Genomic DNA, 288,358 nt, shown 5'->3' on the forward strand with positions numbered 1-288,358 from the left:
TATTATAATTAATAATAATAATATTATTATTAATATTTCATATTACATAATTATTTTATGTGTATGTAATATCAATGTATGAAGGTAGTTATTAGTCTAGGGCCAGCTGTAATATTTGATAGCGATTCCACAGGATCTAGAAATTTGAGAAAATTGTTCCCAACGGGTTGTATATAACAACTTTTTAAAGTTCGAAAATTTTTATATCCACTTTAATTTATGAATAACTATAAAAATAAACTGAAGGTTAAAGCCATCAAAGATTTGCTTGTATCTCTTTTTGGTGAAACAAAAATTAACACAAAGTTCTTATAGCAAACATAGGGCATGTCAAAATGGATGTCAAATACTACGTCCGATCTCTCTGTCTTATTTTTACTGATTTAACATTCTATAGGCGAAAGATTTTTAAAAAAACGTCTAAGTAGGGAACTTAAAAATAACGAAATTCAAAAAAGACCTTAAATTACCCTCTTAGGGTATGAATTTCGAAAAATCCTTTCTTAAATGATATACAGTAGTATAAAATCAATTATCTCTCGAAATACCAAACTTCTATCTTTCAAGATTTAGACTGCTCGTCAATATATCACTCGGGACATTCCGGACTTTCCCCCCCCCCCCCTGAAAGGTTTCTGGTTTTAAATAATATTCAAAAAGGAATGTTTAAAAAAAATCATCGAAATCGGAGTCCCATTGACATTCTAAGAATGGCTTTTTTATGTATTCCTTTATGAGACTATCTTGAGTTGACTATCAAATCCTTGGCATGACTCTAGGCCTGATTTTGACATAGATAGGTTGTAAATCCATACGAAAAGTGTAATAAAATATCTACTTCTGTAATAGATAATAATATTACATGATTTTAATTATAAATGAACTTTCTTTCTTGTGAATGTTTTCATATAAAATCTGTTTTGATCAAGGAACATTTTTAATTAATTATATTTTACCTGTGTACGAATCTTATCTTTCTTTATCTAATCAAAAATTGTACAAATTAATTCATACAAAAATGAAATTGATAAAAAACTTTTGTCGCATCTTGATAGAAAACATAATTTTTAATCTATATTTATTTTTACAAAAAGAACAAAAAATTTTCGTGACTCGTGAAAAAAATCAGATCGATAACGTGTGAAAAAGAATATAATTTCAATAAACTATAAAAAATTTCGATATTTAGAGTTTCAATAACCAATAAAAAGCATTACAATTTATTATTAATAGTCATAGAATTAAATAATAGAATTATTAGAACTAGAATAGAATACATTCATGTGCAATTCTATAGTTTGTAATTACTGTATAATATAATATCATTATACAACGATATAATCATTATTTAATCATAAATTGTATTTTATATGTTAGGTAAACTTGTATGTTATATTGTAATGTAAGCAGATAACGAAATTGGGAAAATATTCATTCTACAAGACATTGAGAATTTTGCTGTCTGAATTAATGAGTGATTATGTTTCATTCTGAATCCAGTAGAGAATTTGATGGTGATGGCTCCTAGGCTCTAGAAATTCTAAGCTGCCTCCTTTTCGATATCTGGAGTAATTTTCAAATTATTGAAAATTTAAATTTTGTTTATTTATTTAGCTTTCGGAATTTCGAAAACTAAGACAGGTATCGAAAAATTTTATTCTTGTTTTTCATCTACATTCATGAAGCTATAACAAAGTTGAAAATCAAGCACAAGGCTAAACTTTCGTTGGTGCTCATGCAATCTAATTATTAATTAGTAAATTATTATTAAATCTAGACAATAGAAAATTTTACGTATTTCTCAATGAACTCATTCATCATATTTTAATATTTATGTATATTTATTAAAATAAAATGCTTATTTAACACTTTAGAGCCATAACAACCTGTGCTGTCTACTACGTCTCTACTATTATATACATAAACATTGTGTCAGATCGCCTGCTAGGCATTCACTAGCGCTGCATGGATAGTGCCATATACATAGTCTAGAACCAAGTGTAGTATTTAACAATTTTTTCGAAAAGTTTGGAAATTTGATAGGGCTTGGACGGTTTTATGTTTGCTTTAAGGTAATACGAGGGCCAAGGCAAGACCCATGGTTGAAATTATTTGTACTTCATTTTCAACTTTGATGATGAATTCGATTATAACTGAACAAGAATAAAATTTTTCGATATCTGCATTTGTTTTCGAAATATTGAAAGCTATAAATAATTTAAAAAAATTCCTATTTTTGATAATTCAATAATTTGTTAATTACTCCAGATATCGAAGTATTTTGTTATCTATAAAAAAAATAAAAGATGATGATAAGAAATGCGAAAAAAATTTCATGAAAAATGCCATCATTTTGTTAGATAACAAAACGTTAGCTTTGAATAACGGATAAAATATCTCGTAGACATTTTGTGGCTGGATCTCAACGTCTATTCTCCGATTCAGTCCTCAAATGACTAGGTCAATTACCACACTTGATCCTTGCCCTAACACAGTACCTACAGTATGTGGACAACAATATATAAATCATAAATTATAGAATGTAACACCTAATATCATGATGTCATACCCATTTATAACAATAAATCAACAGATTATTATGATTATGATTATTATAACATAGCAGGACAGAACAGGATAGGACAGGACACCAACATACTATGTGTGGAATCTATTAAAACTGTATAGGAACGCGATCCCACCTATATATACCGAATAAGTATTCATATATGCCCATCTAGAATAGTAGGATCATATATAATTTGTGATATATATACTATGTGATACAAAAAATTGCGCTGTAGAAGCTATACAGCATTGGAATTTACTAGAAAGTCTGTAAAACAAAGGCCTGGATTGTAATTTTAAGGTAGCTCTCAAAAAATCACGTTTTCTTAGGGTCGTCGATTAATTTTATCAAAAACTTTAATGTTATATATCGAAAAATTTGACTCTTAATTATCGTCAAGTTCTAACAGAATCTACTCTCAAAATTCAAGAAACAGGTCTCAAATATTTGTATACACAATTCTAAATCCATAATATCAGTATTCTTTGTTCATCTTGAAACGTATTGGAGTCACTGCGCAACAAAATGACTTCAAGAATAGCCCCAAAAGAATAATTTTGTTGATATCTCAATTCTGATTTTTTGCGATTTCACTGCTTCCTTAAAAGTATTTCCATAGTTTCGGGAATTTTGAGTGACAATCTTTTTATCAGTAAAAGTCGGAAATTTTGGCTTTTAGAAAATACTTGATTTGGTGATTTTTCTTTGTATCTTCCAGGAAAAGGGATACGTTAATAACAGAAACATCCTGTAAATGGATAATATAATATTGAAAACACCATGATGCTTAAAGTATGTATCAACCATTTATAGTGAATGTAGAGATGTGTCGTAATGCTACAAATATATCTACGTACGTAGCTGTAAATTCGTAGTAACTAGATATGTATGGAATACGGATACTGTTGGTGTTAACCAAGGTTCCTATACCTACAACCTATTCTACAACCTACAGCTACAGCTAACAGTTAGTTCTCTTGTATGTGGTAGCTAATATAAAATAGAAACACGTTGTTTAACTCGATTAATTACAGGAATATTTATTTTAATTAATATTAGCAACAAATTCTAATGAACGATTCTCATTTAGTGGCTTTGATGAAAATTTTCCGTTTTTAGGAAGTACAAGGAGTTACTTACTCCTCTTTTTGAGTCATTTTACTCCTCTTTTTGAGTCAAGTTTAGGTATTCCTTTAAAGCAAGATCAAGGTTTTTATTGGCCATAAAGCCAAAGAATACTATAGGATGTCTAAAAAGACGAAAAGTAAAACTAAAGTTTTACGATATCTGGCGTAATTTTCAAAATATTGAAAATTGAAAATTCTCTTTAGTTATTTAGCTTTCGATGTTTCGAAAATTAAGGCATGTACTTAGAAAAACTTTCATTATCAAAGTTGAAAATAAAATATCAATGATTTCAATCCTAAAATCTTGTCTGCCCGTGCATCACTTACATGGATAGAGAGACACTTGGTATTTTTTCTTTTCTATGTCATTGCTAATATGTTTTCTTTCTATAAAAAAGATCCAGTTTCAAATGAAAATTATCAAAAACTATCAAAACATGTCGTTTTTTGATATTTCTCCTTAAAAGCAATACATTTTATATCACTTTTCATTGACTTTTTTGCTAAACAAATTTGCAAGGATACCTAAACCAATATTTTAAAAATAATAGGTACTTACTATTGAAGTTATATGTAGTAAAATGAATTACCCTGTACTAATATGTTGAAGGTATATCGTCTAATTGATTACAGAGAATTTCTACCTCAATTTCCACAACACATACATACAAATGTAACGTACATTGCCTATATTACATACATATTGTAAATTTAAGCATGTAAGCAGGCAGCAATCGTTTGATAAAATTTACATGTATCATTGTTTGAACTGTTACAATTACCTCTTACCTTCCACCTGCCTCTCTACCATCGTTTTCTCTTATTGTTAATTAATTTGTAAATTTTATAAACTAAATTATTGCTGTTTCCATTGGTATTGTATGGCATATGATAGTATTTATTTATGTTCCTGTAGGATATTATTGTATTGATGTCAATATAATAAAAGGGATCAGACACTAATAATTTAATCAATCAAATACAAAATACTTTATTCTAGATCAAAATTAAACATTTTAAATTAATTTATCAATCAAAATATTTTTTAATTTCACGACTTCTCTCTTTTTATTGTCAATATAATAAAGTATTTAAGAATCATTGCTTTGAAACACACAGTAAATTTTTTTTACCATTCTTAATCTTATCTACGGAAGCTTGATTGTTCTTGAAAAAAAGCGAGCATAAAAAGCGATCATTAGATTCTTTTCAAAAGATAATTTATTAAAAACTAGTCGCGGTAACATTGTCAACGAAATGCATTTTCATTGAGCTTTTGAATTGCTGTGCAGAAAGCTTTGAATTCTAAAATCCATTTTAGATACATTAATGGACAGTGTTCTTAGATACGTTTCAAGGGCAAGTTTAGGATTCCGTAGCCGAAACGTTTCTCGAAGATATTATTTTTAAACTTTGTAAATTTTAAATTTATATAAAATTATGAAGAGTTTACGATTTACAAAATTACGCGACTAAAGATAACTGAACGGCTGGCGAAAGTGCTGACTAGTAAATAAAGTTTTATTCCCTTCGATTTTGCCACAATTGTCTGTATACAAAACCAATATCACATTTTCTTTGAAAAGGAAATTCCCTAAAAATCTAGTAAAAATGAATAAGAGCATAAATAAATACCAACTCTTCGAAAATAAAAAAAAAAAGGTACAAAATTATTTGAAGAATTTTATAACTTGAGTGTTATAAATATAATTTTCTAATTTAGTTTCATGAAAAAAAAAAAGTAAAAAGTAATACTACACAAAGAATAATGAAAAAATCATAAAAGTAGGTAGTAAGTCCATTTTTATAGTTGTGTGAAAGAAAAAGAAAAATTTAAATAATTTTTATTTTTGGAAATAAAGCTAAGTACACAATAGGAGTGGTAAAAAAAAAAAGTGATACTCTTCGAAATAACAACATCACTTTAGCACCCACATAAAGTGGTTACGAAAAAATGGGTCTATCATATAAGGAACAATAATATACAAGGTAATTCACGCGATACAGAAAGAACTAACACAAGTTTTCTACTCAAAATAATCTGTATTTCTACTAAATTATATTTCTCATACTTTAAAATAATTTTACTTTAATAATAAATTTACTTCAAAATATTTCTACTTTCAAAGATTTTTACTTTTAAATATAATATCAATCCAAAAATTGAATTTATTTTAAATATATTAGTAAAAGCTAAGAAAATTGGCTTTTCGAGCTAACTACCTTTAAAAAATAATAATAACATACGAAGGCAAAGAAAAAATTACGCGTTGAGTGTATCGTAGTAAAAAGAAACGTTATTTAAGGTATGAAAAAAGATATTCTTTTATTGCTGTACAAATGAAGGAGAAACGCCGTTTCTCTGAGTAGATGGTCCATTCGTTACCATTAAATTCATTTCCTATTCAAGAACATTGCTTGAAATTATACTGAGTGTTCCAGGATTCTATATGTCTGAGAATTCCGTGCTTTTGATGCTACGTAAAAATGGAATAATTTTCATGGCGCATTGAAAATTGAAAACTTAGTCTTTGAAATCCCCTGTAATGACAATGCTTTCCAGCCGATCTTTTGTGCTAGTGTTCGAAGATTTTACTAGATATCCTTTTGTTTTTTTTTTTTCAAAAATCCATCACAAGACTTACTAGTTAAAGCCACTTACAAATTTTCAACTCCTACAGTTTTGCCCTAATTGGTACCCTCACGGGAAAACAATGATATTCATGAAAAAATGTTCCAATCAAAAACTAGTACAGTGCAACCTCGATATAACAAATCTGAAGGGAACCAGTAAATATTCGTTATATCAAGTAATTCATTAAACCGAGGTTTGTAATATTGAGGTTAAGTTGGTCTAAAATTCGTTATAAAGAGGAAAAAAGTGTCGGAACCTCTCGCGACATGAATTACATACTATGGAGCATACTAACTGTCATATATTGGTGGGACTTTATACGTTATATAAAGGTTTTGAATTGACGAATTTCGTTATTTAGAGGTATTTAAATTTTTTATTATAGTTGAAAATTCGTTATAAAGAGACTGTTCGCAAAAAATATTCGAAATATAGAGGTATATTTTATATTGACTCTTATGGACAATTCAAGGGGATTGCGAAAAATTTGTTAAATCGAGGAATTCGTTATATTGAGGTTCGTTATATTAAGGTTGCACTGTAGTATGTTTCTGGTCACGATATCATGAAACACTCTGTACAACATATATATTAATGTAAACACATTTTTATTTTGCTTATCACTAAAGTGAAAAATTACTAAAAAAGTATTTTACATCGGGCTACACAAAACACACCGTGCGAGCGACAAGCAGGCACACAGAATACAAAAAAAAAAAAACAAAATAAAACAGACGATGATGACGACATTGTGTTAACGTGTTACAATCTATAAGATTAATGCCCTTCCTTCTAACAAGAGAACTCAGAACATTCTAAATACATACAAAGAAAGAAAAAAAATTTCGTAGCAGAAAAATATTGCGTAAACAAAATATGTTATTTACAAAAAAAATTTAGTGGAAAAAAGGACCAAAGTTAAGAATAATAACAGAAAGATGAAGCTTTAAGGATAAAATAAAATGTGATATGTGAGTGGTGTAAGTCCAACTTGTTTTATTGGACTGATTCCAAATTTGAGTTTATGAATGATTTTCATATTTATATGTTGGAGATTTGTTATCGGGTTGTATTCTTTAAAACTGTATATTGATTGAATATGGTAGCTATTTCAGGATCATTGAATAATATTTGAGGCTGTGCATCTCAACTTTTGGAACTATGTTTCTTATCGCACGTTATCGTTCTGATTTTTGTGCTGGTTTGGAGGTAAAATCAATAAAATTCTTCTGAAATTATAATACCTTTAATTATCAGAGGAATACCTTCTGAATAAAAAAGTAGAGCACATCATTTATAACATAAGTAAGTACGAACGAATCATAGTTCTTACCGAGTGGCTCATGACACTTCTGGTTCTTTCTATACTCTTTAATTCGAATGTACTGTGTGGTTGAATGATTCGATTGTTTCATTTGAGATTGAAAATTCGCTAAACTGACTCTTTTCGCACGTTCAGAGTTTTAAAAGTGTATAAACAGTTCTAAAAAATACAACCCGTGTATTTGTTAGACACATACATTTAACACTTTAATGCAGTACAGCATCCCTTCAAAAGTAGTGCTTTTTTGGCATCTTATGATTTTAGTAAAATACTTTAATGTGTTTGTTGGTTTAATGCAGATATTATTAAAAATGGTTTTTGATTTCATTTTTTTTTTGTCTAGAAATCATTATTTTAAAACTTGGTTGCAGAAAAGCATAGCATATTTCTTGGAATGTTTTACTGATAGAAGTAAACTCGATTTTCCGATTTTCGAGTAATTTGTGAAATCTGTCTTCGAGATCGTTGAAAAAATCGAAGCTGTATCGTTAAAAATTTAACCAAAATGAATAGAAAAAATCTTTCAAAAATATATTCATATCGTTTATTTATAGAAAATTGTCTAATAATTGAATATATTACTAAAAAAAGTTAAAAATCAATGAAAAGTTAAACAAACAATTTAATAATTGAAAATTGATAATAGAAAAACGATAATAGAAATATTTTCTATATTAGAAAAATGTTTTTTTCAGTAATTTTATATATTAAAAGCATAGAAAAAATCCAATATGAACAATCCATGACTTCCTTGTACTTTTATTATAATTCTTATAAGATTAATAAAAGCTACATTGGCCAAGAAAATTCGATTTGTCAAATAGATAATCCCACAATTTATCGACGACGCTAATAAAACTTTTACTTGAAATCTTTTCATTTTTTGACAAGAAAATGCTATCACCGTTTTATCTTTCAATGATTAAACGCCATTGCCAATTATCGTGAGATTTAAAGAATCTCTCATTATAGATTAAAAATTCTTTGAAATAAAGGTATTTTTAAGACGGAGTTTTTACTTCGATTTACGTAGTACAAGGGAGTAAAAAAGAATAGGTAGGATCGACTTTTAGTTGAGTAGGAATTAGGTTTATATGATCTGTTCGTGTCAAACAGCTATAACAGTTTTAGAATCAGTTCAATTTTTATTTTTTTAAACGATTCCATTACTAAATAAAAAGATTTTTATGTAATTTAATGTAAATTTGATTATTGATTTTAAATAAGTTTATTTCGAGGAGTTCTCGTTATTAAATTTTACTTACAAAATTACATTTATTACATTTTTATTTTACGGAGTAATTGCATAAAAATTATAGGGAAAAAGCATATCCTTGGTAGAAGCATATCCCGAAATCTTATTCTTGAAAACCAAAAAAATATTTCGTGTAAACTTTACCTTACAAAATTTGATTTAAACGGGGGTTGAAACTTGATTTTTACCTGGAACAAAAGATAAAAAATACATTTAAATCATTGTCATAAAATCTACTATTTTTGGGTTGCTTTCGCCAGATATCTCTACAATTCGCCCATGTACGAAATTAAGGAGGAATTACTTTTAATAAACATCTATACCATTTGAACAGGTATGTCTCATCTGGTTATAAGATGGATGAAGTTTGACCTTATACCTCTCTCTTGTACTAAAATATTGACCAAAACAAATTTTCTATTCAAAATAGCGAAAAACCATTTTTCCAATATCAAAAATTATCATTTAAGAGTAACTTTTTTTCCCAGTCACATATTATATTCACACATAATAACAATCCTTCTATATTTTCGCATACAATAACACCCACATTCTAGGTAACACATTCTAAGTAAAGACCCTCTCACATGCATAATGTAAGAGGTTGTTGTAGTAAGCATTGAGTGAATTTTCCAATAATAGCAATTTTTTTAACAAAGGTATAAAGTTCATGTATATACTCAGTATATACAGAGAACGTACCTTTTTTTTTTGTAGAAATAAACAAAATAATCGTAATATATGTAAAAAAAAATGTATTTGTATATACCTGGTGAAATATATCGATAAATTTGAATTGTTGAGAGAATTCTTAGTTCAGTCGCTACTAGAAGATTCTAATCAATATGTGAGACCTATTTAAGGATGAACTATGAAATTTAACTTAATCTTTATCAATTCTGAAAATTTTAAGGGGGTTTGTCCGATTATTTAAATAAATAAATGAATTCGAAAGTGGGCATATTTAACATATGGAGAATTTTTCCAAAGATTTTTCCAAAACTAATCGGTGGAAATGAAAAAAAAAACTATTTAAAGTTACAGCCTTAATAAATTATTGAATATACAAAAAAAAAAACGTCAAACATATTCAGGATATTTAAACATAAACTCAGTTAGTTGTTATTTTCTCACTTATTAAATAAAATATTATTTTAAATAAAAATGACCTTCAAAGTTTTATTTCATTAAAAATGATATTTTTGTTACAAATACATAAATTTTACATCAAAATAATTGAACTGGTAAAAACAAATCTTAAGTTATGCAATTCATGATTGAACAAATAATATAAAAATTGATACCTTACATTTATCCATTCAAACGTTTATAAATATAATAAATTTTTTACTAATAAAATATTCAAATAAGCCATTTTAAATATCGATATGTAGTTAAAAGAACTAATTGTATATATACTATATAATTATAATATAATAACTATTTACTTATTATAATTCATAAATGATTCATTTTTAATGTTTACATTTTTATAAACATAACTTAATTTTCAAATGGAAATCATTAATTGTAAAATAAATTATTTTGATACACTCACATGACTTCTATATACATATTGAGCATTACCATTCCAGAACTCCGATTTAAATTTGCAACTTAAAACAATCTTTAAGTTAGGACAAACTTTTAAAACAACCGTAAAATTTGGAATTTGGATTTAAAATTTTGTAATCATATTAAATTTTGATAAAATTTTTTCCAAAAACATTACAGTAAGGTTTCAAAAAGATGGGATTTCTATCTTCGAAAGTTTTCGTTTTATAAATGTTCATACTAGAATTCTTTGAGCAGCGGCATCACTATAAATCGAACGTAGAGAATAAACAATTTATAATATATGAAAGAAAATCGAATTGGATATGAGAGGAGAAAAGTTAACTTGAAGGACGACGATTTTCTTTTTTTTGATTTTCTTCGTCTCTTTGTTGAGTGTAATGATGAAGAAAACTCAAATACTTTGTAGCAAAAGGATCACTCACACACAACAGAAACATACACTCCCATTTCCACTCCACATACGTAGAGTTTTCTATGTATATAAAGTACACAATGAATTTTCTCTATTTTTCTAATGACTATCGTTCTCAACTTTGACTTTTCTCAATATAAAAATGTGATCGAGGATCATCTTTATTCGTTTTCAATTTTCCTTCTTTTTTTTGTGAATGTGTTGTTGTATGTACACTGTTGCTTGTGCTAGAATGCCATTCTAGTACGAGAAGCCTTCGAAGAAATTCATCCCCAATAATTTTCTCGTTTCGCTGTTTATTTCGTCAATTTCCAGTTGTTTTTGTTTCGACAAAAGTAAATTAATTAATTTTGGAAAATTTGACGACCAAAACAGAACAGTTCTCGGTGTACCGCCCAAAAATCTTTCCACAATAGATATGGGTTTTATATAAAAATAATTGACAATCATAAAGTGAAACTATAACGCCAAAATCTCTTACGAAAAGGAAAATTCTTTGATCGATATCATACAAGAATTCTGATTTCCTAGGCATGTATGCAAGTTTTAATGAGTTTTCTATTTTCAAAGTAATTTAGAAAACATTTTGAATCGCTGGAAACTAGGGACTTGGGAAAATTTCAATCAAAAAATATATACTACACCTTCTTCTATTTTTCACCAATCCCTCCATATTTCATTTTATCCCTACGTAGGACTAGAGCCAGGCGTAGAATTCGGTTAAAAATTTTTATATTCTCTTTTGCGGTAGACTAGAAAAATTTTATTTGAACGACTATTGATTTCTACAAAAATCATTTGCTTCGACAATTAATAAAAGAAAGGTTTTAAAGTTCTTCGACACTTTTCTTCTTTCGACTATCAGAAAAAATAATGTTGACTTTTAGGGGAAAACAACCTGCTGAATTGACTATCAAATGCTACATTTTATCCCAGACTAAGAACGTTTGAACAACGATGCCTGTATATGATGCCTGTGTTTTTTGGTTGAGGTAAGATTTCTTTAACCCCAAATATAGGCCCTTTGATGTGTGTTTACATTTTATTGTAAAGCGGGGGGTGGGGGTGGAGGTTTGTGCCTCTGTTTGTTATTGTATACGAGCGAGAACAATGAAAACGAATGCTTTTATGATATATCCAACAAAATGGGTACAAAAAAAAATAATTCTCATCTAAATGATTTTAATTATAAAATTCTTGGAAAAGTAGGTTAAACCACAACACATCTAGATGAGCTACGAACTACGAGCTTCGAAGTAAACCAACAATCATATAATTGTTATAAAACAACTCATTATATTGTTATACTTTTTATTTTATACTAGCTGTACCCAACCATGCGTTGCTTTGTCATAAATAAGTAAAAGAGAAATAGGAAAGCATCCAAAAAATCGGTTCAGTTTGGAGAAGGGTAGATGGCAACAGGTAGGGTCCGGGCAATAAAAATTTGTCGGGGGATATCTAAAATTTGGAAATTTCAGTTGAGCATGCTTCCGTCATAACCTGTTCAATTACATTATTTTCTAGTTAAAATAATTTTTTCTTATATTTGCATCAATAATTAATATTTACCTGTATTCAATATTTATTAACATGTATAATATCTATAGAGTGGTATTTATTGATTTATTGAATAATTTTTAAAGCACGTTCAAAACACCTGCAGCAGTGAAGCGTGTATTCATATTAACAGAAAATAAAAAGTAATAAAGTATGTACGGATAATATTTCTGCGAAATAAAAACTAATATAAAATGTATCTATTTGAAATCTACAAACAGTATTTACAAATATATAGACCTGGATAACACACAGGAAGTCACTAAATTATCGCACAAAAATTAACGAAATCCTAACCGTTAACAAAATATGTTAGATCCAAAGACATCAAAAAACTTTTCGTATCAGAATTTTGAAAAGAATTCAATACCATGTATAAACAGTTTTGATTACACAATCGTTTGTTTTTTACATCATGTTTGTAAAGAAAGGTAGCCACTCTTAGATAGGCACACACATGTCACACACACGACTGGTATTCTCTCATAATATATACCACATATAAATTGAGCCTAAATTGCGTCCTCGCGGGTAAACGTTGATGTTTACGAAACAATTTTCCATCAACACGGCTATAGAAGTTTTCATTTCAAACCTGTATATTTGAGTTTATTGATGCTGTCAAAAAATATTATTTGGCTCTAAAATACCAACAGCTACGTGCTAGTCGTGAACACAACTCTTGAAACTATTCGTCAGTAAGTATTCTCGAAGGTAACCAACTCCTAGTCTAGTGCTCTATATTTAATATAGAAAATAATTCCTAGAAATTTCTAACGTATTTCTATTGTTTTTAAATTTTCTAATATTTTTATTCGATTCGGTTTTTCTTGTTTATTGAAAAAAATACATACTTTGCATTCGAAAAGATTGTTGTTTCCATAGATCTATAAAATATTTATTATAGTCTAGACTGGTTTTAAACAAACAGAAAATTTATACTCATCAACCGAACAATTGACGCGATTGTTGACGGCTTAATTCAGATATCCTTATATTTAGGACCTCGAATATTTCTTTGTCTTGCAGTACGATAAAATATGGCGAATGTCTTGTAAGTCTACATGATTTTTTTCATTTGTATAATAAACATAATAGAATCCATTTCTCTCATCCATCGTGTTCTCTCGAAGGGCGAAAACGATATCGATATTTAGAGTGGTGTTTTTCATTTTCTCCTTGGTATATTTTTTTCTTCTTTTTTTTTTTTTGATATTATATTACAAAATTAAATTTGACTTTTAAATTATTATTTATAAGACATGAAATATTATGTTATGTTTACAAAGATGACATTCTATTTTGTGTTTGTAGCTTAGTTTAGAAGCTTCTTCCTTCCTCAGTCCTTCAGCCACAGCCATACACAAAGTGTAAACCAATATTATTTTCGATGTCTTGGTAGAATAAAACTAGAGACAAGCGTAGTATTTGATATAGTCATTTAAGTACGATTGGAAATTTGATAGATCAAGTTATAAATAGAAATACAAAAATTCAAAATAGAAATGTTGTTGTAATCGGAGATTTTCTCTTTTAGAAGGTCTAAAAAATGTTATTTCAATTGTGGGACATTCGGTAGGGACTGTGCTCATTTCGTTATAGATATAGTTTTATTCAATCACAAGTACAATGAAGAAATGTATAAAATTAAAAATTTAAAAAAAATCAATTTATGTGGATGGGGTTTCACTATTTACGTGGAATTTTCACTTTAATACGGGGCACCCTAATCACTAGACCATGTTCTTTTTGAAAATCCTCATAATAAACTATCCCTCGTTTAACCCCCATCCGCCCAGCACGCGATAAGGAACTTATGCCCAAAAATAATAGGATTATAGTTTTTTTGTTATTCAATTTTTCTTCTAATTTGTTTGCCAGATCTTGAATGGCACTAGACTTTGTAAAATTTCTTCTTCTAGAATATCTAGAATAGAAAGCGTTAGATGGATGTGTTTGTTATGATGTGATGTAGTACTAGCAGCTAGCTCTAGCACTGTAATGTGTTATTATTCGATGTGGATGGTTTTTTAAATTTATTCTGTGATATTATTCTATTAACATGTTTTTTGTATGATCAAATTTATTTTTATATCAATATCATACAAATTGTTTTTTTTTACTATATGTAAATTTTACAGGTTGTATTTCTTACAACTGTATATTTACTTAGTGCACCATAAAAGTGAACACTATCGGCCAATGTCAGTTTCGTCGTTTTTGACGTATATAGTTTAAAATCTCAAACAAACAACTAATAATTCGATAAATTTCCGATTATTTGTTAAGAAATAAATCAAATAAATTCAAATTTTTCCTAAAAAAATGGATAAACCAAGACAAATGAGTTTATATTTCACATTATTCTCTTTTTTAACTACACCTGAATTCATATTTTAACTAGTTTATAAAATTGCAACGAAATAATTTGTTACTCACATAAGATATTTTTGTTTTAGGAACTACGATAACTGGCTTTCGATAACTGGACGTTTAATAAGTTGGAGATTAAGAAACCATAATCATATATAACAATCCTGTTCAAATGTGTCTAATATAATAAAGCCTTCTCTTTTATTGGTTCTTTCATATACCAACTAACTTAAGGTAAGAAAATAAAAAATATATATATACAATTATGTTATAACTTGACGCAAACTAAGTATAAAAGTTTTCGATATCTGGCGTAATATTAACCACATATTCTTTGAGTAAAATCTATTAAAAATTCTGAGCTTCTAAATCAAACATTACTATTTTGCTCATACATTATTTGTAAACTCGCCTATGATTACTACTTTTATTGCTTAACGAAATTAATGGTTTTCTTAATATACAGTTGTAAAAAATACAACCTGTATAGATGATATTCCATACTTTTGAAGTATGTATGAATATTTAGTTTGTGTGTGATATGATTGGTTTTTTTTTTTTCAACTATACATTAAATTTTATGTTATCGATATCATTTTGGGTGGAAAATTTTGAAATTTTTCTCATTTTTTTCACTCGACTCGTTGTTATGTATATTTATTTTCAATTAATTTTTTTTTTTTTTTACATATGTATGATTTATTGATAGTATTATTGAACCGTGTTATTGTGTGTGCTATCACAATTTTTTTGGGAAAGATATTTTACGTCCATTAGTCTTTGAGAGATATATCTTATAAATATATCTTCAATACAACAATAACTTGTCAAAGATATTCGTTTTTGTTAGTTTAATGTATTGGAAATTTCGTAGACCGTGAGGGGTATAGTGGCTCGTTTTATGCCCCATTCTTCCAATGTTGCCGTGAAGAGAAATGAAATTTGTTTAGGGACCTTCACAAAAAATCTTTTAAAGATTTCGATTTAATCTTCCTTTTTTTGTACTTCTTGCATCTTTTTCCACTAGTTATTAATCGTATAAAGAAGTCATATGGGCTTCATATTAAATTTTTTCTTTACTTAACAGAAAACTCATGAAAGAAAAATACGATTAAATAAAGGAAAAACTAGTTAAAAGTATAAATAAATAAAAGAAATATTTTTAATTTTATTTCTCTCTAATAATTATCTTATTTTTTTGTATAAAATGTTTCTCTATCACAATTTTCTTTCGCTTTTTCTCTCAGTCTCTCTTTGTTTTCACTCTGTAAGAATTAAATCAGATTATTTAATTTACAGTCTAGCGCTTTTAACTTAGTGATGTATAAAATAATCGAATTCAAAACACAAATGGTGTATTATAAATATAAGTATATATATTTATATATATATGACGATGGAAAATTATCATAAATTGTTTTTCTTAGATAAGTTTATATCAGAAACTTTATCTTCATAATATGTTGAATATTTTATAAACAAAGTGTTCTCAATAGTTTGAGCGATGAAATTGATGGTATAGTGTAGTCATAAATTAAGGTATCAATGTCATTTTGTAAAAAAACTCAAAAATCAAATTTATTTTGCAAATAAAGAATTACAAGAATTCGATTTTGATGACGTCGTCAACCCAACCCAACCCAACAGTTAAAAAATATATAATTTGGGTATATAAATTCGATTTTTTTGGTAACACAAACAAATTTGATCGAATCTTATTGGAATTTTTTTTGAAACCCACTAATTTTGGGTCATTCTTTTCAGCTGTGATGTCAGTTTTTCGCTAGTTATCACTTATGTGCTTAATTCCGGGACCAGGCCTCCACATTCTTGAAATCTAATAGCGCTAGATTATTTTTGATCATAAATTTGAAAAATATGGCCTAAATTTAGTAGGATTACATACTTTGTTTATCAAAATTGGATAAAATTTCGAGGTAATAGAGCAAAATTCAATATTTTGAATTTTGATGACGTCATCAAGTTCAAAAATTCGATTTTTTTAATAACACAGGCCATTTTGATCCGATCTTATTAGAATTTTTTTTGAAACCCACTAATTTTGGGTCATTCTTTTCAGCTGTGATGTCAGTTTTTTGCTAGTTATCAATTATGAGCTTAATTCCGGGACCAGACCTCCACATTCTTGAAATCTAATAGAGCTAGGTTATTTTTGATCATAAATTTGAAAAATATGGCCTAAATTTAGTAGGATTACATACTTTGTTTATCAAAATTGGATAAAATTTCGATGTAATAGAGCAAAATTCAATATTTTGAATTTTGATGACGTCATCAAGTTCAAAAATTCGATTTTTTTAATAACACAGGCAATTTTGATCCGATCTTATTAGAATTTTTTTTGAAACCCACTAATTTTGGGTCATTCTTTTCAGCTGTGATGTCAGTTTTTTGCTAGTTATCAATTATGAGCTTAATTCCGGGACCAGACCTCCACATTCTTGAAATCTAATAGAGCTAGGTTATTTTTGATCATAAATTTGAAAAATATGGCCTAAATTTAGTAGGATTACATACTTTGTTTATCAAAATTGGATAAAATTTCGATGTAATAGAGCAAAATTAAATATTTTGAATTTTGGTGACGTCATCAAGTTCAAAAATTCGATTTTTTTAATAACACAGGCAATTTTGATCCGATCTTATTGGAGTTTTTTTTGAAACCCACTAATTTTGGGTCATTCTTTTCAGCTGTGATGTCAGTTTTTCGCTAGTTATGACTTATGTGCTTAATTCCGGGACCAGGCCTCCACATTCTTGAAACCTAATAGAGCTAGGTTAATTTTGATCATAAATTTGAAAAATATGGCCCAAATTTAGTAGAATTACATACTTGGTTTATCAAAATTGGATAAAATTTGGATGTGATAGAGCAAAATTAAATTTTTTCGATTTTTTTTGGTAACAAAAAAATCAAATTTGTTTTGCAAATGGCTAATTCTTTAAACAACGCCAAAAATATCTCTTAAAATATCGTGCTAGTATTTAAAATTCAGCTATACCATAGCTGCATTGAATTGGACTATCATCACATCCCCAAAATTAAAAAAATCATTGTGAGGGTAATTACTTGAGTCAGTCTCAAACAATAATCCTTCAATCCCCGATAAAATCTAAAATCGAGGTTAACGTTCTTTTGGAAATTTCATCCAAAATTGAACTATCAGATAGGCCTGTAAACGTACTGACAGGCACTTCAACTTAACTGATATTTTTTAATAAGTGTATGAAAGGATACATTTAATTTTACCTTGAATGTTTCTGGAACGCTTTGTATTGATAATGTATAATTTATAATAATATATTCTGTATGTGTATTTGTTTGTCTAATTACTTTAGGGGTGTATCTAACACCTGTACCAAACGATTAAAAAAAATTTAAATACCTGCTAATTAATTTTAACTTCCCAAATGGATTGATTCTAAAATATTTGTATATACAAATTAATTTTGTGATGGATTTTAAAACACATTTATTTTTGTAAATTTCAAATTAATGAGCTCTCGAACGAATCTTTCCAACACGAAAAATGACTTTTGATTTTCTCAAAAATTTTGATTAGAATATAAGGCTCTTTAGACCATTTTAAATAGGTAATTTATTATCTTAGGAACGCATTTCTTAGGGCGATGATGGCACACTTTCGATACGTCTCGACGTGGCGGTAGAATATCCCGTATCAGATCATTCTGTACCTAGATTGAACAGCTCAATTAAAGAACCAATGGGTATTTTTTAGGATCTTAAACTTTAAACAACCGTTGAGAGACTAAAAACGATTCAAGGCACAAAATATTCGATTCTATATTTCATAAAATATTTTGACTTCTAGAAAGGGATATCGATTCCTATTCCTAAAAACAACAAAATTAAATATAAGAATAAATCCAACGTGATTTATGGGAAATATTTTCAATGCATATCAAAAATTTCAATTTAAATAAGAATAAGCTAAATAATAAGTAACGAAAAACTAGATCAACCTTTTATAAACACCTAAAATTCAATATATCCTACCATTTATACAGGATATCTTTTGTAAAACCTTTTATTGGTTTAATGTAGGTAATCTGTAAATTCGGCTATCGTATTTTCTTACGATTAAATGCAATAATGACAAAGTTTTAAATCGTTTTTCCTGCGAAAGCTTTTGATTTTTGAAAAAATGTTTTAAATAACAAATGATAGTTTTTTTTATAAGGATTAACTTTCTGATTTGAAGTGATGTGTCTATGTCTTTTCATACCATGTATATATGAAATATACATAATATATTAAGTTTAGTCCCAAGTTTGGAACGCTTAAAAATAATGATGCTACGAAAAAAATACCTAATTAGTCCATTTCCGGCTGTCCGTCCGTCCGTCGGTGGACATGATAACTCAAAAACAAAACAAGATATCGAGCTGAAATTTTTACAGCGTACTCACGTAAAAAGTGAGGTCAAGTTCGTAAATGAGCATCATAGGTCAATTGGGTCTTGGGTCCGTAGGATCCATCTTGTAAACCGTTAGAGATAGAACAAAAGTTTAAATGTAAAAAATGTTCCTTATCAAAAATTAAACAACTTTTGTTTGAAACATTTTTTCGTCAACATCACTGTTTACCCATGAGGGCGCCAATTAGGCGGAAATTTTATAATATGTACTATACTTGAATATCAGTTCTGTATGTGTCACATGTTTGTATGTGTAATGTGATAAAGAAATCAACACTGACTATGCATGGTATATCAACAATTAACTCAGCCAATTGTTTGTTTTCACTTGTTAAGATCTAAATTTACTATTAAAGCAACTCGGAAAACTTAGTCGAAGATGATACTATTTTGTTCTGACCACAGTATTCATCCTATATTTCCCGTTTTCCCTGCTACATTATTCAGATATTTCTTTCTGTGTACCCACAATGTTTCAAAAACATAAATTTAATTTAAATAAAAACAAGGAACCTGAATAATATTATTTTATTTTTTGTTTTCCATTCTCTCTCGTTACCATAAATAAACAACGCAAAACGCAACCAGAGAACCAACAACGAAAAAAAATCTAAGAAAGTTTTTTTTGCATAAAAAAGAACAAGCAGAGAGAGAGTAGCTAGCGGTAGAAAGAGAGATGAAGTAACAACAGAAGAATCTACGAATAAATATAAACTTAGAATCGAATAAAAGAATAGTTTTGGTATTCGATGTATTTTTAATTTCATGTCAGAAAGTTAGTTTTATTACCTCGAAAAACGAAAATTTTTTCAGTTATGATCCGATCAATTTGAAATTTCCACAAATTGTGTTTTTTGCTTTAAACTCATTCTGTACTAAACAGCAGAGAAAAATTTTTCTTGAATAACTGAAACCAAATTTTTCCATGGAGTACTATCCCAGATCTGTCTGTACAATATCTGTCTAAGTAGTAATATCCCTTATTCTATAATTTATAGATATCCTTGCTTTATAGATATCCTATTTTACCTTGCTTTGTAACCTGTTTAATCCTTTAAAGGTCTTACCTTTAAAGGTCATATACATTTGCAGCTTGTTTATATACAATATTAAGTTTACTATTCGCTACTAAACTTAACAGAAGTAGTATTTTACTATCAGTTTATAAGGAACTGTATAGTCTGGTCGATGTGTGTAGAGATGAGGACAGCAGGAGGTCAAGCCCCCAATTTCCGGTCGTTTTGTGGTTCGTGTAATAGGAAATCTATAGATAAGCGAAATTGACTTCAAACTATATAGATATATAGGCTATACATCCTATATAGGTGATTATTAACAAAATTTCCACTTTAATATTTCGAAATGCTAATGGGAAATCGTCATGGTTCGAAGAGAGTAACAAGAAGCACTCGTTTTTTCCGTAAAATACATTTTAAATGAAGAAATGAATGACATTTGTGTGTTATTTCTTCTCTAAGTGATTTTCCCTAAATCTTCAGGCATCAATATTTCAAAAACTATGATATATATTCAACCAATTTCCTCTTAATTTTCGTCTTTTAACTAACAGATTCCACCATCAAAAGTTTTAATAAATGTCTCAAATATTTTCATACACTCATTATTTTGAGAACCTGTCGTGAAATCGTAAATTTAATATATTATTTTGGTGCTGAAAAATTAAGATTTGTTGTCCCTGATATTTCAAAATGAACGGATAAATGATTTTCCGCTTTTTGTTGATTTTCTATTTCGTTCTCGAAATATTCTAAACTGGAAATTCTTAAAAAATCATCTTGTATATATATATATCATACAAAAGCAATATACTTTTTTTTCTACATCTTCGATTCTTTCTAAGTATTAAGTTCTATGTCTTTTTAAATGGAAGATAAGTGTATGTGCTTAAGGTGCCCGGATGTTTATGCTTTTATGTACACCCACGCATCCAAAAAACAAAAAAATACAGGACGGAAAACTTGTTGAAAATTATCCGTATTTTCTTTGTAGAAAATTATCTTATGTTTTGATTGAAATATTGAACCACGGCACCGAGGCACAAATGTACCAGTACACAACTTCTTTGCTTGCTCGTATGTTAGACAAAATAAAATTATGGGTGGTAAACATGATAATTTTAATTGAACAATGAGGGTGGTACCCAAAGAAGGTGGTACTTCGTGTAAAGAAGGTGGTACCCAAAGAGATGTGTTTTCAAAACCATTTCGAGCTTAGATGATATGCTGGCTTACAATAACACCTGGTTGCAAATGAAAGTTTTGAGTGACTGAGGGGGGTTAGAAATCATTGAACAGAGGACTTCCAAGATAATTTAAATATTATAAACCTAAATAGAAACTGGAACAGCTTTAAATTTTTCTTTTTCATTTTTAAAGGAATGCCAATATTTTTTATTGACTTTTTAATTCATATTTATGAATTATTATTACCTGCTGGCGATTACCCGGGGTCTCAATCGCATGACTATAAAAAAAAATTTCAAAAGGCGGAATCATATGCGCCCAATGAAATCCAAAGCTTATGTTTTCTGCCTTTTTGAGGGTTGATAAAAGTAGATTTCGTAAAAAAGGCATTTGAAGTTTTAACTCGGGTTCACCAAATTCAAAGCAATTGACTTTTCGATTTTCGTATCTTTTTTAACTATTATCACGTGGGAAAAAGTGCCACTAGGTTTGTAAATACAGAAACGCTTTAAAAATGGAATAAAATTGTAAGAAAAAAACTTACTCCATTTTCAAGCCCGATCATTTTTCACTTATTTTCTTTTCTCGTATACGGCAGATAATTTCGATTCTCATACTTTCATTTTCAAAACAGGGATTACATAAATTTCACTACATTATGGGCTCACGGTCGTCTATTTAAGGATGTTAATTTCGTTGAATTTTAAGTTTAAAAAGTGCCGAAAAGCAAGGTTTAAGGTTTCACATTGAAAATATACATCGAAATTTCTCAATATCGATAACTATACTTTTACCAGTTGTTTAAGATTTACATAAAAGTCCTTAATTCGAACGTTTGATGGAATTTTTTATTTGCTTAAGAAAATAAATACAAAAACTAAATGACAATCTTATAAATTTAAATAATCCTGTTTATAGTTTAATAATGGATTATCCTTCAATAAGGAAAACTATTTACTTAACCATATAAAGACGAAGAAACTAAAATATCCCCAGATATCTGTATTCCAGCTTCTCGTTCCATTCGCTTTATATTATCTTCTGTTCATTTGTTTAAATTCAAAAGATATTTTCAGTAATTTAACAGGATTTGTCACCCTCAGTTAAAATCTTAAATAAATATTATGATTTCATTATAAAGAACTCCTTAATAAAATCAAGTAATGTGAAAATGTAGTTAGTTGACCAAGCAGATCGACATTAGAGACTGTAGGGAGAAAGTAGTCTAGATAAACTAGAAAATGTTCACCTTTCTACTATTTCGGAGTTTACAATGTTTATTGTTTTGGAAAAAGTTACCAAAGGACTTTTTATTGATGACTGGGAAGAATTGCTGATTGATTTTTGAGCTTTTCAAAACCCTAAAATAAGTAATCAGTCTTTGAACATCTTCTTAACAAAAATCTTGAAAAACCATTACAGATAATTTCATTCAAAAATTATATTTTTAACCCTGGAACCCAAAAAATGGGTGTTATAAGTTTGACAGCTATGCCTGTGTGTCTGTATGTCTGTCTGTGGCATCGTAGCGCTTAAACGGATAATCCGATTTTAATTTTTTTTGTTTTCGTTTAAAAGGTTATTTATTGGAGAGTGATCTTAGCTATGCTTCAAGTGCAACTTAAGGATTCTGTACCCAACTATTGCAAAACAACTTTTGACGCCCTTTTAAATCCAACCACCGTCGAAAATTGAATTAAATCGAAAAAACTAAACTATATTATATCGAAAGATTATATTGTGATTCTTTACTATAATGAAGGGTAACCTTGACAACTTTCTCAATACGTACTGTTTGATTGAATTAAATCAAATATTGTTTTATAAGATTGTGGACTTTATCGATAAAGACTTACTTACTCACGAGGGGGTACATAAGTTGGTATACATACATATTATGTACCTAATAGACAACAGATTAATACCATTACAAAACTTACTTACTTGGTCAATATTATTTGTGTCTGGTCGAACTTATATATAAGTTTATAAGTAAATACTATACATGGACTTCAAACTATTTTATGGGTTGTGTTGTTTTTAAACCTTGTACCAGGTGTTCTAAAAGATGGGAAAATGATTTTAAACCCCGTATAGTACATGTCTAAAAATAAGTTAATTTAGAAAAATGACATTACGATGAAAGCTATCGATCTTAAGATGAAATTCATTTGTAAACTAGTGAATAATAACAAATGACTGATTTAATTATTCAAATATCCTGTACAGCCATATATAATATCGATCGTATAAAGGCTGCTGTAGAAACATTATTGGAAAAGCAATAATGTTAATCATATGATGATTAGTATTTATGTAAATTATCTTTTAAACAAAGATAAAATACTCACTAACGATTCTTTATATTTCTATAACTTCTATATACAAACTTCATTGTGGGGCATCACATGCCATGGAAAAATGTATTCACTTAGCATACTTCTATGCCCATTTGATTTTACGAGATTTAGAAGGTATTTGTCTTCATCACTACAAAAATATCATTTTTCAAGACCGAAATTTCAAAAACCTTTACTTAAAGAGAAATTTGGACAGAATAATTTTTGTTTTGCATTGACCGAGATCATGAAAAAATTTCTTAGCATGGCTCTTCGTGTTACAGAAGTTTATCGGCTAGCAAAGGCTGTGATCTTGTTTTGATTATAAAAGCATGCGAGGATTTTCGGGACTCTACTGTATATGCAGGTTATATGGAGTCGATGCCATCAGTTTTTTTTTGTATTGAGTTTTCCCATATAAATAAAATGAAAAACACAAAATAAGGAAACAAATAAACTTTACATTTGCATTGTTTTTAAAAACAAGGACACAATTTTCTTTTTAATTTCTTTCTATCTATTTTAATTTATACAACAAATACTTTTTTAAAGCTTTCACATGGGGCTTTATGGGTAGAGAGAGCTTTATTATGCATTAATTTATTCAAACTTAACAGATTTGTTTCTATTTTAAGGGTCTTCCATTAAAAGTGTCCGAATACCTTACGTTTCGATAACTTTCGTGTGTTGACTGATACTTGTAAATTATTTGTTAAGAATCGATAAAATTTTAAGTTTTAAAAAAGAAAATTTGTTAAGAACCGATAAAATTTTAATTTTAACGACGATATTCCCTATAAATATATCATGAGCCACAATCTTTGGATGCTTATCTAACTTCTTCGTTTTTGAATCAATTTTTATTTCACTTCGTTTTTCATGGAGGCCAATTTTACATTTTGATGCGTAATATTGCAATTTCGACATCAGGAAACTACCTTATTCGAACTGAACGATTCTTTATACGATTTACGAATCAACCTTTCATAACGATGTTCCTCGAAACCCCATCACAAAGCTTCAATTGAAATTCTCTTTCAAATAAAAAAAAACTCTTCAAGATATTTCCTTACAAAGTTTATTTAGTTTAAATTTAAGTTTCTATCATTCTTAATTAAAAACCTTCTATTTCGTGTTTCCTTTTTGTCAATTCCGTTTTACATTAAAAACAAATTGCAATTTTTAAACAATTACACAAAAAATTTTCTACTTTATTATTTTTAAAAATACACAGAGCAGTAATGTTTCGGGGTAGAAAAAAAAAACAAAGTCGAAGGTTTTTCTAGAATTGTTAATGGAAGTTTCTGGTACCCTTTTTTTAAGTCATTACGTATATTAAATGAACTGTACATAATTTTTTTTCTACTTTAAATTATATATTCATTTTTTTGTGATGGTAATAAAAAATATGTTTTAAAAAAATATTTCATAAAGATCATTTTAAGTATTCAAAACTTGCCAAAACAAAAAATTTGAAGATAAGAGATTTATTTGTTTCTATACTGAAAAACGGGAACAAATTTTCTTAGAAATTGCTTTTAAATTTCTGAAAATAAAAAAATTGCATTTTTTTAGAGTAAATAGTTCCATTATATGTACGGTATTTAAATATTTAACTCAATTAGTTGTTTTTCATATATAAAATAAAATTTTAGAAGTGAAATAATTTATTTTCAATTATAAAATAAAATATTATTTTAAATAAATTGACCTTCAAGTTTTTATTTCATTAAAAATGATATTTTTGTGTGTTTGTAAGTAATTTTTATATCAAAATATGTGAACTGGTAAAAACAAATCTTAAGTTATGCAATTCATATTTGATCAAATAATATAAAAATTTATACCTTACATTTGTCGATTCAAACGTTTATAAATATAAAAAAAATTTTTACTAATAAAATATTCAAATTTATCATTTTATATATCGATATGTAGTTAAAAGGACTAATTGTATAGATACTATATAATTATAATATAATAACTATTTACTTATTATAATTCATAAATGATTCATTTTTAATGTTTACACTTTAATAAACATAACTAAATTTTCACATGGAAATCATTAAATGTAAAATATATTATCTTGATACACTCACATGACTTCTATATACATATTTAGCATTACCATTCCAGAACTTCTTTAAATTTGCAACTTAAAACAATCTTTAAGTTAGGACAAACTTTTAAAACAAAAGTAAAATTTAGAATATGGATTTAAAATTTTGTAATCATATTAAATTCTGACGAAATTTTTTCCAAAAACATTACGGTAAGGTTTAATATATGGGATTTATATCTTCGAAAGTTTTCGTTTTATAGATATTGACATGTATTCCCGATTTTAGATTCTAAAAACGAAGATTTTAATTTTTCTCGATAAAAATCTCTAAAAAGATGAGCATTCTAAATAAAATGCTTCCCTCTAATACTATTTTGCTTTTCTAATACGCTAATCTCGAAAATATGACATTATTTGATTTAGTTTCATGACTAGCGGATATATTGTTTGAAACAACCGTAATGTTGACATGTTTTTTCGATCTGAGATTCTAAAAAGATTTTAATTTTACCTGACAAAAGAATCTCAAAAAGACGAAGAATTCTTAATAGAATGTTTTTGCACTTTTTATTTTCTACTTTTTTAATACGCTAGTCCTGGAACATTCTGTAAACATTATTATATTATGTCCACGTAAAATATGGCATTATTTGATTTAGTTTCATGACTGGTTGGATGTATTGTTTGTTATCATACAACAACAACAACAATATTAACCTGTGTCATGTTTGATTCAAGTAAGACATTCAATTGTCTTGGGAAATCTACACAACTCTTAATAAATTTTTCTTTTTCTTTATACATATCTTATCCAACACTCAAACAAACCCGCATGACACCTTACAGGCTTAGAGCCATGTGTGATATTTGACAGTCATTTCAGAATTTTTGGAAATTTGATTTTTGTTTTTAAAATCGTGTCTTACAACTTTTTAAAAAACTAATCATAGCTCGGATACGCCACTTGCTAGGAAATTTGTAAATGTCACGCCAGGAATTAAATTGAATCAAGCTCTAAAATGCCAAACAAATTCTACGCTTGATCCTAGACTTGCTATTTTAATATCTCACTCTTGGTTCCAATTTTCCATACATTTTCGGGATGATATGTTGTATTCAGGGGATCATTTTTTTGTTTTTATGATGCCTCAAGAATGTCCGCCCACAGTTCAAATCCTGAATATTTATGGAAATGTGAGTTTAAAGGTAGTTTTCTTTAAAAAATGTAGCTATTGGCTATGTAGGGATGATTAAATTTCACAAAAATATCTTCAGAGAACTAAAAAAGTTTTATTTAAGGGGCGAAAAGCTTAAATTGGATGGAAATGATTAAGAAAATTATATAATCTAATTTTCCGTCAATATCCGCTTATTATGACTTCAATATCACGATACACTTCGCTAAATTTTCTATAAACGGTCGCATTTATTTAGTAAGACTATAAAATTTCTGTTTATTAAAAAATCCAAGTCTCACACAGGGACCATATGACGTATTGGTTCGAAGAATAATTTTATATAACCTAAACACATCTGATGATTTATTATTTTCTCAAAAAAATTTCATTATTAGCTTGTTCGAAAATTTTCCATAGGAAATGAATTTTTGAAATATTGAATAAATATTGTGTTGTGTATGTTAGTAAACGACCTATATTTTTCGAAGAAGATAAAAATAATTCTCGATAGAGCTCTCTAAGCTAAGCCAGCTCATACCTTGTAGCTATATCAGCTTGTGGTATTCATTTTCAGCGCTACTGGGAAATCGTAAATACACAAAATGAATCACAAATCATATGAGAGATGCTAGTTTATACATACAAAATAATACACGAAATTCATTTTTGTGGTAAAAATATATAATGTACAGAGAATTTATGAAATATCAAAAGTGGAACTACGAAATTATTAATAATGGGAGGCTATGAATTAGTAAATTATTGTAAAATGTAGGAAATCGTAAAAAAATCGTCATATTTTATTACGTTACTTTAAGTAGATGATTAATTTAGTGAACGAAGACTCGGTGTACGTTCATTTGATTCTATTCATTTTTGGACGATATTATAAACATCATTTTTGTATTTTTAGGGTCAAGATTTACTTTCATACCAAGTTCAATCAAACTTCGAAACAAAAACTTGTGCCTGATGTATTCTAAAATGGAAAGAAAATTAGACAAAACCAAGTAATTTCTATATGCTGCATGCCGATTAAAATCTGAAACAAGGTAAGTTTCTTTTTCTTTTCTTTTTTTTATCTAAAAAGTATTTCTAATTTATTTGAGCTATTGTCTAAAATTCTGAGGGAAAATATGCAATATCAATTATATATAGACAAAAATTTGACTTTTAAATGATTCTAAACTTCAAAATTGAACTTTTAAACAGGCAAGGTGTAAATTCTGGTACATCGAGAACTTTAATCTAGCAACTAATTTAAGGTATAGCCTGTAATTTTGATCAGAAATACGCTAAATTTAGTTTATTTGGTCAAAAATTTTATTTTTGAATGATTTTAAACTTTAATATTTCTAAATAATCAGAGAATTTAGATCATGTAAATACTGGATTATCGATAATATTTTTAAAGTAGAATTCCACCTTCAAAAATAAATGAATACTCTATAAAAAGTACAAAAAGCTACACATATATTGGGTAAAGATATACCTACTACATAATATAAGGTTCAGTTAGGTTTTTATTTTATAGGTTTATGTGCTATTTTAATATAAAAAGATACATGGCTGGATAGATCTGAACCAGTGCAGTGACTTAGTGTGTGATACACAAGCTACAAGCTAAAAGCTACCACCTGTAGTCTTATCGTTATACTTGTAGTATGTATGGCAATAAATCAACTTTAAAAATATGATTTTAATAAATAAAATATCATATAATATATTTTTGATATTATTATTAGATATTTTATTAAATTAAAAGCAATAAAGTGTGTTGTTGTTCGTTTGATATATTTTAATTAAATTATATAATGTTTTAGAAATATATATATAATATACAGAGTGGGGTTTAAAGTACGTATACAATTAGTTGTAACAGTTACTTCGTAAAGACATTAACTGTAAGACGTTCGTTTTCTTTAAATTATGTAAAGAAGATATAAATACTGAATGTATATATATAACCACTTATGCATCACTCTGTAATTATATATGATTATATAAGTTAATTTTAAAATAATAACATGAACATATATAATTGAACATATTATATGAATAATAAACACCTTACGTTGGTTTTATGTACCTACAGGTTGATTTATTAGAAACTATCGATTCCCGCAGCCTCATTCGTATGGCTATCTATGAAGCCATGAAATTTTTTTAATTACTAAACTTAATTACATTTCACTGCTTTAAATAATCAAAAATTAAATTGACTCAAGATTTCCCAAGAAAAAGTAATAGCTAGTCTTGTGAAATTTCAAAGATACTATGTGGAAAAAAATCTTGAAAGGGTGATCTTTTCAACATATAACCCGTTATTTAGGGATCTTATAGTCACAGATAGATTTTAGAACTATTTAACTCTTTACTGTCATAAATTTAGCTACTACATGCGTTCTTCGCAATTTACACTTTCTAGAAACTTTGCTGGTGTTGTTTTCTTTGATCGTGATGGTTTTTTCAAGAAACTCAATTCTACGACATGCAAACTTGTGAGGCCTGTTATACGGTGAAACTATTCCACATATTCAGAAATTTAAAACGATTTATTTTTGGTGTATCCTTGCTAAAATTTTTGTGTGCTCTTTCGAAATTTAATACGATAAAAAGTAGTCAAGATTACTACTCGCCAAACGCACAATTTTCTATGTGCACCCAAATTTCACCACCCTAAAGTTCCGTTTTGATCTGTCGTCTTCAGAACATTCAAAATAAACTGTAAGTTACATGGTTAGTAAGTTTTCTTATAAAACTTGGTTTTACGACACCGATATAATCGTTTTTCTCGTAAAATGTAAAGGAGTTCTTCGTGATTAGTTTCGACTCAACATCAAAACTGTGTTTATCTCGGAAAACACAAATCTGTGAACAAAATATGCACATCCGTTCTAAATAAAAACCATACGTTTGATAAACCAGAATACAACATTTTCATTTTCCCCCAGAAATAAACAGATACTTATTAAAAGGTGATAACTTTTTTTAAAAATCATCCTGTGTATGATTAATATACAAAACAATAAAATATAAGCGTAAAATGAGAGAGCTTCATGCTGGTTTGAGTTGTTAGTTTTTAGTAGCTGGGATGTGCTTTTTAAGCTTGTGTGCTATATAGCCAAGCAGCAAGCAGTCAGAGTATATGTAGAATTATGTAACAGCACATAAATGAAACATTTTATTACCTTTTAAAAACCACACTAAATATAATAAAATAAACGTATATGTGATATTATGTTAAAATTATGTACAAAATAATAACTTTATAATTATGTGCTTTTTTTAATGCTTTTTTTGGAAAATATGTTATTCGAAAATATTAAAATATTTTATGTTGTTTAAAACTTTAATTACAGGTATCCAAATGCGCATAAATAATATAAAATTTTGGTAATAAAAGACCAGCTATATACTCTATAGCATTGTGGTTCTATAAAATGGCTTAATTTTATTGTTTTTAGCAACTAAACTGACAAAAAAGAAAATTTTTCGAATCGAAAACATACCTTTTTTACTAATTAAAAATTATGTATTTCAAAGTGATTCAGCTGTCACGTGACTAGTCAATTGACGTAAATTTCGGAAAACGCTTTAGAAGTTGCTAAATTTTGTTCTCAAAAAAGGTTTAAATAATTGCACCAACGTGGCTCACGATTTTTTTGATATTTCTTTCTATTACGGTGCTGTATTATTATCAACCGGCACTGGAACAGAAAGATATGTCGAGAAAAGCTTTCAAAATCTTCAAGAAAATCTATTCGGTAAATCACTGTTTAGATAGAAATTCTAATGTAGTTAATCCAGGCAAACAAAATTTCAAAAAAATTGGAATGCCAATATTTCTTGAATAAAGAAATCGAAAATATTTCGATGTTATACATTTTTCGAATATTTTGGCTATAAATTACATTTTTTCTTAGAAAGCTCATTTAAGGATGACCTTCCCTTACTACATATTTGATCGACTTCAAACTGTATTGGGAAATCATTAATGATTTTCCCATGATTTTCCCAACAGTAATTGTATTTAGATTAGCTTCGTAGAGACGGAAAATAATTACAAATATTTTTCTATAATATATACAATACAATCTCTTATTAAATGAAAATTGATTATTTCCCATCCTGCAGTGAACGAGCTTGAGTGAATGGAAAGCAAAGTGAAAAAATTGTATTTTTCTTATAAAAAAAATTCACAAACTTAACAATTAATTTTATGCATTAAACATTTTTTTTTCTCTCCTTCGAACTCGAAGAAGAAAAGCACAAATCTATTTTCACACACACACACACAAATATAAGACACAAAATGATTTTGATTAATATGCATAAGTTTATCTTTGTCTAACATTATTTATATAGGATGTTCCAACATTCCCGAAAGAATACGTAAAGTTTAAAAGTGTATTTGTCTCAAAAAAATTTTAATTGAAAACTTCTCTTATTGGTTGTAGCAATAGACTAGATCTTTGGGTTATTTGAAGGAAATATTTGTATTGTTTCGGGATTTTATCCCTATTCTAGTTGATATTTCAGAAATTAGTCATCCAATCGTTAAACCCGATTTTTGAATTTTTTGGATCAAAATGACTCTAGAAAGTAATTCATATATAAATCGGAGACAATAATAAATTTTCTGATCTTTCGGTATTTTCTAAAAGGGTACGTACCCCTTCGAAAAAAAACACTTGAATTCGTTTCAGAATAATTTCGACCCAAAAACTACAAAAATTAGGTTCATTTAACGTTTGGATAAGTGGTTTTTTGAAATACCGTCTAAAATCTTTCGTACAAAAGTTTTTATTTTGATATCGATAGATTTTGTGGCCAATCCTTATCGTAAACTGCTTATTCGTAGTAAAAATATATTATTTCAAATAATTAAGCTCACTTTAATTAGAATAATTTTTACATTATGAACCAACTGTCAACTCAAATAGGCGCAAAGAATTTCGTCCTTAATTTCTAAGGTCAACCTGTATATATCTATTTCACTTGCACATCTATTTAATTCAATTCTTTTTTCAATCATTTGTTATTTCAGTTATCTAAAATCCTGAATTCTGTGTGTGTTGTTCCTGTATTTTTTTTTATAAAGAACGTTTTAAAATTAAAAATAATATTATTGCAAGTAATCCTTGAAACGAGAAAAAGCATCCACGGACGTCGGTGTGTTGCTTGTGCGCTTTTTTTAATCTTATTTGTAGCGAGCGTAGAGTAGCGTGGTGTACGAACGGTGTTTATGGTAATGTAAATCGAATTTAAGAATAAATGGAAGATAATGTGTTGATTACAATAGCGTATTCTAATATGTTTGAAAAAGTACTTTAAAATCTTTATTTTCCGAATAATAGGCCACAAAAAAATCATATATCGGTTTCTTGCCATATAATTAAATTAAATTTTAAACCTTTTTTATTCTGTCAAGAACGCTGTCATCCATTTTGGTGATGTAATATTGGTAAAATCAAAAGTCATTACTTAAAACATTTCGAAGCAGGAATTCTCCCATAGCGTAACTTGTACCATAATGCTTTTCTATATTGATTCTCGGTTTCTTTTTCTAAAATGCGTTATTGTTTCAAAAATTCATCACAATCATTGGTTTTTTTTACTACACAATGGGTAATGTAATGACTTTTTAAGTAAAGCCCTAATCTGTAAGTTGCAACTCTGCTCTTACATCCTGAAGACAATTTAAGAGAGAGTAAATTCTTGAAATGTTCATGCGTCATCCTTCATGATTTTTCCATGAAAATATTCGTTTTAAAATTTCCACAACGAGAATTTGAAGCTTGTATGGAATCATTCGCAGATTCTTATTTGTAAGCACGATAATAAAAACTTCAATTAAACTATTTTTCCTATTCGCTCCATGCGTGAGTTTTGTTTCCATGGTAACGATACACTACTTTAATTATAGAATTGTGTGGATGCATATATAATTGTATGGATTGCATTTAAGACTTACATTGAAAATTTAATATTATTGTCTCACAAATTTAAATAAATAATTATGATAATTTACATTTGAAAAATAATATTTGTGCAATTTGATTTCTTATTTTCACAGTTTTTAATGCATTAAGTTTAATTAATTCGTGTTTTACAATAATTTTAATTTGACATTTCTATAACATTAACATGTAAAGAACTGCAAATTAGTAATAACAGCCCCCTTTAACGTCAAAATTTTTCACTGGAAACGCTGGCATCGATTTTATTGTCCCTACCATGACTACGCATACAACGAATAGTTTGTTATAAAATAATGAATAAAACCCAGCAAAGATTCTTTGAATCCCAAAGTTTTTAGTTCTTATGTAAAAGTTATGACGTTAAAGAATTTTATTTATAAATATATCAAACAAGTTAGAAGTATGTAATATTTGTTTTTACTGTTTAGTAAAATAGTAAATTTCTAAAGACGGTAAGAAAACTTCAAAGAATCTTACTTCTTGTAAATAAATAGATAATAGTGTATACCTAAGTAGGATGTATTTAAGTTGAATCATTTTTCCTGATAACACACACACATTAAGTTAAGTTAATTGAATTATTTTTATACTTCAATACATTTTATTTGATTTTATAAAAGCTATAGAGCTTTATGTAAATAAAATTTATACTTTCATCAAAAGATGTAATCATATATAATAGTATGTATTTACATTTATTTACAAGTGAAATTTACAGAATTTTCCGGTTACGGAACCCTAAGCTCGCACTTGATACATATATAAGAACACTCTCTCCATTAAGTTACGTTTATCCTTAAAAAATTTTGAAGATCGTCGCCAATTTTTTAGTTTTTTCGGGTACGAAACTCTAAAAATGCACTTAAGACATAACTAAGAACACTCGCCATTTAATTACCTGTTAAACGAAACAAAAACAAACAAAATCGGTTCATCTGTTTAGGCGCTACGATGCTACAAAAAGACAGACACACATATACAGCGGTCAAACTTAAACCACCCCTTCTTTTTTAGTTCAGGTGTTAAAACAGTCTCGAAAATTTCCATTCCTGAGTTTCTCATGTCTAGATGAATCGCCTTCAATAAATTATTCATAAATTCGTGAAATAATAGAAACGTAAAAATCCCTTTTTTCGAATCCCAGAGTATTTACATGTTTTCATCGAATGTGCTCGTATTACGAGAAAATTGCTCGAACAAAATTTAGAAAAATTTTTTTGTTAGAAACAATATTCTAGTTTAAATTAATCACCATCTTTTTATCAGTAAAGAGAATGATTTCAAATAGAAAATCTCAAATTCAATCATTTTGAATCAATCGTTCATTTACCAGAAATACAAGGGAATAGGAGTGGGGCCTAAGACACTTGATATTATACGCATTGTACTTGATATCTGTTTGATTTGCTTCCTTGGTCCCAAGAGTTATTTGTGTTTTGTATAAAATATCATCTTTGTGTTTTATGTATGTTTTAGGCAAAGATATATTTAATAGCATAAGGGATCATTTTGTAGTTTATACTTTACAAGGATTTTAAAAAGTATCGGAACTCCATCTAGTGTGGAAAACTGAAATAGCTTATTAAAAACAAATGAACATAGAAGACTGTTCCTTACAAACAAATCTAAGCTTTTATTGGAAACACTTCCTTATAAAAAAAGCTTCGCCAAAAAAACCGAGGCTACTCGATTTTCAAAAAAATGTACTATTTTATTTTTATTACTATTTTAACTTTTTTTTATCTCAGATTTTAAGTTTGTTTTGAAATTATTTTGAAAATAACGACCCAATTGAATTCCAGAATTATTTCTTTTCTTCAAACAATTTTTATCGTGGTCATGTTTCGATTTAGTCCTTATATTAATTTCTGAGATCAAAACCCATACTTTTTAAAAACCTTGTATATACTATATATATTATGTATATATAGATATATTTTAATATTGTTTTCTTTGGTTTTACTAATTTTACATTTTACAAATCATTTAAATAAATATACATACCTAAAGTATATACATACATACATACATACGTACGAACATGCGACCATAGATTTGCGAAACAGCTTACGAAACGAGTTGGTTGTATATACAATAGATAGATGTATTATTCTTAGTGTTTGTGTACGATTATTCTTACAAGATGTATCGGAGCAAAAATGGATGATTGTCCTATGATGATATTTACCATTTTTCTTACCAGAAGAAGAGGAATTTTCGATGTTCTATAACTTTTCGAGTTGTACTCTTTCTCTAGGGCGTTACTAATGGGTTATTTGATACCTTCTTCAATACTTCTACGAAAATTTGAAATCGATTGTCAGTAGACAAATCTAAATATCAAAGCGTCAGTTTGCGATGCTTTTAGCTTTTGCTCTACCTCATACAATTTCGAAGGATTCTAATTCAATCCCGACGTTCTCAACCTATCCTGTTCTGGTACAGGTTGTGTTTTGAAGCCCGGACTCTCATTTTTCGGAGAAAGTTATTATTATATTGGAACCTCTCGTCTACTGTTTGATCTTTCAAAAAAGCACAGTAACTTTTTAAACACTCTGTATATTTATTTTTAATATTATATTTAAATAGGAATGATTATTAATAATATTGAGTTAAAGATAATAATAATAATAATAATAATAAATAATATTTAATATTTTATTTTATTTATGTTTATTTTAAATTATTTTATTTAAATTACATACAATTTGTGTTGTGTGTGTTTCTACATAAATATACTAGCTGTGAACTACCCGCTTTGCTGGGCAACATCCCCACTTGCACCCCTCCCTCCACATTTCCTTGCGTGGGATAACAGTTTTGTAATGTACACGTCATGCTCTTTTATTTGATACCCCACTTAGGTATATTTGTAAATATTCGATAATTCCTTCCCACTTTCTCGCTACACCTTTCTACCCTCCGAAGGTTAAAAGTAGATAAAAACAATAGATCTTTGAAGCTGGTTGTATATCGTGTCAATATTTTAGCTTAATCGATGCACAACTTTTTTAGTTTTTGAAGCATATCCCTTTCAACCCCTATTTCAACCCCTTACTCTACTATAATATGGATGTATTATACATAAAAACCTTCCTCTTGAATCACTCTATCTATTAAAAAAACCGCATCAAAATCCGTTGCGTAGTTTCAAAGATTTAAGTATACAAAGGGACATAGAGACATAGGGACAGAGAAAGCGACTTTGTTTTATACTATGTAGTGATATACATAGATATAGGCAACCAACATAACACACAAACGTAAGTAAATTAGATGAAAAATAATATTTTATTTATTTATTTATTTTTAACAAAACTAGATTTGCATAAATATTTACATAATTTATTTAAATAGATTGTTGCTACTGCTGTGCCTATTGCCTATATGTTGTTCTTTTTTTATAGATATTATGTTGCTTTTTTTGTGCTTTTGCAGTAGTTTTGTCATTATATCCGAAACATTATTAATATTTTCCAAAAAAAATTCACAAAAATTAGCTTTTTTAAATTTCTTGGTAGAAAGTTGTTGTTTTCGACCGAAATATTAATACATGAAATGTTATATAAACTGGTCCGGTTGTTTGAGCCGTCCGGTGAATGTTCATTTTGTTTTTTTGCAGTGAAAGACAGTTCAATGCCACTTGATTGAAGTAAACACAGTTTTGAAGCGTTTTATATTTTAAGAGCGTTTTCTTACATTTATGTCATGGTTGACTAGTTGCCTAGTCACGTGAGTTAAGGACACAAAAAAAATTAGTGAGCTTATCATATTTCGGATATATTTTTGCTGTTATTACGAAAACTATCCATCCAAATGTTAAATGTACCTGATTTTTGAATTATTTAGGTCAAAATTACCTTATAACATGAGTTTTATCCAAATCGGAAACGGAAAATTTTTCTCGATTTTTTGCAATTTTTTTAAGGGGTACTTTCAAAAAAATCGAAAAATTCGAAATTTTTTGTTTGTTTCCGATATTGATAAAACTTAGTTTAAAAGGTAATTTCGGCCCAAAAAATTCAAAAATCGTATTCATTTAGCGAATGGACTAATAGTTTCGAAGCAAATCGATATCTCGAATCGATTTTTAACGTTATCTCGAAAACTACCAATCCAAATGTTAAATAAACCCGATTTTTGAATTATTTGGGTCTAAATTTCCTTATAACTTGAGTTTAATCTAAATCGGAATCGTAAAATTTTTTTTGATTTTATGCAATTTTTTCCAGGGGTACCCCTTCAAAAAAATCGAAAAATTCGAAAATTTTTTTTTGCTTCGGAATTTGGCAAAATTTAGTTTCTAAGGTAGTTTTGACGCAAAAAATTCAAAAATCGTATTAATTTAGCGAATGGACTTGTAGTTTCGAAGAAAATCGATATCTCGAATCGATTTTTAACGTTATCTCGAAAACTACCGATCTAAATGTTAAATAAACCCGATTTTTGAATTATTTGGGTCAAAATTACCTTATAACATGAGTTTTATCCAAATTGGAATCGGAAAATTTTTCTCGATTTTTTGCAATTTTTTCAAGGGGTACCCCTTCAAAAAAATCGAAAAATTCGAAAATTTTTTTTTGTTTCAGAATTTGATAAAACTTAGTTTATAAGGTAACTTTGACCCAAAAAACTCAAAAACCATATTCATTTAGCGATTGGACTAGTAGTTTCGAAGAAAATCGATATCTCGAATCGAATTTTTACGTTATCTCGAAAACTACCGATCCAAATGTTAAATAAACCCAATTTTTGAATTATTTGGGTCAAAATTAGCTTATAACATGAAATTTATTCAAATACAAAACGAAAAATTTTTCTCGATTTCTTACCATTTTTTTAAAGTTCGAAAAATTCGTAAAATTTTTTGTTGCTTCTTGATTTTTCATCTAAAGAACACACACGTCACGTCATAAAAAAGATGATAATAATGTTGTTCCGTAGGTTTTCCCATCTCTTTTTGTACATAATATTTGTATAATATTTTGTACGTAAGAATCCTAAACAAATATCACCAAAATATACAAACGAGTATTCCATGATTTTAATTAAAATGTTTTCTTTTCTCTTTACTTCGAACATCATCTGTACAGGTTGTATGCTTTACAAGTGCATATAGACAATTTGAAAGGCTTTGTAGCCATAATAAAAATAATACATAAATTTACTTTGTAATTCACTAGCCAATTAAAAATAGTTTGATTAATTCGAAAATTGATAAAATTATATGATGATAAAAAAAGTTTCAACCACATATTCCATTTGAAAATGCGTTAACAATTTTTCATTAAGTGTATGTACAGTTTTAAAACATACATCCTGTATAAAATTATGCAAAAAAAGATTGTGGGAGCGTGTAGGAGTGTGTGTGTGTGTGTGTGTTTAAGTTAATACACTTGTTTAACGTTTGTTCTTTAACGTTTGTCACATATAAAGGTTAAAACTTAAAACAAAGTGAATTTAACAATTAATTCTTTTGGGATTAGTTTTATATCTGTGTCAAATGTAATACGAGTGAGTCAGTCACTCCGTACAAGAGAAAATACGAGAATATACGAGAATAGTTAAGAAAATGACTTTTGAGAATTGAATTTATTTATGAAAATATGGAAAATTGTGGAAAATATATTTATTATTATTTTACGCAATAAGTTTTCAATTTTAATTTTAACGAAAAATAATTTCACATATATTGTTTAATTTAGAAAATAGTCGGCAAATAAGATTCTTAATTAGAAAAGTATTTATTATCACAGTTAATTGTTTTCATATTCTGTATATAGGGTGGACCATTTTCATATATTATACCAAATAGCCTGTTTTCTAGCTAACCAATCAAAAATACCACTCTTTGGATCAAATGTGGAAACCATGATAGTTAAATTTTGATAAATATTGCAGAAACGTTAAATTTAACCAATAATTTGAAAAGTACGGTCTAAAATTAGTGGGATTACATACTTGGTTTATTAAAATAGGATAAAATTTGATTGTGATAGAGCAAAATAAACCAAGTATGTAAACCCACTAATTGTGGGCCATACTTTCTGGTCTAAATTAACGTTACTCCAACATTTTTCAAAATTTAACCATCATGATTTCCATATTTGGCCCAAGGAGTGATATAAGTGACTTTCTAACACGAAAAATGGAAAATAAACGTGTCATTTTAGATGGAAAACCCTTTCGAATATGTTGAGAGTAACAGAGAATGAGAAAAGAAGATTTTAAGCCAATAAATTCGATTAAATTATCAACATAATTAAAATAATCACTAATCAAAATATTATCTAAATATATTAAACAAATATTTAACAAGTTTTTCATCGATGTTTACAATCAATTCGATACGTATTTTCTATGTCTGATAGGATTTAATATGATCCCTTCGCTTCGAAAATTTTACAATATCGAAGTATTAATTATTTAAATATACCATCGATAAAACCGGGTGTCTAAAATCAATCGTCATACTCTTTTAATATTCATGAAATTTTCATTCGAACGTACAAAATTTTGAACAAATAATTTTGATACTTAACTTAAAATAAATTGAATGTTTCGGCATTTATTTATGACTTCTTCAGCAACTAAAATTAAAACGAACAACAATTTTGGATCATAAGGTGACTTGTTACTTTACCGTATTTTATATATCCCCCCTCAAAAAATCGGGAAAGTCAAACATAATTTGTCGTTTCGGAAAATAATAAACGATCAGGCACAGTTTTTTTTGAAAAATCGCCTAAAATCTTATATACAAAGTCACATAGCATTCCATAAATCAAAATGAGCCACTTTCTTGGGTTAAAACAAATAGATTTTCACGCTTATCGAATCCTTCGACCTTTAGAAAGAAGGATGGACAGTCGACTTAAGACATCCTGTTCGGATACAAGTTTTAATATAAATATAATACCCATTAAATCAGAATACAACATTTTTGATAAATAGAATGAAATAAATCTTACAAAAGCTAAACAAATACCAAAATTTTCACTCAATTCACAATAAAATAATATGTGAATCTAAGGTCTAGAGTTAAACGTGGTATTTGATATTTCAAATCGACTGAAAATATGGTTGTCATGACTGAGAGTGTGATATTAAAATATGAAGATAATAAACTAGGCAATTTGTATGACGTAAGTGTAATAAAACAATCTAAAAATATCGTAAAAACGTCAAAAACCAAAGTTTTTTTATGTTTTCTTCTTGGAAAGTGGCGTAAATTATAGGTATTTTGCATAAACAGAATCTGTGATAAATTTTCTTTATAATGGAAGCTTTTTTGAAGCTCAATCACCGATTAAGTTTTGTACAGTTAACATTATTGAGTTCTTCCATAAAGTACTGTGTTTAAACTCACAAATTTAAAGTGAAATAATTCAAAATTTTGCTCCAAAACTGTGTTTATTGTGATCAAGGGACTTCGTATTGTCATCTACCGTAAAACAAATGAACATTCATCGTACTTGTTCAAACAGCCGGGACTATCTTAAAGAACGCAAAAGAAATTTTGTTCCAAATCTCGAAAGAATGATTTAAAATGGCTACCAAATACCACGTTCGACCCTAGACTCTAATCTGTATCTTCGTTTGAGCACACGTATGTGACTCGACTCTCGAACCAATAAATCCTTTATAAATATAAGATAATAAGTTTTTGGTTAAATACTTTACGTAAATATTATTTAATACTAAAAGATTTTAAACCATCATCATCATCCACCACCACTTCCACTATGAATGAATGAATGGAAAAATGTAGGAGTTTGTTAGCACCAACCACCCTTCAAAACCAAAAATACCAACAAGTTCAAATTCAAAACCTTGCATGTGCTTGTGTTATTTAAATATGTCTGCTTTATTTACTAAAATATTATTTAACTACAGATTTAACTTATGAAAACCAAACTTTCATATTTTATAATAATTTATTATTATTATTATTAATATTTTCTGTTTAGATTTTCGACCAAAATTATGTTGGTTTATGGATTATTTCATATGTGACTGACACTACATGTGACACAAAAAATGCGTTTTATTTTGCGTCATATTATGAGTACTTTTTTGTTCACGGTTTTAGTTTTCGTAGAGTTTTTTGAATGATTCTACATTTTTCCCTCAGTCGTAAGAAATGTGCTCAAAAAATTATTTCTAACTTTGAATTTTGTTATAATTATGATTATAGACGAAAAAAGAGTTAAATTTTTCGATAAAATTTTCTCTTTTCAATATTTTGAAAATTACGAAAGATATCGAAAATTTTTACTCTGACACTTTTCGTCTTATATCGTCAAGATATAACATAATTCACCAGCAAAACTGAAAAAGTATCTTTTTTTAGTTTGAAAGTTAGCATCGGGCTTCAAACATGCTTAACGGGCCTTATTTAAGTAAAAGGAATGATACAATGAAACAAGTTTCAATACTTACTACTTTTTATATGTTATTCGGTACAAAGATATTGAAACATACCTGAAACAAAGGAAAAAAAACATGAAAATCAGTCTTACTGTAATTTTGTTAATAGAAAATCTCTATAAAATATTATTTTTCTATTAAAATTTTTCATTTAATCATGTTTAATATTTTACGATAAATTTACGTCCGGTATAAACTCCTAACTTAAGGTTTCATCCCTGCACCTCCATCCATCTCAAATGGCACCCCCTACTTTTTGATAATTCATTTGAAAAGGGCATACAACTCTCTCTTCAACCATGATAAAAAAAAAAGAAATCGATCGATTTATTCTTAAGATTGACTACTCAGACTATAGATTTCATAACTTCTACCTTCTGTGGCGTTTATTTTAAGAATTAATCGATCGATTTCATTTTTTATAAGTTATGTGTGTGTGTCTGTCTGCCTACTTGCCTGTCTGTCTGTCTGTGGCATCGTACGGACATCGTATGTGACATCGTGCCTAAACGGATAAACCGATTTTGATTTCGTTTCGTTTGGTTTCGTTTGAAAAGGTAAAATGGAGAGGCAAATGCGAGTTTAAGGTCCAGTACCTGAAAAATTTGTCGGGGTTGTTTAGAATTCTGTAAATTTCACTTGTTGTCATGGTTGTATAGATAATTTTATGCCCTTTCAAAAGGTGAACAACAAAGTAGGGGGTTTCATTTCAAAGTTGGGATGGCTAGGAGCGAAGGGGTAAAAACCTAAAAGTCTCTAGGTACCATTTTTTAACTTCACCCTCGATATCTAAACAAAAGTGTTTTCACACAAAACAATAATCACATCAGGTTAAGAGTTATAAAGGTTAAATACTTTTAAAATAAACGCACTGTATAATAAATAAATGTATGTGCATATCAATCCGTAGTCTAGTAGTAATATGTAAGACATGCATCACACAATCAAATCCCAACTCTTATATATATTGTTGTATTACATATATTGTTATGTTTTGTACAGTTCTTCATGCATTGTTACGTCATATGAATGTAATATACTATTTTGTTATAAATAGTTACAATATTGTGCATGATGTTTAGTAGTTTTCAGGTTTGATAGTAATCATTACCAATGTTAGCTAGCTCTAGTATAGTTAGTTATACAATTGCTACCACTTCTAGTACATACTTGACTTGATTTTGACTTGTATTCGTAAATAGTTCGTATAGTAATACACGTAACGTAAATGTAATGTAGTACATTTGATATAAACTTGCACACAAAATTGAATTTTCTTTAGTTATATTAACCAAAATAACTTGCTATGTTTGAATGCACATGAGTATTATTATATGTGTGTGTGAGATGTTTATACAGGGGGTTCAAGAAATGTAAATCGTAAATAAATATTACACTTACAAAGAACTAAAAAATATTCACTTGTAGACATGTCCATAATAAAGATCAGCTCTTATGATTTTTTTTCATTTTCAAATTTTCAAAGCCAAGTACATTCTTAATCCTAATAAGAAATATTAATCAGCTTCTTTTTGCATTAGTAAAGGATCATTTTTGACAAAAAATTGTTCTTTAAAGAACCAAAATAATGCCATCAAATATATCTTGGTATCTCTTTCTAGCAAAACAGAATTTCACATGCAGTTCTTGTGGCAAGTATAGAATATGGCGTTAAATTCTTTCTTGATCGATTTTTATTTCCAATTTTAGCCAATCTCTTTAACGGGGAGTTTCATACTTTATTAAGAAATTCGAAAAATATTCATGAAGTATACCTATTAGCTCCTTTTTATTTCATGTCTTATATATATAACATGTATCAAGATATACTAAGTTTCGTCCCAAGTTTGTAACGCTTAAAAATATTGATGCTGCAAACAAAATTTTGGTATAGGTGTTTATAAAATTCATTTCCGTCTGTCCGTGATCATGATTACTCAAAAATCAAAAGATATATCAAGTTGAAATTTTTATACCGTGCTTAGGACTCAAATAAATGACACAGTTGAATCAGGCCCTGAACAAGAACAGAAGTTTAAATGTAAAAAATGTTTCTGATAAATAATTAAACAACTTTTCGGTTTGAAACATTTTTTCGTAAACAACCCATGAGGGAACTTCATTTACCCATGAGGGGACAAATTAAGTTAGAAACATTATATAGTATGTATTGTATAGGAGTATCAGTTATGTGTGTGTGACACCTCAGCCGTGTTTTATATATACGACTGTCGCTTTCAAAGAGTTGCTATCTTTTTTTTACTTTCATGACGTAAAAAAGAAAACGATTGCATAGTCAAAACTGTCTATACATAGTATTTAAACAATTAACTCAGTCAGTTGTTTTGAAAAATTCCATTTTTTTAGATAAGGTCTTCACAACACCCAAACAAACATTCAACCGTTTCTAAATTAATTATAAAATCTTACTCGGGACTCTAGACTGAATAATTTTATTTTTATTAGATTTTTTTCGCCACTTTATCTTCACAATTCTTGTACATTTTGTACATTTGTTATTAGTTAGTTCTATAATAATTGTAATTTCTCTGTATTCGTTGTTGATATGAATTGAGTAAAACAAATAATAATTAGGTTACAAATACATGGTACATACATCTGATGATGTTACATGTTACATACATACAAGTTACCATATACAAGTTAATTTTAAGATGAATATGATGGAATGTTATTTTTAATTGTAATGATTAATTAAATCAATGATTAAATCAGGTAAATTATGTTTATTTAGCATAAATTATTTTGATTAATTAACAAAAATCAGAAACTTTATTTACATTTATTCTTAGAGAGATATTTGAATTATTTGATTACGGTACTTCTTATCACATCTTATCCTTCTCATTTTTTCCTGGTTCGACAACACCAAAAACTTACCATTTTCATCTAGGTCAAACTAAAAATGTTTCAATCAATTCAGCTTGCCATGAATTTTGAGAATATGCAAAAATATTTTTATAATTTGAATTTATGGTCAAAATTTTATTTTCTTCATTAAAAAAATCATTCGTTAAAGTGAGTTAGCAGAAGTTAAAGATAATAAAGAAAATTTAAAGTAAGGACAAGAAAATTTTATGTTATGCCATAATAAATATCCTTATCAAACCAAATGTATGTCATGTACGAACATATTGGGTTGACTACTATATCAGAAGTATGTCTTTTTTTAAACAAATATTACAATTAATTCATACAATAAAGAGTTAAAGTAGCCATAAAATTGTACAAACATGTATTTGACTTCTAAGGTTAATACCTTAAATTTTTCAGAAAATATCTTGTAAATAAGAAAGTAGGCTCTACATGTACGAAGATGCGAAAGGTACATAGCTCCTACCCTGTGTCCCATGGCACCTCTCGATCTTTTTTTTTTGTCTCTGAAAATGAAGTTAATCTTTCTAGTTTTAAACTTGTTTAACCGTCCCTTAATTAAAATTCTGTGATGTTTCTAAGCTGAATAATGTCTGTGCCATGTTAGCAGTTAGACAGAATCCAAGCAAACGGGTGGTCTTTAAACAAACATCCGTCTAAAATTCTCCAAATAAAATCAAATAAATATAATTTTAGAAAATGATGGAATAAAATTTGTGTGTATTTATCCAAAATTTGAGTTTATTAAAAACAGATATTTACTTAAAAACGATTGTTTACCAAAACTGACAACATTACATTTCTGCATGACATGACATATGAATAGATAGAATTCTTCTTAAACAATAGATAGAATAAATGATAGGCAACCAGTATACAGTGTTTAGTTAGAAATAATATAGAAATGACCCTGAATAAATATTACTAGAGAAATATATAATCTAGAAATTATTATTTGTGATATAGAAATATAAAATATATTATATTCTTTGTGAAGCCATATGTATTCCCAGTCGTCCAGTGGGAATTTATTCTGTATAATATTTACTAAAATAAAATCATTTATATTTTTGGATGGACATTTGAAAATATAAATGTTAGAGATGTATAATAGATAAATAAATGGGTATTTTGATTGTTATCGTAGACATATTGGACGGCGCTATCAAGGTGAATTTTAACATTTCAATTTGTATTAAATTCACATAATTCATATTCAATTTTCTATGTCATTACTCTAATAAGTTTTTTTCTGTCATACCATTTTCAAGCTTATTATGCTTAGGGTTTGACGAAAAATATATTCACGATCGAAAAATGTACCGCTTAGGATAAAAAACACAAGACCAATAATTTGAATGAAAAAATCATAATAAGATTGTTGTTAAGGTTATACGAACACTATACCGATATAAATTCGTGTGCGGATTGAAGTTTAAGGATTGGTGGACTACTTTTAAGTGTTCGGTTCTTTCGAGATTCGATTCGAGAATTTCAAGTCGATCCTCTGTACAGTTTACGATATATTGATTATTAAAAACAGCCCTTTTTTCATGGTGGGGTGGAAATGAAGAAGTCGTAAAAAATGTTGCTTTTTAGTCAATAAGCGCTTTTAAAAATGTTCTTTTATTATAATTTTTGTAATAATTTTTAAAAAATTCGAGAAAATTACTTAAAACGACCCGAAAAACACAGTTTTCTCTTAATGATTTGATATATGATCTCTGAGACCCTAATTTTTCCACAGAAAGTCATATCTCGGAACAGATTTCGGTCAATATTTTACCTCAAACATAAAATAAACTACATTTTTGAGTTTTTTTGGAAACTATCTGTCAAAATATGGCTTTATTTGTTTAAATCAAATTGTAAATCCCAAAATAAATAGCTTTCTGTAGAAAATGCGAAAATTTCACCCTAACAGCTTTAAACTATCGGGCACATACAAAAAATCATAAATAAATCAATTAAATCAGTTTAAAAAAAAACCTTTTCCAAGTGATTCACAATAAAAAAAACATCGCTATCGTGTGACATAACCATAATAAAATTATAGTTTTTTGATGCGTGATACAAAAATAAAAAACTATACTAATTAAATAATTAAATATTAAATGAAAGTTAATGCTGTTTTTCATTTAAACAAACTATATAAAATAAAAACAGACATGATCTCATCTTCTCATGTCTATCTTGACGGAGAAGAGGCACTAGGTGTGTGCAGTACAGCAGTGATGATGATGATAATTCAAATTACACAGCAGGCAAAACTAATAAGTAGTTTTCGAGAATAAGAAGTAAAAACTTTTCAGTCAAATACACATACAAGTAAACAGTTGACAAGCAACTTTCTACTCTCTCTGAATCGAGAAAGAGACGAGGTGAAGAAAACGAGTATGATATTGTAGAATTTCGAGTAGGTAATACGAACTATAGTGTTGTCAGTCAAACGTAGAAAGAAGGAGTGTTGTGTTTTGGTTTGAATATATTTGTGATGATGAGCAGTTGTTTGCTAAAGCAAGCAATATTATAGCGTCTCTTTACTTAACGTACCTACTTGGAGTTGGTAAGTGGGGTAGTACCTAGTCATTCAAAGTCACTCATTCAACCAGTCAGAAAATGTCTACAAAGTACGCGAAAGTTGAAAATATTTGAAAGTAGAATAATGTTTTGTTAAAGTGGTTCGGCTGTTGGAATGTTTTTACAGTTACGTCATTCAAGTTGCCTATTTATCCATATTTTTAAAGCATTTAAGTCAAACAAATTGCCTATCTATTTAATAGAAACACATAAATCTTTTATTCAGAGATTTTTAAATTTTCTTCTATGCTATTTTGTAATCGGTTCTTTAATCGATTTGAATCGTTTTTTTGTGTCCTAATATTACCAACCATTGTCTAACATTGCTTTCCAAATTAACTTATAATCGGGATTCCTTGAAGAAATATGATGTCGTAAAAATTGAATTGAACACAGTCAAGTAGAAAAGTGTTTCGATTAAAAGTAATCATTATGCTTTGGAAAAAAGTCAGTTTCTAGTTTTTAGCTAGAATTCTACCTTCATTATTTCAAGAACTTTTAGTAAATATGATAAATATGATGTTGATGATGATAACATGAAGTATTGTGATGATGGAATGAGTTCGCACAAAGTCGATAGGAAGGGGCTTGTTCCAAGAAGATTTCTAAAAGTAGATTTTCCTCAGAATGATCAGTTGTGTGTAATATTATATTTCCATTTTGTACAGGTAGATTTCCTTCTTTGGTGCGAGATTTCGAATGTGATCATTCAGTGTTTTTCAAATTTTATCTCGAAACGTTTGAGACATCGTAACTTTCACCCATTTACAAAATTATTTCATCTGGTAAAATTTCTTGCGTGTATTTAGTTTTAAAAAATCCTTATAAAATTGGGTAATATCAAATTCTTTTCCATTCTCAAAATGTAATAGCGATTTGTTGCTTTAAATCGTTCAATTGAACGTTTTTCATCGAATATGAAAGAAAAGACTTAAATAAGAGAATATTCTAAACTTGCAAAATGAAAGACATTAAAAATGAGACACCTTGTAAATAGATTTATAAGAATTGAGAGGTACATGTAAGTAATAAATGTTTAGCTCGCTAGGATTCTTGTATGTTGTAGTTTAATTAAACCCTTCAAATGCAGCAATAACATCAACCAAGCCAAACCCAGCCAGTTTTCTGAACATAATAATGTTCATAGAAAATAGATGGGTACAAATTCTACTATTTCTATGTTATAAAAAGGATGTATATACTATTACAAAAAACAGGTTGTATTCTTTAGAACTGTTCATAAAGAGGTAGACCTAAAGATAAAGGTTCGTAAGATAATTTGCGTTCGATTGCAATTACTCAAGTTAAAAACTAGTGGGCTTCGTTGCTGAGTAAAATAAGTACTTAAATGAGTACCTCAAAGTACAAATATATTATTTATTGGGCAATCTACGGACGCATAAAGACCTTTCAAACCAAGCTCTGCGCATCGACCTTAATGAACCATCATTTTTTTTTACATTCTTACCATAGCTCTGGTTTTATTGGTTATATCAAGAAGAATAAAAAAAAAAGAAAAATATAGAATGGAATACAATCTTTCCTAAAATTTTCAATAGTTTAGGAGCTATGGCCGTATAAACAATTAATTTGTTCTCTCTGAGCAAGCTAAACAATTAGACTTGAAAATGCATACGAAACCCACTCGGCGCCTACACTAGAGTGGGTTTCATGCTATTCCTACAATATAAACGGTTAAAGCGTATATTCAGTGTCAAAAAATACTACCTGTATTCTATACTGCAATATTTATATTCAGTTGTTAGGATATTATATGGAAATTGTCTCATGGGAACATTTTCGAATGTACATGTTTTTGCCTATATTTACCAAACCCTCCTTTCTGCTATTAGTTAAAATCAATCTTGTTTCATTTTCTAAAACATGTTGTTAATATTACTTTTAAATAACTATTATTATTTAAAGTTTATAATAATTATTGTAAAAATGTTTAACACAAAAGTTGTAAGCTTATTAACATTTATTTTAAGTATGTACACATGTGTGTAAGCACGTATGTATATATATTTATGGTTTAGACTTGTTAAAGCAACTTATTTTAGTAGTTTTCGAGTTAAAGTAAAGTAAAGTAACGTGTACTTGTCTATGAGGTTTTAATTAATTCTATTCGAAAATTTAATTATTTAATGAAGAACATGAGCATTTGTTGTTGGTACACTTTAATTCAATAAAATTGATACAGGAATCAATTCATTCTAGCTGTAAAGTCACGGTATTTTTTACGAATCATTGTACTCTGAACTTAAATTTTAGAAATTATTCTTTCTTACCAAATTTCTCCTCAACGATAATTCCCCTTCAAGGGATCCGAGAAATTTGCAATTGTTGCTTAACCTGCTCTTACATCCCTTATATGGACGGTGACACTTAGTTTTTTTCTTTAACTAATTCATTGCTAATATGTTTACTTTCTATTAAAAAGTTTTTTTTAAATTTGTTTTCATTCATTCCAAATGAAAATTATCAAAAACTTCCAAAATATGTCGTTTTTTGAGATTCCTCCATAAGAGCCAATGTATTTTATATCGATTTTTAATGACTTTTTTCTTAAAAATTTGCACGGATACCTAAGCTGAAATTTTAACCACATATTCTTTGAGTAAAAGACTACCTACAAACAAATTTTGAGCCTTTAAATCAAACATTGTTGTCATGCTCATACATCCTTAAGCCGTAAAGAGAATAGATATGAATATTTTCACAAAGGACGTATAAAACGATGATTACTTTTATATTTTTGGGGATCATTTTCAATTAACAGTATCGGAGAACATCTTAATCAGTTTGGATTCAATTTTATCGAACATTAACGTACATAGTTATGTAAGTATAAGTAGTGTTACGTATGTATGTATTGTAATGTTCGTAACTGCTGTATGTATGTATGTATGTATGTAAGATGAACATATGTTATTAATGTTCGTTTTAAAAGCATTTTGTATATATTATAATGTCTTTATGCGTCTGTAGAATTGTAAATGTTATTGTGTGGCTAAGAAATCATAAAATTTTAAAGACTGTTAATACTTGTTAGTACCTCTAGTCACCGGAACAATTAAAAAATGTAGAAATGAACGTTTTATATAGCTCTTACAAAACAAAATAGAAACAGAAATTAATTTTATCATAAAATTATGAATTCGTAGAAACATTAAAAGTTAAAAACGATATAATTTCGTTATGGATCTCCATCAGGTCGAGCAAAACGTCAAAAAACCATACAATTTTATCCTTTTTCTACACTTTATCGACATATTCATTTCACTCCTTGTACATTCTGTACATAATATATGTATTTAATATTCAATGCATTGTAGTATGTAACAGATTTTAGATAATAAAGTCAAAATTGTTTGTAACGACATCGAAGAGACCAACAATTTTGGTCATAAACGAAAAATCGATTTTTTAATCTTAGTGGAGTCATTAAAATCCAAAAAAAATTAATTTTGCTCTATCACATCCAAATTTTATCCATTTCTAAATCAAATATGTAATCCTACTAAATTTGGGACATACTTTTCAAATTTATAGTCAAAAGTAACGTAGTTTTAATAGTTTTCAAGAGTATGAGATCCATAAGTGTAAGATTGCAAAAAACTAACATCATAGATGAAAAGTTTGACTCAAAATTAGTGGGTTTGAAAAAAAAAATTCCATTAATATCGGATCAAATTTACCTGTGTTACCAAAAAAATGAATACAAAACTTAATGACTTTGAATTTTCGTCGTTATAAAGGGCTCGTCGTTATAACCGATGTAGTTATAAACAATTCTAACTGTCTTTGCTTTGTATGTAATAAATAATATAAGTTGTACGGTTCATACATGTATTGTCTGTACCTACATCTGTAGTATTTCTTGAATGATTATTACTTACATTAAACTATCATCAATCATATGTAGATCCAGCATACATAAGTAATAATGTTATGACGTGCATACAGCAGACAAATCAATGCATGCATCTATCATTTCATTTGCTTTTTGTTTTATATGTCAGAAATCTGCAATAATCTATCAATTCATTCATTTTTTTTATGAGGTACATATAAACTCCATTATAATCCATCGGTAATTATTGGATCAAATCCTATATTTTAAGTTTTTTGAAACAATAAACGGGATATTTTAAAAATTCCTGGCTTCATAGTTTTATAAATTTGTAAAAATTACATAAAATGTCATTAATTTTTACATTATTTCTAAAGGGTTTTGATGTAGATGTAAAACAATTTGATTTACAAATTGATAACATTTTCTATATAAAAATCATATTTTTTAACATAAAAATATATAAAATTTTAACAGTTTTTACAACAAACAAATGATAACACATTGCATGTACATAAAAATATATGTTGTATCAACATACTACTAGTGAAACAGTAGTTGTAAAGTTAAAGTTAAAAAAAAAAAGGATATTTTTATAAAAATATAATGTTTAATATTTAAATATGCAGGACATTTACAGAAATAACATTCAACATAACATGAAAATATACTTTTATTTGTTATGATTTTTTAAAAATGAATTATTTATTTGAAGAGTTACACCTTCATAGGTGTAGCTTTTACAGAATGTCCATATACAAAGTGGGGATAAGGAATAAAGATGGTGTCCAACTTTTTTCTAGTATAATTTAACATATTTTTCGAATATTTATTAGCAAATCACTGAGATTAAGCCTTCAACACTCGTTTTATGGAATTTTTCTATCTTCATATAAGTTTATCTAATTTCGAAATAAAGAGAATTTCTCTCATCACGAGAATAAAAGAAAGACACGCAAAAAAATATTAACTTACAAAATTGTTGAGCCTGTTCATGTACTATCCAGTTTAGAATATATTGAAGTTGTACTCAATGGGAACAACTTACCTTATGTCCACAGTTTTTATTGAAATCGGAGACAAGAAATTTTTTGGAAAATCTTTTGCAATATTGTGAAAGGCTTTGCAACTCTTAGAGAAAATCATGAAAACTTTTTGTTTCAAAATTTCTGAAGACTCCGGTTTATAGAGAAATTCTGACCCCAAAAATACAATAATTCGGATCATTTGATGGTCTTTCAACTATTTTCCACGGTACCTACTTTTTATGTTAAAACTTTTTGAGATTTTTGAAAACAACCTTGTAAAAATCGAAAAAAATCACTGACGTATTTTTGTTTCGAAGTTTGACAAAAATCAATAAAGTAATTTTGACTGAAAAAATGGAAAAATAATGTAAACTTAAGCGTAATCCTTAAAACACCCTGTGACTACTAAGTTTACCATAGTACGTCTACATATGTATAAATATTATAATATATGTTCAATCTTCAAATACCTACACTAGCTAAAGTAAAGATGAAATTCACTTATATTTCTTCAAAATAAGCTTGGTGCAGTAAACAGCACCAAGTGCTTCTGGTGATGCTGTTCTGTTATCATATGATGCAAGTGATTATTTAAATTTTATTTTTATGTATGTATGTGCTATGTCATATAAAATGCACATAATATTATAGTAAAAGCATAGGATAAGTAGTTGTCATATTGTTCAGGTAACTTTCATATCTTTAGAGGAAATCTGAGAGAGAAAATGTATAAATATTTGTTTATCTGCTGACAATACTGTTAACCAGTCCAGTCAAAAGTGGTGCATAATCCAAACAAAAGCTATTTGTAAAACCAAGAGCGAACCTAAGGTGTGGGAAATGGGGTCATTACAACCTCTAAATCTTACATCTCTGTAGATAAAATTCAAATTAGCCTAAAAAAGTGATTTTTATTGAATTTGGAAACAAAAGAATTTTTCGATTTTTTTCAATTTTTTTAAAGGGTACCCTTAAAAATTTTCTGTTCCCGATTTGAATAAAAATCATTTTCTAAGCTAATTTTGGACCAAACTTTTCAAAAATCGTGTTCATTTTAACTTAGAATGCACGAAATTTAAGATTTGCCATTGACAATTCGGTGGATTTTGAACTTAGGTACCCTGCAACTGATAACAACAGAACCACAGCTCCAACCCATTATTTAAAAGCGTTTTTGTTACCGGTTTTAGTTTCATGGTTGACATTTATCCCTCTTTGCATCACCCAGATCATTTTTTACAAAATTAAGTTCCAAATTCGATGATCCGATAATGGTCAGTAAAAAAAGAGTTCCAAGAAAGAACTTTTCCATGAAATGAAAACCTTTGTATTGTAAAATTAGTGATTTAAAAATAAAATTTTTTGTAGAGATTAATGCAAATGTCAATTTAGGTTACAACACACGAACAGAAGAACAGAATTAGAGAACACATTGGCATTCATGAAACTAAAAACTGAGAACATTGAATGAAACTAAAATAAACTTTTAAAAATAAAGTTTTCTTGTTTTTCAGTTTTTATTTAAATCATTTCGATTTTGAATGTATAAAACTAAACTATGTATATCTGTAACTAGAGAGATGTGAATCGATCGAACAATTTAAGTAAATTTGCAACTGTTTTATTTCACTAAATTGAAAATATAGAGAGTTCCTCCTAGAAAATCAAGCAAAATTTCTCGTAAAGACATTAACAAATAATCAATTTTTCATATCGGATCATCTTCAAATCGTCTCAATACATTCTCATTAATATTCCGTTAAAAGGTATGCTTTGTAACAAAGATAATTTTCTTTTGATTAATTTGAAAAACGATAATAAAACGAGATAATTTTAATATTCGTTATGTAAAAGCATGACAAATATTTTCCTATAAAGAAAATTGTAACTAACGGGCCTCGTTTTTCCTTAAAATACATTTAAAGTGATGAAATGAATGGCATTTGTGTGTTATTTCATCTATGAGTGATTTTCTCTAAATCTTTTCATCAATATTTCAAAAACTATGGCATAAATTGAAAAAAATTTACCTTAAATTTTCGTCTAATTTTTCCAAGTTCTAACAGAATCCACCCTCAAAATTAATTTTATCTGATCTTAAATACTTTCATACACTAATTGAAAATCAAAAATTTTATTCAAAATAAAGAAACTGTCTTACATTTGCAACCATTTTCACGATTTCTCGAGAATGAAATCGAGAAAAAAAATCTCCCATATTCTTTGAAGGAGAGAGAACAATCTGTACACATGTAGTATCTTCTTGATACGAAGCTAGTATCTACTAACAGCTAGTAACAGCTAGTATACTAAAACGAATCATCATTTGAAAATTGAACTAAATTAAATTATCATACAAATTTCTTATTGTCGAATGAATTTTAAAGAGATATTTGCTAAAAATGATAAGAATTTTATGGTTCAAAAATGTTTACTTAAAAAAAAATATATATAGTAAGAAAAAAGCTCGATATCACCTTCGTAAACGTTTATGAAACTATCGACTGTCAACTTGAAGTCAACAGTTGTCTATCATGCGATCGATTTTTATATTCAAGTAAGATTGTGATATTTCAAAAAACTTAAAGAAAGTTTTCATTGGAATCATAAAACACTTTCAAAACACTATTTTGAACTTTATATACTTTATTGTGAGTCATTTTCAATTTAATTTGGGCCTTATTAAGTCATTTATCGGTTATAGCACTTTAATACAAAAATTTACATATCGCTTACAACAAGTTTCGATTATAAAGACGAAATTTATGGTTATTATCGATTTTGAAAATACCAGTTCTAAAATCATTCCAAATTCGTGTAGCCATAAATTATTTCATGTATATAGCTTATTTTATCGATGTAATTTAACCAGGAAATGCATTGACTATCAACATTTGACGATTTTTGAATAATAAACATAGGTCAAATAATCGTGTTGACCTTGTAGTAACGTCCCTATGGATAATAATTTATCATATTTACAATTGTTTAAATAATTTAACAAACATTTAACACTTTTCAGCAACCAAATAAACTTCTTCATTTCAAATTTGTATTTCTATGTTTATAAATGACTTGTAACTTTACAATATTAATATACAAACCAATTGTTTGTTATACAGGTGGTATTCTGATAACTGTATATATAGTACAATATTTAAGTAGTACTTGAATGGCAATATATCCTGAAAATGCTTAAATGTTCTTAAAGATATTATTCTAAAATATAATAACTGTTTGAAAATAACGCCTACTTATCACAGAAATGCAAATAGGAGAAAGGTTGAAAATTTTCTTTTGATAGAAGTGATTTCGCGCATAAATTTTCGTAATATACGTGCGATAGATCATTGTTAACGCTTCCGCGATTGCCTTACTTATGCAACGCATTTATTGTGAGAATTTCACATGCGTACGAACTCTTAACTCTCACTTTCCCTCCCACAAATGTTTATTTCACCATCAATATTTAATAAATTCCCTATAAATCAAACAGAAAGTTCAGTCTGAATAGAGTCCTCTTTGGAACTAAATTTTGACCGAAGACCTTTAAAATAAAAAACTTTATTGATAAGTATTTTAAATGTTTTCAAGAAATTCAAAGAAATTTAGCTCCAAAGAAAATCATATACAGACTCATCTTTCTGCAAATAATGTTTCAATATAAAAGAAAGAGTCCAACAGATTTTTTAGGATCTAGAAGAGAGGCTATGAACAGATAATTTCATACATGCTGTATATTATTAACATTTTGTATTTCTAATAATACCTAAGTTTACCACCTTACTTTACCATTATTGGTCACTAGATATATCTTGTTGTAGTCTGTATAGTGTGCAGCAGTATGTATAAAACTCTCACTAGTGTTATGTTGTGTCCACTTTGATACAACACAAGTGTTTGACTACTACAGACCAGACTACTAAATTTAACAGCAAACTAAACTTAATATTATATTATTTTGTGTACATTTATATTACATAAATAAGTATGAAACACACTCTACACTATTGACAGGGGGTTTATCAAATATTGATGGTGAAATAAGTATGAATTCTTATTTAGATACCGTTCAAAATCAACAATAGTTACTAAGAAATTTGAGTGCAATTATTTTTAAAGCCCAATAATTTTGGGTCAAACTTTTCAGTTTTGATTTTACTTTTTCGGTACCGTTTAACTTGGGGCCTAATGTCGGGACCACGACCTCATAATCGTGGCATCTATCATAGTTAGGAAGACTTGGAAGACCACAAATTTGAAAAATAAGACCCAAATTTAGAAGAATTTCATACTTGGTGATGGACCAAAATTAATTTTTGTAACACTTGTGTTTTGGTATCGAAACATCTGAATTCTTGCCTCAAAAATGAACAAATTTTCTTTCTAATATCTGAACAACTAAATAACAATACATTATAGCATGATGTTGTTCGCTTTATCTAATACTACAACATAATAAATATAGTCAAAATCAAAGTTTTCAATTTGAAAAGTTTGATTGTATTAAGCAGTTCTACCAGTTCTAAACCAGTTCTAGTATTTATAGTTTATAGTCATAGTCAGTTACATTGTTGTTAGTTTTACTGTAGATTAACAACAATTATAATAGTTTTGTTTTATTTTATTTGTTGCAAACAAACATTTCATTCATATATTAACACATTTTAAACATACTAAACCACAAAATACTGACAACTTATTTAACTGTCATGGATGTGTAATGGAGTGTTAACACAAAACAAAACAAAAAAAATAAACACACTGTATATAGTGTGTACACTGTAAAACTGAAAAACTGTACCACTCTATTGGTTTTGTGGTATGTGAGTGATTATAACTTTTTTAATTATTGTTTTTAACTAGTTTGTGGTTAATATTCAAATACAACATTCATGACAGTTATTTTTATATTCAGTGATGTGAATTGAATTTAAAAGGCCAATCTACACTTTTCTATAGTGTTTGAAATATCAACAAAATTTTTCCAAAAACTGTCGCTTTACGTACGTCAAATCGTCAACTGTACCGGATATTTACATTTTTCTAAACTAAAAATTTTAACCCAAAAAAGTTCTAAAATCGTCATGGTTTTTGTCAAATCATGCAAAATCTACTCAAAGTGATTAATTGAATCGATTTCAAGAAATTTTTTCGAGAAAATATTTGTCTCGAAGTTTTTAGCTCATTAATAAAGTCCAAAAGAATTTACTCCTCTTGTCATAAAAATAGCAAAATTTTCCATATACTGCTGTGGAAGTATCAGCTGTTTGATAAACTAATTTTGGACAGTAATTTTACAAATATTAAAATTATTATTCATTATTATTATCAATATCTTACTAATAAAATTATCACGTTCGAATCTGTATCCCAACGTGGTACCTACGGTAACATTTGGTTAATTAAAATTTCTTGATACGTTATAGGCCAGTATCTTAACCTCACGAATTCTATTACTGCTTACAAAAATAAAGTTTAAAAGTTTCATATAACCTCTATATACAGGGTAGGCGATGGGGAACCTCATGTTCTGAATTCAGATTCAGCCTAGTTCCTTGAGTTTCTTGAACAATTTTAATTTGATTCTAAACAGTAAGAGATGCAATTAGAAAGTTGATATTCACAAAAAAACTAACTTTTTTTCGAAAATCTTTAGCTTTCGGTGTAAATGCGACTTACAAATATGTGATTATTGCACTTTATCGAAAGATAATACAATCCGTAGAACTAAGTCCAATTTGATGTCAGAACATAATGTCTCCATCAAACTCTGTAACTTCTAGTGTATACGGATGTCAAGCTTTAAAATAAACAAAACCTAATTTTATTCATAAAATAAGCCAAAAAAAATAATATCAAATGAAAACACAATAAACAGAGGTATTTTCTACATAGACATTTCGATATAAAATTCGATTCGATTATGAATATTGTATTAAACACCAAATGTTTTTCAATACCTACGTGCTACGTGTTACTACGTACATATCAGTCGATTTTGTTGAATAAAACCAATCCTTTTTTTTTTTTTGTTATTCAATCGACCTTAAAATTAAATTCGATTCCCTTCGAATATTATTTGATATTTTAAACCGTATATTTCTAGATTGAATTTGTTAAAATTAAAATATAGATGGTAGGTAGTGGTCAAAAGGTTTTAACATCATTCTGGATGACCTGGATTAAAATTACACAAAAGGTGTAAAAATATTTATTTTATGTTTTATCAATTAATTTGTTGACACCAATAGATGATGTCATTGTATTATTTATATCATGAGAGAAAAATTTATTGTTTTTATCTAGAAAATCGAAATAAGTTCCCTCATGTGAGGGAAGAGAGATAGTCAGTCTTATACATTTAGTACTAAGAGGTCCTTTCTTGTCACTTCCTCAGTGAACATAGTAAACAAACACATACATATATACAAAACATGTATACTTGCTACAACACAATATACGTATACATACTATGTTTTTTCTAACCTAATTTGTGCCCTCACGGGTAAGCGGAAATGTTTCGAACAAAAATTGTTTATATTTTATAAGGAACATTGTTTATATTTAAAATTTTGTTCAATTTCTAACGGGTTTACAAGATGGGTCCACAGACAGACAGACAGTCAGACAGACAACCGGAAATGGACTGATTAGGTGATTCTATGAATACTTCATCAGATATAGGATACAATAATTTAAGTCAGTATTTTCAAAAACAATTCAACTAGTTGGAAGAGTATCATCAATCTTTAGTTGTTTCTGGTACGGAAACCTAAATTCGCACTAAAACAAAGCTAAGAACCCTCTCCATTAAATTTCCTTTCAAACAAAACTAAAAAAATCAAAATCGATTCATCGGTTTCGGCACTACGATGCCACAGACAGACAGACAGATACACACACACATCGGGGGTTAAAAAAAGTATGTTTTCGTTTTCATTGAGATGGGTTAATTTGTTTTAAAACTTTATTTGTACCTTTTATTTACAAATAAATAATAATTTGTAGACATATGTTTGAACTTATTATAACCACAAATTAAAATCGAAATATGTTTTTGAAAGTTGACCTTTTGAAAATACCTTTATTAAAGTTGGAATGACATCACTTTAAATTAAAACTGATTTTAAAATAACTGAACATGTGAACGTTGAATTCCTGTAAACTTTGGTTCTATAAAAATTTTTTGAGATATGAGATGATAATTATTCAAACTACAAACAAAATAATTTTCTAGAAAAATCTACGACTACTAATAGATAAGAATCATCCCTTAAATAAACTCATAAAAAAGTAATAATAAATAAATTAAATAAGTGTTAAAATTCCTTAATAAGTAAATATATTATCATAAAATTAACCCTTACAAAATATAAAACTTAATGATAGATGATAACCTAACTAATTTCATGCATGTAAAGCTTTTGTTATTAAGATAAATATTATAATAAAATGTTAGTTTTTAGTTTAAAAATAAAATAAATAGTTTTATGAATCAAAATATTTAGTTTAAACTACTTTAGTTTTTAGTTAAATAAGTTACATATTTTACCTAAATAACATATCAGTGAGACATTTTAAAACTTTATAAATTTACATATTTAAGGTGGTATGGATGAGGTTTTAAGGTGGTACAAGCTTTATGTCAAGTCTTGTTTGTCTTTTAATACAAAAAAAAAAACAAAGAAATTCAATCAAATTTTAGAAAATTCAATATTGAAGTGTTTTTTTAATGAAATAAGTCAATCTTAATAAATATGGTGGAAGTGCAGATAAATCATATAATATATGTAATATACATAGAGAGTGGATATGCTTCATAATTTAATTGCGCTCCCACCATTTACAAAACATATCCATTTACACTGCTAATATAAAAGAATAACTTTTACGAAAAGTAATGACCCAAAAGTATGACCCAAACTAAGTGGGTCTCAAAAAATTTGTACAAATTATTCAAGAAAGTTATTTTTTTAAACTTTATGATCCATAAAATTTGATTTTGCTCTACCAGACGCAAATTTTATTCAATTTTGATGAATCAGGTATGTAATTCCATTAATTTTGGGTCATACTTTTCAAAAATTTGTTCAAATTGAACGTTTCATCAATATTTTTCGTAAATGTTGGGTCTTAGTCTCCACATTTTGTAAAAAGGATAATATAAACGAATAACCCTTACAAAAAATGAAAAGTACGACCCAAAATTAGTAGGTTGAAAAAAAACAGCATTGAAATACGATGAAATTTGGCCAAAATATCGACGAAAATATTTTTTTTGAACTTTCTGACGTCATTAAAATCCAAAAAATTTGATTTTGCTCTACCATACGCCAATTTTATCCAATTTTGATCAATCAAGTATGTAATCCGACTAATTTTGGACCAAATTTTTCAAAAATTTGCTTATAGTTAACGTATCTTCACTAAATTTTGAAAATGCGGTTTAATCGTTTCGGCATTTGATATAAGGGATAGTAAAAATTAATAAATACTATGAAAAATGAAAAGAATGATACAAAATTAGTAGGTTTCAAAAAAAAAGTGCATTCAAATACGATAAAATTTGGCCAAGATATCGAAAAAAAATGATTTTTTGAACTTTATGACGTCATAAAAACCAAAAAAATATGATTTTGCTCTAGCACACGCAAATTTTATTCAATTTTGATGTACCAAGTATGTATATCCACTAATTTTGCGTCATACTTTTCAAAAATTTGTTCAAATTTAACCTATCTTTAATAAATTTCAAAAATGCGGTATCATAGTTTCCACATTTGGTATATGGACTAATATAAACAAATAACTACTACAAAAACGAAAAATATGACTCTAAATTAGGTGGTTTCAATCAAAAATGCATTCAAATACGATAAAATTTGCAAAATACTTATCCAAAAATATCCAAAACCTAGGCAAATGTTCGAAATAAGCAAGAGAGAAAGGAGAATTTATATTTAATGTTATAAATCTTTGTGAAAATCACAAAGCATTACTGCTTATACATCCTTTAAAATACATAAAATAAATACGTTTAAATATGTAAAATATTTATCAATCCATTAGCATAATAAATTTGATAACGAAACTTTTTGTACATACATACATTCACAAGATAGAGATAAATAAATAAATAAAGATATAAAATAAATTCATGCACACACGTGATCCTAATACAGAACATCATATCGTGTATAAATAAATAAATAAAATATTGTTATAAAAAGTTTTTTAGTTAATTTCAATTTAGTAAAGATATGTAATGTATTATATATAATAAATGTATGTAAAATTTATTTATAATAATATGTTATATATACATATGGATGATATATTATTATACAAAGAGTTTAGATAAGATTCAAGGGGAGATTTGTTAATATACAACTAATTTTAGCAACTAATTAACATGAACGAAGCCTCAAGTTAAATGCAAATGTTTCTTTTTGAAGTGCAAACTTCTATAGGCACGTTAGACGATTGATAATAAATGTATAATAAAAAAAAAACGAGAATTATCGTGGGCCACCCTGTTGTAATTATGTTCCTATCGTATCTCCCTATATTATAAATGTAGCGCTTACTTTTTTACGCAGATTTGTTTTGATTTTCTTGCTAGTTGAATGATTGTTCCAAAGTCTGCTGTAATCACTACATATTATAAAACAAAGTCGCTTTTTCTGTCCCTATGTCCCTATGTACGCTTAAATCTTTGAAACTACGCAACGGATTTTGATGGGTTTTTTTTAATAGATAGAGTGATTCAAGAGGAAGGTTTTTATGTATAATACATCCATATTATAGTAGAGTAAGGGGTTGAAATAGGGGTAGAAAGGGATATGCTTAAAAAAATAAAAAAGTTGTGAATCGATTAAGCTCAAATATTGACACGATATACAACCAGCTTCAAAGATCTATTGTTTTTATCTACTTTTAACATTCGGAGGGTAGAAAGGTGTAGCGAGAAAGTGGGAAGGAATTATCGAATATTTACAAATATACCTAAGTGGGGTATCAAATAAAAGAGCATGACGTGTACATTACAAAACTGTTATCCCACGCAAGTAAATGTGGAGGGAGGGGTGCAAGTGGGGATGTTGCCCAGCAAAGTGGATAGTTCACAGCTAGTATTAATATAATACTAGCGAAAATTTATGATTATCATAGTTTTTTCTGGATCAATTTGATATTGTTTATGAGTGAATAAACTATTGAAATGTACACATCAGAGTAAATATAATCACAACTACGTAATTTTCTTAACTCTCTGTATAAAATTGTATATTCAACTTTGTAAAAGATACACAAGCAGCTATATAGTATAGCTCTGATTTTATTTTTGTTAGTTAGTTAGTGTAACAAAGATAACAATACATAATTAAACATATAAAATAATGTTGATTAAAATGAGATAACAACATATATGAAATATAATAAACGTTATTACATACTCTTATATAGTTAAAGTGCCTAGCTCAGAGCTGTATGTGTGTCTATCTTTAATACAAACTACTCATGTAGCTCACAAGCTCTGAAGCTCAATGATATGACACAGCTGTGTGCTTGTGCTTGCTTGGTGATGTGCTATTGGTCTTCATATTTAAAATGATGTCCTTTGTATGCGTACATGCATGTCTTTTGTCCTTTCTCACACTAATCAAGGGGTTTTTTACACTACATACAACATACACTATGAATGGCTATCAACTAACTCTTTATATTATAATATAGGACTTATATAATATTCATTTAATGTGTATACAGAGTGTCAATCAGAGAGTCCATATGTACAGAAAATAATTATGAATTAAGGAAATATGCAAGGATTGAATAACACCAGGGATTTTAATAAAACTTGATAAATACTTTTCTGATTAACAAAGTTTGCAAAAATCACCAAAAAATTGCTAGGTCATCGGGCTTTTTATTATTATTTTATCGCTCAAAGTTGGGTGAAAAAATGATGAATCATATAGGTTATCCTTTTGAATTGAATATTTCTTTATCAAAAAATCTAGAGAGTGTGATAAAAAGTTGTGGTTGATAAAAAAAAAATTTAATTTAATTATGAGTTCATCATTTGATGAACAGAGACGGCTATAGTTGGAGTATTGATGATTGAAGAGCAATATCTATATTATCAAATTTATAAGCATCAATTAAATCGAAAAATAACTCAGGACTTGACTATAAAACGAAAGAAAGTATTTAACTAAAGAAAGTATATAGAAGGACTAAATTCAACTGGTATGTTGACTAAATTTCTTTTATGACTTCAGATGAAAAATTCTCAGTGCATAAATAGAGAAGTGGGGTTGGTTTTTGAAAATATTTAGAAGACCGCAAAATATGTAGGATAGAAATGCTTTTTTGGAAGGATTCAAACAATTGACGTGTGCTACGTCATGATTAGAGTCTTCATCCATTTCTTTGGAGTGAAACTAGTTTTTAAATCGGAGAAATTTTATTTTCACAAAAATCTCTTTAAAAAAATTGACAATCTGTATGTGAAGGCATCACAATATACTTGAATAATGGGCCTTCTATAATAATACTAAAGCAATGGATACAGGAGAGATGCATGGACACTTTACTGAATGTTTTAATAAATTTAGAGACTTTTTTTTAACACTTTATATAACAAAGTGATGATTTTCTTTGATCAGCAACCAGGACAACCTTTTTTTCTATATATATATATATATACTTTATTTCTTTACTGTTGACTTGGTTGCTGGTTCTTTACCCACTATCTAGAAAGTTACACGCCACAATGGATTTGTTAGTGAATCTATTTTATGTAGAATTAGAATTTTGTGAAGATAATTTAGTGAAAGTTTTGTTAAAACTGTTTAGTTACTTCTTAAATAAAGTACAGTTTTATTTTATTATGGGTAAAAATTGAAATCGGAGCTGAATACCTTAAGTTTTAAGCTTTAAAATCATTCCAAAATTACTGTGCATAAAAATGAAAAACTTTTTTTTGGTAAAAGCACTGACTTCTGATTCTTAATTTCTCCTAAGCCATGCAGAGAATCGGTATCAACTTTCCACAAAAGACGTATAAAAGAATGATTAATTGATCAATTAAATTTCAAATTTTTTAGGATACTTGAAATACTTTAACAACCGCCAATATGTTGCTTAAATTTACCCTGGCCATAGAACTTTAAGATTTAGGTATTTTTAATGTGCGAGTGGCCGCTGAACCTTAATTACTTTAAAACATTCTGTATAGAAATATAAATATGAACACACATAATATATAAAATATTATAAAACTAAATATGGACTAAGCAACAGCAGGTACACGATAGCACACATATAGGCAAGAACACAACAAGCTCCAAGTCTCTTCGTGGAGCTGGTAGAGCTACTAGAACGAGCTACATTACCAAACACATAAATGATAACTTAATCATATCACGCATTCATTTATCATGTATGCAACATTATTTATATTCTTCTAGCAACAAATTTTTCTTCATTTTGTTATGTTTCATAGTTTCCATACAATAGCTCACCCAACGTATACAGGCTGATTCTTTTTAAAGTTTCCACCCCTTTTCCTCGAAAGTCACCGCTCATTTTAAGGGAAAATGAAGAGATAGTATTCCTAGACCTAAATATGTCAAGCTAAAAAGTTTTTCCCACAAGCAATCATAGAGTCTAAAGAAAAATTTTTAACTTAAAGATTCTTTTTTTTTATCGAAAAATGTTTTTGTAAAATAAATTTTTCCTATTTTAATCTTTATTAGCTTTGTCAACTCTTTGACCATGAAGATTTATTCAAAAAAAATATAAATATTCAATCGAAAAATGATCCAATATATGTTTTCGATTTCTGTTATTTTCCATTCCATTTTCAAAATAAAACGGTGGATGCTTTTCGAGAAATCACTCTGTATAAAGCTCGTACATACTCTCATAGCATATTGTTATAAATTATATTTTCACAATGCTTTAAAAAAAATATTATTTTTTGCATAAATATATTTTTATTTGATTATGATAATTGATGTAATAATTTTTTGAACCATAAGCTGTTGGCAGCCATTTAATGTCAACATTCATTTTCTATAAAGCTTAATTAATGACCATAGAGTAATTAATTTAACCCTTTAACGCCCGTAGGTATTATAGCTTGCACAAATAAAAAGATAAAAACTTCCTTGGGTCATAAAAAACATTTCATTGCTATTCCATTTCTTAGTCTTAGAAAATTTGTGCTCTAAGAAAGGTCTGTCATTAAAGTTTGTTGGTTCCTGTCATTAAAGCTTGTTGATAAATTAGAGAAAAATGAATTTTCTACTATTTTGCTTTCAATATTTCTGTTTTACAATTACAAAAACATGTTTCTTGTCCAAATATTTGCATATAGGGTCGGTCATATTTCATGTAAATATCAACTTACATGTCAATACTTCCTGGTTCAGTGACCTTTTGAAAAAGTATTTACCTAGAACAAAAAAAATAAATTAGAAAATCAAATTCATCAAATTGAAAAAAAAAAAAAGTTTAGAAAAACCGCAAATTAAAAAGTTTTATGGTCCTGTTTGTTGTATGACATTTTACGGGGACATTCAAACATTCAATCCCCTCTGAAATATATACTAAACCATAAAAGCACTACCAGAGACAAAAACAAAAACATTAAAACCCAACGGGTATTAATGTCAGGCTTGCAACCAACGAAAGGGGTATAAAAACAAACCAATTCAATTAAAACCCGCCAGAGTAGTCGTACAGAGACATTTTTAACATTGAAACACACTTTCCTATTTGTCAAAAATAGAGTCCACACACACACACACACACACACACACACACACACACACACACACACACACACATACAGACTAGGTTATATGGGCGCTGACATTCTGAAATGTCTTAGTCAAAATGACTAAAAATTTGATAATTACTTAATTCTTTCTTGAAAATTTCGAAAATATAGCAAAGTATATCGAAATTTGGATACCCCTCTCAAACTAATAAACTCCCTTCAATCGCTTTTTCTTAGATGTTTTTGTGTGAAATTCGAACTAGCTGACTTATATGCTGCTCATTTACGACCTCACTATTTACGTCCAGTGCACGCTATAAAATTTTAGCTTCATATCTAGTTTCGTTTTTGAATTATCGTGCCACGGACAAACGGACAAATGGACGGACAGAAGGAAATAGACTACTTAAGTGATTTTATGAACATTGATCAAATTTTTGGTCGTTTTATCAATATTTTTAAGACATATATAATTCCAGCGCCTTAACAGCCTAGCCTAAACAAGCAATCAACAAAACGTATTAAAAATAATAAAAAAAAAACTAAAAACGTTAACCATTTTGAAATACAAAACATTTTTGAAATAATAATTTTAATTAAAATAAAGGAGAAACTTTGTGTTTTTTAATAAAATATAGACGAAAATAAATGGACATGTTTGAGTAAGTTTTTGAGAGTAGGTATAGTAGATAGAATGGAACTAGAACCGGGTGTATGTTGTTTTAAAATGTATAACGATTTAAATCTAACAAGGGAATAGATTTAAATTAGGGTCACATCACACATGTATCATAGAATACGGCTCCATAATAATAATAATAATATAGAATTTTCTATCTCTAGATAATGTTGTTTTTTTCTAAGACATCAAGTGACTTCCATTTACAGAATGTTCTTGGACTTCCATTTATTTTTATTATTATTATGTGTTGTTTGTAGCTTCGCTGAATCGATTGAAAAAATTTTAGTTTTTAACCTCCTAACCATAACAGAACGATAACTTGCGATAAGGAACATAATTCCAATAAATTATATTAAAATTATTTACTGAATAAAATGAGTACTTTTTTAAGCCAGTTCTCAAGAATCTTTTTGGGATCCTTTTTTAATCACCAACTTCCAAAAAAACACTTTAAAAATTTGCATCAAAAAGTCTGGTCTAAATATGGAAGTTTGAAAACTAGACATGGACCAAAATAATTTTCGGTCCATATGTATATTAAGTGTATAAAATGTTTACTAAAAACTGTAGTTCATCACTGTGTGGTATACGACTGTGTATGAAAATATGTGATACATATATAAAATTCTAACTCATACCCTTTATTTTTGTTGATGTGTGTATACAAGTGTGTGTATATCTTGTATCTTTGTATCTTGTCTCTTAATTCATCTCATGGACATGATGACACTCATTGCTAGTAGCAGTATCTAGATAGATATTATTATATCTCTACACACATGAAATTATGGTTATGAATGAGAATAGGGTTTAATATTATTTAATATCATAGACATTGTATGATTAGAATAGACTTCGTAGATCAGGAACTAACCTGCTAATTGACTGAGTTATTTGTTGAAATACCATGTATAGACAGTGTTGATAACGCAATCGTTTGTTTGAAAGATAGCCACTCTTAGATAGCCACACAGTCATAACTGCTCCCATATGAGTCTCATCAAATACATACTATATAATTTGTGCTTAATTTACGTTGTCACACAAAAGTTGTCAAAAAATGCTTCACACAAAAGTTAATTGTCAATTTTATAAGGAACATTTTTTACGTTTAAGTTTTTGTTCTATCTCTAAAAGGTTTACAAGGTGGGCCTTACAGATCTAAGACCCAATTGACCTTTGTTTCTCATTTACGAACTTGACATCACTTTTTAGGTCCTGAGCATGCTATAAAAATTACAGCTATCAAAGTGTAAAAGCTATCTATACTTTATTTTACAAAACTTGTAGCTCTATAAGCTAACTATATATGATATTATCCCATATTAAGGAACTATTTAAACATAAACTGTTCACTTGTAGGAAATTGTTTTAAAGGAATATATAATAATATATGATATTATATTATAAATTATATGTTACATTATACTTATCATAATACACATTATATATATTTAGGCTTTTATGCGACCAAATGACAAAAATAGTAAAAAACCTTAAAAAATATTTCTTTATTTTGGTATTTCCTTCTTAGGTACGACTCAAATTAGGAGATACAGTAGAGTCTCAATAATCGGGACTCAATACAAATGAAATTTAAAAAAAAACCTACAAATTTTTTGGGTAGGGTATCCTAAACTAGGGTAGGGCCCTTTCCAAACTGAGCCAATTTTGAATCCTAAACTCGCACTTGAAACATAGCTCAAACACTTAAGTTACCTTTCAAAGAAAACCAAAAACGAGTTACGATTACTGAATTTGTTCCGATTACGGGAATTATTACATTTCAGTTAAAATTTATTTATTTTAGTTCCGGCACAGCCTAGACTGTTTCTTTATTTCAATCAATTTATTCAAAATTATCCCTTAAATTAGGGTCTTTAAAATTTTTGAAGTTAATAATAGAATATAAAATTTACATCATACCTGTAATAACTGAATTCATCCCTAGAATTATCTAGGATGAACCTAAAAATAGAGCACAAATACCTAGTTTTAGTAAGAAATAGTTAGATAGGTTATTATTACATTCATATATTCTAGAAATTCTAGAAAAGATATCTGTTCTCTTTTGTTCGTTCTGTTTTGTTTGTTTGTTTGTGAAGATACAATTTATAGATACGGATATTATTTTCGACTTCCTTTCTATGTCTCTATCTTCTATGTTCATTATATATTCTATTCTGTTACTAAGAAAGGTAATAAGTTTATTACCTACCTCAAAAATATAATTTAACTATTTCAACGACTTTGAGAGCGTAACAAAAATTCTAATAAAATTATTCGAAATGATCTTATATTGGCAATAATTGAAATGAAATTAAATAGCTATTAAAAACTGTATATCCTCTTATGCCACACTCTGTATATATTTAAAAAATCTAATGGCCTTACATTAAATTTTAAGAAGCAGAGAAAAAGTAAGAAAAATAAATATATAATAATTCAACATTAAAAAATACACTTTTAATTTTATACACACTTTGTTCAAACTGGCATTAATTTAACATTTAACAGGTTTTTAGTGGCTCTGACTGACTGAATGACTAGTATGTACTTAATTCTTTTTTTATTTTACTAAGATAATTAAAAATTGTATGAAACAATATGATGTGAGATGTTTTAGAAAAATATTATGAAACATTTCTTTTCGAAGGGGGTTATTTTTCACTTTTACTTCAATACAATTACTTCAAGGAAAACGCAATTCTATTTTTAATAACTTCTTATTTGATTCGTGAATTTTGGGTACTCTTATGTCATTAAAAGATTAGCTCTCACGTTCTGCACATGCGACAAATATTTTGTGCGTTACTTGAAATATATCTATGAAAACTCTCCATGAAATTACCGTTTTCGTTAAAGCTCTTTCCAAATTGAACCGATTTTGAACATCATCACCAATTTTTAAGTTTTTTTCGGGTAAGAAACCCTAAACGTGCACTTGAAACCTGGAAGAAGCACTAGAAGAACACTTTCCATTAAATTACCTTCAAACGAAACCAAAAATCGGTTCCTCCGTTTAGGCGCTACGATGCCACAAATAGACAGACACTCACACATAGTGTTCAATCTTATAACACTCCATTTTTTTTAGTTCTTAAAATTCTATGAAGATAAAAAAAGAGTATAAAATATTTGGTTTTTTTGGAGCAAAACTAACTTTATGTGTAAAATCAAAGTTATTGTGGCTTTACACAAATTTTCGCCTGACTTGTTTTGAGCTTATTTGAGTATTAGAAAAGAAAAATTAAAATCACAAAATTTGTATTTACGTCCACTTTTTTCGAACTAAAACAAAAGATCAAACAAAAATTTATTGCCCAAAGTTTTGTATTTCAGGCAACACAAAATTCACACGAAACACCTGTACATAGAGGTGTAGTGTGAGAGTTTAAACATAAGATTTTTCATATTGGTCGTGTTTCGTTCGCCTGTTTTTTTTTTTTAAAGTGTTTTAATTTGACAATATCACTCCATTATCACGATTAAAAAGTTTTTTCTTAAAAATGTATTAAAAAGATAAAGACTAAATGTATACATTTACTATTCATTCACATTATATATTATTTTACACTTATTATTCTATTTTATCCTTTTTCTTTTTTACCAGTTTTATAATTCTGTTTTAGTGGCAATTAAGTAGACTTTATTTAAATTTAATCTTAGAAAAAATTTTTATTTTTAGTTTTATTAAAATTTTAAGACAAAAATTATTTTATTAAATAATGTTTAATTTAAAGTTATCATTTTTAATAAATTTTCATTTTGCGTGAGCTTAGCAAATTTCCTCAGAGAATGAAAAACATAATACATTTTCTAAAAATCGAATATCAAATTTTTTGTCAAGAAACAATTTCTACGGCACATTTTTTTGTGTCGGACAAAATCATTCTACATTTTTTATTCAATATTTTTTTTCTTATTTGAATATCGTCTTCAATTTTCTCCAAAAATGAAAATTTTTCACCAGAGCACTCAGTATTATCAAACTATTTTCGTGTGTATGAAAAATGATATGTTCAGTTATTTGACGTTCAATCATATTGTTTTGTTCGAATAAAGTAAACGAACAAAAACATAATATAGATAAAATCATAAATATTTCTAGGTTTTACGATTTCTTTCCTTTCTATATCCACACACAATTTATAAAAAGCGTAAATAAAAAAATATATATCGACAATAAAAAAATTGATCAGAATATTGTTTTCCTCAATAAAAACTAAACTCGAATAAACCTGATTAAAAATTTCTGGATTCACAAAATTTTTTACAGTTAATATTGCGTCAGAAACTGGGAATAACTAACTTTTAAATTTTCTAGTATACTGAGAAAAAATTTCCACAGTTCATACTTTCAAAATAAATCAGATTTTTGTATTAATTTTGATTTTCTTGTGCTTTTCAGAAGGAAAATAATAAGAAGAATATTTGGAGGTGTTCGAGATAACGAGAAGGATTAGCGTATTTGAACTAAAAGAGAAATCTTGGAAATCCTACAGGATGAAGATATTGTGAATTTTATAAAATCGTGTACACAGAATGGGCGAAGGAAGATTGCCAAAGAAAGTACTGTATGGCAAAGCTTACGCCCCCCAGAGTCAGAGGAAGATTTTGTCTAAGATGGTTTGACCATGGTCTGGATGAAATGAAAGTGATGATAGTAATTTGATAGGAATTTGTAACCAAGAAGGGAATTTGACGTGTGAAATAAAATACTCTTCCGAACTAGCAAAGACACCCTGGAATTCTTGAGGGGTGGCCACTTAATTACACAGAATCTGGTTGGCACATAAAAATAATGGGATACCAAAGAAAGTACTGCATACCAAAGTATACGCCACCAAAAGTGGAGGAACATCTCCCATCTGGTAGTTTGACCAGGTTGTTCTAATTGATTTGCAGCCAAGGATCATTGTCTGGAGGCACATAGTTCAGAAAACAGGAAAACAAGAAATCCAATTCAAGTAAGTAATAAAACAATCTCAAAGTTATAAAATTATTAACCACTCAAAAAAACCATGATTAGTTAACGAATAAAAAGTCTGAGAGAATAGTGTCATTTTAGTCATATTTCCCCTACTACGTACATATTAAATGAGTCTACGTGTGTACTACGATACACACAAAAAAAAGGCATAAGAAAATCATCTACACAGTTTTCCACGCTATACGAGCAACCATCTTTTATGAGAAGATATTTCATTTTATTAGCGTTGTCTTTTTATTTTAAAACGTTTTTACAAACCGTTGACAATGACTTTATACATACCTACGGTACCTATAGTGATGGAGTATGACGGAAAATGTCTTATCATAACGGTGGAAGTGGTGGAAAACACTAAATGGTTGAGGTATTCAACTTCACTTTAGAACAAATAGTATAAGGTGATTTAATTAGTACTTTATTATAATGAATGGTATCATTTAATAAGAAAGAATCGAGGGAGGGTGTATGTATTTCAAAAGGTAGGTATACCTAAGTGCATTTTATATAATTGTAAGAAAGAAGGGATGTTTTGTCTTCGAATACAGAAAAAAAAATTCTAAAAAGGGAGATTAAATAGTAAATAAAAGTAGACACGGAAACTGTAGAAATGTTTTCCAATTGAACGCTTTTTATACAAAAGACAGGAGTACACAATAGAATTGAAATACTTTTTTTGAGCTATTTAGAAAGCTTTAGAATGGTACAAGAACTGGAAATGTTTTCGAGAGTTAAACAGTAAAGCAACCAAAATTAAATCGGTCAAATTAAAATTGCTTTCTAGAAACGCGTCAGCAATCGGATCAACCGTTTATGTGATGAGACATTTACTCACGTATTCTGTACACACGTCAAATATTTCGTGCGTTAAACATTCTTTAACTTTGTAAATCATAAGCCCTACATAATTTTATATAAATTTATTTTTTAACTAATATCACACCAACTAATTAAAAATTGAAAACAAAATTTAAAAAACCCTCGGCAAATTTTTCCGGTACGGAACCCTTGAAACATTTCTTAACACACTCTTCATTAAATTACCATTTTCCCTAAAGCTTTTTTTTAAAACTGACCTGATTTTGAAGATCATCGTCAAATTTTTTAGTTTTTTCGGATACGATAACATAAACTCGTACTTGAAACATAATTACGAACACATTCCATTAAATTGCCTTTCAAACGAAACAAAAAAATCGAAATCGGTTCATCCATTTAGGTGCTACGATTCCACAGGCAGACAGACATACACACACAAAAACCAAACTTCTTGAAAACAACTTTCTCATTTGCCTTGTATTTCTTTATAATAGCATTATCATATCTCATCAGATGAACCACATTTTCCACATTAGTGGTACAAACTTTGATTTTAGTGTAAATTAAATGTAGAAAAACATTAAAATCACCTTTATAAAAGTGTAATATAACTAAGTAGGTAGTAAAGCCTAGCAGAGCAGACAAGCAGGCTTGTGTCATTATTTCAAGTACTTCAGCTTCTTTCTTTTTTTTGTAATTAGGTCACACTTACTTTGACGCGCGTTGCGATATGACGCTACGATAGAGCGTCACATAATACTATGTGATGATAGACATGTGCAATTTATAGCATGGAAGTTTTTTATTTTAATTTTTGTTTTATATTCTTATAAAACTCTCATTTTGTAGGCAATGAAAGAAGAAGGAAGCCATATTCATATACTTCTCTTCTTGAACGTATAAATTTTTAATGAAAAATTTTTCTTCAATATTTTTTATTATTAATTTTCCTCTTGGTAGAAAATGAGTAACTGGTTTAGTAGCAAAGAAAACTTTCTTAAACTGTCCAAATTCACTAGACATGCCATTTTGGGCTACAATTGTAGCTCGCTCGAAATAAAATGACTGTTTAGCGCTTAAATCATTCCTTCTTTGAGATTCAACGAATTTGTGATTTCATCTTCGTATGTTTTTTAATTTTTTAACTTTGAGACCGACTAAATTTCACACTTTTGTTTTCATAAACTTAAAAAAAGGATAAAAATTGACTTCAGTTTTACTCTATTAAGGACGTTGATGTGTCACCGACTCAAAACCATATACTGTCAAGTTTAACTAATGTAAGTAGCGCCAAGGTTTTCATACCAAACAGTCCTGTAAAAAACACCATAGTTATCCCTATACCATACCAGCATTGTAATAAACGTCATGCATTTTTTACCGCGTATTACCATACTTATTTTTTCTCTACTAATATCGTTGATGCATGAACATCTTTAAGCGAGTTAATAATATTAATTACTTTATAGAAATTTTGAACAAGAATAGTCCTACAATCTATTCAATATTTTATTTTTAACTTATTAAATGAAATTTACTTAGTTTTCGCAGCTCCTGCATGACGAATTTTTTATTATTATTAATATTTAAGAAGATTTTTTTTTTAAATATATTTTTTAATAATAAAATGATAAATTTAATTATTTTTAATTAATTGAGCGAATGATAAGTATTTGACATTTACAAAATATGTATTTTTTTTGTCGATATTATAAAATATTATTAATAATAATGAAAAAAGAAGAAGAAATTATGTTTAATGATTAATTATTACCTATTTTATTAAAACAAATTTCTGTTCGCTTCTGTTATCGAGATTTTCTGTTAAAGACGTTCCTCGGAAAAAACAAAAAAATTACGTTTTCTTCGAATCAACAAAATCTACAATCATCCGTTTAACTTGGGATTTATGCGATTCGCAGATTTCAATCTATCAAAGTTTTAGTACACAAAATTTACATTCGTTGAATAAATTTATCTTAGATACAATCTAATCACTTTTTCTTTTGAACCTAAATCAACAGACCACAGAAAAAAACAACTTTGGATGGAAAGTTTATAAAAATAGACACACACAAAAAAACACATACAATCATTCACTTCCACTTCTACATTTGGCTAACAAACAAACCATTAACAAAAATCTCAACAAATATATATTACAAAATTTCGTAGCGCAGGAGCTGCGTTAGCTAAGCGAATTCCCTCAGAGATGAAAAAAAGTAACACATTTTTCTTAAAATCGAATATTGCGTTTTTACTTTTCAAGAATTATATTTTGAAAACACAGCGTTTAGAGAAAAAATGTAAAGAGTACTTTTTTGCTTAAAACTTATTTTGAAAACTGTGAACTTTTTGAAATAAAAGTTCGTTGACTATTTAAAAAAATTTTTCCGAAATTCCACAATCAGGATAAAAGCAATAGCTTCATTTTCTTCGGCAATTCGCTGACAAACAGTCAGTAAAACGGTCATCTAACGGTCAAAATAATGATGATGATAATAATAATAATGTTACTATGCGAACTAGGACAAGAAAAACATACGTTATGTTCAGTCACACGCTATCAAAAACTTGCACACGTTCATTCTGCATAGGGATTGTTGAAATAATAACATGGCTCTCTTCCTTTAAAATTTAAACTGCTTGATTTTTGCTAAGGATAATGACGGATTTTGGGATCTCACTTTCTTAAAAGGAGGATAATTCTGGCAAAATTCTTGATAACTCACTTTCTTAACTCATTTTTTAATGAAAAAATTTTGACAAAAAATACAGATTGACAAATAATAAAAATATTTTTTCATATTCTCAAATTCATGGCAAGCTTAATTAGCGAAAATGGTCGGTTTTTTATGGCTTTCTTTTTGTTATACTTTTAGTAAATTAATCTTCGATAACATGCGTAAAGGTACAAAATCATTTTCTCACTAGCGTCTGACTATACTTAACAAAAAAAAAGAAACTCAAGCGTCCATGATATTGTATGGTCGTCCATCGTAAGTAAATGTATACATGTTTCTAGGTTTGTTAAATCAAAATGACACCAAAATGCTTTTATATTATGGATTTGAGCTTTATATTATACTTACAACACTACAAAAGCTTTATATAAATACATTTATACATAAATTTTTTATTTTTTTTCTAATTGTATCATTTTCTTTAACATGTCTATATACTTTACTTTCATTTTGCGTGTCGTGTTTTGTGTGTCTAAACACACACACACACACAGTTAGAGTGGAGTATCCATGTCCATAATCCTGACTGTAGGCTGTAGGCTCTGTCTTAATTATTACAGTCACGCATTTTTATTTTGTATTTGTAAAAAAGGAAAAAGTTTTTGTTTATATATTTCGGAGAAATGTTGTTATTAAAGTTTTTGTTTTTTTGTTTGTAGTAAGTAATCAAAAACTTGTCTTAATTTTGTTCCGAAATTAGTATTTTCATATTGGAACTATGTTCCTTATGACACGTTATCGTTCTGATTTGTTTGCTGGTTGCAAAACTAACAGAAACAGAGCATTTTTATCTAGGTCACCTTAGAACTTTTCAAACTTTTTCAAAACCTCAACTCAAAACCTATTAATCGAACCGTTAAATTTAGCCGATTTTTTTATAGTTTGGGTCAAAATTACCTTAAATTCAAAGTTTTATCAAATTCCGAAACAAAAAAAATTTTTCGTATTTTTCGATTTTTTCGAAGGGGTACCCCTTAAAAAAATTGCAAAAAATCGACAAAAATTTTCCGTTTCCGATTTGGATAAAACTCATGTTATAAGGTAATATTGACCCAAAAAATTTAAAAATTGGGTTCATTTAACATTTGGGTGGCTAGTTTTTGAGATAACCTTAAAAATCGATCCGAGATATCGATTTCCTTCGAAACTACTACTCCAAACGCCATATGAACATGATTTTTGAATTTTTTGGATCAAAATTACCTTGTATACTAAGTTTTATCGAATTCCGAAACGAAAAAAATTTTTCGTATTTTTCGATTTTTTCGAAGGGGTACCCCTTAAAAAAATTGCGAAAAAATCGAAAAAAATTTACCGTTTCTGATTTGGATAAAACTCATGTTATAAGGTAATATTGACCCAAAAAAATTAAAAATTGGGTTCATTTAACATTTGGTTGGTTAGTTTTCGAGATAACGTCAAAAATCGATCCGAAATATCAATTTTTGTCGAAACTATTAGCCTAATCACCAAATGAACACATTTTTTGAATTTTTCTTAAAAGTTACATTTATTATCTCTGATTTATATAAAAATCTTATTTTTTAGATTAATTTTAATCTGGAAAAAACAAAATCTTGACGATATCATCCGCAGTTTCTCAATTATCGACCAAAATCATATACGACGAATGAAAATCTGAACCCGTTTCTTCAGTTGATCAATCGCATAACTTGGAGATCCATTTGAGAAATTTCAAAGATATAAATATAAGGTAAGAGAAAATTCATTTTTCCATTAATAGTATTTAAAAATGGTTATGCTAGTATATCAGATACCTAAACCATATATTTTATTAAATAAAACATTAAAACATTTCAACGTAAGGCTCAACTGAACTCAAGTCAGCTAAAAGCTCACTCAAACCAAATGTTTAAAAAAAACAAAAAGAATATTACTTACTTGTAAAATAATAAATCAATAGGAATGACATTTAATAAGTAGTTAGATTAAAACTTAACATGACTTTATCATTTTGAAGCTATATATACGTAACCGTAAAGCTCATATAGCTATACTTTATATACTTATAAAACTCTCACTGGTAGTGTGTTGTAATAAAATATATCTTATCATTATTAATGATTTTAAAAATGGTTGAAAACGATTCTTAAATACAATTTAATTGTTAGGAGTTAACAAACTGTTTAGTGACTATTTAACACATTACGAGGTGGATGGCAAATCGGAAAGGAGAGGGGAGAAAGCTAGAAGGTGTATTATATTTTCTACGTTATTAACTTTTTGATAGAAAGAAATTGTATTCAACCCGAAAATGAAATCGATAATTGTATCATAGAAATTCTTAAGTTTTTAGGTGTTTACTAAGTTAAAATGCGTAACTTTTTTCCAAATCGAAACTAAAGATGGATTTCTATGTCGAATCAATTTATAAACTGAGCAAAATTGTAAGGAAATTCTTGGAAACAATAAATTTCGATGTATGCATTTCGGTGTTCGTTGCTATGTTAGCAATCGAAAAAACTACCTGGAAAATATAATTTACATTGTAAAAAGGGCATGAAAAATAGTTTTTAAAAGTATCTTAAAATGATCCTAAAATCAGCAAGTTTCGTAGACTTTTTCTAGCTAGCTGTATCGCTTGAAAAACTTTAAGGTGGTCCTAAAAGGATCATATCTCCCACGCCCCCGGTTGTATATCTACTTTATTTCATTGACAGTTTATATATCAAAATATATATTGAACGAATTACAAGTTACTTCATCAATGTTGTGGAACCTCTAATAGTGTGAGTAGTAGTCTTTATCAGACTTATCCCATCTCTTCTTCTCTTTGGTGTTCCCATTTTCCCATTTTTCGTTTTGATATGACGACATTGGTATATATTGGTAATGTTGTAGTGTTTGCCAAATCGTCAGATATTTCAATTCGTATTAAATTTGTATTAATCTTGAGACGTTATTTAATGATATAGAAAAAATTACTGACATTTATAGATTAATGTTTCCTTTTTTTACTTTGATCGAGTCGAGTGTTTAATTTTAAGTGACGATAATATAAAAAAATCAATTTTCACCTGTCTTCATGTTGTTTTTTGAGAATAGTTTTTAAACCCGTCAACCAACCCAATCCAACCAAAAATTTTTGGGTGGTTTTTAAAATGTTGAAAATTTTACTTATCGCACCAATATCGCATTGAGTCATTGCATCACTGGGTCTGCTAGTTAAATATAAAAAAATGTAATAACGATAATATGTGTCAATTAATAAAATCATTTTTATATTTTAATAAATGGATGAAAGAAGAGATTCATCCATTCAGATATAAATAAATATTTTATTTAATTGAAATGAAAGCATAAAAATAAAAATAATTAATTAGGGACACAGAAAAAAATAACACAGGAAAAAATGAAACCAAAGAATAAGCAAAAAAAATGTTATTACGGTGAATAAATGAAATTTATTAATAAAACAGGAATTTTTCCTTTTTAACTTCCATGTATAAACAAAAATGTATGAAGCAAACAAATAAACGAGAAGTCTTTACGATTGCTTATCTGAGTTGAGAAGCCTGATTTATCCAGAGATGCTACTTTACGATTATTCTGATAATTATTCGTAGTGTAACTCTTAAGATTAAGATCGGACATTCAATAGATTTTAGTAATTGGTATAAATATATCTGATCTTGCATCATAAGACACGAATAGCATAAAATTTACAAAAAATTTTGTAGAGTTAGATTTGTTTTTTAACTCCACGAACTTTAAGAGTGAGTTTCTATAAAAAACACTTAAATTCTTTAAATTGAAATACTTAAGATTCAATTTGATTCAATTGAACTGAACTCAAATAACTATAGAATAACGATCTTACTTCTTTAAAAATTACTTTTTTGCTAGCTAGAGCTGGCTGTGAAGAACAATTTCATAGTTATTATATGAAAATAAAAATTCGATTTTCATCATACAAACACTTGAAAAATAATAGTTTGAAAATCACGTCCAACGTTTACAACAGTCTATGTATGTTTGTATGTATGTACGATTAGATGTGAATCGAAAAAGAAAATTAAACTTTTGAATCAGGGTGTTTCGAAATGAACCAGCCGGTCATCAAACCATGGTTAAAACCTTAATTTTCTTTATCAGAAAACATGACTATCAAAGTAACACTTTCGTTTTGATACCGAAACACCTTAATTATTAACTAAATGAAACGTTCAAGTTAAAATTGACTTAAAAAAAAAAAATAGGCAACTTGTAAGACGTATATGTGAGTCTGTCAAATAATCGAAAACCTATTATACATTTACGTACCACAAGTTGCCTATTTATTATTAAACATAGACTGTTTCATTTTTAACAATTTGTTGATTAATTAACTCATGGTCTGAATCAAAAAATTGGTTGCTTACTTCATTTTCCTTTATTAACTAATTTTTGGAATATCTTTTAATGTATTAATACGATCTGATCCATAGAAAGAATGCAAAAGTTTCGAGAAGTATGAGTTCGAATTTTACTTCAAATAGACTTCCGATGTTAGACACTCGGTTCATAGATTCGTACAAGTGCAATAAAAAAGATTTACTTGAGATTGCTTGATATATGTTCTAGAAAATAAAATGGACTTGCAGAATAACTATACATAGCGCAAGAAAGTTATTATACACCAAAGCAAGTGTTATCTATAACATAAACAAGTCTATGAATATTGATAGACTTATTAAGTAAAGATTGAATATCAATAAAAGAAAATACGTTCGTTGATTTGTGAACTAAAAACCTTTAAAATGCTTAGTATTTGTTTAATAATGTGTCAAAATAGTTTTGGGGTGATTGATACTACCATATGTGACTGACACTACAATCGGTCCAAAATTCCTTTATGTGGGATTTATGTTTTCAAATTATAGCTGGGATATTTCTGGGGCTAAATAATATCAAACAAATTATTGGAAAATGTTATATAAGGACTCTTAGTATTTTGTAATCAAATTTATAAAAAAAAAAAGCGTGATTGGCAGTACAGAACAAAACGTGACTTTGGATTGCAAAGTTGTCGCATTTTGAGTTGTAGAGATAGGAATTTAAGATAGAAAATACTGAAAGCTAAAAAGGCTACAATTTTCACCAAACTTAAGTATTTTTACCATGAAAAACAGTAATATTTTTTTTTCCATTCATGGTACACTTTTTCATGGAATCATCCTTTGTGTAGTCTTTTGGGAAATATTGATCTTGTATTTGGAAATGGTACAATGGACGAAATAAAATCCCTTTTCTGTGTACAATCTTTGATATTTTGTTAGAAAGAGTAAACAAAAAAGCACTTTAATTTTTTAAAATTAATTCCTAAAAATTCAATGATATAAAATCGTAAATTTTTCTTTGTGAAAATCTTTCTAATTTTCCACATATATATTAATTTAAAGAATGAAAATGTGTTTCGATATCAGAGTACGTTTATTGTACACATATCTATATATAGATTATAGAAAAGCATGCAGCCGAGGAAGCCGAAGAATGCTTTGACAGGAAATAGTATAAACCAGGACAACACAAACAACGATATCGATATCTTTAAAAAAAAAAAATGCTGACGGAACTGAAACTTGTGATTCGGATTCAAGTTCTTAGTGAACAAAATACGTGAGACGAATATTCGATTTCGTGAGAAAAATAAACGAAAAAAAAGTACAAACTCTTTTTCAGTTACTTTACAGTAGTTGTAGGTTATAGGTTGTAGTGTGTAGGTAACACAAGCATGACGATCCACGGATCCACGGATCCACGATCCGATACATTTATTCACTACTAATATCAAATATATATAAGAATGTTTATTTTTATCCTGTTGCATATAAACTTCTGTACACATTAGTTCAACAAAAATGATCTTTAATCCTTAGTTCAGTCTTACGTACTTCCGACAAGTTCATATTTAGTGTTCTTAATTTTTTTTATTTGTAAAACTAAACTCTTGGATATTTTGGCCAAAATTGAGCGTATTTGAATGAAACCCATTAATTTTGGATCATATTTATCATCTTTCGATACTGCATTTTCGAAATTGATTGAAGATACATTTAAATTGATCAAATTTTTGAAAAGTATGGTCCAAAATTAGTAGGAATACATACTTGATTGATCAATATTGAATAAGATTAACGTGTGGTAGAGCAAATCAATTTTTTATTTATTTTATGACGTCATAAAGGTAAAAAAATCAATTTTTGGATATTTTGGCCAAATTTTATCGTATTTAAATGAAATTTTTTTTGAAACCCATTAATTTTGGGTCATATTTTTCATTTTTGTAATAGTTATTCATTTTTAATAGCCTTTATATGAAATGGGAAGTATACTTGCCTACTGTACATGTAAGTTGATTCAATTTTTATGTATTTCAGTATACTTACAACATATACTTTGACTGATATATAATATTGCTTTTGTACTTTATACAATAATCGAAGATAACCTATCTAGAGATACCTTCCCATCTATTTAGATGTGTGCTACGAATAGATGCTACGAAATACTACTAGCTAGTTACGTAACACTACGTATATCATTATCGATAGTAGATGTAGTATAAAGTATTGTTTTTTGGCATGAATTTATTGAAAATCTATACAGTAAATATTATTGTAGACATTTTAAATCTTTTGAACCTTTGTGAATATATTATTATATATTATAAATTTTAAATCGGATTCTGAATCGAATCGAGATTCGTCTAGCAAGCTAGCTACCAATTTTTATTACTTAGTAGCTATGTGTGTGAATGTTTTATAGTTTAGAATATTCTAGTTCGGATAGAATAGAAAGAACGCTGTTATTGTAGTGTAATTTAAAGGTTTCTTATTTCATTTTATAAAAGGAAAATAATTTAATCAAATGAATTTTAGAAACTGTACATGGAATACTCAAATTATAAATAAATGGTTGAACACTCGAGAAAATGCTTACATACCTAATTAAAATAATGAATTACTATTAAAATTAACGTTTTTTATCTATACAGGGAGATAACAAGATATCAATTTTCTTCGAAACTACAAGTCCAATCGCCAAATGAACATGATTTTTGAATTTGTTGTGTCAAAATTACTTTGTAAACCGAGAAAAATTTTCCGAGTCCGATTTGGATAAAACTCATGTTATAAGGTAATTTTGACCCAAATAATTTAAAAATCGGGTTTATTTAACATTTGGATTGGTAGTTTTCGAGATAACGTTAAAAATAGATTCGAGATATCGATTTTCTTCGAAACTATAAGTCCAATTGCCAAATGAATATGATTTTTGAATTTGTAGGGTCAAAATTACTTTATAAACTAAGTTTTATCAAATTCCGAAACGAAAAAAAATTTTCGAATTTTTCGATTTTTTTGAAGGGGTACCCCTTAAAAAAATTGCAAAATATCGAGAAAAATTTTCCGAGTCCAATTTGGATAAAACTCATGTTATAAGGTAATTTGGACCTAAATAATTCAAAAATCGTGTTTATTTAACATTTGGATCGGTAGTTTTGGAGATAACGTTAAACATAGATCCGAGATATCGACTTTCTTTGAAACTACGAGTCCAATCTCCAAATGAACATGATTTTTGAATTTGTTGGGTCAAAATTACCTTATAAACTAAGTTTTATCAAATTCCAAAACGAAAAAAAATTTTCGAATTTTTCGATTTTTTTTGAAGGGGTACCCCTTAAAAAAATTGCAAAAAATCGAGAAAAATTTTCCGAGTCCGATTTGGATAAAACTCATGTTATAAGGTAATTTTGACCCAAATAATTCAAAAATCGGGTTTATTTAACATTTGGATTGGTAGTTTTCGAGATAACGTTAAAAATCGATTCGAGATATCGATTTTCTTCGAAACTATAAGTCCAATTGCCAAATGAATATGATTTTTGAATTTTTTGGGTCAAAATTACCTTATAAACTGAGTTTTATCAAATTCCGAAACGAAAAAAAATTTTCGAATTTTTCGATTTTTTCTTGCAAATGAACAAATTGACCAAAAATTCATGAATCTAAGCAATATCGAAGAATGTTTTTTCTGAATGATAGAGAAATCCACCTTCTGAAGCTATATAGAATGTTTGATTGACTGAATGCAATGTCATTTCATTAATTTTAGACAAGAGAAAGATAGGTATTTTTCGAAGTAAACATGATTTAGAATTATCGAAGTAGGCTTGATATATTTTCTATTTGCATTAACTGTTATGGTGAGTGGAATTTCGACCCATTTTTCGAATTAAATACCATGCTAAGAGTCGGATAGTTTTTAATTACCCAACAGATATAAAATTTAAATAAAACATATAGGCGTTAAAAATTAGTATTAATGAATTTTTTATATCGTTATGTATTTTTAGAAAATCGAATTATCTAAATAAATGCATGTATATTTTTTCTATATATTAATTTCCTTTTAACATGACACACATAGAACAAACACATCATGGTGTCATTAAATTTGAATATATTTGCAATCAATTGGTAACAAATTAATGTAAATATATCTATCGAACGTTAATCAATAATAATTTGTTTTAATTATTTATATATGTGCAATCTATATTGTGTGGGAGTGAACCGATGCGTTAGTGGGTGTTTGCTTTTAATGTATTTTTTATTTTAAATATTTGTATAGTTTAATTAAAAAAAGAATTTTTAAAACTAGTGAAAATAATAACAAATAAGTTAGTCAATTGTGTAGATACTCTGTCCATACTAAAATCATTTTTAAACTCATTTTAAAAATACTGAAAATTTAGTTCATCGCCAACGATACAAGACAGGTGGTACGGAACCATAACTCGAACTTGAAACGTATTTAAGAACACGTTACACTACCCCTCAATAAAAGTGAAATAAATCTTATTAGTGTAAATGAGCTGTACATGTCAGCTAGAACGTGCATAGATTAGAAATAATAAACTGACGTTAACTGTACATATATAAATTATAATAGTTGACTCTCAAATATTTCTGCAACGTTTGTAAAATTACATACATCATCAGACCAAACCAACTGTCCATCCGTTTTATCCTGTGACGGATACACAGGATAAGGGGACACGGGATAAAAAAAATATATTTATAAAAAAGGGGCATACACTATGATATAGTCGTCATATTTACAATACACTTTACTAACAGCATACATCAACTTTACAACAACAAAAAAAAAAATAAAAAAAAAGCGCCCTTTTGTCCAATTTAAATAATTTGTGGATATTATCCTGCAGATGACATTAATTACCATATTTTTACATAATTTCAATAATATTTAGGTACAACAAATATATACATGTCCACACACTCGCCCATCAGCTTGTATTTCTTCAAACTGTATATACAAAATTACAATGACTTTCCTAGGAAAGAAAAGTTTCTAATGACTAATCATGATATGTAACAAATCACAAAATTATTTTTTATAAAAGATATAGATTATTATTATTTTTTAACCCCCAAACTAAATAAAGGAGTGTTAAAAGTTGGACTTCTATATGTCTGTCTGTTTCCTGGCATCGTAGTGCCTAAACGAATGAATCGATTTTGATTTTGTGTGAAAGGTAATTTAATTGAGCGTGTTCTTAGTTATGTTTCAAGTTTAGGCTTCCGTACTCGAATATCTATTTTCGAATATCTCTTTCTAGCTAAACAGAATTTAACATGAATTCTAATGGCAAATGTGGTATATGACGTCAAACATTATTTTCGGCCTTTCTTTCTAATGTTTCGGCCTGTCGTGTTTAATATGCTTATGTCATACATATTTCTTGACTGATCATTTTTTTTACGATATTTTCATATTGTGTTAAGAAATGCGGAAAAAATTCATAAAATCAATAAATTCCTAATTGATATTTAAGGCCATCTCGCTTGAATTTTTCCCGTCTATGATTCTGACTATTAAGGTGTGTATATACAGTTTCTAAACATTCAATCTGTATTAGAACACACATGTATGACACATTTCCTTTTTAAACGTATCAACAAACATGAATGTAAAACAAATAACGACATACATACATTGTGGAAGAGGTGGTAACAACGAAAATAAATAAAAAATATTAAAAAATTTTTAGTATAAAAGAATATTAAAATTTTGTTTGTGAAAATTTTAAATCCTAATTGATGTAAAAAAGTATTATTTAATCGCTATTTTATATATTTTATGGATGGAAATAAAAAAAAAAATGAAAAACATTAGGTAAACGACCGTTTTCGTTCATTATTTTTTGGTATTGGGTGCTTCAGAATAGTGAAACGTATTCAAGCTAATGGTAGAAGCAAAATATTCTGGAAGTTTGGGAGAAAAATTTTTAGTCAATGATTTTAAAAATGATTTACCATTTACATAAAAAACAACTTTTATCAATATTCCTCAAGTTTCAAGCTTTGAAATCATACCAAAATCAAGAATTGTACATAAAAATGAACAAATTTTTTTGGTAAAAAATACTGACTTTGATAGTTAATTAGATTCATCAGGGTCGATAAGTCCAAATGAAGGGCAAAACAAGGCAAACGGGAGAAAATAACGATTCAATTTCTTCTCAAGAAAGTTTCTTCTCTTTGGTATTTTATTTCGGAAAATCGAAAAATTTTGTTTTTGACTAAATTTAACACGATTTCTTTATAAATACGTGGAAAATAGAAAACTTGCATAGTTTCAATGAACCAGGTTTCATTGAAACACTTTGTATGAAAATTTTTGTAGCCATTAGATAGATACTTAAATTTACGACTTCATATACATTGTGTGTTATTAAAATTATTACTTACTTAATAATAGAGCTTCGCTACGTAACGTAACCAAGTGCTGCGATCGTTCAGAGCGTTTTCAACGAAGGTATTAAGTATCCTACATAAACGTTAATATACGTTTATACTTGAAAATTCGATTATCAAACAGAATTTATTATATATTTTCCTTGAGCTGAGCTGAGAGTTAATGGTTCTTCTCTTTAATATTGAAAAATCATTCAATTTTGTTTGTTCAAGAATATTCTGTCATCATTATAGATGTTATTAACGAACAAATATATTCTTGTGGACATTCATATAGAAAATATCTATTCGAAGAATGACGATCTTTATAGAACGAAAAATTTATAACAAATCAAATGAAAAATAAGGAGTTTTTCCTTGATTCGCTTCATAATATTGGTATATACATTCCCAATAGCAAACTGAAGAAGTTTTTTTTTTTTGTATTTCTACTTTTTGGATATAATTTGCGGGAAGAAGTTGTTCGGATTTCTGTTTAGTTGCAATACAAGAAAAACTTAATAAATCTACTATTTTCTCTCCTGAATCAAAAGTAACCCAGTTTTTTTACCAAGCTCTAAAATTTTAAGAATTTTAGAGCATTTTCAAAAATATGAGAGTATGTGAATATCTGAAACTTTCGTTTCAAATTTTGAAGGTCAATTCTGTTAGAACTTAAGAAAATTAGACGAAAATAAAGAGTATAATTTTTCGATATATTCCATAATTTTGGAAATATTCATGCCGAAAGATTGAGAGAAAATCCTTTATAGAAGATATAATTTACTCCATCGCTTTAAATATATTTTATGGCAAAACAAGTTCCACTTCTTTTAATTTTCTTGATAGGATGATATTTTTCATGCTTTAAAATAATTAATATTAGTTTTCCAAAATAATCCTTAAAAAATTGGCCTTGTTACAAAGGAAAAACATAAAAAAAAGCTTAGAAAACACTTCAATATAGTATTTACATTTTTTACATTTTTTTGAAAATATGAAAGCTCTTTTAATACATAATTCAAAGATCATCCTAAGAAACCGTTAGATAGATTTTTTGGGAAACAACTCCTTAAAACGATAACTTTTAATTCAAAATATATTTTTCAAATTCACATGAAATTTGAAATAGTCGAATCATTTTTATTTTACATTCCGAAAAATTAAGCTAATATTTGAATCATTCTCTTTCATCACTAGGTTCAATGATAGAAATTTTATCACGATCATGACAAAATCAATAAATTTTCGATATGTTCAAATCCAAAAGCTCTGAAAATTTTGTCTCAACTGAGTCCAAATTAATATACTATTTTCATTAATTATTTTCGTGGTTTACTTTTACGTGGTTTAAATTCACATGGTTTGCACAGTTCCTGCCAAACGAATCATTTGAATATGTTTAGTTAGAAGGTCTCCATATATTTTTTAAAAGGATTCACATGAATGTATGAATCATCTGTGTTTTTTCACATACCTTCATAATTTTGTTCCCTAATATAGAATCCTGATTCTGCTATATTATATAATATTCTGTTGCTATTAAAATAAAAATAGCTACTTATCTATATGTACTTGAATGAATGAATGAATGATATCAGTTTGGTCACTAATGTCCACTAAGTCCTCTAGTGACCAGCAACCAGCTCCAGTTGGCTAGCTGTAAGTAGATTATATTCTAATCCAACAGAAATATGATTATATATAGATAGGCTTTAATAATACCATATTCTATCTTTGTCTTATAATATCATGAAAAATGAATCGAGATGGAAATTTAATGATGGTAGCGAAATTTGAGAAAAAATAATTACAAAGATATTCGTACAAATCACGAAAAAGCTCACCACAAGACGATTTAATTATTATGAGTGCACACTCCTGTGTAAAAAAGCTGCAAAAATTACTGATTTTAAAATCATTTAAAGAAAATTCTAATAAGTGAAGTTTACCCCTGAGAAATTTTTTGGGTACAAAACCCTAAACTTGAATTTGAAACATAGCTAAGAACACTCTCCATTAAATAACCTTTCAAACAAAACAAAACACATCGAAATGGATTCATCTGTTTAGGCTCTACGATGTCAAAGACAGACAGACAGACAGATATACAGACATAGCGGTCAAACTTATAACATCCCTCTTTTTAGTTCAGGGGTTAAAAATTTTACCGTTGCTTAATACCGTGCCAGGTATCTTTCTTGTAATTGAAAACCGTTTTTTAATTAACATGTGGCTGTAATTTTAATTTGCACTAGTTTTATAATTAAAGATTTAATTTGCCAAATAGAATTTCGTGGCCATAGTGTTCGACAAAATTCTTGCTGCGTTTTTTCTAACCAGACAGCCAGTTACGAAGTTTCAGTATGTATTGATAATTTAACAAAAAAGGGTGCTGTCCCGCAGGCTATCAATATATGGAAAGAAATATCCGAAAAGTGGCCTTAGAAAATTACATACTTTGAATCTCAAAAGCAAGTGAAAAGGGAAAATTTTTTGTTAATACCTCGTAAAAGAAAACCTTTACTTAATTTTCGAGATCAATTTTCCTTCTACTATAATTCTAAATATGAATGAGAGCTATTTTAATTTCTCTAGTAGAGTTATTATTATCCTTTCTAGAATTATATCTAGAATATGTTCATTTGTTTTAAAGGGTAACCAAAGACTACTATTCTAAATGCAAAATAGCTGTCATTGTTTTAACCCAGTTTAATTTGAGTACATACAAAATACATAGCATTGGCACTATTATCATAATTACAACAATATTCATCATATAATTTTATTAAGGTAGTTCAATCGTAAAATATATACTTTGTTCATGAGTTTGTGGACATTATATTTTAAATAAATTTACATAAAATACATTAATTAAGGATGTATGAGCACGGTAGTGGGAGCACAAATTTAAAAATATATTTTCAATTTTGATGATAAATTATATTATAACTTGACGATATAAGACGAAAAATAAGAATAAAATTTTTCAATATCTGGCGTTATTTTCGAAATATTGAAAATTGAAAATTTTGTTTAATTATTCAGCTTTCGATATTTCGAAAACCAAGACACATATCGAAAAATTTTATTCTTAATTTTCGTCTACATTCATGAAGTTATAACAAAATTCATCATCAAAGTTGAAAATAAGATAAAAATAAATTCAACCCTTAATCTACCCTGCTCTTACATCCCTTATATGGACGGAGACACTTAGTTTTTTTCTTTTCTAATTCATTGCTAATATGTTTACTTTCTATTTAAAAGTTTTTTTTAAATTTGTTTTCATTCATTCCAAATGAAAATTATCAAAAACTTCCAAAATATGTCGTTTTTTTCAGATTCCTCCATAAGAGCCAATGTATTTTATATCGATTTTTAATGACTTTTTTCTTAAAAATTTGCGCGGTTATTTAAGCTGAAATTTTAACCACATATTCTTTGAGTAAAAGACTACCTACAAACAAATTTTGAGCCTTTAAACAAACATTGTTGTCATGCTCATACATCCTTAAAGTGATGAATTTGTATGTTATTTTTTCTATAGGTGATTTTCTCTAAATCTTTACACATAAATTGAAAAATTATACTCTTAATTTTCGTCTAATTTTTACAAGTTCTAACAGAATCCACCCTCAAAATTTCTCATTTATTTTTATACTCATTTTTTTTAGGAACGCCCTTTTAAAATGATTCAGTATCTTTATGATGTTTTGTATGACAAAACTGTACGAATTATACAAAATGTTCTTAAAAGTTTTTGAATTTTCAATTCAAAGTTCGAATAACTTATTTTGTAAACATTAAACTACCTTAAAAACAAATAATGTATAATAAAATATGTTAATTTACAAAAACACCACAAAATGTTGAATGAATAATGAAAATTAATTTTATATTTCATAAAAACAAATATGGAAGAAACAAGAAACAAGAATACTTTGTAATTCTAAGTAATGAATGTGGTAGTTTTATACAAAGATACGTTTTACAAGGAGCTATTCTAGCTTACACACTCACTAACAATGGAGATACTTGCCACAAAATTTTATGCACTAAATAAATATTAACATAGTGAGCGCATATATTAATAAAGATAGGGAGATGTAAGGACTGTCAAGATGGCCGTGTTCGACAAACTTTTCAGAGAAAATTCCATCAAAGATATAGATCATAAGAATATTTCATTGAATTAATAACTTATAAGTAGAAAGGTGATTCCATACAGAAGGGTAAATGTAGAATCAACCATAAAACTGTTCTAATTTTGGCTCAAATATGATGTCAGTCAGCTTAATATTAATTATGAAATTGATATTAAGAAAACATAGTAATTTACAAAAATACTGTTTAAATATGTGAATGAACTTTTCTAATAAAAAATAATCACTTTTGTAATGATACAATCATCTCATAAACGACCACAATTGTTTGTTTATACATTAAAGCCAGCTTATGACTGCCATTTTACCTTCTTGACTCCGAAATTATGACCTACTTACGGAAATATTTGGAGCCATAATTTTGTAAAACTAAAATAAATCATTATCCATCTTACTTGTCCATTTCATCAAGATACACAAAGCTCATGCATATAAGGGAAGATTGGGGATGGAATGGGTATGGGTAGTTGGTTGAATGAATTGCCTTTTCCAAAATATAAATATTTTGTTTATGTTTGTCAGTCATGTTTGCTTGTTGTGTTGTGTTGACTATACTTACGTATACAACATATTACTAGTGCTAGTAATAATAAGTAGTAATATATTACAACACTACTTGTACTATAGTCATATAAACACAATAAAATATATATATATATATAACATCATCAAAGTATAAAGTCTATATATGTGTGTACAATATTTGTTGTGTTATATGTTTATTAACATTTACAAGTCTAATGTAATTAAAGTAAGTGCTATGTTAGTAAAACAAGATATACCAAAAAACAATTCTTACACACAACACTCAAATACCCACACCAAAATATCAACCAACACCTCTTCAAATGTCTTTTATACCGTGTGTCAATTTATGAGAACAAAAACATTGGATCAAAAAATTATAGTTAAAGAAAACTGCGATCGTAAACTACAAAATGTTTCTAAATGAATGGAAAGTATAAATATATAGACCAATCCCTAGCTAAAAAAATTAATCGTAGTCAGTATTTTTGTAAATTACTATGTTTTCTTAATATCAATTTCATAATTAATATTAAGCTGACTGACATCAGACAGTTTTATGGTTGATTCTACATGTACCCTTCTGTATGGAATCACCTTTCTACTTATAAGTTATTAATTAAATGAAATATTCTTATGATCTATATCTTTAATCGAATTTTCTCTGTAATGTTTGCGGAACACGGCCATCTTGACAGTCCATACATCTCCTATCTTTATTAATATATGCGCTCACTATGTTAATATATGCGCTCACTATGGCAAGTATCCAACTTCAATAGAGGATCGGATTAAATTTTTTTATCACTTCAGGTTCTTACTGGATGTGCAGAAAAATAGTTATTTTCTAAAATATGTACTAGTATTCGCGGGTATCGCCATTGAGATTACATATAAACTATGTTTTGCTAAAATGAAATGGGCAACCTTTGAATGCAATCTTTGTTTGCTTAAATCTTCTTCGGTTAATCAATTTTAATTTCATTATCAAATTTTGTCCTGGTATCAAGTCTAGTTACCGCAATTGTTAGAAAAAATTTTAGTCTATTTCGATATTTCCCAATCACGTTTACTTCTAAAAGTAACTGATGATAAACTAAAAAACGACGTCATTACTGTTCTGATTTGTTTGGTGGTTGGGAGGTAAAGCAAAAAAAGGTTTAACATGGAAAACGGCCCCAAAACATGACAATTTCCGCTTAGATCACTTAGGAAACTAAAACTTTTCAATCGTTTAAGCTTGCCATGAATTGTGAGAGCTATGCAAACCTATCTTTGCATACTACACTGGAAAGTGTAACTACTCAAGTGAATCCAATTTGGGGAGAGAAAAATAGTTCGGTCATTAAGTATTTTGGACGCTTCCGGCTCCAAAGCTTTTAGATCGTGACACAGAAAAGGTGCTTTGTTAATTGATAAATATATACTTAAAACTTTGCAAGTGGAAAGTCCTGCGTTTTCAAATGACCACAGTAACGACAAGTTATCAAAAATAATTTTTAAACAATTCAGCAAAAGTCGTAGACAAGTTGACTGGACCCGCCAAAAGGAGGAAGACACTCACGAAGTTTCAAGTGTATATTAATTATTTAACTAGGCACCATTTCTGTCCCACTGTCTATTTCCCCCATTCGGGAATAGACGTACTGTATATTCTTACGTACTCTGGTTTGTACAAACATTCGATATGATGTCTCCATGCTTGTACTCTCCATACGTTTTTAGTTTTTGACTATACAAGTATTCTATAACCAGATAATAATGAATAAAATGTGACACAAATAATCAAATTGAATTTATTATTATATATATTTTATATAAAAGTTTGGTTTTATCCAACTCTTATATAACTTATATAATATAACATGTTCTATGATGATGTTCTTTTGTTTATATATGTGTTTATGAATATTTGTTTTAAATATATAACACACAAATTTTGTTTGGCGTTTTTGTGGTAAAAATATAAATGATTTTACATTATATATAGAAGTACACGAAAATATAGAATTTATGGATAGAAAATTATTGTTTTCATCACGAAAATATGAAAATGGTATGTCTGTATATATAATATACATATATCAAAGATTTTACCCATGATAGCTCCTAAGAATCAGTCTAGTCAATGATCGGGCTTCAAGAACAATCAACTTCGTTGGAATTGGAATCAAGCTGGGGGGAAATTAGGACAGAGGGGCCTCAAGTACTACAATAACTCGGTTTAGGATATTCAAAACTATAGATCAAACTATAGTTGGATATATTCCTCATTCAGAATGGTATTGATCTGATAATTAAAAGTCATACTCAACGAAATTTGTTTTAATTATATTCATGAAAATCTGTGGCGTTATTTGATAATTGTTTTAAAGACAAAAGAGACTGTCTAAAAACAAAATGTTATTGGTACTTTATTTAATTGGTTCAATAAACCTTATGTTGACTGTTCAACCTGTTAGCACTTGCGTGGAAAACAATCTGCTTATAAACTGACTCCTGTTTAATGTCATATAGTTCAAACAAAATTGATATGAAATACTCTTTCAAATAAAAAAGAAATTTTTAATGATTTGAACTCAAATGCGTTTAAAGTCCGAATACTTTTTCATGGATAATATTTTAGTTAAGATGTCACAATCAATAACTCTATGAATCTTGTTGTAATCTATATGTAATCCATTCATTTGATGTCACAGATTCTTCTCCTAATAAAACTTCATCTTATTATAAAATAGTGTACTTCAAAGTGAAGCATGGAATGAAATTTCAACTTTAAAATACATATTTTTATAAATAATATGAATTGACAAAGTATAAAATAATATGAAAATTTTTATATTTTATATATAAAAAAAAAAGAAAATATAATTTATAGAAAAATATAATCAGGTTTTATTGTAATGTTATATGAAAACACAAATCTACCGGGTCTCTAAAAAGTACTCACTTACATACCACTAATTTCCTTGTACTTGGTTTAAATTATCGCAATTTCCTTTAACTTGTGATACCTCACTTTCACAACTCATTTTTTTTTTAATGAAAAATCGGAAAATTTTAACAAAAAATACAAATTGACAAATTTTAAAAATATTTTTGTATATTCTCAAAATGTATGGTAAGCTGAATTGTTTGAACCAGTTTTAGATTCCTAGGAAACCTTGGTAAAACTGTTCGGTTTTTGGTATCGTTTTTTGTTACACTTTTTTAGGATTTACATCCTAACCAGAAAACAAATCAGAACGATAACGAAAAGTGATAAGAAATATAGTTTAAGGAACTTTTTTACTGGTGTTTTACCATAAAGTTTTTAGTTTTCTGAAATGATTCAATCCGATACTTTTTATTGATGTTTTGCCATAAAAATCTTAGTTTTCTGAAAACCTTTAGCTCGATACTTTTTGAAAACCTTGTAAAACATGTTTTATGTACAATATATTCTTTAAAACAATGCTGAATGTTAGTATACTCTCTCAGAGTATGTACCTACGTTACTGTAGTAATGCTCTAGTCAGCAATATTACAACGTCCTTCTTTCTATTAAATAACATGGATTTTTATATAATACTAAAAGAAATCGTTTATATAACATTATATTACTGCATCAAACTAACTCTATGAATTATATTATATTATATATATATATATATATATATATATATATATATATATATATATATATATATATATATATATATATACAAGTAGGCAACAGTGAAGTAGGCAGCAATAAGCCAGTCCTCCCCGGGCGAAGTAATGCCTGACGGCGGTTCCGCGCGGGGTACAAAGGAGTATCCTCAAGAGGTTAGGTTTTAGCGGGTATGTTCTAGACTTGACACACTAGTCCGAGCCCCGCACCGTGCCGGATGTCCCCTGAGAAGGAGACTTCCCGGTCAGTGCAGCCATGCATTTCCCCCTCTTGATATCAAAAAAAAAAAAAAAAAAAAAAAAAAAAATATATATATATATATATATATATATATATATATATATATATATATATATATATATATATATATATATATAACATATTATATGGATATAGAAATGAATTGTATATTGTGTGGAAAATTTAACAAATATCTTACAACCAACATAGTAAATTGTTTTAATATCTTGTACAGAAATATTATCAAATCGTATAATTATTATATCATATCAGCCGACATTTATTTTGAGGAACGGTTATAGAAACTTAAAGTGGTTCGACTGTCACGTAACTAGTCAACTAGTAAATTTGTATGACTAGGCAATTTGTATGACGTAAATGTAAAAAACGACTGTCACGTAAATAATCAACCAGTAAACTAGGCAATTTGTATGACGTAAATGTAAAAAAAATGCTCTAAAAATATTGAAAAAGCGTCAAAAACTAAAGTTTTATTATGTTTTCTTTTTGGAAAGTGTCGTTAGATAATTTTTTTTTTTGTGCATAAACAGAATCTGTGATAAATTTTACTTTTACATGTTAAAAACTCTTTGGAAGCTTATTCACCGATTAATTTTTGTACAATTAACATTATTGTGAGTTCGTCTATAAAGTACTCTGTTAAAAATCACAATTTTAAAATGAAATAATTCAAAATTTTGCGTCGAAATTTCAAAATTTTGCCGTCCCTTGATTACAGAAATCACAAGATTTCTGTAATCAAGGGACTTTGAACTATCCTTTACCGCAAAATTTTTTTATTATTTTTGATTCGTTTGAATGGGTATGGGTATGGGTATGGAGGTTAGCGGGCCATGCTCGAGCATCGGGCCTCGAAGCAATGGTTCAGAGCAACTAGCCAAATAGACCCTTGTACTCTATCCCCGCTACGCTTTTCAGTGGCTATTATAACCAACTGATGTACTGAAACCCAGGATTTGCCTAGCGCTGAGTTTCCTAATTTCTTCTGGTTCGACTATGGCCGGACCAAACCATTTCCTTCGCTGCTGTATGAGCGCCGGGCAGTAACAGAGAAAGTATATCGATGATTCTTCTGAATTTTCTCCGTATCTGTCACACGCGGGAGATTGTCTTTTTCCAATCTGATGTTGGAACTTGTTCAGGTTATCATGCCCTGTGAGTAATTCTACGATGACTCTAATATCAGCTCTGTTTAGTTTCAAGATCTCCTCGGCTCTGTTACCGAGCGAGTTTCTTTCACCCAACAGGCTTTTGGCGATTCGCCCTACCTCAAAGCTGGTCCATACCTTTAATTGTTGGTTTTTCAGATCATCTCCTTATCTGTTAAGACCTTCTTGATATGGCATCCTCGCAAGCTTTTCTTGAGTGGGAGCCATGGTGGTTCCCAATTGATTTTTGATTCGTTTGAATGGTTTAATCGGTTTAGGTTGGTGAAGGCCCTAAGGAAAAATGTAATTTAATAGAAAGTGTTTGCAGATACGTTTCAAGTGCAAATTTAGGATTCCGTATTCGAAAAATTTGTAGAGGATTTTTTTCCAATTTTGTCATTTTTACTTGTGTAATAAAAAAACTTTCCTCTGAAACGTAAATGCAGTGTAGAGGAGAGTTTGTAAATGTAAAATAGAGGAGAGGTGGTGAGATGAATATTCTAAATAACTTTTTTTTAAAAATAATTATCGCACTCTTTATCTGCATCTCTATAAGTAAGATATAAGGGCACTAATACATATCTGCTACATTCATATTATATCCATTTATAGAAGAACTAACAATGTAATCATCACACGGTTCGAAACACGAATAATATATGAACATAGAAGAACATATAGAATATATATTCGAACGTGGTATTTTCTGCTTTATGCATAAAAATGCATTTTTCGCTTAAATATATATCGCGACGAATATAGTTTTAGCTGCTAGCTCTGTAATATTTTATGCTATGAACAACTAGATGAAACTGTTAAAGTAATATAATATCCTTCATGTTCTTTTGTATCAAATAGCACATATAAATATATTGGGTCTAGAATCAAGTCGAATATTTGAGAGTCATTTCGAAACGGATGGAAATGACAACACACAAACTCTTGGGGAAATGTCTTCCAGTTAAATTATCTGAAGTTTGTTTATGCTGTAGTTGTAAGCATTCGGAATAAATAATTAATTCGGATTAATTATTTATTCGATCGAATAAATTCGGATTATTGATGTTATCTTGAACATTGTCCATGCGAATGTTTAATGGTAACCCCTTGAAAAAATTGCAAAAAATTGCCAAAAATTTATTGATTCTGATTTGGATAAAACTCAGTTTATAAGGTAATTTTGACCCAAAAAATTCAAAAATCGCCATAATAAGATGATTGGAAGCATAGTTTTTGAAATATGATCCATTTTCTCATATTTTGGATCGATATCTCGGAAACTAAATGTCTAACGGTGAAATGAATACGATTTTTGTAATTTGTGGGTCAAAATTGCCTTATAAACTGATTTTTATCGAAATTGGAGATAACAAAATTTTCACGATTTTTTCGATTTTTTTGAAGGGGTACCCCTTGAAAAAATTGCAAAAAATCGAAAAAAACTTATTGTTTCTGATTTGGATAAAACTCAGTTAATAAGGTAATTTTGACCCAAAAAATTCAAAAATCGCCATAATAAGATGATTGGAAGCATAGTTTTTGAAATATGATCCATTTTCTCATATTTTGGATCGATATCTCGGAAACAAAATGTCTAACCGTTAAATGAATACGATTTTTGTAATTTGTGGGTCAAAATTACCTTATAAACTGATTTTTATCGAAATTGGAGATAACAAAATTTTCCCGTTTTTTTCGATTTTTTTACCCCTTCAAAAAAATCGAAAAATTCGTAAAATTTTTTTTTGTTTCTGAGTTTGATAAAACTTAGTTTATAAGTTAATTTTTACCCAAAAAGTTCAAAAATCGTGTTTGTTTGCCGACTGGACTCGAAGAGCCCTATTGACATGGGCTACATACCTTATAACATGAGTTTTATCCAAATCGCAAACGGAAAATTTTTGCCCGATTTTTCGCAATTTTTTTAAGAATTAAGGCTAGTCATTTCATCTTATGATTTGAATGAATATTCTCTTCAATTTTAGCCTAGAATGAGAAATCCGTTTCTTTGAAATTTTAATCAAGAGAAAAATTACTCTGCCTTATAACAGTCTCTCAAACTTCCAACCATCCTGAAATTACTTTCAAATTCGACATCTGAGCCTAGACTTGCCCATATGAGGTACTATTATAAGTGCAGCACTATATATATTTATTTAGATAGCACTAGTGACTAGGTTGTGCAATGCTATCAGTCTGTATATGTGATTAAAAACAAGTTTGTTTGTTTTTTATTTATGTACATCATGTTTTTTATGTTTTTAAATTTATGTATGTCATCACATCCCTACACAAGATCCGTAGCTGTACCTGCACATTATATCAAAATATGTGTCAATGCTTGCTTGTGCTTCATATCATATGATGTAGCTACTTCAATTTTTATAATCGTTTAGTTTCACTTTGCATAAATTTTTTTATTCAAAGTATTTATGTATATTTTCTATTTTCAATTCTTTTTTCGTAAAAATTCCTTGTACCTTAAAAATTTTTTAATAATTATAAGATTTACAAAGCCAAAATCTTGTAAGGAAAACAGTAAAATTTCTTTTCTTCTAGAGACACCCCAAATTTTTTTCCTCTGAACAAGCTGAAAATGATTTATGATCTTAAAAAAAAGCTAAGTTCCTATTTAACAAGCACCTGAAAAAATTTGTGGCTTTTATCGCACTTGAAACATATCTAAGAACACTCTCTATTAAATAACCTTCTTCCAAGAAAAAGCCTTTTCCAAACTGAGCCGAATTTGAGGATCATCGTCAATTTTTTAGTTTTGTCGGGTACAGAACTTTAAAGTTTTACTTGAAACAAAACAAAGAACATTGGGTCACCTTTCAAACGAAATAAAAAAAACTAAATAGATTCATCCGTTTTGGCGCTACGATGACACAGACAGACAGAGAGATAGGCAGACAGACATAGCAGTCAAACTTATAGAACCCCTTTTTTTAGTTCGAGGGTTAAAAATCAAAATGAAATTTTCAATAAATTTTCTGACTTATTACCATATCTTCAATAACCCTTGCAAGATTCAGACAAATCGAGCGTCAAGTAGGAAAACACGTACATACATACATATACACATTGATAAACGCATTACAATTTCTTTGCTTTGTGCAGTCGGGTAAAAAGTAATTTTTTCAAGAATAAAACATAATTTGATACTTGATCCTAACCATCAGGATCCCATGTGTATTGATACTCAAGGTACACTCAATAAATGCATGTTTTATACATTAACGATGTCAATTCATGTCAAAGATAACATATTTAAAAACAAGAGAATACGTTGATGGGAAATTATAATCGATATGAAAGCGAATATCTAAGCTTTTAATGTATCAATAATGTTTAATATTTATTACAGAGCCATTAAAAAAATATTATTAACATTATCAAGATAGATAAAAGCTTTATTCACTTATTTAATATCAAGTATTTTCCACTCTCAAATTAAAAATATGTGTCATGAGCACTCGGTAGAAACTATGCTCTATTCTTCGCCTCTTTAAACCTCTTAAGGCGTTTCGATATCAAAACGAAAGTGATACCAAAAAAAAAATCAATCAATTAAGGAGTATTAAATACGCCTTCTGCTAACGAGAAATAATTTATTAAAAACTGCCCTTTTTACTACATGGTGGGATATGAAGAAGTCGTAATAAAATGTTGGTTTTTTTAGTCAATAAGTGCTTTTAAAAATTTTGTACCATTTATATAAAAAAACTTTTATCAATATCCATCAAGTTTTCGGCTTTAAAATCATACCAAAATTAAAAAACTGTGCATAAAAATGAAAAACTTTTTTTGGTAAAAAACACTGACTTTGAAAGTTAATTTCTCCTAAACTATTCAGAAAATCGATATGAATTTTTCACAAAATACGTATAAAAGGATGATTAATTGATCAAATTTTTGGGATCACTTTACGGTATCGAAATACCTTAAAGAATTGAAATGAAAATGATAACAAAAATAAATCATCATGGCTTCGAACTGTTACATAATTTTCTGAAAATTATCTGTTTCTTGTAAGAAAATATAACAAAACGAACTTAAATTGTATTATATAGGACAACAATAAATATATTACAACAATAAAGTCACACAACAATATGTTGTTATGCTGTCAAATTAAACAATACTTGAATGTACTGTTGTATTGCTTGTATATTGTTTTATCTGAATTGAATGCAATTAGTTAATTGAGAAACTGTATCGATTTAATTGTTCTACGATAATTAGGCAATCCACACTACATATACCACATATGATGATGATTATTATTATTATTATAGTCTGTCTGTATGTATTATATATCTAGGTATATTAAGTTTAGTCCCAAGTTTGTAACGTTTAAAAATATTGACGCTATGAACAAAGTTTTGGTATAACGTGTTCATATAATCAATCTTATTAGTCCACTTCCGGTTGTCTGTCCGTCTGTAATTGTTATAGCATGCTCAGGGCGTAAAAAGTGAGGATAAGTTCGTCAAGGAGCAACATAGGTCAACAGGATCTTGGGTCCGGAGGATCTATCTTGTAAACCGTTAGAGATAGAACAAAAGTTTATAGGTAAAAAATATTTCTTATAACAAAATAAGCAACTTTTCTTTGAAACATTTTTTCGTAAACGTCACTGTTTATCCGTGGGGGCGCAATTAGAGCAATACTTTAGTGTCCATTTTTTCTCCAAAACTATAGAAGATAGGGAGTTGAAAATAAAACCAAAGCTAGTAGTCCTTTCTCGAAAAACGAAAAAAAAAAACTAGAAAAATTTTATAAACTCCTCAGGGTATTTCAACAATTAATTCAGTCAATTGTTTGTTTTCACTTGTTACTACAATGTTTGAATGTGAAGTCAAATTTCAAATGATAATTGAAATTCAATACATACCTAGAATGGGCTTGTATAGGCGTAGACTGCCTAGAATTAGGCTTTATTATCATGGTTAGTGTGGACTCAAACCAATATATATTATTATTTAAAATAAATAATTATAATGTACGAACTGTTACCGTGAAGACTAGCCATTTAATTATACAATTAATCCTTTTTTATTAGAAAACCTTTCAAAAAAAAATAAAAAATTCGTAAAAAATTTGATAAAACTTAGTTTACAAGGTAATTTTGACCCGAAAACTTCAAAAATTGTGTTCATTTAACGATTGGACTAATAGCTTTGAAGAAAATTGATATATCGGATCGATTTTTGACTTTATCTCAAAAACTGCCCATCCAAATGTCAAATAAACCCGATTTTTGAGTTATTTGGGTCAAAATTACCTTATAACTTGAGTTTTATCCAAATTGGAAACATATGCTTAAAGGCTTTTGAAAAAATTTCATTTTAAAGTACCTAATCGAAAAGCACAAAATAATGATAAGTGTACAAAAATTAATCAGTAAATAAATTAATAAGCTTCAATAAATTTTCATCATGAAAAAAATTTATCACAGATTCTGTTAAAGAAAATGCAAAAATAAAACTTTACTTTACCGCGGCGCTTTCCAAAAAGAAAACATAAGAACTTTGGTATTTGACGCTTTTTTAATATTTTTAGAACATTTCTTTACATTAACGTCATACAAATTGCCTAGTTGACTAGTCACGTGAAAGCCAAACCACTTTTATCAACCAATTTATCAACCATTTTAGTTCTTTCAACCTCAAAGCTCAAATACGTATTTTAAACGCACACAATTATTTCAAATAAATTTACTTTTTAATTATAAAATAATTATGAATGATTTAAAATGAAAATGACAATAATATGATCAATTTAGACAGATTTCCCCTAATAGTATAACAATAATAATAATAATAATAATAATTAAATATAATAATTTTTTGATATGAGAGCTACAAAGCTTCCCTAAACTCGTAGAGCTAAAGCTCGTAGCATTATAATTTATTTTGACATTTGTTTGATTTATGATTCTAGTTGTATTGTTTTAATTATATGGTTCGATGGATAAAACAAAGAAGGGAACGTTGGATAAACTAACTCAACCATCATCATATAAATGATTATATATTATTATTATTATTATTATTATTATTATTATTATTACAGAAAACATAGAATACTTGACATACGAAATATCTGTGAAGTATACACACCCTCCAAGCTATTAACAAGTAAAATTTACAAAATTTTAGAAACCCCCGACAATTTTTCACTCAATAAATTGCCTTTTGCCTTAAAGCCTTTTTCAAACTGAGCCAATTTGGAAAATCATCGCCAATTTTTAGTTTTTTCGGGTATCTAAACCCTAAATAGCAAAAACAAACATAGCTAAAAACACTTTCCATTATTACCTATCAAACAAAACCAAAAAACTCAAAATCGGTTCATCCGCTTTGGCCATACGATGTCACAGACAGACAGACACCTATACGATGTCACAGACAGACAGACAGACAGAAAATGTGTTCAAAGGGGGCGTTAAGTTCACATGGATAATAAAAAGAACAGTACAAGCATATTAGCATGATGTTTATAGGACGCTTACATTTTTCTATATATCTTCTAGCTTCCTAGAATCATGTTTACTATTTTTGTTTTTGTTGTTATTTTTTTTCTACATCTCTCAACAACATAGAATGAAGCTCTAGTTAGAAATAAAAACAAAATAATGAGTTTTCGTCTAGAAAATTATATCATTTTACACATGCAATTTTGTTTGTGAATTTCAATTCTTTTTCTTTACTCTCTTTATAAAAATCCAGTTATAATAATCATACTCATTTTATACATAATAGCATTAAACGTCCTATGTAAGGATATTCGATGTCCAATCATTACTTACTAGTATTTTTAAAAAGTTCTTAATAGTATTTTTAAAAAGCTATCACTTATGTGCTTCCGGATAATTCCGGAACCAGGACGGCACATTCTTGAAATCTATTAGAGCTAGGTTAATTTTGATCACAAATTTGAAAAGTTTGGCCCAAATATAGTAGGATTACATACTTGGTGTATGGAAATTGGATAAAATTTAGATGAGATAAAGCAAAATTAAATTTTTTGGATTTTGATGACGTCATCAAGTTCAAAAATTCGATTTTTTTGATAACACAGGCAAATTTGATCCGATCTTATTGAAATTTTTTTTGAAACCCACTAATTTTGGGTCATTCTTTTCAGCTGTGATGTCAGTTTTTCGCTAGATATCACTTATCTCCTTAATTCCGGGACCATGTCTCCACTTTCGAGAAACCTATTAGAGTTAGATTAATTTTGATCAAAAATTTGAAAAGTATGGCCTAAATATAGTAGGGTTACATACTTGGTTTATCAAAATTGGATAAAATTTAGATGAGATAGAGCAAAATTAAATTTTTTGGATTCTGATGACGTCATAAAGTTCAAAAATTCAAACTTTTTGATAACACAGGCAAATTTGATCCGATCTTATTAGATATTTTGTTGAAGCCCACTAATTTTGGGTCATTCTTTTCAGCTGTGATGTCAGTTTTTCGCTAGATATCACTTATCTCCTTAATTCCGGGACCATGACTCCACTTTCGAGAAACCTATTAGAGTTAGATTAATTTTGATCCCAAATATGAAAAATATGACCCAAATTTAGTAGGATTACATATTTGGTTTATGAAAATTGGATAAAATTTGGATGTGATAGAGCAAAATTAAATTTTTTTGGATTCTGAAATTGATAAATTATAAAAATATTTTTACTTTTTTTCAAAATTCATAGCAAGCCGAACCAATTGAAAAAGATTTAGTTTCCTAAGTGACCTAGATGAAAATGATCGTTTTTATGTTACACTTTTTTGCGTTTTACCTCACAATGTGGGTTTTTTTCAACAGGTTATCTCCTGCAATAATAATAATAATGATTATAATAATTTCGTGTTATATTTTTATTTTAATAATATTGTGTTTGTACTTAAAATCAGACATAATTATTTTACAAATTGTATGATTCCTTTTCTTTTTTAAATAAAATATCAAAGAGAGAGTACTTTAGAATCAATTGGAATAATTTCTTAACGATATTAACAAACCAGAAATCATACGATATTCAAAAGATTTTCTTTTCTTTTTTTTTTTTTTGGTACTTGAATGGCGTATTTCCGAGTTAATAAGTAATTAGTTTTATTTAGTTTTCCTTCAGTAGTTTTTTTCTGTGATTTCTTATTTTCTTAAAAATGTGAATAATAATGCTTATCAAAGGAAAATTCTAGACAAAGAAAAAAGGAATCGAATTTCTTTGGTAGAATTAAATTAATATGGATATAGTTAATATAAATACAAGTTAGAAATTATGACCCATTCCATTAAAATAGTTCGAGCACCAAGACAATTTTAGATTTAGAGTTGAAATTATCTCTGTACCTTATTTTAAACTTTGATAAATTTTCTTAATCACAAAAATTTGATGCCCCTTTCCAAAAAGAAGGCATAAAAAGTCTTTGGTTTTTGACGCTTTTTCCATGTTTTTAGAGCATTCTTTTACATTTATGTCATACAACTTGCCTAGTTTACGATATTTTTAGAGCATTTTCTTACATTTACGTCATATAAATTGCCTAATTGACTAGTCACGTGACAGCCGAACCACTATAACCAAATTGTCGTATGTATGAACGTCAATCGTCACTAATTGCTTAAATTTAATAAGAAAGGACAAAAAAGGCGTTAAAAGTTTGAGACATGCATCAATATTCCCAATTATAAGTATATTTAGAAAATCGATTCAGTCATGTGTAAAATATTATGCTTCAACACTTTTGTTGCTTTAAAAACTTTTCAATAAATAATAACTCTTAAAAGACGTGTTAATTAATTGAAGCTAAGCTCTAACCTAAGTTATATAAGTTTACGATAAAGAGATAATATTATTTGATTAAGTAACTCATTATCAGTTTTTTTAGAAAACTTTTTTATTATTATTATAATAATACCTATATCTACCAGCTTTCTATATTTATTCATCATTATAAATACTTTTTATTATATTATAATACGTAGGGGTGGGTGGGTGTTGCTTGTAGTGGGTGAAATAATATAGGGTGGGTAAGTTACAAAGAGATGAAGTTGTTGGGTGTTTATTTAAACACCACTTCGTTAGATGTACAAACGGTTTCATAAATATTGATAGAGAACGATTCATATTTTGAAAAAATTAAGAAAATGGTAGCACTTTCGACGAATATTAAGAAAAAATCTCGAATCAAGTGAAATTACAAAATTTAAAAAAAAGATCATTGCCCATTTCTAAGTTTTTTCGGATTCGGATTCCTATTTGTCGCCTTGTTAGAAAGGGATGTTTATTCCGTTCCTCCAAATTTTCAACCCATTATGAGACCTTTTACAGTTAATGAGAAAATGAACACAAAAGTTTTGGCCAAATTTTCGCCCTCACGACTAAACAGTGATGTTTACGAAAAAGGTTTTTATATTTTTATAAGGTACATTTTTTATATTTCAATTTTTTTTCAATCTCTAAACGATTTCAAAGATGGGTGCTACACGACTAATAGACCTATAATAGACCTCTGAGCACGCTATAAAAATTTCAGCTTGATATCCCCTTTGTTTTTTGAGTCTTCGTGATCACGGACATAATAAAGAAGAAAAAAGGTTGTATTTTTGAGGTGAATAGAATTTGTGTGGAAATTACCACCTTCAATATTCCTGAAAAACTTTGTACATGAGTTTTTTTTTAACGAAAAGTTGGAGACTTTTGTAAACTATATGTGCACAAATAATATACACCAGGCTATTGTAAAATAAGGGTTATTCAATCGTTTTGTGGTAGGTACGTTTGCCCCTTTTTTCTAAAGGGAAAAAAAATATGATATATTGTCGTAATTAATAAACCCTTTTTTGTGTGTACATGTTTGGTCTTTTTTTGTGTTCTGTAGAAAATATACAGTCGAGAGTCCCTTGTGAATTAATAATGTCTTTTGTGCAATATTTTGATTTTAAAATATAATAATGGTTTTATGTTAGAAGTTTCAAAAAATTTCGATTTTTCTGTCAATTGAATTTTAAATTTAAACCGCTTACTTTTTGCTATAACCTGATGAAATGTGTTTCCCGAGGAGTCAAAAATCATTTGTAACTCATGAGCTACTTACGAAAATGTTAATTTTGTTTTTAATCAACTGTAAAGTGATTATTAAATGAAACGATTGACGTTTTAGATATCAATTAATCGAAAAGCTGTTATACATCATGTACAACATATAAGTATTACAAGTTGCCTAGTTATTAATTTATTAAGTCAACTTTTCAACTATTTATTAATTTATTAAGTCAAGGTATCTATTTTTCTCTACAAACATGATTACTAAGTTTTCCTTATAAAAAAAATCAAATTTATTATCAATGTATAAAAAAAACACTGATTTTTATTAAAATCAAATTTTATATATAAAGTTTTTTTTTTTTTTTTCGTGTTTAAAAAAACGAAATAACATTAAACTTGATAAAATATATTTTTAAGTTTTCGTCGTCGGTTGTCGTTCTACAGTGAAGAGTTTTTCTTACATATACTTTACTTGATGAAAAACATTACGTTTGTCGTTTCGTCAGTTTTCAAAAGGTAACAACAAAGTTTTTCCAAACAAAAGTCAAACATTTTCCATCTTCATCGTCTTCATCGTTGTACATATTTGAAAATACAAATTACTAATATCAAAAATATAATGAATATTTTATGAGAAGAGATAGATATATATTTTCTTTATATTATACTTTATATTATATATAATGTAGTTGCTTGTCCAATGGGCACTACCCACTTATGTTACTGTGCAGGTAATTCGTGAAATTTCCCATGAAAAACGTATTAAAGTTTTAGATGCATGCAATTAAACTGACAAACATATACAAATTTTGTTCTCAGCAAAATCGGTCTATACCTGAAACAAAAAAAAAAAAAATTTTAAGTAAAATATTTCATAGAAAAAAGTTATTTTGTAAGAATCGGAATAAATATTTCATCAATATTTTCTTTTGCACCAGAAGTTGATCTGATTTCTAACTAAAAAAAGCATTTTACTGAATAGAGAAAAAAAAATCCTGCTTTTTTGAAACTTTGTCTCTCATCGCACGATTCTGATTTGTTTGCGGACTAATAGACTAGTCCAAAAAAAATTTAATGTCCCTATGGTAAGGAAATATTGTGTAGCAGAAAAAACGACACAGTACAATTAATGTGTTTGATCTTTGGTAACTTCTGATAACAGACATTAAAATTTCCACAAATAAAGAGCCTCTTTTAAACGATTTTTTGAAGGTTTTCGATTATATTGAGTTATTTCTAAAAGCATGCAAGTTTAAATTAGGAAAAAAAACAAATTGCGTTGATAAACTATAAACTCAACGTGTTTATCTTACTTTCCCAGTTTCTTATCCCGTTTACAAAAACAGTATATGTTTAATTTTTCAACGTGTTATCTTTGTTTTATATTTATTATATATGTATAAATATTATGTATATAAACTTTATATAATATTTATGTATATTAGAATACAATATTTGTGCCATCAAATATAGTTAAATTTCTTAATATACAAAATTAGAGTCAAAGAGAGGGCTAAAGAATTCAAGTTTTGCAATAATTTACCGGTTGAATCGTAGATCCATGGGACTTAAAACTAGATTTTAGTAGACGTTTAATAAACTGATGGATTATAAATGTCTGAATGAATTGTCTAATAAAAAAATAGGCACATCTTTAATGGTTTAGCTATTCCATGGATCATTGCTGCTTATTTTTTCAGATGTGAAAAAATTCATATCGATGCTCTGTACGGTTTAGGAGAAACTAACAGTCGAAGTCAGTGATTTTACCAAACAAGTTTTTCGTTTCTATGCACAGTTCTAAGTTTTGGTTTGATTTTATAACTTAAAACTTGAAAAATATTGATAAAAGTTTTTTATGTAAATCCTAAAATGTTATTAAAAGTACTTATTGACTAAAAAACCAACATTTCTTACGACTTCTTCATGTATCACAATATAAAAAGGGCTGTTTTTGACAATTAATTAATCGTAAACCCTTTTTTGGTAACACTTTCGTTTTGATATCGAAACACTTTAACAAATGAACTACCTTTACATACAGAAAATAAAAATGGTGTAAACGCAGATAAATTGCATAACATATCCTATCTTATAATGTACAATGAATTTCTTTGCACTTCCACCATATTTGTCACTAAAAATATTGATTATAGATTTTTGTATAAATGGTAAAACATTTTTAAAAGCACCTCGATTAAAGAATCAAAATTTATTACGACTTCTTTATATACCACCTTGTAAAAGGGCTGTTTTTATTAATTTATTTAAGATAAGCCGTATCTACAAAGAATCTAGTTGAAATTTATACAGAAATCGTATTAAATACGAAAACCTTTTTTGGTAAAACTTTCGTTTTGTTATCGAAACACCTTAAGTGACTATTCCCAATCAAATTGAACACATCCTGTAAAAATTAACTAAACGTAACGTACTATATTATAATACTTATAATGATGTTTTTAGTACCTATTCACTAGAAGAGAATTCGAAGAACTCGTAACTTCTAAAACTCCCTTCATGTGTGGGTATAGCTCTAACCCCATGTATGTTAAACTCACATGTATTTAACATACATCTATAACATATAAACTGTTAAATTTATTCGTCATAAATTATTCCTTTAATAATCTTGAATAGACCTTAAAACTAAATTCTTATATTAATATTTAATATTCCCGTAAAATATTATGAATAATATACTCTTCTTGTACGCTTGGTATTCTTGTACTTTGGTACAACGAAAATTACCACTTTTGTGGCGATGGAATTTTGTGTATGTACTTCATATAGTACCTATTACTTCATATATAATCAGGGTGTATTCTTTGAAACTGTACATATAATCCAGTAAATATGTATGAAAATATGGGGTTGCTGTGCAAAAGATTTCAATTTCAATAGATTTATTAGTTTATTAGACGAAATTAACAGAAAACATTTTTGAAATAAAAATTATCAAAATTTATCATCAATTTTACTTCTAAAGAATCAAAAATTACATGTTTGATAGCATAACGAGTTTAGGATTGTATTGAATTGTGGAAAAATTAAGTAAAGATTGTATTATGAAAAATAAAGCAAATTGAATTTTATCTAATTTAGACAGTTGTCGAAATAATGAAAATGGAACCTGATATCTCAGAGAACTATACATTCATGCATGGAAACTGTTATTAAGAGTATTCTGTGAAAATAGCAATAGTTGCTCGGAAAAGTTGATAGAAGTATACGAGTTTATTTTTACACTAAAAAATGATTTTAAAGCAAATCAAAATTATATCCGCTAATCGAGGTAGAAACAGATCATTTTTTTACGAAGAAAAATGGCCAAAATTTAAAAAAATTAAGAAATTTTACGAATTTCCTTAAAAAATTTAATAAAATTAAAAAAAATACTTTTTGATACATATAAAATATTATTTGAAATAAAAATAAAATATTATTTGAAATAATTGACCTTCAAATTTTTATTTCATTAAAAATGAACATTTTTGTTACCTGTTTACCAATTTTTATATCAAAAAATTGAACTGGTAAAAACAAATCTTAAGTTATGTAATTCATACTTCATCAAAAAAATAAAAATTTGTTATACCTTATTACAGTTTTATACGTTTCAATAAAATGTTGAGTTGAGGTACTAATAGCTAATAGATGTACAAAAAATACTTATATATTGTGTTAAATGAATTAATTGTATAAATACTATATAATTCTTATAGACAATATTTAATTATAGTTCGTTAGTATAAAATGATTAATTAAAAGTGGAACATGATTTCAAAAGTTTAAAAATGAAAAAGTTTTACCAATTTTTCATCAAAAATTACACATAAAATTCAAATAAAATTAATTTTTTACGCATATTTAATAAAAAAAAAATAAAAAAAAACTTAACAAACCGATGAACATTCTCCTGAAGTTTTAATGAAACATTTTTCTAAGAAATTGAAGAAAATATGTGTCGAATTTTAAAACAAATGTGATTATATTGAGAGAATTCGAATTAATTGTATAAATACTATAATAATTCTTATAGACAATATTTAATTATAGTTTGTTAGTATAAAATGATTAATTAAAAGTGGAACATGGTTTCAAAAGTTTAAAAATGAAAAAGTTTTACCAATTTTTCATCAAAAATTACACATAAAATTCAAAAAATTTTTTTACGCATATTTCATAAAAAAAAACTTAATAAACCGATGAACATTCTGTTGAAGTTTTAATGAAACATTTTTCTAAGAAATTGAGAAAAATACGTGTCGAATCTTAAAACAAATGTGATTATATTGAGAGAATTCGAAGTAAAAACAATCGCACAAGTTATTTCACCATAGTTTATGAAGATTCATGATAAATTTCGTAACGATATTATCAAAAACGCCATGCAGATAAGTTGTCAAAAAAATTTAGCTGCCTCTGTATGGATTCATTTTAGAATATTTTGAAATTTGAAAAGTTCTGGGCAATTTAATAATAATTTGGAAATATCTTAAAAATGGTCAACTTGAAAGGCGTAGCATTGAAAAAGTTGAAAATATGTAAGTGCGAAAAATTGATTAGAATTTTTTTGAGATCGAAAATCGACAGCGTTTCAATTACAAATTGAACAAAAAAAATTGAAATTTAATGTGTCAATTAATGAGTATTTCTCTGTGATTTTCGATTTACGATAAATTAATTATTAAAAATAGCCTTTTTTACGTTGGTATATGATTAATCAATAAATAATGTTTCAAATATTTGGTATTATTTTCAATTTACGGTATCGAAATACCTCAAGAGTTGAAATGAAAATGATAACAAAAATTTAAAATTTTATTTATCTATTAATCACACTTTTATAGGTTTTTTTTGTGAAAAAATCATATTGATTTGTTTTACGGTTTATGAGAAATATGCCCTTTTTTGATAAAAAACACTGACTTGAATAATTAATTTCTCATAAACCGTTCAGAAAATCGATATGAATTGTTCACAAATGACGTATAAAGGGATGATTAATTGATGAATAAAATTTCCAACGTTTTGAATCATTTTTCGATATCGTTATAAATTATGAAAAATTTGAAGCCAAAGATACCCTTGAAAACCATAAATTGGCTCAATTAATCTTTATTAATGTAAAATGCATTCATATTTCATAAAGTTTATATTCAGTTCTAAAAAATACAATGTGAATAAGTAATTTTGGTTCAGCTCATTTCAAGTCGTTTATATAATTTACTTTTTGATATTTTCTTTATTATTACAAAACTTTTCTACTTTCTCTTTTCTATAAAATATCTTGTAAATTTTACGCAAATTGGAGTTCTTTGGTGAATGTGTGTAGGTTTTCTATCGCGCCATATATAATCATCTCTCTTCTCGTCTTTTGTTAATGTTTCGGAAAATTGTTTATTAACATATTTACATATGTTTTATAAACTCTTGAGGTACCTACGTGGTACATGAAGGAACAAAACAAACCAGCCTTAATTTTACAAAAGGTAATTGGAAAAAAAATAAAGAAGAAAATTTCATTTTCAATTTTGTATATTTATATTACTTTGAAAAATTTACCATTAAAAGTAAAAACAAAATTAGATTACAAAGTAATTTCTATACTTTAACCGAAAACTCGTTGCGAATGATGCTTGGTAGGTTTTCACGAAAATTCTTGCTTATATCATTTTTGTTCGAATCATTTTTCCGCAAACCGTACAGTTTAGGCAAAAATAGACTGAAAAGTTTTATCCAAAATTATTTTTGTGAATTAAAATAACAATTTTTTTCGTATAATTATTTCTGCGAAATATAATTAATCACTTTTCGAAAAAATCTAGATTTTTGTTATCAATTACTGTTTAAACTATTCGATTTATAAAAAAATGCTTCAAACAAAATATGTTTGCGTATTTATAAAGAACAAACTTTATAACTTAACGCGTTCTTGTAACGTTTGTCAGTTTTAGAAATCATAGTGAGATTTTGATTGAAACGGAAAACTTGGATCGAATTCGATGCCGGTATAAAATGTGTGTCTTGAATGAAAAAATATTTTTCATTTAAAGCATTTCCCTCGAATAAATTTTTTCGAGTTTTTCAAGCATATGTCAATTTAAAAAGTCATCCCCTGCATATTGCAAAATTAAATCCATAAATTTGATTTCATTTCTTTTGAAATTTATTACTTAATATCTTACGCCGTTTGCACTTCTCTCGTTAACAAAAACTAATAACGCTTTCTATAATAAAATCTTAAAACAATGAAAAGTTTAAAATTATCTACCAAGTGTGTAATAACGAACGTACGCTCTTTATTAAAACATTTATCTTGAATATAAAATAATATCAGAATATATTAAAACATTATTTTATACATAATAAAATTATTTATTTAAATATCTGATTATGTCATTTAATATTCAAATAATAGGACCGAAAGCCTACAATAGAAACGAAATTTCGGTGATTCCTTTTCTCTGAATAAATCTTAAAAATTAATTTTTATTTCTGATTCGTATGCCGAATTTATGAAAATCGATATTCTTGTTTTTCGTCGATTATCTTTTCTGTTTGTCTTAAATATGTTAATAAAAAATCACCTGGAAAAAAATGACAGGAAAGTTACATTTTAGAAAGAATAGAAAAATGATTTCATATTTAAAATATCGTCGAAAAACTAGTTTTCCATAAATTCGATACTGATACTAGGATTAAAATTTCAAACTAGTTTATTGCCCAATTTATCGTTATTAATCTTCAAAAAGGTACAAGTGTAAGCTCACGGTCACATTCATACTTATTAATACAATAATAAAAACATATTAGATAAGTATTACAAACTTTTAGATATCTTTTATGCAAAATAACAAAATGTTTTCACTTCACTAGATGTGTGGAACATTCTATGTGTCTATAATATATTTTAACATGTTTGTAAATGATTACCAAGTGTTTCAAAAGTAGGATGTTAAAAAAATTATACTGAAAAATATCACACTAATTGAAATTAATTATCAATTAATCATCTATTTATACGTCTTTTGTGAAAATTCCATATCGATTCTCTGAACGGTTTAGGAGAAATTAACTATCACAGATAGTGTTTTTTCCAAAAAAACGTTTTTCATTTTTATGCACAGTTCTTAATTTTGTTATGGTTTTAAAGCTTATGAATGTATGAGCATGACAACAATGTTTGATTTAAAAGCTCAAAATTTGTTTGTAGGTAGTCTTTTACTCAAAGAATATGTGGTTAAAATTTCAGCTTAGGTAACCGTGCAAATTTTTAAGAAAAAAGTCATTAAAAATCGATATAAAATACATTGGCTCTTATGGAGGAATCTCAAAAAACGACATATTTTGGAAGTTTTTGATAATTTTCATTTGGAATGAATGAAAACAAATTTAAAAAAAACTTTTTAATAGAAAGTAAACATATTAGCAATGAATTAGAAAAGAAAAAAACTAAGTGTCACCGTCCATATAAGGGATGTAAGAGCAGGGTAGATTAAGGGTTGAAATTATTTTTATCCTATTTTCAACTTTGATGGTGAATTTTGAACTTCATGAATGTAGACGAAAAATAAGAATAAAATTTTTCGATATGTGTCTTGGTTTTCGAAATATCGAAAGCTAAATAATTAAACAAAATTTTCAATTTTCGATATTTTGAAAACTAAGCCAGATATCGAAAAATTTTATTCTTACTTTTTGTCTTATATCGTCAAGTTATAAAATAAATTTATCATCAAAATTGAAAATATCTATTTTTAAATTTGTGCCCCCACTACCATGCTCATACCTCCTTAAAACTTAAGGAATATTGATAAAATTTTTTGTTTAAATACTAAAACATTTTTCGAAGCATTTATTACGACTTTTTCATAATTCATCATCTAAAAAATGAGCTGTTTTTAATAATTAATTTCTTGTAAACCATGCAGATAATCAACTTGAAATTTATACAAAAAGGGTATTAAATAATCATTAATTGATTAACAAAATTTCAGTTTTTTTGTGTAACACTTTCGTTTTGGTATCGAAACACTTTAAAAGGGCAGGAACACTACCTCGTGCGTTCTGACAAAACGAAAATATTCTTGGGAGACGAAAGATCCTTTATTTTTTACATATCTTGTACACCCCTAGTATTATATAAAACATATTATATAAAACGAAGCAATAATTTGTTATGTTTTATAAGTTGTAGCCCTTAAGGTAAAAACTATGTATGTAGAATAAAGTAAGTTATGCGGCGCGGTAGAAACGTAAAACGTATGGAAAATACTGAAAAGTTGGCTTCATTAAATTTGTTCATATGCATAAATGATTCTAATTTAAAAGAGTATCTACAACGATACCAACGTACTACATTAAAAGCATGAGCTTGTATGTATCTAAACATGTATCTAAATATGTGTCTTTTTTATGTATCATTTTTTGTGTACTCATGAAACGATTTTTATATTTATCGTAAAAAACTATTTAAAACCATTATTCCAAAATATTTAGAATCTTTCTTAAGGCACGTTATCGTTTTGATTTGTTTGCATTTTGGGTTAAAGTTAAAACAAAAAAATGGCACCAAAATTCGACCATTTTCGCTTTAGCCACCTTGGAAACTAAAACTTTTTCAATCGATTCAGCTTGACATAAATTTTGAGAATTATAGTAAAAATATTTTTAGAATTTGTCAATTTATATTTTTTGTCAAAATTTTACCATTTTTCATTTAAAACAAGTGAAAATAATCAATTGACTGAGTTAGTTGTTGAAAAACCATGTGTACAGGCAAAAAATCTTTCATACAAAAATTGTTCATTTACGAATTAAGCCTCACTTTTTACGACTTGAGCACGATTTTAAAATGTTTGATATCTTTTTTACCTTGATATCTCACACTCGGACTGACATGCAGATAGACGGAGTATTTGATTTCTAAAATAAAATACCTTAAATTTAGGAGGTTTGGTAATAAAAAAAGTTAATCTATGAAAAAAAATTGGAATATTATGAATAGAAAAACTCATTAACAAGTATATAAAAAAAAATTTATTGATTGATAAATTAATTATGACTAAAAAGATAAAATGTTTGTTGAAAAATTAGGACAAATGAATGAGGGAAAAATAATAAAATATATTTGTCTTTAATTATTATCACTGTCAAGTTAAACTTTGTTTCAACAACTCTAAAAACTTTTCTTTTTTTTTTTCTATTGATAATAATATTAATTTTATGAATTTGGAAAAGTTATTTGTCGTTTCAACTTAATAGCTTTTGAGTACGTTTATGTTAGATACACATACTTTTTTTTTTTTATAGGCCTTATAAAGACGAACATTTTTTTCTCTCTTAAACTTGTTTATGATAAACGATAATTTTCTGGTCGGAGGTAAATATATCGAATATATCACGTTTCTATACAGATTTTCGATCTGATGTACTCGTAAAAAGGTACGCTTTCAGTTATAACAAGCGTAGATATAAAAAATTTTGTACCCTTTTATTATCTTATTTGTTGAATTGCGAGATACTTTGAAAAAACGTGAAATATTTTATTCATTTTGTGAGAAAACTACAATCTTAGGTTTTTTACGCCAAAATTACTCTATTTAAAATTTTTGCATGCATAAAATTAGTTGAATTTACTTACGACTTGGGTTTTTTTTCCTCTACTTTGTTTATGATACTACAATAATTTTTATGATAAAAATCATAATTAATGTTTGTTTTAATGTCCCTAAATAAAGACACAACACAACATAGGCCATTATTTGTATGTTGTGTTAAGTACCCTGCTCTGCCTCGTGTACGCACCCAAGCTAATAAAGTGCAAAGTTTTGATTCTAATCAAATTTATTTAGTGTATGTTCTACACGAAAAAAAAAAGTAATAATGGATACTGTAATAAAATTTTTATTTGATTAGCTTGATTATTGTTATTTTTGAAATTGGAATATCTTAAAAACGTACAAACTTAATTGTTTACATACTCTGTATATAATTAACGAAGAGTCAAACCGGGAAAATTGAATCCTACGTAAGACTTCTTTTATAATTTTCGATCCACAAATTTTCCAGTAGTAGATTCCAGTTAGTTAGAGTAGGCCTGAGTCAAGTTACTTTTAGATTTTTATTTGGAAGTGAAATTTTAAATTTTACGGTAACATATACATACATAAATTTGTAAATTTAAATTATTCATGCCATTAAAACGACTTTTTTCTCTCATCTTGATACAGAAGAAGTTAAAACAGAAGAACCAACAAAAAAAAAGTATGAGAAAACGATATACATCAATTTTTTACCACACAATTTCATTTAAAGCTACATTAGTACCGAAAAAAAACAGAAACAAAAGTCATTTAACGCAACGGACGATTTTCCTTAACAAGGCACACATCTCAGAGAGCTACAAAGCATCCATCTCGGAGAAAAAATAGCACACTAAGAAACGCCATTAAGTTATAAAAGTCTTAAAATGAAAAACGTATGTTTTTGTTTTTTTTATGGTGGTGTAAGTAGGGAAAAGTGTTGTACCTTTGTCTGCTTGTTTAACCCGTCAGTACTCGCGCTATGAAAATTTTAACATTTTTATCCCGCTCGATTTCAAACATTTTTACTTTTTCTAGTTTCATATAATTTTATCTATTTTGGAATTATCAATTTTTCATATTTTTTCAACTTATCTACAGTTTTTTAAAGTACAAACCGTAAAAATTTGATTTCTATTTAACTTGTAAACAAACGCTCATAAATAACCATTTAATCGGGTTGCTTTCTTTCTAGCCAGTAGAGTAAACTTTTTAATATCTTTCGAGGAATCCCACAGGCACAAATAATTACCCTGTATATATATATATACATTTCTTCTTACACGTAAATGGGAGGGGACACACTCATATATAGAAAAAAGCTCACATAAGAAAATAAAAAAAAGATACAAATAACGCCCGAAAAATCCTCTTTAGCGTTCATACAACACACATAACGTTTGCACTTACCCTCACAAACAAACCTTCCTTCTTTATTAGTTGTAATAAAAAAAAAATTTAATAGTTTTGGCTATATAAGTGTACAGAAAAAAGTGTGCCTAAACTTTGGGTTTTTTTATTTACAAGTATTTTGAGGAATTTTGTACAGTGTCATTCAAGGATTATAGGTTGAATCCTTTAAAAATTTGAAAGGAAATTAAAAGAAAATACTTTGTTCCAATGTTTGAACGAATCCAATTTTCGTATTATTTGGGTCAAAATAACTATAAAACATTCTTTATGAAAATTAGAACTTGCAATAATTTTTCAGTTTTAAGAAAGTTCTTATTTTTTCAAAAAAAAAAACAACTAGGCAATGAAAAGCAGCTTTAAAAGCTATTGAGTCGGAAAGGACGAAAATTTGAAAATGAAAACAAGTTATTTAGTTTTCAATTACTTTTGTTCGAAAGCAAAGTCGTAGAAATTGATATTATTGAGAACTTAGCATTTGCTTTTAAACTAAGGATTAAGGGAATTGAAGTGAATTATGGACGATATAAGACGAAAAGTAAGGATATCGGGGGTAATTTTCAAATAACGAAAATTGAATTTTCTGTTTAAATATTTAGCTTTCGAAATTTCGAAAACCAAGGCAGGTATCGAAAATTTTCATTCTTATTTTCGCCTACATTCATAAATTTATACGAAATTCATAATCAAAGTTGAAAATAAGGTACAAATAATTTCAACCCTGCATGTGTTTCACTAAATTTCATTTTTTTTTCTGATACATTCAGTGATAACCAAAATTTTTTTTTTTGTTACATTTTTTACGTAGTTACTTATTTTAAATTGAAGCCAATAACAAATTTACAATAAACTTAGAATTGTAACTACAGTTCGTACTCGAATCGTACGTAGTAATATTATAGCTTATAAATAAAGCTAGGTAATTTTTCGGGTAGAAAGTCATAAAGTTAGTTTTTATATCACAAACATTTCAAGATAAAACATCACTTCTTTATGGATCAAGTACGTACTAAATGTATCTATCTTTATTTTTTTTTGTATATTTTTATACCATGTATATATGAAACATATCAAGGTATACTAAGTTTAGTACCAAGTTTGTAACGCTTAAAAATATTGATGCTACGAACAAAATTTTTGTATAGGTGTTCATAAAATCATGTAATTAGTTCATTTTCTGTTGTCCGTCCGTCTGTGAACACGATAACTCGAAAACGAAAAAAGATTTCAAATTGAAATTTTTACCGCGTGCTCGGGGCTTAAAAAGTGAGGTCTAATTCGTATATCTAGTTGTGTCTAGGGTTCGTAGGACTTATCTTGTAAACCGTTAGAGATAAAACAAAAGTTTAAATTTAAGAAATATTCCTTATAAAAAAATAAACTACTTTTGTTTGAAACATTTTTTCGAAAGCATCAACTGTTTACCCGTGAAGGTGCAAATTAAGTTCGAACATTATATAATATGTATTTTATGAGAATACCAGTCTTGTATGTGTGACATGTATGTCACTGTCTATACATGGTATTTCAATAATTAACTCAATCAATTGTTTGTTTTCACTTTTTTTTTTACTAGTAACTATAATAATAATAATAATTTTATTTTAGCGTTTTCGTTTTGGGAATACAAATTTAAGTATTGTTTATTTGTTTTAAGAATATTGGCTAATAAACTATATCATATTGTTTACTTTTTATGACGAATCTGAGAGAGCTATTTAACCTATTTTCAGTTTTATTTTTTTGAGAAAAAAAGCTAGCGAAATAAGGTGAAAAGTAGTAAAAATATATTATTCAACTATTTGTAAAAACACTAAATAAAAACTATTGTATCGACACCATTTCATTTATACAGTGTGTGTCGCATTTAAGATGAAGTCACCCTTATATTTTCGTTATTTGAAATTTTTCACAGTCACATAAGTTAGTCTGAACTCGGACTCGGACTCAAAGAATATGTGGTTAAAATTTCAGCTTAGGTATTCATGCCAATTTTTATGAAAAAAATCCTTAAAAATAATCCATCTAAGGGATGTACGAGCAGGCTAGATTTAGATTTTTCGATATCTGCCTTGGTTTTCGAAGTATCGAAAAAACACGCTAAAATTTTTAATTTCTGTTAAAATTTAGAGTGTACTATCCGATCAACCTTATTTTAAAATTATATGAATATATTTAAATTAAATTTTATAGTTTGTTACATTAATATCAAACTATTATAATGACCCTGTACTTGGTCTAACTCTAAGCCACATTTACTAATATTAAATTCAAAAACTTATTATTAATTACCACACGTGGTTTAAGGTAATCATAAACCAATATTTTAGGTACAAAACAAACCTTACTATAACGTGAATAAGGTTTAACTAACATCAAGTTAAAGGTATAAATAATTTATTGATAACAAAAACAGACGAACTCTCGACCGACCACCACCATATATTGGAAAATTGATACCTGAGTTAGTTGAATGTTTGTGCATGATTGTGGTTAAAAGTTTTACACTTTCTAAAAACATGAAAATTAATTACATTTTAATACAAAAAAAAAAAACAACCATAGTTTTAAAAACTTATTTTAATAGTAATTTTACGAATATATTGGGCGAAAAGTTATGGGTTTAGTACACGGTGTATTATTCGATGATCCTTTCAGAAAAGATCAAAAATTTTGTAGCAGGTTTTTTTTTTCTTCAAGTGGTCTAAATGTTGGTTTTATAGTCATTAACTGCTTTTAAGAATGTTTTAAACTTAACAAAAAAACTTTTACTATTATTCCTCAAGTTTTAAGCTTATAATCAATATTAAGAACTGTCCATAAATGAAAAACTTTGTTTTGGTAAAAACAGTGATTTTGATAGTTAATTCCTCCTAAACCAGAATCGATATGCATTTTTCACAAAAGACGTAAAAAAGGATGATTAATTTGAAGTTCAAATGAAGTCAAATCTTTAAAATAAATGAGCTTTAATTAAAGTAACAAAAAATTCGTGAATATTCCCTATTATTGTAATTCCCGAATTAGCAACCAATAGGAATTTATTTGTCATAGTTTCAAAAGTCAACGCCATTTTATTCGGCTAAAAAATGGCCCCAAATAAATATAATTATCTACTTCTTATTTTAATGATTGTGACCTACATACAAGAACAAAGATTATTTTCGATTCCCTTTCTCCAAAAAAACTTGCTCCACGTTATAAATAAAACAAATAAGTAACCCTATTTTAATTAATTTCCAAAGATTTACTCAATCAAATGACACTTATCATGATGATGCGACCGTGATGGTAAGTTAAACAATAGAAAGATGTAGAAAGTTGTAGAAAATGTATAGCAATTAACCATAATTAAAGGATAAATTTAGAATATATTAAAAGTATAATATTATGTGTCCCATTTATTTGTATACACACTGAGAAAAAGTATGGAAACCTTTTTAAATGGAAACAACAAAATAAAACATTTAATATAAAGCATTCAGCAAATACAGGCTGGCCCTCCCCCCCCAAAAGTAATTATTTAAAATTTTTGCATAACAAAAAATATAAAATTTTGATTTTTATGAAAGTTATTCTGACACTTCATAAAGCTTGCTCCGATTTTCCTTGGGCCAGGCATTTTGTAATTTACTTGACGTAAAAAAAGTATAAATTTTGTATTTTCTTAAATAATTGAGACCCAAAAGCACGAAAATCTAGTTCATTCATATCTACAAGAGACAAGTGATTTTGTATACAATCCGAGAAATCTTAAAAGAATCCGAGAAATCTGCTTTATAAACAGGATTTTGAGTGATTTCTTAGTAACTACTTTTTTTTATCGTCCGATTTAAACCCGATTTTTGTATTTTTGGGTCAAAATTACCCTAATAATGGAATATTATTATATGCTAATTATTTTCAAATGATCCTTAAAATATTTACAAAAAATCAAATATTTTTTGGACCCTAATTTCGATCAAATACACTTAATCGGAAAACTAATACCCAAATATTAAAAAAATCGAACTCATTTTACGATTAGTGACATAATTCCTAGAATATTTCGCAAATTAAATCCCATTCGAAAACTTTTTTCGATCGTTTTCGAATGATATTTTAGAAATTATTAGTCTTGTGATTGAAAAAAATTAAATTTTCGGGATTTTTGGGCTCCATTACTCCAGAGAATTCAATAACTACCTACAGCCATAAGCAAGCAGCACTTAAACGAATTTCGAAATTTCGCATATGAATCAATGCTTTCTAGGTGTGCCAGGGTTTATATTCTACCTATCGTTAAATACTGATTCATATACAAAATTTCGAAAGCCGTGTAAGTGCAATTTTATTGTCACGGGATCCAGGACTAGGTACTACAAAAACTCTGGTCCTGTTACAACTTCATACGATTTTTCGATTTCGAATATAACACATACATTCTCTGAATTCGACAATCCATTTTTTTTGTAGTACACCCGTTACAATAAAAACCATTGTAAAAAATAAGAGGAATCGTATAGAGAAGCAGAAGAGAATAATGGGTTACAAACACATAAAAAGCAAAAAGGATGTTGTTGTTTATATTCTTCGTTACACAAAACTCTCTCTAAATCGTTCTTCTCTTCACCATCGTTGTTAGTTTGGTTGATTGTATGTTTTATAGCAAGCTTTCTACTACTAGTGCTATAGTGAAAAACAAAGTTCAAACTAAAATCTAACCTAAAATTTATTTGCAACGATAAAGCACACACTACGTGACGGTTTAATGAATATACAGGTAAAAGGTTAATAGTAAACCTTCTATTACTATACCTAGTACCTAGTACCTAGTACCTATATGTATGGATCATGTAACCATCTATACATACTTTAGTCAATGTGGATACAGGTTGGCACCCACTTCTTGGAAAAATCGGAAAAAGAGCACTGATAGAGTTAATTAACTAGTTCAACTTTCTCGTTTCTGTCTCGAATAGTTAAACAAGTGAATGCGATTTATTCCTTGTAAATCGATTTTTGGAAACTTAGCTATAAAATGTTCTCAATCAAGGTGGTTCGACCATTTAGGGGCTACGATGTCACTTAGAAATACACGGACGCACAGATAAACACTTTAAACTTATAACACTCCTTCTTAAATCATTATCAAAGTGATGGTCAAGGACATCATATGAGATGAAAAGGATACTTAGAGAGAAATCATTTTTTGGGACAAATTTTTGGAAATATTTTGATTGAAATTGAAATATTTGAGTTGATTTTGTTCTCTTGAATTATTGTTTCGAATTACCTAATTATTTTACCATTTCATACTTTTCGAAATGAATTCAGCGAGGTTTATTTGACCATTCATTTCCATATAGTAATTATTTCTATGTTAATAATATGGCATGCCTTTTCCAAACTAAATCGATTTTGAAGATTTTAGTTTTTTCGGATGCAAAACTCTAACCTCGCACAGGAAACATGGCAAAGAACACTCTTCGTTAAATTACCTTTCTGTGCATTATCGAGCAGTAGCTTAACAATCAGCGAAATTTGTAGTAATAATAATAATAATAATAATGGGGTTTAACCTCCGTTTCTCTGACATATACGCCTATAACAGAGACCACCCACATCATTATTTGTTAATCTTTATTTATTTAATTACAAACTTGTTTACAATTACATTTTGATGTGGGTGGAGGCGGTTATTTCGTTCTTATCTAAGCGACGACAATGTGATCAATTCTGCATTCCTATTAATTATAAATTGTTCACACTGCCGCTGCCTGGATTTGAACCCGCAACCTAAGTCTAAATGGACAAACAGACAAAGACAAACGCCTTAGATCGCTAGGCCATTTAGCGAAATTTGTAGTATAATATCTTGGAGGGACACCCTATGTGTGTGGGTACATATAAAACCATGTATCGATGGTGCTAGAGCTCTGTATATATTGGTGGAGCTTTGCAAGCTCTTCTATATGTTATAGTAAAAGTAAGATGTTCTCATTAAGTTTGTTTATTTTCTTTTAATATACACATTCAAGATCATTAGTGTTCACTTTTTACTTATTTTCTTTTCTAAACCATTCTATACTGTTTGCTTATATTGTTTTTGGTTCTTATACAAGAAAGATATTCATTCCATACAAATATATTTATATATATATTTTTATTTACACTACCCATGGAAATTTATATGGTTTTTTTGTTTTAATTGAAGGTACAGTTCAGAATCGGAGCTAAAAATTTACTATCAATGGCGAAATATTGAAAATTATGGTCGAAACAAAAAACATACAAGCTTGCACAATCAAAACTTCATCAATTCGGGAAATATTTTAAAATATCCCGCAACTTTCCTGTTTATACAATAAATGGTTTCAAATGAAAATATGGCGGAAACAATGAGAAAATATATTTTTAGAAAATTGAAGAATTTGGGTCAGAAAAGTTGGTTTATTGAAGCTGTCGTAAAAATTGAAGGGAAACATCTCGTAGCTGCCTCGTACGTTTATAATTCAGACAAAGTGGATTCAGACACCCTCAGGATATGTAACACAAGGTAAGTCTCTTTTCGTTGCTAGAATTGTTGATTTAATTCTACAGATATTCTCTGACCAAATCTAAAAACCCAATATCGTATCGCAGAGATTTGTGCGCATATTTTATAAACTAAGGCTCTGACCAATTTTTAAATGCGATTTTCGGTTTTATTGGGTCAAAATTAGTCTAGAAAATGAATTTTATCAGAATAGGAAGCAAAATATTTTTTTCGAATTTCCACGATTTTTTTAAGGGGTACCCCTTCAAAAAATTCGAAAAAATCGAAATAAATATTTTGTGTCCGATTTTGATAAAATTCATTTTCTAGACTAATTTTGACCCAAGAAAAACCAAAATCGCATTAAAAAATTGGTCAGAGCCTTTGTTTTCAAGATATGATCACACAACTCTACAAAAACAGACAAAAAGGATATACCCAAAATTACATCGAAATATTTGTTAGGAAATTTCTATAATTTGTTTATAGTAATTGATAGATATTTAAAAATATATGACCGGAGATGTTGAGGCGATGCAAAAGGTTCTTGAAAACCATAAGTCTAACGCAAAATTTCAAATTTGGTAATAATAAATCTTATCAAACCTTTAAAAAATTGTTACTTGAATTGTTAAATGTTATTTTCACTTATGTTTCCCTGAATGTTCAGAATAAGAAATAAATTAAAAATGCAAATAATGTCTCTGTAGATAGATATTCAAATCAATAATAATTAATTATTTCTAGATAAACTTTTCTAACGGTACTGTAGGCCAACAAACATAGGAAAATCATAATTTATTATTACAATATGACTGGTTTAGTTATTTTGTATCGTCCATCTCTCTCCCATGTATTATAAACATTGTATTTAACGATATCTCTCCACCGCTTCATGTTTTCCAAGTTCTTATGTTTCATCTGAAATAATTTTTCGATATTAACAATATTTTTTCTATAAATGTTTTCTTTCTACTTACATAATATAATTAAGCAGTGTGAATATGGCCCGCAGCCAGGAAGACTAACGCTAGCATAAGACGCCTTAAATAACATATTTTGAAAGGTTGCAGTCAAAGCGAACCTAGAAATTTTTCCCTTCATGAAAATTTTCGTAACCGAATACTTTTATTTTAGTGGACTAGATAAACTGTTAATTAAGGACGCAGGCTTAGAATTTGAAAAACTTATAATTTAATAAAAACATTTTTTCTGAAAATCGTTAGCTTTCGGAGGAAATTCGACTTCAAATTGAGTGTCTATTGCCTTAAATCGATAGAGAATAGCTCTAGAAAAATGTTTTAAACAAAAGCTATCAAGAACAATTCATTCGTCTATGTTAACAACTTGTAAAGCCGAGTAAATTTTCAAGATCATTTGAAGATCAAGAGAGTCAATTGACCTATCGAAACTAGAATTTCAGGTGAAAGTTATGGACTCAGGCGAATGTCCATTATTGCCCATAACAATTTTTGGCAAAAAGCATTTCCTTAGTTAGCGTGTTTTCGTTTGATTAAATACAATAATGACATATTTTTAAAAGGAATTTCCTTCGAAAGTTATCGATTTTCAAAAAAAAAAGTTTAGAATTAAAAAAATGTTAGTTTTTCTATGACTTTCTAATTTAAAGTGCTATTCTACCTCTTACCTTTTGTGATCTTAATTGACTACTAAACCAACTCGGAGTAGTAGACCCAAAACTAGTTGTATAGATTTACATTTTTCTCTAAATACAATTTTCTGAATCGAGATTAAACCAAAAAACTTTCTACAAGAACAGCAAGAATAATATTTTTCTCATGTTATTTTTCATTATATTTCTATTTTCCTTATAATATTTCCGTGTTTATTGTATCAGAAGTGAAGTGAGTTAAATGTGTATCTAGATACACAGATACAAGATTACAAGATACAACTAATTATAGGTATTTGTGTTTAATCATGTTTTGTAATCTTTTTATAGTGTCAGATACATGCAAACGTTTTATTTTCTCGAACGCTTTTATATTTTTCGAACATACAAAACACAAAAACATAAACACTCGTATAGAACAACGTTTTCTAAATTCATACAAAAATTAGTTCCATGTTCGTAGCCTTGAGCTTAATTAATTTAAAAAAAAATATTTATATATTTTTGAAATTAAAGTGAAGGGTTTTTTGTTACAGGGAGTACTAAAAGTAGGGAGTACAAAATATTAAAATTTTATATTTCAATTGATTATCCTTGTATAGGTCTTTTATGAAAAAATTAGGAAAAACCGGTTTAGGAGAAATTAAATATCAAAGTCCTAGTGTTTTTACCAAAAAAAGTTTTTTATTTTTATTTTTATGCACAGTTCTTAATTTTGGTATGATTTAAAAGCTTAAAACTTGAGGAATATTGATAAAAGCTTTTTATGTAAATGGTAAAACATTTTTAAAAGAACTTATTGACTAAAAAAATCAACATTTTTACGTCTTTTTGATTTACCACCATATGTAAAAAGGACTGATTTTAATAATTAATTTCTCATAAATCGCATGCAATCTACAAATTTGTCGAATGTTAGATATAATTTTCCCTCGTTCTTCAGATAATTTAGTTTTTTTGTACATCCTGTAAAAAGTATGCAGAAAAAGTATATAGTGAGCATTCCCATGGGAGTTACTCTGCAAATAATACTTTCAATAATATTGTGTCTACATTATTATAATCCTTTACTATAGTTTTGACGACCCCAATTATATTCAAACCAATGTGATTAGGATCTAGGAATTAAAATATTTTAGGGTTGGTAAAATTAAAATGAATAGTTTCATTTCATTTCATATATCGGCTTTTCTTTTGTATAACAAAACTGGAGAATCAACCAGCAAACCTTGAAGGGATATATATATTTGATTCGTCATTCTAAAAGTAAAATAATCAAATTTTGAATGCTTTTAAGAACACGGATTTCCTGATTTTGATGTTCATATATTGTTCGGTGTCTTTGACGTATACTTAGAATTTTATACCAAAAAATTAATTGTTTGAATACGTATCGATAAGCTTGAGTAGGTATCGATGTCTTAACAATTTGTAACTAAGAAATGGTCTGGGGGACCTAGTTTAAAGTGGTCAGTTTTTGGCGTCGATAATGTGCGATAAGGAAAATACCTTCGTTTTCGACATCATTTTTAACTTTTTACTCTATTAAGGATGTATGAGCATGGTAGTGGGGGTAAAAATTTAAAAATAGATATTTTCAATTTTGATGATAAATTTATATTATTACTTGACGATATAAGACGAAAAGTAAGAATACAATTTTTCGATATCTGGCATAATTTTCAAAATATCGAAAATTGAAAATTTTGTTTATTTATTTAGCTTTCGATATTTCGAAAACCAAGACACATATCGAAAAATTGTATTCTTATTTTTCGTCTACATTCATGAAGTTAAATTCATCATCAAAGTTGAAAATAAGATAAAAATAATTTCAACCCTTAATCTACCCTGCTCTTACATCCCTTATATGGACGGTGACACTTAGTTTTTTTCTTTTCTAATTCATTGCTAATATGTTTACTTTCTATTAAAAAGTTTTTTTTAAATTTGTTTTCATTCATTCCAAATGAAAATTATCAAAAACTTCCAAAATATGTCGTTTTTTGAGATTCCTCCATAAGAGCCAATGTATTTTATATCGATTTTTAATGACTTTTTTCTTAAAAATTTGCACGGATACCTAAGCTGAAATTTTAACCACATATTCTTTGAGTAAAAGACTACCTACAAACAAATTTTGAGCCTTTAAATCAAACATTGTTGTCATGCTCATACATCCTTAAATTCACCATATTGATTATATTCAAACTCATTATAAATGCAATAATAATTTAAAACAATTTTTACTTTGAGAATATTTCAAAAAGTGTAATAAGCATGAAATTTGAAAAAATATAAAAACAGAAAAAAATATACAGCAGAGAGAAAAAAAGTAGGAAAAAAAGTTTGATGAACCTCAAGAATTTTTTTTCTTTTTCAAAGAGAAATAATAACTTTTTTTTTCTTCGTCTGTATACGTATAACTCGCACCACGTCCAACATAGAGAGTTATAATATGTATGTGAGTGGCATATTAACTTATTGTTAGTCACAAACTGGTTGCTCATGAGTTGCTCCGAGTGAGGTTGTTGCTATTACTTACTTTACTAAATTATTCAAAGTTTTTTCAAACTAATAAATGACCTATTTTTCAAAAGAATAATCTATTTAATATTAACAAGAATAATATTATTACGGAAGCCTTCATTTATATTCAACTTTTACAAACTTATCTATACAGGTTGTATGTTTTATAATTGCATATACATTTTAAAAACATGTGAAATTTACCCTAATATTGAACTCTAAAATCACACTTGAAACGAATCTTAGAACATTCTCTACTAATTTATTTCTTAGAGACTTCTCTAAACTGAACCGATTTTGAAAATAATCACCTATTTTTTAGTTGTTTCTGGTACGGAACCCTAAACTCGTACTTGAAACATAGCTAAGAACACTTCCCATTAAATTACATTTCAAACGAAATAAAAGAAATCCATGCCACAAACAGACACACATATCGGTTAAACTTATAATAGCTCTTTTTCTTTCGGGGGTTAATAAAAACGGAAACTTTCAGATAAAAAACGAAGTAATATGAGATCATACAAGAAAAGCGATATTTTCTTTATAATCTTAGGGTTAGTGCCCTTGAATTTGCTTGATTTTCGATGTAATATTTTCAGCAAATTTACCATTAAATGTACCGAGAAGATTTAGAATCAAAATATCTCGAAAACTGCTATTCAAACCATCCATAGAAGTTTCTAACTTTGATTGTAATAACTTACAAAATTTTTATTTTCGCAATATTTCTTGGGGGTTGGGTAAAAATTAACTCTCTGTATATGAAAATCATAATAAAAAATATGGATTCATTTAATATTAATTTTAAACAACAACAAATCTGTTTTTTCATGCCTTCCATCGTTCCCGTCACGAAACGACAATAAAAAATAAAGTTTAAATGAACAAAATGTCTTCAAAGATATTAATTTATACTCCTTCAGCTCTATAAATATAATTCATTATTAAAAATATTATTAGATATATTGATTATAAATTATGATTTTCTTATTAAAAAAATATATATATAGTGAACTATGAATATGACCGACACTCAAAGGGTTCAGTGGTCCTTTAGAAATAATATCTGTACATGAGTACAGAGGTACACTAGAAGTTAAATATTGATCAAATAGTGCTTAGTAAATCGTATATGGATTAGTTAATTAACTTATATTGAAATTGGAAAAAGACCCAAAAATTTCGACATAAATCGACTTCTGTTTAAGATGTTTTGATATCAAAAAGTTTTACCAAAATACTGAAATTTTGCGTGTCAATTATTGAGTTTTCATACGCCTTCAGTATAAATTTCAAGTCGATTCTCTGTTTTATCATCTATATAAAAAACTTTTATTAATATTCTGCAAGTTTTAAGCTTTAAAATCATATCAAAATTAAAAACTGTCCATAAAAATGAAAAAATTTGTTTTTGGTAATAACACTGACTTTGATAAGTTAATTTCTCCTTAACTGGACAGAGAATCGATAAGAATTTTCCACAAAAGACGTATAAAAGGATGATTAATTGATAAATAAAATTTCAAATTCTTTTGATCATTTTCATTTTTTTGGTATCGAATTACCTTAATAGTGTGTCTCGACCTAAAATATGTAAAAATCCCGACGTCATTGATCAATTTTGCATCAAGATTAGATTTGTGTAGCCGAATTAAAAAATTGTTAAATCGTTCTTTTTCGCAAACGTGATTAGGAAACTACTTTTCAAAGTAGGGATCAGTCAATTCGCTTTGATGAGTAAAAACAATAGTTTTTTTTGTCCAATTTTGTCGAAAATTATGTCCAATATTCATTTTAAGTTGACATTTCAATCTGTTTCTGATATGCATGGGAAGATGGACGATTCATACAGTAATCCTTTGATGGGTCGTTTTTTTTTAAGCTACGGATTCCTAACTAGAAATAGGAAAGATAAGATTGAACTAAGAAGACTTTTTAAAGATTCAAGTATAAGTATTTATTGTACATTTTTTTTACATAAAAGTATTTATATCAAACTTGTAGAAGAGTATCTTGTAGAGTTAGCTTTTAGTAAAACTCAAAGCTACATCTAGAAGTGGCACCATCTGGTATTAATCATGCTCTATATATTATATTCTGTAGAAATTGTACCCATTTCGATATTTTCGTATATATAACTAGAATAGAAATGCAAACAGCTCCGTTTTGTACGTTCGGTATTATTATTCACTATAAAAAGATATTTATTTTAAGTAAAAATATATTCTAATAATAAAAAGTTTAATATTTCAATACAGGGGTGGAATATTGAAAATTGTAATCTAAATATTATGGCAGAAAAGTTGGGGGGGAGGTGAATTGTTACTTTAAAATTTATGATTGTTCATTTCTTAAGCAATCTGCGGTTTCAAACAAACAATTTTATTTTTCTAATTTAAAATAACTTGCATTTTATTCTCAGAAAGATATGTCAGTCGTCGATAATTTTGAAAAAGAACAAGTCAGCAAATAACGAGAAATAACGTATCTTTCTGGGAATAATATAAAAAGGATTTAATTAATCATTTTTGCGGTTCTACGGGAGCTAATACCTTCACCATTGGCTTGTTTTCCAATTATTAAACAAAATGTTTTTTCGAGTTTATAATTTTTTCGGAATAAACGGATTATTGTGATGTATATTTTATTGACACTCATCAAATAAATTAATTCATATTTTTTTCATAATTTCTTTTGCACAGAGATAATTTTTCACCATCTGTTTTGTTGATAACACAACCCTTTTTCTGTACACTTGTGTACTAAATTAATTATATTTTATCACACGTACCTACACTCGTGTGCAATAATTTTTATTTTGTTTGAATTCATTTTCATCATACATAGAATAGAATAGAAAGAGATATGAATGGAATAAGATATGCAACCCATGAGACATACAATTAAATATTATCTTCCTTATTCGATTCGAACAATAAAATCTTTCCCTGTCGAATGCAAATGAAATCATTTTTGATATAAAAGGTATCTATAGATATTTTAATATCTGTGAGATATATATCTGTATGTGATAAAATTATATATATCATATTATTAAAGACTTGATTTGATTCCGATATTTTTTATATAGACGGCAAAAAAAAGGCTTTTGACTAGTTTTAAGGATTTATCATAGGAGATATTTAATTAATTTTGTTCTATCTCTAACGGCTTACAAGGTGGTTTCTACAGACCCAAGACCCAATTGACGTATGTGGCTCATTTACAAACTCGATCTCACTTTTTACGTCCTGTAAAAAGCCCTATAAAACACCCTTTAATAATTTCAGCTTGATATCTTTTTGCGTTTTTCATGTATCGTGTTGTCAGAAAGACGGACGAACAGAAACTGATGTTGGACTAATTAATTGATTTTATGAACACCTATACGAAAATTTTGTTCCTAGCATCAATATTTCTAGGCGTTACAAGCTTAGAACTAAGCTTAATATACCTTAAAATATATTTCATTTATACATGGTACAAAAATTTGGCTCACTATCAAAGTTTAGAAGGTATCTCGAAAAAAAAACACAACCTATCCTTAAGCGAAAAATAAAATTGAATTTAATAAAAATTCATTGCAGAGAATGAAGTTAAATTCGAATTTTCGATGTGATGATAGAACGAACACAGGAACTATTATAATCAGTTTAGAAATTTCGAATTTAAAAACCCAAGAGACAACCGTACTATACTACTATATATTCACAATAAATTCATAATCATATCAGGTACAGTTAGTCAGTCAGTAAGTCTTGGAGGGTTTATAACAACAAAATGAGTAAAGGACAGTTAACCAACTATAACCAGCTCCCATAATAACCCATTCTCATATTTATTATTGATGCTGTTTATTAATTAGGCAAATTGTTTTACACAATGAACTAATTTTTGTTGTGTTGATGTTACAAAAAGTTTAATTTTTCCAAATCCTTTTGGTTTTAACACAAAGTTATCATATTTTTGTTAAATCCTGACTTTAACCCTTTAATAAATTGTGGTTAAAAATATCTGTGTGAAATATTTGATACTTTTTATTACTCAAAAGTTAATATGTAAATCACTTTTAATTTATGAAATTTTACCTGAATTTTTCACTTTTAATAAAATGTTTGGGTCAAGAGAAAGTTTTTATTTACCTTTTAAAAATATAAGATCAAATGAATGTATTTCATGTAAATTATTCTTTCGAAGTCAACTAAAAATAATGTTGAATTTTCTCGGTATCGAGGGTCACAGTTACCAAGATATTTCGATACCAAAAAAATGAAAATTTGATATTTTATATTTATCAATTAATCTTCCTTTTATATTTCATTTGTGAAAAATTCTTATCGATTCTCTGTACGGTTTAAGAGAAATTAACTATCAAAGGTAGAGTTTTTACCTAAAAATGTGTTTCATTTTTATGGCACAGTTTTTAATTTTAGTATGATTTTAAGGCTTAAAACTTGAGGAATATTGATAAAATGTTTTTGAAAGCATTTTTTGACTAAAAAAACCAACATTTATTACGACTTCTTCATGTATCACCATGTAACAAGTGAAATTTACCAAATTTAAAAAGCCCCCGACTAATTTTTCGAGTACAGAACCCTAAACTGGCACTTGAATCATATGCAAGAACACTCTCCATTAAATTAACTTTTACGTTCGAGGCTTCTTCAAAATCAAGAGAATATTTGAGGATCATGGCAGTGGGACACACATACACACACACATAACGGTCAAACTTATAACACCGCTTTTTTTATAGTTCGGGGGTTAAAAAACAATTCAAAAATGTTTGCTGTTTCGACTAAAATATATCCTGTATTGATATTGCTACATTACCTTAACAATTTTGAGTAACAATCAAAAATACGAAACAAAAAGCTCTCTTGTTAAAGCTTTTTAAAACATTTTTGACAGACTATTTTTGTTTTTTATATATTTTATTTAAAAAAATAATATGGCACATATATATGCGCATAAATTTCAATAATAAAACAAGAAAACCGAACAACAAAAACAGCAACCCGAAAAAAAAATGGGAAAGAAACCGAAAAATCGAATTATCATAGACAAAACAAAACAAAAAATAAATATATGTATTGTATATATAATATTCTCGAGGAAATCGAGATGAACCTATACCATGCATGCACACCACATGTATAGATTTTCGAGTTCAGTGTCTACATAAATACGATAAGTTAATCCCATCGAGTATTATTGGAAAATCATATCCAACAACAGTAGACTATACTGACTATAATATTAGTATACTGTTGGTAGGTAGGAAGGTATGTGTGATGTTAACGTAATCCATAATATTCAGATATAGATGGATATCTTAGCGACTTCGACATCTGGGGAGTAAACAATATTATATGTGCAGTGAAAATCATTTAAAGTGATTCGGCTGTCACATTCGACTAATCAACTAGTCTACTAGGCAATTTGTATGACGTATATGTAAGAAAAATGCTATAAACATATCGTAAGCTAGGCAATTTGTATGACATAACTGTAAAAAAGTGCCCTAAAAATATCAAAAAGCGTCAAAAACAAAGTTTTTTATGTTTACTTTTTGGAAAGCGTTCATTTGAAGCAAAATCATCAATTAATTTTCGTACAATTATCACTATTGTAAGTGCTTCCTGAGATACTGTTAAAAATCACAATTTTAAAATGAAATTATTCAAAATTTTGCCTTCAAGAGGGCCCAAAACTGTGTTTATTGTGATGTAAGGACTTTGAACTATGATTTACCACTTTACTTCAAACAGTAAAATCACTTTAATCCAACCACGAAAAAGCACTCGACGAATTTAGTTAAATATATCAAAGTTTCTAAAATATCATATTATAATTATATCATGTTTATATGAAATATATCAAGGCATACTAAGTTTAGTCCCAATTTTGTAACGCTTAAGAATATTGATGCTACTAACAAAATTTTGAAATCATAATTTAAGACTTATATGGTTTTCTCATGAATGCCATTGTCAGAACTGGACCACAGGGGAAGCACTGGCTTTCAAATATAAAAAGAATCATCGAAATTGGTTCACCCACAAAAAAAATATACAATCAAATTGAGAAACTTTTCCTTTTTTGAAGTTTAAGCCGTTAATTTTCATATTTTATAATTTTAGTAAGATTTCATGGAATAAAGGAAATTTTCTAAAGAGGTTCAACTGCACATATATTTCTAACTCTCATCATAATCATCATATATTGAAATATGTAATGTTAGTCTGTACGATGAGCTTCCTAACCTACTTCTTATAACAACCACTTCCGGTTTTCTATGATATATAGAATATTTTGTACTAGATAGATCTATTTTAATGGTTTTCAATGTGTTAGAATAGATTAGTTAGAATATGGAGGAGTTACCTTACTAGCTATTCTATTGAAGTGAGATAGTTTAGGACAGTATGGTAAAATCATAGTGATCCAAGTAACATTTTTCATATTTGCATATTTGTGGAATTAGCAATTTTAAAAACCTGATTTTTTTTAAATATGAAGTTAGACTAAGTCTTAATCAATTCCGAAAATTTTACGAGGGAATGACTTCAAAAGTAGGCATATTTACCATTGGTTTTATGGTAAAACGGTAGATGAGCGATAGGTTCATAGATTTCTCTAAAACTAATCGGCAGAAATTTAAACAAAAAAAATATAATTGAAATTATAACAAAATCCGCAGTGCCCAACTAATTAAGGATGTATGAGCACTATAGTGAGGACACAAATTTAAAAAAATATATATTTTCAAAATTGATGGTGAATTATGTTGTAACTTGACAATTTAAGAACTAAATTTTTCGATATCTGGAGTAATTTTCAAAATATCGAAAGTTGAGAATTTGTTTGCTTCATTATGTAGCTTACAATATTTCAAAAAAAAAAACAAGGCAAATATCGAAAAATTTAATGCTTATTTTTTGTCTACATTCAGGAAGTAGATCACTTGGATCACTATGATTCTACCATCTTCAGATATTACAAAACTGTGGTTAGACAAGTTGACTTGTATACCACACATTTTGGCACACATATCTATAGCTTACAGCTCATAGCTCTAGCTCATAGCTCAAATTCAAACACATATTTTGAGGTGTAAATTTATGATACCAATAAACTTGAGGGAATATTATACAACCAAAAATATTGATGACTAATGAGTTACACCCAACTTTTGTTATTTCATTAGTGTGTTGTTTTGTATACATGAGAGTTCATTCAACCAACCATTAAATATGGGACAGATTCTAGAGAAAATTAGTAGAAAAAAAGCATTTATATGAAAGTTTTCATCTGAAAACTAGAACAAATTGGAACAAATGAAAATATAATGTTTTGAGTTTTAAATTTTCCAGATTACTTAGAACAAAAATCTAGTTTTCTAAGGTATTGCCTGAAACAGATTCGAGGTCTCTATTTCCTTTTGGAATTTTGTACGATATTACCGAAACTATACATCCTATCATTAAATGAACCCGATTTTTCCATTTTTTAGGCCAAATTTACTCTACCTTGAAAGTTTTATCGAAATTGAAGACTCAAAAATTTTCCCGATTTTTCGTAATTTTCTTAAGGGGTTTTTTCTTTGAAAAGAAAAGAAAAAATAGATTTTCAGAGTTAAATTATACTCTGTATTTTTGGCAATTTTGAAAATTAGATTCATTTGACGATCAGAAGAGTACTTCTCGAGATATCGTCTAAAACCTCTCCCAAATAGAGTGATTTTGTGTATGATTTCGGGTTATATCATAGAATCTAGGTAATTTTGAAGCAAAAATTAAAAAAAGAGTATTCATTTGACCATAAGATGATTCGTTTTAGAAATATCTTCGAAAACCTCTTCGAAATAGAGCACTCATTGAAAAATTTTGGGCAATATTTTCGAAACTACAATCAATCTAATTTTAGTATTTTTTGCATCAAAATTACCAGAAGTCATATACTTTTAACGAAATTGGAGACAGGAAATTGTTCCTCGATTCCCTTCTCGTAAACCAGAGCAAAAAGTATTAGTAATTAGCATCAGTTCTAGTAAAATGAAAATATGGACCAGAAGCATTCTAAAAGAAAATATTGATTTTATCTTAAAAAATGTATAAATTAGCTTTTTCTGTTTTTTTGTGTTTGGTTATTTAGGTGATTGTTTATTTTAAACGAATCACCCTGTAAAAAATCAAAAATAAAATCATCATATATAGATATAAAAAAAAAAACTGTGATTTAAAAACACAATATATTTTCTAAATACTCAAAAAAAAAAAACAAGATTGTTTATGGAAAAATATTTTAGTGTAAATGGCATATAATATCAATATTTTCATGTTTTCATTAGGAAAATGTACAAAAAAAAATGAAAATGAAAAAAAGAGAAAACACACATTAAATGAAAAAAGTTTTGTACAAATGTGAATTGTTGAGAGTACGTTTTTTTTTTTTTTTTAAATTTATTTCTTCCTTTTAACACTCATTCATTCAACACAACAACACAACTGAAATGAAAGAAAAACGTAAAAAAAAGAAAAACTTTTTCTTGTTCCGTGTACAAGGTGTCCTTCCCGACCCGTCATTCTATGAATTCAAACGTCTTTTGATGTGTATAACTGTGTGTCCTGTTTTTGCCTGACAATTGAGATATAATCTTTTGATGTGGGAACATCTAAGCTCTCAGTATGTGGTATTTTGTTAAGATTAGTTTCGTGACCACAACAAGGGACGCAAAGGATATACGAGCTATGAAAATTTACCGAACTAGTATAAGCTTTTCCGAGGCATGACATCAAACATCATTGACACGTCATTAGATCATTTGAAGCTTGAATTAATTTTCATTTCAAGACACGGAAATTATTAGGATAATCTTTTTATATTACGATAATCGATGGCCTAAAATAGAACTACGATAACAGGCCTAAACTGGACTATTACCCGTGATTAAAAGAGAGTGGAGCTACCTGCAATTAAAAGAGATTTAGAGAGTTTCTATCGTCACAGTGTAAATTAATCAAACCTTGAAATGCGTTTACAAAATTTTTATATTTCATCGCGTAAATTTTATGATGCTGTTGCCTAAAATGAAGACTAAAACAAGTGAAAACAAACAATTGACTGATTTAATTGTTGAAATACCATGCATAGTCATTGTTGATTTCTTTATCACATTACACATACAAACATGTGACACATACATAACTGATAATCAAGTACATAGTACATATTATAAAATTTCCGCCTAATTGGCGCCCTCACGGGTAAACAGTGATGTTTACGAAAAATGTTTCAAACAAAAGTTGTTTAATTTTTGATAAGGATAATTTTCTACGTTTAAACTTTTGTTCTATCTCTAACGGTTTACAAGATGGGTCCTACGGACCCGAGACCCAATTGACCTATGATGCTCATTAACGAACTTGACCTCACTTTTTACGTCCTGACTACGCTGTAAAAATTTCAGCTCGATATCTTTTTTTCGTTTTTGAGTTATCGTGTCCACAGACGGATGGACGGACGGACGGACAACCGGAAATGGACTAATTTGGTGATTTTATGAACACCTATGACAAAATTTTTTTCCTAGCATCATTTTTTTTAAGCGTTACAAACTTGGGACTAAACTTTATATACTATGTATATTTCATATATACATAATATAATAAACCCGGTTTTTAGTGAGACAGAGTGACAGCCTGTATTTTGTACTCTTCAATCACACATTCTTACATAAATTTTATAATACATAAAGTAGAAGTGGAACTTGAAGACGTCCAACACGCACAACAAAAGCTCAATATGTGAAAGAATTGCCGAAAAGTACAAAAGTACACTCTCACTCCTCGAATACAACATATACATATACAAGATTTTCTAAAGGATTTTTTTTTTCTTTTTGTTCGATAAGTATTTTAAATATTGACAAATATTACATCCTGTTTTCAACTTCAGCAAAAAGGCTAATAGGGTTCTCTTTTTTTGAAAACATTTTTTTACAGGGTGACTCAGTAATTTTTGAGTAACTATAAAATTATTCGTTGTTAGATAGTTCTTTTTGTTTCTCGTTTGTACTGCCCAGTTTGATTGCAAATAATTTTTCAAAGAGTTTCCAATCTCAAAGAGCATTTAAGACAAATTTACAGAACTACACAGATTTTACGTATACATACATTTTTGTCAACTTCGAAACGTTAATTTTTCATCAATTTTATATCGATTATCGTTGTAAATACTTTTATTAAAAAGTTGATAATTTTCCTTGATTTTATAAAAGACGATATAAATACGATAAGCGGTATTTTCAAGAAAAGCACAAAACTGAAAATACATGAAAATGAATGGAAAACACAAATATTAAGTACAAGTTTTTATTTACATTCGTATACCTACTTGTTCGAGTACGATTTTTGGATAAACATGAAAAACGATAGAAGAAAATGTGAACAAATTGAATTTACCACAAACATAAATACTTTTAATTTATAAATAATAAAATCTGTTAGGCTAGGGACAAACGTAGTATTCGGTGGTCATTTCAGAACCACCAAAAAAAAGTACAACTGAAAATTTCTCTGTCACGAGACCTGGAAATTTTTTTATCTCGATTATATAAACAGATTCAGATTATTATTTTGTTTCTAACACATTTACAGGATCGATTTTTGAACCATCGCAATATTTTATCAAATTTTTCTTGTCTCTAACTCAACAAAATTTTAATGAATACTCTTGTGCTCAATTTTTCGAACTATACTCAATTTTGAACGGTATACTTCAATTTTGAACGGTGATTCTCTTGACATTCGGTTCAATGAAGTTCGATGTCTACTAAATGTTTACCGAATGTTTCGCGTTCTGTTAGTTTTGTCTCCTTTTCAACTTTGGGGCTCGTTCCAAAACATATCTTAAATCGACAATGACTGAAAATTGTTTAAGCGACTTAGCTTAGCTCAATATTCATCGCGGTGTTGAAGTCGATGCCCACAGAGTTTGGAAAATATTAGTTTTTTTAAAATTTGACGGATTTCGGCTCGAAAAAAGATTTGCTTGCTTTTTATTAACTTTATGACCTATCAATTTGAACCAATTTTTGACTCCTCCCCCCCTGAATGATTCTTCGAAACAGTTTATCAAATTTTTCGACGTGATGAAATGATTTCCAACCACCACGCCTGATCCTAGGCTTGAAATAAAATGTGAAAATGAAATTCTATGTACATAGAAATGAATGAAAACTTTACTTTTACAAAGTCTATACCGACTTTGTTTATTTTGAAATGAAAAATATTATTAAATCTGTAAATACGTTCGTCTGTTCGAATTCGTTCTGCATTCTCATTTCAAATTAAAATAAAATTTTTATGTTAATAACAAATTGAGAGCACGTGATATTTATCTCACCGAATTATATTATTTTGGGTGAGAATATGTATATGTTGTTTCCACAAATAATAAAATGTTTGGCAGAGAATTAAACAAAAAGTTTCAGTTTTAAAGAGTGATTTATACCGAGTGTGTCAAAGAAATTGTTAGGATTTATCGTGCTTTTTAAAAGTCTTGATTAATGAAGAAAATTTGGTTTTTCAATTTAGACTTGAAAGTTTGAAGAAATGAATAATTTAAAAGTCTCGATTTCTATGAATTCGACACTCGAGCCATAACTTTAAGTTCTGAATAATCTTTATTATTTTTGACACAGAAAAATCAGGCTCTGATTTGAACTGAATCATAAACATTTATAGACACAGGCTTCATGCATCAAGAATTGTTACAAAAAATTTGGTGATCTTGAAAAATTTATTTTTTCGATTATGTGATAATCTTGTATTTTTAGTTTTGTTAGTGTCAGAAATTTTGACTGTTAAAAATACGAAATAATTCATGCTTTATTCAAATTTAACAATTTACGTCAAAATTTATATCTCGAAAACAAAACGACCTGGTGCAATTTTTTTTTTATACAAAAACCTTTCTTTAAACGTTTCTTACTTTTTATAAATTCTGGCCAGGGAATTTTTTTAATATCGTACAAAAAATAGCTGGAAGGACATTGAGTTTTACATGCTTTGATCGATTAACTCGCGAACTTGACGACCAAAAATTCTGCAACTACGGGATCTTACAGCTAACAATATTCTGACTGAGCCTGTGAAAAAAAAATTGACCAAATCTGTCGAAAAGTGTTTTCATGCGGGTTGTTTTTTTTAACTATATTTTATAAATAAAATTTCTTAATATGTCCCAATTCGAAGTCAACATAGATTCATTCTTACATTCTGTATACTTTCGCGGGAACGTACAGAAGTAAGTACAGCTAATAAGGACACACGGACATTAAATTTATAATGTGTAATGTTATAATGCGATATTGTTTGTTAAAAGTAATAACAATTAAGCATATGCTTTATTTCACAGAACGTTTTTCATTCACAAACAAAATGTCTAATGAGAAAATAATAATACTTAATTGCTAAGATTTAAAAAAAAAAAAAAAATTATTATTATTACTTTGTTACTAAACTAGTTCATAATTATTACACGAGGAAAGGTGAAAATGTTTAACAGTTATAAATCCATGAAAATCGGAAAGGGTTGAGATGTATTTAAGTTTTGACTAGAACGAAAAAATTATTCGGAGTTTTCTACGTTCAAAACAAATCGATTATTCGATCTCATATCGATCTTATTTTCTAGGCCCTGTATATTACTCGTCGCTAGTTTGATGAAGACTATATAGTCTTCGTAAATCCTACGCAGGCATTAATTTTCTCTAAAGACCATTTTTGGTCAAATTGAATGAAAGAACACGCAAAAAGCTTTATTTTTTATGTTAATTACTGTCTAAATTATTCGGTTTACAAAAAAATATTTCTAGCAAAAAATGTTTGCCCTTTTATAAAAAAACGACTTTCTAACTTAAAATGTTTGCCAGTTATGAATTAGAGTGAGTTTTTAATTGAACCCGGAAAATTTTTGATTGTTTTTAATAATCGTTTAAGATGCGTGCCTTTGTAACCAGCATTTTCTTCGATTCAACTTATTTTTCGAGTTTCTCGTATATGTCAAGTTAAAAAAAAAACTCCCTATATATTTCCGAAAAATAATTACGATTGGTGAAAACTGCATTCAGTCAAAATCCGCAAATTTTTTTTAACAAAAATTTATGTAAACATTGAAGGAAATTAGAAATTTCTGCAAAAAATATTTTTTTGATGCTTTTTTTGTCAAATTTTAAACCATATAAGAATTCTTGTCATAATTTCATCTAATATTGTTAGTGTTCAAAACTTTTAAAAGGTCGAAATGCAATTTGTTTATAGTCCAAAAAAACAAACAAAGGCACAAAAAATTTGAAGAAATGGATCCTAGTTTTTTTTGTATTTTGACTTAAACTTGGTAGAAAAGTACAAAGACACGAAACTCCACGAAAAAAGATAGCTCTGAAGATCAAAATCTATATACCGAATGTTATGGTTATAGTTGAATTTTCGCGCCAGAATTTTTTTGTAAACTAATTTATGTATCAACAATTGTTTAATTGTCTTAAAAACTCATAAAGTATCTATGAGTTAGAAGGAATTATTTTCTCCTAAACTACACAAATGGAAATCGAAATATCAATTTTACCTTAATTAATCTCGAATCAATCACAAAATCTCTTCTCCCGTTGCTGATAATAATTATTTTAAATTCACTTGCAATTTATATCAATTAAAATCACAGTAAACAATTATGGATATAAATAAATTTCAATTTACTTGCAAATTATGAAATGATTATTTATTTATTATATCACAAAATAAATCCAGAATGATAAAACTTATTTAATACCCACTTTTAATCCACAAATAAAATTATTATTAAAACAATTATTTAATAATTCTAGTTTTAATATCAATAAAATAATAATTAATAATGACAATTTAAAATTTATATTTTAAATGCACTCACTTAATTCACTCTAAATCTGTTAAATAATTAAATTTATTTTAAAATTAACAGTCAATCACTTTTAAAAGCTTTTAATTTTCGATAAATTATTTTCGACAATGTATTGTTATTTTTTTTTATAAAAACGGATACTTATCGACAAATTAAAATTTTAAATTTATTAACAATGAAAATCACTTAACAAAAAGCTTTATTTAATATTTTCGAGATTTAATTTTCGAACTTTATTTTTGTTTATTTAATATAACTCGTGGTTATCCGAAAATTAAATTTAACTAAATCACTTCAAAAGCTTTGTTTTTGAGGATTATTTTTAAATAATAAATATCACTTTAAAAGCTTTATTTTTGAGACATTTCTCTCTTGATTTAAATATTGACAACTCAATCACTTCAAAAGCTTTATTTTTGAGTCGACAATTTAATTCTAAATAATTTTCGCTTCAAAAGCTTTATTTAATGCGAACAATAACACTTTTATCGACACTTAAATTTATTTAGTAGGTGATTTTATAAATTAATCACTGCAAAAGCTTTATTTAATGAAAAAGCTTTTTACCAAATTTCGAACATTTAACGTACTAACCCGAATCGATCACATTTTTCAATAAAAATCACCAAAATTTAAGTTTATTTTAAAAGTAAACAAGCTTTAAAAGCTTTATTTAGTCTCGAAAATTTTGTTGTTCTTAATTTAATGTGAATTATAATCACAATACATATGTGTTTTTTTTTTCGAAAATTAGAAGCACTTTAATGAAAGCTTTATTTATTTTCGAGAGCTTTATAATTGTTGTTGTTCGAATACCACATTACGGTATACGAACTTTCTACTAAACATAAATATCGTAATCGAATCGTTTATATAAAATTTTCTTCACTTGTGTCGTTTTCCACTGACAATATTCTGTGTACTAGAAGTGTTGTATATTGAAAATTCGAGCGAGGGAAATTGCCACGCGACCGGCTTGCGCAGTTTATCGACGCAATGTGTATTTATTATAATATATGTTAGTTATGTGTATCATACCACCGCGCCCTTTCTAATCGTACCTCTTCTCTGTCCAAAAACTCTTTATATTACTAATATGGTTTGCTATTATGTATCCTATACGGCCTAAGTTTGTTCCTAAAGGATGTTATTATCCTTTTCACACGTATTTTACAATAATATAGTATACAATACACAAGCACAGATATTTTGTAAACTAGAGTTGCGTTGCATATTTTTATATAAACATTTTAAAAAATACTTCTTTCATTTCAATGTTAAATCTTTTATTTTCAATTAATTCGTTTATTAAAATTTATTTTTTTGGAAAATAAATATTATTCTTTCTAAAAGGATACACAAATATTCAAAATTTTTGTCCAAAATCATTTTTTCATCATAAGATGATTCAAACTAAGTGAATTCATATTTTTATATCCTATTTATATAGGAAATATTTATATATGAAATACATAGTATATTAAGTTTAGTCCCAAGTTTGTAACGCTTAAAAATATTGATGCTAGGAAAAAAATTTTGTCATAGGTGTTCATAAAATCACCTACTTAGTCCATTTCCGGTTGTCCGTCCGTCCGTCCGTCCGTCTGTGGACACTATAACTCAAAAACGTAAAAAGATATCGAGCTGAAATTTTTACAGCGTACTCAGGACGTAAAAAGTGAGGTCAAGTTCGTAAATGAGCATCATAGGTCAATTGGGTCTTGGGTCCGTAGGACTCATCTTGTAAACCGTTAGAGATAGAACAAAAGTTTAAATGTAAAAAATGTTCCTTATCAAAAATTAAACAACTTTTGTTTGAAACATTTTTTCGTAAACATCACTGTTTACCCGTGAAGGCGCCAATTAGGCGGAAATTTTATAATATGCACTATACTTGATTATAAGTTATGTATGTGTCACATGTTTGTATGTGTAATGTGATAAAGAAATCAACACTGACCATGCATGGTATTTCAACATTTAACTCAGTCAATTGTTTGTTTTCACTTGTTAAGGTTTAATTTTGGTCCCAAATTTGTAACTCATGGTAATATTTAACAATTCATGGCCTCTTCTTTTCTGATATAATTTTCTGATTTACTGTTCATATATTTCAGCTGTGTAAAACAATCCCTACGAGTGTTATGGAAGGAGAATAAGTGAGATCAAGAGAGTTGGAGGCTATTAAGAGGTGGTGTTTACTTCTAAGCCCAGTGAAGTGAACGAGTGTCATGCAAGTCATATAAATGTAAGTGATAATTTACTTTATTTTTATTTATAGGCAATTTTATTGCGCATATGATATACAAATTACATAATGAACAAAATTAAATGTTATCATTATTGCTCTAATCTGTTATTTCTTAAGCGATACATTTTTAGACTGTGAGTGAATTTTCGTTATTAATCAACACGATAAGCCTTAACTCAGATTTGATTCAGAAATAAGTAAGTTTTCTTAGTGAACAGGAAAAAAATAGGTTAGAGAAATAATAAGCAGTTAGTCCAATAGTTTAATGTTGATCAATACCAACCATCAACTCAAATAAATCACCCAATACTATTACATACAATTTTCGCGTACATATATTGATATTACCATAATATTACACTGATGTTTGGTAAGTTATATTATTATTGGCTCAATTATTTGTCTTAAAGTGTTAATATTCCAAATATAATTAATATTAATGCATGTAAAACGTAGAACTACGTATGTTAACATATCAGACGTAGAGCTGTACAAATAGTTATTATTAAATCAATACAATTATCTTAAATCGATAATCACTTCAGAGTATCAAATGAACAGTAAAGCTGTTACAACTCAAATACATGTTACGATCAAGATGTACAGGTTGTACTGTAGGAAAGAATAGAAAGTTTTTCGGTCTCAATTAAATTTCTGTTCCCTTAATAAGCCTGGTTGTCAAATCGGAACCGTTTCGGAAAAAAATTGCGAATGCCTGAAAATACTATTTCTTCTAAGGGGTAATTTTGTGCACTGATCACAAATTCTTGAGCCCCGACTACTTTTGTTACCACCTTTGTTACCACTTTTTCTAAGTTAGTTCATCAAGTTACTTCATATTGATCTAAATCTGCAAGATCTATTTTGATTTTTGAAATAACTGCATTTTTGGGCCTTAAAATTCAATTTTAAGATTTTCTTGAAGTGGCGTTATTCAAAAAAATTTCTTATCGAAGAAAATGCTTAATAATTCCCACAACATATTAAAAATTCAGAAAATTAAGGTTTAAGCTAGGAATCAACTCATTTACTTTTTTTTTAACACTAATAAAATAATCTAATAAGCTTTAAAACACTTGTATTAGCTGCTAAAAAGTAAAAAATAAATAAAATTGTGTATATTATTATTTAATCTTTGTTGACTTGCTTGATATGATGATGTCTTCTTGAACATTTTAACAGCAAAACATTTGAAACCTATTTAGAATAGATAAAGAGAACTAGATCACTTCTCTTGTGTAAAGCGCTAGAATTCTCTGTACTCTTTTGTAAAATTATGTCTTGTAAATACAAAGAAAATTAAATTCATATTACTGAATAAATTTTCTTTTGAATATAATAAAATAGATATAAATATTATCATGTCCTTGTACATGCAATGTTGGGATATTCTCATACGCTGTACGCTTGATTCATCAAGAAATCATATCAAATTGAATGAAAGAATTTTCGATGTATTTTTATACTTATTGGTTTTTAATAGGACCCCAAATTGTTGTGAAAATCTGGTTTATTTCACTATTATTTAGGTACTGCTTTTAATTTTCATCTACTTCTAACAGAATCCACTCTCAAAATTTGAAATGTAAGTCTCAAATATTTTCATACACCCATTTTTTTGGGAACGACCTTAAAATGTTGTTAAAATCGGAAATTTTCGAATTTTTTCCGGGAATGCGCGCTAGTAACGTAAAGCTATGAATCTTTCCCAATTTAATCGTTCTCAAAATTATCTTTAGAGATTTTTGCAAGAAAAATTAAAAAAAAAAATGTGTTAGCTGTTGTTCAACGTGATTTTTCATATCATAAGTAAATATTTATAATGCTTTGATGTTGTTAGACGTGCAGTGCGTTGAAGTTATTTCCATGTAGAGATGATGCTCTAGGACTAGAGGAGATAGATAATCATATATTTTTATATTGCCCCCTTAAGGCCTTAAAGAAATAAAATAGGATTCCTCTACACTTTATTTATTGTTGTATCGTTTTTTGTAGTTTAAACTCTACGTTAAAGCATCTATGTTTTATTCAATTATATAATTTTCTTGCATAAAACGCAAACACAAGCAACCAAGAAAATAGGCCTGGACCAATCTTAGTTTTAGCCAGTCATTTCAGAATGTTTTGAAAAGACGACGCACAAATCTAATTGAGAGAGATATTTATCCAGATTGCGTATACCTACAAATATTCAGACAATTTAGCTGCTGTGATCGATTTCCTTTAAGGTTTTTGCGTGAATATTTCCAATTGTACTGAATTGGCTCTCAAATAAACCAACAGCCAGGTGGCCTTAGATCAATTTATATCATTTATTATGACATAACATAAAACTTCCTTGTACCTACTTTGAATTATCTCTATTATCTTTAACTTCTGATACTCATTTTCACAACTCATTCTTTTAAATGAAAAAAACATAAAATTTTGACAGTAAATAAAAATTGACAAATTATAAAAATATTTTTGCATATTCTCAAAATTCATGGCAAACTGAACCGACTGAAAAAGTTTAAGTTTCCCGGGTGACCTAAGTGAAATGGTCGGTTTTTGGTTTTACCTTCCAACTAGATCAAACAAATCAGAACTACTTTTAGTTGCTGTGATCCATTTGCCCTTAGGTTTGTGCGTCATTATTTCCAGTTCTGAATTAACTGTCAAATAAACCAAGAGCCAGTCTTGGCCCTGGATCAATTTATCTCAATTTTTTGTATAAAATAATATGATTTTCTCTGCATAAAACGCAAACACAAGCAAGTAAAGAGGCGCAACAACAAAATAAGAAGAACGAACGATGTATTTATTGTATTAATCTCTGTGTGTTTTCTTTCATTCTATGATGATGATAGTATGATGTTTTAAAACCTCATCATCTCGTCCCATTGTGTTATTTTATAAAAGACAATGAGGTTGCTTGGTTGCTTGGTTGCTTTTGTGTTGGTTGTAGGTACACGATCATCATTTGTCGTGTAAGGAGTTGATTTTAACATAATTGTGATAATTCACTTTATGTGTTACTAACAGTTACAACTTAGTAACAGTTATATGTTTTAAATTGTGTCTATTTGAGAGGGAATAATATTGTTAATTTGTTGGTGTTATTATTGTACTTGGGGTGTTTGCTTAGATTTGGGATTATGGACCGGATTCCATACGATGGATCTCCGTCCAAAAAAACTTTCCTTGTCTCCCATGATAATTTTTATTCTTTTACTTCGAAATATTTGGATGAAAAATTTTGTTCTTTAAATCTGAGCGTAATGTTATGCCAAGACAAAGCTGAAAGCTGCCCACTCACTGCCCAGCTCTTGTCATGAGGAGATGGACTTACTTGAGCCAGCCTCTGTTTGACGACTTCTCCGACCTAAAGTCAGTCGACGTCAAAGCCCTCCTGCTGTTCTTAAACAGCTCCAAATGGTTCATGGAGTAGTGACCGGGGATGGGCCAACCCTTTTACGGTATCACAACAGACCCTACGGTGTGTCCCACCCCAGGACAGCCACTCTAACCTAACCTAACCTTGCCTAAGCTATCTCAAAAATATATACCTAAATTTTTGCTCATATAGAGTAAAATAATATCTTATAATCGGAGGAAGCTTGGAATTTTTCGGAAGTATTCAACCTCTTTGGAAAGTTTTTCTGATAGTTATCAATAGAGTCTTTAATATTTTACCTAGGATAATTTCTCTTGATATTTGAATAATACTCTTGCCATTATACAAACCATCACTAGATGACAATAATATACTTCTTGAAATTCAAACCAAGACAACTAAAACGATTGGTAGACGAAGGGTTTTCTGAATAAATAGTCTTGTCAGATAATATGTTTTACAAAGAGTGATCATCATTCTCTTATTTTGTTAAAGGAGGTAAACGAATTCTACATATTATAACGATTCAATACAATTCATACTGATTTATCTTGCTTAGAGTGTTAGTTACAGTTAGTTATTATATTGCACGTTGTTACGGGTTGTAAAAAGTAGTCAAAGTCGAGCTTTTTGTATTATAATTTGTCATTGAATTTGCTTTTAACAAACAAATACGAAACGGTGTGCTCTCGTAATCCGTACGATGAAAACTAATGGTTTTTATTAAAATTAGCGAATGCCCCAGTTCGAAATTCGAATGACTTCGAAGGTGAAAGTATTATAATCAACAACTTCCATTTTTAAGAAAGTGGAAAGGGTCTCATTTTCCCTCCCATTCTGTGTGAATTCCATGTGAAGTATCGAAATTAACAAACTAACATTGTAAAAGGACCTGGTTCGTATTCTGATATTTCCATAAATCAGTAAAAAGTCGAAGGCATTCGGATTAGAGATTAGACTACTTTTTTCAACTCATTTATTACGCTATAAAATAAAAATTTTGCCTTAAATGCGGTCGTTTAATTTTCGAATTGTCATATTTAGTATACTAGAAAAAGATTTTGAGACCAGTAAAATTTGAGAAACGTGTTTAAATCAAAACCTTCAAATCCTAAAACTAAAATAAAATCAAGTATTCTGGAAAGGAAAACTTGAGAATAAAATAGAATATATAAACTGTCATAGAAAATAAAAGTGTAAATTAAATAAAAAGTATTTTTCTAAGTTTAATAGTCGAAAAAAAATTTCTATTTCAGTGTCAATTCACTCACATAACACAAGATTGTGCAACAATAACTTTTGTTCTAAAACTAAAAATTAAATTTAACGCGAAATTTAAAGGATAAAAATATCATAGAATACAAAATCAGAAACTAAAGTTCTAGAAAATTACAATTTCATATTTACAGAGTGTTTCATTATTTTCCATGGGAAATTTTTGTTGAAGTCTTATTTTGATTGAAAAATTCTTAAGAGACCTAGTTGAGAATGGTCGGTTTTTGATGTCGTTTTTAACGTTCGATAAGAAATATAGAACCGAAAACTAGTAAAAACTTTTTCGAAAATCCGATTCGAAATACAAATGGATTCGAAACAAATAATTCAAATACTCGCGTATACCCCTGGATAGAAAATTCTAGAAAGCTATGATACAAGCCTCATCGAGCTTTACAACTAGTATTCTAATATTGACAGATTGATGTAACGACTTTGAAATAACACTAGACCAGATTCGAATTAAGTAGTTTTTGTTACTTTGTGTATGCAATGAAATGAAAAACTATATATAGAAAATAAAGAAACAAAAGTTTTGAGTAAAATTTTCGGATAAATAATATTTACGTCTTACGAACGTTACAACGTCAGATAACGATTCAACGTAAAATGAACAAAGAAATATGTGCCAAAAAATAAAAATGATGAAACAAATCTCATATACATAAATTGCTTCAGGTAAAAAATAAATATAAAAAGGAAAGCAATAAACTTCGAAATAGAAACAACAAATATCAAAATGCATATAAAAAAAATTCGATTAAGTCGAGAGTTAGGTTATATCCAACAATCGTTCTGTAATTCTATTTTTCTTTCCGCATCGTTTTCCGTGCGCAAAATTGCATACATAACGAGGGTAAATAGTTATTCAATTATCTCCTCTTATTTGAATATCATCCTCAATGAGAGGTGTCGTGGAATACTCGGTAGGAACTATGTTACTTTCGTATCTTCGTAACTAATAAACTCCTTGCCTGAAATTATTTTCTTTTTTTTTCAAATGAGTCTTAATTTCGGATTGTCTTGCCAACATTTCGAAAGTTCGAAGTAACTTTTTTTGATAATAATCCTGGATTAAAATTAGAGACAAATTGGTGAAGTATGAAAGTAAATTTTTTTTTTTGGTTAATTTACTTTAATTGGCTTATTTACTTATGTATTCCGATTTTTAATGTGTGATGGTCTTTGGGACTAAATTTGAGATTTATCGAGATCAAAACAGTTTTCTCGCGTACCAAATTTAATTTTTGGTATTAAACCCTAAAATGAAAATAGATATAAAAAAAATTCAACAAACAGGGCATAGAAATATTACATGAATAGTGAACGAACCGAGTAATTCTTTACATTTTATTTGTATCCATTCTGTTCGTTTAAAGAAACGTAGCGACCTACCTAGCTAGCTACGAAAAGTAATATTTTGTAGTACAACGAAAGAAAATAATGTTGGAGAAAATAATATTTTCTTCACTTTTTTGTTTTGTTTTGTTACTCTTGCTCAAGTGGAATGAGTGTTTTGAGAGTACCAACGGCGAAAATAATAAGAACAAAATGTGAAATTGTTTGCGTGAATATAATGAGCAATAATTGTAAATGATAAGAAGACATTCATAAATATAATAACTACAAAGTTCTTGATAAATGCTGAAGGTAGAATTTTAAACGGATTTCGAAATGATGTTGCTTTACTTGCGGACAATCAGCGTTCATTAGTGCAACGCTCTCAGGTGTAAGAAAGACTGCCTTCTTATCAGAATTTACTAGGGATAATACAAGGGATTTCAATAAAACTTTATGAATACATTTTTTGGTTAACAAAGTTTTCAAAAATCACAAAAAATTCCTAGGTCATCGGGCTTTTTAGTATTATTTTATCGTTCAAAGTTGGCTGAAAAAATGATGAATCATATAGGTTATCCTTTTCAATTGGATATTTCTATATCAAAAAATCTAGAGAGTGTGATAAAAAACTATCTAAAATATTTAGACAATCTTGTAGTTTAAAATAAAAATATAAAGCTGCCGATAATATAAAAACAAAATTTTAATTTAATTATGAGTTCATCGAAGATCCATCATTTGATGAACAGAGACGACTGTAGTCAGAGTATTGTTGATTGAAAAGCGATATCTATATTATCAAATTTATAAGCATTAAGCATTTTTGTAGTCATAAGCATTTTTGTAGTTGCGTGGTTTTGTAAAGCCAAAAGTAACTCTTTACTTGACTACAAAGTATGTATTTGGTTTATATGTACAATACTGTAGGAAACAATCACCTTAAATATACTAAACCCTTCAATTTTTTAGAAACACTCGGTTGTATACATAACAAGGATATAGTGATTAGGTATATTAGTGTATCAGAATGAGTAAGATGGAAACAAAACAATACAAAAAAAATTACATATATAAGTGAAGCGAACAAAAAAAATCTGCTCTATTTTTACAATTGTTGTAAATTGTTGTTATTTTTCTAGATAGACAACACTCATCACACGAATGAGATGAGAGTCACGTATGTTCAGTTTTAGTCTTTTTTTATATATTCTTAGAAGAATGAAAAGATGTTTTTCTTATATTTATAAGAATGTATCATTATTATTACTTGTAATATGTAACTTGTATTTTAATTGACAACTTACAGAAATTTTAATAATAATAGGTACCTTCTAGTAAAGTTCTTGTATTGTACTACAAGAGAAATAGTACACAGTGGAGGCTATACACTTGAATTATATAGATTGTTATTGCTAGGACCAGCCATTCATGTTGAAATCATTTGACTGTGAGTTTTAGAGGCGCAGGTAAAGTTTTGTACGATATACGTGCGATAAAACATTATTGGCGTACTGAAACTTGGCGTGCTTTGGACGTAAAAAGTGTTCCTTCGTTAACATTACTTCTTACTCGTGAGAGATGGGTATCTAAGAGTGGCTATCTTTCTTTACTTGCATGACGTAAAAAAACAGTCGATTGCGTAATCGATACTATCTATACATGGTATTTCAATAATTAACTCATTTATTTGTTTATTTCATTTGTTTTTAACTACTTTTTCAAAAAAAAAAAACTAAAAAAAATGCTTAAATAGTTCTGAAAAAAGCAAACATGTTTGGAAAAAGTAGTACCAAATAGGCCTTGTTTGAAGGATTTGGGTAATATGACTAGTGCCCACTGAAAATTCCACAAATAGTTGTTTTAAAGTCAAATTTCAATTTCAAAATTTTATTTATAACTTACGTTCCACGTTTTACGTTTTTTTCATCCTTAATAATGTTGTAATACGAATTCAGAATGGCTAGTTTTGACGGCAACATGCTGTAATAAATTCTTGGCAGTATGTTTTTATCAATTTATTTAGGTAATATTCAATAATTAAAGCAATATCTAAAAAGTCACGTAGATATTTTATTATAATGACTTTTTTTGGGTAGGTACATCATTTCCACAGCTAAGAAAAACCAATTGAGATGATTACTTTTTTAATTTGGGTCACGGGTCATTTTCTTAAAAAAATAATTATTTTTGTTGAATATCATTCTTTTAATATTAAAAAAAATTAATGGAAATTGTATTATTCTGGAATATTTGATGTTTTATTCAACAGAAAAGAAAGTTTTTTTCCTATATTTAGAAAGCGTTTTGTCTCTCCTCCGGGCGAAAAGTGTTAACTTTCGTCTCCTGTGATAAACCTCCAAGTAAACTCCAAGTAGAGAATGTCTCAGATCTCATCTTTTGATCTCTAGATGTGAAATTTACTTTCTGTATCCCCCAGTATGTTTTTTCTGACCGCCTTTGAATTCAGAAAAAACGACTTTTGTGGCTTGTTACTTTTTGAACATAGAAACAAAAATAATAAGATCGGCTCATAAAATTATTTACCTAGTCAAAAACCGTCTTTAGTGAATTTTCTAATATTGTTCATTGGCTTCGCCTTGATCTTTTTATTACACGCGCCAGGAAATTCAACTTTCTGGCTCAGGTTCGTGAGAATTGAGACATCCAAATTTGTTTATCTTACAGTAAAAAAAAATTTGTCTTTTTTCTTAAATTTCTCATTTTTTTTTTAATGTTTAAATTTAAAGTTATCATAAAAATTAAAATATCGAAAATAAAAATAAAAAATGGGAAAAACTCCATGAAAATTCTTGGTATACAAAATAATTGCGTTGTTGAACTAAGAATGAGTGACGTATACATATAAAAACTTAATTTTCTTCTCGCATAGCCTTCAAGAATTAACCTTACTTTAAAAATGATCCAATTATACAAATTTTACAACAATTTCTATATTTATTTTCTAAAGCCCTTTTTTCCTTCTACTACGCTTTCGTACAAATAACTTCTTCTTTTTTATATACATGTATATATATTTATATTCCTTTTATCATTTTTATTTAAGAATATAATATCTGATGTACGTTGTTGTAAGAAAATATCACCTTATTACAACCTGCTCTCCCACTCCTATCTCTGTCTATCTCTATAAAAACCTCTTTTTACTCATTCTCGTATAAAAAATATTTTCATATAAGAGTAGGTCCCCATAGTCATCATCCATGGGATGTCTCTCAATGAATGTAGAGCAGGCAGTAAATGTATCAAATAAGATACCTTACGAAAATTAGTTTGGTCAATTTAGAAATCTAAAAAATTGAATTTTGCTCTAACACACACAAATTTTAACCAATTTTGATAAACAAAGTATGTAATCCTACTAATTTTGGGCCATACTTTTCAAATTTGTCGTCAAATTTAACGTTACTTTAATAAGTTTCAAGAATGTGAGGACCTGGTTCCGACTTTTGGCAAAACTATGAATCCTAGTGAAAAACTATTGCCACAAATGAAAAGCTTGACCCAAAATTAGTGGGATTTAAAAAAAATTCCACTCAAATCGCATAAAATTTAGGTGTTTTATAAAAAAAATCGATTTTTTGAACTTACTGACGTCATCAAAATCTAAAAAATTGAATTTTGCTCTATCACACGCAAATTTTAACCAATTTTGATAAACAAAGTATGTAATCCTACTAATTTTGGGCCATACTTTTCAAATTTGTCGTCAAATTTAACGTTACTTTAATAAGTTTCAAGAATGTGAGGACCTGGTTCTGACTTTTGGCAAAACGATGAACCCTAGTGAAAAACTATTGTCACAGAAGAAAAGCTTGACCCAAAATTAGTGGGATTCAAAAAAAATTCCACTCAAATCTCATAAAATTTAGGTGTTTTATAAAAAAAATCGATTTTTTGAACTTAATGACGTCATCAAAATCTAAAAAATTGAATTTCGCTCTATCACACACAAATTTTAACCAATTTTGATAAACAAAGTATGTAATCCTACTAATTTTGGGCCATACTTTTCAAATTTGTGGTCAAATTTAACGTTAGTTTAATAAATTTCAAGAATGTGAGGATCTGGTTTCGACTTTTGGCAAAACGATGAATCCTAGTGAAAAACTATTGCTATAAATGAAAAGCTTGACCCAAAATTAGTGGGATTTAAAAAAAAATTTCACTCAGATCGCATAAAATTTAGGTGTTTTATCAAAAAAATCCAATTAACAGACTAAAATTTCTTATTTCTATAAAAAAAAACCATAAAATTGTAGTATACTGTCCGATGAACTTTAAAAGTGTTTTCTTCTGGACTTCCTGGACTAAAAGGTACCTTCACGTAAGATAGACAGGCTCTTGTGTCTTCCTTCACCCCTAACCACCAACACATATACCTCCAAGAATTCCATTTCTTTTTCTCTGAATGTTGTATATTTAAAAGAGGAACATGAGAATACATAAGAAGGTATACAGGGTGCTTTAAGTTGACAAATGGTTGAAACTCGAAAAATAACTTTTCTCGATAAAAAATAGGCGCATATCTTACGCAGACCATAAACTGGACCTAAATTTTCAAGCTCAATGAAAAGCTCACTATTTCCATAACTAGTAACCGATAGATGAACACTTTAAATTAGAAAGTTGACTAGAAAAAATAATATTTTTTGTCCAAAACAAACTGAAATGTTTCACTTGGCACTCTTCGAAAAAATATTTCGAATAAATTCAATAAAAGTTAAAACACACAAAAAGCTTGGTCTTTACTATCAATTACTGTCTAAACTATTCGCTTACAAAAAAATGTTTCTAGCAAAAAATGTTTGCCAACCTTAAAATGACCACCCTGTAAATTTACAAACGCTAGATGTGTGTCTGTATATCTTAGCTTGTTGTATCTGTATCTGTATGTGTCTTGTGTGTCTTTAAAAAAGGAAATGTAACATAACAACTGAACCGAATGTATTTAAAGGTGTTGTCTCCGTTCATTGTTTGAGTTGTGTTCTAATGGCCTTTAGGGCATGTCATCATATTATATATACTGTAGCAGTCAGTATATGTACTTCACTTATTATACCTTGTATTTATACATCTCTATTATATTATACCTTTACGATTTTGAAAATGGAATATAACATGTTTTATGAAAATTTGGTCCAATTTTTAAACTTTGATTGTGAATTTTTTTGCGAAAGATAATAATTCAAAGTCCCTTGATCAAAATAAACACAATTTTGGGGCTTCTTGCGAGGCAAAATTTTGAATTATTTCATTTTAAAATTGTGATTTTTAACATAGTCCCTTATGGAAGAACTCACATTAATGTTATTTGTACAAAAATTAATCGGTGAATGAGCTTGACAAAGTTTTTGAGGATTTTCCGATATTTTTAGAGCATTTTTTACATTTACGTCATACAAATTGCCTAGTTTACAATATTTACATAGCATTTTCTTACATTTGCGTCATACAAAGTGACTAGTTGACTAGTCACGTGACAGCCGAAGTACTTTAAGAGGGGTTGAATATCTCCAAGTATTTAAAAAACATCCTGTATACAGAATGAAGCGACCACTTTTCTGTACATTTGTAAAGTTAAATGTCTCATCATACCCTTTCTTCAGGATCTTCAGGAGATCATATTGTGTGTCGGAACAAGACAATTCAAAACACACACAAACAGACACACACTCGCACACACTATATGAACTGTAATAATGTTTCATTCTTCTTGTTATTGTCCTGAGGAGGATGTCAATATATATCTCTACGTACATACGTCGTATACATGGAGTCTTTCGTTTCTAAGACTGTCTAGGTCTGTCATTAAAGAACACAGCAGCTTTTGATGTTTGATTGAAACAGTTTAAAACAATAATATAATGTTGTAATTAAAGTTGATATTAAATAAATATTGGCTAACACTTCCGTGGGGGAAACATTTCTAGGTGAACATCGAAATTATAGACTACTACTCTGAAAAATAAAAATAAAAATAAAAATAATGACAACCTCATCTTGAAGTTGACATTGATACAAAATCACTGAAGTTAACTAAACAAAATCATTACTTTAATGAAAGAGATTGATTTTAGTTTGCAGTCATGCATTTTATTGATGGAAAATAAACTTGTACTTAGTTGGAATATATAATCGATGTAAATAAAGCGAATCGATGAATTAAAAGAAAATTTCTTTACGTATTTACCTTCTAAAATTAAAACCTAAAAAAATATCATGTAAATAAAAAAGTAAGCGCTATACATTTATATTATTTGAAGGTACGAAAGTATCATAGTTCCTACCGGGTATCTCTTGGCACTTCTCGTTATTTTTTATCTATATATTATATTATATTAAGCAGGCTTTTTGAATAGCAAATGTATTCCCAACTTTATTCAATAATAAAGTAGCAATTATCGTTGATATTTTATGAATAAAAATATTTGATATTATTCAACGCTTTCTAGAACAGTACAATAGAACTGACGAGCAGATAACCTGCCCTTTAACAATGTGCTTTGTAAAGGTAAAGATTAGATAGCTTTACAAAGTATCTAGTCAATTGATAAAAAATATATATTTCAAAAGCTTTTTTTTTTCAACACCGTGTAGATTCATTACATCCAGTTAGTTTTTCTTTGACGACGGACGACTGTCAATGAGTTTCTTTTACAGTTTTACAGACCAGAAGAAATTGTGATCCTTTTTTTTTTTCGTTTTGCAAAAAGAGGTGACGATGATTGGTGTATTCAAAAAAAAATAAGAACGATGTACACTCACTGTCAGAAAAAGTGCCACAGTTAAAACCATTCTAAGCGTACGCATCATATGTTATGTTATAATAGTAACACTTAGAATGTTTTAAAACGAGCATTTTTTGTGACATTGAGTATACATGATTTGTATATGAATATAAAAAGATTATTTAAGTGTTAAAATCTATCTGAATATTACTTTCCTTTTCGAATTTTCTAGACTACCGAATCTATTGAAAAGTATTTCACTTTCGAGAAAGTGAATACTTTGATGTAGTGAGTCCTAAAGCTAACGAACATTCTCAATTCTTTATGCAAAGTTAGTAGACACAAAACACCTCCGCCTGTATGAAAAACATTAAAAAAACTGAGAGATATCGTGGGACACCCGATAGAAACTATATTATTTTCGATAAAAGTTTATCAAGTAATATAACTAGACATTTTATTATTGATTATTAGCCTAAAAATATAAAGATATCAATTTTATGATCAGCAATTACTAATGATCAGAATCAATTAATTGTACAGCTTTAATTATGATTATAAAGGTGATTTTTTAGTGACACTATATTTTTGTTACGATAGCGAGATATGTATTTGTTTCACAAAAACTTGTTGCGATTTTTTTAGCCTAGCTTTTAGGCCCGCAAACAAATTAGTAATGCTTTACCTGTGTGAATATGTAAGACACTCGTATGGGAAATATATAAACCTATGTCGTATGATTACGTAATAAATTTTTTTGTTTTTCCACCATAAATAGGGATTAGAGCTTTTATAGCTTACCGATGGATAAATAGTAGAACATTGAGAACGATAATTTCAAAATTAACTATTATACGATAACAAATTCTGCTTAGATGGGTTATTTTTTTAGTTTATTGCTCATATTACAATAATAAACCATTGTAGTTCGGTATTATGGTTACTTATTCAACATGAGTAAAATTTTGAATAAGCCTTCAATTTTCCCTTGAAATATTTCCAAAATCGCATCAAAATATAATCACTAAGTTGCAATCAAAATTTCGAGATAACTTTTTTCATCTTGATTTCGATTAATGTTCGCGCAATATGATTGTGCTTCATCGAATTCTAACCTATCAATGAAAATTATTTCGATATTTGAACCGCCATGTAAAAGAATGTTAGATTTTCGAAGATGCTCGAATTTCGAATTCATAATGTTTCTGGCATCAGTTGATCCTCATAAAAAAGCTCACATTTTTTTGAAAATCGTTAGCTTTCGGAGGAAGTTCGACTTAAAAATAATTATTTTCCAAAGGACACACGCTAGCTATAGAAATTTGAAGATCAATGGCATGGGCATAAGTGAATGTCCTGTGTGGGTCTGTACTCTGAAGTTTGTAGGGTCTGACTTCTGGTGTTAAAAAGAATCCATTTTGTAAAACGCCTTGACGAAGACAAAAAAACTCTTGTAGAAGCCTCTCCAGAAAGTATCTTTTTTTCTTGTTAAATAGTTTTTTGATAAAAAAATATTTTTTCTTGGTCAATTTTTATGTGAAATAATAAAAATTCTTCAATCTATGTTGATCGATTGTTTTTCTAATCGACATTCTTCGTTTAATAGCTGTTATTTTACACATAAGCTGTAGTAAGCAGCAGCTTTTCTGTAACAAATGAGGAGCTACCTCGTTGCTCTAGCACTCTTTGGTGGTGTTCGTCTCCACTTGGTTGTTGGTTCGCAGAAGACGAAACAGATTTTGTTGTCATAAAATATTTTATGTTTAGATATATATTTTTTGTGTATGAAAAATACCTTTTTTAATTTCAAGTGATAATCGTAAAATTCTTTTTTTAAAACAAACGAGTTTGTCTTCGTACGGTTTTCATTTTGTGTACAATGGCTGTAAAAAAACGTTGGCTTGCAATTAAAATTTTTGTGATAACGAATTTTTATATTCAAGACGTTTTTTATTTCGTTGTCATAATTCTTATATTGGTGAATGTAAAACATAGGCGTAATATTTACAAAATTTTGTGGGGTAAGGAAAAAATCTTGCTGATTAGAAGCAAATTTCTTGTCAAATATTGTGAAATAAGGGAGCTTATTGATTGATTAAACTCTTCCACAAGTGAATTTACAAAATTTAAAAAACCCCTGACAACTCGCATTTGAGACATATCTAAGAACACTGTCCATTAAATTACCTTTTTCCTTAAAGCCTTTTCAAACTGAATCGATTTTGAATATCATCGCCATTTTTGTAGTTTTTCCGGGTACGGAATCCTAAACTCGCACTTGAAACATTGCTAAGAACAATCTTCATTAAATTGCTTATCAAAATAAACAAAAATAAAATCAAAATTGATTCATCCGTTTAGCGGCTACGATTTCACAGACAGACAGGCAGACACACACACATAGCGATCAAACTTGTAATACAACTTTTTTGAGTTCAGGCGTTAATAGATAGTTTTTTCGAAATCATTTTATTACAAAAAGGTTTCGTTGCTAAATTTTTTGACATTTCTTGCGAAATTATTTTACAATTGTTGAAATTATGCTGAAATATTCATAAAACTTAATTTGAACCAATCATTTTCTCAAAAATTTACCTTCTGGAATTTGGGTTAAGGGTTGCTCGCAACACGAATTTTACCTGAAACAAAAAATGAAAAAACAGATTATAATTAAATATCAGAAATATTTATTTAGGTATAACCTTACTAATTTTGGGTCGTTACTTTCATGTATTACAAATTAAGATTAAATTAAAATTTATTAGAAAAAAATGGTCTTAATTTAGTACAAACTACTCTTTGGGTGGTAAAACCAAAAATGTAAAAAAAAAATGTACGAAGGGACGAAAGGAACATAGTTTCTACCGGGTTTCCCACGACACCTCTTGTTATTTATTTCCGATTTTAGCCAAAAACCATTTTCATTCCACTTTTCTTACTCCTTCAAGCAATATTTGAAACTCCTAACTACTGAAAACTAATTACGATAGCTTTAATTCGACCATTTTTTTGCAAATGAGAATAAATGGTCAAATGGATATTTTGAAATAGCTTATTAATTTATTTCAATCTAAATGAGAAAAAATAATTAAGAAAATATAAGTTTAAATAATTCTGAACGAAGCGAAGAAAAAGTAATTACAAGTTACTTGTACAAACTTATCAAAAAACTATTAATAAATTGTGTAACAATACAACAACTATATCTCTCTTGTATTGTTGTCTTTATTCTAACAATGATGTAATAGTGTTTGTTGTATGACTATTGTTGTTTTGAATAAAATAATAATACAGTTATGGTGGTGTCTGTGTGTTGTATAAATGATAATAAATACTCTTAAGAATACCCTTAATATCTTTGTAGCTTTTAAATTAAGATCCAAAAAGTTTTATGCAAATAACTAATTGTACTATAAAATGTAAATTTTATACAAAATATATGTATACCTTGTTATTATATACAGATTGTTCACTTTAAGATTAGCCATTCAATTTGTTTTATGTGAATAAAGATATACAGATTGCACTATTTTAATTTATACATTTAAATATCTTGTTTTGTGGTTAATCAATCAATCAAATAACTTAAACAAAAGTCGTAGTGTTTGATGGGGGGACATCATGTTTTGACTGCATTATCTGAGGTGTTTGGCTAGTTTTAACGGTAACATTGTGTATATATAGTTGTAGCATAGACATTCTACAACAAAAATACCAAACAATACCAGAATTCAAGAAAGCAACTCTTCTCCAACAGAGTATACTAAATTGTAATTGTAAAATGTACTCAAACTGTTTGCTCGTAATCGAGCAAAAAAACCTCAAAATTTGAGATGATTTTGAGCATCCCCGAATCCATTTTCACTGGTTTCGACATAATATTTCGTATACCAAACATCTCCAAAACCGTTAGCCAAAAAAAGTGGAATTTTGTGACAAGGTTTTCTAAGAAGATCTTCTTTTCAAGATTTTCCAAAATTGGTTTTACAAAAGGAAAGTTTGGAAGACCACAATGATTTTTTTCTATAAGCCAACACGATGACCCTCAAGTCTTCAAGCCCTACGACTTAGTTTTGCTAGAACTATAATAAAATTTTCTTGCTAGAAACTAGAAAGGTTAAAATATAAGAATGAGGGACAAAGACTTTAAGAGACGCACTGTAATTTAACAATAGGACTCTATCTCCAAATAATAACAACAACGCAGTATACTCTCACGGAGCTAGTTATAACCATCTTCGTTGTCAGGTATAATGGTTATAAGTCAAAAATGTTAATTTCGAGATTTTTTTAGTTAAACATTCATTATCAAAATTGATTTTTAACCCTCGAACTAAAAAAAGGAAGTGTTATAAGTTTGACCGCTATGTGTGTGTGTCTGTCTGTTTGGAGGATCGTAGCGCCCAAACGAATGAACCGATTTTGGTTTTTGTAGTTTTGTTTCAAAGGTAATTTAATGGAGAGTGTTCTTAGTTATATTTCAAGTGCGAATTTAAAAACTAAAAATTGGCGATGATATTCAAAATCGGCTCAGTTTGGAAAAGGCTTTAAGAAAAAAGGCAATTTAACGGAGAGTGTTCTTGGATATGTTTCAATTGCGAGCTTGGGGTTCTATACTCGAAAAAATTTGTCGAGGGTTTTAAATTTTATAAATTGCATGTATTTGGTATCGAAATACCACAATATAAATGGATTTTTACTTATATATCTCAAATAATAATCCTTTCAGACTTGAACCCGTTATTCTTGATAGTTAGATGCTGTACAATTCTATTTTGTATTGTAGATATTTTATTTTCTACACCCAAACCAAACCAAGCAACAACAACCAAGCTTACTTCATTTAAATGTAAATTACAAATATTTTAATTAAAAATACGATTATAGTTAGGATGTGATACGTATTACGAACGTAGCAGTAACGTAGCAGTATAAACGTAGCACAACGTAACAACTCTCTGGCTAAACGAAATGTTTTCTTTTTTTTTTTTAAATATTATTTAATTTTTGATTGTACAGAGTTAGTTGTTTTATTATTTAGTATGTTCTTTTCTAGTACACTTTATACCAAGAAAAGGATAGGTTTATAGCATTCTAATAGCAATATCTCTTTCTACGTAAACTTAGTGGAGTACATCGAGATAAAAAGAATAACAATATTATTTCTATATATAATAAATGTGAAAGGAAGGATGTTTGTTTGTTTTTTTTTATTTGTTTGCGTGTTTGATTACGCTTTTACGCTAAAACTACTCAATGGATTTGAATGAAACTTTACAATAATATAGCTAATACATCAGAATAACACATGAACTATAATATATAAAGATCTGAACCATCTATGAACCATAAATTAAAGATTTTAGTTAAAATAGTAAATTTAAAACAATTCATGGCCAGTACTTTGGGTAGTGAAAAATAAATTATGAAATTTGATAAAAATTAAAGTTTACATTGGAAGAACTTGAAAACTGTATATATACTTTACCTGTGTAAAATAATCCCTACTATAATTGCGAGTGTTATGGATGGGAGATAAGTGAGAGCACAGGGAAGGTGAAAACTATAACGTGGTGGTCTTTACCAATCTTTACTTTTCAGCCCAACGAAGCGGGCGGGTATCAAGTAGTAGTATATAATATTCACGTTTAATATATGGATGAGTGTTCATTCATATAAATACAGTTATTATTATGATAGCTGAACATCTTTATCGTATGAAACTGCCTTTATAAATATGGGTTACATGTATGGGATACAGTGAAACCTTTGATACTCCAATGTCGTCACGTATGACTGACACGGATAGAAAAAGGAAATCAAGGCTCGAGGAACTTTCTTTATTAATTAGCAAATAAGTCTACAAATGACAAGTAATATTTTTTTTAAATAAGTTATTCGATTAGTTTAAAGGGTGCAAAAAAATTTCGAAATTCGGGGCCTTTTTTCTCTTTGCGAATCTCCCTACGAAGTCGAAATTTCTTACAGAATTATAGGCTCTATTTCAAAAACCACTCTAGAAATCGTTAAATTTACAGGATTTGTTGTATTTTCTAGACTAACTTTGACCAAAGAAATACAAAAATTGGGTTACACGGATAATTGAACGAACAATTTTCAAGATATCAACTTAAAACGTACACTAGTGTCAATATCTTGTAATAAATTCCTGATCCGTAAACATAAGAATCAAATTCATTTAACTTTTAAAGGAGTATTTTTCGAGATATCTCCAGAATCGTTCTTAGATTTCACATTGATATAATGTAGATGTACCGATTTCCAATATTATAAGTTCACTAGCTGTGAACTACCCGCTTTGCTGGGCAACATCCCCACTTGCATCCCTCCCTCCACATTTCCTTGCGTGGTATAACAGTTTTGTAATGTACACGTCATGCTCTTTTATTTGATACCCCACTTAGGTATATTTGTAAATATTCGATAATTCCTTCCCACTTTCTCGCTACACCTTTCTACCCTCCGAAGGTTAAAATTAGAAAAAAACAATATATCTTTGAAGCTGGTTGTATATCGTGTCAATATTTGAGCTTAATCGATGCACAACTTTTTTACTTTTTGAAGCATATCCCTTTCAACCCCTATTTCAAACCCTTACTCTACTATAATATGGATGTATTATATATAAAAACCTTCCTCTTGGATCACTCTATCTATTAAAAAAACTGCATCAAAATCCGTTGCGTAGTTTCAAAGATTAAAGCGTACAAAGGGACATAGGGACATAGGGACAGAAAAAGCGACTTTGTTTTATACTATGTAGTGATAAAGAAGTTTCACTGTATAAAAACACATATAATATTGTGTTATTATCTTAAATATATGATATTTTTTCATAAATTGCTATTAATTGTATTTTTATCTATGTAAATATTTCTATTAATTTTTATTTCATTATATAAACATTATATTTTCACTATATATTCAGTTTTAATTTTTTATATATATTTTTTTTTTGTTTTAATTTTTTATTACTTTTTATTTTAATTTTATGTTATATATGTATGTGTTTATTTTATTTAATATATTTATTTATTTATTTTATATTATTTAATAAATTCATATTCATATATAACTTTGTATAAATATTAGAAAAATTGTTTTTAAAATGATACTGAATTAATTGTAGATTGAGGTACTTTAGTATATTTTATTTTTAATTCTTTTTCTCAGTTAGATAAATATTAGTATCTTGTTTATTTTACGAATTCTTAAAAACGATTGATTTCGTTCGAAAAACATATAAAACTCGTTTCAATATCATATAGAGTAAAATATGTTCTCAAAACTCTATGAAACAATATCGTATTACTAGATTTGTGAGGATTTCATGAAAACTATAGCTCTGACAAATTTTTTAATGTGATTTTCGTTTTTCCCGGTTCAAAATTAGTTTAGAATATGAATTTTATCACATTCGGAAGCAAATTATTTTTTTCGAATTTTTACGATTTTTTCAAGGGGTACCCCTTTGAAAAATTTCGAAAAATGGAAAAAATTATTATGTTTTCGATATGGATACAATTCATTTTCTAGACCAATTTTGACCCAAGAAAAATGAAAATCGCATTTAAAAATTGGTCGGAGCCTTAGTTTTCAAGATATGCTCACAAAACTCGATGAAACTGAGAATTTCATGAAAACTATGGCTCTGACAACTTTTTTAATGCGATTTTCTTTTTTCTTGGGCCAAAATTAGTCTAGAAAATGAGTTTTATCAAAATCGAAAATAAAATATTTTTTTCGAATTTTTACGATTTTTTTAAGGGGTACCCCTTCGAAAAAATCGAAAAATACGAAAAAATTATTTTGCTTTCGATTTTCATAAAATTTATTTTCTAGACCAATTTTGACCCATGAAAAAAGAAAATTGCGTTAAAAAATTGGTCGAAGCCTTAGTTTTCAAGAAATGCTTAAAAAACTCGAAAAAGTATCGTATTACTCGATTTGTGAGAATTTCATGAAAACTGAACCAATCTCCATTTCTTCGCTAGGCTTGGTAAATCCTACAGGAGAGATTTTACAGGTCCTAACCTTCAGTTTTAACTTTTAACCCGAAATACCTAGACCATTTGAAACAGAACTCTATATGAAAGAAGATTTATTATTGTTTTTTTTACAATAAAAATATCATAGCAAATAAAAATAATTTATTTGATTTTTATTTGTTAACAAATCACATAATTTAATAAATTTTTTGATACATTTAAACAAAAAAATAAAAAATAAAATAAAAACAAATCAAAAATATCAATAACATAAACATAATAATATAGATCGGATGGCAAATAAAACAGCTAAAGAGTACAGTTCAAAAAAAAAACAAAACAACATGAACATAGAAAATTGATAGATTTCCTTACTTTTCATTACATAATATTTACTTTCCTCTTCAATGAGCAGTTTTCAGTCTACATTCATTGAGAGTGTTATCTCACTGCAAGAGACTTTTCACAATAAACTTATGTTTATTATAAATATATAGGATTGAAAAAGAAGTGTTTTGTAGAAGAAAGTAAATTCATCCAAAAAATTTATCACTAAAACAAGTAAAATTTACTAAAATTTAAAAAGCCCCCGACAAATTTTTCAGATACGTAACCCTAACTCGTACTTGAAACATTTCTAAGAACACTCGCTCCATTAAATTATACCTTTTTCATTGGAGTCTACTCCAAATTGAACCGATTTTGAAGATAATCATTAAATTACCTTTCAAACGATTAACCGCAATTGAAATTGATAAAATAATTGATAAAGGAACACAAAATTAGCAAGCAAAGTTATCGATCTCAAAGTTTTCAGGGGCAATAGAGGATGTTTGCCTGTGTCCATAACTTGGACCTGTAAATTCTACTTTCAAGGTTATTTGACCTTTGACTCTGATCTACAAATGATATTGAAAATTTACCTGGACTTAAAAGTTATTAACACAGACGAATCTTTTTTATCCTTGATAAGTTTTGTCGAAAACATTTTTTTGAAAGCCATCGCATATCTTTCGATTCAATGCAATAATGACATTTCTAAGACGCAATTCCTCGGAAAGCTAACGTTTTTCAAAAAAAATGTTAGTTTTTTTTTTATTAAAATCAACTTTCTAATTTAAATCAAGCTTTTAACTTTAGGAACCAAATTGACTATAACAGAAACTCAGAGGACTAGATGCAATCTGATGTCACAACATGAGGACCCCCCCCCCCCATCTCTACAACTTTTGCTTGAGTTAAAAGGAGCTACTAGCCAAAATTGATTGAAATATGGCCCACCCAATAAGTGATTTTACATGAACGAGCTCAGAATTAAGAAAAAACAATTTTGTTTCGAATTACTTAATTTTATGTGTTATTTTATGTTTGTTCGATCAAACTCAATCCTTGTACGATGATGTAAAGAAAAGACCTTTTGTTCTCTGTTTGTGATAGAATTGCGTCCTCCTGACAGATATTACTAACAAAAATATCTAAGAGTTTACTCTGTTTAGTGAACGATTTATGTTCTTACCGTTTTTCACTTGGAATATAAGCTTACACGAAATTCGATTTCCGGTCTAACAGTTCTTGGGCTTCTGTGATATTTTTATTATTTTCTCCTTTCTGTTTTTTTTTTTTTTTATTACAGGTAATATAAAAATAGGATTCCGTAATTGGGTTGATGGGCCAATAAATGTCTGATTCAATTCAAAATATACTATCAACCCAGCCCACTTGAATTCGTATTTTTCTAGGCCCATGTTTTAAAATGAAAGGTTCGGTTGTTTTGGATACTTAAATTAACATCCAAAAACAATTTTTGCCATAGTTAATAAAATAGATTCTTTGAAACAATCAAACTCTCTCATTAATTCTTAGAAAAGATAAAAGAAAAACAAATAACCTCGACTTACTTTTAAAAGGAAAATTGAAAGAAAATATTTAAAAGAAAAACTGTTCCAATAAACATTTTATTAAATAACAATTTGTATTTCAAGCTGATCAGTGTTTTAGTTGAGAGCTTTCTCCGTTTTTTTTGTTTTTTTATTTACCGAAACATTGGTGCATAAAAAGTTTATGCTTGACCGAATTTTTCCGTTTTTGTTTCTTCTCCCATCCCGTCTTGTGTAGGTATTTGGTATTATTATTGGTTAAGGACAAAAATTGTTGTTGACTTGAGAGTTTTTTTTTTTTACCTTTTATTTATTTTTGTACAATATTAAACATGAAAATGAAAACAAAGCAAAGAAAATATCAAAAACAATGTATTGAAATGAAATAAAATTGTTTTTTTTATTTATTTATTTATTTTATGTTAGAGGTTATGTTTTCTAGTTAGATTCTAGATTCTAGAAATGTGTTCAATGTTGTTTTATTCATTGAAATGTGAAAACTGATTATAGAAACGTATTGATCCTTTTGAACTATTGAGACGAATTGTATAGAAGTATAAAGTAATATACTTAGAAAATATCAAGATTATATAAGATATGTCACGAAAAATCAGGCACTGATATTAAAGCAACATTCTGATCTAGAAATTTGAAAAAATCGATTTTCTTTTGCTTATTTTTAAAAGTTAGATCCTTAAGAATAGATCCTGAAACAGATTTTTCAAAATTTGAATTATTTTCAGAGATACAGCGAGACTACGAGCTTCTACGAGCTCAAAAGAAGGCCAAATATCTCGGTTAGCAGAAATAACTTTTCAAGACATTGCATATAACGTAGAAGAAAACCGAAGGTATGGATCAGGAATTGCCGATTAATCGAAGGTGAGTACCTAATATTATTATTTAAGTTACTCTACTGGAATTGTCTCTCAAACTTTTATTCATGATTTTTCGAGGGGATTGACGTGATATCTTGAGTTCTGGCTCGACCGATTCCTCTCAAATATGGTTTGAATCTTTTCTGTAAATCATTCTATCGAATCAACCTTCGATTTTTCAAATTCAATTTTGAGTATTTTTAAAAAATTCGAAAACATCATAAAGAGCCCTCCCGCAACCCGCAAGAGGCCCCAATCGTGTTTTTATTGTTATCAACATTCACCGTGCTCAAACAGGTTTGTAATGCTTAAAAATATTGATGCTACGAACAAAATTTTGGTACAAGTGTTCATAAAACCAGCTAAGCAGTTCATTTCCGGTTGTTCTCCTGTCTGCCTGTCCGTTTATCTTACCGCTAGTGCTCCCGCTATACAAGACGAAACGAGAGTAGCCTGGGTCAATGTTTTCGAATCGTTTTTTGTCGTCTTTTTAAATTTGATTATACAATTAAATTTTTAAATTTTTTAAATCTACTCAGATTGAAAAATTTGTTTCCAGTCTTTCGAATATTTCCCAATTCCTCAAATTTCTATCATGTGTAACTCGAAAACTTAAAAAACAAATCATTTTTCTTATTATCGCCTCGGGTCTTGTTAACTTATTCTTCGATCGTGTCATTTATCTTTAAGCACTATGTACTCATTACTCGTTACACACCCAATATAATATCTTGTACACGTACACACAGATTGAGTGTATTGTTATAAAAAGATATAAACAAATTTAATAAAATTGAATTTAATAATATTTAATAAATAAAATAAAACATAATATAAATATTAAATATAATAAATAATAATTCTACGTAGATACACGATTGATTTACACTGTAATTGTATAAAATAAAATAATAAAATATAATACACAAAGAATTATTTTATATATACAAAGCATAGAGCATGAGTTTATTAAGAACGTGGGCATAAGCGCATACAAGCTTGAAAATTAATTTAAAATATCTATCTAGTAACGTGTATCGTATCGTATCGTATCGATACGGATACGATATGGTTTTTATTAAAACAAACTATTGAATTAGACAACATTTGTTTTATAACGTTATAGTTTTATAAATTAATATATATACAGGCTGTTTAGTTAATTGGTTACATATGGTAAACTTTTTTATTATAAGGCTTACGAAAAAAGTTTATTCTTTATAAAAAGATCTGCTTTCACTCGATTTGTGAGAATTTCATAAAAACTAAGTCTCTGACAAATTTTTTAACGCAATTTTCGTTTTTCTTGGGTCAAAATAAGTCTAGAAAATGAATTTTATCAGAATCGGACGCAAATAATTTTTTTCGAATTTTTACGATTTTTTTAAGGGGTACCCCTTCGAAAAAATCGAAAAATTCGAAAAAATTATTTTGCTTTCGATTTTCTTAAAATTCATTTTCTGGACCAATTTTGACCCAAGAAAACAGAAAATCACGTTAAAAATTGGTCAGAGCACCAGTTTTCAAGATATGCTCACAAAACTCTACGAAACAATATCGGATTACTCGATTTGTGAGAATTTCACGAAAACTAAGGCTCAGACAAATTTTTTAACGCAATTTTCATTTTTCTTGGGTCAAAATAGGTCTAAAAAATGAATTTTATTAGAATCGGAAGCAAAATATTTTTTTCGAATTTTTACGATTTTTTTAAGGGTCTAAACTCAATTTTTTTAAGGGTACCCCTTCGAAAAAATCGAAAAATTCGAAAAAATTATTTTGCTTTCGATTTTCATAAAATTCATTTTCTAGACCAATTTTGACCCAAGAAAAAAGAAAATCGCGTTAAAAAATTGGTCAGAGCACCAGTTTTCAAGATATGCTCACAAAACTCTACGAAATAATATTGGATTATTCGATTTGTGAGAATTTCACGAAAACTAAGGCTCTGACAAATTTTTTAACGCGATTTTCGTTTTTCTTGGGTCAAAATTAGTCAAGAAAATGAATTTTATCAGAATGGGACGCTAATTATTTTTTTTCGAATTTTTACGATTTTTTTAAGGGGTACCCCTTCTACGAAACAATATCGGATTACTCGATTTGTGAGAATTTCACAAAAACTAAGGCTCTGACTAATTTTTTAACGCAATTTTCCTTTTTCTTGGCTCAAAATTAGTCAAGAAAATGAATTTTATCAGAATCGGAAGCAAAATACTTTTTTCGAATTTTTAAGATTTTTTTAAGGAGTACTCCTTCGAAAAAATCGAAAAATTCGAAAAAACTATTTTGCTTTCGATTTTGATAAAATTCATTTTCAAGACTCATTTTGACCCAAGAAAAAAGAAAATTGATCAGAGTCTTTGTTTTCAAGTTATGCTCACAAAACTCGAAACAATATCGAATTTGTGAGAATTTCATGAAAACTAAAGTTGTATTAAATTTTCTATTTTTCTTGGGTCAAAATTAGTCAAGAAAATGAGCTATCAGAATCAGAAATACAAATTTTGATTAGAATTTTTACGATTTAACCTCAGCAATACGATATCGGGTGAATAGATTTGTAAGAATATCTTGGAAACCTAGGCTTTGGCAAAATTTGTAACCCGAAAACTGAATTGCGTGAATATATCTTGTATTAAGTCGGATTACTTTATTAAATTCAATCTATATTACCTCTTTAAGCCATTATTTAAATTGATCGAAAATAATTTGCATAAATAATTGAAAGTTATTCAGTTATTAAACAAATTCAATTGAAAAGAGTAAAAGTGAAAATAAACGCGTTGATCTTTTTATTATTTATTTACCGTAATAATGTTTTTTTTTTTTTTTGGAGCAAGCAGCTAAACAGCTAACAAACCCCCCACACACAAAAGCGATGTAAAGCTATTTAAATTTATATTGTTGATGATAAAAATTAGATAATGTAAACAAATTATTTCATCCCTAAATAATAATTTTAATAAATACAAAAAAAAAAAATAAATAAATATTATTACCCCAGGGGAACATTATTAACATTAACAAAGTATCTACAAAAATACATAATATTTACATATCAACGTTTTATACAAAAAAAAAAAAAAATTATTTTGTACCTACATAAAAATATTCTTTGTAATTTTTACTCCCTTGTACAAAATACTGAATGTATTTTGTAAACATCTGAAGTGAAATTTTCAAAATTTAAGAAAACCCCTACAAATTTCTTTATTTATTCTTCCAAATCAATTTCATCCCCTTCAAAGTAATCCCCAACCGATGCAATACACTTATGCCAACGTATTTTTCAATCTTCGAAACACTGGTTGTAGTCACTTCCAGGGATTGCCTTCAGTTTCGTTTTCACTGCGGCTTGAATCTCCTCTATCGTACCGAAACGGTATCCCCGGAGCGGTCTTTTGAGCTTGCTGAACAGCCAGAAGTCGCCCGACGCCAGATCAGGTGAATACGGTGGGTGCGAAACGATATGGGTTGAGTTTTTGACGAAATGATTACGAATTATGAGTGCAATATGGGATGGTGCATTATCGTGGTGTAAAAACCATGAATTGTCTTTTCACAATTTCGGCCTTTTTAGGCAGATAGCGTTACGCAAATTAGACCCATCGTTGTCCAAATTGTACCCATCGTTAAATAGTATTGATTCATAAGCGAAATTTCAAAATTCATGTAAGTGCAATTTTACTGTCACGGGCTTCAAGGCTATTATAATAGTACAAGGAAGTGACGTGGTGATCATATCGTATTTTTATTTGGCTATAATTAGGTAATTTAGGAAATTTTGTTTTTTTATTTATTAAATGATATTAAATGATCATTACAAATTTTTTTTGCTTGTTAATAATAGATATTAAAAACACTTTTAATTTGAATTAATTTCAATTTTCTAGGAAAACTAAATCCGCGTAAATAAAACCCGAAATGTTTTTCTTTTTAATTTAAATTGAAAAACTTTTTATAATTATTTTAAAGAGAAATTTAATCATCTTTTTATGGAAACTTTCTCTCATAATTTAATTTAATTGAATTCTTATACTGTAAATAATCCTCTTGAATTTGTTAAAACATTCAGGTTAAAAATCTATCCCATTAGAAGACAAAATTAAAATTCCACGAATTGACATTCTATATTATCTCTGGAGTCAGAGAATACATTTTGTTAATTTATTTTATTGAGGAACGATATTTTAGAGACTATTGCCTTGTGACGCTTGTCACATGGAATTGGTTGTGATTACTTACCCTTTCATGGTTGTTTAGCAATATCAAGTGGAGTTTTAATGGCTAAAAAAACAGATTAAACAAATAGTACACATGTGAGAAATTTACTTTCTTTTTATTTATAGGCAATTTTATTACAGATACGATATATAAATTACATAATAAACATTGAAATCATAATATTATTTCTCTTGCACAGTTTGTTTCTAAGCGATACATTTTTAGTTCGTGAGGCTAGTTTTCATCATTTCTCCCACACGATAAGCTTTTAAATGAGAGTTAAATCATGGAACTTGAATGTAATTTGATTTACTAGACAGAAATTTTGTTACTTTTCTAGCATCCACTCAGCGTTGCTTCAACGTAAATTCAGTCGTAAAATTTACTCTCGACAAGGATGCTAACTTTCGTTTAATCATAATTTGTTAAGAAAACATTAGAAATTTTTCGTCTCCAATATTTATCGAAAATTTTCTACATTCTAGAGAGAAAATGATGTCATCTAGTATCAATATATATAATTTTGTAGGAAACATAAGTTATAACTATAATTAGTGCGTATATAACAGTTAAATTATAGGTATATAAAACCTTTTTTATGGACCTAACATCGAATTTATTCGAAGACAAAAAAACACTGGACACATGAACAATATATATTACGTTCTTACTTACTTACGTAAAGACGTAGCACTCTCTACGTTTTACGTTTTAGTTAATAATATCCAATAATTTACAATCGAAATTTATCTTAAAAATGTTTTTGTGTATGTTCATACTTCACATATACAATCAATGACACCCCCGTTCATCCCTCATTTTTTGTTGGTATCCGCCCAGAAATAAAATTGTGCGTTTATCGTTTAAGGTAGTTTCGAGGGAATATTCTCATAATGAAAAATCACTAGTTATAAGAATATTATTGATTACAGTTTTCAAGTCATCTGCGATCGAATCAATTGAGTTTTCGAAAAAGTTTTTCGAACAAAAGTTTAAGGTTCTTTTTCTAGTTTTGCTCCCTCTTTATTAGTTTTCGAACAGTTTTGCTTTATCTATAAATTTATTAAGATATGGCTAGAAAATTGAAAATTTACTAGAAAATTTTTTGGCAAAAATCCTTTTCAATTCTAAGAGAACGTATTCTTAATTTCATGCTTATTCCTGCAATAATTTGGGCGGTAAGTTTTCTGCCTGTGAGTCTCCTTAAGTACGAACTTGATCAAGTTCGTTGATTCAAACGGTGAAATGTGAAAGTGACTTCGATCCGTTCAGGGTCCTTTAAAAATCAACTGATTTGAATTTCATTCGATTTTGAGATATTTCGAAAAAGTTTTTTGTCGTAACTTTTTAGTTTCTTTTATAAGAAACAACTTTCTCATTTCAAGTTTTCTTCTTTCCGGCTTCCAATCTCTTATCTTAGTTTCCAAAATGTTTTTGGAGACCCAGTATGGGTATCCTGTTTTAACTTCAATATATATTCAATATATAACTTCAAGAATGACTTGAAAATATTAAGCCTTTTATCCCAAATTGCCCGGGCGTAAATCCTTAAATAGTTTACTTTCATATAAATTGCTTCGATTTCTTTAAATTTATGAGAAAATTTGAGTAAACGCGTGAACTACCTTAACTTTCGTAAGTAATAGATACGTTTACACATACACTATATATTAACGATTTACGCAATTACAATCGTTCGGTATTAGTACTTGATTTCTTTTCTGCCAACGGCGTGAAAATGTTTTAGAGCGGTGTTATAATACAAAACCACTACAGCATTCATTCTCTCCCACACATACCTCCACATATCACCTGCATTTGATAGGTTCGCTCGCTATACGTATTAACCACCACGTGACTGGACTACTGACCGCCTTAAGCAGTATAAAAATATATTTTCGATGTAGAATGTTGTTGTAGAAATTCTATATAGAGAGAAAGCATTTATCGGTTTTGTATAAATTTTTTTTTTTTTTAAATCCTTTGTTCAAATTATTTGTTCGCTTCGAATATCGTGCTATGAGTTTTTGTTTTCTTTTTTGAATCTTGAATTAATAGAAAGTTTTGATAATCATCCCGAAAACTAAAATCAAAATCTTTGCGTATGAAGGTATCTAAAATATTAGCAATTGTATCGGAGGAATTATATGTTCGATTAGAAAATTTGTTGAGGCTATCTCATTTCAACGTCAATCAAATTGGATCGTCGAAAGAAATTATTGAATTTCTCGGTTGAAATAGAAACATACAATTATTTACCATTAACAAAACTGTAGAAAACAAACCTGAATACAATTTATCATTCGATCATGTTTTCTGAAAGTTCAATCAAATTTTGGAAAATTTGATTTAGTATAATAATCAGGAAATTATTGACCTGACTTTTTATGAGTGTTACTCACCACGATTTTGGTTTTTTTTCGATGTATTTCTAGACACCACTTTATATTCTGATTCCATAATTACTATCCGATAGCGTAGAAAAAAAAGGGCTCGATTAAAATTGATTTTCAGTTCTGTGTGTATGAGAAAAAAATAACTGGAAAAATAATTCAACCTGAATTAAAAAAATTTATTTTCTAGATCAATGATCAATGCGTTTTTCGTTATGTTTATTTTTCTTCATTATATGTGAAACGAAATTGTTTCGATGTAGAAAATTTAATTCTCGATTTAAAATATAAATCAGTTCACTTAAAATCAATGGACTTTCACGTTTTTACTTTTTTATTTATATACTTTATAGCTACATATTTCGAGGGAATCTCTCATTAAGAACGCCTAAAGATTACGTTTAAGGTGGTTCACTTGCAAGATCAATTTTCTTGAGGTGATTGCTTCAAATCAAACTTCAGATGGCTGCGAGATTCAATAACTTTTCAAGAGTTGCAAAAGTAATAGTTTTTTTTTCGTTGAGCTTTCAAGTTTAAGGTCCAATCAAATTTTTTTTTTAAATTAATTCATTTTCTGTAAATATTCAATTTTGTTTGAACGATCTAGAGAGAGTAATAAACGAAACCGTTTTTATGACGTATGAAACATTTGGAGAGTTTATTATTTTTAAATATTTAAAGAAAATGTATAAAGTTCTATACAGAGTCGATAGAATTCCCATTAGTATTAAAGTAAAATTACAATTTCAATTATTCATAGGGAAAAAATTATATACCTTGTGTTCGTTTCTAAAATACTGGCTACCAAAAGTTAAGGGGGACTGGGGAACTAGATGAGAAATTTTGATGACACTACTACAATATTGAGGAGCAGGGTGGAATAAGGGCATAAATTTCGTAAAGCCTATCGGAGCAAAAAGAACGATATCTCACTTAAAAAAATTTATTTTAAATTACACAAAAATAACTCACTACAAAATATAATTGTTTCTCATACTTTTGCTATTTTAAAGATTGATACATTTTTATTTAAATTACTTTTCAAATAAATAATAAAATAAAAATATTTTGAAATAATATTATAAAGAAAAAAAAACAAAAATTTATCAGTGATAATAATCCAATGCTTTCACAATACTTTGTGATACATTTAGGGTAGGTTTTTTATAATAAATATATGTATTTTTTTTTTGTATGATACATTTATAATGGATTAACAGGAAGCGGAAATTCCTTATTTATTGCCACACAAATTCGATTTGTGAATATTGTTTCATAATATTAAATAGATATTTTGGTTTATCATCGGGAATAAGTGATAATTTCGTTTATGCCTCAACGTTTTCACCTTCGTGTATCATACATCTTTAAATACACTCTTACATATCTCGGGAGTGATATCTTCAACCTTTTTTCTTATTATCGGTTCTAAATGGTCTAACATTCCTATCCAAATTTCTTAATTTGTGGTGGACATCGTGTATATTCGATGACAAAAGTGAATAGTTAAATGTTAATATTTTTGAAAGCAGAGCTTTTTATAAAGAATACTTTTTTTTCGTAAACCTTATAAAAAAGTTTTCTATTCTTTTGCCAACTTAGCTGGGACACTCTGTATATGGGAAATAAAATATAAAGGAAATAGTGTTTGAATATAAAATATTAAATACGTCATAATGACTTTCTTAAATTGCTCTTTCAAGAAAATATTAAATATAAGCAGAAACCGTCATTATTTTATAGATTTTAACGGAAATTACAGTTTTAGTAGTTATTTGATTTTAATATTATCTATTTTCAATTTTTATACTTACTATGTTTTATTTTTTTTTTAAAGTGATTGTTTGAGTTTCCTCATTTTCTCATTTTCAATATGTTTCGATTTTCATTTTATACGTATAATAATTTATGTAATTACTTATTGAAAACTTATCGTTTAATTTCTTTTGTTATCGATTTTTATCCGAGTAATGAACGATATATTTTACTTATAAATTTGCCAGAGAGTTTTTGCAAGGTGTATCCACGTTGTCAGCATAGATCGCACTGGAAACATATTTAAAAACACTCTCGTTTATATAACCTCTTTCCTTAAAACCTTTCCCAAACTGATTTTAAAGCTCATCGCCAATTTTTTCGTTTTCGGTTACGGAACCCTAGGCTTGAGCTAGAAACATAGCTTAGAACACTGTATATTAAATTTCCTTTCAAACGAAATAAAACCAATCAAAATCGGTTCAGCCGTTTAGGAGCTACAATGCCAGAGACAGGCACACAGACAGACCCCACATACATAGCGGTCAAACTTATAACACCTCTTCTTTTAGTTCGAGGGTAAATGAAAATATGTTTCTCTATTTTTTTCCTACAAAGAGTCCCGACTTAATAGTTGAATCAGTTACAGAAGAGATAAACCTATTATTAACATTCGTCAATCATCTGGTAAATACTAAAATAGATTATTTTATAGGTATCCATTTACCCAAGCCCCAGTTACCCAGAAGCAGAGAGTGCTAGGCTTTATTCAAAAAATTAATTAATTTAAAAAAAATGCTGTGTTCATAAAGGTATTCTCTTTTTTAAACAGATATAGAATATCGTTTATATCAACATAACACTGATGAGAGTAGAGCAGAATATAGGTCTAGTGTAGTAGTTAGCTGTGTAGCTGTAGATATCAAGCGTGGCAACGCCGGGCGTATTGAGTTATGTTTTAAAATTTTAGAGGTATTGCATTAATTAAATATTTTTATAAATGAATTTTCAAATTATACGTTTCCAATTCTGAATTACCAAATATTTTTATATATTGTATTACGAATGTTTCTTGTCCATCCTAAAATCACTATCAGAGAGGTGTCGTGGGAAACCCAGTTGGAACTATGTTCCTATCGTATCTTGGTTTATTATAACTGTAGCGCTTACTTTTTTACTCAGAATCAATTGTAATATTAGCTTAAAAAAGACATACTTCTGATTTAGTAGTTAACCCAATATGTGCCTGCATTACCTTCATTGCTTGATGAAGATATTTATTATGACATGACATACAATTTCCTTGTTCTTACTTTATCTCTATTATGCTTAACTTCTTCTGATAACTCACAACTGATTTTTTGAGTGAAAAACATAAACTTTAGACAAAAATATAAATTGACAGATTGTAAATTATTTTGAAAATATTCTCAAAACTCATAGCAAGCTGAATCGATTAAAAAAGTTTTAATTTTCCTAGGTAACACTTCGTCGAATTTCTAGATCGTTTTAAATTGTTGCACAGTTTTCGGTTTAACCTCCCAACCAGCAAACAAATTATAACATGCGATAAAGAACATAATTCCAAAAATCATGAATCCAGTGTTGTTTTCTACCATTGTATTTTCAATGAGTTTCAACAACAAAGCAACGCACTCCAATATTTTTAACCGACTTCAAACCGAAAAGAAGGAGGTTATCAATTCGACTGTATTTTTTTTAATGTTTGTTACATCAGAACTTTCGACTGGGTGAACTGATTTTGATCATTCTTTATCTATTTGAAAGCTAATGCTTTCCGTGTGGTCCCATTTCCTTTTGGTCGAGTTCTGATAACGGTATCCATAAGAAAATCATAAAAGCCTTAAATTTACATTAAGTATGCACGACAAGAGGACGAATAACTCAATATCACGCCAACCGATTTCGATGATTCTTTTTTAGTGATAAATTAGTTAGTGCACTTCAGGTTCACTAAAAATCACTGAGTAAAAGAAAACCGACTTCAAAGAAAAACTTTTCCAAAACAAATTAAAATGCACTAAAAAGTAAAAAAATAACGATAATATAATTGTTATTTTTGGAGTCGGTGTCAGCCATGCAATAATAATGTAGCAAACTGTTCTGTCGGAGTTGCTTCTTTGGCTGACACAGACTCCAAAAATAACAATAATTTTAACTACATTATATTATCGTTATTTTTTTTACTTTTTAGTGCATTTTAATTTGTTTTGGAAAAGTTTTCTTTGAAGTGGGTTTTCTTTTTGTTAAAAGTTTTTTTTTATCATACAATATAATTTAATGTTATACTAAATAACATGTACGTGTGTAGTGTAGGTTGCCTATACGTTGTTGATATTTGATATAACTCTGATAGAGCTTGGTAGGTATTTTTTAATTAATATATGTTTTTTTTTTGTTATTTAATAATATTAATTTAGGTATTTTTAATTTAACATTATCAAATAATTGACCATACTACATGAACGTATTGTTAATTCGAGCTCATTGAGTAAATACACAGATCATACACGCTATCAGGGAAATATTCGAAAGTCGAATCGAATTTCAAATAAATACTATTTTCCTATTGACCCAGTTAAATATATTTTTAAAATACCATTTATAATATTCTCCCGGATACATTTATTAGCACCGGGCCTTTTTTACATTTCCCAGCGAAAACTATATCGTTTACTATAATCAGTTATTCCATGGATATCAGAATTTATAACTGAAACTATTAATGACACAATATTTTGAAATTTTTGTATCTTACGTTAGAACTAATTTTTTGAATGCAAAATTTTGACAAAAATTACACATGTACAAAATTTTTGTTTCGTACACCACCTAGTTGGAAATGGTCGATTTTGGGTTTCAGTTTTTTGTTACACTTATTTTTGGTTTAACTTCCCATCCAGCAAACAAAGCATAACGATAACAAGCAAAAAGAAACTTAGTTCTAATAAACTGTTAGGGATTGAGCATAGTTCTTAGTTCGATCGAATTCCAGAATTCGAAAGAATTGTACTTATGTGTAGAACAATAATGCCTTTTCACTTAAAATTTTCCTGTTTCGTTTTTTGATGGTATACAAAAAAACTCAATAGAATATTAAAATAGATGAATTTAATTGGCTGCATTCATAAGAATATATTTTTATATTCTTGTATTCTTCCAAAAATAAATACAAAATTAGTATCATTATAATTATTTTTTTTTGGTACATATAATAAATATTTAATTTATTTTTGATAAATAAATTCCTTCAACAATTATATTATTCCTACTTATTCCTACAATTCCTATATATTATATTCATAATATAATTATTTATAATAATAATAAATATTATATTTTTGTTAGAGTATTATTTTCATATATTTCAAAAAACCCGTAGAAATTAAAACTAATTATTCTTTCATTCTTCTCTCAAAAAATGTAATGTACGCATTGAAAAAACTTTTATCAAAAAGCGAAGTAGAAAAAAGGGTTACTTTTACAATTGTAGAATTACTTATTATGAAAGAAAATTGAAATCGAATAAGTGATGAACCAAATCTTACTACTTCAGTTCGGTATAGCTTAGTCGAATTGTGTTTTTCGAAAATTTCATGAATGTTGGACTCAAAAAAAACACAATTCGACAAAGCTACCGAACTTTAAAGTAGTAGATTTGAACTGTGAAGTTCTGTACTGATGGTGGGGATTTTGGGAAAATTTCTTCAAATGTTCACCGATCTTACCGACCAGATGTCAAAATATGACCATATATGTATACGTTTCTGTGTCTGTAAACTCCTAGCGGTTGCAATTTAAATCCGATTTGAATAAATTTTAGTTTCAAGAAGGCTTTTGGTATTTGAAAGGTCAAGTTCGTTAATGAAAAAATAGACCGATAAACAACGTACTCCTGTGACTTTTCCCTAGACGCTTCTTTTTCAATTTCTGAGGGAATTCGTTTAGATAACGCAGCTCCTGGTTGACGAATTTTATTTTCTATCTAGTTTTTCGTTGTCATTGAACTGTACACGCAATACAGATTTATTTTCACATGTGAGCGATCAAGATTTAATAATTTTTGTGTCAGAGCTTGATACGGAATACTAACGGGGAAAAAATGGAACATAATAAGAAATCTGGATAAAATAAATGATACATTCATCGTTCTCATCTTAAGAAAATGTAGGAACTGTGTAATTATATCAATGGCAGAAAATGAACTTACGTACCATGTACAGAGAGTTCCTACCAAAAATTTTGAAAGATAATAACATTTGAAAATAAAATCTCACCGATAAATTGAAAAATAATGTCAGAACCAAGCTTTTGGAACTATATTTCTTATCGCATGTTATCTTTCTGAATTGTTTGCGGATTGGGAGGCTAAACGAAAAAAAGTGTAACAAGAAAACCGACCATTTTTACCTAAAAAACCAAAACTTTTTCCATCGATTCAGCTTGCCACGAATTAGAGAATATGGAAAAGTATTTTGTCATTTCTTCTTATATATTATTACTCCAGCAAGTTTTTTTCTGTCCTTTCATTATCTTCGTTATTCTTTTATCAAATTCAATGATTCACCCCCTCATTTCAAGCTTATTAGTTTTTACAAATGCTCCCCTAATATTCTAGACAAATAATTACAATCTTTAATACATGTTCTCCTAATACTAATTTAAGAACTTTTGATTTTTCTTCTTCACTTTTCTACGAAATTGTTGTTTTAAGCGACGGGACCAGGATATCCACGGGATACGATAACTACGAGAGCGAATTATTACTTTTTTTCATGATTTTACGTCTTATATTTTTGTATGAAAACATTCTGTATTTTGAATGAATGGTAGAAAATAAACTTAGAAGCACAATTTCTATGTTGTACCATATAGAATGAAAACAATGAACATACATATAAGAACAACCTTTATTCATTATGGTACAAAATAAAACCACCAAATATCTACTCACAGTCAGTCACCATCATGTTGTAGATTAAGTGTGGGGCAGGCAGTGCAGACATTCCATAATATTAATATAATATAATGTACGTACAAAGGAGAGAAGACAAGAGAAAGAAGAAAGAAGATAACTTACAAATATCATTTCCACTTTTCATTTTTGACATTCGTCTTAAATAATTAATCTCAGTTTTAATTACATATATCATCTATATACAGTGTACAGAGAATTTGAACAATATTGAAGGATTCTAAATGCAGTTTTTATGATACTACATTCGTTTCTTATGATTGGAACTAGGACAAACGTTGTCGAACTAGGTCAAACGAAAATTGTTTATCTTTTACCAAAGAAAACGAAATTTCCATAAAAGTTGCCTTTATAAAAGTTGAATTAGGCTTCGTTTTACCTTGAAAAGGATATTTAAGGTTCAATTCTGTCGAGTCTTCATGCTTTTTACTTTGACAGTATTAGGAGAGGTATTAAATTTCTTTAATACCTAGAAGAGCAGAGTAGGACAGAAAAAAACTTGCTTGAGTAATAATGTATAAAATATTTTCTTACGAATTACTGATTTGATGATAGCTTAATATGTGAGCCCTACATTTCATTTTAAACCCCCTGTACTGTGCTTAAAATAATTCTTATATTGAATGTTATATAATTATAAGTTTTGGAAAATAATATACATTTTCCACTTTCCACAGTTCTTCCCCCATATCACCGCGCTTCCACCTTCAATCTAACTAAACTTCCAAAATACAATTAACTATTAGTACTTATAATTAACAAGTTATTACTTATTAATAAATATATATTTTAAATATTAATGAACTTTTATATTCAAGCATTTTATTGTACTATAGTCCAGTCAAAACATTTTTTAAAATTTTGAAAAAAAATCCCAATCTTTTTTTACATTCCTTAAATATCTTTAAAGCTTTTTAAAGTTTAATTACGGGTCTAACCGAGTTGAATTTTAGTGTTTAATAGTAAAGCAAGACACACTTAATATCACCCAACTTGAAACTTATTTATTTGTAAGAAAACAAACCAATTCTCAATTCTGATAAAACAAATTTTACTCGAAAGAGAAAGTTTAAACAATTTACCCAAAAGTTTCTGAAATTTTCAAAATAATTAACAGTAATTTTTAAGAAAAATATTACGAACATATAATAAATGAAGGAACTCTGCGATATAATGGGAATTTCCACCGAAAATATGATTTAATTGGACTATATTAAATATTAAATTTAGAAATTTTCTCAAGAGAAAGAGAAAGTTTATCATTTTAATATAGAAAGAATATATTTTTGGGGTTTCTTCATTATTATCTTCATAAAAATTCAAACTGTTCATTATTCCTTTCGTTAGTAAAATAATGAATATTATATATCCAATAATAACCTGTTGAAAAATCAACTATATTTATTTTCTAAACGTTACAACAAGAAAACATTGTAAAGTTTTAATGTAAAAAAAATCGATTCTAACAAGTTAAATTTTCTGGTGCTGCCGCATTTATCAGTTTTTAATTGGACAGTAAAAACTAAAAAAGGGTTCAAATAAAAATCGGGTTGGTGTTTGGTGTCGTTTTTTCTGTTACAATTTTTTTAGCTTTACCTCCTAATCAGAACTGTTGATCCCTCAATGACTGATCATATTTCATTATATCGACATGGCTCACAATGGTGTTAAAGTTTTCATGTAATCTTTTAAAGTTTTTGATACATAAGAGGACAATGTACATCTCACATTGGACAATCAATGAAATTATATTAAAAATATGAAGATATATCATATTTTCTTAACTGTCAGTCAGTCAGCATCAGTCAGGTGAACAAATTAATTAATAAAATTTTAAATGATGCCTACTTTTACTCCAATTTATCAAAACTTTTTATCAAGTATCAAGTATTATTATTAAAATTATTAAAAAGTTTTTTTTATTTGGTTGTATCTAATTTATAATTTTAACGAATTAATTTTTAAAATAAAATATATAAATAAATTTAAAATTTAATTTCGGATTAATTTAATTAATTTATATGGTAATTTAATATTTTTAATTTGATTGGTTAAAAATATATTCAAATTAAATAAAAAATTAAAAAATTTTAAAATATATTTCTTAATTTTTAATAACACAGATTAAATTGAATTTCTTTTGTAAAACCAATAATTGTGGGAGTAAATTTGGTTTTTATGAAGGGGAGGGGCTTAGAAGGAGTGGTCGATGATTTTGATTTATGATTGTGCTTATGATTTATGATTTTAAATTGTATCTGGGACCAAATTACTTAAAACAAATTATTGGAAAATGATAAAATAATAAACCATAGAATTTGAAAAACAAATTTATAAGAAAATAAATCGTGACTGACACTACCGTCACTTTGGATTGAAAAATGGTTGTATTTTGAATTGTATTTTAAAAGAAAACCATTTAAAGATATACAAATGTACAAAAATGCCTTTTTTTGAGTTTGAAGTCGCCCTATTAGCTCAGTTAATTAAGGCGTAACCAATACCGTCCGCGGTATGCTTAGGGTACCGGGTTCGATTCCCGCCATCACAATAAAATTAATTTAATTAACAGTTGTGATGGGCTGGTGTAGTGCATGGTATATGCATGAAGTAGGTGCACTCAGCCTTTGAAAATGAGGGGATTATAAATGAAAATATCTGGGGAAAGGTGGTAAAACACATATATGGTATCACAATGGTCTCTATAGTCCATTATAACCTAACCTAACCTTACATTTACGAAGGAAAAATATTATTTTACTACCTACTAAAAGCTAAAAGGACTACAGTGTTGGCACCGTACTAAAGTATTTTTACCATCAAAAGTAATTTGCTTTTTCATTCATGGTACACTTTGTCATGGAATCACCCGTCTAGTTATAAATATGCATTTGAGAACAATGAACAAATTACTTTTTTATAACTCTTTCAACAAAATAACATGTCGTTTAAGCAATCTAGCATAAAATACACCACTAATTAATCTCAGTTCTAAACACACCATTGCGGTACTAGATTTGATAAAGAAATAAAAAAAAAATGAGCTTAAAAAGTAAGAAATGAATGAAAAATAAAAGCTTGTTATAAAATTGACGTTACAAATTTTTCCATATTCATGCTCTTTCAGGTGAAAAACAAAACAATGATGAATCAGTGACTAGAAACATTATTGAATGAAGGATCATGGTAAATAGTTACTCTTCTTATGTTGGTGAGATTGTGTTTGTGTCATTTTTATAATATTCTGCGCTGTACAGGACGTCCCACATTTGTTTGCGGGTAGAAAGTAAAATCTAGAAAAATAAAACTTAAAAAATGACACCAATAATCGATCATTTGCACCTAGATCACCTCGGGAACTCAAATTTTCTTAATTGATTTGGCTCGCCCAAAATTTTATGTTTTTTCTTTAAAAAAAATGAATTGTGACAGTGAGTTGTTAGAAGTTAAAGATAATAGAGATAATTTAGAGTCAGTACTAGAAAATTTTATGTAATGTCATAATAAATATCCTGATCAAATCAAATTTAGGAAATCTACGAACTTATTGGGCTGACTAATAAATCAGAAATATCTGTCAATTATCAAAAAAGCCTCCTAAATGGTGCTTTGAACTTAGAAAGAGGGGACAAGTACTTGAATTCAAATGAAATTACTCTATTTACCAAGTTTCTTTCAATTTCGAAACAGGTGTTCCGAAGCGATTTCAGTTGATATATCAGAAATTTGTTCTTCAGTCTCGAATTCCATTATATTCGTGTGTTTTAACGATATACCAAAGATCCTTCTTTTCTACTCGAAAAAATTTAACTGATTAGAGCTGTCCTGTATATCTTATACACACACAAAAAAGAAAGTTCGACCAAGCATGAACCACCGGTTCATATGTCTTTCAACTACAAGTGTTCTATGTACCAGAACTGAAATATTTAAAAGATAAAAGGCATTCTACTCTCTATTCATATATACATACATATTTTTTTTACGAATATCCGAAAACAAACCATTCAGAAAATTCGTTATTCTAACTCAAAAAACATTAAACAATAACTTTGAATCTTATATAGAAAATGTTTATTTATTATGCTTTCTTTTTAGCAAACAGAAAAAGAAAACCCATCGAGTAATTAAAATATGTTCGAATTGCTGCGGTACAGAATTATGAAAGAAAGTGGGGTAATGTGTAGTACCATGTGAACTATTTGAGAAGTTATTAGTATCTATGGACACTGCAGTTATATGAAGAAAGAAAAAGTTTATTTATCAGAAGGTAAGCAAACAAATTAATGATTGTCCATGTACATTAGTTTTTAAGTAATATAGAAATATTAGTATTCAATGAAAAAATTGAAAAATTTTGCTTTTTATGTTTGTTTATTGGCAAATTGTAAGGCATTCAATGTTGCAATCGTATGCAGTCATTCATTTATCTATTCAAGGCTGAAATGCAGTTTAAGCCTATTTCAGTTTCAAACATTACAATACGTAAAATTTTGAATAAATTAGGTTTGAAATTAGATTTTTTCTCCCAAATATACATTATTCGCTGTATGTTTTTTTTTCTACACATATATTCGAGTAATTAAAATCATTTTCGATTCGTGTTGGTACGGAATTATGTGAATCTCGAAAAAAAAACATAAAAAAAAAAAATAAAACGATATAAGACGACACACAATGTTTTGTTCGTTTACATTTTAAAAAATTCATGAATCGTTAACTTGATTTTCCGCTTGGGTAATATTCTCAAACAAGAGTTAGCTCATTCTTTTGTGCTAAGGAAATGTATCTTATTCTTATAATATGTATTTTTTTTTTTTTTTGTTCTTATTGTAATCAAATTATCACACTGTTTCATGCTCTCTAGTTATAAAGTTACGTACACGTTAGATTCGACGATGATGATGTTATTATCATGATAAAAATGTTACTTGCAACGACAGGATTTTTCTAAAATTAAATTAGTATTTTTCTTTTTAAGGTAGTTCATTCGTTTCGTTTCACTTTTATTCATAGTATAAAAGCCTAGCAACATCACGTGTTCCTTATCGCACGTTATAATTTGTTTGCTGGTTGGGAATAAAAGCCAAAAAATCAATTTAAAACTACCCCAAATCCGACGAAACTAAATGTTTTTTAATTGATCCACCTTGCCATGAATTTTGAGAATATTTTGAAAATAATTAACAATCTGTCAATTTATAGTTTTAGTCCAAAGTTTTATTAGTAAAAGTTGTGAGTTATCAGAAGAAGTTAAACATAGTAAAGATAGTTTAAAGTAAGATAAAAAAAAGTGCAAAATCATTTTAAGGACGTTCATGTTCTCTGATATTGATGACGGAACGACCTTAACATCATTAATAATTTAATTTGTCTTCAATATGTTTCTCATGTCAACTGATATCATATTCATCTCATAATAATATCAAATTATTATAATTTTTTACTATTTACAATTTCTTTTCACTTTTTATGAATAAATGTTTAAATTTTATTGAATTTATTATAATCGATATATTTTATTTTATTAATTTCAATTATTTTCGATGTATACGTGATTGAGAATTATCGGAGTAGAGAAAAATATTTCTTAAGGAATTTTATAATGAATGTGAGTTGCGTTCACATCAGATTCAAGGCTAATTTTTTGAGTTTAGGATCCGTCTATTATGATTAAATTATTAGTTTTCTATAGAAATTTCTATATTTTTCTTGTTAATAATTTGTCGAATATAGTCAAAATGAATACTTTCCTTGAAATTCGATATTTTTTCGAGATCACATTATGGCTAATATTGTTCTCTATAACAGGCAATTGACATTTTTATCAGGAAGAAATTGCATATCAAAATTTTCTAAGAAAAATGTCATTTCCGATATTTTCAATGAAAACAATACATCCTCTTTTACTATCGTTTGATATTCAATTATTTTATTCTTAGAAACAATTTTGATTCTTAGAAAAATTAATTGCAACTCTTCTCATTACTTAATTCCAGAACTTAGTAGTTTTTTTAAATGTTAAACGAGGGAGCAAAATTGATCACAATAAACAGAAAAAATTTATTGTTTTTAATGTGTAGAAAAAGAACTCGATTTTTTTTTTCTCTTTTGTGAAGTCAAATTCAATTTAGTTTCAAATTTGTTGTATTTCGACTAGACGACAGACAAACCTTTTCATTTCATTTTTGTATTTGTTTTTATCTTCTTTAACATAAATTTAATTTAAAGGGTAATAAAATAAATCTAATTAATGTTATTGTAAAAATGTTCAAATAACAATGAAATTGGGGAACAATGGTTGAAGGACATTGTATTTGTTTAAAGGTTTATTCTCATTCTATATACAGATTGAACCTTTATAAAGAAAATTTAAATGATTCTTTTTGTATAATCGTTTCTTGTTCGAAGGACGAATTAAGTGAAATCGATTTTCAAAAAAGTAAAGTATTTTTCTTCTAAAATTAGTACCTTTAATTTTTAGAAAAATATCTAAGTGCCACATTTAGAATGTGCGAGGTACGAAAGGTAAATAATTCCTACCAGGTGTCCCAAAGTACATCTTGTGTTTTAAAGAAAATCATTACAAATACAGTAACTTTCGTGATGTATCGATGATCACAAAATATTAAAAATAAGCTTTATTTTTTAACCAAAGCTTTGAAACTCTGTTATAAATTTTAATGAGGCCTTGAGTTCTCCAGCCGTAATACTAGTTATTTATAAAAACAATGAAATAAATACGTCCTAGCATATAAGATATCACACATATAATATGAATTGAAACGTTACAAACATTCGTTGCGCAACAACTGCGTAGTTTTAGTGAATTTTTTGAATTCAAGTAGATTAATTTTCATATCAATATCTAATGTCTTATTGAAAAATAAATCTCGCCTGAACCGAATCTCGGTTTTTTTTAAAATCAGTTTTGAAACCTTATTCTTTTCGAATTGGACAAAGCTATTAGAATGTCTACAAACTCAATGCCAATAGCTACATGAGTTTTAATAAAAATTCTCTAATAAGATTATACAGCACATAAAAATAATAAACATTATCACAGCTTTTAAATAACCTTGATAAGCTTTCTTTATTGAACACTTTGATTAGTTTTGTCTCTTCAATACAAAAAACTAGAACACTTATATATTTACAGCTTGTGTAATCGATCATTAGACATAGTATGTCTTATAGCTCTCGAATCATCAGACTCGTACTCTTTTAAGCGATAACGTTATTTGAAAAGCTGTATGTATTGCAAATATGTAATTTTATGTTGAATAACAGCGAATACAAATTTGGCATGGCTCTTGAAATACAATCCCAATGTTTTCAATTCAACTATCTTAATATGTCAAATGATCGATTACACATCTTCTGACCTAGCTATACAAACACAGAATCGGAACAATATTGTTATAACGAACCCTAAAGGTATTAAATAAAAATATAAGAATCATATTCCTAACCTAGTATTTATTCTTTGGTAGGATGTGGTGTGTTGGTTGCCTATCTCAAGTATGTCTGATATGATGTTTTTTGTATGTTTACTTTGAATCAATTACATTGAGTAAAATATCATCATTTCTATTATTATGTGATCAATGTTATCGAACTGTGTGATAACGGCAGATAAAGGTGCCTTAGTATCTAGTTCCAACCTTGGAAAGGTGGGGTGCGGGTTTGAGAACAAATTCATTTTTGATAAGAATGAAGAAAAATTTTCAGACAGATTGAATTGAGATTGAATTTTTAACTTGAAGAAATTTTCACTTCAAAAAAATTGACATGAGAGTAAGGGTATGGGCAAAAGTTTCTCAAAAGGTTTCTTTTTACTATTTACATTCAATAAATATGAAATTATAACTACTTACAAAATTATTATCAAGTATATAATGCAAAAAAAGAAAGTTAACTCTAAAAAATCTAAAAGATAACTTTACTTGATCATGTCTCAAGTACCTACCTTGGTGCTTCTTATCGAATAAATAATAACTCCAGCTTCTCCACTTCTTAGTTAGTCAACCAAAGCTCTCTTTAATAAATATATTTTACAATGTCTTACATTTATTTGCTCAGTCAATTGTGTTTAATTATATTTTATACTTGGAAAAATATATTCATCAAACTACACCAAGAGCCATGATAGATTAGGTTAACTAAGGTTAGAGTAGCTATCCTGGGGTGGGACACACTTAGACCCTAGGGTCCATTGTGATACCAAATGAGGATTGACACATTCTCGGCCACTACCATACATAAAACATTTGGGCCTGTTTAGAAACAGCAGGAGTTCTTCAACGAAAGACTGGCTCAAGTGAAGATGAGTCATCGATTCTTCCATCTTCTCACTGTGACAGCTCCTGCAGTAGTCATGATAAACTGTCAGGTCCAGGTGTTCAGCTTGCCTGAAACCTAGCCAGTGCCCTTTTGTAGCCTCAATAATTTTGCTAATAGAGGCCCTTGAAAGAGGACTCAGACTATATCTGTCTTGTAGTACCACAATAATGTTCCTTCCTCCATCTAAGATTGGACTCTTTTAAGAAATCCTCTTTGAGGAGCAATTGGCAGTTCGTAAATCAAACTCCCGGGTAAAAACTCTTGACAGATTTAACGTGATGATGACTGGCTCTTAGAGTATTTAAAGATACATAGATACAGACACAACTTAGTTACTAAGAACTAACTAACTTGACGTTACTGAGAATTGAATCATGACGTCTATGTATATTCTATAATTAGACATAGAAATATGAATGGAAAATATGACATTGAAGAAATTATAAAAGAATAAACAAGTCGTTCACTATTATTTCATATTTAATATTTCTCTCATGTCTCATGTCTCAAGTCTCATGTGGATTCTTAATGAAAAAAGAATCCTTGTACGATAAATTTTATGTAAAGGTAAAAGAAATTGTTGATTGGGAATAGTTTAATTTTTATATTCATATTAACATAGTACAATATAATGAAAGCCTAAATGGCCAAGCGGTCTAAGGCGTTTGCCTTTGACTGTTTGTCCATTTAGACTTAGATTGCGGGTTCGAATCCAGGCAGCGGCAGTGAGAACAATTTATAATTAAGGGGAGTGCAGAATTGATCACATTATCGTCGCTTGGATAAGAACGAAGTAACCGACTCCACACACGTCAAAATGTAATTGTAAACATGTTTGTAATTAAATAAATAAAGATTAACAAATAATGATGTGGGTGGCCTCTGTTATAGGCGTATATGTCAGAGAAACGGAGGTTAAACCCCATTATTATTATTATTATAGTACAATAACATTAAATTTATTTGATAAAAGAGTTGCTTTTTTTTTGAAATTTGGTGCTTTAACCTTTCTTAGAAGTTCGAAAAAAAAAACAGTTTTACAAATTATAAAAAAAACTATGCAACCAAACAAAAAAATCGTTTTTTATTCGAGTTTCTAGCATCGAAATTGGCCAAGGTATGTCAAGTTTAAGATCTTGCTTTGTAGGATTTTGTAGGAAAATGTTTCATCTTTTTCATAAAAATTTTAGTAATAAACTGATATTTTTTGTACCCCAAAAATGGGGTTAGAGATTCTCTCCCCTTAGTAGTCGATTTTTCGGTATGCAGTTGGTATAACCAAATAAACTTTAAACCTTTTTCTTTCATTATAGATATTTTAATTTTATTGTACTATTATTATAATTTCTAGAATAGAAAATTAAATTCTGTAACGTAAAGAAATTTTCTAAAAAATTTTTAAATATCAAAAACTATTTTGAAGTTGTTTCCCAGATAAGACAATCTAATGATTTAAAAACTGAAGCTTTCTTATGAAATTTTACATCACAAAATGAGAATCGTTTCAAAAGATTGATACATTTTTTGAAATCGATAATATTCGATAGCAAAATGACACAATTATAGCTTCCACTGTTATTCTTATATTGATTAAAAATAACATTTTTTTATATTAAATGTTATTTATAACAACTCATTTTTAATAATAACATGTATATACATACATGAATGCAATGTTCGTATGTATGTATGTATTTTTTTATGTTATATATAAGTATATAAATTGATGTAAGTGGTTCTCTACCACTTCTAAAATAGTTCATGTGTACTCATATGTAACGGGAAAATGTACAAATGTTGACCACTTATATAATCACAATCTATCTGAATACAGGGTGATTCGAGCAATATCACACACTCATTTAATCATTTTTTATAATCTTCAATCAATCATTTCCCTTTAATTATCTTGCATTTGTTTGTTGTGGTGTCTTTGATCGGTCTAATGACGTGTAAAACGGATGGTTAAGAAATGGCAATATTTTCGACACTTCACGATGGTTGCATTTCGAATATTTTTTCCCTTATTGAATTAAGGGATAAGTCATCTGAAAGCAGTTGCGTTAATTAACGTACGATGATAACAAAAAGATTTTCTGTGCTTCAAGCTTCAAAAAAGTATTCACCGTGAAGAAAATTTATCACAGATTCTGTTTATGCTAAAAAACATAACCTTACGGAGCTTTCCAAGATTTTCCTTTGGTTTTTGACACTTTTCGATATTTTTAAAGCATTTTTTTACATTTATGTCATCCAAATTGCCTAGTTTACGATATTTTTATAGTATTTTTTTACATTTACGTCATACAAATTGCCTAATTGATTAGTTCTATACTCACGTGACAACCACTGAACTACTTTAAGCTGTTCTACAACATTTTTTCCATTTCAATCGATTTTAAAAATGTTCCACAATGTATAACAACATCCCGTATAAAGCTCTCTAGCTCGTGCTATATTATATGGTAGCTTTACCATTTAAAGCTTTTAACACAAACGCAAGCATACACAGCTTCAACTTGATATTATTGTTTTCTACTTACAAACAAACAGTTTAGTTCATTTTGAAATTTATTTGTGGTAATAAAACATACAAAAAGATTCTAAACAATAGCATGTACGTGTATATACGTACGTGTGTAATGTTCGTATGTATGTATGTATGAATGTATGTAGGATACATGTGGACTCCTTTTCCTGTACTTTATAGAATATATTGTGATACAAAACGTTATATTACATGTACTTACAAAGTAACTACAAAATACTGAAGGAGGAATTTAATTAAAAAAACCTAATTGAAGCTATAACGATCATCGCACTCCCATCTCAAAAACGGTTTAGCGTATGAAAAAATGTTTCAAATAAAATTTGTCACAAATTTTATGTTCTCTAAATTTTATACCATATGTATATAAATATATCAAGGGATGTTAAGTGTAGTCGCAAGTTTTTAACACTTAAAAATATTGATAATACGAACAAAATTTTGGTATAAGTATTCATAAAATCACCTAACTAGTCCATTTTCGGTTGCCTGTCCGTCTGTCTGTCTGTCCTTCTGGCTGACAACACAATTACTCAAAAAAGAAAATAGATATTATGCTTAAATTTTTACAGCAAGGCCAGGACGTTAAAAGTGAGGTCTAATTCGTAAATGAGCAACATAGGTTAATTGGGTCTTATGTCAATAGGGCCCATTTTGTACACCGTTAGAGAAAAACACTTTAAATGAAAAATGTTCCGTATAAAAACATATACAACTTTGGTTTAAAACATTTTTTTGCGTACATCACTGTTTACTCGTGAGGGCACAAATTATATATTATGTAAACATGGAAATATCAGTCATGAATGTGTGACATGTGTGTATGTCTGGCTATCTAAGAGTGGCTATCTCTCTTTACATACATGACGTGAAAAAACAGACGATTCCAGAATAACTTTTGAGAAAACTTTTAGGAAGCCTAAATGAACCTTTGAACGGAAATTCAGTTTATCATCTCTCATTCCAAGGTTGATACCATTTTTATAGTGTATCTTTTTGGGAAGTTCATGATAAAATCATTAGAAATGTATACTTTTATATCTAAGTGAAATTATATCTCCCTTCAATATTTTCAAAACTTCTTATAAAAAAAACTCATCAATGATTCTCTTTACTACCAAAATATATAACCTTGTAAGCATCCTATTTGTGAGCCTATATTCTATCCTATTATTTTATTTGTAAATAGAGATTTATTTTATTATTTATGAAAATTAAATCATTAAAATTATTATTTATAATAAATCTGTAAATGTTTTTTGTGTTTCTTGTGAATCCTAAAAGTAAATAATACAAAACTAAAATTGAAAATTATGTTAAATTTAGTCTTCAGAGATAATTTGTACTTTATAAAAAGGGTTTTGTTTAAATAAATAGGACCTACCATTTCTATTTCATAAAATATTAAAATTAATTGTGGATATCAAATCAAATTTTAAATCTTTATTATGAATGGTTAATTTGTGTTATCATTCATTTGTGAAGGCAAAAAAGGTATTGCCAGGTACACTTTTCAAAAAGTACAGCGAAGTTTCTTACCCTCAGTTGGTGTTCCTTTGTTCAATTCCTAAAGTTTTTAGGCTTATATTGAAAGACTTGTAAATTCTGGATCATTCATTTGTGAAGGCAAAAAAGGTATTGCCAGGTACACTTTTCAAAAAGTACAGCGAAGTTTCTTACCCTCAGTTGGTGTTCCTTTGTTCAATTCCTAAAGTTTTTAGGCTTATATTGAAAGACTTGTAAATTCTGGATCAATATCACTTTAAAAAATAATTGTTATTGGCACCAAAAAAAAAAAAAAAAAAACAGTTCAAACAAGTATATATAGAGTATTTTAACAATTATCTGGGTTTGTTTAAAAAAAATATTTAACTTACTTTATTTGATAAATCGTAGATCGTGAAAAAAACCAATTAACTTTAAGATTAGAGATAGATGAGAACCAACATACCTGAAACAAGTAAAAATATAATCACTTACATTAGTTAAAATAATATTACGAGCTTACTTATCAAATAAATTGTTTAAATAACATTAGACTAGGTCTGGGGTCAAGTGTGGTATTTGAGAATCATATTAGAACGACTGAGAATTAGGTTGTACCCAGCCTGAAAACGTGATTTAAGAATTCCATGATGAAACTCGTAGAGGAGAAAATTATCATTTTTTCAATCTTGACAACAAACTTTTAAAATTTGCAGCCGTTTTAAGAAAATACGAGCACCAAGGCAATTTTAGATTTAGGGTCGAAATTATTTGTACTTTATTTTCAACTTTGATGATGAATTTTGTTATAACTCCATGAATGTAGACGAAAAATAAGAATAAAATTTTTCGATATCTGCCTTGGATTGCGAAATATCGGAAGCTAAAATAAATCAAGCTTTTCATGTAAAATTGATTTGGTGCTTGTACGTCCTTAAAATGACTGTCAAATACTACGTTTGATTCTAGAACAGTTTAATGTAGTGGTACTAAATAGATGGTTCATACACCTAAACCACCAAGTAAAGTATAAAATAAAGTATATAATATTTAATAAATATGAGAGTCATGAAGTAAAAATATGGTTGAGAAAACATTTTATTGCAATAACCATTTTAAAAAGAATAATCTAAGTACATTAATATCACACTTATATTTAGACTTGCTGAAAGAACTACCATACTATATATATATTATACAGGGTGTTTCAAAACTCTACGCCATCATGGTGTTAGAGATGTGTGCTTTAACACAAAAGAATGCTTGTATAAACATTGATCACAAATTAATCGAGATTAAAATGGGCTTAAAGATATTGATTTAACAATATTCAGAATAATTGGTGCTGAAACTTCTACGTTCAGATTTCTAAGCTCATTTTTTGGTGCTTACAGATGCAGAGTAAGCTACAAGCCAGGGGAACATGGTAAACATTTAATAATTCCATAGAAAAACGTTTTTAATATGATCTTATATATTTTACTAGCTGTGAACTACCCGCTTTGCTGGGCAACATTCCCACTTGCACCCCTCCCTCCACATTTCCTTGCGTGGGATAACAGTTTTGTAATGTACACGTCATGCTCTTTTATTTGATACCCCACTTAGGTATATTTGTAAATATTCGATAATTCCTTCCCACTTTCTCGCTACACCTTTCTACCCTCCGAAGGTTAAAAGTAGAAAAAAACAATAGATCTTTGAAGCTGGTTGTATATCGTGTCAATATTTGAGCTTAATCGATGCACAACTTTTTGAGTTTTTGAAGCATATCCTTTTCAACCCCTATTCCAACCCCTTACTCTACTATAATATGGATGTATTATACATAAAAACCTTCCTCTTGAATCACTCTATCTATTAAAAAAAACTGCATCAAAATCCGTTGCGTAGTTTCAAAGATTTAAGCATACAAAGGGACATAGGGACAGAGAAAGCGACTTTGTTTTATACTATGTATTGATGTTAAGGAACACATATCTAAATTAGTATCGTGTAATTCTGAAACACCCTGTAAAGTTTTTCATTTTAGTTTATAATATACTTTTATTGTACATGTTCTAGTTTTTAAAAACCACAGTACACAGAAATACAGAAAGTTTGCAAAATATTATAAGATAAAGTAATATTTTAGTGATAAATATGGTGGAAGTGCATAGAAATACATTGTACATAATAAGATAGGATATGTTATATAATTTATCTGCGTTTCTACCATTTTTTTTAAGTTTCTTATAAGAAACTAAAATATTTGACAAGACAGAATACAAATAATTCCAACGTCAATTTATAAGAAATTCTTTGTATTTTATTTATAATGAGTCTTCAGTAAAATAAATTATTTTCCACAGAACGATGATAATATCTTATATCACACAATATAAAGCAAAAGACACATATCTTTAAAAATATATGACCACCAAATCATTTAGAATTGCTTCTTTTGTAAAAATCACATCTTTAGTTTTCTCAGTGCATTTGCCAAATCGATAATGTGACAAATTATTGTGTGCAAAAAGAGATATTGCTTTTTTAACCAAACATCAAGAAAAGAAACAAGAAACTTTAATATTGTTGACCGAAATATTTCGATTGCAAATATTGTTTTCTCTACGAATATTGTAATATCTGGGGATGTATCGTTCTTTAGGGAACCCGGAAATTGACGTGGAGAATGTGCCTCTACATGTTCAAAATATGGAAGTTAAAAAGGACATTATGAACTAATTCTTTCAAAAATAATACTTTGTCATTTTAAAACCTTGATTTTATAAACAAACTTTCTTAAAAATTTTCATCACGATTCTTTGATTTAGTGAGTTTCTTCTTCTCTAAATTTTTATAAATATTTTATTCACTTTGTAATTTTTTTTCTATACCAGTTAGTTAGGGTAGAAAATCGACAATCAATGTTTTCAACATCATGCTTCAATAAACATTAGGGAATCAAATCAGCACGTCTTTAAACACTCCACACATCGATACGAGATCGTTCGTTCGTTTCTCCGCGTTCAGTCGATATAAATGGTGTTTGGCACACGTAAAAAAAAAAAACTAGTAAACCACATTTGTTTATGTATTCAATAAGCTTATCACTTTAACATAACATATCTCTTCCCACTACTCCCACTGTGAGTGTATGTTGTTCTTAACATATACACGGTACTAGTTAATTTACTGGAATACACTAGGAGCCAGGCCTGACAAATGTTCATATTGCGATTGAGCTTAAGGACTTTTTTGCTTAAACTAAAAAATGCTTATTGCAATTACATTTGTAATGTTTTGTTGTGACATGTTTCGATCTCTGAATCCATTGCCAAACTGTGTTTTAACAAGACAGTAATAATGGATTGCTACAAATTAAAGCTCTTTACAATAAATAACATATTAAATCAAATTTTCGTGTTGATAAGTCTCATTATCTCGAAACTTTCGATCGACATCAAAACTTAAGAATCAAGAAGTAAATTTACTAGTTTTATAATCAAAACTTAATCAATCATCTTTAATCGAAAAGACAGTAAAGTACTGGTTGAAAGCAAATCAGTTTTCTTATTTTTTATTCAAAAAAATTCTTTGGTAGTCAAATACTTATTTTCTTGAATTAAGTATTGAGGTCGACGGTTCTTTACTTGTGATAAGAACATCAACAGCCGAATAAATGCGATTACTTTAATTTTTTCTGGCGTGTAATTCGTAAAACCACTGCATCAATTCTAGTGTAAAGTAAAGTAAAAATTTATTAGGTCTTGCTCTTGGTATATATAAGCAAGAATGGAAACGAATAAAGTATATTTTGGTAGTTTTTCTGTCCAAAATGAAATAATATATAACTCTCACTTGAATTGTGGAGAGAACTAAACCAATGCACGAACAGAATAAATAATTTAAAACATAAGGTTTCAATTTGATTTGGGTTACGAAAATAACTTATGAGGCGAAACAATAATTTGTATATAATTGAAAGTTAGAAGTCAAGTCTGTCAAAAATGTAATTTTTTTTTCCAACGAATTCAAATTTACAGGTGATTTCAAAATAAATGCACCACAACTAAAATATAATGCCCTTAATGAATTTTTTCAAAATTTGGTTTTTCATTTAAAAGAAAACGAGATATTTAAAAGAAAAAGTGATTTTTGCCACCTTTGATCTTGAATATCTAAAGACGATGACACGTGACCATATGTCACTTTTGAGACGACATTTTTCGTCCGAATTCCAAGGTTGAAAAGGTTTAAATTTTTGAAAGATTTTACTATAAAAGTCATTTTATAGAAACTATTTTACTATGTGTTACTAAAACGTAATAAGTAAATAATTTTCATAATGATTTATCTCACTTTGAGTTGTTATTAAATTAAAGTAATAAATTTTCTTTTGATATCTTAATAATGTATGGCGTACGTTTTACAATATCCTGTTTCTCCTGTTATATCAATAAAATAATAATCAATCCCAAGTAACTAACCCAATTTTGGGAATATATTAGAATATATCACATATTCACACTTTAATAATACATTTCTACGTATATCTTATTACAGGTTGTATTGTTAAATACTGTATATAGGCAATAACGAATGTATAAACATTTTTGTTAATGAAGAGATCTTAGAAAAATTGAAAACAAATATCTGATATGATTAAAAACATATCGGACAAACCAGCTTTGAGTAGATATACAAAGAGATGTGCTCAAAGTAAATGTATTTGTACGAATAGCTATGCTAGTGTGTATGCACTCTTAAAACATACAATCAGTATTAAATAAATTATAGAATTATTGATCATAATATTTAATGTTAAATTATTTAGTTTCTAAATTCCAGGTATATATTTCTAATTATAATTCTAGTTAATTATTATTCGTTAATGGTATCGAATATAATTCATAGATAATAATTATATTAATTATAATTGTTATTAATTATAATAATTATATTTTATACACATATATTTCTACCAAAAACATAGTTTCGGGAGAAAAATCTTTGAAACGTTAATCCTTAAAACATAAATCGATAATAAATTCATTTCTGTTTAAACTATTAATATTTTATTGAATATGGTCTAATGTTTAATAGCATATACTGTATGAAGATAGTTGTACATTTTAATGGGATCGAGTACAGATACCTAGTAATAGGCTCACAATATGAACTAAACATTTCAGAAAATTGCTTTGAAAACACTGGACTGTCACAAATTTTATTCTATTATTAATTTTCTGATAAGCAAGTATTGTCGCATTCAACTGGAAAATAGAAATCGAATATTTTAACCTGTAAGATTAATTTTTAAAAGTTTCTTTTTATATACCTTCGTTTTTCTTAAAATTTCTTTTTAAATACAACTGAAAAAAGAACTTTTTATGTTCAAAATGCAAAGTGATGGCAGTGTCAGTCACGATTTGTTCTGTAGTATCCGTCACGATTTATTTTTCTAATAAATTCATTCCGAAATTCATTCATTTTTTGGGTCAAATGTAGTCATAATATCTACATTTTATGAATGACACATTTATTGTGCTGACTTCGAAGAATCATACTCACCAAAACTTGTTCTTTATATAGCTATATATTAATTAGAAATACACATTTCTGATATTAATTAATAATTAATAAGATTATGACAGCCTTGTCAAAGCATAGAAATAATAATAATTTTAATAATAGCTGTATTATATATTTACAATAATTGATACTAAATTATCAAAAAATGGAAATTTTTCATTCAATTATATGTATTATTAAATTTTTATTGTATCTTGTTGTAAAAATACAAAATTTATCTACAAAGTATAATTAATTAATTTATATTTTTATTAAAAAATTAATTAAGTAATTTTAAATTGATGAACGTGTACTCATCATGAATTTAAAGTGCTTTATCATTATTGTTTTGTAATCAGGGAATAATTTTATGAAAAAGCTTCAATATGGGTCAAGGTTTTTTATCCTTGATAGCAAATGAATGTATTCATGTTGAAAAAAGTTTTTCTTTTCAAATATTAAGTAATGAAATTATTAGAATGCAATTATATGAGACTATCGTTTCAAATTTTGGTGTGAATTCTGTTAGACGAAACTTAAGAGTAAACTGCTTCGATATATTTCATAGTTTTTGCAATATTGATGCCTAAAAATTTAGAGAAAATCACTTGTAAAAGAAATAACACAAAAATGTCATTCATTTCATCATTTTTCACGTATTTAATAAGAAACCAGTGTAGTTTGTTAAAATTTTCGTTATAGGCAAATATTGGTCATGCTTTTAGCCAAAGAATTGTTGTTTTCTAAATTAATCGAAAGAAAATTAGCCTTGTTTCATAATAAAACATGGCAGATACTTTAAAAACGTTAAATTGGGATGCTTTTATTTAAAAATCTCGTCTTTCAACTCTTATACCACGTAAAAAAGTTGAAAAAATCATGCAAGAATAAATTTTTCCATGAATGGCTCACGTGCAAATTTTTTATAAAATTTTAGTCAAAACTGATATAATTTTAAAGCCCACGCAAAGGAAAGAAAATAAAATGAAGTCATAATAAAAAAATGTCATTTTTCTATATTATTTGGATTATATTCAGATCACGTACCGTTATAGGTACGGAATCCTGCCTAACAAACGTAACAATAGTAACAAAATAATTTCCTAAATAAAAACATGTTCAAGAAATAAACTTAGCATAAAATTATAAACTTTGTTTCATGGAATTTATTTAAGTTTTGTAAATATTAAATCCTCATTCTAAAAACTTTTTTATCAGGGCTGGAATACGAAAAAATTTAATACACCGGTTACAGTAACAGGGCTAGGATCCCTTCTCTAACCTCAATTTTTCTAAATTTAATATTTTTACCCGTAAGCCATTGCGTTAGAAGCGTGTTCTATTCATTCCCGAATTAAAACATAAATAACTTTTTCAATTTGCATAAAATTTTATCTACGAAGAACTTTAACTTCAGACATTTTCAGTCCTCCTATACTTTCGTTAGTTTATTATCGAAACTAAGTCGTATGTAAAACAATATGTGAGAAAATCTCTCCTTGCGCGACTAAAGATTATTGGACAGTTGAAGCGAGTGCTGACGGGTTAAATAAATTTAAGATTAAAAAAATATATAATATAAAATTTATCGAAATCCAACTTTTTGAATGACAGTTGGAGTTCCTCTTTGTTCTATTACTTTTCTACTTTCGGTACAGATAATGTTAAATACAGCCCTGTTTAGCACGTATTTAATACAAATATGAACACGTACATTTGTTGATTGTTTCTGAAGGTGTGTGTGAGAGCACATTCTAACAGCAACACAAAAAAAAAAAAAAACACCTCATAACTAGACAATTCAATTTTCCACAATTTTTTTGTTCTCCATCTACAGAATAATATTCTCTTATATTTGTTAAAATTAACTTTGAAGTGAGAAATCCATGAAAGGGTAGAATGGGGTAAAAGTATACCAACGTTGGTACATTTACACAAAACAGTTATGGTAGCACACACATATATATATATATATAAATATAATAATCATATTTTCCTTAATTTTATTTGTATGCATCATGTTTCGTATCTCCTCTCTATACTTATGGAGTTGGTAGCTTTGTGGGTGAAAATGTACTTAGGAGATAAAGTTGGTAGTTTTTAGTTTTTAAGCAGAAATACAGTAATACCAACTACCAAGTAATGTTTTGTTTCATGTTTTCACACATACAGGAGGTTCCATGAATAGGTATTAAAACTTTTGTAGCCTAGTCTTAGTTCACTAGACTTTTAGACAATGCCACATTTCATTCTACTGAAAAAACCCATCATGTTTATTCGATAATCAGGTTCTTATTTCAATCTTTTGGCCACTTGCAGATTCCCTTTTTCACTGGGAATCCCATGAATGACCGCACCATTTTCCGCGCCACCATTTCAAGGCATAATCTCGTGGTCTAAAACTTCAATGTACTGACTGCTACATCCATTTTTCGGGACATTTTGTAGTATATTCATGTTAAATATAATGTTATCTGTTTTGAATTAAATAAAAGGTACATAATACGGTTAGTTAACGTATATATAATTTATTTTTTATATTCATAACATTCCATACTTAACCTAACTAATTGGTTTTATAACAATAACATCATTGATTTAGAACCAAAAATATAAATAGTCATCAGAAAAACAACCACACTTGTATTTTTTGATAAGATTGGAATACTATGAATATAAAAAATCAATTAGATATAACATACTATAATGTATGTGAGTGGATTTCTGTCTTTTGTTAGAATGGCACGATGGCCGTCGTCTTTTCCTAACAAGTTTGAAGAAATGTAACAAGTTTGTGAAAGAAAACTTTTATGTGATGTTATTCGCTACGGAAGTAAGATGATTACAATAACATTTATTTTACATGTATACTCGTTTACAAATAAATAAAGATTAAAAATAATGATGTGGGTGGTTTCTGTTCTAGAGGTGATTTGAGAAACGGAGGTTTAACCTCCATTAGTACAACAAGAATTAGGCAAGGTGATACTTGGGGATACATAAAACGAATCGTTTCGTAACTCTTAGTCGCCAAAACAAGCTTAAATTCAAATTCCATTACAAACCATAGCAAACTAACTTTTTTATTTATTTAAGCGATCAAGTTGCTTCGGGATTCTACGGTATCTGCGGCTAAAACAGACTGGGGAAATTATTTATACTGAGTAAATTACTATCTTTTTATTTATAGACAATTTTATTACAGTTTTTAGCCTCATTTTTTCCAAACAATATATTTTTAGGCCGCTAATCCATTTTCCGTCATTATCCAGCTGGAAAAGCTCGAAAATGAGAGGTAAATCATGGAATTTGATAAAGGAATAAGAAATTGAGAGAGACATTCAGTCTTTTCATTTTTTTTGACAATTTTGACAACAGCGCCGCTATCTTTTTAAAATATGAAGATTATAAAATCGTCTTCTTTCGTAATTTATTTGACAAAATTTTCTGTTCAATTAGTTCTTGAAATAATAAAATGAATAAATCTCATAAATATGAAAATCTGAAAGTATCCTTTTAAATAAAATAAAATAAAGATTTCTTTTTCTTATTAAATGAACACCACATCCTTTTAGTTTATAAAAAGGACATAATAATAAAATTATTGTGTTAAAAAAAAATCTTTCTATTTTATTTGTCATTTTTACTCAAAAAAGAGAGAAAAAAACCTACAAACGCTTAAGAATTTACATATTTATATATTCAGTTCATTTGAACAGTTTTCAAGGATACTTTACAGGATTTTAAAAATGGTGAATTTTTTTGAATATGAAAATTTTATTCTTACAATAACATTAAGGTAATGATTTTCCCACAAAAATAAAGAAAGCTTTTCTTTTCGTCCTTTTGTAAACTATGAATAAATAATTCAAAAAACAGGACGTGTCTTGTAAGAAATTATACTTCTTTCGTAATAGCAAATATAATAGTTTATAAATAATGTAAACAAATAATATTACCCTATATCTTCCTTGTCTATTGTGAGTGACATTTCGTTTATCGACTAACTTCAAGGTATTATGAGCTTAATGAAATATTACTTCAGCAATTGTTTTTTTACCTGTCGATATACACTGCTAATTTTGGCATCAGTGCCCAGGAATTTTCCTTGGTCTTGTGATAGTTGTCCTAGTCGCGAGTTAGTGCATAAGTGCTAGCAGCTATGTATTTGTAACTAGGACAGATTTTTCGAAAAAAAACTAATTTGATGTTTAAATTTGGATCTTCGTTTTACCAAAAAATTTGTTTAGAAAGTTATGTGGACTTCTGGTGAAGGAAACATTTCTTAAACCAAAATTTTTAAATTCTTCAATAAACATCCCTTATTTTAATCTGTACCTGGACGTCTAACAGCATTTACGTAATAATTTTTTTGAATAAAATTTTATCTAACAATAAAATTAAGGTAATAATTTTTCCACAAAAAAGAAAGAAAATATCTTCCATTGAAAACTATGAAAATGTTTAGAAAATGTTTCTGTTTTTTTTTTTTTTTTACAAGAATTATGAAAATAAGCTGGAAGTTAATTTACGAATAATTTTATTCTTATATGACAGCTGGTATTCTGCAGGTCTTACAGCTGCGGCTACAGACCGAAGACAATATAAACATATTTTACAGGGAGTCACAAAAACGTAAACTATACTTTTTTGTTTCATTTGGAATAATGTTTGTCGAGGCTGTAAATATAAGGAAATGCTATTCGACCGCTTCGCTGAGTTTAAAAGTAAAGACACACAGCGTTATAGCCTTCATTACTCTTGCTCTCAAATATATCCCTTTCATAACACTTGAAAAAGGGATTGTTTTACTTTTATTTATTCTTTTATATTCTAATATATGTGTTGTTCTGTTTGTGATATTATATTGTAAAGTTTTATTAAAATCCATAGAGTAGTTTTTCTGTGAAAGCTTGTAGGGATAATCTTATGGAAATTATGGAATAATCTGATAGGGATAATCTTATGGAAATCTTGATAATAAATCTGCCCGTATAAAATTTGTCTTCCAAAGAAAATATACTGAAAAGATTCTTAGGTTATTATTAGTTCACTTTTTTGATAGTTTTTTCATATTATGCTAAAGATTTTGTTTTCAAGATTCCTTCGAAGATACTTTCTTGATTCTGCACTGTCTCAGGAATATTTAAATTGTTTATTACAAGTGTTCCGTTTTTGTGACACTCTGTACATACAATATGTGTGATAGTATTTATGTATGTACATCTTAAGTCATTCTAAAAAGTAGTTTTTTCCCAACACATAACCACATAAAAATAGTTGGAAGAAAAGAAAAAACCGGAAATGTAATTTTTCTATATGCATGCAAGAAGATTCGACGATGAAGAAGAAGAGTACAGTACAGTACATTCATGTTAGAATTCTAAAAACATTTTCATAATGGAGATTTTCTTTAAATGTATATTTCATTGCATTTAGTTCGTTTCGAAACGAAAATGTTCTTTTATCTAGTTTAACTTCCTTGTGAATATCACTATCTTAACTGTTTTCTATTCTACTAAGCGAACAGAGTAATATCTAAACTATATGCGAGGCGGAAGTTCCGGAATTTAGTTTTATGTCACGACAATAATCATTTAAAGAAATTTTATTAACAACTAACAGAGTTAATTAGTTAAATAAATAATTTTCTATTGATTCAAGAGTTGTTGTCACGGAAATACGGTACTTCTCTTTCTGATAGTTTTAATCAGTTTGATTTGCTGCTATATTCAGCCAAACAGCCAAAGCGAAATTTTTATAGTGGCTACTAGAACCATACAACTCGCATTTGAAACATATATAGGAACACTCTCCATTAAATTTCTTTAAAGCATTTTGTAAAACGTCGCCAATTTTTGGTTTTTTTTCGAGTACAGAATCCTAAACACGCCAAAAAAATCAAAATCGGTCCATATTTTCAGGCGCTACGATGCCACAGACAGACAGACACACAGAACAGTCAATCTTATCAAACCCCTTTTTTAGTTCGGGGGTTAAAAAGAGATCGTTAGGAGGCTTGATCATGAAAAGAATGGAATATTTCGTATTAGATAATATGTTTGAACAGTATTGTTGTAAATTACTATGGTTTCTTAATATTTTTTTGAATCACTGGTTGTTGCATCGCAAAATAAATTTTCCTGTAGATCTGTTAACACGGATTTGCGAAAATAAATGTTATTAATTCAGAAAAACGTGACAAATTTCTGAAATATACAATTAAAATGTAGAAGAAAAAAAACACAACATATATCAATCCAGAAACAGAAAGGAATCGATTTCCTGTACATTTCAAATAAATAATAACAAGTAGTTTTTTATATTTTCAATAGAAAAACTTAAAAAAAAAAATAAAAAAACGAAAATGAAAACATCATTATTATATATATCAGAGGTTTATAAAAATTTGTACAGCGTGTACAAGGATGGTCTAAAACGGATCTATACTTTATTCTAGTAAATCACGAGATATTTAAACTCTCCAAGGAACAAATTTTATTCTACATTTGTCTTCACTTCTTTTCTTAGAAACTCAAATTGTCAGGACTTTGTATTTATAAAACTGTGCCATCAACTCTGGAAGTCATTTTCCTTAAGGAAAATGATTGTCATTGAGAAATTTCGGTGATGAAATTTCTACGGAAATATTCTCCAAGGAACGAACTATTTTATTCTACATTTGTCTTCACTTCATTTCTTAGAAATTCAAATTATCGGGACTTTGTATTTATAAAACTCTTCTATCAACTCTGAAAGTTATTTTCCTTCAGGAAAATGAATATAATTGAGAAAATTCTATGATGAAATTTCTACCGAAATATTCTCCTCTTTGTTATCTTTCAAAGATCAAGAAGCATGAGTTGTTCAGTTTTGAAATTTGGGATTTAGAAATTTTGTAACATCTTTTAGTCGAAAATTAGTTTCTGCAACACGGGGTAAATTTAGAAATGAAATAAATATACATTTTTTCTACAAATAACAAATATATAAAAAAAAAAATCTCCATTTTTATCGAACAAAAAAAAAACACATTTTTTTTTCTAACATAACAATTTTCGTGTCCTTATTTTTCTTACATAAATAAAATGAATCACATACCTGTACCCAGAACTAACAAACAGCTCCAGCTCAAACAACTCAAGCTATTGTTGATGTGTATATATATATATATATATATATATATATATATATATATATATATATATATATATATATATATATAGGTAAAGCTCACAGGTGCTGTACCCAAACCGTATAACGACTGTCAATTTCTAACAATATACCTTTCAAAGTGATATGTATGTTGACGTATTTTTAATATTGAAAAGTTTCTAGGTACTTATTCGATGTGTACTAAATAATGTTGTTATTCTCTCTATGTTATTTTCTAGATAGAAAAAATATCGGAGTAATAAATTTTGAAGAGAAAGTAAATAAATATTGTGTGTCGAGTTGGTGATATTTCTTTATTTTTTTTTTTCTATGTGTCACCTTTGAGTTTCAATCATTTATGTATTATACCACACACATCGAAATTAAGTTGTTATCGAATATGACCTTCGTAGAAAATTGAAAAATTATTACGATAAAAAACCATTAACTTTTCTTGTTTCTATGAAAGGAATCTTACATCAAATTTACGACATTTTCATATTTTTTCCTTCAAAATGGATATTTTTAAAACTGTGAAATTTACGAAATTTAAAAAACCTCCGTCGAATTTTTCGGGAACGGAATCCTAAATTTGCACTTGAAACATATCTTAGAACACTCTCCATTAAATTACTTTTTTCCTTAAAACCATCTCACAAACTGAACCGATTTTGATGATCATGGTCTATTCTTTAGTTTTTCCGGGTGCGGATTCCTTAACTCGTACTTGAAACATAGCTAAGATTACTCTCCATAAAATTATTTTTCAAACGAAACAAAAAAATCCAAATCGTTTAACCAGTTTGAGCGCTATGCTTCCACAGACAGACAAACATAGCCGTCAAACCTACAACACTCCTTTTTTTTTGGTTCGAGAGTTAAAAATGAAAATGAATGGTCAGTTCGGCTATTCTCTCCGTGCATGAGTTTTATTTTAGGGAGTTACCATATTAACAGCAGAAAACTTAATTTATATAATTGTATGGGTTGTCATATATGTCTATAGTTTGTATATATGATTTACGTTACACGCGAGCTATACGCGATAGAGCCTTTTCAACATCAAAATATTACTAAAACATGAATATTGGTCAGAAAACGGTCAGATTTATTTCGATAAACAAAATTTTTTTCATAAAAATTCCAATACTTTGCCCGAAACATTTTTTTTGAAAAGATTTTTGGCATAAATACAAAATCAAGAGCGAAATTTGTAATGGATAAGCTTTTCTCAATGTTTTGGTGTCCATAAGCTAATAAATTGATGGACAGTTATTCATAGATACCTTGTAAACAAATGACAAATTACGTGACCTATATTTTCCAATGCATTTTGTGCAATCTTAAAAATTTAATTTTAAAAGAAATAATAAAGACTTAAAAGAATTATTATTCTTATGAAGAATTATTGAACTCATTTTTAAACATTATGATAAATTGTTGAAATAAAAATAAAAAAAGCTAGGTTCATTCAATATCACACCTTTGGATAAATACATCGCCATATCGCGCCATATATGAAAAATATTAATTTAGAACAGTGAGTTTTCTCTGTGATAAAACATTTGTTTTTTAAAATGAGAAAAAAGTCTGAATAAATAAAATTTTCAATTTTATTTTGAAGAGAAAAGTACAGCGAAGTATATAAAACATCATTATTTAAATGAATGAAAAAAAAAAGTTGAAATTAAATTTTTTTATATATATTATTATAGGGATAAGTAAAAAAAAAAAGTTCGTCACGCAGGAACTATGTAAACTAAATGAATTCCTTCTGAAGAATAATACTATTGACTGAGTTAATTGTGCAAATACCATGTAAAGACAGTGCTACGCAATCATTTGCTTTTTTACATCATGTAAGTAAAGAAAGATAAAGCCACTCTTAGATAGCCACGCACACAACTGACATTCCTATATAATACATACTATATAATTTGTGCCTCAATTGCGCTCTCACGGTTAAGCGGTGATGTTTATGAAAAAATGTTTCAAACAAAAGTTGTTTATATTTTTATAAGGAACATTTTTTATATTTAAACTTTTGTTCTATCTCTAACGGTTTACAAGATGAATCCTACGGAACCAAGACTCAATTGATCTTTTTTGCTCATTTACGAACTAGACCCCACTATTTTTACGTTCTGAGCACGCTATAAAAATTCCGTTTTACGTTTTCAAGTGACCGAAAATGTATAAGTTGATTTTATGAACACCTATACCAAAATTTTGTTGGTATCATCAATATTTTTAAGCGTAACAAACTTGGGACTAAACTTAAAATACCATGATTTATATTGCATTAAGTTAAAATAATTTTCTGTTTCTATCAAGAGAGCAATTTCCAAAAATTTATGTTTCTCATTTCGTCTTAGTTGTTTTTCATCGCACGATTCGATGCTTGATGCCCATGAATTGTATTGAAAGCCGCTTTCGTCTCAAATTTCATAACGACCGGAAAATAATTGTGACCCGAAGCCATCAATGATATAAAACCAATAGCTCATATTTTTCTGGGAAGTAGGAAATCGTTTTTTAAAAAAATATAATAATTTATCTTTCAACATGTCAGTTATAATTTGACTTTAGTGTCTGATGAAAAAACCACGAACCAATGAATTAAAAACATTGCCTCTCAATGTTTTTCTTTTGAATGTAATATCCTATAAGTACAGAGAGGCACAACCATTGACTTAATAAACGAAAAATATCAATCATAATTACAGATATACAGAATGTCCTGTATAAGTTGACACATGCTTGATACTCGATAAATGAATTTAATCGAGGAAAATGCTTCAAACGTGTTAGTTTCAAAGGAACACATCTTATACCGGCATCGAATTTGATCTAAGTTTTAAGTATCAATTGAAACCTCACTCTGATTCATAACAAACATTAGATTAACGTTTTTAATAAGAAAGTTGTTCTTTATAAGTACGGAAGCATTTTTTTTTAAATCGAAAAGTTTAGACAGTAATTGATAACAAGAATCTAGCTTTTTGTGCGATCGTTCATTCAATTTGATCAAAAATGGTCCTTATAGATAAACAAGCCACCTTTGTTGGATTTATTGAAAAATTTCGCAGAAAAAATTATACAAAATGACAATTTTGGGTAAAATTCATTATTTTTTTTAGCCATGTATTTTATTAATGAATATTTATTTAAAATTATGCAAAGGAATGCCTTCTTGTACTTATCAACTTATCCAGCCTGTGCTATTAGAAACTGTTGTGAAGGCTGGAGCTATATTTGTACGCTGGGCTATATAACTGTTTTATTTTCTTTTCTAGAATACTTTTGCTATCTGTCAAGTTATATTCCATTTGATAATTAATCGTTTTTAAGAACAAATACTAATATAAAATGAATGTACTACTCTTTAAGTTTTTATTTCTTTTTTTCATAACTCTAGTTCTTCATATCTTTTTTTATATTTGTGTGGCTCTGAAATATTGTTCCGTCTTTTTTTTTTTAATTTTCTTGTTTTTCTATTTTAAAAAATCATTTATTTTTCGTCCATTTATAAAAAAAAAAAATTTTTAATATGAATATTTCAATAAAATTTTAATTAATTAGGAAAAGACATAATTATGATTTAAGTTTTATCTCGAGGAAAAATTTTTATAGTTAAAACTTTATGGTGATGAATTCCGCTGTAATAAAATATTTAATGGTGACGGTAACGGGAAGCTTAAGCGACAAAAGCTGGATAATTAATTAGTACAAATATAATTAAAGTATAGCAAATGATATCTTTCTTGAAACAGAAAAATATTTACTTGCTTCAATGTTAAGAACATATTTTCTTGTAACTAGTATTTTTGTATACCATGTATATCTGTATTAAAAATCAAGGTATACGAAGATTAGTCCCAAGTTCTCTTTGAATAGAAATATTTTTATCAAGGTCTGTCTATTTTCTTAATAAACCAATATCGTACGATTTATGATAAGTACACAAAAAAATTTACGAAATATAATCCTCGAACTAAAAACTCGTGTTATAAAATAAAATTAGAAAATTTGTTTTTTCATATAAAATAGAAAACTTTAATAAAAATTACGCCTTTAGTTATTTTAATATTACAAAACAAAACATAATTTATTTGATTTTAAAAGAAAAACTCAATCAATAGATTGATCGATCTATTTCTGGTATATCGTAAGTTTGATATCACATAACAAGTAAGATGCAATACAATATTATTAAAAAATCAGTAGGGGAAGTTTGGTAAAGAGGGTTTGATAAATCAGAATTACAAAAAGTAGATTGAATTAACTAAAAGTTTCATGCCTATATACACATAATAAAAAAACATTTCTTATAACAAATAAATATTTCTTGACTCAACCATGTTAATACTTAATTCAAGAAAACAAGTGGCACGTGGCTATAAAGACATATTCGCATGAAACTATTCTTTTTTTATGGTTCATGCTCTTATTAAATTGCGTTTTAACAAATCATTCGAAGAAAAGATCTGCAAATTTTCGTATAAAAAAAATTTTGAATGACATCATTCATTTAAACTTTGAATCTGTAAAAACACTTTCAATCAAATTTAAAAGGAATTAAAGAACGTTGTTACTGTGTCAGTATATGTTTGGCTTAATTAAACATGCCATTTTAGCTCTGTTTCCCTTAAATATAGTGAATATTTTTTGTATAAGCATAAACTAATAATGTTATTCCTATACTAATATATTAACTTTTAACTTATAATAAAAGTAGGTACATAAGCCTTAGAAAGTTATAGAAGCAAGTTAAATAAAAAAACACACAAGGTTTTGGTTTTAACTTCGAAAGAAACCAATGACTGTTTTTTTTTTTTTTTTTTTGTTTTTTGTTAAATTATTACCACACAAAGCATACAAACCATCCAAGACATATTTTTTAAGTAGAAAACTTTTTGTTAATATTTATTATCAGTCATCAAGCTTGTCAATTATATGAATATTGTATATTCAGGTAGTATTCTTTATAACTGCATATAGAAAATAAGTCCATGGTATTGCATGTATAGATCTAAGGCCAGGTGTTATATTTGACAGTAATTTTAGAAAGAATTATAATTCACGAGGCTATTGTTAAGGTAGTTCTTTCACTAGCTGTGTAAGTAACTTAACATTGGCTGGGCAAGGCTTAATTTAATAAAATAAGTATTTGACTTCTGTCTTGTCATTCAAAACGGCATAGTACGCACTCAAATTTTTCCAAGATCCCTGAATGAAAAATTTTATACACCCCTACTGTCAGAAAATGAGCAAAAATACACAAAATTATTATAAGAAAATAGAATTAGAGATATACTATGGTAATAGTCTCTTTAACTACCAGACCATTATCAAATACTTGACCTGGCTCTTGACCTATAAAAGTGTATGCATACGCTAGCCATCGTTGAAGATGGTAACTTCATTATTATCATATACTTGAATATGCTTAAAACAAATGTATAATGTTTCAAGTTGGTGTATATTTCATTCCAAAGTTCACTTTTCACAAATTAACTTGAACTCAACTGAACCAAAGATGAACAAAACTTTTTATTTAGTTTTTTTTTTGCATCATAACATAAACATATTACTTCATTCACTTTACACGCTAACAATAAATTATTTTTAGACCAACTGCGCCCGGCGATTTTATCCGCAATTCAAAAAGATTTTTATCTGAGAGTGTACTGCGTTAATTAATCAAGCCTTCTTGAGAAGAATGCTCTTAAAATCTATTTCAGGAACTTTTACAAAACTCTCTAAAGAACACGGTTCCTGTATGCTATCCCATAGGAACTGTACATTTTTACGGGTTAAAAATTAGCCAGTTTTTCGAGTGACAAGAAGAAACCTTTTATAGTATATGATAATAAACGATTCAAAAAATAGTATTAGTTTTGGTACGGAATCATAGTAAGAAGAATCAAGTGGAGTAGAAAGTTTTATTTGAAAAACGAATGTGATATTTTCTTTTATAAGTAAATTATGAGAACAAATTTGTTAAGTTGAAACGTTTTATACGTAACTTTTGAAATTAAGTAATGAAATTACTAGGTTTTGTGGGTGTGTAGACGGGTGTGCGTACCTTAATGATCTTATATATATATATATATATATATATATATATATATATATATATATATATATATATATATATATATATATATATATATATATATATATATATATATATGTGTGTGTGTGTTCCTGATGTTCCCTATGGATGACTTGTGTGTGGTAAAAGTAAAAACACACACCGGATAGAATGCATATAAATGAAATAAAACTTTGGTGTCACGTATTGAAGAACATTGACTTGATGACTATTGTGCGAGAGTGTGTGTGGTGTATTCTCTTCAATTACAATTAACTTTATATACCGAAAAGGAAAATCATTTTCCCTGTTCACTAATTGACACATGTCAAAATGATATGGGATTTTTATTGCTATAATAAAATCCGATTAACTAATACAGGTGCAGATACACAGGTTACTTCCGAATTGGGTTTTATTTTCAATTGAATTTAACATTTATAAGGAAATTTAAGATAAAACGATGGGCTATTACAAAATTTAATTGCAATGAAATACACGGTCCGAAAAAATAATGCAGTCCGTAATTCAGTCCGTTTTTGTCTAATCTGTATACGATTTGCGAAAAAAAATGCTACTTTTTTAATCAATAAAAACTTTCTAATTTAAAGTGTTCATCTATCAATTACCAGTTATGCAGTAGACTGTGCTTTTCATTGATCCTAAAAATTTAGGTCAAGTTTAATGCCTGCGTAAAATGTGCACAAACACATTCAACATTTTCACTTGAAACACTTTTATCGATAAAAGTTATTTTTTGAGTTTCAAGCATTTCAAGCCCTGTATAATACAAACTAATACTTTTTTGTTTTATGTGGGGCATTGCAACGCATGGCCAAGTGCAGCTAGGGAAGTATAAAATACGATAATATAAAATGAATTTTCCGAAAGTTTTCAAATTTTGGGATATCCCCGTGAATATTTTGACAGAAAACATTTTGTTATACCATGTATATATGAAATATACATAGTATGTTAAGTTTAGTCCCAAGTTTGTAACGCTTAAAAATAATGATGCTAGGAAAAAAATTTTGTCATAGGTGTCCATAAAACCACCTAATTAGTCCATTTCCGGTTGTTCGTCCGTCCGTCCGTCTGTGGACACGATAACTCAAAAACGGAAAAAGATATCGAGCTGAAATTTTTACAGCGTACTCAGGACGTAAAAAGTGAGGTCAAGTTCGTAAATGAGCATCATAGGTCAATTGGATCTTGGGTCCGTAGGACCCATCTTGTAAACCGTTAGAGATAGAACAAAAGTTTAAATGTAAAAAATGTTCCTTATCAAAAATTAAACAACTTTTGTTTGAAACATTTTTTCGTAATAATCACTGTTTCTTGTTCTCACTTGTTACAAATAAATTCAATTATCCGATGACAATTCTTAAAGCAAGACAGAATGAAATGAATCTTTGTACAAATATAATTAATTATAAAATAATTTCTGTATATCTTGATGTCTCTCTCATTTTAACTTTTGAAGTAAAATTGTTTTTTTTTTTTTAATGAATACTCATCTTGAGTCACTACTTCTTGGTACAAAAAAAAAAAACAGAAAAAGTTGGACCACAAACATCATAATATTTCATAAAAACTTTCTACCATGAAAATAAATAAACTGTCCACATATTTCATACAACTCTATGTATAGCTCTGCATGTATAGCTTTGTAGTTCTACTAACCCACATTTATACCAACAGAGAGTTTTCATAGTCAATTTTTCTGTACAACGACGCTTGCATTCATATGTTTTTTAGAAAAGTTTAATTTCAAGAAAAATATTGTTATTATTCTAACTGATGGAGAAAAAAAAATATTATGAACTTTATTTGGGCGATTTACTAAAAATATCCTCGAGAGATCTTCTGATATAAAGTTTAATCGTCTGTTTGATAACGATTTTTCAATAGAAAATAAGAAAATTTTGAATTATTTCATATCGAAAAGGCAATCGATATACAATAACACTACCTATCGTAAATTAGGAAATTTATATTACGTAAATGTAAGAAAATGCTCTAAAAATATTGAAAAAGTGTCCAAAATCATAGGTTTTTCTTATATTTTCTTTTTGGAGAACGCCGTAAGGTAATGTTTTGCGAAAATGCGTCAAAAACAAATGTTTTCTTTTTGGAAATGATGTAAAATTTTTTGAAGCCTATTAAACGGTTAATTTTCGTAAAATTAACATTATTTTGATCATACTGGCTCAAACAGCCGAATCACTTTAAGTGCCCAAATATCACACATCCCAAAAATACTATTATTTTTTCTATATGTTCGACCACAAATGTATTATATACATAGAATGATCGATTGTCTACAAATTTGTCATAATAATTCGTTTTTCGGGTACATTTATTTTTGGTGGTCAACACTAGAATGTTGGAGCGATAAAAATTGTATTTAATGTGAAAAGAATCTATCAAAGTTATTTGTGAAAGGAAATGGGAAAACGGAAATAAATTTTTCTTTTATTTTTTTTCACTACTCATTGTCAAATAAAAAAAACTTTCTTGTTGAAATTTATTGTGCAAATTTTTAATTGTCTTACTAAATACTCTCTGGAGATTGACCAATTATTTATTTCTTTTTCCCAAAAGATAATTTTAATTTGTTCTAATTTTCGTCTATATTTTTTTCTTCTGTCATCAAGTAAATGGGCAAAAGAGTCCCTCAAAAAGAGTAATTTCTCTAAAAAGTCGTCAATTTTTTCGGTGAAATTTATTCGTAGTAAGTGCAATTTTTGAAAAACAACCTCTTATCGTGGCGGAAATGTCTCTTACACCGATTTTTAATATATAAAGCCAATAAAATGTTACCCAAATCGCGGAATTACTTTTTTTTTTCGTATTGAGGTCTACTTTCGAAATATCTCAGTGTGACAGCTCAATACTTGACCAAAATGTCTGTCTGTCTGAAATTTCGAAATTTGTGCAAGGGCAGTTTTACTATGTCACAGACTCCAGGTCTAATAGACACACATATAAAATTTTATTAACTAACTGTTGAACTTAATTCGAGCAAACTATTATTAAGTTAGAAAAGATATCATTTTATAATAATAGTTCATAATTGAGTAAGTCATAAAAAAGTCATTAAAATTATCACCTGTAGCATAAACTATATAAACTACAGGTACTTTATAATAACTTACATCGAAGTTAAATTCTCCCATGTATTCATGAATCAGAAACTAAACAAATATGAGTAATTTTGACAATGCTATATCGAATTTTCTTGAAGCTAGAATTTTCTACTCATTACATTTACAAAAATCATGTTAAATAGAATTTAAAAAAAAAAAAAAAAAAATTATTTTTTACTCTGTCTGGACTTGATCACAAGTACCCTGGTATAAGAGTCAAGTACTTTATATTTGGCATCAAAATTATTATCAAATTAAAATTCTATCGTTGTATAACATTATTATTTCATTCTCTTTATTTATTTTGAATTATAAGTGATTTTTGTCACATATTTACAATATTATTTCACAAATAAAACATATATCTAAACATAAATAAAAGCATTATAATCAGATTATTATCATGAAAATTGTATTGAAAAATATGAAAATATAATAATAATAATCATATTTTACTTTTGAAATATGAAAATATGTAAATATTTATTCACTTCATACATTCACATTAAGGTAGTTTATTCGGAAAAGAAAACACTGGCATGAAATTATTTAATCTCTAAAAACTTTTAGTATCATTAAACGCACATTTTAACTCACGCTAAGCAGTGGATTTTCCTGGGCCAGAGCTGTTTGAGAGCGGATTTTTATCAGGTTTAAGCCTGCTTATAACTGTCATATAGGCTGCTTAAGGCTCATTGGTAATTTTCAAATAACAGATAATCAAAGACTTTCATGTTTTGAGGCATACAATGTAAAAGTCTATCGTATTTTTTTGAAGCTAAGGTATTTCGATGCCGTAAATTGAAAACGATACCAAAGATTTGAAATTTTATTTATCAATTACTCATCCTTTTATACATCTTCTGTGAAAAATTCATATGGATTCTCTGTACGGTTTAGGAGAGAAATTAACTATCAAAACTAGCGTTTTTACCAAAAACAGTTTCTCATTTTTATGCACAGTTCTGGATTTTGGTATGCTTTTAAAGCTTAAAACTTGAGGAATAATATTGATAAAAGTTTTTATGCAAATTTTAACATTTTTAAAAACACTTATTAACGATTTATTCACATACCACCATGTAAAAAGTGCTGTTTTTAATAATTAATCTATCGTAAACTGTACATAGGACTTGCAATTTACACAGAAGGCGTATTAAATATTAAATAACACTTTGTTAGCACTTCCGATTTGGTATCGAAATGCCTTGAATTGACTATTCTGGTTATAATAAATTTTAATAAATTTCCAATAAAACTTAGTTTACGAATGAACTACCTTAAAGGTAGTATTTGGTATTTACATAACTATGAAAACAAGAGAAATCACTCACTTTTCATATTGTGAGTATGCAAATAATACTTATACGAATAAAAAATTCCTACAATCCGTTTATACTTCCAAACAAACAACAAACTAATACGTGTATGTATTATAAGTAACAACATATGTGTGTTTATGTGTATGAGAGGAAGAGCTGGGGCGGGGGGAGGCAAGTTTGAGAAGAACTCATACTTTTTACCATCGATGAGAAAATACACAAAACCTCATACCAGTATTTATATAGAAATCATGCATATGATTTTAAGTAGAAATGAAAATTTTAACTTGTGTTTTCGTGGTTTTTATACTGGGGGGATAAAGACTAAGTCACACGATCAACTTATGGGTCGAAAATCAGTAGTTATGGATTTGGTGCCTCATTTTGTTGCGTCTATCCCGAGGATTCCTGAAAAATATCTCTTATTTTCCAACTTGACTATTCGCAGAGCTATCAATAAATTTTTGTGGTTTTAGAACGTTTTCATGTGTACATATCAAATCAGATTCCTATCTAATCTCTTTTGGAACTTTTTTTCTAATGCTCGGATGTTTTCTAACACAGGGTGCTTTTTAATTGGCCTTGAAAATAAAACTTTTGTTTGAAACATTTTTTCGTTAACATCATTGTTTACCCGTTAGGTCGCAAATTAGGACAAAACTTTCGTGTACATTTTCTCCAAAACTATAAAAGATAAGGAGTTTGCTAGTAGCTTCAACTAGTGGTTATAACGACGTTTCCACAGCCTAGCACTTAAAAATCAGGTTTTCGAAAAGTTGATTGAAAAATTCATGAAGTAGGGATGTCGAAAATAAGCAGTTTTCATTTTGTTTTCGTTACATTCTATCGTTCAGAATTGAAAGGATAAAATCAAAAAAGCATTGAATTGGAACACGTAGATAAAACTATTTTTGTAATGAATTCCCAGGAATCAATTCAATCTTTACCACAGATAGCTAACATATAGATACATTTAAACACCATATAATTAACTTTAATGTGTTTTCAATTATTGTCCTTTCCAGGACTTAACCATCGATGTATCCTTATAAATAGTATCGTTTTGCTTACATACAATCGATCTAAATTAAAATTACATATCATTTATTATGTACAAATGAGGATATTGTATAATTTTTCTATTCATATCATTCCAAACTTAATTCGATATACGAATCACTACCGAAAAAAAATTCCCAAATTAAATTTAAATCTATCGTGCTTTTATTCATTTGCCCTTGAAATGAAAATTTTTCACATAAATTGTTGATCTCTCAAGAAAATTAAATTAGAATCAAGAATCAAAGCATTCTCCGATCACAAAAACAAACAAAAAAATTCAAAATATTAGATAATAGAAATTTTCAGAGTTTTGTTAAGAAGGTTCATGCGTCAACGATTTTAGAAGAGCAAAAAATTATTATAAACAAAAGTTTAAATGATTTAAAAAAAAGCAAAAATATACTGTAATCGAATTAATTTCGTTCAAGCAAGGTTATATACGCAAATAAACAGACAATAATAATCGATATTTGTAAAAATAACTTCGAAAACTAAAATCGATATTTTTAAATGATAATTTTCTGAATTTTTTTCAATTTTCTACTGATTTAAAGTAAAAAATTTACATATTATTTTCCTATGAACGTAATTTCGAAAACATGAAAAGTTAACGTGTCTCCAATCTAGAAAGTCATTAACTAAAGCTTGGAACATTTTGAATATTAAAAACAAACTATGATAATAACATATAAACTTCATTAGAAATCACTTAGAGATAGATATTCGAATGAAATTCGTTTGACTGGGGGAGGCCCAGTTATAGTCGCTCAATATTCTATCTAATGCATGCATAACTAATCACTATTATTCTAATTAAATCAATATTTAATTATCCTAAGTACAGTTGTCAATAAATTATTAGTTTCACAACATCTCTCCAAAATATTCAAAATTAATTGTTAATATCACTTTATATATAAACAGATATATCTAGATATCACATCTAGAGAGATATATCTACCATAAATTATATTTAGGTTCGATATTTGGTTCGTTAATTGTGATTTGCAAATATTTCATTTATTAACTATACTAGAGAGAACATTTCTATATGATATATGACCACATGTCATATTTTAAGTTCGATTCTAACTATTATATATATATATCTAGAATCTTCGACACCTACTTAATATATATAATGTAGTGTTAAGAATGATTATGATTAAATCTTGTAGTTTGAATAGGGTTCTATTATAAAGCCTTCTCCATTTTCTCATCTCTGTTCTCGAATGGGTTTTTAATGTGTACCCTAGATTTAGGTAAACTTCATTATTCAGCCTCTTTTCTTGATTTTTTACAATTTTGTCAAGAGGTGTACCCCTTAGAAAAAAGGGATAAAATCGGGAAAATAATTGTGTTTCACAAATTGATAAAACTTTGTTTTTTATCCAATTTGACAAATAAAATAAAAAAAATCGGGTTCATTTACCGAAAGGGTGAATGGATTCATAGAAAAACAATATCTTGAATCGATTTTTCACGTTATCTCGAAAATTACGCGTCCAATGGTTAAATATGTGTTTTTTGGGTCAAATTTACCTTATAAACTGAGTTTTCTCGTTTTTCTAACATTTTTTGAAAGTGTACTACCCCTTAGAAAAAATCAAAAAAATAGGAAAAATTTTTAGGTTTTAGAAATTGAGAAAACTTTGTTTATTAGGCAAAATTTTCCCAAAAAAATTAAAAAATCGAGTTCATTTACCGATTGAGTGAATAGTTTTTGAGAAAAACGATATCTTGAATTGGTTTCTCACGAAAATGACGCGTTTGAAGTTTCATAATTCGGAAATACTCATAACGCGAGTGCTAACGGATTAAGTAAATTTTCCTGATAAATTTTTTCGTTCAATTTTACCACCCATTTCGCTTTTGATATTAAACATATTTATATAAAAGTGAATCATTTAAATTAAGCTTTAGAATGAATTTTAAAACAAGTGTATTTACACATAAAAGCATAAGATGTTAAGTTTTAAGTTTTTGGTTTGTCTATGTGGTAAGTTGTGTGTGTTTTCCATCTTCATCCTTCCATTTTCTTCGTCTTCTTCCCACTTTTATGAAATCAAATAACATTAAAAGCAGACGGAGAAAACAAGATATCGACAATATGGTAGAAGGAATGAGATATGTAATAAAAATCTCAACTGATAAACTCTCTTTCAATCCTCACATACATAATACATAATAATAAAGTTTTGGTGGGTATGACCGTTTCAAATACACTCTTTATCTTGGTTTATGTAAATTGTATGAAATCGATTCGAGAAAGCGGTTATTGGGAAGCGGTTTTAGACGATATCTCGAAAACTACGTGTCCAATCGTTGCAGCTACCCCATTTTTGTGTTTTTTGGGTCAAATTTACCTTATAAACTGAGTTTCATCGAAATCCGAAACAAATACCTTTTTTCGATTTTTTTATTTTTTTTGAAGGGGTACCCCTTAAAAAAAATCGAAAAAATCGAGAAAATTTTTGGGTGTAAGAATTTGACGAAACTTTGTTTATAAGGCAAAATTGACCCAAAAAATTTAAAAATCGGGTTCATTTACCGATTGGGTTAATATTTTTTGAGAAAAACGATATTTTGTATCGGTTTTTCACGATATCTCGAAAACTATGGATCCAATCGTAACAGGTACCCAATTTTTGTGTTTTTTAGGTCAAATTGACCCTATAAACTGAGTTTCACCGAAATCCGACACAAATAAATTTTTTCGATTTTTTGAAATTTTTTGAAGGGGTACGTACCCCTTAAAAAAAATCGAAAAAATCGAGAAAATTTTTGGGTGTCAGAATTTGACAAAACTTTGTTTATAAGGCTAAATTGACCCAAAAAATTCAAAAATCGGGTTCATTTACTGATTTGGTTAATATTTTTTGAGAAAAACGATATTTTGTATCGGTTTTTCACGATATCTCGAAAACTATGGATCCAATCGTAACAGGTACCCAATTTTTGTGTTTTTTAGGTCAAATATACCTTATAAACTGAGTTTCATCGAAATCCGAAACAAATAAATTTTTTCGATTTTTTGACATTTTTTGAAGGGGTTCTGATTTGACGTATGTCAAAAAAACTTAAAGATATTAAAATAAAAATATTGGAGCTAAGTTACCATGGATCATTTATTAAATCTAATCGATTTCGAATTTTGGGATGAACAACTTTTTGCTTACTATAAGAAAGCGAATATAATATTATGTATTTGCTTGTGCAACTTGCGCTTGAAGATTTGGAAAAGAGCTTTAAGAGTGAAGTTATGAGAGAGAAAATTTAAGCTACTAGTTTGTGTGCTACAGTAAGTACAGTGGTAGTAAAGGAAATACTCTCTCATTGCTGATTCAAAGTTCTTAACACTTGAATGCGTGTTGAATACATGATGATTGGGAATATATTACTGAAAATTATAATCAGTTCTTTCACGTAATTTACCATCATTGAGTTTAAAACTTTTAACTTTACTGCTTTTAAACAGAAAAAAAGGCTGCAAGCACTTCCTTGAACGCTTAAAAAAACTAGCCAAAACGGAATTCAAGGACCAGTCAACAAGGATATTTTTTTATTACAAATGAAATTTACAAAGTTTAAAAAATATCCGACAAATTTTTCGTGCATGAAACACGAAACTCGCACTGGAAACATATCTAAGAGCACTTTCCATTAAATTTACTTTTTATTTAGAGACTTCTTCAAATTGAACCGATTTTATTGGCCTAGTTTCTAGTTGTTCTGGGTACGGAACCCTACCTTTTAGATACTACAATGTAACAGACAGACAGATAGACAGATTGACAGACAGGCAGACTGACAGACAAACACACACACACATAGTGGTCAAACTTTTATCACTTCGGGCGTTAAAAATAAAAAAAACACAAACTTTCGATATCAATATAATCAATGGTTTCAAATCAATCAAAATTTATGAGATATAAGCGGAGAGCATAGTAGGTAAAAAAATTCGTGAATTCTTATTTGAATACTTTCTTGAATTTGTACAAGGGAGTAAATATAATATAAACAAATTATCGGACTAATTTTGAAGGATTAAAATTTATGTTTTGTTATAAATTATAAATGGGTGCCAATTTGTATGCTTTCATTATTTGAATACTAATTTCTTTACCTTTATATTTACTTTTTGATAGACAGTTTACTGTTTTTATACCAAAAATCAAAATAAAAATTCGATCATATTTAAAAACAGAATTCAAATTCTTCTTCTTGTAAATTTTCGATTAAATTAAACATATTGGCTATCAAAAAGTCGATTATTTGTACTTTGTGACGTCATTTTTACATAATGATAAAAATTTTTGGTATATTCTAATCATAATTTAATATACTACCAAAAAATAGCATTTCTAGAAATCAGTCATGAATCTCTAAACACTTTTCTACAACAACAGCATCAACCACTTTAATAAAAATTTAATATTTTTCGATTCGAGTATTTATAGCATCGTCGTGTTATACTTGAAGTAATAATTTTAAAATAAATGTCAATTTTATATCGACTTTTACTGTTTTTTATTTGAAATGTACATTTTGATTTTTTAGTGTGTGTTGGAGCGTATGTGTACTGGAGTGTGTGTGTATGTCACAGTCCAAAAGTCTAGAACCAAGTGTTGGAAATGTTGTTTTTTATCAAAGCTATTCTTATTACTTATTATTGTTGTTCACATTTAATTATGCACACAATATTTACATCATGGTCTTTCGACTAATTTTGATATATAATATGTTACATTCAATCGTGAACTAAATTGACAAATGTCTTGTCTAGCAATCTTAATTAAAGAGAATTGAAAAAAATACACTCGAACCAGGACTCGAACCCGGACTTCTTGGATTCATGTCAAGCGCCCTACCAATTAGGCTATTCGAGTTCTAGACACGAATGCAATTTTTTCAACTCAATGAATTTTTTTACTTTGTTTATCCACCTTATTTATTATTATTACTTATTATTGTTGTTCACATTTAATTATGCACACAATATTTACATCATGGTCTTTCGACTAATTTTGATATATAATATGTTACATTCAATCGTGAACTAAATTGACAAATGTCTTGTCAATGTGTTTTTTTCAATTCTCTTTAATTAAAGCTATTCTTCTTATACATTTTCACTGCTTGAAATTTCAGAGAGCCTAGCAAATTTCGAATATGGTTTACTCGACAGTATTTACAATTTTTAAGGTCAATGAGTCTTGACATGTTTCGTCTTTCCGAGCTATTAATATCAGGCCCATTGAACTTCCGTAACACAACTAACTTTAAATTTTCTTTTCACAACTTGAAATAGTTATCAAATTCTACTTCGACCCTTGACTAACAACATATAACATAATCTATCTCTTTGTTTAATGCATTACAATTTGTATGTATGTCAACACTATTTTTATTATATTTTATATTTCTATATATTTCATCTCCAGCTTCTCCACCCATACCATACATAACCACAAGAAATGAAATATTGACGGCTGTCAAATTTAAAACGTAAATGTAAAATAAATGTTTTCTTAACAGAGAAGTGCACTAGCTCTAGTAGCTACTAACAAATACTGCGTGTCACGTAATCTTTACTGTGTAAATACAGGGTGTAACACGAGAAATGATATTAATTTACATTTTTACCATTTACATTATTCAAACAATTGTTAAAACATCTTAGTTATTTGACAGTCGCGTTTTAGTAAAAGGACATGTGCAAATTTTTACACAATTCGTGGAAATCCTTTTCTTTTTGTACATAAAAGTTTACCATCTTTATCCTGGCGACCATCTTGTTGTGCAATGGCTAAAATAGCTTAAATGACCTGAACAATAATATCCTAAATTAAATTAGTTAAAATAACTAGAAACGACTAATGAGTTTTCCCGAATATTTGTAGAAAATTTTCTCTGTATCATCTTGTACATATTATGTATGCTATAAGGAAAATTTTTCTTACAACGATGAAGAAAAATAACTGTACACTTGTACAATCCAGTTCAATTAAATTGAATCAATTATTTTTTGATTCCCGGTAAATGGTAGAAATCGTCACGTAACAGTGTAATCCATGCTGTATGTGTGTGTCCTATTCATTGCAACTACTAAATACTCATCTTCTTGACACTAACCAAATTCATTAGTATTATGTTGGCTATCAAAACGAACACCTTACCACTATTATATGAAAATATATCAATTATTTCCCGAATTTAGAAATTTCTGATTCAAGCAAGAGATGCTAGAATCTTTTGATGTTTTTGTTGTATTCAATTTTACTGACAGAGAAGTTAAGATGGAACTTTTTATCTTGGCCTCAACTGTACACGTATGTAAACATTTATATGGATAAAAAAATATCCCGTTGGATAATCGTAGTCGGGTAATACAGTACAGTAATACGATAAAAAATGTATGATTATTACTCGTATTGGTTTAAACATACATATATTCCTGATTTCCACATATTTTCAAATAATGGTATCGCATGGGTATGTTTTGATGGTTGATTGTGTTGTTTGCTATGGTACTTTCACTGTTGGTTTATTGTTGTATAGCTTGTAATACGCTTACTTAATGCCCGTTACGCATATGCGTCATCATTCCATCCATATGGTTATGCTATATGGAGTTATGGCTATGTTTACTATCTATATTTTTATTAGCTTATGAATTGTTGTTATCCTTTTTTACAGAGTCTGCCATGGTTGAGTGTGCAGTTATCTGAATTTTACTTCTTTGAAAAAAATAGCCGTGGGAAAAATGTCTCTGGAAACAACATTGAATACTCCAGTTTCGGACAAAATGAAGGTAAACTTATTTTAACTTATTTTAGTGCCAAGTTTGTAACAAAATTTTCGTATAGTGTTTATTAAAATACAAAATTTTCCAGCTCCCAGCAAAATATATTAAGTAGGACCCTTAAAACAGTCGATCAAATTTCTCTCTTTTCCAATTCCAAAAATAGACCCTGATTTTAGACCTAGTAAAATAAAATAGACAGACCACGGTTTTCATAAATTTGGGGTAATATATAAAAGTGTATCCCGGGTCATCCGGTACATTTTATGGTTAATATATCAAGAAATATTGTTGTTGTATGATATGGGTGTAATGCAGAAATAAGTATATTATACATCCCGTTTCGAAAAAACACACCTCCCCTGAACCAGCATACGTCTTGACAGCCCTCAATACAAAGGATCGTAAAATTTGTTTAACTTGACATATATATTCTGATGTTTTTTCTTATGTTTTCAATAAACAATGCGTATCTTTTAAGATTTACAAACTTAAATGCGATACTTTGCAGCTTCTGACACACATTTAATAGTTCATTTCCAACGAAAATGGATTAACAACTTTTATGTTGAAATTTTCCAATCAAACAACTCAAAAATTTTGATATCTAAATCAACATAAACAGTTTTTCACGTATTAAAAACTATGCATTTGATTTACCAAGAAATTACTAAAAAGAAAGGAAATTAAAGTAGAAATTTAAGACTGTCCAATTATAGGAAGAATAATTCTTAGCAATTACCTAACTTACTTAATTTTCGATTGTTTTATATCTTCGACGCGTTTTGTTTTCCGATTCAGCAAATATGATCTTATTTATGCTTTCTGTCATAGGTGTGTTTTTTTTTTTGACGGAAATTATCAGAGAATACTTCTGTTAGCCTGCAGGTTTTTCCTTGATAAAAATATTATCTGCCTATATATACACGAATACTGATAGTAAATGAAAATTTTTGTTAGATATTTTCATTTTTCATGTTTAAAACGTATCAGACGTGAAAGGATTATAAATTGTTACAAGAATATCAAACAGGTATAAATGTCACTAGAAAATTTATTGGTACAGAGAGACACACACAAAATGTTTAGCCGGAAATGTTACTTCACGTTTGAGTTATTTTTAATAGACTGATTTTTAGTTTCGTTTGAATAGAAACATTAAATTTGATAAAAGATTTAAAAAATATGACCCAAAATTAGTCGTATTACATGTTTTGTTTATAAAAATTGGATAAAATTTGGGTGTAATAGAGCAAAATCAAATTTTTTGGATTTTGATGACGTCATAGGGTATAAAAATCTAATTTTTTTGCTAGTTTAGCCAAATTTTATCCAATTTGAACGAACTTTTTTTTGAAACCCACTAATTTAGGGCCATAATTTTCATTTTTCATGTAAGTTATTAGCTTAGATTAGCCTTTGCACAAAATGTGGAACCCATGATTGTGTTTCTATGAAATTTTCTAAAGAAACATTAAATTTGATGAAAGATTTGAAAAATATGACCCAAAATTAGTCGGATTTCATGTTTTGTTTATAAAAATTGGATAAAATTTGGATGTGATAGAGCAAAATCAAATTTTTTTGGATTTTGATGACGTCATAGTGTATAAAAATCTAATTTTTTTGCTAGTTTAGCCAAATTTTATCTAATTTGAACGGACTTTTTTTTGAAACCTACTAATTTAGGGCTATACTTTTCATTTTTTATGTTAGTTATTCGCTTAAATTAGCCTTTGCACAAAATATGGAACCCATGATGGTGTATTTATGAAATTTTGAAAGATACATTAAATTTGATGACAGATTTGAAAAATATGACCCAAAATTAGTGGGATCACATGTTTTGTTTATAAAAATTGGACAAAATTTGGGTCTGATAAAGCAAAATCAAAATTATAAAGTGTCAAGTTTGATAGATCAACTTATACAATACATATGAATGTAACTAACCCATTGATATATGATATTTTTTCTGTCATGTGTTAAAAATTTCGTTTTTATTTAATCTTATATTCTTTGTCATCTTTATTATGATTGAATATAGCAGCTCCACCAGTCAGTCAGTTACTTTGGAGCTTTTTACTTCATATCTCCCTCTTGTTTTGCAGTAGTATCACAGTGCTAGTAGATTTGTCATAAAGATCACGTATATTTTCGTACTGAAGTAACCGAATTATAATAAGGTTTAGTTTAGGTACTGATCCCAAGAAGATATATCAAGATATATCTATATCTCTGGGTGCGTTTGACGAATATATTAATTTTTAATAGTTGAGTATTATTTGTTTTTGTATTTTAAGAAAACTGACTTGAGTGCCACCAAAAAAAAAGGATCCTTTTGACACTATCACAGTTTAGTCGATTAAATGACCCGCTCCCTTTTTTTCTTGGAAGGGGTTCAAAAGTAGATAGGTTTTTAGTTCGAAAAATGGAACGGGTGATTGATTTGAATGACTTACCTTCATTAATTTTTCCTTTGAGCGTCATTTATGCCAATACAAAACTGAAAGTGGCTTCATAAATCGAAAATCACTCGAACTTTATAAATCGAAAAAATATCGTTTAAAATGAGGTGAATAACCTTTCTTTGATATTCAGAAATCATGTTTTCGATTGAAAAAAATATTAAAAATCATGTGTCTAGAAATAATATCGAATGAATGATGATACTTCAATGCATTATTTTGTAATATTTGTCGATGATTACTTTGAGTAGTTTCTATCAAGTGAAAAATTTTGATTTGAAAATATTTGTAATAAAACTTATTTAACTTTTAAGGTTATACGGCCACTAACGGTTTTGTTCAGAATTTTTCACCGTCCTCAGAATATTGATATACCTTAGATATTAGATAGTCATCGTCCTTTAAATTTTTGCGTAGTTAATAATTTTTCAGGAAATCTAAGAGTCCTTAGCCTTGAGCAATTTTTTGTTTTTGTTAGGTATGACAACTTTAGGTTCGACAAAACTGAGTTCCAAAATAACGAACAATTTGACCTCGAAAATCTAAATTTTAACTACTTTCCAACTAATAACGTACAGCTTGAGTAATCCGTTTTTTTCAAGGTCTCCGAAAATGGGCACGCATTTAAAATACATACCATTATGTGAGGGAATTCGACTAAAGTTTATTAGTTCAATTTAATAAAATATTTCCATTGTTCATCAAAATAGAAAAAAAAAGGTTCACATTATAGAAATTTCTAGACAATGACCTTGTGTATTTTATTTCACATGTGAGGCAGTTATCTTCTCTAATCCAACTAATTGTTTTGCTAAAGGCAAACATATGATAAGAAGAAGGTGGAGAGAATGGGAGTGAGAGGTGGGTGCGTTTTCATATTTAAATTCTATATAGAAGACAAGCCCCAACCAAATCAATAAAACGTGCCTGCCAACCTTTTGCGAATATTCGAATATATTAAAATACATATAATACTTCTAACATTTGTAGTATTCAGTACCAAAAATATTTCATTTTTATAGAACCACCATAACTTTTTTCTCGAAAGAGATAGTAAAGGTAACTCAATATCCGTGGTTTAATCCTTCGTGACAATTTTTGGGCCAATTTGCAAAATTTTGGGATTATTTTCAACCTATCTACAATTTGTTTTAAATATATTTTTTTCAAGCCCTTCTGAAATTGTAAGAATATGGCGTAAGCAAATAATATTAGCCTCGAAAATTTTTAGGCATGTTCGTGTACTTTTGTTAGTTGAATATAAATCGTACTCAGCAAATTTAAAACAACTTGTGATAGAAATATGGTGAACTTATTTAAAAAGAATTTAAATCCGATTCTGAATTTTTTTGTTTCGTTTAAAAGATAATTTAATGGGCAGTGTTCTTAGCTATGTTTCAAATGCAAGTTTAGTTTTCCATACCCGGAAAAAGGAAAAATAGGCGACAATAGTCAAAATCGGTTCAGTTTGGAGAAGGCTTTAAGGATGAAAGTAATTTCACTTGTCATAAACTCTGAAATATTCTTCAGCTTTCTGTATTCCTCACTGTGTAGCTGCGGGTTCAGTTTCTAAGCAATAGATTTTAAAGTGGGTTGTTTTTTAATCATGAAATACAGAACCATAAAAGTTGAACTCGAAAACAATGACTTGACTCGCTTCGTATTTTTTCTATGTATATATATATATTTAAAAGGAATGTTATTCGACATGCCTTTTGTCTACCTTCGTCTAGTGATTGATTTACAGGTTGGTTAGACCACACACATAGAATTCTAGGTCAACAACAAAAGAAGAACGTTAAAAGCATGGTGGTCTGTCTATTGGTATGTACAACAATTAATTCAAATTTTACTACTTCAAGTATTTTATTGTACAACAAATTATATAAATTTCATTAAAGCTTCGGTTGGGAGCTTAAGACAAACATTTTTAACTCATGCTCAAAGCTCAGCTTTCAACCGAACTCTATAAATAAATTAATCAAACAAACCGTGACTTTTTAATTCCAAGAATGGCCGACCATGATTTAATGGCCTTAAAAGTTTAGTTTTCGAAGTTCTTTCTCTAGCTTTCAAGGGTCATACTCACCGCAATTTGTTTTTAAATATGTTTTTTTTTTTGGGAAAACATTATGGAAAAACTAGGTTTCTAAAATAAACAAAAAAAAACATGATTTTTATGACAAAACTAAGTTTATATGAATGATATTTCCAAAAAACGTAGTAAAAATATTTATCACAAAAGTTATCAGAAAAGTATGCTAGGCAATGCGAAATGATGCCAAAACACTTAGTTTATAATACTGACTGACTTCGACTTGGAGCAAGCAATAGAAATCAATAGAAATGTGGTAGAAATATCATATAGAATTGTTGATTAGATGCGGTATATAATTCAGATGTCGTTTATATATTTGTATTGTATAAACGTAATAACTTACAAGGTTTTGTATTGGGCATTTCAAAAATAATGACGGCAGAAATGTTTATTCGCTAGTTTTTCTATTCTACTAGTACAAAAAGTTGGCAAGGTTTTCGAGAGTATATTCAAAGAAGACTGAATTTCTGATATTTCTTTCCTTATTGAATTTCGTTTAGCTTGCGTGTTAGCGGTTGCGTCAATTATCGCGATATACAGGGAACCGAATTTCTAACTATCAAACTAAAATCATAACACAAAATCAGTACCCAAAATTTTACAGTATTTATAATCAAACGAAAAGTTCTCGTATACATCCTTCATATTTCAACAAACCGTCTGTAGTAGACGTATGTCCAATTACATTAGGGTATACGTGGAGAGTACCACACCCTTAGCACATAAATATGATGGTGTTATGTTAAAGGAACCAAAAAAAAAAAGTTTTTATTCTATCATGGGGATGAGAACTTGAATTGTTTGGTAAATACTTAAGGACAAAACTCATGCTGGGTGACCACGTCCTGCGTTACGATACGATAATTTACCTTTTGTAATAAACCTAGAAAATGTTCTAGAATTATTTAATGGACAATATAATTAATTGTTATTTAAACGATTTATTCTTCTAAGGAGAATGAGTTTTAGATTATCTATTATATGAATTCATAGTCCGAAAAAACAGGACCCTACTCCAAATTTAACTATCTCATGTGCGTTTTATCAGCCATTTAAGATTTAAAGAAAAACATTTTCAAATCGATATTCCGAAAGAAAATGTAAATGAAAGTTATCGGAGTTAGTAATATTTAAGAAAAAAATGTTTCATTTAATAATTAAGTTTTTCGAAAAAAAAAATTTCATTTTTTATTAATAAATACAAGAATATTTAAAAAATTAACCCAGTTTGCTAATATTTTTATAAATTAAATAAAATATTTTTTAAATAAGTTGACCTTCAAATTAAATCAAAGAATTAATTGTATAAATACTATATAATTTCAATACAATATTTACTTATATTTCATTAACAATTTGTTCTTTTAGTACGTTTCATTTCATATATGTATAATCATACCTAAGAAAATTTTTACCTGTTAATCAATAAAAAAAATGATTAATTAAAATTAAAATTATTATGAAAAACTCACACGACTTCTATGTTCATGTTAAACTGAATACTTAAATAAGTGTTGGACATTTATTTTTCTTTATTTGTCTTCAAAAATTGTAAAATTCGATTTCTATTTTTGTAAGGACTCAACAAGAATATGGCATAAATTGTAAACAGTTTAAATTTTACCAAAACTAAATAATTTCTTTATAACATCAGTGAAAATATATTAATCAGTGAGCCTTCAGGTAATCTAATTAGAAATTTTTCGTAAAAATAGTATTTCAATTTTTTTACAAGTTTTTACGTTTCAGATGTTCATGAAGAAATCAATGAAAATGATTCTAGAAGTATTTTTCGAACGGGTACGAGAGACACCTGCTCAAAACAGTTTCAAAAATGCAACAAATTTTTATCCAGTGATTTTTAAGGTAAGTCAACAATTTTTGTTTTATCACTGTGAATTAATTAATAATATATATAGGTTTTATTTATTTTTTTTGACAAAACGTTTACATTTTCTATAACAATCCGTATCAGGGCTCCTAATTTTGAAATATCGGGTAACGACTATATAAAGAATCACAACAAAATTTTATTGCTAAAAGTAAGTTTTTCATTATCGTAAATGAATTTATTTGTAATCAATATATATCCATTATATATTATCCTTCTGATTATTTTACTGCTGGTTGCACGAAAAAGAAATCAAACAGGAAAATTAATACATTTTAACCCTTGAATAAAACACACACACACACGCAGTGGGTTCATTTTATACCATTCTTGCCCCAACCTCCTTAAATAATACCAAAACCAGACTCAATAATAATAATAATTATCTAAACAGACCGTTTTATCGGTCTTTAACCTGCTTTTAATAAAATGTATTGTTTTATCATTTATAGAAATACAATAACTAAAAGAGTTAAATATTCAAATACCTTGTATATAATGAAATAAATTAAGTTTGTGAAAAAAATTAGATAAAAAATTTTTGACTTAAGAAATAAACTGTATTAAGCGGGGAGCCGTGACAGTAAAACTGCGGATTTTGAAATTTTGCATATAAATCAATACTATTTAACGATAGTTTCAATATGGACTAGGTGTGCCAGGGTTTATCCTGCCAGAAACATTTTTTTTGCACTTTCATGGAAATTAATTTATAAGAGACTATTTTCTTGCAAACTTTATCTTTTTTCAGGAAATTTTGATGGGACAGCTCTAATTGAGTCAGAAAAGTCTGTCACACCGATTTTTAATACATAAAGCCAATAAATTTTACCCTTATCGCGGAATTCACTTTCTTTTTTTTTTTTTTAATTTCTTCGTTTTGAGTTCTACTTTCAAAATATTTCTTTGTGACAGCTCAAAACTTGACCGAAATATCTGTCTCACCAGTAAAAAATAAAAAAATCCTGACAAAAAATAAGTCTACCAGAATAAACCCTGACACACCTAGTACATATTGTACCTATCGTTAAATAGTATTAATTCATATAAGAAATTTCGAATGCAGTGTATATGCTCGGGCTCCAGGACTATTATTGCATGAAATAAAATATTTGGGTTTTACAATTAAAGCATTATAAATAATATTATAGGGGTTCGGAAAATGTGAAAATTATACTATTTGTAATTCAAAAATTATTATTTGTTAATGTATTAAAATATGCCATACATGTGTATGGCGAAAAGAATAGAGAGAAAACCGGAAAATGTTTGTACAAATTTTCATTTATACTTCTTTAAACACACACAACTATATTTCTCAAATATTTATATATTCCTAAATATTTAATGTTTCTTAAAAACTTTATACGTTGTACCAACCCATGTAATAACACAAACAGACACACATTCATACATTCTAAAGACCATCATGTTTTTCTCAAAAGCATTGACTCATCCTTCTTACAGAATGTTTCAGGATTAACGGGGACAGTATTAGTTTGCGAGATATTGTACGAGATTGTCATATTATTGTATTGATAAATATGGTGGAAGTGCATGTAAATGCATTGTACATTATAAGATAGGATATGTTACATCATTTATCTGCGTTTCTACCATTTTTATTTTTTGTATTTTAAGGCAGTTCATTTGTTAAGGTGTTTCGATATCAAAACGAAAGTGTTACTAAAAAACGATTTACGATTAATTATTTGTCAAAAACAGCCATTTTTAGATGGTGATCAATGAAGAAGTCGTAATAAATGATAGTTTTTTAGTCAATAAGTACTTTTAATAACGTTTTAGTATTTACATAAAAAAACTTTTATCAATATTTTTCAAGTTTTAAGCTATAAAATCATTCCAAAATAAAAATTTGTGCATAAAACTGAATAAAATGTATTTGGTAACATTTTCGTTTTGGTATCGAATAACCTGAAACGATTTGAAAAGGTTTTATTTTCTTTAATTAATAGAATAATATCTGGAGTCTTGTAAAATTGTCAGCAAAATTGTCCGAAAATTTTGTTATATTGGTCTTAATATGTTTTTCAAAAGAGTATATTTTTTTCAAGAAAAATCGCGATTTTTAATCAGAAAATTGATTGCGATTTTAATGATATTTAGGGTAATTTCAATTAAAAATTTTATAATTCTGGTTAATTTGAGTTTAATCGATCGGTTAACGGAAATTAAATAACGCCTGTTCTTTGGAAATTATAATTTTTTGTCCTTAATTTTCATAAAGGATTATATTTATCCTTGGAACATTTAGTATGAACAAATAAGTATTATTTCACAAATCTTCTTAAATTCGTTTCTTGTCTTCTTAAAAGAGAACGAACCAACCAAAGATGTTTGTGTTTATTCGACTATCTTCTTACTACTCATATATAATAATATAATATATCTAGAAACGTGTTTGTTTCCTTATCTAACGCACGGTCTGTGAGGGTAACGCTAACGCTAACGCTTGGCTCTAACATGCTATATATTATGATAGTTAGTAATTGATCCTGAAGTGACGTAAGGAACTAACAACAACCAAACGGAACTTACTGTTCTCTCATGTCTACCCATCGTTGTTGTACGCTAAGGGATCAGAGTAGAGGGATGGGGAGGGATGTTCTTCACTCATTTAATACTAATGCTTTTATATATAATACTAACCTAGTTTTTGGGATAAAAATATCTCTTGTGTGTGCATGAAGACGAGAAGTTTTGTGTGTTATATGTATCTAAAGAGGCTTCCACGATCAGACCCATATTATGGTCGGAGGTTTAATCAACAAATTGTTCGAAATCGAAAATTTTTACTTTGATTATTTTTTAACGTGGACCACGAAAATTCACGATTTTTGAGGATAATGCTTTATCGCACGCTAACTTTCTGATTTGTTTGCTGGCTAGGAGGTAAAATAAGAAAATGAGACCAAAAAACCGACCATTTTCAATTAAATATTTTTCAATCGATTCAGTTTTTCACTAAATTTGAGAATGTGCAAAAATATTTTTATAATTTGTCAAAATTTTACGTTTTTTTTTTTTTCAAAACTGAATGGCGCTCAGATTTGAGGAATAAAAATTGCAAATCGTTATATTTCGAAGCCCTTCTTGACTAGGTATCTGCTCCCAGCTCTCAGTAATAGATAAAATTCTATGTATTTCTAATATGATAATAAAGCCTTTATTGCTAGAAAACAAAACTTACAGGAATTTATTAGGTTTGAAATTCTGATCACATCGAATTTACCGGAAATACTGGACCGGAAAAATATTCGATGTGATTGTCCTAATTCGAGGTATTTACCTTCTACCTAAATATGTATATTTTGATTCGATATGAAATGAGAACGAACATTACACATTTCATTCATAGAAACACACTCTTTATATGTGTTCGAATTGAGAATTGAGTTTGAGTTCTAAACTGAGCGTCATTTGTTCATGTTCGGTTTATGATAACGATTTACATTACAATCTTGTAACAATTTATATTACCGGGTGTCTGATTACAATCTGTCACCATCAATTTTAAATGCGTTAGCGAAAACAGCAAACAAAAAAGTTGACTAATGTATCTTAATTGGGTATAAATAAAAAAAAATTTCATTCACTTCTAAAAAAATGAATTTAACGACTTGAATCGCTCTGCTTTAATCAATAACTTATTTCGATTCGTAGTTAACCCATCAGCATTCGCATCAACCGCTCGGTAATCTTTCGTCGCGTGATGAGAGAAATTAGTAGAATTTTTGAAGACTTCAAAGTTAATTTTAATATTATTTTTAGATATTCCTGCCCGAAACCAAAAATCAAAGTTTATTTATTTCGATTAAAGACTGTCGTGATAGAATTTATTAACGGTGTTGTAATAAAATGGTACACCCGATATATTTTCTGTTACTCACTATTTGTTATAATTATTATAATCATTATTTTCTAGCATTATAATATATTACTATTGTTCGAATAGTTTTCGACGAAAATTTATAGTTGTTTTATTTAATGTGATTCATTTGTACATTATCATGTTTTCGAACTTATCAAAATTTTGCGTTTTATAGATTTTCTAGTAACTATACCAACATAATTACACTTTTGGTAATAAGTTGTAGTAAGTATGACTTAAAATTTATTATCCAATATAATTGGAACGGTTTCATTTAGCAGACAATCGGGGAATTTCGAGATGTGACTCATCAAAAATTTAACCACAGACAAAAGACTGTGTGTTTTTTCATTGAAATAAAATTATTTTTGGCTCAAGTTCATGAAACCACTCAATAGTTAGTGAATAATACTATTTGATACTTTTTTTTTTTTAAATTGGCTTACAAATCAGTAAAATATAAAATTTACTACAAACCATAAACACCTTTCTAAATCAAAATATGCTGACATTGTATTATAAAAATTAAAGTAATGTAATTTGTTAATGTTTTTTGTAAATATTGCAACAATATCAATTGACAAAACTCAATTGTATTGTATCTAAACACTTTTGATTATTGCAGTTGCAAAATAAAACTTTTAAACAAATAAGAAGTACTGACAAAAAAACTTCAAAGGTAATATTTTAAAATGAGTATAAAGTTTGAAAAAATCTTAAAAAGTTACGAAAATATTTTAGAAGTGAAAATTTTTTTCTATAAGCGCTTTATTGTTGAGTAAAAGGTTAAATTTAAAAAAATTTGAATCCGACGATTTTCCTGGACTATATGGGCGGAAATAATAGAATAATATAGCCAATATTTTAGCTCAGTCATGCTGTTATTTCAAAAACCATAAACCTTAAGTTGAAATTTTATAGATTTTATTAAAGGTCTAAAAATTTCAAGAAAACCATGAAAATAGTTTTGACTTAGGTACTGTTAGGTGTGAAAAACATTTTCTAGAAATGTTTTAACCACAAAAAGTCGAAAATAGGACTCATTTAAGCGCAAGATTTACATTTTGGAAGATATAAAAGTGTCATTTCTTTGGATACTTAATTATGGTCGGTGAAATTGATTTAACTAGTGATACTTTGCTCTTTTTTTTGAAGTCGGTTAAAAAAAAAAGATTAATAAGCATATTTTGGCAAATTTTTATAATAACATGATTTAAGAACAAAGCTGTTGTTGTTAAATTTTTATTTATATAGTTTTCAAACACTATGCAAGAAAACTTTAAACCATTTATATTATTCTGTACACACCGGCTGTTACCATTAACACAAGCTAGTTGCTCTGAACACATAAAATATACCTTAATTCGGACTTCTACATCGAAAAGGGATTGAAAAACATTTCACTGTTAACTCAAACTGTGTTGAGATCTACTAATAACCAGCGTAACTTGAAGATTTCTTGTCATTTTAGCCAAACTCGAATTAATTCTCAGCCTTAATCGAAGCAGAGGCAAGAAAATGACTAACTTAAATGTGATACTTTTTCTTACTAACTGTTCTAGCGGATTAAGTTTCTCAAAAAAATATACTGTTGTGTATTCACTATCGATTCAATCGATTGATTGAAGCTTTGAAATCATTTTAATGGCTAGTGTTAACGGCAACAACCTATAATACCTAAAATATTTTGATTCATTTTTGTATGAATGTGTGTACACTTCTTGTTTTTAAATTGTGTTTGACTCAGTTGTCACATTGCCAAAAAATCAAAATATATTGCTGCACATTTTAGTAAGTTTGGTGAAATCAGAAAAGAGCTATGTATGTATGAGGTGCATATACAATGTATACAGTGTGGAGCTGTAGATACCATCGCCAGAGAGCTATGTTTTTGTTAATGCTTGATTTAACTTATTGTTATTTAAAATTTGAATTGAACGTACGTGCTATGAAAATAATAAAATCATAAAAGTTAAAAAATGAAAAGATGATGTATTTGAAAACTTTTATATAGAAAAATATGAAATATTTTGGGTAGAAAAACTTTGGGAAGGAAAAGTAAAAATTATATTGTTTTGTAGATATTTATATTCGTAAAATATCAGAGATTGATCTGCAGATAAAGTTGTAGCTACGGGAAAGCTTTAAAAAATTATCTCTGAAGATAAAATGATCCATTAAAAAAAGCCATTTATAATATTTATCGATAGATGGCTTTCACGTGATCAAATTAATCGTTAAGCAAACATGCTTTTTGGTGTTTTGTAGGAAAAATTTTAATTTTACTGCTTTTGATCTACGGTAAAACAAATTGCAAAGTAAAATTTCTTTCTTTGTGTTAACTTTCGCCGGGTAATGATCCATATTTTGAATGATCCCTACGAACTGTAACAAATTTTCTTTCATTTTAGTCAAAACTGAAATATTTTTGACCCTACTATTTTATTAGAGACCCAATCAATTTTGGTGTAACCGATTTATGTTAAACAGAATTGCTCCGTCAAATTTTTCAAAACTTTCAGTGCAATAGATTTTGTAGTTTCAACTTCCAAAATGTGTTTTTATCTGGTTCAACGTGTAAGCGATTGATATGAATGTGATAATAGTTTTTGAATATTATTTTTCATAAAATTTTATCATTATATTTTTTTATTTTCTCTTTTCTAAATTGATCGAAAAATATGATGAATAAAAAATGTTAATAGTTTTTTTTTTATCGTCATCATATTTGAACCTTTTAAGTTTAATCAAGTGAAATAATAACTATTTTTATGAAGTAAAAAGTGTTTAAACTGTCCCTTTTTTTTCAATCACGCCTAAAATACTTTTATTATTTGTAACATAATCGGATTTTTGAATTTAGGTCAAAATTACTCTATATGTCAAGTTTAATCAAATTCTGAAATAAAAAAAAAAAGGTTTTTTAAAACCCTTCAAAACTATGTAAAAAAGGCGATAAGACATATTTCTTTCGGATTTCAATTAAACAATATATAGGCTATCGAACTATCTAACAAAAATCCTTAGATTCCAAGCGATATTTCAGCCCACGTGCCCAATCGCTAAATGATTCTGATTTTTATATTTATTGGATAATGTTCAAATATCAAAACCGTTCGTTCTTGATACCAAATTTAATTCAGATCGGACTTACATAGCGACCGCTAGAAAGTTAGATACATATGTATATACATAACTTTATGTATAAATTTTAACGATGGTCATTTTTGACATCTATTAAGTAGGATCGATGAACATTTGAAAAAATTTTCTCAAAATTGAACTATTAAAAGCAATAGCTCCATTTTCTTCGACATTACTCTGAAAATAAAATTAAAACAATGTAAGAAATAAACAAATTAATGTAAATCTAAAAAGTAAAGGAATAGAAAAGAAAGTTTAACACGATAATCATGAAAAATATTAGAATACAAAATATAAATAAATAAAATATGTAAAATATGATAAATAATAATAAATAAATATGTAAGGAAATAATAAAAATATCTTTAAATTTAGTTATTATGTAAATTTCCTAAACATATTGTGTTATGGATTGTAGAGAGAATCAAGCGTATAATTTTATTAAAAATAGTATAAAACATGAATATCCATTCAAACAACTATCACTAATACTATTTTCTATATTCTCTTTCTAGATCTATTCTATTCTAGGTCTAGGATCACCGGTCAGCATTCGATAGTTATTGTTAAAATTTAATTTTAATTTTATCTTTTTTTTTTAAATACAAAAATACTTTTATAACTTGGGTTTTCTCTGAAAAATTGTTTACCTACTATTCGGAAAGCTTTAAAAAAAATTCTGGTTGATATTTAAAGTATTTGGATACCAAAAACAAAATTAAAATGATCGATTCTCTGAACGGTTTAGAAGAAATTAATTATCAAACTGTTTTTCACCAAAAAAAAAAGTTTTTCATTTTTATGCACTTTTCTTAATTTTGGTACGATTTTAAAGCTTAAAACTTGAGGAATATTAATAAAAGTTTTGAATGTAAATGATAAAACATTTTTAAAAGCACTTACTGACTAAAAAACCAACATTAATTACGACTTCTTCATATATCACCATGTAAAAATGGCTGTTTTTGACAAATAATTAATCGTAAACTGTTTTTTGGTAACACTTTCGTTTCGATATCGAAACACCTTAACAAATGAACTGCTTTAACATACAGAAATAAAAATGGTAGAAACGCAGATAAATGATGTAACATATCCTATCTTATAATGTACAATGCATTTATTTGCACTTCCACCATATTTATATATCATAATAAGACAATCTCGTTCAATATCTCGTAAACTAATACTGTCCGTTAATCCTGAAACATTCTGTAAGAAGGATGAGTCTATGTAAAAAGGGCTGTTTTTAATAATTAATTTCTCGTAAACCGTACAGAGAATCGACTTGAAATTTATACAGAAAGCGTAATAAATACTAGCTAATTGATACACAAAATTTCAATTTTTTGGTTGCTCTTTCGTTTCTTGGTATCGCTATACCCTTAAATAAGATTATATAAGAGAATTAAAATAATTGTCTTTTGATCCTAGACCGATCTATTCTTATTCTATTCTAGTCGTTTCGTCAATGCAACAACATAAACTTCCTGAGAAATATATGTTTTTGTATAATGTTCTTGTGTTTCTTCTCATGTTCTATATTTATTCTAATGTTTCAAATAACATCATCATCATGATCAAAGCACATCACTTCTTACATCAGTTCAGTAAATATTATTAAATATGGAAAGATTTTTATTATTATTATTCATAAATAAATTATATTCTGTTTTATATAATTTATTCTTTGTAAATTTTTGTTTAATGCGGTTCGGCTGTTTGAACAAATGCGTATTTTTACGTAAATGCTGGTTCCAAGGCCTTTGATCACAATAAAACGAGCTTTAAAAAAGTTTTCATAATGAAGAAGGTTAGATTAGGTTATATTTGGCTGTCCACGAAGGACACACTTAAGCTATAGAGAACCTTTGTGATACCATATATGTGTTTTACCACGTTTCCGCTGATAATTTCATTTATTAGCTCCTCAATTTTAGAGGCTGAGTGCACCTCCTTCATGCATATACTATGCACTACACCAACCAATCATAACTATTAATTGAATTAATTTTGTTGCGACGGCGGGAATCGAACCCGCTACCCCAAGTATACCGCGGACGGAATTGGTTACGCCTTAACCAACTGAACTAGTAGGGCGACGAAAGTTTATCGCAGATTCCGTTTATGCAAAAAACAAATTGATTCTTCGCCTTCCAAAAAGAAAATATAAACCAACTTTGGTTTTTGACGCTTTTTCGATATCTTTAGAGCATTTTTTTCATAATATGAAGCAAAATAAAATGTATATCGGGTCAAATGTAGTGCCAGTCAGATATGGAATCACCCAATAGTTAAAAATAGTACAAAATAAAAAAATCAAGTAGAACTTTTTCTTAAATTTTCAATTTTGCGTGAAACTCAAAATACAGAAGCTCTTAGAATTTTCAAAAACCATCTAAATGAACACTTTTTTTTATCAGTTTTAACGTATACATCAGACGTTTCACTTTACGGTTTTTCGATAATCGAATTTCGAGTATATAACAGTTTAACAACCTTAACTTGTCTGAGTTGTGTAATTAACTTTATAAACAATATATTGTTTATTAGTTTGACCTAATAATTTCCTATACAAAAGCAATATATTTTATATGAAAGTTCAATACATTTTATTATATATGTACCTTACTCATGTATAGAGTATAATAAATCAATAAATTCGATACTTTTGTTTGTATCGGTATCCAAAGTTTATGACACAGCCAATTAAAGTTGTTACCTATAGAACAACAAGTAACTACAAAACAGTAACCTATTACTCAACAAATTAATTGAACAAAATTTTTACCAAAAATATTATTAAATTTTCTCATTATACTGCAAATATATGAATAATTTTATTGTACGTCCGATGATATCTGTCTAAAAGTAGTTCGGCTGTCATTTAACTAGTCAATTAGGCAATTTGTATGACGTAAATGTTGAAAAATTGCTCTAAAAATATTGAAAAAGCGTCAAGAACGTAATTTTTTTTATGTTTTCTTTTTGGAAAGACCCGTAAGGTAAGGTTTTTTTGCATAAACAGAATCTGTGATGAATTTTCTCCATGATGAAAACACATTTGAAGCTCATTCACCGATCAATTTTTGTATAATTAACATTATTGTGGGATCTTCCATAAAGTACTCACAATTTTTAAATCAATTTCCAAAACTTTGTTAATTGTGATGAAGGAACTTTGAACTGTTATTTACGGCCAAAAAATGAACATTCAGCGTTCTGCCTCAAACCTTTTTCAGACAAAAATTATTATTAATTTCCTGAAAAAAACAAAAAGAGTCTTGAATATCGTTTTTCAACATGTTTTAACATTAAGTTTAATATAAAGTTGTAGCTATGTTGTTATTGTTATACACCAAAACATAACTGAACATAATAATTATGTTATCTTTCATACATAAACATATATATATATATATTCTCTTCAACATTGTATTATTATTATATGTAATAAGATTGACAATATAATTACATTTATAATATATATCTACCAACATACGCCTATTGTTGATGATGCATTACTATCAGAATAGTTGGTATGATACCAGTAGCAAATCAAGGTAGACTTTTGTACCTTGAATCATCCTTTTGTACCTTGAATCATCCAAGAGACAGTTATAACTAGACTTCAACACTTCGAGAATTATATGCTACTGTTCTTTGTCTTCAAGAGAAAATGTGTAGTTACCCCAAAAGTAAGGAAAGTCAATTATTTTCAACTAAGTTAGAATATCACGTGATAAAGAAGTCTTTTTGACTCAATAAAATAAGTAGATGAAATTATTACTAAACCCTCAAAAGAGAGAACATCTATTGTAAGACCCTTGTCAAGTTTCTTTTATATTACCTTTCCCAAGAAAAGTTGGCAAAGATTGGAGAGAGCGTTCCCTTTAAAAAAATGATACCAATAATTTGAATTTATTTATCAATTAATTATCTTTTTATACGTCTTTTGTGAAAAATTCATGTCGATTCTCTTGTACGGTTTGGGAGGAATTAACTAACAAAGTCAGTGTTTTTTACCAGAAAAAGTTTTTTATTTTTCTGTACAGTTCATAATTTTGGTATGATTTTAAAGCTTAAAACTTGAGGAATATTGATAAAAAAAAGTAGTAAAACATTTTTAAAAGCACTTATTGACTAAAAAACCAACATTTAGTACGACTTCTTCGCTAATGTTCATACCTTTCATACTTGTTAAAATTTTTCAAAGCAAATTTCACTTTTCTGTACGCCCAGTGGGAATTTTTCACTTGAAGTGATAAAAAAAATTTAGTCCGATCTCTTATTGTGATTCAAGGTACAACAGTCTCTCGCATAAACCACATTAACACCAATAATCTAAAATGGTTTATAGTGGATGCAATGAAGCACACCACCAGAACACACACCACCAGTCAGTGATGTCAGTCTCAGTCAGCCACCCTTCATCAAAAAAGTTGCATACAACATATACACATCATACTGACACTATTTTATAACAACTTAGGTTTGTGAGTGTTTTGTATTACATTTACATGTTGTGTACACAACTACACTAGTGGTGTGTTTAGGTTCTGCCTCTCTAAAACCTATCATTTTATTATCACTAATAATAATAATAATAATAATAATATAAATGCATGAATTTTCATTCATTGTTATTGATGTACCGGAAAACACTGATAAAATGTAAATGTTGTATTTTGATTTTAGTGATTATTGTTACTTTATACAACAACAACTAGGCTTGAAAATCTACAGAGAAAAGTAAAGTGTGAATCAAGAATAGGGTTGACTAAATTTTTGTATCACTTCAGGTAAATAACTCTCACTGCACGGGTAGAAAAGTGAAGTTGGTTTTTGAAAATTTTTAGAATTACGCAAAATATGAACGTTTAAAATTTGTGTAATTAAACAAAGACGAAGATGTAGATTAGTGACGCCATTACTCGATATATATGAAATACATATAAAACTTTGATTTGCTAAAAAGAGGTGGGACTATCTTTGAATGCTTATAACTTCTTCGTTTTTTAAATCAATTTTAATTTCACTTTAAAAATTTGTTATGGTATCAAGTCTAGCTTTAGTACATTTTTATGCAAAATATGGCAAATTCAACATCAGGCAACTATTATCTTATTACTCAAAACTTCTAAAGTCAGGCTAACAGATATCTTCCTCGACGGTCTCGTTAAACCGATCATCTGCTTGCTATACACTTGCTTGCCCAAATGACAGGCTTTCGAAAAAAAAATCAATTTTTAGATGTATAAATTCTACATGAAAGTGCTTGGTGGCTTAGGATTACTTAAGAAATCTATCCGTTTTCATAGATTTCCAACTTCTGTAAAAAATGTTGAAATTCCATGCTACCAAGTAAAATTTACAAAATTAAAAAGACCCCCGTTAATTGTTTTAGGTTCCGGAACCCTAACCTGGCATTTTAAACATATCTAAGAACACACTCCATTAAATTATTACATTTTTTCTTAAAGTATTTTCCAAACTGAACCGATTTTAAAAATCATAATCAAATTTATAATTTTCTCGAGTGAAGAATCCTTTACTCGCACTCGATACATAGCTAAGAACACTTTCCATTAAATTCCCTTCAAAACGAAACAAAAATATCAAAATTGGTTTATCCGTTTAGGCGCTACGATGCCACAGACAGACAGACACACAAACAAAGCGGCCAAACTTATAACAACACCCCTATTTTTGAGTTCGGGGGTTCAAAATTTACTGACCACTACTTTGTACACCCTGTAATTAATGTATATGCATAAACATAATTATACATTACAATGAATTTATTATATATCCATGTTGTTGAATTTATTTATAACTGGAATATAATCATATTATTTAACACTATTATTTAAGAGGGATCAATCATAGGGAACACGGGAACTGATGAACTTGGGAAGGGGGTGTACTGAGGGATTAGACAGACAATAATATTCACTCACATTATACAAAAAATGAATTGTATGTTTGTAGGCAGGGCTAGTTTTATATCACTTTCCTCTTCTCTCTGAATTCAAACTTGATATGTGTTGCGTGTTTATTATCGAAATCTAAGTAGTGTGTTTTTTTCCACCACATTTTCATGTATCCATTCAAGTTGTTTTATTTAATCTGAATTAAAATACCATTATTTTGTTATGTTGTAATAATGGATAACGATAGGCGTTATTTAACGTAAATCGGAAAAATGAAAGTAATGTATAAAGGATATAATTACGTTTCCATATTTTATTTGAAGCTATTTTGTAAATGCTGCAAATTAAGGATGTACGAGCGCCAGGGTAATGTCGGATAAAAGGCTTGATTTTTTTTGTATGTAGTTGGACTAAGTTAGGTTAGGTCGCCCTATTAGCTCAATTTGTTAAGGCGTAACCAATTCCGGCGTCGGTATGCTTAGGGTAGCGGGTTCGATTCCCGCCGTCGCAACAAAATTAATTTAAGTTATAGTTTTGATGGTGTAGTGCATGGTATAGCCATGAATAAGGTGCACTCAGCCTCTGAAATTATCACCGGAAAGGTAGTAAAACACATATATGGTATCACAAAGGTTCTCTATATCCTAAGTGTGTCTTTCGTGGACAGCCAATATAACCTAACCTAGTTGGACTAAGTCTAAATCAATTCTAAAAATTTTAGGGAGGGGAGGGTTTAGAAAATTGCTATATCACCTTAATAATATGTTACAAGCAAATTTGGTAATCCATATTAACTTACAAAATCATAATTCGTAGCATATGCTTATGATTTTATCCGCAAAGTGAGTTGTTATTATTTTAAGATCTTAGTCGAGGGTCAGCTGTAGCATTTGGCTGGTAGTTTAGAGAGATTCTTATTACATATTAAATGTTTGTAATCCGGGAACTTCTCTCTCCAGGATTCCAGGACTTTTCAAACTATTATAATCTCATTTGAATATCATTGTCAATAAATGTTCATTAATTTTATGCTTACTTGAAAGTTTTTCAGTCTCTTGTAAAAGAAAAGTCCATGGGTAGTAAAATTCTCTGTATTTTAAGCAAGACAATTACCTTGACAATAATCATTCAAATTTTCAACCCTATCTTCAATGGACCATCAAATACTACACTCGGCCCTAGTCTGTATGTTTATGTGCTATGAAATAACTCGTTTCATTTCCACAAACATTAAAAACAATTTAAAGTAATGTTTTCTTCTTGAAATGTTTTTATATGCTGCATATATATATAAAATAGCTCTTTATATATGTATGCATTTGTTGAGTTTGTGAGTTTGTGAGCTTGTATGAGCTTTAAAACAAGTAATATTTATATTCACCAATGAGCATAAACAATATAAAAGCCAGTCAAGTGCGAATCGGACTAGCACACCAAGGATTCCGTTCCATCGTACAAGATATAACACTATGTACTTTTTATACCAAGTATATATGAAATATATCAAGGAATATTAGGTTTAGCCCCGAATTTGTTACGCTTAAAATATCTATTCCATAACTAGTTCATTTTCGGTTGTCTATTTGTCAGTCTGACTATCGCCACGTTAATTGAAATTCAAGGTGAAATTTTTAAAGCGTGCTGACGACCTAAAAGGTGTTTTTGAGTTAAATAAAGAAGTTTTATTTCAAAAATTTTTTTAGTAATCATCTCATAATAACTCTTAAGGGCACAGATTAGACGCAAATTATATAAGTACGTGTTGTTATATGGGAATATCAGTTTTGTGTGTGTGACCTATATACATGTGTGGTTTTCTAAAGGTGGCTATCTTTATTTACTTAAAAAACACAAACTATTGCGTACCCAACACTTACTTTACATGGTATTTTTACAGTTAACTCAGTCAATTGCTTGTTTGCACTAGATATAACATTTTTCCTATACCAGCATGATCGAATTTTTTATTCTTTGCATGATTTCCATATTGGAATTCGCCTTCCTGCTGTAGAGGCAATCCTAATACACACTCTGTCAAAATTTTAGTTGCCTAACTATTACGCTTTATGATATAAAGACCGTTGTCTGACAGACGAGTGGACGGATAGCGAAGTCTTAGTAATACAGTCTCGTGGATTTAACTTCAGGTACGGAATCCTTAAAAAACTAACTACTTATTTATTTGCTGAATGCGCTTTATTGTTATTTTATGTGGAATAAATTTATATCATAAAACAGTTATAGTTTTGTAGAGATTTTTAATAAAGAAATACTTTAAATAGTTTTTTTTTTAAATTTATTACTAGCTGTTATCCGCCCACTTCACTTAACAATTTCAACTTGAAAAATAGGGCAAACAATTTCGACATTTTTAAACAATGATAATTTCCTCAAAAACATGAATTGATTAGGGATAGATAACTTTTTTGAATTACTAGTTATTAGACTGTGGGACAAAAAGGATGCTTTGTAAAATGATTAATATATATTTTGTGAGTGGCTTCTTTTTGGCGAGTCTACCAGAGTTTCTCTTAACGAATTTTTCGAAAGTGCTTCTTTTTCAACTTAGCACTATATTATCATATTTAAGCTACCGGTCTGAAAAAACTCAGCAGAGTAAGATTTGTGGTACACTAAGACCACTTGATAACATTAATAATAATAATTTTAAATTAATCCGAAATATAGCTCTGCGAAGGTGTGTCGAATTGTTTCGTCCCTCGAGGTGAATGTCCCAGACAATTGACAAATAATATATTGTAAACAAAGCAATGCCATTTTTTTTTTGTTGTTCCTTTCATAACTTCAGATAATAAATACAAAATTGATTTTGGATAAAAAAAACACACCTTCTCATTTTAGAAATTGAATATCGAGAAAATAAATAGAAATAAAATAAATATACTTGACAAAAATCTTTCAAAAAGATGTAAAACGTTTCTCTTATATATTTTTATACCATGTATATATGAAATATACATAGTATATTAAGTTTAGTCCCAAGTTTGAAACGCTTAAAAATAATGATGCTAGGAACCAAATTTTGTCATAGCTGTTCATAAAATCACCTAATTAGTCCATTTCCGGTTGTCTGTCCGTCCATCTGTGGACACGATAACTCAAAAACGAAAAAAGATTTCGAGCTGAAATTTTTACAGCGTACTCAGGACGTAAAAATTGAGGTCAAGTTCGTAAATGAGCATCATAGGTCAATTGGGTCTTGGGTCCCTAGGACCCATCTTGTAAACCGTTAGAGATAGAACAAAAGTTTAAATGTAAATGTTTATCAAAAATTAAACAACTTTTATTTGAAACATTTTTTCTTAAACATCACTGTTTACCTGTGAGGGCGCCAATTAGGCGGAAATTTTATAATATGTACTATACTTGATTATCAGTTATGTATGTGTCACATGTTTGTATGTGTTATGTGATAAAGAAATCAACTCTGACTATGCATGGTATTTCAACAATTAACTCAGTCAATTGTTTGTTTTCACTTGTTTTATTTTTATTTTGGATAAATAATAAATTAAAAAATGTAAATAAAACATCTTAAAGCTCTTTACAGATAAACTAAACTTAGATATACAATTTGATCCAACTTACCTACAGATTCCATTGTGTGACATAGCTCCAACAGTGACAAGTATATATATATATATATATATATATATATATATATATATATATATATATATATATATATATATATAAATACACACATAAATTCGATATAGAAGGTTCGAGGATGGAGATCGCTTCTAGGTTGTGATATATAAGTTCAAACAATATTTATCCTGCAACAAAACGCTCTTTTCTCTAGTTGTGTGTGTGTCATTGAAAATGCATTGGTGTAGAAGTGATGCATGTATGCACTACATACGAACAATTCGAAAAGGAGTGTAATCCTCCGAAGAATCGATTCTCTATATATTGTAAAATGTTGTTGATGTGAATGGAAAAATCGTTTATATTTTCGTAATATGTGTTGAATGATGTACAGAGAGTTCATAAATTATCTTATTATCTTATCGGTTTCTCACAATGTCTCGAAAACTGCGGGTGTCCAATCGTAAAATGTAAAACCATTTTGGTGTTTTTTTTTGGGTCAAATTTACCTTATAAACTGAGTTTCATTGAAATCTGAAACAAATAAGTTTTCTCGATTTTTTGACATTTTTTGAAGGGATATTACTACCCCTTAGAAAAAATCGAACAACTGGGAAAATTTTTGGGTTTTAGAATTTGATAAAACTTTGTTTATAAGGTCAATTCGATCCAAAGAATGCAAAAATCGGGTTTATTTATCGATTGGGTTAATAGTTTTTGAGAAAAACGATATTTTGAATCGATATCTCACGATATCTCGAAAACTATGCGTCCAATCGTTACAGGTAGTGCATTTTTGTGTTTTTTGGGTCAAATTTACCTCAAAACGATTGAAGGAATAGTTTTTAACATATCTTACTCGAAAACTAAAAAAACGGCCTTAAAAGTTAATATCTTAATCGGCTTGGTATCGTTTTTGTTTTTGAGTTATCGGGTTGACAGACAGACGAACAGACGAACAGGCAAACAACCGCAAATGGATTAATTAGATGATTTTATGAACATCTATACGAAAATTTTTTTGGTAGCATCAATATTTTTAAGCGTTACAAACTTGCGACTAAACTTAGTATACCTTGATATATATTACATATAATTATTATGGTATAATTATTTTCAAATCAGCAAATTTTTTTTGGAAACGCATTAAGCCGCTTTCGAACTTCAAACGGATTTTACCCACATCTAATTTGAATAAGAAAACAAATATTCAAAATCCAGCTTTCTTAATATCAATTTTTCCGTAACGTGGAGCTTTTAGATTATGGAGCTTTTATCCTGTAAATAAAATTTTGAAAGATTTCAAGTATATATAAAAATAAATATTTGCTTATATAATAAATAATAATCACGTGATTTTCAATAGACTTAAATAAATAATGAAGGGTTCGAATTCGAGTAATACGTACGGTATATGATATGGTTTTTTTTTTTGTTTTGTTTTATTTTCTAGAGAGTGTTTTCTTTCTAGAAAACAAGTGGTTGGTTTTTTTGGATGAGTTGATTTCAAATGTTGTTGTAATGCGATATGATTGAATGTCAGAAGATTTACAACATAAATATTTATTTTGATTTGTGTAATGTTTAAGTTTGGCATCATAAAAAGTTTTGAAGGAGAATGAGAGGTTTTAAATATTTAATTGAAAGGTATTAAACATTTATAGATAGAAGGGTTGAAAAACATTCCCTTTGTTTAGAATTTTGTTAGAAAAGGATTTAGATATAAATTATAAATGTAAAGTTCGGTTGTTATTTCCAGAAAACAAAGCGGCTTTTATCTAACTGTTTAAAAGGGCCAGAAATTGATTCCAAAAATCAACCTCTGTGGGTGGTTTTGTATGATATCTCCAAAATTATCATTAAATTAAACCTATTTTTGAATTCTCTGGGTCAAAATTATCTTGAGTTGTAAATTTTATCGAATTTGGAAGATAATCATTTTTCCCGATTTTTTGACATTTTTTGAAGGGGTAGTACCCCTTAGAAAAATCGAAAAAATCGAGAAAATTTTTGGGTGTCAGAATTTGACGAAACTTTGTTTATAAGGCAAAATTGACCCAAAAAATTCAAAAATCGGGTTTATTTACCGATTGGGTTAATGTTTTTTGAGAAAAACGATATTTTGTATCGATTTTTCACGATGTCTCGAAAAATACGCGTCTAATCGTAACAGGTACCCCATTTTTATGTTTCTTGGGTCAAATTTACCTTATAAACTGAGTTTTATCGAAATCCGAAACAATTAAGTTTTTTCGATTTTTCGACATTTTTTGAAGGGGTACCCCTTAGAAAAAATCGAAAAAATCGAGAAAATTTTTGGGTGTCAGAATTTGACGAAACTTGGTTTATAAGGCAAAATTGACCCAAAAAATTCAAAAATCGGGTTTATTTACCGATTGGGTTAATATTTTTTGAGAAAAACGATATTTTGTATCGATTTTTCACGATATCTCGAAAAATACGCGTCCAATCGTAACAGGTACCCCATTTTTATGTTTCTTGGGTCCAATTTACCTTATAAACTGAGTTTTATCGAAATCCGAAACAATTAAGTTTTTTCGATTTTTTGACATTTTTTGAAGGGGTACCCTTTAGAAAAAATCGAAAAAATCGAGAAAATTTTTGGGTGTCAGAATTTGATAAAACTTTGTTTATAAGGCCAATTTGGCCCAAACAATTCAAAAATCGGGTTCATTTACCGATTGGATGAATAGTTTTTGAGAAAAACGATATCTAGAATCGATTTTTCACGATATCTCGAAAAATACGCGTCCAATCGTAACAGGTACCCCATTTTTATGTTTCTTGGGTCAAATTTACCTTATAAACTGAGTTTTATCGAAATCCGACACAAATAAGTTTTCTCGATTTTTTGACATTTTTTGTCCAATTTGCTTCATGAACCGTAAACCCAAAATGAAGCGCAAATTCCAATGATTTTTTCTTTTCTAGAAAATTCAACGATTCCTCTTTCTTGAAAATTCAATAAATCATTCTTTTCTCTTCAAGGCTTGATAATTCTGCTTTAGTAATATTTCTAACTCATGAAAGTTTTTCTTAATATCCGCAATAACATGACCTAAATAATTTTGCTATAAAACAAGGCATGTAATTTTTAGTTTAAAAAGTATTACACAAAACTTGTGTGTCCTTCAGGATATGAAAGTTATTAATATTTTTTTTTGTAATTTAAACTTATAATTTATGGTTTAAAAAACTAAACCAAAGACAGTTTAACTTAAGCATAAACAAAAAAATCTTGGTTGGTTATAAAAGTTTTAGTTTCTAAAACCACACAAAATCGTTTACTATAAACAAATAATCAAGTTATAAAATAAAAAATAAATTTTGTATGCATTTTTTAAAGTATTTATGTTGCTTTATTATAAAATATATGCAATAGATAGTACAGAACTGTATAAAAATACCTACATTTACGTATAACATCTCAATACAACAAAAATTATATATAGAGTGGCCCGAAAACAGTTCAAAACTAAAACCCCACGACTAGTATAAAAACCAGATAGAAAAAGTATAAAACCAAAAAATAGTTTTTAATAATTTCATGTGGTTACAGTCGGGGAACCGTCCTGTGGAAATCTTTTTACTCTTAGCAGTATCCCGACTGTTTTACTTATCATAAAAATTTCAGGCGCAAATATTTTTTATCTTTATACTTTTTAAAGCATGATTTGTAGTCGTCGGGGTTTTAGTTTTTGAGTCTTATTTTATTTTGGGGATGTTTTGATACTCAACACGGTATTAAATTCTTTTTAAAATTTGTTCATGGCTTTATAGAGGCTACCAATGAAATGTGACGTCACATTACCTTTAACCAGCGGACGATCAAGACGCTTCCAATGATACTTCATGTGTCAAAATATGATAAGTAGTGTAGAAGTTATGAGGCAACAGATATATAAATATAGAAACACGATCAAATACATAATCCTCGCCGTTGTCGGGGTAATAATGGCAGTATCTGAATAAACTTACAGCCGAAAACTTTCCTTGTCTATATAAAGGTAATCGAAATTTTGAATGAAAAATGATATTTTTGTAAGTATTGCCAAAAATCTTGCTTAGAAAAATTGAAAATTTGATTGTATGAGTAAAGAAGCCTTCATGATTTAGGGATTAAGGTTGACAAAATACGAAAACCATCGGTAGAAATATAATTGTGCTTGTCAAAATTATCATGTATATATGAAATATATCAAGGTATACTAAGTTTAGTCCCAAGTTTGTAACGCTTAAAAATATTGATACTACGAACAAAATTTTGGTATAGGTGTTCACAAAATCACATAAATAGTCCATTTTCGGCTGTCTATCCTACTGTCCGTCTCTCTATAATTGGTATTTCAACCATTAACTCAGTCAATTGTTTGTTTTCAGTTGTTTAACTTAAAATTCTTCTTTTCTTTCTTAAATCATTCAAAATAAAACTTTTATGTTATCGTTGATACTTTAATATCCTTAATTAAGTGTCTTTGAAATTGAAGTCTCAAATTTTTGCGGTTCACTCTGTATATATTTACGTACCTATATAACAAGAACATCGTCTCCAGAGACACTTATTTAAAATTGAACTTTCTCATATAAGTGTATTAACACAACGTTCTCTCTTGTAGTGTATAAGTAATATTTGCTTAACTTTTTATCGCTTCAAATATCACTATTGAGAGAGGAAGGAGTAGGTATGCTGGCTATAATGGCGTTGTATATGTTATATACCATTTTATAATCCAAAATACATCTACATACAGGTGAGGTATGTACGTATTATAAACACAACAAGATATATACAGGATATTTATACAATGTGGTTGACATTGGTTTTGTTTGATTTCGATCAAATTCGATAGGTTTCTAAGAAAAATATTACGAACAAAAGTTGTTGGAAATAATTTATTGCTCTATTTCCAATAGTTTAAAAGTGAAATTTACAAAATTTAAAAAAAAAACTCCTTACTAAAACCTTAACTCGTACTTGAAACATATCTAAGAACCTTTTCCTTAAAGTATTTTCCAAACTGAAGCGATTTTGCAGATTCATCGTCAATTTTTTAGTTTTTCCGGGTACAGAACCCTAAAAGGCCATTTAAAACATAGTTAAGAACACTTTTTTCAAACAAAACCAAAAAAATGAAAATCGATTCCTTCGTTTAGGTGCTATGATGCCGCATACAGACAGACAGACACACACACGCATAGTGGTACCTAGTAGTTTTTTAAACAGGGTTGAACTTTAGAAAAGACCCTATATATACTTGTACCAATAAAGATGTTAATACTGCATAGAGCACCAAACATAAGGTAAACATGGGCTGGGGGGTATATGCATCATGTGTACCATCAATATGGTATTATAATGTAAAACTGCTCTAGTATTTATTCTAAGGTAAGGTTAGGTAGTCTACGAAAGTCTACAGACTTATCTTTGTTATGTACGTTATACATTTTAGTATCTATTATTATGATGTTCTTTTTAAGCATTAATGCAATTTTGAAAATTTAAATATTATTCAACGTTGACAATGTATGCAATAAATAATAAATAATCCATTTAGTATCATCGTGTATTTATTTACAAAAACATATTCAAAAAAATTTTAGCGCAGGAGATGCGTTAGCTAAGCGAATTCTCTCTGAGATTGAAAAAAATAATACATTTTTCTTATAATCGAATATTGCATTTTTAATTTATATTTCAGAAACTAATCATCTAGAAAGAAAAGCACAAAAGTTTGCTTAAAACTGATCATTTTTTATATTCTTTCGAAGTCAACCACTCACCTCCCACCCCTTGTTTATCTGTCGATTTTTCTCATTAACAAGGCCTTTCAAATAGCAAAATCGGACTTAAATTGCAACCGCTAGAGAGAGCACAGACAGACACATATCGGGTACAGAGGGTATATAGATCGAAGAATTTAAAGAAAAAACACAGTTATTCCAAAGTTTTAAGTTTTAAGTTCCGTGGACACTTTTCATGACTGGCTATATCTCTTCTGTTATTAATCAATATTTGATAAATTTAAAATATGTTTGGCACCAATTTTTATTTATTTCAAAATAATTCCAATAATTTTTTTCTAATAAAAAATTAATTAATATTTTTTTTTCGCAATTGAAATATAAATATGATATAATAATTCACTTTATAATAATGACCGTTTTAATAGTTGTTACCTCCACAAATTTTAAATCCTCACCATATTAAAAATTTCCAAATATTTATTTTTTCATATTTTAATTTTTTTTTATACCAAAATATTAAATTTATATTCAAGTTAGTATTTTTTGATAGGATTATAATTACTAAAAAATTTATGAACATTACACACACACACATACACAAACCAGAAACAAAAAACATACTCGAAAAAAAAAAGTGTTTAATTATTAAAAAGTCAATAATTGATAATCACATATCATTTTTTTCTATAGAATTCGAGGTTATATTCGATGTTCGCTGTGTATTGTTTTTGTCGACCACAAAGCTAGATTTTTGAGAGTTTTTTTCGAAAATTATTCGTTAAACGGGTCTAATAGGTTGAAATTTTGTTGGTATGGAACTCTAAACTTGAACTTAAAACATATCTTAAAATACTCTCCATTAAATTAGCATTTTCGTTAAAGCCTTTTCTAAACTGAACCGATTTTAAAGATCATCGTCAATTTTTTAGTTGTTCTTGGTACGGAACCATAAGCTCGCACTTGAAACATAGCTAAAAATACTCTCGATTGAGTTCCCTTTCAAACCAATCAAAAAAATCAAAATCGGTTCATCCGGTTAGGCGCTACGATGTCACAGACAGACAGATACACACACATACTGGTCAAACTTACAACAACCCTCTTTTTAGTTCGGGGGTTAAAAAAATTATGGCATTTTTGGGAACATATTTGAAGTTAGAAAATTTGTATGTTCTAATTTGTCTCACTCTTTCCTTCGAAGATACCGAAAATTGTTAAAAATTAAATAAATTGTTCAATGGATTACCCAAATAACGAGCGATTACGTTCGTCATTTTTGTCGAAACCGATAAACTTTTCCCATTATTCAACTTAACGGGGAATTCCTTAACTTCTCGAATTCAATTACAAAATCGTTTAAGATGTATAAACAAAGATAAATTTAAACAAATTGATTTTCAACAGGTTTTTAACTGAATGTAATAATACCTAAATAATAAACGTAATGATGATTTAAAAGCATTACTAAATCATTTTCCAAAAATAAAAAAAAACACAGCCAACAAACGAACAAAAAATTGTTTAATATATATCCATTCCATTGTTTTAATGAAACAATACTTAGTTAAATAATGTTAGAGAGAAATATATGTGAGTGTGTACAAAGTGTATCAAAAGTATGGATACAGATGGAGAATCTATCAGGATAATATTATATCGAAAAATGATAAATAAAATGACTGTCGTTTTATTGTTTTTTTTTACGATTTTGAAGAAAGAACATTTAAATCCTATCCTAATTATAAAATTGTTAAAATACTAAGTTAAAAAACGAAAAAAAAGACTGCGTTAAATAAAAATTGGCCAAAAAAAAAGTGCAGTAGTTTACATAGAGATTATAAAAATAAGGACCCATTAAAAGATAGACCGGCTAATATCTTCCCAATAATGGATCCCAACTGTTAAAGTCACTATGTCAACTACTAGACTTGTTTTTATACCATGTATATATGAAATAAATCAAGGTATACAAAGTTTAGTCCCAAGTTTTTAACGCTTTAAAATATTGATGATACGAACAAAATTTCGGTATAGGTGTTCATATAATCACCTAATCACCTAATTAGTTCATTTTCCCGATAACTGAAAAAAGAAAACAGTTATCAAGATGATATCATGCTTTTTATAGCATGCTTAGGACGTACAAAGTGAGGATAAGTTCGTAAATTAGCAAAAGGTCAATTGAGTCTTGGGTCCGTAGGCCCTATCTCGCAAACCATTAGAGATAGAAAAGAAGTTTAAGGGTAAAAAATGTTTCTTATAAAAAAATAACCATCTTTAGTTTGAAACATTTTTTCGTAATCATCACTGTTTACCCACGAGGGTGCAAATTAGGTGCAAATTTTGTAGTATGTATTATATGAGAATATCAGTTATGTATGTGTGGCTATCTAAGAGTGGATATCTTTCTTTACTTACGTGATTTAAGAAACAAACGATAGCGGCATCAACACTGTCTATACCTGGTTTTTCCACAATTGACTTAGTCAATTGTTTGTTTTCACCTGTTTTCTTTTCAATTTTTATTTAACGCAGTCGAGATTTTTGATTTTTTAAATATATTTCTTTATTTTGCACTTTTTGTTAAAATTTTCAAATTAATGATACCCCAATTAATCTAAGAAAAGTGTTTTAAGATGAAATTCAATACTTTTCAATGCCCAATCCTGGGAATAAATTTTATGATAGTATATTCTTCAATATATTACTATCCAAACTTGTTAAAGTGTGGCCTTAACTTTTGAGCCATCCTGTATACATATTATACAAATACAACAATATAATAATATATAATGATGAATGGTCATTTAGGGGCCTTGTAATTCCCATAGGTATGAATCATTGTTGTGTTGTCATTGTTATTGTTGTTTGTTTGTATGGATACACAACTATGAATGTTGATTATTTGATATTTACATACATAACAATATTTAATAAATGTATGTATGGATGGATGGTGTATTTATGTCCCAACTCTCCTCTATATATATTTACTATACACAGGGTTTCTATCTATATCTATCTATCCAAATAATCTACCCAAACAACCGTTCATCGTTTACTCATCCATAAATATATTAAGCCATGTTTACACTTATCAATCAGGCCACACAGTCCCAAATACGGTTTGATACTCCTAACGTAGACATCAAACCTTCAAAAAATTTTCTAGCCGACTCCGAACTTCTTATTCACTTTTACTTCGAGATATAACAATTTAAAATGTTTACAAAACCTGAGCGCTTTTAAATTGCTTCTCGTGACTAATCAACCAGTCAACTAGGCAATTTGTGTGACGTAAATGTAAGAAAATGACCTAAAAATACTGTAAACTAGGCAATTTGTATGACGTAGATGTAAAAAATTGCTCTAAAAATATCAAAAAAGCGTCAAAAACCAAAGTTTTTTTATGTTTCTTTTTGGAAACGCCGTAAGGTAATGATTTTTTTGCATAAACAGAATCTGTGATAAATTTTCTTTATGATGAAAACTTTTTTGAAGATCATTCATCAATTAATTTTTGTACAATTTTCGATTCAGCATCTTTTATCGATATTGTGGAAAAGTGTCAAAATCAAACTTGCATACAATAAAACGAAATCGTTCTTTTTCGAAGTATGCGTGAATGAGAATTATCGAAAGAAGCCAATAATTCACGGAAAATGGTATTACCTGAGAGTTTCCCATTTTATCCAGTTTTTTCGATATTGTATTTTAAGTATGACCGTAGCTTTATAAAAACATGAATATGGGCGCTTGTGGTTCTTTAAAAATATTATAACAAATGGTAATATTATTGACAATTCTATTGTGTATGATTCTGGGCGCTAGTGTTAGTCACATTGCTTACTGTTTAAAATACAATGTTTTATTTTTTAAATAAATGGGGGACATTAAATCATTGCATCGATTTAGTTAATATTATTGAAATTATTGATATTTTAAAATAAATGGTTTTTTTTATTAAATGGAATATTTTTTTAAACGATAAATTCCATTCATGCTGAGAAGAAAAAATCTTTTTTAACTCATTTTTAACCCGTCAGGACTCGCACCAACCGTTCGGTAATCTTTAGTTTATCATAATAACCTCTACATAATTTTATATAAATTTATTTAAAATGCATTTTGACATAAAATTTACTCGTACAATCGATGAAACCAAACCGCTTGAAACCAAATACATTTTGGTTTGCCTTAGGGAATACATTTTCTCCCCTTTATGTAATTTCAGTTTTTCCTTTGATATTCAAATAAATTAAACATTCATTCTTTGATATGTTTATTTGTTATGCTTTGATGATATGCAGTCGTAATTTACGCTTATTGCTATTGCATAAAATAACTGGCCAATGCAAATTCAGCATAATTTCAACATAAAATATATCGTTGCAATTTTATGAAACCGAAAAATTACGTGTGAATCATTCTCATCAACTAAACGGTATCAAACACCATAAATGGGAATTTTACAGGTGATATTTTCTAATATTGTATATAGAAACTACGTGTTAATTGAACCACAGTTAGTCGCAGTAAACTTTGAATGAAGAGAATTTCCACGTTACACATTAAAAAATGAAAATAGTTTTAAGAAAATGTTCTGGGACATTCAACAAAATATTATATTTAATAGGATATCATGAAAATAATTTGTTTTTCATACCTTAACAAATTATGGAAGTACAAAAGAGATGACAAAAAAGTGAAATTAAAATTGTGTTCCATTTAATAGAACGACGATTTAGCAGGAATTGGTTGCCCAGATTTTCACTAGAATATACCTTTCTCTGATCTGGTTTCCCTAGCAGCCTAGCAAAGTAAAATACTCGCAGCGCTGAACATAGCAAACGAACTACAACGGGTCTTCGATATTATCCACTCCGTTGTTTACCCAGAACGGCTGATAGTGACAAGCAGATCACACATTTCGATGCACCAGAGGAAACCCAAACTAATTCGTGACCATATACTAGAAATGTATCCACTGGCACGTGCTAATCGATCCTCTAGTGTGCCTGACAGATACTTGGCGAGCATTTCCTCGGTTGGATCTTCTCCGTTACAACACCTCACTCTATATAAGCCACGAAACAAATTAACTTTTCTAATTTGTAAACCTTTATCCAGTCTATTATAGCAGGGTATATACAGTTTTGAAAATTACAACCTGTACAAAGACCAGTATATACCATGTGTATACATTATATTATTATTTTCGTTATAAAAAATAAACGATATAAAGAGTAAAAAAGAATTGTATTCATTTAAAATTGATAGCACTATTATTAAAATACTAAAACACTACACTAGATACTAGACAAAGTAGTAACCATACCAATACAAATAGTACTAACTTAGATAAGAAAACTAAACAGTATTATACCAATGGGATCAATTATCTTTACACCTATACCACCAATCTATCTATAGAGGTACCATAATATGAGAAAGGAGAACATATTATATAGACAGTCAACAATATTGTGAGCGAGAGAGACAAACGGTACATATATGGGTGATAGAGAGAGAGAATTATTGTTAAAAATGTGGACAAAACTATATATTATTATATACGAATATAGTTTGTCTTCATACATATAAGGTAAAACTATTAAACAAATCTACACGGAGAGCTTTTTTTATTAGTTACAGGAGCTTCATATTCCTCGAAAAAAATCTTGAACAAATAGTCTCTTAAAAAGTATACTTGATAGGAAACATCTTGTTCTGTATCAGATGGGACCTTTGAAATTCTTCGGGTTGCTTTTATAACCAATTTAGATCTTTTTTTTATCGAAAAATTGCAAGCTTTCGGAGGAAATGTAACATAAAAATATGTCCTTTATTTATTGGGTAGAAAACACGCCAGCTACAGAAAATTGCTGTAGCCAAAAGTTGTCAAAGGTAATAGAAAACATTCGCCTGTGCTCAGTAAATACAATGTGTCCATGGCTTTGACCTGAAATTCTAGTTTTATGGTCCTTCGACCTTGATCTTCTGATTCGACTTCTTTATTCTAAAAATAATTTTAAATAAGACCTGACTGTTTGAATTTTAGTTACTGAAAATTTTCACCGTGTAAACTCGAAACATCTAATATAGGAAGAACAAGATAGGAAAAAAAACTGACCAACATAGTGTTTTCTAAGTTAGCCATTTGGGAATCGTAAAATAAGATGGTTGTTAGTAATCATCGAAAGTCTTTCGTTTTGGATGAATGGTCATACCAACGAACAATGTGAACTCTATCTACACCTTCTTCTCTTGTTTGTTCTTTGTCCATGGACCATGGTTCTTCATCATTGTGTATGGGTTAATTTTTTTCTAGTTTCTTTTACACCTTACACTCAAGCATTGAACAAAATACTGATATTGTATTATGTTTAGAAGGGTATCCTATTAATAGTCGAACTTCTGATAGAAAGCTTATAAGAATCCCCCTGAAAATTTGAATAAAAAATGTTTTGTTGGTTTTTACATTTTAAGGACTGCTCATCCACAGGAAGTTGAAATATGTTTGAAATTCAAAAAATAACATGCATCGATAACGTTTAATAACGCAGACATTAAACTTCCCGTAAATTTTCAGGGTCAAGGAAAAGCCAGACCTTTTTATATTTGGTAATCGATAGATGAACATTTTTAATTAGAAATGAATCGAATGTAAATTAGGGATACTGCAAAATTTTTAATCTTACAAGTTGTAATTATTGTTTCAGGAAGTTATTGGTTTAGCTTCTAAAGGTCAGATTCACCATTGACTTGTTATTTTCGATTTCATTTTATTGTTTTATTTAGTGTGAAACACTTTTATGTTATTATGTTACAATCAAAATGATTTACCTATTCTTTTTTAATACGCTTATACAGAAAGTTCTTGAGTATTTGAAGGAAGATAAAAGACAGAAAGAACGATTTCGACTTTGATAATTGAGTTAATTGTCGAAATACCCTGTATAGAAAGTGTTGAATGTCAGAGCTTGCATTAATAAATTACAAAAGTATAAAAAACTCTTAAGTACTCTAAGACACTTTTGACACGAATATACTTTCTAAAAGATGACATCCTGTATACATAAGACAAAGATATGAGATGTTTAACTTAATTTTTGAATACAATTGTGATTGCTTTTATATGAGAAACAGTTTATGACTTAATATATAGAATAGAAATTGTATTTCGAGTTTATTTCGAGTAACAATCTATATACATAAATTTTGGATATATATTATTATATCATTTTATGACTTTTGTTTTATATATAAATATATTTAAGAAGAGACATATTGTAAAGGTGAATACAACCGAATACAATACGGTTCACTTGGGTACCAGATGATTTATATCAAATATTGTAGAGTTTTGATTCCTTATCGCACGTTATCGTTCTGATTTGTTTCCTGGTTGGGAGCTAAAACCAATAAAAAGTATAACATAAGGGAAATTTACAGAATTCAAAAAACTCCCCACCAAGTTTTCTGGAACGGAACCCTAAACTCACACTTGAAAGATATCTAAGAACACTCTTCATTAAATTACCTATTTCCTTAGAGGCCTCTCCAAACTGAACCGATTTTGATGATCAACTCGAAGTTCAAACACAGCTAAGAATACTCTTTATTAAATTAGTCAAACATATTTTCTTGAATTAAGTCTGTAGTCAAGTAAACCTGTTAACATCAATCCAGTATTTATTTTTTACTATGTACACTCTGTGACACAAAGAATGAACGTGTTTTATCATTCTAAGTGTTTTATCTATAACATTAAATGTGAATTACATGCACTGTTAGTAATATCACTTAAAAAGGTCTAACTTTAAAGCGTTTATTTTGACTTATAGAGTATAACTTTAAATAAATTTTAAAATTGTACGAAAGATTCTAAATCATTCTGTAAGGAAACTAAAGGTCATAAATTTTGTTTCGATGTTTCGTGCTAAAGACAAATCTATAAAATTTATAGATATAAATAATATGTACGAAATTGGTTTCAAATTATGGAAAAGTAATAGCTCAATGAAAATGTCAGAGTTATTATTGTCAAAGTTAACAGACCACAAAATTGTATATTTTACGGGTAATGTGACAAATCTTATTTTGAACTAGATCGAAATTAAAGAGTCAATAGTGGATGTATTATCGATTATCAATCTGACTCGAATAAAATGATAAATATAAAATTAACACTCAGATCAATTTGATTTAAACAAACAATATAAAAATAATCCTTGGTGGATATGACCTATCATTACTACATCAATAATTAATGAACTTATTGTACTTTTTAAAAATTATTCGTGTTAAAGATCTAACTTCGTTCCAAAAACCAATAATGGTCAAAGGAAAGATAAGTACCTTTAAGCAATTTTATTTTTAACCCCAGAACTTAACAAAAGGGGTGTTATAAGTTGAACCGCTATGTGTGTGTGTCTGCTTGCCCACGCCTAAACGGCTTATCCAATGTTTAAAAGGTAATTTGATGTAAAGTGTTCGTAGCTATGTTTCAAGTGTAAGCTTAGGGTTCCGTACCAGAAACAACTAAAAAATAGACTATAATCTTCAAAATCGGTTCAGTTTAGAGAAATCTCTAAGGAAAAAAAGAATTTAATAAATAGCGTTCTTAAATATATTTCAAATGTCAGGTTAAGGTTCCGTAGCCTGAAATATTTGTTGGGTATTTTTTAAATTTTGTAAATTTCACTTGTAAGTTACTATGGTTGCTTATCATCCACCTAATTATTCATCTCTTCCTGAAATCCATTTTAAGGTTATTATTATAATCTTATATCGCTCCATTAAATGATTTTCTAAATAGGTTAGGTTAGGTTAGGTTAGGTTAGGTTAGGTTAGGTTAGGTTATAGGCTTTAGAGCCCATTATGATACCATATATGAGTTTCATCACCTTTCCGCTGATAATTTCATTTAAGAGCTCCTCAATTTCCGAGCCTGATTTTATCTCATTAAGTAGGTCTAAGTCTTTTTTTTAAAATCAGTATGATCTAATTTTTTACTTTCATTTTCAGGATGAAATCAAGTACCTACTTACCAGAGAGTTGGAAAACCGTAGAAAAAACGTAAGATCATGTAAGTACAATAAATGAAAATGTCGCACACAATTATATTATGTTCAAATAACAATTACATGAACCAATTTTTTTTTAAAGCTATTAAAAACATTTTTAATAGCTTTAGAGCTTGTGTATGCTTACTTAGATAGCTTTAAAGCGTTCATTCATTCAATCCATTTGATACTAACATGTAGATAAAAGTGTATGTTTGGTTATGTGCCAAATTTAAAGGAATGGATAAATTTAATTTCTTAATGGATATATCGTTACTAGAATTATCTAGAAAAAAAAAAAATATGTAGTTGCTTTTTAATGCTTTGAAAGCTTACTTTTTTATGGGCAATCCATGATTGTATAACAGTTAAAAAGTACTTGTAATGTGAAAATTTAGAATGACCTCAATGTAAAAAATATTCAATGGTTTTTTAATCGGTAAACTAGATTTTCTAATATTTTTCTAGTTATAGAATCAAAAATCAAATTTTTGGATATCTTGGCCACGTTTTGTTCGATTTGAACGAAATTTTTTTTGGAACATACTAACTTTGGGTCGTATTTTCCATTTTTCGTGTTAGTTAGTCGCTTATATCACTCCTTGAGCCAATTGTGGAACACATGATAGTTATATTTTGAGAAATATTGCAGAAACGTTAACTTTGATTCAAAATTTGAAAACTATGGCCCAAAATTAGTAGGATTACATACGTTTCTTATGAAAATCGGATAAAATTTGAGTATGATAGAGCAAAATCAAAATTTTTGGATTTTGATGACGTCATAGAGTATAAAAAATCAAATTTTTGGATATTTTGGCCAAATATTGTTCGATTTGAATGAAATTTTTTTTGAAACATACTAACTTTGGGTCGTATTTTCCATTTTTCTTGTTAGGTAGTCGCTTATACCACTCCTTGAGCCAATTGTGGAATACATGATAGTTATATTTTGAGAAATATTGCAGAAACGTTAAGTTTGATCCAAAATTTGAAAATTATGGCCCAAAATTAGTTCGATTACATACTTTTTTTATGAAAATCGGATAAAATTTGGGTGTGATAGAGCAAAATCAAAATTTTTCGATTTTAATGACGTCATAGAGTATAAAAAATCAAATTTTTGAATATCTTGGCCAAATTTTGTTCGATTGAAATGAAATTTTTTTTGAGACATACTTAATTTGGGTTGTATTTTCCATTTTTCGTGTTAGTTAGTCGCTTATATCACTCCTTGAGCCAATTGTGGAACACATGATAGTTAAATTTTGATAAATATTGGAAAATCGTTAAATTTAACCCAAAAATTGAAAAATATGGCCCAAAATTAGTGGGATTACATGATTGGGTAATTAAAATAGGATAAAATTTGGGTGTGATACAGCAAAATCAAATTTTTTGGACTTTAATGACGTTGACAGTCACATGGAATCACCCATATATTATTAAGAATTAGAGAGCATTCACCTTTTGTGATTTATTGGCTTTAAAATGTTAATAAAGAAAATAATTTCTCTGTATTCCTTGAATAATGGATAATTTCATTAATTAATTAATTATAGTCATCACAGTTCAATTAAAAATGTTTAATTTCAATGCGTTTAAATTAAAAAAATTATTTTATTTGTTTTAAAAATCATTCATTAGGGATGTTTTTATGCTTCCCCTTCCATATCGTTTCGTAACGCAAGTATACATAAAACGTTAACGTAAGAGTAGAAACATTATATTTTCAATTAGTTCGAATTCAATAAAATTAATATCGTTAATTGAATTCATTTATAAGGATCTGTTCATAGACTTGTACAAACTTTTTAGAGATGTTGAACGGAAAATTAAGAGACTTTCAAGAGGTGTTATGGTCACCCGGTAGAAACTATGTTACTTTATACATTATAAATGTAGCGGTTATTTAAAAGTTATTTTTCTGAAATCGTAGGAACTCAATTTTAGAAGTCAAATACTTGTTTTATTCTTTAAATAAATCAATTTTATTGCTACTTTTTCCTAACCGACGATTTGATATTTCCAAAGGTGTCCAGTAAAAAAAAAAGACTCCCAAAATAAAAATAAATGCAAGTAAAATAGTTTCGATATTAAATACCTCAAACACTCAGTTTATATCAATTTATACACTTCATTAAAAAGCTTTTTTTTTCTTAAATGAAAAGCTTTGAATTGCAATTTAATAAATATAATAAATATAGCTCTTTTAATATTAACAATTTATCATATTTACTGTAGAATAAATAAATAAAAAAATATGATAAATAAACAAACACTTTTTTTAATAAAAATATATTAATTTCAAATAAATTATTATTATTTTTAGATCTTCTTATAAATGTCATCACAGAAGAAAAAATATTAGTAAATAAAATACAGAGTGTTCAATAACAGTTTCCATCAGTAACAAGGTAAGATATCATTTAATATTTTGATAATTTTTGGATTTAATTAGGTATATTGATTTAGTAGTTATAATCACCAAAGTTGTAGAAAATAAAATTTTGTACCATTTATATTGAACCTTTTTCTATTAATTGAAATATTTTAGGTACTTTCGTATATTTCTAACGTATATCTTCCTCTTTGATTAATTAGGAATTTTAAACCTTTATATTTTGTGTACTTCTAATCATTTTCAAAAACTTCAATTTTCTGCCTGAGCAGTGAGAATTCTTCAACTGAAGTGATAAAAAGGCCTTACTTTTTGTTACATTATATTCAGAAAATGGTAAAGAAGTTATCTTTTAAAAATCAGTTATATCTCATTTCTGTTCTAATGGTGTAATTTTGATGGGACACACTGTACTTACTTGTCTTGTATATTATTAAGTAGTATAATTAAGTATACACGTGTATGTAACTATGATGCTATCATGATGTTTAACTCTACTTCGGCTTCGGTTCAAACATGGAATAATTTTCTTTTTAATTTCATAAAAATAAAATAAAAAAATATAAAAATATATAAAAATGATATCTATATAATGAAATGTACATAGAAACAAAAAACTACTAGAAACATAGAAAAATGAAAACTCATTTGATGACGTTATTATATAATATATCTATCTGTGCTACCTATTCACACATACAAAATTACTTGGGCATTATTCAAACTGGGTCCGTTCAACAAACTGGAGCATCATACTTCCTTATTTAAGGATGTATGAGCATGGTAGTGGGGGCACAAATTTAAAAATAGATATTTTCAATTTTGAAGATAAATTTATATTATTACTTGACGATATAAGACGAAAAGTAAGAATACAATTTTTCGATATCTGGCTTAATTTTCAAAATATCGAAAATTGAAAATTTTGTTTAATTATTTAGCTTTCGATATTTCGAAAACCAAGACACATATCGAAAAATTTTAATCTTATTTTTCGTCTACATTCATGAAGTTATAACAAAATTCATCATCAAAGTTGAAAATAAGATAAAAATAATTTCAACCCTTAATCTACCCTGCTCTTACATCCCTTATATGGACGGTGACACTTAGTTTTTTTCTTTTCTAATTCATTGCTAATATGTTTACTTTCTATTAAAAAGTTTTTTTTAAATTTGTTTTCATTCATTCCAAATGAAAATTATCAAAAACTTCCAAAATATGTCGTTTTTTGAGATTCCTCCATAAGAGCCAATGTATTTTATATCGATTTTTAATGACTTTTTTCTTAAAAATTTGCACGGTTACCTAAGCTGAAATTTTAACCACATATTCTTTGAGTAAAAGACTACCTACAAACAAATTTCGAGCCTTTAAATCAAACATTGTTGTCATGCTCATACATCCTTAATTTGGCCTAGAAAATAAATATCCAAAATCCAGTTTCTTTTAAAACAAACATCTGTTCGTAAATATCAAATTCGAACCATGTAACTTTTAGTATTGGTGTACACTTGATCTAATAATTTCTACAATATTTTTTTTTATTATTTTTATTTTAAACTATAATTTAAGTGTATTTTTCTTGTGTGCACTATAGGAAAGTACCTACCTGGGGCCTACCTCCTAGTTTTAGATCTGCATTCGTACGTACACAGTTCGTTGTTTTATATTAATAACACCATTAAAAAAGTTAATAATTTTCCATGTCATGACTGTTTTGCAATTATTAATTTTTTATTTCACTTCACGGATGAAAAAGAGAAAATGGAAATGGGAGGAATATTCATTTTATTTATTCTATATAGCTACATTTTTAGAGTTTAGAGTCATAGCGAGAACAAGTATAACGTTTTTTTAATGTCACAGATATATCGTACAGGTTGTAAGTCTGGAAATAGGGTCGGGAATTCAATCTGGACGCTAGTCATATCAATTGGGATGATGACTAAATTTTTGTTATCACTTCTGGTGAATTATTCCCACTGCACGATTAAAAAGGTGAAGTTAGTTTTTGCAAATTTTGAGAAGTACACAAAATATGAACGTTTAAAACTTCTAATTAAACAAAGAGGAAGATACTTTAAAAGTGACGTCAGTGTTCAGTGTCACCATAGATATTACATTTAAAACTCTATTTTGCAAGAACTAGACAGGCAACGATCTTTGAATGCTTATAACTTCTACGTTTATGAATCAATTTTAATTTAACTTTCAAATTTTTTTTATGGTTTCAAGTCCACCTTTGGGTATTGTGGAAAATTCGATATCAGCCATGTACCTAATTATTTGCTTCGAAAAATAACGATTTAAAATTTTCTTAAATGAAAGTACTGTTTATATCAATAAAAAACTGAAGTTGCTTATTAAATTTTACATAAATATAGACTTGAAACCATATAGACTTTTGCTGGATACTTTCGATATGCTTCGCTCATAAATCTATCAGATGCCATTTATTACTTTTGTATCAGTTTTCCTCTGAAAAACCTCTGAAATAATATTTTTTTACTTTTTTTGCATTTTTCTGTTTAAAAAAAAAGAAGTTTATAAAGTACACATACAGTCTCAGAAAATACAACCTGTTTAAAACAGTATCTAGAAACTTTTACGATAATAAAAATATACTTTTCCAACAGAAAAAAATTATATTACGTTAAATAAAATAATTTGATGAGGATAATTTTAAAATTTAATAAACTAATTAGAACTAAATAGAAATAAAAAAAAACTTTTTCTGATTATTATACCAACGTTTGTTAATGATACATATATATTTCATTCCGAAAAAATGTTTCATTCGAATTGAAAAGAGTCATCTCGAAATTAACAACGAGTATTTTAACTCACGAGAGAATAATTACGCTTAGACTTTTTTCGTACAATCTTTTTCCAGGCCAGCCTGTTATTTGGGGTTTACTTTAATCTAAACAGTAATTTCTCAGAGATAAATTATTTTTCCGCTTTGGAAGTTAGTTGCAAAGTTTTTCAATGTTTTTGACAAAATAAAACAAGTTATACGAAAAAAAATAAATTAAAATGTTTTGATGAAAGTAGGGAAAAATGTACCAACTTAAAAAGATAATTTTTCATGAATCAAAATGTCTTATTACATAAATAGTAATTTTCCCATGAATAGAAAAACAGGAAAGAATGTAGGTCAATTATACCGTTGAAGTTTATTACTTGAAAATTTTTGATATATAAAATAGTTTTTAGCTTTGCTGTTTGAATGGGCGAGTATGAGTTATTCTAAAAATATCATTTTCCATTAATTCAAAAGTGTAATAATATATATATATATAAAAAAAGTTTTTCCAGAGTTAATTGAAATTTATTTAATTCTGTAATGAAATTTGACAAATAAATATTTTCATCTAGTTTTTTTTAGGGGTTGAGGGATGTTTGAGTGAATATTTTATTTTTACTACGTCCGTGTACAACACATGTTTGAAGACTTTAAACCGTCGATTGAATATGATGCCTTAAAAGATGGTTTGTTAGTTGGGTATCGGTGAAAATGTTCAGAAAAAACAATTTTTTTACTTGCTGTGTTTTAAGAACTTTGTATTTTTAATCCCCGAAACAAAAAAAGACGGGTTGTTTCGTAATCGAAACAACTAGAAAAGATGTTTCTATAAAATCGGTTCGGTTATTATAAGGCCATAAAAAAAAGTAATTTAATGGGCCCTGTGCTTAGCTATGTGTCAAGTGCGTTAGGATTCCGTACAGGACACATAAGTCGAAGGAGTTTTTTTAAATTTTGGATAAAGAACTACTTGCTTCGGGTTCTGATAAAACGTGCTTTATAAAGTAATTTTAGAAGTTATTATTCAATGGTATTCCTATCCGATTAAACTATCGTCCAAGAAATCCAAGAATCAGCAATCACCAATGTAATTTAAATACAGCTCTTTTAGTATATAGAGGTCCAGGGCGACACTTTCGCAACAGTGACTTTTTTCACAGTTAATATAATTAAAAATTTATATAAAACATATTGAATATATAAATATTACAATAGAAAACGCAGGAAATTAATTTTGTGAAAAACTAATAAACTATTGATTACTATGACACACTACCCCTGCTCTACCACCCTTCAGGCAGTGTATTTGTATAAAATAACATAGCAGCCAGAAAAAAAATATTTTATTCAAAAATTTTCCATTATCGTTGTCAACATTGTTAATCCGGTTTCCAGTATGAAAAATTTCGAATGTATTTCGAGGATCGATTTTAATTTCTTAATCTGATTAGCTGGAAATTTAAGATGGTACTGTCAAAGTCTGGGGCTTCTCAAGATGGGAATTTCTCTTTCAAGGAGCCTCCAAAATTAGAGATAATAGTTTTTGTGCTCGAAAATAATATTTAGAATGGAATTATGAGTCATTTTTCGAGCTAGAAACTGGTCTACAAGAATAGAATATATATAGAATTTTCTATTTAAATTTAAATGTAAAAATGTTTGTAAATAAATGCAGTCTTGTGAGTCAAGGGAAGGAAAAACTGGGGTAGGGGTTAGATATGTGTATTTATTGCAAGAAAATGTAAAGAATTTTCAGTATATTAGAAGGTGTATCTCATATAGTTTTATTTCGTTTTTCACCAAATCGAAACAAGGAATTCTTGATTTTTTTTTTGTAGATTATTGTAGCGAAATTAGTAGGTAAAAATTGTGGACCTTTGCTTACTTTTGTATTTACAATAATTTTTTTTTATTTTTTGATAAATTAAGGTATTAATTTTAGAAGTTTTAAAAAAAGGCCTTAAAATTTGACTCCCTCACTTTTAGTCTCGAAATTCATAGCAAGCTGAACCGCTTGACAAAGTATTAGTTTCCTAAATGACCAAGGTAAAAATGGTCGGTTTTGGTGTTGCTTTTAGCGTTGCACTTTTTTTGGTTTTACCTCCCAACCAAAAGACAAATCAGAACGTTAACGTGAGATAAAAAAATAGAATAATTTTGCATCATGGTTTAAATAAACCAATCTTATTCCAGAATCATTCAATTTCATATCCAATACAATGTTCTGATTTTCACTTTTTTTTTTCAAGATATCTAATTAAAATAGTATTTCTATAAATCTCTTCAAATCTTCGTCTAGAGGTATAGTAGAAACTTCACCGAAATACATATAATAAATTTTAAAGAAAACGAACCGAAGTGGATTAATAATAATCCACGAAATATTTTCAACTTAATTTAGTAGTCTCGTCGGAAACCATTATTATCTTAAGGTAAAAAAAACAGAAAGAATGAAGAAGAAATAAGGTACATTACTCTCCAACAGAGAGTTAGTTGTTACCTTTTTCTTATACCCCAAGACCAAATAACAACCATTCATGATGGTTATGTAATACTCTTAAAGTTGTACCCCCAAACACAATTCTTTTCTCTTAAGATGGAAAACATCCTCATGTCTTTTCATACTTTATGTACTATGGTTTTGAAAAATACGGATGGTATTCTTTAAAACTGTACATAGAAAATATCAAAAGAATCTTGTACTGTGTATAATATGTGTAATAAAAAGTTCTGTAGCTCGATAAAAGGATCGGATTTTTAGCCAACTCTGATAATTTTCATTTACGTTTATATCGAAATATAACGATTTTAACTTTATTTTCTTTAATCTGATTGCCATTTATGTTAATAAAAGAATGAAAGTACTTGGAAAATCATGATGTACACATAGGTCCAAAACCCAACTGATCTATGTTGCTCATTTACGAACTTAAACTCACTATTTTCGTCATTAGCACAAAATTTTGGCTCGATACCAATTTTGTTTTTTGAGTTATCGTATTGACGAATGGATGGGCAAACAGGCGAACAAACTGACGGCCAATCGAAAATGGACTAACTGTATCCATGACTTCGAATTGAAATTCTATTTTCTAGGTCATTTAACCTTGATATTCAATTGATCTTGAAAAATTACCTGAACTGAAAAAGTTTAACACAGACGAAGGACCTTAATTTTCCTTGATAATTTTTGTGTAAAACACTTTTCTAAAGCAACAGTATTTTCTTTCAATTAATCGCAATAATGCCACATTCTTAGGTCGAATTTCCACCGAAAGCTATCGATTTTCGAAAAAATGTTCTGAATAAAAAATGTTACTTCTTTTATGAGGATCAACTTTCTAGTTTAAAGTGTTATTGTATCTCTTACGATTTTAAAATATTTTTCCGCAAGAACTCTTTTTAAAAGTGTATATACAGTTGTAAAGAATACAATCTGAATGCAGAGTCTCAATGTTACGGTTGTAATAATATGTCTCTGCTATACCAAAAGTTGCATTTAATTTCCCTGGAGTACAGTGCGGGTCAGTTACTATATTCTCATATATAAGAAAATCATCTCATACTTCACTCCAAAACTAGAACTGCTAGAACAACTATACTTACTAGAAGCAAGTTAGAAGTATATATACACACAAAACTAGAAATTTCATTCTCTATCCCATGTTAATTTTTTATTCTTTTCTTTTAATATAGACATAAAAAATGTCTTGTTAGAAGGAAACAAACCTAACTGACTTGGCTTGGTTTATGTGTTACTTACTTCGGTTGTGTTATGTTGTGTTGGATTGTCGGATGGGTGTTTTGCTTGCTTGCTTGTTGCAACAACCGACTGACTTTACTTATGTGAAAACGTCATAGGTCTTAACTTCATAATGTTTTCACATTTTTCATCAAGTCTATTTAGTTTTTTGCTTTTCCAGAAGTAGTCACACGCTAGCATTCGAACTAACGCGAAATATCCATCTTCTGTTAATAAAAGATTTCTGAACCATACATCTAATCAGCAGAACTTGCAGACACAAACACTTTTATGGCAAAAATTTTCTTTTAAAATATGATTTACTGTATTTTTTCCCACTGTGAAGATGATATTTCGAAAATCATAACTCTGATCGGTTTTGTTTCATCGGCATCGTTTCCGCTGGGTCCAAATTAGCCTAAATCAGTGATTTTTATTGAATTTGAAAACAAAAAGAATTTTTCGATTTTTTGTATTTTTTTGAAGGGGTACGTACCCCTTCAAAAAAATCGAAAATTTTGCAAAAAAAATTTTGTTTCAGAATTTGATAAAACTTAGTGTATAAGGTAATTTAAACCCAAAAATTACAAAAATCGGGTTCATTTAACTATCGGGCAAATACTTTCTGTGATATCGTACTATTTGGATCGATTTTGTCCGATATCTTCAAAACTATTCACCTGATCGTTAAATAAACCCGATTTTTGGATTTTTTGGATCAAAGTTACCTTATGTTCAGAGTTTTATCGAAATCGGAGACTCAAAAAATTTTTCGATTTTTTTGTAATTTTTTCAAGGGGTACCCCTTCAAAAAAATCGAAAATTTTGCAAAAAAATTTTTGTTTTAGAATTTGGAAATGATAACGCGAGAATCACAGTTGAGACCGATTTTTGAACATCGGAATCGTTTTCGTTTAGGGTTCAACACTACGGAATTGATATCTCAAAAAATTGGAATGCTTATTGATTTATTGGCATCCCTTTCGTTATATCTGAATTACTCAACTATTGTTGATTCAGCTTCCCAAGAATTTAATGACAACAACCTATGCTAATGTACCCACATTTAGACCATATTTGATACTATATTCACGTGAAAGAAACATTAATGCTAGCATGTGAACAAACACATTTTCTTTCTAATGTTTCTAACAAAGAAAAATTTGTGCAATGTGAAATATTTATATTTTATAATATTATTTTCTTTTGCAATGACCTTAATATTTCACACCTTTTCATTATGAAAATAAACCTCCCTAAAACTCATGAAGGAAGGAAAACTTTCTAACAATTTCTAGATAAATTCTCTAGATAATATCCGAATATAGCCATCTTGTACTCATTCAATTCTAAGTAAATAACTAATTTTTTTGTACTTACACAGCAGAAAAAAATTAAAGATCTCATTATCTAATAAATACTTACGTTTTCATATCGAAACACAGTTTTTCCTTTTTTCGGGATGTCGAACAAGAAATTGCTTTTAACACACACAAGATGTCGAAATGAAATGTAATGTGCAATAAATAAATGATTTTTATATATTCGAAGGAATTCGAAAAGGAAGAAACACAAAACACAATCTATAATTTATTAGTGTAGAAAGAAAGTTTTGTAGAAATATTTTTACTCTGAATTTCTGAATTACATATAAATAATTACTTTCTTTTGTATATTAATGATTATATTCTTAATTAAAAAGCTCTTATAAAGCTCTATAGGCTGCGATCATATGTGTATATTGAACTTTTTTCCAAAATGAATTATAAGTTATAAGTGTCAATATTGCTTAAAATTCTAAAAAGAACTAGAATATGTCGAATTTGAAGAATACCCAATAAAAAAAATGACTTAAGGCCTGCAAATTGAAAATAAAGACTATAAAAATTAGCGATCCAAAGAACATTTTGGGGGCGGTTTTAAAAATTTTAACAGAAAGCCATTTTCCTTGTCATATGCAACTTAAGCAAAAACTACTACTTAAAAATATTTGTGGCCGTGTTTCACAGAAAGCCATTTTCCCATCTAATCTGGGAAAACATTTTCTGTTTTATCAAACTTTCAAACTCGTAGGTTTTTCATGAAAAATCAAACACACAATAAATGCTTGGACCAAAAGTTCTAATCATTTCGGATCGAAAATATATTCATTCAGAATTTACTGAATTTGATATAAATAATAAACAAGTCGTAAGTAAACTTCACAAATTTTAGCCATATTTCAAGTAACTTTACATTATAATAAGGAACTGTTGTGCATGAAATAGAGACGCGTCAGTCTGATGGGTGATTTTTATGGAGTTACTCAATAACCTTGCTAAATAAATATAAACCAAATAAAGAAGTCCTAGCTAGTACAGGCTAGAGAAATTTACTTCCTTTTTATTTATAGGCAATTTTTTTGCAGATGTCGAATACAAATTACATAATGAACAAAATGAAATAATAATATCATTTCTCTGTTTTTTCCTGAGCGGTACATATTTAGACCGTTGGTCTTGCTATCGTCGTTAGCCAGCACGAAAAGCTTTAAAATGATTCGTAAATCATGGAGTTTGATGAAGGAATACGAAAATTTCGCGAACCCAGGGAAAAACTTATATTCGTGCATTATTTGACTATAACAGTGTACAATACTAAGCCATTGTAAATATACATATACTCACTATACACACACACAAAATTCATTCAAAATTCTTTTCAACAAATCGGTCACGAACCCTTTTTTTTAATACCAAAAACATTGGAGAATATTTTGAAATGTGCATTAAAAAATGAGGTTAATTTACGTGCGACTTATGGTATTAAAGAATGTAATAAATTATTCATAATTCCAAATGGAAAAGGCTGATCATATTTATAAAATACAATAAATAGTTTAATATTATGTTCTTATATTCTTGATGCTCGCTTTATACCAAGAAAAAGACTTGAGAGTTGGGTAGCTATGGAGCGTTCGTTCATTCTGTAAGAGCCGTGACATTTTTAGATTCTTATTTACCCACTTCACAAATGGTCGTTAAAAAATTTATAGTTATATTTTTTATTTATTTATTTTTTTCTGCTGGAAATTTTCTATTTACTTATTTTATTATTTTCATATTTGAAAAATATAAATACAAGAAAAATCTGGTTTTTCCTTTCATGTTTCTTTGTAGTTTAAATATTTGCGTAAATTGTCTAGTAATGCCGTTATAGTTTTTCCATTGTTTGAAGAAAAATAATGAGAAAAAAGTATATTTCCAGATTGGAAATTATTTTATTCACCCCAAAAAAAACATTAAAAGTTTTTATTTCTCTATCAAAAATTTGTTGTCTAAAAAGCTATATATTCAGAAAAAAAGCAGGCAAAAACAAACATTTGACTGCATGAATTGTTGAAATACCAGGTACAGACCAGGTGATGATTACACTGTCACATATGTCACAGATAACTGATATTCTCATATATTCACACACAATACAATTTGCGCCTTCATGAGTAAACAGTGATGTTTACGAAAAAATGTTTCAAATAAAAGTTGTTTATTTTTTTATAAGGAACATTTTTTATATTTAAACTTTTGTTCTATCTCTAACGGTTTACAAGATGGGTCCTACAGACCCAAAATCCAATTGACCTTTGTTGCTCATTTACGAACTCGATCTCATTTTTTAATGTCCTGAGTGCAACTTGATATCTCTTTTCGTTTTTAAGTTTCCGTGACAGACAGACGGAAAATCGGAAATGGACTAATTAGGTGATTTTTTGAACAACTATACCAAAATTTTAAGCGTTACAAACTTGGGACTAAATTTAGTGTACCTTGCTATATATATTACATTACAAGGTATAAAAATATCACTATAACATTTAGTCAGTCAGCTTGCGAGCTAACTTTGACATAACTGACCATATTTTTAGATACAGTACATAAAACCCACCCCATTTTCATTTAATTTTCTTCTTCCGTATTAAATATAATACTTTTTAATCTATCAGATTTCCTCAATAAATAATTAAAAACATAGAAATTAATTTAAGGAAGAAATAAAAAAGATATGAAAAGAAAAATAATAAATAAAATAAAAACTAAAAGAAAGTAAAAAGAAAGTATAAAAAGAAAATAAGAATCACTTATTAGATACGTTTAAATCTTACTACATACATAACAATAAAATTTACATAATATTTTATGATTGTAATATTATTTAAAAATATTATAAAAACTGTGAAGCAAAGCAAGTCATTTTCATTCAAATATGATTAATAATTCTCTAATAAGGTTCTTAAATAAAACTAACAATAATAACACAAGACAACAAGAACAGAACAGTATAGGATACACTAACAGACAATATTATTTATAATGTAACGAAAATAAAAATTATATAAAAAAAATGTTGTGAAGTATGAAACAAGATGAAAAACTAAGATGGTACGATGTTCCACGAAGATTCTATAACAAACTATTATCTGTCTTCTGTCATGTTCGTACAATTTTCGCTCTTATTGGAATACCCCGCAAGCGAATAAAAGATTGTCACCCTCTAAACATTCCGTTTCTGAGGGTCTAAATCGTGAAGCATCTACAAAATATTAATACATTTTATCTAGAAAATAAGAAAAACTAACGCTGTTTGTGTAAATTCTATAAATTAAAACAGTTTAAAGCCTCGATAAGTAGAAAACAATAAAAATTAGGCGTATTCCGATAACTGGATTTTTTCCGGTTACTGGGATTATATGGAAACATTCAGTATCCCGTCAGCACTCCGTAATGAGACATTTGCTCACGTGTTTTGCATATGCGTCAAATATTTCATGCGTAAAAATAGCTTGATTTCGTGATTATTGAATAAAGCTTGAGAGAGAAAATTTAAGAGTAGAGAAATAACCTAAATAATTAAATTCAGGTTAACTAATTTCATCATATTTCTATCACAAGATTTTTTGTTTAATTTACTGAGTACGACTTATAATAAATTAACGAAAATACACGTACAGACCCGAAAATTTTTCCAATAAGTAGATGATCTCGATTATCCAGACTCTACTGTACTAGTAAAAAGTATGTTTGTTTTTTGTATACGGACCAAGATTGACGAGCACAATACAGTGGGAAAAAATGAGACGATATTAAAAGAAAAACGGTATAGAGGAAAAAACGAATAAATTTATTGTTTATATAAAAATCTAAATCATTTTTTTAAATATTAATTAATTTTTTTTAAGAGACTCGCAAGTAAAAAAGAAGGCATAAAAAAGCTCACACACTAGCGCACACCCATTCTCGCACACAACGACTCTGTCTCCAATAACGTGGGTCCGATATGCCTTGTAAAAAGTGTGTATAAACGAAATAGACATAAAAAGAAATAACTAGATACAAGATACAAGTGTAAGGAGTAAGATAACACTCTTATAATATCTGTTTAAGTAATTTAGGGACAATAGGTTATGGGCCAGGTTATAATATTTGGCAAATATTTCAGAGTAGTTAGGAATTTTGGAAACTATATTGTCTAGGTTGTGTTTAAAATTGATGAAATCTTAGAATTGAAATTCATTAAGAGGGTCGTTTCGCTGCCATTGTATTGGGGCCTCATGAGGGGTCCAAATTGAAATTTTCAACATAGTATCATATGGAAGAATTCACAATAATGTTACTTGTACAAAAAATAATCGGCGAATGAGCTTCAAAAAACTTTCCATCTTGAAGAAAATTTATCACAGATTCTGATTATGTAAAAAAAACATTACCTTACGGCGTTTTTCAAAAAAAAAACATCAAAATACTTTGGTTTTTGAAGCTTTTTCGATATTTTTAAACCATCTTTTTACATTTACGTCATACAAATTGCCTAATTTACGATATTTTTATAACATTTTCTTACACTTACGTCATACAAATTGCCTAGTGTACTATAAATACCACATCTGGCCGTTGCCCTATAAGTATAGTGAAGATGTATTTACTGGTGCTAGCTTACTTAGCGCTTAGCCTAGTGTAGCCAGCCTAGCGTATAGACAGAGAATGAGTGAATATTAAAAATATAATACCTTAGGGAACTGTTATAACAGGGATTTGCAATTCATTAATTTTGTAAGAATAAATTTAAAATAAAAAAAAAGAACTTACTTTATTTTTTACCTACAGCGTTTATTAATTCGCATCTATAATAATAATAATCATAATAATCATAATCATAATATTTATGCGCATTGTTCGGTCTTAGTTATTGTTGCGCATTTTTTTAGCATTCCGTAACTTATAAAATGGAATAAAAACTTCATATAAAATTGTATAGAATTTTTATTCCTACGAAATCTATGAGACTGTTTGTATGCATACAGCACTATACAGAGTGTTTCAAAATTATCGTAGGGATCAAAAGTGTAAAATTCTATGGAGAATGCTCTAAACAAAAACAAAAGGCTGTTATAAGTTTGCCGTTATGTGTGTGTTTATGTCTGGCATTGTAGCGCCTGTAACGGATGAACCGATTTTTATAGGTAATTTAAGAGGGAGTATTCAAGTGAGAGTTTAGGGTTCAGTACCCGCAAAAAATAAAAAAATTGACGATGATCTTCAAAATCGGCTCAGTTTGGAAAAGGCTTTAAGGAAAAAGTTAATTTAATCTTATTTTTCGTCTACATTCATGAAGCAGGTACAAATAATTTCAACCACAAGTCTAAACTTGCCTTGGCGCTTGTACTACCTTAAAGAACAATCTCTTAAAATTTTAATTTGTTGCATTTTCTTTTTCTATAGTGCCTTAAACAACCTTAATAGAAAAATAATTACACTTTGCATACATTTTCTGTAGACAATTTTCTAAGAAATGAAACCTTTGATGAAGTTAATATATAAAGTTGTCTTTCTTCATTTTCTTCTTAAAGCTTCTTGCAAGCAACAATCAATTATTCTTGTTTGGAAAACGCACAATATATAACAAAGTCAAAAGCGGATTTAAAAATGTTTTTGTTATGTAAGTCGAAATTTCATACATTAATAATTTTTTCATTTTCAATATAACGTTCTTTTGGTTCGTTGGTTGCCTATGTATAAAATATTAAATAAAAAATTATTATTATTTTTTGTTTAACTTGTGGAAAATGAGGTTTCATTTTTTATGTTCGAGTATTCAATTTTTTCTGTGCCTTTTCATCTTTTTCTTACTTGTAAGGCTTGGATGAAAATTTAAAAATTATTTTTTTATCAAGTAAAACAAATATCTTTCACTAAGTAGATGTTTTAATAGTCCAATTCCTAACCCGAGAAATGGGTCGAAACACTCTGATATGAACTTCAAACACACCAATTACTAGAATCCATCCAAAAACAGCTTACATAAATAGTGTTCAGATTTAAAAAAACTGCATCCGTTGAATTTTTTGTCGAGGGATTCTTATAACGCGGACTCTTCTACCTAGAAACTATTTTTCTAGCTTTTTGATGATTCCTGATTTCAAGGTGAAAAATCAGGAATCATCTTGTGTCATTTAAAATTTATTTCTAAGGTTTCTTTTAAAATAGAACTATTTTGCAATACGAAGTGACTGTAGTATCAGTCACGCTTCGTTCTGTAGTATTATTAGTTACGATTTTTCTAATAAATTTGATTCTAAAACACTAATTTTCTTTATTTTATTATTTTCCAAATTTTTTTAAATCTAAATTGGCCCCAGATTTTGTACTACAGAAGGCTAAATGCAGAATCAACCATAAAACTACACTAAAACTAAAATAATTCATAATAATTTTGGGTCAAATGTAGTGTCAGTCACATAAAGAATCACCAATAACACAAGCTATCTCAGAAACAGATCTTATCATATCTTTGTGGTAAAAAATATTTCATTTTCAAACTTTTTAAAAAAGAATTTCCCATGCGTGTGTATAAAATTTTTTTACCATGGACCATCGAACAGTGAATATTCAACAAAATTATATACATATACGTGATAAGTATTTAAGAAAATTGTTTTAATTACATTCATGTCTATTTATTTCCTAAAGACTAAAAATAAATTGAACATTAGTAAATTTTCTACATGAAAATAGTAAATATACATTTTCCAAGTACCTACACCATAAGCTTTCATGTGGAGAAAATTTTGAAATGTAATAATACTGTTCACTGATAACAACTGACTGTAATACAGTAATACAAGTAATACTGTAGATATTGTATCACTGTAGTAGCTCACAGTACTGTAGTTTTGTTTATTTGACCATTACCATTTCGTCTAAACATAAAGAATAAGTAATTTCACGCTATGGGATATGTAGACAGGGCAGTCAATGTGCTTTATAACATGTACAAGGTGTTCCAAGAATAATGGTTTGTGTTCACATGATCATGATCTACAAAATAGAATTCTTAAAGTATAAGAGAATTACACATTTTATATAAATGAGTTGAAGTTAAAGTCAAATTCGAGAAATAACATGAGACAGATGGCCATATGAGACAAAGAGATTGAAAAGTGAAAAATAACTTTTGGATATAGTATCCAAAACGATTTAATCTCCTTATTTTTAACCCTCGAACTAAAAAAAGGGGTGTGTTATAAGTTTCACGGACATGCATGTGCGTCTGTCTGTCTGTTTGTGTCATAGTCTTAAACGGATCAGCCGATTTTGATTTTTTTGTTTTTGTTTGATAGGTAATTATCGCCCTATTAGCTCAGTTGGTAACCAATTCCGTCCGCGGTATGTGTATAGGTTAGCGGGTTCGATTCCCGCCGTCGCAACAAAATTAATTTTATTAATTAATAGTGGTAATAGGCTGGTGTAGTGCATGGTATATGCATGAAGGAGGTGCACTTAACCTCTGAAATTGAGGAGCTGATAAATGAAATTATCAGCGGAAAGGTGGTAAAACACATATACGGTTTCACATGGGGCTCTATAGTCTAAGTGTGTCCCTCGGGGACAGCCAATATAACCTACCCTTGATAAAGTGTTCTTATCTATGCTTCAAGTGCGATGCAAGGATTCCGTACGTGAAAAAACTTAAACATGGGCGATGATCTTGAAAATCGGCTCAGTTTGGAAAAGGCTTTAAGGAAAGAGGTAATTTAATTGAGAGAGTGGTCCGTACCCGAAAATGTGTCGGAGGTTTTTTTGAATTTTGTAAATTTTACACAATATTGGCATTTTTTTTTCTGGTTTCTCAGGGACAGACCAGAGAAAATAATGCACCCAAATTACTATCTATCATATACAATCGTACCTGGATCATTCTGTACTCATGCATAATGCAGACTTCACATGTAATAAATACTAATTGAACTGTCAAGGGTCTTGTTGTTATATGAAGGGCTGGGTGAATGAGACATATAATGCACACACCATATAGTCAAAGCTTTTGGCCAAAATATAGTATGTATGGCTACGTGGCTACGTGTGTATGTTGGTTGTCTATGTCAGTGTCTAGATAGTCACAAGCTGTGAGTTCAAATCCCACACCGGTGTGGTTTTATTATATTATATTACGTATGTTGTATAAAATTTTCTTGTTTTAAATAAATTTCTAGTTTAGGTATTAAATTTATATGTATCCGACTGTCAAGAGCAAATAAATTAGCTTTTACACAGTGTTTTTTCCCCGTTCAAATTTGCGGTCACGTTTTTTTTTATACGAAAGAAAATCAATATAAGTTTACGTGCGAAATTTACACAAATTTCGTAGAAAATTTCAAATTACTTTTTTCTATTCGATGTTGAAGAAATTTACAAAATTTAAAAAACTCCCGAAAAATTTTTCAGCTACGGAACCCTAAAATTGCACTTGAACCATATGTAAGAACACTCTCCATTAAATTCCAGTTTTCCTTAAAGCTTTTTCCTTACAGATGATTTTGAAGGTCATCGCCTATTTTTTTCTCTTTTCGGGTACGGATCCCAAAACTCACACATGAAACATAGCTTAGAACACTCTCCATTAAATTATCTTTCAAACGAAACAAGAAAAATCAAAATCGGTTCATCCGTTTAGGCATGGATGCCACAGACAGGCAGACACATTCATAGGGTGTAAACCTTGTATTCCCCTTTTTGTTAGTTCGGGAGTTAGAAAGTAAGAAATTATAAATAGCAAAGACTGGTTTTTCGAATCAAACTATTTTGTAGATACCAAATTTTTCGAATAGTTGGATATATCTGCAGGATTTTGATAATCAATTCGGAAAATTATGGCAGAAGGCTAGTTTTATTTTTAAATTGATTTGTTTCGTTATAAAAAATACAGAAATGGAGTTTTCTGCACTCATTTTCCTGCAGTAACCTCATTTTTTTTAACTTTCTTTGATAACTTTTCGAAAAGTAAAGGAATTGAGTTGAAATTCGGGAAAACAGTTTACTTATAATCGTATAAAGTAAATTTTAGCCCGATGTAGTTCAAATCATCGGATTTGTACTACTTTTTTCTTTTAATGGCTTGTTTTTTTGTACATCCGGATACGGTGAAAATGCATAAAATTCGAAAAAAAACTCTCTCAGTGTTGATAATTGATATTTGAACAATTTTATGTTTTAAATTTAAAAAAAAATTACAAAATTAAAAAAAAACACACATACAATGTTTTTTTAACCAAAATTGCAATTAGAGGTAATTGGATAAGTTGCACATAAAATTTCATTATTGCTTTTTTAAATAAACAATACTCGTGTAAATTAATCAAAAACATGTGATTTAATACAATTTCCAAAAACTTTTTTTTTTTTTATTTTGCCAAAAAATAATTTTTACAATGCAATTAAAAATTTAAATTAAAAATTAACAAAAATGTGTACGTACTTCTACAAACAAACAAATACCCATACATACATACATACCCTTATTGGAATAGTGGTTGGTGATTTTTTGATTAAATCCCTCCATATAGTGGGTAAAAATTAGGAAGGAAGTAAATCCAACTAACTGTGACATCTACAATGATAAAATATCAACAAACCTAACACCGAGAACCATTATTGGCCAGATTCGAGCTGGTTTTAGACTTTAATTTGTCCTGACTATTAAAATCGCTATGTAAACTATTGGACTTTTCGGGTTTTATCCAACGAAATCGGGCTTTTTTTTATTTATTTTTTATTTTACACTGTTTAATTAAGAGGTTCAAATTCCTCCTAAATGTGATGCCGCAATTAATTTCCAGGTTCCAAATATCCGTCATTTTGTTTTTTCTCCAACACCTATCGGTGGACTTTTGAGTTTCTAAGACGAATTTAACGATACCTTAGTTACGAAATTCATCCAGCCGTTCTAAAGATACGATGCAAAAAAAGAAATTTACAAGCAAATATACCCGACAAGCATAATCCTACCTTGGTAGTCGGGTAAAAATGCGCAAAAATTCTCCATCGAATTTTAAAAATGCACATCGAAAAACAGGCCATATAAATTACATAATTGTAACTTTTATGAAAACAAACACCTTACTACAACTTGAATGTCGAATAACTTCGAAAATGTGTCATCACTTTTTATTGAGTTATCATGGGAAAAAAATAGGTTTATTTTTTATTGCTGGCGATTTCTATTTCAGAACCCTTTCAAAATTTGTGATTGTTCGACAAGCTTAAAATTATTGATAAAAAAAACCAAATTCCTTTTGTTCTACCTCCGAAACAACGACATGCCCATACATTACGTAAAACTTCCAGGATTTTAAATGACTGGCTCAAATACCACGCTTGTCCCTAGACCTATAATATTGTATTTAATATAATAGGTATGGTTATTTCTCGATATATTTACGTTCGACCAGAAAAAAAAAATAGTTTTGTGTTATTTAATTTAAAAAAATATCAAATAGAGCAAATCAAATTCTATAGTGCTTGCTCTCTGCTTGCCTATTTGTGTATATAAATAGACCGTAAGCGCATAGCGAAGCGAAATTTTCATGATTCTTTTTTTCCTATCAATTAATAAACAGTTTTGGTGGAGCGAATTTCAAATTTATGAAATTCGATTTTATTGATTTTCGTGTTTTTGATTTCTGTATTGGAAAAATGTCTCAATGACGTAAAGCAATGACAATCAATACGGCAGTCATAAGTAGTGAATTATTTGAACAGTATTATTGTAAATGACTATGATTTCGAAATACCATTTATAACTGCATATTTAAATTTGTCATCGTAGTTCCATTTTAAGGCACCAGTCGCTTCGTTATGGGCTTATGGTCTTGAACCCCCCCCCCCAAATGTGTGTTATTTTCTATAAAACAGAAAAATTAGTATAATGAACAAACTAAACCACAATCCAAAAAAAACAGCAAGCTCACATTAAAAAAAAAGTTTATTATTTACAAAAATATGTAAAATAATAATTTTTTGTGTGTGTTTGCTTGCATAATAAATGAACCAATTTCTCCTATCTCCCCTACGGTAACCCACCCTCCATCCCTTATTAGTTTATAACAAATAGTATTTTGTTAATTACAATGAGTACTTCATAATTTCTGCTGTTTTACACAAATTTTTTACACGGTAAGAAATTTTTTGTGGATATGACCATACCAGCATTGTAGTAAACGCCATGCATTTCTTACCGTGTAGTGCAGATTACGTTAAGTGGTAACCAGCGTTTACCTTGACATTTCAAGATGGTCTGATATGGCCTTTAGCTTTACCTGAAACATAAAGAAAATTCTATTAAAATTTGAAGTAGTTTTTAAAGTCATTTGGGGAGGGTCAGTAAGAGGGGCGAACATTCAAGGGGGAGGGCACTCTGTTTAAACTTTGGATACAGCTTTTCGATTTGTGAAAAGGTTACATCCACAATATTTTACAAAAATTAATTTGCTATTAGTAATTGGTTCGCAATTTTCGGTCTTAAAACTTCCAAAAAACTCTTTTGCTTACATATTAACTTTCTAATTGAGGCTCTGTTGATCTGAATCTCAAGACCAAGAGTTTCAAAACAATTTTATTTAGCAGCGAAAGATTTGTGTTCAAGTCTTTCTTGCTTGGAACACATTGTAAATATTTCAGACTAGAGTTAGTTCATTGCGGTAACTTTACAAACAAAACTAACTATGCCCAGACCACACACTTTTGTGTACCATACTCCGCCATGTGCATGCACCACCATCCAGGTATAGGTAGCTCCCGTAGGTAGCTCTCTCTACATACATAGTGCGTTTAAAATCATGTATAATGTATGTATATTCTCTCTGTACACACTCCTCGATTCGAATCCTATATTTTGAGATAAAATTTTGTTGATTCGGTTTACGTTCACAATAATAATAGACCAAAACTACAACACACACTGTCATTGTTTAAACTTTGTTGACTGTATGCTGTGCGCTGTAAATTGAAGAGTTTACAGTGATAGTTACAGTGAATGTGCTGTAATTTCTGCATACAATTAGTGTACTTATGCTAACTATCTGTATCAGGTAGAGATGATTATATGCAAGTTCTCGATAAATAGATTGGTTTTCACTTTTATTTCCCTAAAATTTTCTTTAACCAATCATAAAAACCCTAACAGAACTGTGATTTCATATGTTTTTCTTTTTGAGGGATACTTTTGAGGGAATTTAGACAGTTGGATTATCGAAATCATATTTTAAATTTGCTGTCAATATTCGATTGAGATGATGGCATTTACGTTGAGTATCGGCTTTGATGACGTCATTTACGCTGATTCGAATTTTGTTAGGTCGTTCACGCAAAATTTTTGAGAATTTTAGAGTTTTAAAAAAACATGTAGAAGCATCTACCCTCTAGGGGTAAGCCCTCTCTACCTAAAACAGAAATACTTTTAGCCCAAAATAGGCCAAGATTAATTCATATTCAGCGTCAATCTTTTACAATTTAATTTTGTGCGGTGACCATGTGCTGATTTCTATGGCGTGTGCGAAGATTATATGAGAGTGCACGTTGCAAGATTGCCGCACTAATACAACTTTATTTAACTATATTTTCTGCTGTTTTTCTAAAATATCACGTTCCTTCTCATTCCGATAGAAATACAAGGCAATATTCTGGTCTAGAAATTGGAAAAATCTACTTTTTTGTGCATATTTTTAGAGATATGACCCTTAAGAATATGTCCTTGAACGGATTTTTCCAAATGCTAACTATTTTCGAAGATTCAGCGAATTTTCTAGTTGGTTGCCATGATATCTCATGTTTTACACAACCAGTTCCTTTGAAATTTGGTGGGAATCATCCTTATAAAAGTTATGTTGGAACAATAACTGTTGATTGATTCAGAAACGAATATTATTTCTTGTTTATGGTCGGAAATTAGCCCTTTAAAGTTAAAGCTTCTCTTATCGAAGTCAAAACAGACCCTCTAAAACATAAATAATTCATGAAATAACGTTCAAACAATCAAATTTTTAAATTCTCATCAATAAAAAGATTGCTACGTGTTTGTTTGATGCCTATATATTTTTAAATGTGTTTTAGATGAGTTAAAACAGACCTAATAATGTATTTAGCTCACATACAAGTGAATTATTTGTTTATTGTGTGTATATAGTTTGTTGTTTAGGTTCGTTCGTACCTCTATCAACTCTCTACACACAGCAGGTTGCCTACCTTACCTACTCAACTCTCAACGTAGGTATGTACGAACTGTACGCTAGAGAGAATGATAATAACTAACAATGGGATATAACAATAGAAATGATGTTGAATGGACAATGGGCCGTATTATTGGTCAATGGATGGATGATGGTCAGTCACAACAATATACATAGGTACCCCCGATATACATGTATTTATTGTGTTCATGTACAGAGTGGTTTGATATTTAAATCAATCAGTTTAAAGCTTTGATATTTATACCATTCTGATCAAACCCTAGTTGACACGATTCAAGCCCTTGTAGTGATTTGAATAAAAAATTTTGTTATAGTCTGAGCCTCCGAAAATAATTCGAATTTTGAAAAATCCGTTCTAGGACTTATTCTTGAGATTGAGATCGATTTCTTCAAATTTCTAGACTATAATACTGGCTTAAGGATGTATGAGCATGACAACAATGTATGATTTAAAGGCTCAAAATTTGTTTGCAGGTAGTCTTTTACTCAAGGAATATGTGGTTAAAATTTCAGCTTAGGTATCCGTGCAAATTTTTAAGAAAAAAGTCATTAAAAATCGATATAAAATACATTGGCTCTTATGGAGGAATCACAAAAAGCGACATATTTTGGAAGTTTTTGATAATTTTCATTTGGAATGAATGAAAACAAATTAAAAAAAAACTTTTTAATAGAAAGTAAACATATTAGCAATGAATTAGAAAAGAAAAAAACTAAGTGTCACCGTCCATATAAGGGATGTAAGAGCAGGATAGATTAAGGGTTGAAATTATTTTTATCTTATTTTCAACTTTGATGATGAATTTTGTTATAACTTCATGAATGTAGACGAAAAATAAGAATAAAATTTTTCGATATGTGTCTTGGTTTTCGAAATATCGAAAGCTAAATAATAAAACAAAATTTTCAATTTTCGATATTTTGAAAATTAAGCCAGATATCGAAAAATTTTATTCTTACTTTTCGTCTTATATCGTCAAGTAATAATATAAATTTATCATCAAAATTGAAAATATCTATTTTTAAATTTGTGCCCCCACTACCATGCTCATACATCCTTAATAAAGTTAATTTAACTAAGCCAAAATAGTTTCAACTAAATAGGAGACGTTTTTGAAGTTTTTCTTAATGACACTGTGAGTAACTTTTTTGACTGTAAGCCAACCTGTTTACAAAATGACAGCCTCCCATTCACATAACAGTCATGTACAAATACTCATTTACATGTTCACCTTTGTAAACAATCCAAAACTACATGGTCCAACTAGTCGCATCTCATCTCATCCATCCATCTATCTACAATACCTAAATATCAGAGCCTATCCAGATCCTAGGCTAGTCTGACTCAAACCTAGTCTATAGGTATGTATCTATCTATATTTATCTGTTGTCAATGTACAATTCTATTCGAATCGAAGGTTTACATGTTTATCTGTTGTATGACAATGTATGGACGGACGCATATTTATGTATTAACTTAAACAAATTTTAGAGATATTGGTGAATATAGAATTGAGATTTCTATCTATCAAAATATCAAATAAGTTTCGATTATTTCGTTCGATAACTTCTAGATTTTAATGGTTTTTTTAAAATGGTACAGTCTTTGCGGAATATAAGCGTCTTACATTATCCCGAACTTGTCTTAGTGTAGTGAAAAAGCATTAAAGGTGATTCCATGAAAAAATGTACCATGAATGAAAAAAAAAAACCCTTTTTGACGATAAAAACATCTTTTCTTTGTAAAAGTTAAGCTTTCACTAAAATTTCCTTATTTATTTTTCTAAGAACGTTAAAATTTCAAAGATTTTTAATTTTTTAAGTTACTTTTTGATTCTTATTAATTGTACTTAAGTGAAATTTATAAAATTTAAAAAGCCCCCGACAAATTTTTCGTATACGGAATGCTAAAATCGCACTTGAAACATATCTATAAATACTCTCCATTAAATTACGATTATTCTTAAATCCTTTTTCCAAACTGAACCGAATTTGAAGATCATCGTCAATTTTTTGGTTTTTTCGAGTATAGAAGTCTAAACTCGCACTTGAATCATAGCTAAGAACACTCTCCATTAAAGTATCTTTCAAACAAAAGAAAAATAATCAAAAAAGGTTCATCCGTTTAGGGGCTACGATGCCACATACAGACACACAGACAGATTTTTTTTTGTTCGGATCTTCGAAATAGTTTTTTAGTACATTTATATATCTTTAAAATGGTTTTGAAGGTACCGTTTCTTTTTATACTGAATATAACTCCAATACTGATGGTATACAGAACCATTTTCATATAAAGTGTACTCGTATATTCTCACACTTGTTAATCAATCAATCAATTATTAAAAATTAATTCTCATGTATTAAAACAATTGTTTCACTTAAATCAATTGATAATAACAATTGTATTAGATTTGTTGTACTTGTGAATGATAAACCAATATTACCTATACCTAGTCAGTCCAGTCCATAGTCCATAGTCTAGTCCATCATTCGGTATTAAATCCAATTTGCAAACAATATCAAATATTATAATTGAATTCTACCAATACAATAATATCTATATATTAGATAAATATCTATTTATTATTGATTTTGATTTAATTAACAATATTTCAAATATCTAATAACATTATTATTATCATTATTATGATTATTATTATTATGTAAATTAATGCACAATTGTATGTATTTTAGTGTATAAGAGCCTTTAGAATTCATATAATTTATGAGATTAAAGTGGTTCGGCTGTGTGTGTTAACTAGGCAATTTGTATTACGTATATGTAACAAAATGCTGTTAAAATATCGTAAAATAGGCAATTTGTATGACGTAAAGGTAAAAAAAATGCTATAAAAATATCGAAATAGCGTCAAAAACGGAAATTTTTAAATGAAAAACAAGTGAAAATTACAAAATTTAAAAAATTCCCGACTGACTTTTCAGGTACGGAACCCCAAAAGCACACTTAAAACATGAATAAAAACACTCTCCATTAATTTACCTTTTTTCTTAAAGCATTTGGAAGATCGGAGTCAATTTTTTTGTTTTTCGAGTACGGAACCCTAACTTCGCACTTGAAATACAGCTAAAAACAATCTTCGTTATATTACCTTTCAAAGGAAACCAAAAAATTTCTTATTGGTTCACCCGTTTAGGTGCTACCGTGCCACAGACAGACACACTCACATAGCGGTCAAACTAATAACACCTCTTTTTTTTAGTTC

This window comes from Chrysoperla carnea, chromosome 5 (assembly GCF_905475395.1).
Source record: "Chrysoperla carnea chromosome 5, inChrCarn1.1, whole genome shotgun sequence".
NCBI lineage: Eukaryota > Metazoa > Arthropoda > Insecta > Neuroptera > Chrysopidae > Chrysoperla > Chrysoperla carnea.